Source organism: Lithobates pipiens, unplaced genomic scaffold, assembly GCF_037356315.1.
Source record: "Lithobates pipiens isolate NorthernLeopardFrog02 unplaced genomic scaffold, aLitPip1_a1.2 Scaffold_18, whole genome shotgun sequence".
In the NCBI taxonomy this organism is placed as follows: Eukaryota; Metazoa; Chordata; class Amphibia; order Anura; family Ranidae; genus Lithobates; species Lithobates pipiens.
The window spans coordinates 254,155,591-254,443,948 of NW_027507758.1; the positions used below are offsets into that span (position 1 = coordinate 254,155,591).

General features: G+C 42.2%; 2 protein-coding genes across 2 annotated transcripts; both read left to right on the forward strand.

Annotated features, from left to right (window-relative positions):
• Positions 1-52,840: 52,840 nt before the first annotated feature.
• HBS1L (HBS1 like translational GTPase) lies at positions 52,841-239,242 on the forward strand. Its single transcript, XM_077486814.1, has 18 exons — positions 52,841-53,021; positions 71,046-71,111; positions 86,912-87,049; positions 93,638-93,838; positions 181,009-181,117; positions 186,856-187,103; positions 189,288-189,453; positions 189,702-189,819; positions 190,165-190,311; positions 192,036-192,110; positions 196,632-196,749; positions 199,813-199,881; positions 203,406-203,510; positions 215,413-215,503; positions 221,606-221,714; positions 226,713-226,813; positions 228,042-228,186; positions 238,581-239,242. The coding sequence occupies exons 1-18, from the start codon at positions 52,979-52,981 to the stop codon at positions 238,590-238,592; spliced, it is 2,061 nt and encodes a 686-aa protein (XP_077342940.1). The 5' UTR covers positions 52,841-52,978; the 3' UTR covers positions 238,593-239,242.
• A 2,553-nt stretch (positions 239,243-241,795) lies between these two features.
• On the forward strand, positions 241,796-280,224 carry ALDH8A1 (aldehyde dehydrogenase 8 family member A1). Its single transcript, XM_077486815.1, has 7 exons — positions 241,796-242,006; positions 251,582-251,729; positions 262,309-262,464; positions 262,541-262,690; positions 265,494-265,750; positions 277,571-277,732; positions 279,724-280,224. Exons 1-7 carry the CDS (start codon positions 241,848-241,850, stop codon positions 280,174-280,176), a joined length of 1,485 nt encoding a protein of 494 aa, XP_077342941.1. The 5' UTR covers positions 241,796-241,847; the 3' UTR covers positions 280,177-280,224.
• Positions 280,225-288,358: the final 8,134 nt, after the last annotated feature.

The window sequence follows — 288,358 nt, forward strand, 5'->3', positions numbered from 1 at the left end:
TATTTATTTTTATTTATTGAAGTGTATTTTTTCCCAAACAATTGCATTTGAAAGACTGCTGAGCAAACACAGTGTGCCATAAAATATTGCAGCAATTGCCATTTTATTCCCTAGGGTCTCTGCTAAAATTATATATATATATATATATATATATATATATATATATATATATATATATATATATATATATATATAGTGTTTGGGGGTTCCAAGTAATTTTCTAGCAAAAAATATTGATTTTAACTTAAGAAAGAAGTGTCAGAAAAAGATTTAGACTTTAAGTGGTCAAACTTCCTGCATTTACACGTGGTTGAAAGCTTGGCAGACTGGCCAGATTATTTGTTTACACAAGAAGTTCTATCCCTTTGATCTAAGAAGTAAATTATTTACAATATTTCAAGTTCTAAACTTGGCAGATTGCCCACAATGCTTTCTTTTGACAGCTGAGTGAGCAGATAATCTCTCCACTTGTTTATATGAAAGAATTGCCTACTCTCAGCGGGAGAGATCGTCAGGGGGTGAATCAACATTGCATTTTTTTAACGATTAATCATGCAGCTCTAGTACATCCCTAAGTGAAAATGTCCAAATTGGGTCCAATTAGCCATTTTTCCTCCCTGGTGTCATGTGACTCATTAGTGTTACAAGGTCTCGGGTGTGAATGGGGAGCAGGTGTGTTAAATTTGTTGTTATTGCTCTTACTCTCTCATACTGGTCACTGGAAGTTCAACATGACACCTCATGGCAAAGAACTCGCTAAGGATCTGAAAAAAAAGAACTGCTCTACATAAAGATGGCCTGGGCTATAAGAAGATTGCCAAGACCCTGAAACTCAGCTGCAGCACAGTGGACAAGACCATACAGCAGTTTAACAGTTTAGCAGTTTAACAGGACAGGTTCCACTCAGAACAGGCCTCACCATGGTCAAACCAAAGAAGTTGAGTGCATGTGCAGAGGTTGAAGGAGTCGGGGGGGTCAGCCTGTCCGTGCTCAGACCATACGCCGCACATTTCATCAAATTGGTCTGCATTGCTGTCATCCCAGAAGGAAGCCGCTTCTAAAAATGATTCACAAGAAAGCCTGCAGTTTGCTGAAGACAAGCAGACTAAGTACATGGACTACTGGAACCATTTCCTGTGGTCTGATGAGACCAATATAAACATATTTGGTTCAGATGGTGTCAAGCGTGTGTGGCGGCAACCAGGTGAGGAGTACAAAGACAAGTGTATCTTGTCTACAGTCAAGCATGGTGGTGGGAGTGTCATGGTCTGGGGCTGCATGAGTGCTGCCGGCACTGGGGAGCTACAGTTCATTGAGAGAACCATGAATGGCAACATGTACTGTGACATACTGGTCATCATGGAGGAGTGGAAGAGGACTCCAGTGGCAACCTGTGAAGCTCTGGTGAACTCCATGCCCAAGAGGGTTAAGGAAGTGCTGGAAAATAATGGTGGCCATACAAAATATTGACAATTTGGTCATTTTCACTTAGGGGTGTGCTCAATTTTGCTGCCAGCGGTTTAGACATTAATGGCTGCGTGTTGAGTTATTTTGAGGGGACAGCAAATTTACACTGTTATACAAGCTGTACACTCCCTACTTTATATTGTAGCAAAGTGTCATTTCCTCAGTGTTGTCATATGAAAAGATAGAATAAAATAATTGCAAAAATGTGAAGGGTGTACTCACTTTTGTGAGATACTGTATATGTATATATCTATATCTATATCCATATATATATATATATATATATATATATATATATATATACTCGGGATCCCCTAAGGATGTCATGAGACTTGTGGCGAAACATGTTGAGTGCAGCCTGGGTGATATCATCAAGTGGAGATGAACTAGGAAGTGCTCTTTTTTTTAAAGGTGTATGCATACCGATTGCTAGTAACCCTGCAAAAACTGTTTTACTTGCACTTGATATCTTTGGTGCACAAAAGTTTAAGTGCACTTATACATGTGAGTTGATATATGTGTGAGATTGGTTTTAATAAATGTTTTTAAAGAGATAAAACACTATGGAGTTTTTATGTTTCTCGTTACTCTCAGAAGTGGATGAGAGAGCAGGCACCTTCTGGAGTTGGAAGCTGACAGATCCCTTAAGGGGAAACAAGCGTGTTTTGACCTGTTGCAAAATATAAAAAAAGAAGGTGAAAGCACATATGGTGTTTGAGCACAAGTGGTGATGGAGAGTGAATATAGGAACTTTCTGCGCAGTGTGAAGTGGACTAACAAAGAAGCACGTAGAGACTGCTAACCGCAAAGTACAAAATGTGATAATTAATGACTTGCAGATAAAAAATGTTAAATTGTTTTATGATATATGTTTCTATTTATCATATCATATCATCTTTTTATCATATTGAAATATTTTATTGTGTTATTAATCAAGGGTGTATATGTATAAGCATTATTGGAAAAGAGTGGTGCAGTGCTGTTTTTCACATATATAGATACATATTGGTGTTAGAGTGACACTAAGTGATTGTAGCAACTCTGTAGTTATATATATATATGGCACTTATAGTTCAGCGTATAGCTGTTTTTTAGGGTATAGCTGTTTTTCACATATATAGATACATACTGGTGTTAGAGTGACACTGAGTGGTTGTAGTAACTCTGTAGTTATATATATGGCACTTATAGTTTAGGGTATAGCTGCACAGGAGTAAAAAGGGTTTGTGAATCCCACTTTTTAGTTTAATATATACATATACAGTACAAATGATCAGACAAACAGTAATGTTCAATTACATTTATCGTATAAATGAATGAAAAATTAACAAAGCCAATAAAATGGTGAAAGAGTACGTAACAAACATAAGACAATGTATAATCGGCAGTGCAATACTGTATTATGGGGCTGCCCTGGGGCAGTTCCCACAAAGACAAAATACAGAACAGTGGCAGCTGGTGGAATTTCTTTTGGGGGGGGGGGCGGCACACAGTGTGCAACCCCACCATCCCCCCTCCCCCATCGGACGGTCGGTAGCATTTACCCCCCATTAACGTCGACTTCCCCCTGCTTGTCCGCTGCGGCCTCCTGTTCTCCTGCTCTCCATTACCGGCAGTTTCCCCTGCTCGGCTGCCTCCCATTCTCCTGCTCTCAGCGGCGGCGGGGGGCTTCCCCCTGCTTGGCTGCCTCCTGTTCTCCTGCTCTCCACGGTGGCAGCTTCCATTTCCTCCCTTCTCCTTGGTGGCTAATTGGGAGTCTTCTCATTTTTTAATCAATCAGGAAACAGGTCTTACACCTGCTTCTGATTGGCCGGAGTGAGGATCAGTGTTTCAAGAGCGAATATTCATTCTTTTTCTTTTTGTAACACACCTGGGTGGGCTCCAGGTCGCATGCTCTGTGACCTGAGCCCACCCTATTTTGAAGCCTATTAGAGCCTCTGGTTCTAATCAGCTTCAAAAAATCCCCTGCTGCTGTAATTCATGCTCTGAAAGGGGCCGGACACATAAATAGGGAGTGATATCGGCGGCAATAGATAGATTCCTGCTATGCATGAATCTATCCATTATGCATATAGGGGGACAGCATCAGAGAGGGGGCAGTGCCCCTAATGGACGGGCCGCCACTGATACAGAATAACAGTGTCTGAGAGAATAGAGTATATAAATTATACACTGGTAATAAATGGGACATTACAGTTCATTCTAGCGCATACACAGTTTATCCGTGCGAAGCGGCTCACAACAGGGGTCCGATACATCCCTATTCACCATTTCAGGTCCGATTTCGGTGTGAATATTTGGCACACAATAGATGCACAGGACTCTTGTGCAATTCGCTCCGCAGCCGCCCCAGATGAGCCGGCTCCTTTAACCACTTTCAGACCGGACCATTTTGCTGGTCAATGACCAGAGGTCTTTTTACAATTTGGCACTGCGCTGATTTAACTGGTAATTGCGCGGTCATGCAATGTTGTACCCAAACAAAATTTGCGTTCTTTTTTTCCCACAAATAGAGCTTTCTTTTAAAGGTATTTGACTGACTCTGCGATTTTTATTTTTTGCGATATAAACGTAAAAAGACCGCAAATTTTGAAAAAAAATGATATTTTCTAATTTTTGTTATTAGAAAAATCCAATAAACTCAATTTTAGTCATACATTTAGGCCAAAATGTATTCAGCCACATGTCTTTGGTAAAAAAAAAGTCAATAACTGTATATTTATTGGTTTGCGCAAAAGTTGTCACATCTACAAACTAAGGTACATTTTCTGGAATTTACGCAGCTTTTAGTTTATGACTGCCTATCTCATTTCTTGAGGTGCTAAAATGGCAGGGCAGTACAAACCCCCCCCCCCCCAAATGACCCCATTTTGGAAAGTAGACACCCTAAGGAAATTGATAAGAGGCATGTTGAGCCCATTGAATATTTTATTTTTTTGCCTCAAGCGATTGAATAATGACAAAAAAAAAATTTTTTTTTTTTTTTTACACAAAGTTGTCACTAAATGATATATTGCTCACACATGCCATGGTTATATGTGGAATTGTACCCCAAAATACATTCTGCTGCTTCTCCTGAGTACGGGGATACCACATGTGGTTGACTTTTTGGAAGCCTAGCCGCGCACCGATTTCAGGATTTCTAAGGGCATACATTTGTAATTTCACTCCTCACTACCTATCACAGTTTTGAAGGCCATAAAATGCCAAGATGGCACAAAACACCCACAAATGACCCCATTTTAGAAAGTAGACACCCAAAGCTATTTGCTGAGAGGCATGTTGAGTTCATGGAATATTTTATATTTTGCCACAAGTTGCGGGAAAATTACAAACTTTATTTATTTTTCACAAAGTTGTCACTAAATGATATATTGCTCACACATGCTATGGGCATATTTGAAATGACACCCCAAAATAAATTCTGCTGCTTTTCCTGAGTACAGGGATACCACATGTGTGGGACTTTTTGGTAGCCTAGCCGCGTACGGGGCCCCGAAAACCAAGCACCGCCTTCAGGCTTTCTAAGGGCGTAAATTTTTGATTTCACTCCTCACCACCTATTACAGTTTTGAAGGCCATAAAATGCCAAGATGGCACAAAACCCCCACAAATGACCCAATTTTAGAAAGTAGACACCCCAAGCTATTTACTGAGAGGCATGTTGAGTCCATGGAATATTTTATATTTTGCCACAAGTTGCGGGAAAATTACAAACTTTTATTTATTTATTTATTTTTTTCACAAAGTTGTCACTAAATGATATATTGCTCACACATGCCATGGGCATATGTGAAATGACACCCCAAAATAAATTCTGCTGCTTCTCCTGAGTACGGGGATACCACATGTGTGGGATTTTTTGGGAGCCTAGCTGCGTACGGGGCCCCAAAAGCCAAGAACCGCCTTCAGTCTTTCTAAGGGCGTAAATTTTTGATTTCACTCCTCACCACCTATTACAGTTTTGAAGGCCATAAAATGCCAAGATGGCACAAAACCCCCCCAAATGACCCCATTTTAGAAAGTAGACACCCCAAGCTATTTGCTGAGAGGCATGTTGAGTCCATGGAATATTTTATATTTTGCCACAAGTTGCGGGAATATTACAAACTTTTTTTTTTTTTTCACAAAGTTGTCACTAAATGATATATTGCTCACACATGCTATGGGCATATTTGAAATGACACCCCAAAATAAATTCTGCTGCTTTTCCTGAGTACAGGGATACCACATGTGTGGGACTTTTTGGTAGCCTAGCCGCGTACGGGGCCCCGAAAACCAAGCACCGCCTTCAGGCTTTCTAAGGGCGTAAATTTTTGATTTCACTCCTCACCACCTATTACAGTTTTGAAGACCATAAAATGCCAAGATGGCACAAAACCCCCACAAATGACCCAATTTTAGAAAGTAGACACCCCAAGCTATTTACTGAGAGGCATGTTGAGTCCATGGAATATTTTATATTTTGCCACAAGTTGCGGGAAAATTACAAACTTTTATTTATTTATTTATTTTTTTCACAAAGTTGTCACTAAATGATATATTGCTCACACATGCCATGGGCATATGTGAAATGACACCCCAAAATAAATTCTGCTGCTTCTCCTGAGTACGGGGATACCACATGTGTGGGATTTTTTGGGAGCCTAGCTGCGTACGGGGCCCCGAAAGCCAAGAACCGCCTTCAGTCTTTCTAAGGGCGTAAATTTTTGATTTCACTCCTCACCACCTATTACAGTTTTGAAGGCCATAAAATGCCAAGATGGCACAAAACCCCCCCAAATGACCCCATTTTAGAAAGTAGACACCCCAAGCTATTTGCTGAGAGGCATGTTGAGTCCATGGAATATTTTATATTTTGCCACAAGTTGCGGGAATATTACAAACTTTTTTTTTTTTTCACAAAGTTGTCACTAAATGATATATTGCTCACACATGCCATTGGCATATGTGAAATGACACCCCAAAATAAATTCTGCTGCTTCTCCTGAGTACGGGGATACCACATGTGTGGGACTTTTTGGGAGCCTAGCCACGTACGGGGCCCCGAAAACCAAGCACCGCCTTCAGGATTTCTAAGGGTGTAAATTTTTGATTTCACTCCTCACTACCTATTACAGTTTTGAAGGCCATAAAATGCCACGATGGCACAAAACCCCCACAAATGACCCCATTTTAGAAAGTAGACACCCCAAGTATTTGCTGAGAGGCATGTTGAGTCCATGGAATATTTTATATTTTGCCACAAGTTGCGGGAAAATTATAAACTTTTATTTATTTATTTTTTTCACAAAGTTGTCACTAAATGATATATTGCTCACACATGCCATGGGCATATGTGAAATGACACCCCAAAATAAATTCTGCTGCTTCTCCTGAGTACGGGGAGTCTAGCTGCGTACGGGGCTCCGAAATCCAAGCACGGCCTTCAGGATTTCTAAGGGTGTAAATTTTTGATTTCACTCCTCACTACCTATCGCAGTTTTGAAGGCCATAAAATGCCAAAATAACACAACCCCCCCCCCCAAATGACCCCATTTTGGAAAGTAGACACCCCTAAATTTAGGGGTACACTAGTGAGACTCACAGGTAAAAAAGCACCTAGGCTGTCAGCGACTGTATCAAAACGCTACAAAAAAAACTGTTAGCGATCGCAGGGATCAGGCCTGACTCTGCGAACGCTGCAGTTATGTGTGTTGTGTTTTGTAAGTGACAGTGATCGATCGATACTGCACTTGGGTGGGCTGGGCTGGGCTGGGCTTGGCGGAGGGGCTAAACGCAGGTGCTAGCAGGTATCTGGGCTGATCCCGCTAACAATGCGTTTTGGGAAACCTAAACTGCTGGCGACGCTAATATAGATCTGATCAGATACTATATTACTAAGGGAGGTGTATGCTTTGCGCGTGGGTGTTAGCAGTACTGGCACTAACCTGACGCTGCCTGGGGCGACGCAGACCTTATCTGACCCTCAAACTTATATCACCCGCTGGGTGATCAGGGGGTTAAACCTTTATTAGGTAATAAATGGCGGGTGCCCTGAAACTATAAAAAAAATAACTAATCAACCAGCGTCACCTGTAACAGTTATATGGTGATCACTGGTGAAAGGGTTAACTAGGGGGCAATCAGGGGGCTTTATGCGGTAGTATATGGGGGTCCCTGGCGCTATAAAAAGCTGCGGCGAACCTAAATACCTACCTGCCTAACTAGCGTCACCTGTGACACTAATACAGTGATCAGAAAAACGATCGCTTATTAGGCTTGGTTCATACTGGAGCAATGCGGGAACGCCGCGAATCCGCAGCGGGTTCCCGCATCGCATGCCTCCCGGCGGCAGTTCACACTGCCCTATGCGAACTGCAGGGAGTGTCAGTGAAATGTTAATGACACCCCCAGATCGGTTTGCATATCGCAGTGCGATCTGCAAACTCGGACAGGAATCGGATCGCATGGTGTGAACACCCATGCGATCCGATTCTGCTGCGGACCAAAAAAAGGGTCCCGTGCGAGTTTGCGGCGGGTGCGATGCGAATTCAACCATACTATATGTATGGCTGAACTCGCATCGCACAGAGATTGGATGTGATTTGCACTGCAGTGCGGTGCGAATCACATCCGTTCTCATAAACCGCTGCAATGTGAACCCAGCCTTAGTGACACTGGCGACGGGGGGTGATCACGGGGGTTAAACCTTTATTGGGGGGTTAGGGGGGTACCCTAGAGCTAAAGGGGGCTAACCCTAACTGCCCTAACAGTTATTGCAGTCACAAATGACACCAATGCAATAATAAAAAATAAAAAATAAAAAATAAAATGCAATTGGTGTCACTGTGACTGGGGGTGCAGGGGTGATTGGGGGGTGATCGGGGGGTGAAGGGGGGGTGAAAGTGTGCCTGGCGTGTTCTACTGTATAGTGTAGTGATTGTGCAACTCACCGATCCTCTCTCCTCGGTGCCGGAACGAAAAATACCGACACGGAGGAGAGATTACATCACTTCCTCTGCCTGTGTTTACATTACAGGAGAGGAAGTGATGTCATGCTGCAATTCCATTCGTCAGGAGCGATCGCGAGGGGGTGGCCATGAATGAATGGCCGCCCCCTCATCCCGGATCGCTCCTGCACGGAATCCGATCGGGCCCCCGGGAAGGCAGGGACGTATATGTACGCCCATATGCCTGCCCGTGCCATTCTGTCGACGTACATCGTCGTGCGGCGGTCGGCAAGTGGTTAAGAGCCTTTCCCAGGCTCCTGACATGCGAATTGGATGCGGGGAATTCTGCATCCGATTTGCAATAGTGTGAACCCAGCCTTATTTGTGGCTACCTGCGTGTAACACTTTCCTCAGAACGAGGCTGCCTGTAGCTGGTAATCCAGGTAGTGCACCACAGGGATCTGCAGAAAGTCTTCACAATTTGCACAGTGTACAAGGAGGCGGCTGAATATACAGGGTCACCACATTGGAAATGCAGTATTTTAGGGCCAGCTAGCACAGTGCCCACCACATTGACTGGGGCTTAAGATGAAGCTATTTTACTCTCATCCAGCTGCCCATATGCTGGGAACAACAACCCCCCACATGGTGACAGCTAATGTGCCTAGTCTCTGCTGTCCCATCATGCATCTATGAGCACTTGAGGGTGGGAATGACAACCAGTGTTGGTCATCTTACTTTAAAAAAGTAATTAGTTAAGTTACAAATTACTTCTCCCAAAAAATAATTGCGTTAGTAACTTGGTTACTACATTGGAAAAGTAATTAGTTGCTCAGTAAAGTAACTGTGTCTTTTCTTTTTATATTCTATAGACGGGACTAGCGAAGGAAGTGAATGTCGCCACCTCCATCGGCGAGATTGACACCTCGCGAGGCCTGTCACCTGGTATGGATTTAAAGGGGAACCCCTACGCCGAAAAATTGCAGTGGGGGTCCCCCCAAAGTCCATATCAGACCCTTATCTGAGAACGCAGACCGGCCGGTCAGGAAAGGGGGTGGGGACGAGCGAGCGCCCCCCCCCCCCCGGACCCATACTAGGCCGCGTGCCCTCAACATGTTGATGAGGACACGGGCCTCTTCCCGACAACCCTGGCCGTTGGTTGTCGGGGTCTGCGGGCGGGGGGGCTTATCAGAATCCGGGAGCCCCTTTTAATAAGGGGGCCCCCAGATTACGGCCCACTACCCTATGTGAATGAGTATGGGGTAAGATGTTCCCCTACCCATTCACCTGGGGAAGAAACACAGGTTTTTAAAGTACTTTATTAGACAGTACCGGGGGTCTTCTTCCAACTTCGGGGGTCTTCTCGCTCTTTTACTAGCAGAGGAGCCCAGCTTTCTCCTTCGTCACCGCCGCCGTCCGGGGGTCTTCTTCCGACTTCGGGGGTCTTGTTCCGCTCTTCGCTTCTTCTGCCGGGCCTCCGCTATCTTCTTACAGCTCTTTTACTAGCGTTGGCCCGGTCTTGTCGCTTGTTGCTGACTTTTTTCTCCTTCTTCTTTCTTCTTTTTCTTCTTCTTCTTCTTCCATCACCCGGTGACCCCTCCCCTTATGCCTATATAAGTCGCAGCACAATGCGTCCCTGCCATTACGGCCAGAGAGAGCGTCGTGTCAGAAGAAGAAGAAGACAAACAGCGACAAGACCGGGAAAACGCTAGTAAAAGAGCTGTAAGAAGATAGTAGAGGCCCGGCAGAAGAAGCGAAGAGTGGGACAAGACCCCCGGACGGCAGAGACGAAGGAGAAAGCCGGACTCCTCCGATAGTAAAAGAGCAGAAGATAGCGGAGGAGCCCAGTGAGAAGACCCCCAGAGCTGTCTATTAAAGTACTTTAAAAACCTGTGTTGTGTTTTTTTTATTAACACTTTTTTCCCCAGGTGAATGGGTAGGGGTACGTCGTACCCCATACTCATTCACATAAGGTAGGGGGCCAGAATCTGGTGGCTCCCTTGGGGGCTCCCGGATTCTGATAAGCCCCCCCGCCCGCAGACCCCGACAACCAACGGCCAGGGTTGTCGTGAAGAGGCCCTTGTCCTCATCAACATGGGGATAAGGTGCTTTGGGGTGGGGGTGCCACAGGGCCTCCCCTTCCCCAAAGCACCCCCCATGTTGAGGGCACGCTGGCTGGTACGGTTCAGGAGGGGGGGGGGCGCTCGCTCGTCCCCACCCCCTTTCCTGACCGGCCAGGCTGCGTGATTGGATAAGGGTCTGCTATGGACTTTGGGGGGACCCCCACGCTATTTTTTCAGCGTAGGGGTTACCCTTTAAATCCATACCAGGCGATGGGGCTCGCGAGGTGTCAATCTCGCCGATGGAGGCGGCGACATTCACTTCCTTTGCTAGTCCCGTCTACCTGGAATCACGTTCAAAATTAAGCTGGTCAGCTGACTTTATTTTTCAGTGTCTGCCCCGCCTCCCTACATTCTCTCTCTCTGGATAGGCGGGGTGGGATGGGGCGGTCCAGACAGTATGTAATTGCGGTAACACCGCCCAAGTAATGGGAACGGTGTTACCATGAGGGGAAGAGTAATCAGTTCGATTACTCGTTACCCTCTAAAGTTACTGCATTAAGTAACTCAGTTTATTTTAACTGAGTTACTTACATCACTGATGACAACAGTGGACAAGAACATCTCCTGTGGCAGCTCATTGGCCCATCAATAACCAATTACTTCTGGGTTCAGAAGCATCTGGGTCCAGTGCAAAGCCAAACCCAAACTTGAACTCATCATTAGTAAAGGGGGACTTCACTACAAATGCATTGATCAATTAAAGGCTGCATTATATTCTGGTTTGTCTAATGCCGCTAAACTTTATTGCCTTACAATTGTGACAAAGACAATTGGCTAACATCACTTTGTAGTGTAAAATTAGATCAATTCAGGATCTAACAGAGGGCAGAAAATCAATCTACCAGCAGGTATTCATCCTATAATTCAGGAGATCAACAGGCTGACTAATTATTTATTGGGGAGGGAGGGCTGGCGGGAATGCTGGTTAAGGCTTCTTTTGCATTTTCAACTTTCTTAATTCAGTAATGAATTCAATAATTAAAAATGTATATCCCAGTTGGCAGTCCTTACTGATTTCCATTTTTCTGTTATTTCTGTTACAATCATTTATTTCTGTTACAATAATTAAAAATGTATATCCCAGTGGCCAGTACTTACTGATTTCAATTTTTCTGCTATTTGAGCAAGTCTTCTTTCAGTGAGAATTTTGTGATGTGCTGGTAGTAGTAACCACTAGGGGTAATAGTTAGTAGTCATGTGGGGATAATGGTAATGGTTTACCTATCCTGTTACATCACAGTTTGGTGCAGTCGCAATTTATCCAGGCATATAGCATACGGATTAGGGATGAGGTTAGGCTTTTTCACTACCATAGGTTCAAGACAAATCCTGCACGGTTTAGATTTGCAGCCCAGGTGTAATATGCTTCTAACTTTGCTCAATAAGCTTAGAATGGTCAAAAGAGGGACTTATGCTTAAGCCAGTTGCTTCAATATAAAAGGGAGGCACAGAGCAATCATAAGCTGGCCACGATAGAAATATGGCTGGTTCAGCAGGGACCATCTAATTTTGATCAGTGTGTGGCCATCACCGCTTGACAGAATTTGATCTCTTTATTAACCTCTATCAAAAGGAGAAAACGTTTTGTCAATGAGCGGCTGCAGAAAAGTAGCTGCAACCCCTGATCAGTATATTTTGACAGAAGTGAGTTTCACTGTCAGAATTTGATGTCCCAGTGGAGGGAGGATTCCTTCAATCAGCTGGCCTGTTTAATTGGACGAATGTGTATTTTTTTTTTTAATGCAGCCCCCTAAAACAGTGTACCAGCTATAGGGTCAATGATTAGTAAGCTGTTTTAAGGAAGTTAGGAAACTGTACTTTAATTATGATTTTTTATTGATTATGATTGCTCTTTGGTCAATCAACCCCTTTGCTGCTTTTTGTTGTTCGTATTAATGGTGCTTTTTTGTCTTTTATTCTTGTAGTTGATTTGAGGTCAGTGGGTACTTTTAGCTGCCATCTCACCAACAGCAAACTTTTTTGTTTGCTGAAAGGCTTACCTTAAAATGGGGGTTGGTATTTTGATTTATTTTGGAGTTATAATGTTTTAATTTCGATTTAATTTTGCTGCAAGGCTTTCCTTAAAAAATGTGGGCTTATGTTTCAGGGGTAGCATTTTGGGGTTTTCATTTTCTTTTGGGAGGATTTTTTTTCTTTATTGTTAGTTGATGAGGCCTTTTTTTAAAGGGTAACTCCATTTTTGTGGGCAAAAAAATATTGTAAATAATAAAAAAATATAGTGTATACAATTGCGAATTGCGATACAAACCATATTGTAATTTATTGTTATTAAAAATATATTTCAATTTGAATATGCAAAACTGTAATTTTCTGTGAAATTCAATGCAATATAGCAACCTGGAGGCTAGGGATGAGCTGAACAACACCCCCCCCCCCCCCCCCGGTTCGGTTCGCACCAGAACTTTCGAAAGGACCAAAAATTCGTACAAACTTTAGAACCCCATTGAAGTCTATGGGATTCGAACGTTCGAAATAAAAAGTGCTAATTTTAATGGCTAATATGCAAGATACTGTCCTAAAAAGGGTTTGGGGACCTGGCTCCTGCCCCAGGGGACATGGGTCAATGCCTAAAATGTTTTTAAAAATAGCCGTTTTGGTGGGAGCACTGATTTTAATGACGATTAAAGTGAAAAAAAAAGTAATATAAGAGAAATATTCCTTTAATATCGTGCCTGGGGGGTGTCTATAGTATGCCTGTGAAGTGCCACGTGTTTCCCGTGTTTAGAACAGTCCCTGCACAAAATGACATTTAACAGAAAAAAAGTCATTTCATACTGCTTGCGTTTTTAATGTAATATCTGGTTCCAGCAATATGGATGAAAATCATTGAGAAAAATAGCATGGGTAGCCCCCCCTGCCCATTACCAGCCCCTTTGGGTCTTGTACGGATATTAAGGGGAACCCCCGTACCCATATTAAAAAAAGGAAAGACGTGGGGCCCCCAGGCCCTATATACTCAGAACAGCGGTATACAGGCGGAGCAAACAAGACAGGGACTGTGTAGATTTGTTGTGTTAAGTAGATTCTGTTTGTAATTTTGAACTGGTATGTTTTTAAAGTATAGCTCCAGTCAAAAAATCTATTTTTAAGCTTTTTGGGAAACATAGGGAAGAGTTATCACCCATGTATAATTTGTTTTGCCGTCCGTCTTTTTTCATCTCACTTCCTGTTGTCTCCTTCCGTTTGCAAGTAGGAGACGTTTGTAAGTTGGATGTTTGAAAGTAGGGGCCTGCCCTATATGCTCTGCAGAAATGGCGGAACAAGGTGTTGGTGTTGCCACAACATTGTAAGCCCTCAAAGTGACTCTTGGTGGGCGCTGGAGCACCCTGCTGTGAACGATTATATCAAGAATTGTAATTGCATGCCATTGTTGAACAGTGGCAGAAAAATTTTCCTTTGGTGATTGTCCTCACGGTCACTCTGGGTGGGCACAGGAATGGGCCCTACTGTGAAATATTATATCAATAATTGTAATTACATGCCCCTGTTAAACAGGGGCTGAAAAATTGGGCCTTAGGCACTGGTGCTGGTGCCACGACACTGCAACCTCTCCCAAATACTCTAGTTGTAGTGCAGGAATGAGCCCTGCTGCAAAGCATTGCATCAAAAATTGTAATTAAACGCCCCTGTTAAACAGGGGCAGAAAAATTGGGCTGCTGGCACTGGTGCTGGTGCCACGACACTGCAACCTCTCCCATATACTCTAGTTGTGGTGCAGGAATGAGCCCTGCTGCAAAGCATTGCATAAAAAATTGCAATTAAACGCCCCTGTTAAACAGGGGCTGAAAAATTGGGCTGGTGGCATCACCCAGAACCAAAAATGTTCTTCCGACATATCAGCGGAGGAGACAGAGGGTAGACAATCAACATAACAGGACAGTCACTCAGCATCAGCATAGGCAGTTTTGAAGGGATGTGATATTTTTTAAAAAAATTATTCGGTTACATCAGCTTCAGGTGCTTGGTAGCTGTGGGTGATCCAAGACTGATTCATCTTTATGAAGGTCAGTCGATCAACCGAGTCATGGACAGGCGCACCCTGTGATCAGTAACAAAGCCACCAGCAGCACTGAAGGTGCGTTCCGAAAGAACGCTGGATGCAGGACAGGCCAGTAGCTCAATTGCATACTGTGCAAGCTCTGGCCAGTGATCCATCCTCAAGACCCAGTAAGCCAGAGGATTTTCAGTGGGAAAGGCGGCCAAGTCCAACCTTGCCCCTAGGTATTCCTGCACCATGTAACTGGCAATGGTTGCTGGAACCGATCATACCTTGGGGCTGCGGACTAAAAAATTGACTGAACGCTTCGGTCAGACGGCCACCTTCTTCACCGCTCCTTCTGACTGATGCCTCAGCAACACGTTGTCCAGGACCAGGAGTTTGTAACCTCCCAGTCTCTGGGAACGCATTGCACAGACCTTTCTGCAAGGCCTCTAAGAGATGTCTCATCCTCTGCTCCCTCTGCGATGGCAAGATAAGGTCGGCAACCTTACCTTTGTACCATGGATCGAGGAGAGTGGCCAGCCAGTAATGGTCCCTCTCCTTGAATTGAAGAATACGAGGATCCTTCCACAGGCTTTGCAGGATCAGGGAGGCCATGCAGCGTAGGTTAGCTGAGGCATTCGGTCCAGAGTCCTCTGGGTCTCTAAGGACAACATGATCCGCAGCTACCTTCTCCCAGCCATGTACAAGTCCATGGGTTTCTTGGGACTGTAAATCATCCCTACAAGACTGCTGCTGCTGCTGATGCTGAGTGCCAGCCTCCACCTCCATGCTGACACAATCATCCTCCTCCTCCTCCTCCTCGTCCTCTTCCTGTGTTATGGGTGGGACAGCAGGAACACTGTCTGGATAAAGGGGGCCTTGAGAGGCAAGGAAGTCCTCCTCTTCCTGCCTCTGTTCTGCCTCAAGTGCCCCTTGAACTTTTCAACCTTTTGCCACATTTCAGGCTTCAAACATAAAGATATAACATTTTTATTTTTTTTGAAGAATCACCAACAAGTGGGACACAATTGTGAAGTGGAACGAAATCTATTGGATTTTTGAAACTTTTTTAACTAATAAAAAAATGAAAAGTGGGGCGTGCAAAATTATTCGGCCCCCTTGCGTTAATACTTTGTAGAGCCACCTTTTGCTGCGATTACAGCTGCAAGTCGCTTGGGCTATGGCTCGAGCTCAGTGAGGTTGGATGGAGAGCGTTTGTGAACAGCAGTTTTCAGCTCTTTCCACAGATTCTCGATTGGATTCAGGTCTGGACTTTGACTTGGCCTTTCTAACACCTGGATACGTTTATTTGTGAACCATTCCTTTGTAGATTTTGCTGTATGTTTGGGATCATTGTCTTGTTGGAAGATAAATCTCTGTCCCAGTTTCAGGTATTTTGCAGACTCCAACAGGTTTTCATCCAGAATGGTCCTGTATTTGGCTGCATCCATCTTCCCCTCAATTTTAACCATCTTCCCTGTCCCTGCTGAAGAAAAGCAGGTCCAAACCATGATGCTGCCACCACCATGTTTGACAGTGGGGATGGTGTGTTGAGGGTGATGAGCTGTGTTGCTTTTACGCCAAACATATAGTTTTGAATTGTGGGCAAAAAGTTCGATTTTGGTTTCATCTGACCAGAGCACCTTCTTCCACATGTTTGGTGTGTCTCCCAGGTGGCTTGTGGCAAACTTTAGATGAGACTTCTTATGGATATCTTTCAGAAATGGCTTTCTTCTTGCCACTCTTCCATAAAGGCCAGATTTGTGCAGTGTACGACTGATTGTTGTCCTATGGACAGACTCTCCCACCTCAGCTGTAGTTCTCTGCAGTTCAGCCAGAGTGATCATGGGCCTCTTGGCTGCATCTCTGATCAGTCTTCTCCTTGTCTGATCTGAAAGTTTAGAGGGACGGCCAGGTCTTGGTAGATTTGCAGTGGTCTGATACTCCTTCCATTTCGAAATGATCGCTTGCACAGTGCTCCTTGGGATGTTTAAAGCTTGGGAAATCTTTTTGTATCCAAATCCGGCTTTAAACTTCTCCACAACAGTATTATGGACATGCCTGGTGTGTTCCTTGGTCTTCATGATGCTCTCTGCACTTTCAACAGAACCCTGAGACTATCACAGAGCAGGTGCATTTGTACGGAGACTTGATTACACACGGGTGGATTCTATTTATCACCATCAGTCATTTAGGACAACATTGGTTCATTCAGAAATACTCGCTGAACTTCTGGAGTGAGTTTGCTGCACTGAAAGTAAAGGGGCCGAATAATTTTGCACGCACCACTTTTCAGTTTTTTATTTGCTAAAAAAGTTTAAAATATCCAATAGATTTCGTTCCACTTCACAATTGTGTCCCACTTGTTGGTGATTCTTCACAAAAAATAAAATTTTTATATCTTTATGTTTGAAGCCCGAAATGTGGCAAAAGGTTGAAAAGTTCAAGGGGGCCGAATACTTTCGCAAGGCACTGTAGCTAGCTATATAGGTGGATATAACGGCGTATAGTGCGGTCAGGGCACGCACACAACACGCACAATCTCCTACAACTGACTGCAAGCTCTATTACAGAAGAGCATTATAGCTAGCTATATAGGTGGATATAATGGTGTATAGTGCGGTCAGGGCACGCACACAACACGCACACAACATGCACAATCTCCTACAACTGACTGCAAGCTCTATTACAGAAGAGCAATATAGCTAGCTATATAGGTGGCTATAACAGTGTATAGTGCAGTCAGGGCATGCAGACAACACGCACAATCTCCTACAACTGAGCAATATAGCTAGCTATGTAGGTGGATATAATGGTGTATACTGCGGTCAGGGCACGCAGACAACACGCACAATCTCCTACAACTGACTGCAAGCTCTATTACAGAAGAGCTATATAGCTACCTATATAGGTGTATATAATGGTGTATACTGCGGTCAGGGCACGCAGACAACAGGCACAATCTCCTACAACTGACTGCAAGCTCTATTACAGAAGAGCAATATAGCTAGCTATATAGGTGGATATAATGGTGTATACTGCGGTCAGGGCACGCAGACAACACGCACAATCTCCTACAACTGACTGCAAGCTCTATAACAGAAGAGCAATATAGCTAGCTATATAGGTGGATATAATGGTGTATACTGCGGTCAGGGCACACAGACAACACGCACAATCTCCTACAACTGACTGCAAGCTCTATTACAGAAGAGCTATATAGTTAGCTATATAGGTGGATATAATGGTGTATACTGCGGTCAGGGCACACACACAACACCCACAAACTCCTGCAGATTGCTAACAGCTCAATTACAGAAGAGCAAGAATGCAAAATCGGTGTATACTGTGTTGAAGGTACATAGAGAACACCCACTAACTCCTACAGACGCCAACACACTACACAAGGCCGCCGCGCTGGCGGCCCTATATAGTGTGGGGTATGTACTACACAGCCTGAGCTATGATTGGCCACAGGCATCCTGCCTGTGGCCAATCATGGCTCTCCTCGCTGCTGGCGCTGTGATTGGCCAAGCATGCGGGGTCACAGTGCATGCTTGGCCAATCATGAGGCAGCAATGCACTGCAATGGCGCAGTGCATTCTGGGACGTAAGCGCCACACGGATTTGGCGCGAACGGCCCATAACGTTCGGTATTCGCCGAACGTGCGAACAGCTGAAGTTCGATTCCAACGTACGTTCGACTCGAACACGAAGCTCATCCCCACTGGAGGCATTCTGCACACAGTTTGTGTATGTAATGCCCCTGGAGATGGAAATTCCTGCCTGTATGATTGGCTCACTGATTTTCCCAGAAGTCTGCACCAAGATGCAAATCACATTTTAGGCATCCTCTGCAAGTAAATTTCAGTTTTGGTGCAATTCTTTCTAAAAGGTTAATCACTTATAAAGGTATGCAGCTCTTGACACTCTCCTCATTAGAGCTCTGCAAGCCCACAGCTGATCAAAAATGAAAAATGATTTCCACTCAGAATCAGCCGTGCACCGTACATGATCTAAAAACTAGCTAATTCTTCAGAGCAGAAAAAGGTAGGACTCCGCAGCAAAGTTTGTTACAGATCATTGCAATGTCTCCTGATTACCTAGAGGATATTGTAGTTAAGCTGGCCATAAATGGATTAAAATTCAGCAGTGGCCAGCTGGTTGACTGTATGAGTGGGCTTCCCGATTGACTTCTGTACAACCAGCCTGTGGGATATAGTCACACCACTGATCAGTGTATTCTCACAGTGGGGAAGTCTTCCTGCTGTCAGAATACAATAGCTCAGCGGGGAGGATTCCCTCATCCACATTGAATATGTGAATGGAGGGGATTGAGTCATTTTTTCATTTAACCCACTGGTTGAATGAAAGAAAATGACTCATGTATGAGCTGCCTTAAAGTGGTTGTAAAGGCAGAAGGTTTTTTTAATCTTAATGCATTCTATGCATTAAGATAAAAAGCCTTCTGTGTGCAGCAGCCCCCCTCACACTTACCTGAGGTCCCTCTCTGTCCAGCGATGTCCACGAGTTTCACAGCTGTCTGAGTTTCTCCCCCCTCGGGGGAGAGAACGGGTGGGGCCGGGGCGGTTGGGGCTCCGTGTCTGAATGGACACAGGGAGCTTTGACTTGGCTCGGGTGCCCCTATACCAAGCTGCTTTCTGTGGGGGCACTGAACAGGAGGGGTGGGCCAAGATCACAGAAGAGGGACCCAAAAAGAGTAGGATTCGGGCTACTCTGTGCAAATCCACTGCAACAGAGCTGGTAAGTATATGTTTGTTATTTTTATAGGAAAAAAATGAGACTTTACAATCACTTTAGGCCTGGTACACCCTAATAATTTTTTTTTTTGTTCAACCCAGGAGGCTGAACGAAAAAAAAAACTGACAGCTCCAGTCAGATCGTTAGTACAGCAATCTCCCCTGCTGAGCTGTTGTATTCTGACAGGGGGGCTGCCTCCCCCCCGATCAGCCCCTTCTGCCATTGGCTACGAGGGCTGACCAGGAGACGGTCAGCTGCTAGTTTTCCAGCATGCTCATCTGACAGAAGCTGGTCAAGCAGTCGGCTTCTGTTGACTCGGCTGACATACACACAAGCTGGTTTTTATTGAACCACCCGATGTATCCCAACATTCAGGCCGTGTGTAAAAGGCAATACTCTAAGTTTAACTAGTTCAGATCCACGCTATAGCCGAATGACGGCTACAGTGCAGACCTGCTTTACCAGGAGTACGTTTATTGATGTCCTCCCATGCGCGCATGGCGCACTCTGTGATCAGCGAGTCTATGAGACTCGCTGATCACAGATCGGAGTAAGGGGTCAATCCCACGTGATCATCTGTCTGCCAATGACAGCTGATCATGTGATGTAAACAGCGTGACAGTGTGAGGAGAAAAAAAAAGCCAATCACCAGCGGCTGTGATAGGGACATCGATCCCGATCAAGAAGATTGCCCCAGGCTCGTCTGTGCCCACCTGTGCCACCTGCCAGTGCCCATAGTGCAGCCCATCAGTGCCCACAGTGCCACCTATCAGTGCCCACAGTACCACATATAAGTGCCCACAATCAGTGCCTCATTAACAGTGCTGCCCACTAGTGTCACCTACCAGTGCCCACCAGTGTCACCTACCAATGCCCATCAGTGCCACCTATTAGTGCCCATCAGTGCCACCCATCAGGGCCCATCAGTGCCATCTTATCAGTGCCCATCAGTGCCGCCTTATCTGTTCCCATCAGTACTGCCTTATCCGTCCCTATCAGTGCCGCCTTACCTGTGCTTATCAGTGCCGCTTTAACTGTGCCTATCAGTGCAGTCTATTAGTGCCCACCAGTGCAGCTTATCTGTGCCCACCAGTGCCACCTCATGAGCGCATATCAATGAAGGAGAAAAATTACCTGTTTGAAAATGTTATAACAAACTATGAAACATGATTTTTTTTTTTTTTTACAAAATGTTTCATCTTTTTTTGCTTGTTTAGTAAAAAATAAATACCCCAGCTGTGATTAAATACCACCAAAAGAAAGCTCTATTTGTGTAAAAAAAATTATAAAAAATTAATTTGTGTACAGTGTTTTATGACCGCCCAATTGTCATTGAAAGTGTGTCAGCGCTGAAAGCTGAAAATTGGTCTGGGCAGGAGGGGGGTTTAAGTGCCCAGTAAGCAAGGGGTTAAGGTACTCAAATAGTGCACTCACATGTTACTCACATCTGTTTATGTAGCTGACTTTGGTTTGCAGCATACCGCATGAAGCTGCATGTAAAGATCCTTTCCCTGTGGCATAGTATTTTTACTTTTTTTTTTGTGTTGGTGCATGCCCCCCATGGTATTGCCCAGCTTCACATGCCCCATTATCTACTATAGTGATTTCCAGCTTCTGTAGGGATCTCACAGTTACCAAGTGGTCAGATGAATTTTGGTCACCTATCTCAAAAAATTAAAAAAAATTAAAAAACACGTAAAACCTTTCAGTGTAGTTGGGCATGGACAGGACTGTAGTGTTTTTTTATGGTAAACATTTGTTGAACAGCTTGAATTGGTATCCATGTATTCTCAGATCTCATGCAAGGTTGTTTTTTTCATTTTGTCTGATTTAAAGTAGTTCTAAAGGTCCCCTTCGCACATGGCTTGCTATGGGGGCATCAACAGGAGGAATGAGAGGACAGTGCCAGTGGAGAAACGCCACAGTGGTGGTTAGAGGCTGCTCTGTGCAATATCCTGCACAGAGTAGGCAAGTATAAACCTCTTTTTTATTTGAATTTACAAAGATTTATTCTTTACAATCACTTTAAGAACTAGTTATATGCAATATATAAATAATATACTGCACCAGGCAGTAATTTTGAAACTGAACTGGATGAAGAAAGGGTGCTGGCTCTGCATGCAATGGTCATTTAGTGAAGAAAATCCAGATAGCCACACTTTCACACCCTCACTGGTGCTTAGTCATAGCTAAAGTGACATGTTATGTCACTTTAGCTATGACTAAGCACCAGTGAGGATGTGAAACGCGATAGCTACAGCTGTTCCTGCTCTTCTTGTACTGTATGGACTGTCTTTTATACCAATAAAGGTGATTGCATCGGAGTGCGGCTATCTGGATTTTATTCATAGTTATATGCAATGTACTGCATGTCCAAATGTTTTACTTGTACTTGACTGAAATGCTGCATACTAAACAAATCTATGATTTATCTGCTGATTGGCAACCAGCTGGTTGTCCATATAGAGGCAGCTATCCGTGAAAGCTTTTTATGTTTGCTAATTCAAGCTTTAAATGCATACAAGTTTTACATAAAGCAAAATATGTTTACACATGTAGGCATATATAAACACTTATTGATGTCCAAACCCATTGTTTTATATGTTCTAAATTAGCTACTTTAATTCAGCAATTTTTACAAGCACTTTTATTTAAATATTCTTAAAGTGGTTTTAAAGCCCAAAGCTAACTAACTCTAAGCCCTTGTACACACAGTCAGACATTCCGACAACAAAATCCATCGGATTTTGTCTGACAGATTTTGTCCGAAACTGGTGTTGCATACACACGGTCGGACAAAGTTGTCGGAAAATCCGATCGTTCAGAACGTGATGACGTTATTTCATTATGACGGGACTACTTTCAGGCTAGTAGCCAATAGCTTTGGTCTAGGAATTTGATCTGAGCATGTGTGGCACTTTGTCCGATCGGAATTCTGTACAAACGATCGGACAAAGTCTGATCGGATCATGTTGTTGGAAAATTTTATAGCCCAGCTTTAAAATTTGTCGGTCGGATATTCCGACGGAAACAGTCCAATGGAGCCCACACACGGTTGGATTATCCGACAACACGGTCCGATCGGACATTTTCCGTCGGAATGTCCGACCGTGTGTACAAGGGCTAATGCCATGTACACACGGTCGGAATTTCCAACGGGAAAAGTTGGATGTGAGCTTGTTGTCGGAAAATCCGACCGTGTGTATGCTCCATCAAACATTTGCTCTCGGACTTTCCGCCAACAAATGTTTGCTAGCAGGTTCACAAATTTTCCTCTAACAAAACGTTGTCGGAAAGTCTGATCGTGTGTACACAAGTCCACGCACAAAAGTTCACGCATGCTCCGAATCAAGTACGAGCCGGAAGCACTCAGTCTTCTAAAACTAGCGTTCGTAAGTCAGATATCACATTCGTCACGTGGCAAATTATGAAATCGCTCAATGCAGTGCATTCTCTTCTTCTTTATAATGCTATAATAATGAAGTTGCTTTGCTGCTGATATTCACATTCTGACAAACATATTTTTTATTATTTCTCGTGATCTCCTGAATAATATTTGTTTTTGTTGTTTTTTTTTTTCTCGTGATCTCCAGAATAATCTTTTTTTTTTCCTAGTGATCTCTATAATTTTTTTGTCGTCTTGTGTGTCAAGTTACCACAACGCCATTATTATCTTGTATTTTTTAACCTCAAAGATACAACTATGTTGATGTCCCTTGTTAATTTGACATTGTACAGTATTTTAGAAATGCCTAAATACCTAAATACCTAAATACCTAAATAAATATAAATAATACCTGCCTACTCATAAACAAACTGTCCTTTTTGAAGTAAAACACATAGCCAAGTATTTGTCAAAACAAAAATTTGTAATTTAATAGAGGTCATGACAAAATAAAGAGGAAGGCGACGCTGGGGAAACAGTTGTAATTGGTAAAGCCTTCATACCCCAGGGCAGACATCAATTATTTGACTGTCAAAATTGATAACCTAAAGAGTCCATTTAATAAGGGAGCACAATACGGTTCAGGACTCCGATAGATTGGGAGCAGCAGAAGATGACATATATGTCCCGAGGCTGTGGTCTTACAACAGCCTGCATTTTTTGCCAGACCACACCAAACCCAGGCCATCACTCTCAACACTTCCTTCCTTGCTTCCTTTCATGCTGCTGTGGTTGGTTGGGTGGCTGTGGTGTTGGTGGTGTTTCTGGAGGTGGTGGAGGAGTATGGTCCAACTCACACAGGTGGGTTTGTGTTGTGAGTTGGCCCCTTGCCCCCTTGTTTAGGGCCAGAAGAATTATTTTCTTCACAGATCATACGTTAGCCTTCAACTAGTTGATTTCTGCCGTGGGATACACCGGCTTCACCAATTCCAAAAGTTTATCCGGCACTGCCTTCCTCTTTGGTTTGTTTGAATAGTCCCTGCATTGGACTTGCCAGAGACATAGCAGCTCCCTGTACTTATCTATGAAGTTGGGCAGGAAGTCAGGGTCTGTGAATTCTTTCCACCATTTTATCTGCAAGACACAACACAAGACAAACCCTGATGTCAGGCTAAACTCTCCTAATCTTGTCCCAATATAGGCCTCAATCTATAAGCAGTATAGGCCACTAACCACTGATGCCCCAAGTTACAATTGTACCTTCATTTGCATGATCGGTGCTAGCGATCCTCCGTCCTCCACTCACAGAGCCTGGGTACGATGCCAGCATGTTATGCTTTATATACACTGCAGATGCATGAATCTCCACCCCTGTCCTTCTTTCTAGTGAATTCCCTGTCTCTTCTCTTTCCAGGCAATGGGAGAGCACATGGCGGAGACACAGCATGAGCAAGTCAGTTCCAAGATCCAGGAGGCGATATATGGCCTCAAATATGTCCTTTGAAGAGATGGTGGAGATGATGGACACCTTGAAGAGGGCAGACTATGATGGAAAGCATGGACCATGCAGAAACCCAAATGTGACAAAGGCCAAGATCATGACTAAAGTTGTGAGAAGTCTGCACAGGACTTTTTGGGTTTGACGATCCTAGGAGCAATTGAGGAAACGCTGGTTCCGACCTGAAATTGAGGGAGCAGGATCAGTATAGAAGGATCAGGAAAGTGCTGCAAAAAAGTATTTGTCATGTGTTCCTATTATTATTATTATTACTTTCGTACTGGTCCATGTGCTTTTCTTTACTGTCGTACAGTTTAAAATGCCATGTTTGAGGTTCATGAGCACAGTAATTGTTCGTATTAAACATCATTTGTTCGACCACTAATACGTAATTTTTGGCAGATGCAGGTTAACTACATTTGTTCATGCCTATTTTTATTAAAATAAGTTTATTACATTGTTATCTAGATGTGTTTCAAACAACCTTTTTATGGTGTCCCACACAGGTGCTCCAGTGGATCCTAGGGGTCTCTCCATCTGTGAAACTTACACAAAACAGCTAAGTATTCCAGCTTTTGAAAGGGAAAAAATCATGTCTTCAGCTTGGAACTCTGCCAAAACAGACAATTGGACAACACTTCCAAGCAATGTTTCATATTACTATTTCTCACCTCAAATGTCTGTCTGCTAAGTATACCTTTTGTGTACTCACATAGGGGAGAAAAGAATTGGGACATCTGAGGACATCAGGAACCCCACACCTCCTGAAGAAAGGGAACTCAGCACACAACCTAATGCCGCGTACACACGGCGGACTATCTGCCGGATGTAGTATACCTAGTCCGGCGGAACACCCGCCGGACTTTGCAGCTGAGGTCCACCGGACTTTCTGAACAAGCGGACCTGCCCACACACGACCGGACTTTTCCGGCGGACAAACCGCCGGACTATGGCGGGAGTCCGCCGGACTTTTGAAATGAACGGACTTGCCCACACACAGAGAAGTAGACGGGACTAGCGCAGGAAGTCAATGTCGCCACCTCCATCGGCGAGATTGACACCTCGCTGACTCCGCCACCTGGTATGGACTTAAAGGGGAAGCCCTACGCCGAAAAAACGGCATGGGGTCCCCCCGGGGTCCATATCAGACCCTTATCCGAGCATGCAGCCCGACCGGTCAGGAAAGGAGGTGGGGACGAGGGAGCGCCCCCCCTCCTGAGCTGTACCAGGCCGTGCGCCCTCAACATGGAGGGGTGCTTTGGGGAAGGGGGCCCTGCAGCCCCCTCACCCCAAAGCACCTTGTCCCCATGTTGATGATGTCAAGGGACTCTTCCCGACAACCCTGGCCGTTGGTTGTCGGGGTCTGCGGGTGGGTGGCTTATATGAATCCGGGAGCCCCCTTTAATAAGAGTGCCCCCAGATACCGCCCCCCCACCCTATGTGAATGAGTATTGGGGTACCATGTACCCCTACCCATTCACCTGGTGAAAAAAAGTTTTTCAAATAATTTATTGGACAGCTCCGGTGGTCTTCCGTCTTGGAGGGTCTTCTCTCCAGACTTATCCACTATCTTCTGCTAGCTCTTTTACTAGTGGAGGAGCCGGCTTTCTTCTTCATCATCGCCACCGCCGTCCGGCGGTCTTCTTCCGACTTCGTCCCCCTCTTCGGTTCTTCTTGCCAGGCCTCCGCTATCTTCTTATAGCCCTTTTACTAGCGGTGGCCCGGTCTTCTGTCGCTGCATTCTTCTCTTCTTCCGACTTCGGGGGTCTTGTCCCCCTCTTCGGTTCTTCTTGCTGGGCGTCCGCTTTCTTCTTCCAGCGTTTTTACTAGCGGTGGCCCAGTCTTCTGTCGCCGCTGCCTTCTCGTCTTCTCTTCTTCTTCTTCCTTGAGATGTTGACTTGACGCTCTCTCTGGCCACAATGACAAGGACGCGTTGTGCGGCGACTTATATAGGGACAAGGGGCGGGGTCACGGGTGATGTCACATGGTGACTCCGTCCCCTTATGATGTCAGAGTCCCAGCATCCTCTGGAACTGTGACATCATAAGGGGGTGGGGTCACATGTGACATCACCCGGTGACCCCGCCCCTTGTCCCTATATAAGTCGCCGCACAACACGTCCCTGTCATTGCGGCTGGAGAGAGCGTCCAGTCAACATCTCAAGGAAGAAGAAGAGAAGAAGAGAAGGCGACGGCGACAGAAGACTGGGCCACCGCTAGTAAAAGAGCTATAGGAAGATAGCGGTGGCCCGGCAAGAAGAACCAAAGAGGAGGACAAGACCCCCGAAGAGGGGGACAAGACCCCCGAAGTCGGAAGAAGACCCCCGGACGGCGACGAAGAAGAAAGCCTGGCTCCTCCGCTAGAAAAAGAGCTAATAAAAGAGCAGAAGATAGCGGAGGAGTCCGGCGACAAGACCCCCCGTTGCTGTGCAATAAATTATTTTAAAAACATGTGTTGTGTTTTTTTCTTTACGCTTTTTTCACCAGGTGAATGGGTAGGGGTACATGGTACCCCAATACTCATTCACATAGGGTGGGGGGCCAGGATCTGGGGGCCCCCTTATTAAAGGGGGCTCCTGGATTCCGATAAGACCCCCGACCGCAGACTTCGACAACCAACGGCCAGGGTTGTTGGGAAGAGGCCCTTGTCATCATCAACATGGGGACAAGGAGCTTTGGAGTGGAGGGGCCGCAGGGCCCCCTTCCCCAAAGCACCCCCCCCATGTTGAGGGCACGCGGCCTGGTACGGCTCGGGGGGGCACTCGCTCGTCCCCACCCCCTTTACTGACTGGCCGGGCTGCGTGCTTGCTTGGATACGGGTCTGATATGGACCCTGAGGGGACCCCCATGCTGTTTTTTCAGTGTAGAGCTTCCCCTTTAAGTCCATACCAGGTGACGGAGCCAGCGAGGTGTCAATCTTGGCAATGGAGGCGGCGACATTGACCTCCTTCGCTAGTCCCAGCTACCTGGAGCCATGTTTAAAAGGAACAGACTTTCCTCCGTGTGAGCAAGTCTGTTCATTTCAAAAGTCTGTGGACTAGCACACAGACGGCCGGATTTTGAGTCAAAACTTCTTTCTAAGTCCGTCTGACTTTTGGGGAAAAAAAAGTCCGCCTGAGCCCACACATGCCGGATAGTCCGATCGTATGTACGTGGCATAAGAATGGGGATGCAGAACCAGAGGATGCAGATGCAGAACCTGAGAATGTGTATGCAGAACCTGAGGATGTGGATACAGAGTTTCAGGAAGTGGTCAAAATGGTGTCCACAACAAGTCAGTGTCTGAGACCACACCTTCAGGTAATAGATGGATGCCTGCATATTTATAATACATGGTGTGTTTTTTTATTTTTAGGTGATGTGGATATTGTGGAAGAAGCAAATCACTGCAGTCCTCATCAGTGAGCTCATGGTGTGCAACCGGGATTTACAAAAGCTGAAGCAAAATATCAATGATGTTCAAAATAATACTGAGCAACATCACTGATGTTTTTGGCAAAATCTAAAACCAAAAAAATGCAAATTTTGTCGTTATTTTATGTTTTTTAAAAGTTTTAAAGTGATTGAAAAGCCAAATTTTGAAGATGCACACAGTGGGGGTTATTTACTAAAGGAAACTCCACTTTGTACTGCAAGTGCACTTGACAGTAAAGTCGCTGTAGATCCGAGGGGGACATGCAAGGAAAAAAAAAAACAGCATTTTAGCTTGCACATGATTGGATGATAAAATCAGCAGAGCTTCCACTCATTTCAGATCTACCCCTTAGATTTAGAGCGACTGCACTTCCAAGTGCACTTGCAGTGCAAAGTGGATTTGCCTTTCGTAGATAACCCCCAGTGTGTCAACATGGGATATCAATGTACACGTTTTGTAGGTGCAACCTTTTCCTCCAAAATAAGTAGGTGAGAGGAAGGGGTTGCACCCCCCCCCCCCGAAACACGTCCATTGATCCCCCATGATGGGAGCTAGCACATGTTAACACACTGTGGCTTATTTCAAAAAATCAAAACCACTTTGCACTACAGCTATAAATTATCCTTGCGCCACAATTTTTAAACAAGTACAGAAAAAAGTTATGGTTGCAGCAAAACACAGACAGGGGCTCAAACCCTCCCCTAGATAGATATGCTGTATATATGTTAAATGGTGTTGCGCTCCACAAATTTTTTATTTTTTATAGATATAGATGTATATCTTGATATATAATACACAAATTATTATGAAATAGCTGCATGTGACTAATTAAACTAGCAGTTCCAAAAAGTGAATAAATGCCAGCTAAGTAGTATCCAATCACATAAAATATGACGGTTGGATCCTCTTAGACTAAAGTGCATCCAGTGACAATAAACAGTAAAGTGCATCCAGTGCCCATGAAGATGACAAAACTAAAATGTTTGCAATAAAATCCAAAATTATGATTCAATCCATAAAGTGCATCAAGTGAAAAAGGAAATAAAAAATATAAAAATAAAAATTATGTATAAGCGAATATTAGCAAAGCAATAAATAATCAATATCCAATAGAGTGCAATAAAGTAATTAATATCCAATAGCGGTGGCAATGTCTCTTTCTATAACAAAAACATTAGTCCGTATTTAGACGTGCACTATGTGAATCCACTCTGTGTCATAAACATATAATGACTCCGTGACCACAAAGCAAAACTCCACCGGTGATCTCGTGAATCTTCAAACAATCGGTGTCCACACACTAGCTGCAATGACTACCTTACCTCACTGCTGTAAGGTAGACAGCAGATATTACTTCCAGCAATCAGGTGGTATAGGAAATATAGGTGGTCCCTTCTAGGTGCTTAGTCATAAGCCATCACTCATATAAGATGGTATAAGAGGCACGCTGGTCAGAGTGAAGTGCATTCCACGTGGCTCTGCGGGTCCCACCGCCATACCGGATGGCTGGAAAGGATGGAGAAGCTGGCTGGAATAGATCAGTGTTGCTCAGGAGCAAAGGAACCAAGCAGCTCTGCACAGACCCTGTGGTTTCACTTGATGCACTTTATGGATTGAATCATAATTTTGGATTTTATTGCAAACATTTTAGTTTTGTCATCTTCATGGGCACTGGATGCACTTTACTGTTTATTGTCACTGGATGCACTTTAGTCTAAGAGGATCCAACCGTCATATTTTATGTGATGGGATACTACTTAGCTGGCACTTATTCACTTTTTGGAACTGCTAGTTTAATTAGTCACATGCAGCTATTTCATAATAATTTGTGTATTATATATCAAGATATACATCTATATCTATAAATTTATTTATTTATTTTTGTGGAGAGCAACACCATTTAACATATATACACTTTGCACTACAAGTGCAATGCAAGTGCACTTGAACGTGTACTTGTAGGGCAAAGTGTATTGTCCTTTCTGAAATAAGGCCCAGTGTGTGCTAGCTCACATCAATGGATGTGTTTCGGGGGTTCAACCCCTTCCTCTCACCTACTTTAGTTTCGAGGAAGGCATTGCACCCACAAAACAAGTACATTGATATTCCATGGTGGCATACTAATGTCTCATATGGCCTTCACTTTATCAAAGTTGAACTTTGATAAACTTTGATGTAAGTTCCTGAGTTGGGGATGAGGATGTTATGGTTTTAAACATACCTGTTTAGCCACAAAAAGCCTATATACTGTCAAACATACATGTTATACACCAAAGATGTTGCTTTGTTAAAAAACCCTTTTATAACGCACATGTGAATGTGCTTTGAGTAAAATGTTTAATATTCAACAATGTGTGGCTTCTTCTTTCAATGCTCAATACCATTTTTTTTAGTAAGTTGGTGTAGTTACAGTGACAATGGGGGGTATTTACTAAAGGCAAATCCACTTTGCACTACATGTGCACTTTCAAGTGCACTTGCAGTGCACTTGTAGTGCAAAGTGTATTTGCCTTTAGTAAATAACCCCCACTGTGCTGTAAATTTTCCAAAATCAGGCCATTTTAGGGACTACAAGCAAATAATGCATGGAGTTGAAAAGGGTGATTATTTTTATCATTAATGCATTACATACTTTAACAACAAAAACATTGGGGGACTGCAAGTGCACTTGGAAGTGCAGTCCTGTAAATCTAAGGGGTAGATCTGAAATGAGTGGAAGCTCTGCTGAATTTATCATCCACTCATGTGCAAGCTAAAATGCTGTTTTTTATTTTCCTTGCATGTCCCCCTCGGATCTACAGTGACTTTACTTCCAAGTGCACTTTAAGTGTACTTTCAAGTGCACTTGCAGTGCAAAGTGGAGTTTCCTTTAGTAAATAACCCCCACAGTATAACCAGTTTCAAGCACCGTCATTGTTTGTGCCAGTGAGTCGGCCTCAGTCACAAATGAGGCCAAATAGTTGGCTGCATTCTTAAGTAGGAAATTATGAAGAATGCAGCAGCTCATAATAATATGGTTGAGTTTCTATTCGGTAATATTGATGAAAAACCGGAACCAGCTGGCCATTATGCCAAAGTAATTAAAAACCCTCTGCTCTGGGATCAGGGTTCTCATAGAGAACAGCCTCATCAAATGCTCCCCAGCGCAAAGGCCTCATCCACCACAAAAACAAACGGGAGGTCCACCACATTATCCGCTGGAGGTGGCAACCCCAAGCTGCCATTCTGGAAATGCCTGTAAAATTCCGTCTGTGCGATGACTCCTCCATCTGACATATGACCATTCTTCCCCATGTCCAGATATAAGAACTCATGACTCGCTGTCACCATTGCCAACATCACAATAATACTGTACCCCTTGTAAATAAAGTAGTATGACCCTGAGTTGGGGGGGTGGGACAATCCAGACATCCTTCCCATCTATCGCACCACTGCAGTTGGGAAAGTCCCAATGCTGGTTGAATTGGGAGGCCACGGTCTGCCATCCATGTGGGTTGGAAGGAAACTGTGGAGATAAACAAGAAAAAAAATAGTACTTTTACACATAACATTGCAAGCAGATTAGACACAAACATTATTGGCCAACATAAGTATAGCATTTATTGAAATTAGTATTTAAAGACAAAAGTATAAGGTCCACTTATCAGATTCCTCATCCCCTCTAATGGCCCATTGACAGTAACATTTGAAAGTTTCAGGCAGGCACTTGTACTACATGCTTTGGTGAATTCATCCATAAATGTGACCACAAAAAAGGTAGGTATAGTGTGTCAGCAGATAGAGTATTGGTATCGGTTGACTTAGCGGTGGGGGGTGGCAGTTCCAAATTCGTTTGGGCCTCCCCCCAAAAAAAAAGCCTCTTGCACTCTGCCTGGATTTATTGACAACAACATTTGTACACATTTTAGGGGGTGTTTAGGGTAAGCACTACAATGAAGCTGACAAAATACATTGTTAAGTGACTAGGCTAGGTGCACAGGATAGCATGCTAAGGAGCTTAGTGAAGGCAAATATGCATGAAGGACAAAAAAGGAGCATTAAAAGCTTCCAGCATGCATGAGGACAAAGAGGACATTCACAGCATATTACAATCATGGTAATTATTGAATGATGAAATAAATACAATACGTTAGCAAACATTAAATACATAGAATGTGATGTTAAAGGATAAAATTTACCTTAATATAGTCCTTTTTCAGGACCTGTATGATGGCAGAACAGGTCTCTGGAGCAATGATTCCCAGAGCCTCTGAGCCAGTATTGAACTTGATATCCTGGAGACTTCTCCCCGTCGCCAAGTACCGCAAGGTGGCGACGAGCCTTTATTCAGGAGTGATGGCTTGCCGTATGCAGGTGTCCTGCCTCATAATATAGGGGGACAGCAAAGCCAACAGACGGTAAAAGACGGGATCAGTCATCTGGAGATAGTTCCTGAAATCATCAGGATTATTGTCACATACCTTGGAGGAGACTGAAAAAAGGTCGGCCTCTCTTGTATCTTCCGCCCAGGCCCCACTGTGAGTGGTACAGAGGGAACCGAGGGCCAGAAGGAACATGAGTGCCTGCAGCTGTGGACCCAGAGCTTTGCAGCAGAGAAAGCAAACTTTGACAGGCAGGTGAGCCATCAGGGCTGGATGGATCGCCTGGTACCCAGGATCAGCTGGACTTAAAGGGGAACTCTGTAGGAACAGTGAAACTGGAACGTGCGGTGTGATTAGGTCCTTGATAGGCTTACAGCAGAGGATCGCAGAAGGTAGCTGGTTTAAGGTAGCAGGCACCCGCAGGACGAGCAGCAGCAGGGGTCTTGTAGGAAGCCAAGTTCGGCAACAGGCGGGCAACGTGGTACAGGTCAGCAGGCAGAGGCTTGGTCACAAGAATAGCCAGGGTCAGGAGACGGAAGTCAGAGCCAGAACAGGATCCAGAAGCAGGACCAGAGCAAGCTGGTTTCATCAGGAGGTATCAGGCAGAAGAATAGCGGGTGCAGGGTAACAGGAACAGCTGAAGATCAGTCAGCAACCATCTGGGGTCAGAGCACTCCTATAAATAGGCCTTCGGGCGCCAATTTGTACAGCTGCATGTGTGCATTAGTGCACACAGGTATGTGCGGATGCCCGCACGTGCGCACAAGTACGCAATGGACGGGAGCAACTGGTTCTCTTACAATTATTCTCCTGGAGCTCCCGCAACAAAGGCATATGAGAGAATTGATCATGATTAGGTAACCAATTCTTGGTCCATGAACTCCTCCTCCCCCTGTTCATGGACTGGACTTGGGTCAAAGCAAGAACTTCAACACCAAGTCCAACAATAGCATGAACTCTGCGACGACGTACATAATCGTAACATGGCTAGAAAACGAACGGCTGCTCAGAACGAACTGACAGAACGCACTGAAAATCAGAAAGGACCTGAGAAGAATGAGCTGAAAATCAGAAATGAGCAGACAAGAACGCACCGAAGGACAGAGAACAAAGGGTGGCACACTGGCTATTGAACTTCCTTTTTATCGGCTCGTCGTACGTCTCGTACGTTACCGCGTTCCCACGTTTGGAAATTGTTGGCCAACATTTGTGTGACCGTGTGTATGCAAGACAAGTTTGAGCCAACAACCTTGGAACAAAAATCCACGTTTTTCTTAGCGGAAAGTTCGATCATGTCTACGCGGCATTAGAGTGTATCCACTCTGGATGGTGGAGCAACAGAGTTATATTTGGACAGCAAAGCTGTCAGTCTTGGGAGAAGGTAGTGTTATGCCATGTACACACAAGTTGAATGTCCGACAGAAAAGTCAGACGGGAGCTTTTAATCGTATATTCCGATCGTGTGTATGCCCCATCTGACTTTTTACGTTGAAAATTCTGACGGACCTAAATATTTCCTATCGGGAAAACCGCTCATCTGTATGCTGTTTCGACGGACCAAAAATGACGCATGCTCTGAAGCAAGTACGAGATGGAAGCTATTGGCTACTGGCTATTGAACTTCCTTTTTCTAGTCCCGTTGTACGTGTTGTACGTCACTGCGTTCTTGACGGTCGGACTTTGGTGAGATCGCGTGTACGCACGACAGTTTCAGTGGAATTCTGTCAGAACTCCATCAGAAAAACTTTCAGGTTTATTCCGACTGGAAAGATAGATAATTAAAGGAAGAAAACAAATTGTAAAACAAATAGTATTAAAAGAAAATAAAAAAATAAAAATGTAAAAGCACACTTGTCTCCCACATACACACCCCAATGCGCACACATAGTTCTTGCAGATGCACGTAAACATATCCTAACTTTAAAATGTGCCCCTTAGCACTTTCAGTGCAATTTCAAGTGCAAAATGGATTTGCCTTTTGTAAATAACCCCCCATGTGTCAAGCTGTGAAATGAGAAGCAACGTAGGGATAGGGATTTTTCATATTTCCCACTACTCATTTTTTACATTATTGCCACTATTGGTCCTCAGTGAGGAAGTATGAAGGCTGCGATTGTTGACATCCTCTTCTAAAAATACTAGTTTCCTGGCTGTCAGTCTGTTCTGGTGGTTTCAATACTTGATCAGCAACAATTCTGCAAGTTAGGAACTTTGGCCAGTATTTTGATATCATGCTGTTTTGGTCACACTTGAGTTATGACACTCTTTGGTACAAGCTCTGCTCTATGTGCCATAATAATCATGGTAAAAACAACTGCTAGAATATGCTCCCGGTTTTATTTCATGTAAACTTGAGCTTGGTTATGGGAAACTCAAACACCCAACACTCTAACATGAGTTTTGAGTGTTCAGTGGAGAGTTCTTAGCCCTGTTTAAGTGCCAGGTGGCAGCCTGCAGTTTATACAGCGCTCGCTCTACCTAGCTTTTTTATGTTTGGTTTTGTGGTAGAAGCACTGATTGTCACAGTGGGGATGTGATAACTGACACTTGGGAGAACCGGTGTTGCCTTAGGCCGCGTACACACGGGCGGATTGTCTGCCCAACTAAGTTCGTCAGACAATCCGACAGACAGTCCGTTCAACTTTTGAATGAACGGACTTGACCACACACGATGAACAGACAGTCCGCTGAAAACTTGCGCGATGACGTGTACAGCACGTAGGACGGGACTAGAAAAACGACGTCCAATACACTGCAATGCAACCTTCGGCCGTGTAAATCCTTTCTGAGCATGCACCATACTTAGTCCGTCCAACTTGCCTACACACGAGCGGACTGTCCGCTGAAACCAAGTTTGGACGGACAAAACCATGTTTGGACGGACAAAATTATGGAAATTCCGAAAGACTAAGTCTGTCAGACTGTCCGCTGAAAAAGTCCGCTGAAGCTCACACACGAGCGTATTGTCCGCTGAAACACGGTTCAGCGGACTAAGTTGGGCAGACAATCCGCCCGTGTGTACGCGGCCTTAGAAAGGTTCCTTTAGAGCAGGGGTCCCCAAGCACTGGGCCACTACCAGGAGAGAGAGCTAGGCGGCCGCCATGAGAGTCGGGCGGGTGGCATGAGAGCTGGGTGGATGAGAGAAGAGAGCGGGCAGTCAAGCAGAGATGACATTATCTCTCTGCACCCCCCCCCCCCCCTGCATCACTGCTCTTCCACCCTCACAGCCTGTATTCTGTCAGACTCAATGTTGGGGATGCAGTGGGAAGCAAAGAGATGAGATCTCTCACCGTCTGCCCCGCATAACTGCTCTCCTGTCTTCACTCGGAACCCACCACTGCACAGAGGCCTGCCTCTGTGCTAAATGGACCAGTGCTGTCACCAATGCAGTGACAATTCACATCTGATTAACTGAACTGGCGGGCGACATGGCAAGAGACAATTCACATCTGGTGGCAGGCAGTGCGGCAAGTAAAAATCCACATCTGGTGGCGGGCGACGTGGCAAGAGACAATTCACAACTGGTGGCGGGCGACGTGGCAAGAGACAATTGACAACTGGTGGCGGGCACCGTAGCAAGTGACAATCCACATCTGGTAGCAGATAGAGTGGCAAGTGACAATCCACATCTGGAATCTGGAAGCAGACATCTGGTGGCAAGTGACAATCTACATCTGGTGGCAGGCAGCGTGGCAAGTGACATTCCGCATTTCGTGGCAGGTGTGACAAGGGACATTCTGCATCTGGTGGAAAGTGACAATCTGCAGCTGGTGGCAGGCAGTGTGGCAAATGACATTCTGTATCTGGTGGCAGGCGTGTGGCAAGTGACATTCCAGTGGCAGGCAGCATGGCAAACAACTTTCCACAGTTTTTTTGGGGTGTTTTATTGTCATCTGTAACTTTTACCTATTCTTCTAAAATTGTGTTTTTATGGCTGCCTGTTTATTTGCTCTCACTTTCTATAGCTGGCCATATGTAGTGATTCATGGTGGTTCCTTTTTTACCTCCGCCCAGCCACATGTTTCTTCTGATTCAGAGGTATTTGTTGAAATTCTAACAGTGGGTGTGGCCCTACCTTTTACAGGTACTAAACCACTTTGGGTTTGGCACATCCTTTATGAACTGGGTTTCAGCTATTTATGCCGCCCTCCCCCCCCCCCCCCCCCCCCCGGCCAAAGAAAAGTATTATGGATTTGAGTTGCCTACCTTCCCTATAAAAAGGGGAACCCGACAAGGTTGCCCACTTTCCTCTCTTCTATTTATCTTGGCACTGGAACCCTTGGCGGAGGCTATCTGATCCCATCCGGATATAGCGGGGGTGGAAATAGCGGGTACCTCTCACAAACTGTCCTTGTTTGTGGACGATATCCTGCTCACCATCACTAAGCCTAGACTCACCCTCCCTAACTTACTATCCCTTTTAAACAGAAAAAAAGGTTAGGAAGCTGCGTAGCAATGCCCTGACACGTTTCAGTCGTCACTTTCGACGCCCTCTGGCGAAAGTGATGACTGAAACGCATCAGAGCGTTACTACGCAGCTTCCTAACGAGATGGACGTGCGACTATCTTGCTTGCCCGGGAACATTGCAGGAGCAGTGTAAGGTCAGATCAGATCGCACGACAGACGTTATATTGATATGCCTTAACAACATGATTGCTTTGTGAGTGTTTTATCGTATGCTATATTTTTTATCAATAAATGAGAGTTGGACAGGATTACGCTATGTCGCTTTTCTTTATTTGATTATAAGCCCAATACAGATATTAAAATGCTTGGTTAAGTGAGAAGGAGTATATGTGCATTTGATAAGCGTGCAAACCAGCTGGGTCTGGTAAGTGGAATACCTGTAAGGACCTGCACAAGAGGTGTGGCGAAGGAATCATTTCCACGTTGGAATCGCCTTTTAACTTTATTTGCATGAGAATCTTGTTTCTGGCACAGTCACCTTTGTTCATCAAAGAACTTCTCCATGAATGAATGAACTTTTTACTGAAAATGTTTTATTCTTTTTTTAGCCAAAGAGTCTTTTAGCTCTGTCCTTGCTGATAGTAGTTTTTGATTAATAACCATTTATGCGTATTTCAATTATGTGTTAATTGTTGGTGTTGACAAGCGCTGCTAATGTTCTATAAAATTTGTCTCTTTTCTTCTGTGACATAATTATTTATAGTTTAATCTTTGTGATAGTAGCTGCTGTGTATATTGTAGTTATTTACAAATAATTGTACCGTAAGCGCTGAGGGAGTGATTTTTGGACTAATGCCCCGTACACACGACCAGACTTTTCAACATCAAAAGTCTGACGGAATGATTCCGGCAGACTATTCGAACGTGTGTGGGCTTCAGCGGACTTTTGATTTGCAAAAGTCTGACACACTTTAGAAATGGAACATGTTTCAAATTTTTCCGACAGAACTCTGCCGGACACAGAAATCCGCTCGTGTGTGTGCTAGTCTGACGGACTAAAACCGACGCTAGGGCAGCTATTGGCTACTGGCTATGAACTTCCTTATTCTAGTCCAGTCATACGTCATCACGTTCGAATCCGTCTGACTTTGGTGTGATTGTGTGTGGCCAAGTCCGTTCATTCAGAAAGTCCGTCAGAACTCTGTCAGAACTCCTTCAGAACTCCGTCGAAAGTCTGCCGGACTTAAGTCCTATCGTGTGTACGCGGCATTAGTTTGACTATTGCTCTTTTATCTGTTTATCCCTTTTAAACACCTTTGCTACATTTTCTGGCTTAGCTATCAATACTGCTAAATCTAAAGCCATGTCGATTAACCTTTCGCCCCCTGAGTTGGATGCCTTAAGATCTGCATTCTCCTTTCAATGGCTAAACTCACTACCCTACTTGGGGCTCAAGCTTACCCCAAAATACTCAGACTTATATCAAGCCAACTTCCCCTTACTTTTTGGGAAGCTACAGCTGTGCTCACCTCCTGGTCTGCCCTCCTATTGCAAGCACCTGCATGACCTATCTCCCAAAGGTGCTTTATTATTTTAGGATATTACCAGTCCACGTTCCACCCCACATTATACATATACATCAGCGTAAAATTATGCAGTTTATCTGGGGTTCTACGAGACTCAGGATCAGAAAACAGGTTCTGTATGCCTGCAGGATCAATGGTGGCCTCTCAGGCCTCAATTTACACGCTTATTACACAGTGGTGGCTATCGCCCCGTTATCACATCTCCATGAGAAACGGCAAATGCCATTGTGGGCCACCATTGATCTAGTGGACTCTCACCCGATACCACTGGCCTCCCTCCCTTGGCTCCCCAGAGCCCACCATCCAAGTAACATCGGCCCATGTCTGGCCCACTCACTCTGGATGTGGGACTCGATTAAGTATTCTGCAAATCTGATTTCCCCGCATCTCTCATTACTCCGTCTTCTTCACTGCCCACTATTTCCCCCAGGCTGCGATAACCCGTTGTAATTTGCGTGGTGGATATTCATTACATATTTACCCCCACTAAGATTATCCCATTTGCATCATTACGATCCTCCCATGACATCCCCCTTAGGGAGCACTATAGCTACATGCAAATCCGACACTTCCTTCAACAACTTATTAAATCTCGATCAACCCCATACACATTAACCCCTTTTGACAGTGCTTTCAGATCACGGCCCCAGTCCTCGGGTTTAATCTCTTTAATATATACAGCCATAATAGGCTAAAAAAAAACACCCTTGAGACCATATCATTTCCAGTGGGAGGCAGAATTAGGGAAATGGTTGGACCCAGAGGATTGGCAGGTCATGACTGCTACATTGTCCAAATGCTCCAAGAATTTACTATTTCTGGAAAATGCCTACAAAGTGCTATATAGGTGGTACTACACCCCGGTCAGATTGGCGAGTTTTATTCCTTCCTATCCCCCCCTATGTTTTTGTGGATGTGCCCACGATGGCACAATGGCAAACATTTGGTGGAAGTGTCCCAGGTTATGCAGACTGTGGATCAGAATCTTTGCACTTCTTCATAACCTTTTTAACGCTAACATAAAGAGGAACCCATTTGAGGCCCTTCTAGGGAAACCAATTAGAGGAACTACTATGATCAGAACGCCAATTGGTGTCACACATTCTTACTGCAACTAAATTGACCATAGAAAAAGCCTGGAAAATTTGAGCCCTCAGCTTCGAAGCAGTCAAAAATCGTGTAAACGATATCATGGTTAATGAGAAGCTGACAGCCGTGTTATACACATGATAAATTGACAACCTTGGGTGATCCACCGTTCCTGATTCGATCTAGCACTACTCTCACTCTAATATGCCTCCACTCCCCTCACCCCGGGGATCACCCCCCTTCTTACTCCTCTTTCTTCCTCTGCACCATTCTCTCTACTTTTCCCTCAGCCTTTCCTCCGTTCATGTCCCCTTTCTATACTCTCCTCTTCTGATTTTTTAACCCACAGGCCAGTTCCTGTTGGGACTGGACACATGGTGAGAAAATGCTTTTATTGCATAGGAGAATATGCTACCTAGCCTCACGTAATCTCCTTTAAAATGTTCTGTTTCACATTTCTTTCTCGACCAATATACTACAAATGGCTCTGTAAACGAAATCACACAAAAGTGAAGTTACAGGTGCTATCACATGGTCAGGACCTGGTGGTCACGGATGACCGCTCCTGAACCCTCAGGAATGTGTGCAAATTTCTGTGTCCAGAAATACCATATTCTTTTGATACCGGAAATTTATGCAAATATGTTCACATGATGTGTCCACTACAATTTTTGAATGTTCTTGTTGATCTGTATATTCAATAAAACCCCTTGTACAAGAAATTCTAACAGTGGGTGGCCCTGCCAGCTAAACAAAAGTAATTTTACAAATTTGGTTGAAGAAGCCAGACTTCAAATTTCTGGCTGAACAGTGATGCAGGCAATCAAATTCAGGCACTGTTCGGGTGTTCTAAAAGCTGATGCTAGAGGCTGTCAGAATACAATAGTCTCAGAACAACATACTCAAAAAGCCCCTGGGAACTTTCAAACTTTCACAGAAAGTCATATAAAGGAAAACTTCACACAAGCTCAATAGCCCTAGGAAGGCAGCTCCGACACAACATGGCTGTCATGATCAAGGGGTCAGGCTCGAAGGCCAATTGTTATAACAGCGGGAAGCTCACACAGAAACCAGCAGGATAGGAACACAGGCAGGTCACCCTGGCGGATGACGCAGTCTCACCTGCGTGTTCACTGAATGGTGATCAAGCAAGTGACCTCCTGTGTTCTCTAAGAAGCAGAGTACTCACTAGGTACAGGATCCAGAATAGCAGAAATCACTATAGTAGCGGTGCATACTACAGTCGGGATCTAAGATGGACCAATGTAACTATGAAAAATAGTCCATACCTTACTTTCAAGGGTTAGTTCACCTTTATAAAAATTTACTCTATATAGCCCACAAACACTATTCCTTAATTTTAAACAAACCTGATTTTAAAAATATAAATTTATGCTCCTTGCATACCACACAAATTCTTCTTGGACAGGCCAGCCATTAGGAGGAGTGACTAGAAAAGAGGACAGGATCGAGCTGTGAAAAATATCAGAGATATTTGGGACAGTCTTCACTGCGTACATGAATGGCCTACAGGCATGGGAGGGGCATAACTAGGGCAAGGCACCTCGTTTGTGAGTGTACTACAATTCCATTTTAATACACATATTAATAAACTTTATTTCACTATGATACCCCCTGTGATTTTATTCTTCTTATAAAATGGATCCATTGAAGCAGTCTCCATATCCTTGGGCATTACAATGCCACCCAGAAGCCTGTTAGACCTGTCCAGGTATACACCTAGGGGGTCCATATGTGCGGGTGAGTGCGCACCCTGGTGGGGGCAAGCACAGAGGATTTCAGTGGATATCTGCACATTTTTGGAGCACCTGTGTATGGAATTTCCTTTTGAGGAATTGTTTTGCACATCTTTCACTGGGAGCATACTTGGATTCACACATAATAATTTGTTAAATTCACAGTAGTTCATGCATAAGCACCTTTTTCATGTATTGCACAGCACTTTATGTATATTTATTGCATTGATTTATTTAGGTTTTGCACTTTATGTATCGTTTCATATATGCACTGGAACTTTTAAACAATAGAAGGGAGCGGAGTTTCCACTTTCTGCTAGTGATAACCACTGTCTTCTCCCGGAGGGGAAGGATTCGCCCACAAACCCTCCTCCCCCCATCTTTTACTGGGAGCATACTTGGATTCACACATAATAATTTGTTGAATTCACAGTAGTTCATGCAAAAGCACCTTTTTCATGTATTGCACAGCACTTTATGTATATTTATTGCATTGCTTTATTTAGGTTTTGCACCTTATGTATTGTTTCATATGTGCACTGGCACTTTTAAACAATAGAAGGGAGCGGAGTTTCCACTTTCTGCTAGTGATAATCACTGTCTTCTCCCGGGAGGAGCTCAGCAGGAGGGATTCCCCCGTCAGCACTACCCGTGGTTGCAGGAAAGAAATTTGCACTGTGTATGGCCGGCCTAAGGCTAGCCAAAGATGAGTTGTTTTTTTTCGATCAGCCAGCAGGCATTACTATTGGACAAGTTAGCAGTTATTAGATCAACTTCTGACGATCTGTAACAACCGTAGATGGATTGAAATTTATCCAGTCCCTGCTGAACCAGTTGAATTTCCATCCAATAAGGCCAGCTTAAGTAATGACCCCAGTAAACAGGTTCCTTTTCCTTGGTTATATTTCATTTTTAGCAGAACAGCCCCACGGGTCTATGTTGCGGTACATGTAACTCTTCATGTCTATGGTGCAAGTAGGGCAGATAAGGACACATTTTTTACGATTAGAACATCCTTCTCACTGGTGATTCCCATTACACAATATGCCAAATCCTCTTCTCCAAACTTCATCACCAGAGAAGAAAGCTTTTTGGAGGTGAATTGTGCAATTACACTGCATAAATGATTCTTTGTGAATACTGTACTGTGAATTAGCCAGGGGGAGTTTTTTTTTTACTGAGTCACTGCTACTGATAAAAAGCAAAACAGATGCTAGTTCTTTAATGGGCCAAGACTGTGTATAGCCGGGCCTTTGTGTTTCATTTTACAATAGGTCTTTTCCTATTTAAAGTTTTTTATTTTGCCTAGAGCTGCTGCTATAGGTAGCTAACCTCTGCCTACAGCAAAAAATATGGTTAGACCACAAATTATTTTATTTATTCAAAGTTGTAGGGCCTTTGTTGTCTCTCACACCCCCACAGCATTAATTTATAATATTAAATTAACCGTCCATTGTGTTTGTGTTCTTGCTGGTTCCCATGTATTCATGCAGCTGGTTTTATAAGGGCCAATATTATGAACTGTCTGAGGAAGTATGTTTTCATTAACTTTTCTGCATGTTGCTTTTTTCACATATGTAGTTTGGATGTTAAGGAACTTGAGAAATTAAAAAAGGTGTTTAAAGAAATTCAATAAAATCTAAATCTGGCCAAAATGTTTCTATTTTTTGATAGAGAGCAGAACAATATGAACTTTTGTCAAGTTTTTATTCAAGCAACACTAAATGATATCCTTATTTTCCAAAAATAATCCATATACATCCACTACTTAAGTGCTCTGTATTTTTCAATTCAATTTAAAGTTTTTCTGCCTCTTTGTAATGTCTTCCATGAGCTCCCAAACCTCTACTTTTCCTTCACACTTCCATAGAGTAGTGCACCTTGTCATGTATATGCTCTATGCATACTACAAATCTCATTAAGAGGGCCCTGCTCAGAAGAGCTTACAATCTAATAGGGTGGGGCAGGTGGTACAAAAGGTTGTAACTGTGGGGAATGAGCTGATGGAAGTGGTAGAAGATTAGTTGGAAACGTGATAAGATTTCCTGAAGAGATGAGTTTTCAGGGATCGCCTGAATGTTTTTTACCTTATAAATTCTCTGCATTAACCACCTGGCCTCCAGAGAATTTTACCCCCTTCATGACCAAGGCATTTTTTGCTATTCGGCACTGCGCTACTTTAACTGGTAACTGTTGCGGTCATGTAATACAGTATGCAAAGTAAATTTATATTAATTTTTTCACACAAATAAAGTTTTCTTTTGGTGGTATTTGATCACCACTGGGTTTTTTATTATATAAATGAAAAAATACTAATTATTTTGAAAAACAAAACAAAAAAAATGTTTTACTTTTTTCTATAAAACATATCCAATAAAAAAAAAAAACAATATCAAATTTATTAATACATTGATGCCAAGATGTATTTTGCTACATGTCTTTGGTAAAAAAAATAAAAAATCTTAATAAGTGAATATTGATTGGTTTGTCTGAAAGTTATATATACTGGATTTTTTTTTTTTATATAGTAGTAATGGCGGTGATGGGACTGTAACAGTGCAATCAATCTGACACTAACTGACACTAGGTGGGAGGTATAAAAACTGAATAACTGACACTGAACTCACCAGTGGTACCAATACAGTGGTCAGTGATAATACTATACTGTCACTGTACTAATGACAATAGCTGGGAAGGAGTTAACATCTAGGGGCAATCAAGGGGTTAACTGTGTGCCTAACAATGTGTAATGTGTGCATTATGTGCTGCTTTTACTAAGCGACGTGATTTTTTTTTCTGCTTTGCAGGAAGAAAAAAAAAACACATTGCTGATCCATGTACAGAGCTCTATGTTGTTAATAAACACAGGGCACTGTACTGTGATTTCCTAAGCCAATCAGCAGGTCCTGGCCATAAGTCATTGGCCAGGACCTGCTGACCAACTTGTGCTGTACCAAACCACAGCACAGATCAGGCGGTGGGCACACGTGTGTGCGAGTCCGAGACCCCTACCCAGAAATGCCAGTTCACATATATTTATTTGATCTGGAGGAGAGCGGCCACCCCATCACCATATATGTACATCCTCCACCATCCCTAAATATTGACTTCTCTCACCTGCTTCAGGGCTGTCCTGGAAGCAGCAACGCTCCTCTCACTTTCTGGTCTCACAGGAGATACCAAGGGCAGTGGAGCCATTGGTTCCTGCTGTTGTCAGTCAAACTTCTTTGAGGAGCGAGCGGGGGCGTGGCTTGCCAGTGCTGTGTGTACCTTTAGAAACACAAGCCCAGCTGCATAGGTGCCCTCTTAGCACTGAGTTTGCTGAGGGGGCACCTGGAGGAAGCAGGAGTAGATACCACCAGAGGGGGACCACTAAAGAGGAGGTAATGGACTGCTCTGTGCAATATAATTGCTTAGAGTAGTTAAATATAACATCTTTTTTTTAAATTTTAGCCAAAAAGGCCTTTAGTACAACTTTAATGTTTGTGGCCCCAATAGGGACATTTTTCTTCCTTTCTTAGAACAGGAAATGGATAGGTAGCCACGACATACAAAGTCCTTTCCACATTCTACTTATAAAGATGGTTTTATTGCTGTCTTTGTGTCTTATGGAAAAACCTACCCCCAGAGGAACCCCTAAAATAATTTTCAGGTCTCATGGAACCCTTACGAAAACCAATTGATCTGGACCACTTCAAGGGAAAAATGCCCCTTACATTGATTGGTAGTCAGTGAGAAGCATGCTCCTTACACTGGTGGTCAGTAGGAAGAATGTACCTTACATTGGTGGCTGGTAGGAAGAATGCCCTCCTACAAACAGGTAGAAAAGATTACTGGTGTGGGGGTTTCTTTAAGAATGAATGGCATTAAGTGCAGCATATTCCTCTGCAGGTCAGGAACAGGTTCGATTTTGTGCACGTTCTTTAGCCACAGAGAGGCGAGCCTAGCCTAAGAGGAGAGGGGGGCTATGATGTAAAGGATCTGCATTATCGCACATGCGAACATGCAAATTCGACCTTGGCTGTAAGAAAATTCTACTGACTGGACCTCTGTGATTTTTAATTTAGTACTCCTGCCGTAGACTAAATGAGCAGTTAACCCTTATAATTTCAGAGAATGGGGTGTAGAAGAGACAGGGCTAACCATGACTACCATATGCTGAACAGTGTGTTATTTAAAAGTAAGAGGGGCTTAAAGTGCAGGTCCAGAGTCTTACGACGTTAGTACAGTGATCTCCCTTGCTGTTCTATTGTGTTCTGACAATGAGAAGGGCCCCCTCCCACCCGAACCCTCTGGTCAGCGCTCTCAGCTATTGGTTGAAAGTGTTGATCGGGAGCCAAACAGCAGAATTTTTTCAGTCGTCTCAAAAAAATGTCAAAAGTGTCCGATCTGCCCGCCACAATTTCTCATTACTTCCATTACTAATGAAAAAAAAAAAATGCCATAAATATATCCCCTATTTTGTAGATGCTATAACTTTTGCGAGAACCAATCACTATACGCTTATTGTGATTTTTGTTTACCAAAAATATGTAGAAGAATACATATTGGCCTAAACTGATGAAGAAAGTTTTTTTTTTTTTTTTTGGATATTAATTATAGTAAAAAATATTGTTTTTTTAAAAAATTGTCACTCTTTTTTTGTGTACAGCGCAATAAAAAATAAAAACCACAGAGGTGATCAAATACCACCAAAAGAAAGCTCTATTTGTGGGGAAAAAAGAACATCAATTTTGTTTGTGTACAGCATCACATGACCGTGCAATTGTCACGTAAAGCAAAAGCATCATGAAAGCCACACCAGACAGGCCAGGGATAAAGTTGTGGAGAAGTTTAAAGCAGGGTTAGGTTATAAAAAAAAATCCCCAGCTTTGAACATCTCACAGAGCACTGTTCAATCCATCATCCAAAAATGGAAAGAGTATGGCATAACTGCAAACCTACTAAGACATCGCCGTCCACCTAAACTGACAGGCCAGCCAAGGGGCCCATGGTAACTCTGGAGGAGCTGCAGAGAGCTACAGCTCAGGAGGGAGAATCTGTCCAAAGGACAACTATTAGTCGTGCACTCCACAAATCTGGCCTTTATGGAAGAGTGGCGAGAAGAAAGACATTGTTGAAAGAAAGCCATAAGAAGTCCTGTTTGCAGTTTGCGAGAAGCCATGTGGAGGACACAGAAAACATGTTGAAGAAGGTGCTCTGGTCAGATGAGAGCAAAATTGAACTTTTTGGCCTAAAAGCAAAATGCTATGTGTGGCGGAAAACTAACACTGCACATCTCCCTGGATACACCACCCCCACCGTGAAACATGGTGGTGGCAACATCATGTTGTGGGAATGCTTTTCCTCAGCGGAAACGGGAAAGCTGGCCAGAGACAGAGTTGATGGGAAGATAGATGGAGCCAAATACAGGATGATCTTAGAAGAAAACCTGTTGGAATCTGCAAAAGACTTGAGACTGGGGAGGAGGTTCACATTCCAGCAGGACAATGACCCTAAACATAAAGCAAGAGCTACAGTGGAATGGTTTAGATCAAAGCATATTCATGTTTTAGAATGGCCCAGTCAAAGTCCAGACCTAAATCCAATTGAGAATCTGTGGCAAGACTTGAAAATTGATGTCCATCCATTCTGACAGAACTTGAGCTATTTTGCCAAGAAGAATGGGCAATAATGTCACTCTGTAGATGTGCAAAGCTGGTAGAGACATCCCTAAAAAGAGGCAGCTGTAATTGCAGTGAAAGGTGGTTCTACAAAGCATTGACTCAGAGGGGGGCTGAATACAAATGCACACCACACTTTTCACAAATTTATTTGTAAAAAAAAAAAAGAAAAACATTTATCATTTTCCTTCCACTTCACAATTATGTGCCAATTTGTGTTGGTCTATCACATAAAATCCCAATAAATTAATTTATGTTTTTGGCTGTAAGATGACAAAATGTGAAAAATGTCAAGGGGTATGAATACTTTTTCAAGGCACTGTAAATAAATAAAAGCTGACCATTGTGAGCAACCCTGCCAGTGGTAGGAATGCCTAATAGCAAAAGTATGTAGGCATAGGACACACCCCCTGCCCCTTAAAGAAGAATTATACCAAAAATAAAAAATAAAATTAGTTAAACCCACAAGTGCTTTTTTTTTTTAACCACCACTATTCCTTTATACTGGCTTTTGAAATGTACAAATGCCGAAATGTAAACATTGGATGAAAGGTTTAGCAACTAGAAGGACTTTTTGAAAGATAGAAAGTGTATTTTATATATAACTATATAGATCAGACCTAAATGAGGGACAAATGAAAAGGGGAAAGAGGGACAAAGGGACTTTGTTTCAAATCAGGGACAGTCCCTCCAAATTAGGGACAGTTGGGAGCTATGCTACAGGAGTTGTTCTTTTTAAAAAACAACTGATTTGCTGCCTGGATCACCAAATGGAAATAGAAGAAAGAAAGCCTAAAAAAAAGAAAATGAATGCAGTCATCACATCTAAGAATTGGTAGACCGCAATATAGCCACTTTGTGCCCGTAGGATGCCATATGACGTCCTGGACTTGAAGTGGAGATATTGGGATGATGCTTGCAGCTGCCTTTCTTTTCAGCCGGTAATTCCCTACAATGTAAAAGTCATCCTAGTGGCTGATTAGCTACTGCATTGCATTTACAGGCAGTGGGAGGGTACGCCCCCCCCCCCCCCGATGCCCGCCGACGCCTCTCCAGGCTCTGCCATGTGATCAGGGAGCCCAGGATCCAATCTGGTGGCGGCGGGTTACTACAGAGTTGGCCAGGGACCAGATGGTCCCTGGCCATCTCCATGATCCTGGGAAGCCAGAAGCAACATCATGACTTCACTTGCAACTCTGACAGATGTAAACACTGCAATTTTTTTACCCCTGGAAAGCAGAGATCAATGTTTTTTTTTTTTGTTTTGCACTCATGTTTTCCAGGGTAGAGGACAGATCTGGGGTCTCCATAAAGAGGACCTGTCATGCCTTATTTCTATCACAGGAATAAAATTGATAAAAGGAAAAAAAAAATTAAAGCACCCAGTCCCCTCATGCTTGTGTCCAGAAGTGAACACATATGTAGGTCGTGCCATCAAATGTAAACGGTGTTGGCACCAATGCTTTATCCTGGCCTAGGTCCACAAGGCCCAGGCTAGGACAGCACGGAAAGAGTCCCCGCCGGCTGGCGCCCACACTGTTAGTGTAGCACCAGTCTTATGGGGTGGACTAGGATAAGAGGCAAATTAGTCTAGCGCCCCCTTAAAGCGGCCGCACTGCTTCCGTTATGTGGGAGGCCGGCATTCCGCAACTGTGGGGGGGGGGGGGGGCGCTGCTTCTAATTTTGACTGTCCTATCATCCTGGCCCACAAACCTTCCTCACTGTGCTATATGTTTTCTGCTGCACCATTGGCATGGTTATATCTTCTTAGTCCTCTCCATAATATTATCAGAAATGTGTGCTTAAAGTAGAACTATAGGCGACACTTTTTTTCCATTTTGGAAAGAGAAAGGGAGGGTTATAGCCCCTGTCAGTTTATTTTTTACCATCCCTGTCCTATTGTAGATTTCCCTCCACTTCCTGCCCCATAGCCAAACAGGAAATGAGAGGAAATCTATACAATTTAAGGGAATGCATTGCCCCCCCCCAGGGCCTCAGAACTAGTGCCCCCACTCGAAAATTTCAGGGAGGGTCTTAAACAGCAAGGGGTGTGGCCTTGGCAGGAAGGGGTGGGCCATATTTAAATTAGTGGGTACATGAGTTTAGTCAGGCCTAGGGCAGCACAAAACCTAAATACACTACTGGTTCGCACCACACGTGAGGTATTGTCGCAAATGTTATAACGAAAGCAATAATTCTAGCTCTAGACCTCCTCTGTCATTCTAAACTGGTAACCTGTAAAATAAATTTAAAGAGTAGCCTATGGAGATTTTTAAGTACCGTAGTTTGTCGCCATTCCACAATTTTAAATTACAATTTTGCGATTTTTTTTTTTTTTTCAAATATAACGTTTATTGTATTCAACTCCGGATAAGGGCATACCCCACAATACAAACAGAAAAACAATTAGAGCCATAAATACAGAAAGCATTCCGGTACAAAAAAGAGTAACAACCCGAGTAATGCAATGATTGAAGACATGGTAAAACCAATGGGTAGGTAAGGGGTCCTTGCTTCCACACATAGCAAGTAGGGAAAAAGAAAAAGAAAAAAAAAAAAAAAACACAATGGGGATGAGAGCTCATTGAAAGGGTATAGAAGTGGAGTACAATGTCTGTGCCTCCTCCTTCTAAGCGAGGGGAGGAAGCCCAGAGTTGTCGGAGGAGTATAAGGGGAAAAATCAGGGAAGAACGGGGCCAGAGAAATAGAGATAAAAAAGAAGGGGGAAAAAGAGAAGGGGAAAGGAGGGGGGAAGAGGTCAGGGATAGACAGAGAAGGGACGGTCAAGAGACAGGGAAGCAGACATGGCGGTGGTTCAGGTCGACAGTTCCATAGGGGGGGAGCCGGGGGGGAGTCAGGGCTTCAGCAGCGTTTAGCCTTCAGTGGAGAATATGAACAAACACCATATGTCCCAGGTTTTTTTATATATTTCTTGTTTGTGTTGTGCAGTAAAAATTAGGTCTTCCATTTTCCGTACGTCCTCTATTTTCCGCAGCCATTGAGCCACGGTCGGGGGGGAGCTTCGCTTCCAGTGAAGGGGGATGCACGCCTTAGCGGCATTGAGGAGGTGACATATAAGTGATTTCCTATACGTTTTAAAGGATACCTCTGAGAGGTGAAGTAAAAAGAAAGCGGCATCATCCGGGATGGGGTAGGCCGCAAACTTCTGAGAGATGCGACGGACCTCCTCCCAAAACGGCCGCAACTTGGAGCAGGACCAGAACACATGTAGGAGTGTGCCTCTTTCCTCCTCACAGCGCCAGCACCGATCCGAGGACAAGGGATAGCATTTGCTTAATCTGGACGGTGTCAGGTACCAACGAGTTAAAATCTTAAAGTTGGTCTCCTGAATTTTGGTACAAAGAGAGGATTTAAGGGCTAGAGCAACAATGCGTTTCGTTTGTAGGGGTGAGAATGTACGGTCGAGGTCCCGCTCCCACTTCGCTATACAGGGTAGGTTAGGCCGATCTGCAGGTGAGGACAACAGGGCATAGGTCTGGGAAAGTACGTGAGCCAACGGGTCGGTCGTGGAGCACAAGCTCTCAAATGGTGTCAGGCAAGACGCGAAGTCCCGGGGGCGTGGTAGTGAGTGTAGGAAATGGTGCAATTGTAAGGCTGTCCAGAACGGAAGACGGTAGGTTCCCGATGACACAGTGAATTCTGTCAAAGAGGGCCATCTCCCCTCCACTAGAAACTTGGTGGCGTGGTCCAGGCCAGAGTTGAGAAGAGGTGCATATGCCGTATGGTGTAGACCCGGCTCAAAGCTCGGGTGACCCAAGATGGGAAGCAGGGGAGAGACTGTGGAGATGAGAGAGGTTCTGGAGGCTGCGCCATAGCTCTGCTTCAGTGTGGTACCAATAAGGGGGTGCAGCTTCAGAGGCGATGGGAGCTCTTTATAACACCACAGTGCCCCTTTCAAGGGTATATGAGTTTGTGCCTGCTCAATCTGCACCCAGAGTTTAGAGGTCGCATTACGCCTCCAATCAATAATCCTACCCAAATGAGAGGCCATAAAGTAATTACGTATGTCGGGAAGTGCTATGCCCCCACAATTTTTGGGGAGGGTTAGCTGCGAGTAGCGCAGCCTAGGCTTCTTATGCGCCCAGACAAATTTGGTGAAGAGGGATTGTACCCGTCGAAAGAAAAGAGGCGGTATATGAATAGGTAGGGCCTGAATGAGGTAGATGAATTTGGGGAGGATAGTCATTTTCAGGAGATTACTTCTCCCGAACCACAAGTGAAGCCCTCCCTGCCATTGTTCTAGAAGCAATCGAGATCTAGTCAGTAAGGGCGGAAAGTTAAGGTCAAATGTCTGTGCAAGAGAAGCCGGGATTTTCGTGCCCAAGTACGTCAAAGCCTTGTCGGTCCATTTAAAACTAAAATTGGCCTGCAAGTCAGAGAGGGTTCGGGGCGGAACTGCTATGCCCATAGCTTCGGACTTCGTAAAGTTTATTTTCAGATGGGAGATCGCACCATAGTGCTGAAACTCCCTGAGGAGGTTCGGAAGGGAAATTCTGGGGTTAGTCAGCGAGAATAAAAGATCATCTGCATAAGCTGAGATTTTGTAATGAGCGACACCAGCACGGATTCCTGAGATATCAGGGTTACGCCGAATAGTACATAGAGACGGTTCCAGGGATAGGGCAAAGAGCAAGGGCGACAGAGGGCAGCCCTGTCTCATCCCGTTCCCGATGGGAAAGGAACTCGAGAGGACTCCATTCGCCTTGACTTGCGCAGTGGGAATAGAGTAGATATTGGCGATCCACCGCAACATTTTGTCTCCCAGACCAATGTGGCGGAGGACAGAGAACATATAAGGCCAGTTAACCCTGTCGAATGCTTTTCCGGCATCTGTATTAACCAACACACAGGGGATTTTTTGGGTTTCTGCAATGTGGAGTAGGTTCAACACCTTGATGGTGTTGTCTCTCGCTTCTCTAGAGGGTATAAACCCCACCTGATCTAGGTGAACAAGGGACTGGATATGCTGTGCCAATCTGGTGGCTAGAATTTTGGAGAATAGTTTCAGATCTAGGTTTAAAAGGGATATTGGCCTATAACTACCACATTGGCTAGGGTCTTTGCCTTCTTTAGGGATCAGGGAGATATGTGCCCTCAAAGTGTCCCTCTGGAAGGAGGTGTCTGCACTCAGCGCATTGAAAAGGGTCACCAAACGTGGGCCCAATATTGGAAAAAGGGCTTTATAGTACTGGGCTGTGAAGCCATCCGGCCCTGGTGCTTTGTCTGCCTTCAACGTGGCGACTGCCACTTGCAGTTCCGCCAGAGTAATGGGCTCCTCTAGAAGAACCCGCGTCTCCTGCGGAAGTGAGGGGAGTTGAGAGTTTGTAATATACTCATCTATTTGGGCTTGGCTACGGGTAGAGCCGGGCAGGTTATATAGGTCCATATAGAAGTCCCTAAAGGTGTTGGAGATCTGCGCTGGAGTAGAGACTCTCTGGCCTTGCGGGTTAACTACCTGTGGGATATATGAAGCCGATTTGATAGCTCTAACCGACTTGGCCAACGTCTTACCGCACTTGTCACCGCTTTCATAACATATACGTCTGGAAAATTGTACCGCCGCTTTTGCTCTATAGCGGAGAGTTTCGGTTATTTGGGTGCGAAGGGTCAACAGTTCCGTCTCTAAGGGTTGCGTGGGAGCATGTTTGTGTTGTGTAATTTTGCGATTTTAAAGCGTGACATGTTAGGTATCTATTTACTTGGGGCAACATCATCTTTTAATTGGGCTATATATATATATATATATATATATATATATATATTGCATTAAAATTCATTAAAGTATTTTTTTATTTTTTTTAAATGCATTTGAAAAATCGATGCGCAAAAAAACCATGTGACATAAAAAAATGCAACACCCACCATTTTATTCTCTAGGTTCTCTGCGTAAAATAAAACTATAATGTTTGGGGGTTCTGAGTAATTTTCTAGATAAAAAATAAATAAATAAAAAGACGATTTTTACATGTAGTACAGAAATGACAAAATCAGCCTGGGAAGTGATAATAAATAATAACCCTTTTGGGTTGAATACCAGTTTAATAAACAGATATTTGTATATTGTTTAATATACAGATTTGTTTAACAGAGCAAACTGCAGTAAATACGAGAACTTCATTAATGTTTACACCCCTTTTAACACGCATTTTGTAACATAGCACACAATTGTTATTTTGTTTCACCTAATAAAACTAATAGGAGAAAAAAAAAGTCTGGGTTGGAGGCTTCATCCGAATAGTTACAGTATGTCTTCTCTAATGGTTTCCGCGGACCTATACAGAAACGAGGGGAGTTTTGGTCTTCGAGAACATGGCTTCCGCTTTAACACGCGTATTTCCTTAGGAGACAATAGTGAGCTTATGTGCTAATTGTTAGGTGGTTCTCTAGCGGCGGGTTCTCTTAGTGCGGCACTGTGCTCGGTGGCGGAGTCGTGGCACCGGTGGAATTGTGTACAGAGAGATGACGTGCAGGTGGTGAGGGCGGAGTGATCGGCACGTAGCAGCGGGGAACATGGCGAGACACCGGAACGTGCGGGGGTACAACTATGATGAGGGTGAGGACATGAACGCATGGTCCCTAAAGAGGGCGGGCTCACATAGGGGCCTTCGTCTAAATGGAGGCATATGGCAGTGTCCATAGGGCCAGAACTACCCCCAGCTGTGTCTATAGGGCCAGAACTACCCCCAGCTGTGTCTATAGGGCCAGAACTACCCCCAGCTGTGTCTATAGGGCCAGAACTACCCCAGCTGTGTCTATAGGGCCAGAGCTACCGCTAGCTGTGTCTATAGGACCAGAACTACCCCCAGCTGTGTCTATAGGACCAGAACTACCCCCCAGCTGTGTCTATAGGGCCAGACCTACCCCCAGCTGTGTCTATAGGGCCAGAACTACCCCCAGCTGTGTTTATAGGGCCAGAACTACCCCCATCTGTGTCTATAGGGCCAGAGCTACCCCCAGCTGTGTCTATAGGGCCAGAGCTACCCCCAGCTGTGTCTATAGGGCCAGAGCTACACCACCAGCTGTGTCTATAGGGCCAGAGCTACACCACCAGCTGTGTCTATAGGGCCAGAGCTACACCACCAGCTGTGTCTATAGGGCCAGAGCTACACCACCAGCTGTGTCTATAGGGCCAGAGCTACACCACCAGCTGTGTCTATAGGGCCAGAGCTACACCACCAGCTGTGTCTATAGGGCCAGAGATACACCACCATCTGTGTCTATAGGGCCAGAGCAGGAAAGGTCCCTGACCCCTTCCCCCAACCCTGGGCACACAGTTCCTTACAGGGGTAAGGCACACTGGTCCACCTAGCTAAAAGGCCTGGCTGGCTCCGCTCCTTGTGATCAGCCTAATCACCAATTACTCATATGTGTTACTTTTCTTGCTCATTTATCCAGTGTAAACACACTGATAAGGCCAAAGCTGGCCATACTTTATAAAATTTTCTTATAAAGGTAAATCTAAAAGGAAATTTTAACGACAATGGATATAAAAAGTCTACATGTCCCTGTTAAAATGTCAGGTTTCTGTGATATATAAAAAAAACAAAAAAAAAGACAAGACAAAAATCCTTTTTAGAACTTTTTTTCACCCTTGAGCGCCGGTTCACGCAGGGGAGGCTTCAAAGTCGCCTGACTCTGAAGTAGTACAGGAACCTTTTTCTAAGTTAGAGCGACTTAAGTCACTCCTATTAGAATGGTCCCATTGCAGTGCATGGAGTGCGACTTGATCACCCATGTGTGAACTGGCACTTTAATGTGACCTATAAACTGTACAACTCATTTGAACATCAAACTGAAATCTTTTAGGTGGAGGGAAGTAAAAAAAAATAAATAAAATAAAATGGTTGCGTAAGTGTGCACACCCTTAAACTAGAGCTGCACGATTCTGGCCAAAGTGAGAATCACAATTTTTTTTTGCTTAGAATATAAAGATTCTCGCGGCTTAAAATCATTATACAGATTATACAGAAAACAATTGGGCTAACTTTACTGGTTAGTTTCTTTTTAAATCCATTAAAGTGTAATTTTTTTTTTCCCCAAAATTGCATTTGAATGACTGCTGCGCAAGTATAGTGGGACTTAAACAAAATTGATGTCCCCCCCCCCCCCACAAATAGAGATTTCTTTTGGTGGTATTTGATCAACCCTGCGGTTTTTATTTTTTGCTCTATAAACAAAAATAGAACGACAATTTTGAAAAAAACGCAACATTTTTTACTTTTTGTTATAATATCCCCCAAAAATATATAAAAAAAAAACATTTTTTTTCCCTCAGTTTAGGCGGATACATATTCTTCTACGTATTTTCGGTATTTTGTTTTTTTTACTAGTAATGGCGGCGATCAGCGATTTTATTTTATTTTTTATTTATTTATTTTTTTGGTGACTGCGACATTGCGGTAGACACATCAGACATTTTTGGGACCATTGTAATTTTATACAGTAATCACCGCTATATAAATGCAGTGATTCCTGTGTAAATGACACTGGCAGTGAAGGGGTTAACCAGTGGGTGGCAGTGTAGGGGTTAAGTGTTCCTAAGGCTGTGTTATTAACTGTGGGGGGGTTGGGCTTTCATTTAGTGAACACTGATCTCTGCTCCAATCACATGGAGCAGAGATCAGCGTCGCTAGGCAGAACGGGGAGATGCTGTTTACATGGCATTTCCTCCATTCAGCTGTCCCGTGAGACGATCGCAGGTATGCCTGCGGCGATCGAGTCCGCGGGACCCGCGACCGGACTCACGGGGGTCCCGACCGGCACGCTCGCGATGGCAGGGCGGCATTGAAGATTAGACGTACCTGTACGCCAATATGCCTGCCTGTGCCATTCTGCCGACGTACATCGGCTTGCGCTGGTCGGGAACCTGTTAAGTGGATAAAGGGGTTGTAAAGGAATTATTATTATTATTATTATTATTATTATTTTTTTTAAATAGCAAACATATTCTACTTACCTCCACTGTGCAGCTCGTTTTGCACAGAGTGGCCCCGAACCTGGTCTTCTGGGGTCCCCCGGCGGCTGTCTCGGCTCCCTCCCGCAAGGACTCCACAAATTCACGCGAGCTCCCTTGCATGATGTGGAGTGCTTGCGGGCGCGCTCCCGTGATACAGCCGGCGGCAATAGCCGCGTGCTGTATCACTCGGCCCTGGCGTTCCGCGTCATTGGATGTGATTGACAGCAGCGCAAGCCAATGGCTGCGCTGCTTTCAATCCATCCACTGTAACCAATCAGAGGCCAGGCTGATCGGTGAAGAGGATGTCGGGGATGAGCGCGGGACTTTTGAGGGGTCGGGTAAGTATAACGGGGGGGGGGGGGCGGCAGTATTGTCAGATGTTTTTTCACCTTAATGCATTCTAAGGTGAAAAAACTTTTACCTTTACAACCCCTTTAAATTTCCCTCATTTACACACCAAAATGTATTCCTTTTGATCTAAAGGACAAATTGTTACAATGTTTATACTTAAGTTCCACTGCTAAAGAATGTTGTGATTCTTGGCAGACCTTTCTTTTGAGGGCTGTCGCTTTAGCAGAGCAGAGAGAATTCTCTGCATAGAAAGAATTTGGGAAATGCTTTGTCAAGATCGCGGAAAGAACGGCGAAAAATTGTGATATAACGAATCTTAATGATTAATCGTGCAGCTCTACCTTAAACTAATACTTTGAATCACCTTTTTGATTTTATTACAGCACTCAGTCTTTTTGGGTATGAGTCCATCAACATGGCATATCTTGACTTGGCAATAATTGTTCACTCTTCTTTACAAAAACACTCCAAATCTGTCAGATTGCGAGGGCGTATCCTGTGCACAGCCCTCTGTAGCTGCGAATTGGAAAAATGTCTCGCTGCTTGTGATGAGCACTCCGCAGTGCAGACTTCTTGGTGGGCTCTGCATGTGTGGTTGCAAACACGCCTGAGCTCTTCCTTGGTGCCAATATTGACTGATATTTGGAACTGCTCATAATTCCCTCTACCATGACTAAGGCCCCTGTTCCAGCTGAAAAAAAAAAAAAGCTTTTAGGAAAATTCAGATGTATTTTTGCAAAATTTAGCCGGGCTTGGATGTTTTTCTTCATAAGAAAAGGCTTCTGTCTTGGCACTCTACACCATAGATCAGATACATGAAGAATACAGGAGATTGTTGTCACATGTACCACACAGCCAGTACTTGCCAGATATTCCTGCCGCCCCTTTAATGTTGCTGTAGGCCTCTTGGCAGCCTCCCTGGCAATTTTTTTCTCTCGGCTTTTCATCAGTTTTGGAGGGACGTCCAGTTCTTGGTTATGTCACTGTTGTGCCATATTTTCTCCACTTGACGATGACGGTCTTCATTGTGTTCCATGGTATATCTAATGCCTTGGAAATTCTTTTGTACACTTCTCCTGACTGATATCTTCTAACAACAAGATCCCTCTGATGCTTTGGAAGCTCTCTGCGGACCATGGATTTACTGTAGGATGCGACTAAGAAAATGCCAGGAAAGACCTACTAGTGCAGCTGAATTTGGGGTTAATCAGAGGCACTTGATGGCAGGTGTGTACTGACTCCTATTTAACATGAGTTTTAATGTGATTGCATAATTCTGAACACAGCTACATCCCCAGTTATAAGAGGGTGTGCACACTTATGCAACTACATTATTTTATTTTTACTTCTCCCCCACTAAAAGATTTCAGTTTGTTTTTCAACTGAGTTGTATAGTTTATAGGTCACATTAAAGGTGGAAAAAGTTCTGAAATGATTTCTCTGTCTCCTTTTTTTACATCACAGAAACCTGACATTTTAACAGGGGTGTGTAGACCTTTTGTATCCACTGTAAAATGCAAGGGCCTGCCTGATTGAATACAAATTGAATTGTTTAGGTTTGACCTCACATTATAGGGTTTTGGTAAATCGAAAGCAAAGTTGTACAAGAAAATTGTATAACGTATGGTCAGCCCAACAGATCCTGAGTGGACCTCTTATTACCTGCTGCACATGTCATCCTGCGCTGTCATTTTTGTTTCCTATGCCATCAGGAGCCGGCTGGCTTGCCGATGACACCGCACCAGATCCGCAAACCAAAAAAACATAAAATTAAAAATGTTTTTTCTTCGTTGGTTACCAGTAGGGCTGCAACGATTAATAGATAAAATCAATAATAATCGATAATGCAGCAATGGATTAGAGGTAAGTATAGTTTCCACTTTAGCCAAACTAATTATTATTTTTTTTTTTTTTGCTTCAATCAGTGTTAGTTACCTGCAATTAGGTACAGATGATTGCCCTTGGTCGCAAGCAGTTCACAGCCAGGGGTAATCATCTGTCCCTACTTATATCTCTCCCTCTCACAGAGGTATTGTGTTCTTCCAGCAGGGGGGGCACAGGGAGCTGTCCTTGCAGGGAGAACACAATGATTATTTCTAGCAGCTATAGCTGCTGGCATTAGTCGCATTCTAAAAATCTGACATGCTGGTTGTACCCAAGTCGAGCAATGGCTCGACTTGGATACAGTCAGCCTCCCCATAGATGGTTCAAATCTCGGCAAGTCCCCGTTGAACCAGCCAAAATTTGAACCATTTATGGCTGATTTAAGGCAGCTGTAAGCCTTCTATTGCTTTGTACAGGCTGAGCAGTTACAACTATATACATTCCTCACTCGCTGCATCTGTGGTAAAAATCCCATGTGAGTGAGGCCTTAGGCTACGCTCACACTAGCCTCCTGTGTTTAGTTTATCTAAAGCAATAGTAAACAGCCAGAAAAAGAAAAAGTGCGCTCCCCCCGCAGATTTAGGTCATATTGCACTAGTATGCACCACATACTAGCAGATTATGACAGACTAAGACCCCTTTCACACAGAGGGTGTTTTGCAGGTGCTATAGCGTTAAAAATAGCACCTGCAATCCGCCCTCAAACAGCTACACCATTGTCTCTGGGTTGAAAGCGCTAGGGCTTTCACACCGGAGCGGTGCACTGGCAGGACTTCAGGAAAAGTCCTACCAGCAGCTTCTTTGAAGCGGTGTGTTTACTGCTCCTCCACATTTTTTTTTTTTTTTTTTTTTTTTTTTTTTACCCTTTCTCAGGCGCTAGCGTTGGTTAAAAGCGTCCTGCTAGCGGCTGAAATGCGCCACGAATCTGACAGTAAAACACCGCTAAAAATAGCGGCCTTTTACCGCCGACGCCATGGGTGCAGATGTACTAAACTTCAAACGCAGGAATATTATCTTGGAAGTTTATATGAACTTTGTACTTTCTAGATAAAGCTTCTCTGTATAGATTTAGATGTTTAATTACACTTAAAAGCATATAAAGGTTTACATGTGTTACAATGCATTCAGAGTATACAGTTGTGCTCATAAGTTTACATACCCTGGCAGAATTTATGATTTCTTGGCCATTTTTCAGATAATATGAATAACACAACTTTTTTTTCACTCATGGTTAGTGTTTGGCTGAAGCCATTTATTATCAATCAACTATATTTACTTTTTTTTAAATCATAATCACAACTGGAACTACCCAAATGACCCTGATCAAAAGTTTACATACCCTGGTGATTTTTGCCTGTTAACATGTACACAAGTTGACAAAATTGTTTGGGATGCAACGAAACACCCACAAATCACTTCAGGTGAAATACAGGACTCTCTGAAAAAATTTGGGTTGGCTGTTTTAAGATGCACAATAAGGAAGCATTTGAAGAAAGATGGGCTGCATGGTCGAGTCACCAGAAGAAAGCCATTACTACACAAATGCCACAAAGTATCCCACGCACAAAGCGCCAAACAGTACAGAGACAAGCCTCAAACCTTTTGGCACAAAGTCATTTTGGAGTGATGAGACCAAAATTGTGCTTTTTGGCCACAACCATAAAATACATTTGGAGAGGAGTCAGCAAGGTCTATGCTAAAAGTTACACCATTACTACTGTGAAACGCGGAGGTGAATCGCTGATGTTTTGGGGATGTATGAGTTACTGCAAAGGCACAGGAAATTTGGTCAAAATTGATGGCAGGATGAATGCAGTATGTTATAAAAAAAATACCGGAGGAACATTTGCATTCATTAGTCAGAGCTGCGCATGGGACGTACTTGGAAATTTCAACATGACAATGATCCAAAACACAAGGCCAAGTCAACCTGTCTATGGCTACAGCAGAATAAAGTGAAGGTTCTGGAGTGGCCATCTCAGTCTCTTGACCTCAATATCATTGAGCCACTCTGGGGAGATCTCAAACGTGCAGTTCATGCAAGAAAGCCCAAGAATTTACAGGAACTGGAGGCTTTTTGCCAAGAGGAATGGGCAGCTTTACCATCTGAGAAGATAAAGTGCCTCATCCACAAATACCACAAAGACTTCAAGCTGTCATTGGTGTTAAAGGGGACAATACATGGTATTAAGAACTGGGGTATGTAAACTTTTTTGATCAGGGTCATTTGGGTAGTATCTGTTGCCATTATGATTTAAAGAGTAAACACAATTGATTGATAATAAATGGCTTCAGCCAAACACTAACCATGAGTGAAAGAAAAGTTTTTGTGTTATCATTCATATTGTCTGTCTGAAAAATGGACAAGAAATCGTAAATTCTGCGAGGGTATGTAAACGTATGAGCTCAATTTATATTCTTCTCCTGGACACACAGCGTTCTCTAAATGTAGCTAAACTAACAACATTTAAAAGCAGGTAAACACAGAGTAGTATGAATTATCCACTTATTGACTGCCCCATAACAGATTTACTGCTACACGTGTGTGTGTGTGTGTGTGTGTGTGTGTGTATATATGTCTATATATAATATACAGTGTGTGATTCTGCACAGGGGCGGACGCACGCGCTCTACTTCTGCTTTGATTAGTCACCGGAGATGCCGATCAGTGGGTCACCAGCACCCGCTGAACGGCAAGGAGAGACCCAAGATGGAGCTCTGCCCATGTAAACAGGGCAGAGCTCCATCCTGTTAGCAGGGGTCTGGTGGATTTTCTTTCCCTGCTAAGCAGGGAAAAAAATCCAGCATACCCCTTAGTAAAAGCAGCTCACATAGTACACAAAAACACTGGCTAGGCATACAGTTGACCCTTTTATCGTTCTAGATGTTTAATCCCTTCCTAGCCAGTGTCAGTACAGTGAGCTTGTATATTTTTTGCACTGATCACTGTTAGTCACTGGTTCCCGCAAAGTGTCAGACTGCCCTCCACAATATCACAGTCCTGCTATAAGTCGCTGATCGCCATCATTATTACTGTAAATAAGAATTCCAGTATATATCTTGTATGTATATATCCCATAGCTAGTAGACGCTATAACCTTTGTGCAAACCCATCAATATACACTTATTTGGATTTTGGTTTACCAACAATATTGTAGCAGAATACATATTGGACTAAATTTTATGAAGAAATTATATTATACTATATTATTATAAAATATTTTTGTCAAATTGTTGGTATTTTTCTGTAGCACAAAAATAACCCAGTGGTGATCAGATCAAATACCACCAAAAGAAAGCTCTAGATGTGGGGAAAAAATAACATAAATTTAATTTGTGTAGAGCGATGCATGACTGTGCGATTGTTCGTTAAAGTAACGCAGTGCCGTAAACCAAAAGATTGCCTGCTCCATGAAGGGGGTAAATCTTCCAGAGGTCAAATGTTTAAACCATTAAAAATCATTACATGTTACCTCAGATATCATTAAAAAACTCAGAGCTAATAGGGAATGGAAACTTATGGAAAGTGAACTGGTGGCTACAGATGCTGAGGTGGAATATGTCAGGAATTCATCCTCCTCCTAAATTTAGGGTGTGGAGGGACTTCACCTGACAAATAAATGGTACTGGTTGAAAAAACACAAAAAAATTACTATCAATCCCAATGCATTTTTGAATATGGCGATAAGAACAGTGAACTGCTGGCTTATTTAGCTCACTCTCAACATGCCCCTGTTTCTATTCCTCACATATATGATGCACACCAAATTCAATGTATGTCTCCAGATGATATAGCGAATACATTCCTCCAATTCTACTCCACCCTATACTCCTCTTCTGTGAGTTACGTGATGGCAGAGGTATTTAGAACAAACTGCACTTACTGCTCTGTCCCAGGAGGCAGCAACTGAACTAGATCTCCCTCTATCTGTGCCAGAGATAGAAGCAGCGATACTCTCTCCGGTAGAATGGTATTGTACTTACCAGGAATTCTTTGCAGAAAAATTATTGGAGGTTAATATGGATGCTTTTGATAAGGGTATACTCCCAGATTCTTTCAGAGAGGCTTTGATAGTTCTGATTCCTAAATCGCACAAGGACCACAATTTTTGTGAGTCCTATCGCCCTGTCTCACTAACGTTGATGACAAAATATTGGCCAAACTCCTTGCTAGAAGGCTGAATAAGGTAATGGCTTCCATTATGAACCCAGACCAGACCGGTTTTATACCAAAGCGATCCATGGCTATTAATCTGCTTATTTACAATCCTGAAGTCGGAAGGGCCCGAACTTGACACCCGAATTGTCGTCTCCCTTGATACACATGTAGCGGATGACATTTGGGATCAAATGTCATACGCATGTAAATTTAGTTTTTGGCCTTGGAACAATAAAGGTTCTGAGGGTTAATTGTGTAGGTCTACCTAAACACCAGTCTGGCAGTTCTGCCTGGTCATGTGAACGGTGAGGTGCACATGACAGGCTAGAACCAGGTCTGGTTGGATGTTTAGGAATTGGCCTTCTCTGAGCCCATCAGTGGGAGTGCCGGGGCCTGCTGAGGAGTCTGGGAAGGGGTACTTAAGGGGGTGTGGGTCACGTATTCTGGGTTCTGGAGTTGTTTGTGAGACCTGTGTGGTCTGGTTCCAGGACTGGGGTAGCCCCGTGAGGGGTCCCTGTCATGGGGTGTTCAACAACCCACAACATGTTCCTGTCAGTGGCCCCTGATAGACCTGCTTGGTCTGGGGTAGGGATCCGTCCGTTCCCGAGTCTCGGAACCTGCTGGTCCGAGGCGCAGTAACTGAGGGAGGATTCAAAGTGTCCGGGTGTGCTCTCAGCTTGGAGGCACACCGCAGTTCGTGGAAAGTGACCGGGGGAGGACTCTTCGGAGGAATGCCGGCAAGTGATATCCTGAGAAGTGCCTGGTTACTGAGTTGAGAAAGACATTGACGAATTCACACTTTTCCAGTACCATTGAGGAGACTTGAAACGTCCAGGTACGGAGGAAAAAGGTTCCTATTCACCCTTAGTTGATTGTTCAAGTTTGAGTCAATGTGCTGACTGCCATGATCTCTGGCTAGAGATCTGTTCAGCTTTGAAGTACCCAGCTGCGAGTGGCTACTCTGGGTGGAAATAGAGACTTTGCTAGACCTGCAGTTCAAGGTGCCTGAGTTCTTCACCCGTGCCCTCTGTTCCCTAAGAGACTGTGTTAATTGAGAGTTCTTACCGCAAAATAAAACCTTTTTAAAGAGGACTTCATTTGTGTTAGCTTTCAAGTCATTGGGTATCAACCCTGGGAACCCCTAGAAGTGGAAGAGCAGGCCAAGAGATGGTAACTGGTAAGCCCATAAAGTCAAGGCCGCCCTGCAATGGGTTATGGCCGCTACACACACAAGGCTTTTGACCCTATTGAGTGGCCTTATCTAATGGCAGTCCTTGTGGGATTCGGGCCTAAATTTATAGCTTGGGTAAAATTACTTTATGCTAGACCCTTGGCTCGCTTTAGAGTAAATATTATAACTGACATCTTTGAGATAGGTTGAGGCACACGACAGGGGTGTGCATTGTCTGCTGTTTGCCGTAGCTATGGAGCCACTGGCGGCCATGATTAGAGCAGAGCTGACCAGACAGTTAAAGGTTGTTGGATAAATGCCCTGGAAGAGAAAACCTCCTTGTATGCAGACGATATGCTGCTGTACTTGGCAGATGATGGCACATCCTTGAACCAAGCACTGAGTATAATCTCTAATTTTGGTACTTACTGAGGTTTTAAAGTCAATTGAGGTAAATCCATTGTCCTCCCAATATTTTCCCCTATGATACCCCAGGGTATTCCTCTAAAGGTGGTCAATAAGTTCTGATACTTGGAAATGGAGATCCAATTGTCTTTGAGCACCTATATCTCCTATAATCTTATCCCTCTGGTGACTCGTCTGAAAACAGATTTGCAGACTTGGTCCAAGTTACTTCTTAATCTCCTAGGCTGCATCTTCAAAATGATATGCCTACCCAGATTTCTTTGTATACTTTGGCATGCACCAGTTTATATCCCCAAAAAACTTTACTGAAATGGGATTCTTACCTGGCTCCTATTGGGATCTAAACCACCTAGGATCTCCTTGGAAACGTTGTACCTACCAATTGTGGAAGGAGGCCTAGCCTTACCGAATCTTCAGTGCTATTACTTAGCAGCCCAACTGACACATATACACTGATGGTTCAGATTGCTTCAGTGACTGCTCAGGCTGTCCTGGTCCACTCCTAATGTAGCATTGATTATTGTAATATATAGAAATGGCCCATTTAAATACATCACCCAACGCTCCCATATGGCTTACCCCCCAACTGGCTGAAGTATACAAGATACCTGAAGAACACGATGGGCTAGGTATGGTATCAAGTATGTGCCAAATAGTTTTTTGATGGGATCTTTAAAACTTTTAGGGAATACAATTGGAATACAAGATTTCAAACAAATACTTTTATAGCTATCTGCAATTGTCATGCAAGTTTGGATTGACAGGGGTGTAACCATCCCCCTCTAGACTACAGAAACTTCTGCTTGAAGATGACCATACCAAACTTATATCTAGATATTATTTCCTTCTCTTATTCTCCTCCTCTTGGAGGATGGAGAGAATAGCTAGACAATAGGCTTCTGACATCCCAACCCTGACTGATGAAACATGGTCTGAAGTGGTGGGGGTTCTATTGCCCGCGGTAATATCTGCTAGGGACAAAATAACGCAATTTAACTTCCTGCATAGAATTACTATACTATACTCCAGCTCGCTTGTGCAAGATTGGTAGAGCAGACTTCCCAGAATGCCACCGCTGTCATACTGAGGAAGGGGATTTTTTTTTTCATATGATATGGCAGTGCCCACATGTAGCACGATTTTGGAAGGCAGTCCCTGTGTTTCTGGAGGAAAGGATGGCCATCCCAAATATTTGCTCCCCAGCCAGATGTCTCTTAGGAGACTTTGGGGAGGAGGATCTGTCCAGCAATAAAAAGACCCTGTTAAACAGTGTTTTATTTATTTAGTTTTTTTATGCTAAGAAAGCCCTAGCACGCAAATGGAAAAACCCCCATCCTCCCCTCTGTTCAGTTCTGAGTGGACTTGATTAAAGCGGGAGTCCGCCAGGACTCTGCGTTTTTTTTTTTTTTTGTTTTTTTTTCTTTAAAGCCAGCAGCTACAAATACTGCAGCTGCTGACTTTTAAAATAGTGACACTTACCTGTCCAGCGCGCCCGCGATGTCGGCACCCAAAGCCGATCTCTCGATCGTCTCTCGGGTGCTGCCGCCGCCATCTTGGGTATGGGAATCAGGAAGTGGAGCCTTTTGGCTTCATTTCCCGGTTCCCTACTGCGCATGCGCGAGTCGCGCTGCACAATGAGGATGGACCCGCTGCCTCTGGGATCTGTGTGTTTCCCAGCAGGCAGCGGGGGACTTTCGGAAAGGGGCGTAATGTACTGTACAGGTACTGCACCCTCCTCCCCCCCCTGAAAGGTGCCAATTGTGGCGCCAGAGGGGGGGGAGGATTCCAATCAGCGGAAGGTCCACTTAAGGGTGGACCTCCGCTTTAATCTAGGGGATGCCCTAAAAGATTTAAGAAGCTCACGTCAGACTGGATTACTTCAGTCTCAGGTGATGTTGATGTATAAATACGTCGGCAAGTACATACTGCAAAATAGAGTAGAGTGACATGCCGTTACAGGCTCTACAGAGCGATTTCACATGGGCACAGATGATCCTGGATTGGATATTGGGGGTAGACTATATTTTACACTAAGGTTATGAGTGTTCTGTATATGTTAAAGGGTTTGTAAACCCTTATGAGGTGTTTATTAAAAAACAAAAAACATTTCATACTTGCGTCCACTGTGCAGTTAGTTTTGCACAGTGTGGCCCCGATCATTGTCTTCTGGGGTGGTCCCCGGCAGCTCTCGCAGCTTTTCCTCGCATTGGTAAACCCCCTAGAAAAAGCGCTCTCCCGGGGTGTTACCTTGCGGGCACGCTCCCGAGTCCAGCATTTGCATCTATAGACGCAGATTTCCAGATTCGACCCCGCCCTCCAGCACCCACGTCATTGGATTTGATTGTCTGCAGCGAGAGCCAATGGTGAAGGTGAAAAAACACGAGGGTTTACAACTCCTTTTAAGTTGTTTGCACTGTAGGACTCATTATGACAACGGTATTCTTTTCACTGGCTTGGAGAATACTTACTGATGTATCTTGAGAAACCGTAATTCTAGTTGAACAAACGTTTTATTACTGTTATATAACTTATTACTTTATGAGAATTGGATAATGACATTATTTTATTTTGTGAAACATCAATAAATTTACCCATTAACTTCTTCAGATCCACGCTATAGCCGAATGATGGCTACAGCGCGGACTTACTTACTTACCCATGAGACGTCAATAGATGTCCTCCCATGCCTGAGCGGCCTGCGCGCCCTGTGATCAGCGAGTCTGAGACTCGGCTGATCACAGATCGGAGTAAGGCCGACCCCCTTACCACCTGATCATGTGATGTAAACAGAGTCGGTAATCGGCTATGGTTTCTCCTGATAGCGCGAGGAGGAAAAAAAAAAGCAGACCACCGGCGGCTCTCAGAGGAACATTGGTCCTGATCAAGGAGAGCTGCTGCCAGCCCACCTGTGCCAACTATCGGTGCTTCCTCATCAGTGCCTATCAGTGCATATCAATGAACCTGTTTGCAAAATTTTATAACAAACTAAGAAACATGATTTTTTGTTTTGTTTTTCAAAATTTTCTATTTTTTTTTTTTTTTTTTTTTTTTTTGTTTAGCAAAAAATAAACCCCAGCTGTGGTTAAATACCACCAAAAGAAAGCTCTATTTGTGTGAAAAAAATGATAAAAATTTAATTTGGGTACAGTGTTGTATGACACTGCAATTGTCATTGAAAGTGCGTCAGCGCTGAAAGCTGAAAATTGGTCTGGGCAGGAGGGGGGTTTAAGTGCCCAATAAGCAAGTGGTTCAAGAAAAAATAAAACATTACATGTATTTATATGCATTTAGAAATGATGTGTAAACACACATAGTACCAGTGTGAGTGAGGCCTTGCTGTGAATAAAGACACATTTTATTCTATAATTCCTCCTGTTTAAAATAATACAAATATGATTCTGGTACAGTTAATTACAAAGGCTTTTAAAAGTTAAATATTAACAAAAAAAACCCCAAAACAAACATTTAAACATTAAGGTGATTGTAAATGTAATATTTTTTTTTTTTTATTAAAAATAACAAGCATGTTACACTTACATATTCTGTGCAATGATTTTGCTCAGAGCAGCCTTGATCCTCTTTTTCTGGGGTCCACCCCCCAGCCAAGTGCCGCCAAAGCAAGACACTTGCTATGGGGGCAGTTGTATAGGCTCAATCCTGAGCTGCACTGAGTGCAGATCAGCTCCGCCCCCCCCCCCCCCTCACAGGCTGTGATTGACAGCAGCAGGAGCCAATGGCTTTGTTTGCTGCCTTCATGACCAGAGAGAGAGAGAGATATTCTGCTCTTGGGCACAGTGCTGGAGGGAGATCAGGCTCAGGTTATTATAAGAGGGGGGAGGGGGAGCTGCATTTAAAAAGTGTGTGTTTTTTTTTTTTTTGTTTTTTTTTGTTTTTTTTGAATGCATTAAGGTTAAAGAAAACTTCTAACGTTACAACCACTTTAAAAGGAAAAAAAGTCGGCAGGAAAATTTAGCTAAGGGGAAGGAGTTGATTCGGGCTGATTAAGGTAAACTAAGGGTTAATGAATTAAATAAAAACCCATTTAATTAAAAAATACAGTATCTCGCAAAAGTGAGCACACCCCTTACATTTTTGTATATATTTTATCTTTTCATGTGACAACACTAAAGACATTACACTTTGCTACAATGTAAAGTAGTGTGTGTACAGCTTGTATAACAGTGTAAATGTGCTGTCCCCTCAAAACAACTCAACACGCAGCAGTTCAGGTCTAAACCACTGGCAACAAAAGTACATCCCTAAGTGAAAATGTCCAAATTGGGCCCAATTAGCTATTTTCCCTCCCCGGTGTCATGTGACTCGTTAGTGTTACAAGGTCTGAGGTGTGAATGGAGAACAGGTGCAATAAATTTGGTGTTATCGCTCTCACTTTCATACTGGTCACTGGAAGTTGAACATGCCACCTCATGGCAAAGAGCTCTCTGAGGATCTGAAAAACAGAATTGTTGCTCTACATAAAGTTGGCTTAGGCTATAAGAAGATTGCTAAGACCCTGAAACTGAGCTGCAGCATGGTGGCCAAGGCCATACAGCGATTTAACAGAACAGGTTCCACTCAGAACAGGCCTTGCCATGGTCGACCAAAGAAGTTGAGTGCCTGTGCTCAGCATCATATCCAGAGGTTGTATTTGGGAAATAGACGTATGATTGCTGCCAGCATTGCTGTAGAGGTTGAAGGGGTAGAGGGGGGGGGTGTCAGCCTGTCAGTGCTCAGACCATACGCTGCACACTGCATCAAATTGGTCTGCATGGCTGTCGTCCTAGAAGGAAGCATATTCTAAAGAAGATCCACAAGAAAGTCCACACACAGTTTGAAGACAAGCAGACTAAGGACATGGATTCCTGGATGTCCTGTGGTCTGATGAGACCACAATGAACTTATTTGGTTCAGATGGTGTGAAGTGTGTGAGGCGGCAACCAGGTGAGGAGTACAAAGACAAGTGTGTCTTGCCTACAGTCAAGCATGATGGTGGGGAGTGTCATGGTCTGGGGCTGCATGAGTGCTGCCAGCACTGGGGAGTTGCAGTTCATTGAGGGAACCATGAGTCCCAACATGTACTGTGACATACTGAAGCAGAGCATGATCCCCTCCCTTTGGAGACTGGGCCATAGGGCAGTATTCCAAAATAACAACCCCAAACACACCTTCAAGATGACCACTGCCCTTCTAAAGAAGCTGAGGGTAAGTGTGATAGATTGGCCAAGCATGTCTCCAGACCTAAACCCTATTGAGCATCTGTGGGGCATCCTTAAAGTGGTTGTAAACCCTTACAAACCACTTTGACCTACAGGTAAGCCTAGATTAAGGCTTACCTGTAGGTCCAAGCAATATCTCCTAAACCTATATGGTTTAGGAGATATTTGCCCGAAAACGGGCACCGCTGTCTACGGCGCATGCGATGCATAGTAGTCCATTATGCTTTGCCTTTGCAGGGAATGAAAGAGGAAGTAAACTCATCAGGGTTTACTTCCTCTTTAAACTGAAGGTGGAGGAGCGCAAGGTCTCTAAATGGCTGTGTGTTTGAGTTATTTTGAGGGGACAGCAAATTTACACTGTTATTCAAGTTGTACACTCATTTCTTTACATTGTAGCAAAGTGTAATTTCTTCAGTGTTGTCACATGAAAAGATAGAATAAAATATTTCCAAAAATGTGAGGGGTGTACTCGCTTTTCTGAGATACTATATATATATATATATATATATATATATATATATATATATATATATATATATATAGTAATTTTTTTTTCATTTTGAAGCTATTTTACTGACATTATATGTCATCCGTTTTTGATCTGCAGAGGAATTAAACAATGCATAAAAAAATTTAACAATAATGTTGCTTTGTACCTCTGAAACCTGTGTCTAAGGCTGGGTTCACACTGGTACACTCGTACAACTGTGGATCGGACTTTGCCCTGCGACTTGAAGTCCGACTTCAATGAACGGGATCTGACTTTGGTCCCGACAATACCAGGCCCTTTGCGTCTGATATGAATCTTGAAGGGGAACCCCACTCTATGCCTTTTTTTTTTTTTTTTTTTGAGTTCCCTCTCCCAAGACCATACCAGACCCTTCAGTCTAGTATGGATTTTAAGGGGGAATGTCACAACCCCCCCCCCCCCCCAAAATGTTGCGGGGTCCACCCAAAATCCATCCAGCTGGACCGCCCTGCTGCAATGAATTTGTGGTGGGCAGTCTGAAAGCAGTTAACAGGCAGCTAAGAGGCGATGTGTCACTGCGAATTGCTTGTTTTAAACTTGAAAAGCATAAACCATCTCCCTGCAACCGTGTGCTTTGCCTATGGTTGCACTGCATCCCCATTCACTTAAATCGGTTTCCTTCGGTGGCGGTTCTGAGACACGACCACACATAAAAACCCATTGAGGCATTGACTACACTAGACCTCTGAAAGGTATGGTGTGATATCTGGCACCAGGCCGTCAGTAATAGTTCCTTTTAAGTCTTGTAAGTTGTGATGTGGGGCTTCAATGGAATGGGCTTGGTTTTTCCAGCAGATCGCACAGATGCATACTTGAATTAATCGGACAACCTTCTATTGCTCTGTGGTCCAGTTCTAAAGCTCATATGTCCATTTTAGGTTCTGTTGTCTGTGGACATGGGTCAGAATGGGCTCCCTGACCGGCCTGTGGCTACGCAGCCCCATACACAACAAACTGCGATGCACTGTGTGCTATGACACCTTTCTATAGGAACCAGCATTACCTTTTACAACAGTTTGAGCTACAGTAGCTCTTCTAGTAATTGATAATATTAATATACAAGGGCCAGCCTTTGCTCCCTATGTGCATCAGTGAGCATCGACCGCCCATGGCCTTGCCATCAGTTCACAGGTTTCTTTCTTGGACCACTTTTTGGTAGGTCCTGACCACTGTAGGCCAGGACCATCTCATAAGAGCTGCAGTTTTGGAGTTGCTCTGGCCCCGTCAGTCTATCCATTACAATTTTATCTCTTCTGCGACTCTGACAAGTCCAACAAAACTTGGTGAAACTGCTTATAAAGTGATAGCTAGAGTTTGGTTTCAATGTGTTTAATGCATCTAAATCTACTAGTGGTCTACTAGTGCATCTAACACTCCCCTCAGACTGACAATTCTCTTTCATCCAGAGTGGGGACACTATAATACAGGAGGTGTGTTACTGGACAGATCACTAGGTGAAAAGGCAAAAAAAAAACAAAAAAAAAAACCAATGCGGTCGCCACATCTAATCGGTAATCTGTATTATATTTACATTTCTTGGGTTTAATTCGGCTTTAAGACTAGGTTTGTCTCTGACAACCATCTTTGAGACAAATTTGCAATAAAGTACTTCCAAGACAATTCTGCGACAGATTCGTATACACCTTGCAAACATATACATGCTCTGTCACACATTTCACTATTTGATGCAACGCCACGAGACAGATATCAAATGGAGGTGAAAGGTGCCAGAGAGTGGAAATATAATGTACATTTTTAATTGCAGTATATGCTTTCTGAATTTTAGAACTGATTCTCTTTAATGCATTATAACTTTTTCTGTGGTCATTTAAGTGTGTGATATTAAACCCCCCCCCCTTTTTTTTTTTTTTTTTTTTTTTTCCAGATTTTGAGGATGAAGATATGTTTGGACAGTCTGTAGAGGATGACTATTGTATTTCACCAGCCACAGGTTTGTTTTTCAATTGAAAATTTAGGGCGGTGCTGGGAGGTATGCACTTGTGAAATTTGTAGTTAAAGTGATACTAAGGCTTAAATAAAAACAAACAAAAATAAAGTTATACTTTCCTCCTTTGTGGTTTTGCATGGAGCAGCCCCTACCTCCCTCTTCTTGGGTCCCCCACTAGCACTCTGAGTTCCCCCATAGCATGCACTATGGGAGCACTCATGCGTGCTCTCTCCCAAGCCCACTCTTCCCTGGCTCTGATTGACAGCAGCAGGAGCCAATGGTGTCTCTGAGCCAATGAGGAGGCAGAGACCTGGGACAGCAGCCACTCTCGTGTACATCCCTGGATTCAGTGGTGGCCTGTCCATTAGGGGTGCCCGGGCGCTGCCCCCTCTCTCCACACCACCCCCTATATGCAATGGATAGATTCAGCCAGGGTATTTTTTTATTTTTATTTTTATTTTTTTTTAGCACCTAATTAGAGCCAGAATCTTTAACCACTTAAGGACCAGGCCTCTTTTTCAGATTTGGTGTTTACATGTTTAAAACTTTTTTTTTTTTTTTTTTTGCTAGAGAATTACTTAGAACCCTCAAACATTTTATATTTTTTTTCTAACACCCTAGAGAATAAAATGGCAGTCGTTGAAATACTTTTTTTCACACCGTATTTGCGCAGCGGTCTTACAAGCGCACTTTTTTGGGAAAAAATTCACTTTTTTGAATAAAAAAATAAGACAACAGTAAAATTAGCCCATTTTTTTTTTTATATTGTGAAAGATAATGATACGCCGAGTAAATTGATACCCAACATGTCACGCTTCAAAATTGCGTCCGCTCGTGGAATGGCGTCAAACTTTAAGCCTCAAAAATCTCCATAAGCGACATCTAAAAAATTCTACAGGTTGCATTTTTTGCATTTACAGAGGAGGTCTAGGGCTAGAATTTTCTGCTCTCGCTCTACCGATCGCGGCGATACCTCACGTGTGGTTTGACCACCGTTTTCATATGCGGGCGCTACTCACGTATGCGCTTGCTTCTGTGCGTAAGCTCGTCCTGATGGGGTGTTTTTAAAAACTTTTTTTTTTTTTTTCTTATTTATTTTAATTGATTTTATTTATTTTTACACTGTTTAAAAAAATAAAATTAAAAATGGTTCACTTTTATTCCTATTACAAGGAATGTAAACATCCCTTGTAATAGAAAAAAGCATGACAGGTCCTCTTAAATATGAGATCTGGGGTCAAAAAGTCCTCAGATCTCATATTTGGACTAAAATGCAAAAAAAAATTAAAAAAATTACATTTAAAAAAATATACCTTTTTAAGAGGTATGGGCGGAAGTGATGTTTTGACGTCGCTTCCGCCCTCCTATGGTATAGAGACGAGTGGGGGCCATCTTGGCCTCACTCGTCTCCATACCTAGCTAGAAAAGCACCCGATCGCCTCTGCCGCTACCGACGGCTCCGGTAAGCGGCGGAAGGTGAGGGGGGGTGGCACCTCTCCCGCCGCCGATAGCGGTGATCTCGCGGCGAATCCGCTGCGGAGACCACCGTTATCGTACAGACGACCGGCGCCTGAAGAGATGGATATGCCGTTACCGAGATATCCCTCTTCAAAAATAGGACGTACATCGTCGTGCGCTGGTCGTTAAGTGATTAATAGGCTTCAAAATAGGATGGGCTCGGGACGCAGAGAATAATTCGCTCTAATCCCACCCAGGTGTGTTGCAACAGTGAATTAATATTCGCTGTTGCAACACTGATCCTCCTCCCGGCCAATCGATTGGCCAAAACGTCAGGCAATCCCGTTGGACGCCTAGCGCTGGGAGGAGAATAGAGGAAGCACACTGCGGAAGCTGCTCCAGGAAAGGACACCGGAGCAGCTTTCCCTAAACCCGCCACGCTTAAGGATAAGGACGACTGCGCTAGAAGATGTCATAAGCTCCGCACTCTATAAAGACCTGACCGCTGCTCTCACTGCCCGCATCCAGAGTAAGGACTGAATGGCAGACAGGGGATGGCAGTGTTGGTGCCGTGCCAGGGGGGGTGGGGAGGTGGGGTAGTGGCAGTTGCGCTAGTGTAGCTAGCTGGCACATTGCAGTTACAGCAGCAGCTTTTTTTTTTTTTTTTTTTTTTTTTTTTTTTTTTTTTTTTTGCAATAAAGGTTTTACATGTATAAATAAAAGCTGATCATTGTAATCGCCTCTGTCAGTGACTTCTGGCTAGTAAGTCTGATGTTTGTTCATACACATCCACGAGTCTTGGGTTATGTGAGATAAGCTGAAGATGCTTGGACACACAGTCTATATGGTGGAGATGGTGTATTAAGGAAACCAGCAGGATCGGTTTGAGAACTTGGGAAACACACTATTTATACACGCTTTCTGCGACCCTCTGTAACGGGGGGTCACAGACTTCTGGTAAGAAGTTAATCTTCACATATTGGTGGTGGATTGTACACAGTTCACAAGTGGAGGAATCTGCTGTTTTTCACCTTTATTGAAGGACTTCTATATTTTTGTTAAATGTACACGGGTGCAAGTTTTAATTTTAGTATCACTCGTAATAGGACTTCGCTTTATTTTAATGGTCCCTATTTCTAATTTTGTTTTTCAGATGTCATTATTCATTTTATAGAGTCTATTTAAGTTTAGATTTATTGTCTAACGCATATATGGTTTACCACAGATTGATTACTGTGGCATTTGCACTGCTCTGGCCATTTGATGTGGCCTCTGCGGTGTAGCACATAGGTAAATTTTTTAATTTGTATGTTCTAGTTGTAGCGCAGCTTATTTATCTTTCTTTATACTGTGCTTGTAGCAATGTTTCGTTCAGTGAGTTTGGACTCGCATTGCACATAATTGAATTGTTTCTTCTCTTTCAAATATCACATTATTTGCTGTAGATTTGCAGGTCATCAATATCAGAATAGCACATCTTGACACCCAAAATGTTGTACATGATTTGCTTGCTGTTAATGCATTCCGGTAATTTCCCAGAGCTGCAGGCGTTCAGCTTGCACCTTTCCCAGAGTGACAGGCGGCACATGTGTGCTTTGTAAATGTTCTCTGAGCAGGTGTTTGGAAACATTTTGGCTTTATTAAAACGAACATTGAAGTCTTTATAGAGTGGCTCAGGTAAGACATTTGAAGAAATCCTTCAATTATGAAACATTACCTGGGATTTTTGCTGCCAGGCACTTGTTCTGCTTTTATATACCCTACATTTAATTTATTTACATTTTGGTAATATATACCCTTGAGTATGAAAAGTTTACATTTAACTTATTTGACCTGCTAAATAAAAGCTTTGTGCTGCTTGCATTAACTCCCTTGATAAAAGCTGCCTGTTGACACTTGTCTGGATAAAAAAATCTTTGACGTCTGGCGTGCAGTTTGAGAAGATGTTCTATCACTTGGCTTCCTTTTCATAGCTGTATGTCTACAATTGTCCTCAAATAAGAGGTCACTGTTATCATATGATGAAATATGTAAACCTTTTTTTTTTCAACTCCTATTTTCTAAGGAGATGCTGGATTTTTAGTTTATGGTAGTGTTCCTGGCTAATATTTACTTTATTTTTATTCACTGCCCTTCCAACATTGATGGGAGTGAGAACTATGAGCTTAGGAGGGGGATGATGTTATGAGGTCTGACCTCCCTGATTTAAATAGGTCAGATTGAATGTGCTTCTGGTTGAATAATCTTCAATGCAGCACTTAGTGATATGAGTACAGTGAGGGAAAAGGGTATTTGAACCCCTGCTGATTTTGTACGTTTGCCCCCTGACAAAGAAATGATCAGTCTATAATTTTGATAGGTTTATTTTAACAACGAGAGACAGAATAACAACAACATATAATATCCAGAAAAATGCATTTAAAAAAAGTTATAAATTGATTTGCATTAAGATGAGTGAAATAAGTATTTGACCCCTTCGCAAAACATGACTTTTTGCTTGGTGGCAACCCCTTGCTGGCAATCACAGAGGTCAGATGTTTCTTGTAGTTGGCCACCAGGTTTGCACACATCTCAGGAGGGATTTTGTCCCACTCTTCTTTGCAGATCCTCTCCAAGTCATTAAGGTTTCAAGGCTGAAGTTTGGTAACTTGAACCTTCACATCCCTCTACATATTTTCTGTGGGATTAAGGTCTGGAGACTAGCTAAGCCACTCCAGGACCTTTTTAAAGTCATGCTTCTTGAGCCACTCATTTGTTGCCTTGGCTGTGAGTTTTGGGTCATTGTCATGCTGGAATACCCATCCACAACCCGTTGTCCCGCTGTCCACTTGGCAGAGAAACGCCCCCAAACCATGGTTCCACCTCCATGTTTGATGGTGGGGATAGTGTTGTTGGGGTCCTAGGCAGCATTCCTCCTCCCCCAAACATGGCAAGTTGAGTTGATGCCCAAGAGCTAAATTTTAGTTTCATCTGACCACAACACTTTCACCCAGTTCTCTGAATCATTCAGATGCTATTAGCAAACTTCAGACGGTCCGTACATGTGCTTACTTGAGCAGGGGGACCTTGTGAGCGCTGCAGGCTTTTGGCCGGTGTGTATGCACGATGAGATCATGTCGTATCTAAACCCTACGTGTTTTGTCAAAAGTGACAACATTGGAGGGACTGGCCGGGGGGCGTCAATGGCGCTTATTGGGGCTTTTATAATTTCACTTGTTCTGTATTTTTTGCACATGTTTTATGGTTTTAAAATGTAGTAATTGTCATTGTTTAGAATGTTTTAAACACCAATATCATTAGATGATGTTTTATTGTTATTGGTGGCGTTAGCGCTGCTTCTACTGTTTCTCTAATACATATTGGAGACTGCTTATGAGAATGAAATGTTACTTGCATTCTTCAGTTTCCAAGCATTATAGGAAACAATTGCATATATACTACGATGATAGATCAATGTCCTTCTCATAGACATACTTTTGTTGTTCTTCTTTTTTACTCTTACTTTATTGAATAAAACTAATCATGTTGGATCAAAAGCACATCACAGTAAAAATGAAGCAATGCTGCCCTTACATTATCTTACTTGTATTTTAGAGACCATAAGCAGCTGGTCACAGTAAACATTCATTTTATAACATCAGCATTGTAATAGCAATACAACCAATAGTCGTTTTTGATAGTCCAATATGGAGATACTGTATATTGTCTTTGAAAACAAAATTAAAACGGGCAGAGGAAATAACTAGATGTTTTAAAGTGTGGATGCAGTCTCTGTGCCCTCTTCACCGAGAACTTAGTGTTCAAAGACCACTGATCACTCGGTTCTGGTTCTTCAGTGAGCAGAAAGCCGGTGACTGACAGCTTTGGCCCTACTTCTTTTTTTAATGCAGTCTCTGCATTAAGGTCAAACACCCCAGTACTTGTTCTAGGCCCCCATGTTCCTAAACACTTACATCCTGTCACTGATCCAGTGCTGTCCCGGCTGCAGCACAGCTCTCCTTTCTTTCTAGTCTCACAGGAGACACTGAAGACAGCAGGAGCCATAGGTTGTCAGGCGGCAGAGGGGGTGTGACTTGCACCATGTCTGTTTATGGATGCACACAGCCCAGATCAGGAGTGCAGCTGCTTGGGTGCCCCCATAGCACACAGCACTCAGAGGAAGGCGAAGTGGACAGTGTGAAAGTGGACTTCCAGAAGAGGAGGTCAGGGATCACTATGTGCAATACTGTTGCACAGAGCCAGTAAGTACAACCTCTTTTTTACTTTAATAAAAACAACTATTCTATTTGAAAACAAACAAATGACCATATCTTAAATAAATTTTTCTTTTATGCCCAACTCCAGTTAACTAACAAATTGTCTCTTGCAGTTATGCTGCACCCATACTGCAGAAGTTAATTGCTTGTTTTGTCTAGAGGAAAGGAGAAACCACTTTACTTGATCCTCCACTCCCCTGGCAGATGGCACTCCCCCACACTATACACTATGGTAGGCTATCCCTTGCTGTCCTCATGTCCAATAGGACCCTGGTTTGGTCTTGAGGTCAGGACCCTGGACCACTGGAGTGTGGGGGCATGCCTTGAATATAACTGTTCTGAAAAACAGTTAGTGTTACTAAACCCAGGACCCTGCATTCACCATATCTGGTCTCCTACAGTACACAGAACATGGAAATGCAATAGTTTTAGTAAATATAAACTGCTAAATACCTTTTCTCATGAGCAGTTAGAGCAGTCTTATGCCTTCTATCAGTGTCTAGTTCAAGCTTGTAGGAGGAGTTTTCATTCTCCCCTGATTGTCCTATAAGGCTTTATGACCCCTGACCCTTTGTCTGGACCGTGCTGATCACATGCACTCTCCCAAGAAAAATAAATCTAGCAATACACACCAAACTGAGCATGTACAGCTTGTCCTCTAGCTCCTGTTCTATCAGCAGATTGGGCACTGTGGAAGAAGGGGAGGGACAGAGAAGACAGGATCAAACAGCCTTTTTACACAATGCAGAGGATTAGCTCCTTAGGTTCCATAGTGAGTATAACGAGCATGCTTTACTGCGTATACTGACTGATTTTACTGTTGTGGGTTAAGTAACACTTTATTTCTAGAGGCAGCAAGGCAGCTGGCATTTTCAGAAGGTCTGCAGTGACAACCACCTTTTATCGCTCAGTACAGGTTAACTATTTTATGTACAAAAAGCATTTAAAGGGCACCAGATTAAGGGAAATATGAAAGCTGCCATTACTAACCCGTTTCTAAGACTCCACTCCCTGGTTTTCTCTTTCTTCTATATTTTCAGTCCCTGTCCTACAACAAGCATGCACTTCAGAAAGTCAGAGTCCCTATTGTGTAAGTAACTCCTAAGGGCGTTTTTCTCAACCATTTTTCAGTCACAATCTGGAGGCACCCCATTCTAAAATGTAAACAACAAAACTAATAGTTTTATATAATGCAGGAACACCCATACACATAGGACAGCCAACGTTGGAGGTTTTTTATTCTTTCAAAGCAAATACAGCAAGGGGAGGGGCAAACAAGAATACTGTGCATGTGCCTGATGCCTTATCAACTGATTTAAATAATTTGATGTTGGAACACTGGCAGCTAGAAGGTTGTAATGGTGCACAATGTAAATCTGTGGCTTTGTATAATTAAAAGGCAAGCTTGTTCATTTGTATACATTTTTTGGGGCAATTCTAAGGCATTTTGCCAAGGCACCACTGAAGAAACAGTCAACAAAACAGTCGAACAACTAAGATTTTTAAATCGAGAGTTCAGCAGTATTTGCTATATACTTTCCTCTGGTTTCTACTTTTGCAGCCAAATTAGGATAACTCCTAATCTATATTTATTATACTTCCATTCAGATGGCAGAAAAAATAATTCAAAATTACTGCTGCCCATTTTACTTGCTCTGCTGTAGTGGTAGGATTATAGGTTGTAGGATGTGTCTTGTTAATTGAAGCATTTTTTTGTGATGTCGTGAATTTGTATGGAAAGTGAGATGGATAGGTTTTAGCCCTCATGCACGCTGGACGTTTTTTATAGCTGCTGTTTTTGGCTACAGACTTTTCTTTTTTTTTTCTGTAGCCAGTAAACTCCCCAACATGTTATCATATGTGTCCATGCACACACAGGCTTTTATTAGCGTTTTTTTGGCAGGGACCTTTTCTTGCTGGAAAAACCCCCTGGAACCAGTGGGTTTTAGGTTTTTCAGCTGAAAAACAGCTTTAACTCTGGTAAAAGCTTAAAAATGTGGCTATTCATAATTTTCAATGTTTTTGAGCCATAAGCTTTTGTGGGACTATAGTTTTTGCTAAAAGAAAAAGGTAAAAAAATGTTACTGGCATTTTAATAATGTGTGCACGAGGCCTTGAAGTTTCTCTTTTATATTTCAGAACCATCCTCTATGCTTACTGTATCACAGTTGGGTTTTAGACTACAAGGCAAGTTTCAATCAGATTTTTGGCAGTAAGACTTCCTATACTGACACTTTGATAAGTCAGACTTTCTGTATGTGTCAGGTGAGAAGGAGCTCTCTGGGTACGAGCCTTACTTAAAAAAATAAATAAAATAAAAATAAAATAAAGGGAGTAGGTTACCCAGGGGGGTTCTACAGCAATTGCTGGATGAAAAACTGAAGCCATAAGCAGGTACTGTAGGATATATGCTGGCAAAGGGTTAAATACACAGGTAATGGCCTCCTTTTACTTAGAATCCTGTTTATTCTTTTTTTTATGGTTCACACTACACAGCCAAGGAGATTTTCCTCTTTGTTCATCTTTATTGCTTCTGGCTAGCCATCCCAATCCTTGGTCAGAGGTATTTTTTTCATTGTCCAGCAAGCAGGCTTAGTTTTAGATGTGATTAAGGAAACTGCTATCCAAGGAAATAAGTGTCACATGGCAACATAATTATGTATGTCAATATAATTACTAATCATTTGGCAGGTAAAACACTTCACACGTATGTTAGAGCTGCACGAATAATCGTTAAATAATTGCAATCTCAGTTCAGCCCCCCCCCCTCACAATCTTGATCCGGCATTCCTACAATTCTGTGTAAACAGTGCAGAGCCATGAAGGTGTCAGTAGTGGGTAGGGCAGTGTCTAGGGGTCAGTAGCAGGTAGGGCAGTGTCGAAGGGCTTGTAATATGTAGGTATTGGGTACCGTAGTGCTGGAGGCCAATGGAGAGAGATCAGACAGGAGGTGTCGAGCCTAAGGTAGCACAGGTCGCCTGCAGAGTTTCTTGCAGAAAAGGATCAGGAAAACCGCTGATGTGCTGCAGGGCTGCTGCAGGCAGGTGTGGCTCCTGTGAGTAACTAGGGTTACTGAGACAGAGGGTAGTCGGTTCAAGCCAAGGTTCGGTGCCAGGTCGGTAGCAGAGGAGACGAGGTCAGGTGGGAGCCAAAGTCAGGACAGGTAGCAGGCAGAGGAGAGCCATTAAAACAAGCCAAGGTCAGGAGACAGGTCTGGAACAAGCCGGGTTGGTAATCAAGAATGACAGGAAACAATGGAATGTTGGTGACAGCTGAAGATGAAACAGCACTTCAGCCAAGGGCTAGCTTCCTTATAAAGGCATATGTGACATGCTGGCGGAGTTGCTGTGTCCTAGAGCCCTTCTCCTGCCCTGACAGATGCTGGGTCCTATAGTACTCCTGCTATTTGTGCCCTGACAGTGCCCCCCTCCCCCAACAGCAGCCCCTTGATCTTCGATTCCCAGGAGCTTTTTTCAGGTTGATACCCCTTCCACTTGACCAGATATTGGATTTGCCTGCTTTGCTTTCTGCAATCCAATACTGACTCCACCTCATATTCTGTTTCCTCTCCAACAGTTACTGGTGGCGGAGGTGGTTCCAACTGGGTGAATCCTATAAGACTCCTGCAGAGATAATTTGAACGCCGCTGGGTTTACCTCACGTTTGACTGGAAATGGCCCGATGTATCTTAGCCCCAGCTTCTTCAATGGGCATGGCAATTTCAGATTGGCCATTGACGGCCATACCTCATTCCTGACTTTAAGGAAGTGATTCCCCCTTTCTTTTTTGTCGAAAAACTTTTTGTAGTCGGTTTAAGGCTTCTGTATTCGTGGAGGGTTCGATAGTTTTGCTGCATAAAAGCAAGTCTGTCCTGAACAGCAGGCACTGCCAATTCGGATATAGTTTCGCGCAAGGCAAGAGGGTGGAATCCGTAGTTGGCTCAGAACAGAGACTGGTTTGTGGCTGAGTGTAGCGAATTGTTATAGGCAAACTCAGCCAGTGGGAGCAGCGAAGCGTCCTGGGAAAAGGCTGAGTTTGGTTTGTTTTGTGCTCTCTGTTTGTCCGTTGCTCTGAGGATAGTAGGCCAATGAGGCAAAGTTCTACTTTCAGAGCCTTACAGAGAGTTCTCCAGAACTTGGAGGTAAATTGTACCGCCAGATCCGAAACGATGAAAAAGAAACTACAAGGTAAGCTGTGGAGTTTCACAATTTCCTTGATGAACGTGTGGGTGGTCTCAGTTGCTGAAGGTGTGCCTACCAAGGGTAGGAAACGACTCAAACAAGGTTTTGAGTTCTTCAAAGGCTACTTGGGCTTCCTGATTTCAGAGGAAGCTAGTATGGAGTTGTGTGGGTTGAGTAACTGGGGCTATGATGGTCGAGAAACCTTTAATAAATCTCTGGTAGAAGTTGGCAAAGCCTACGAATCTTTGGACTCCCTTTCTGTCTGAAGGTGTAGGCCAGTCTAGGGGATCCATGGAAATCTCTTCAACGGAGATTAGGAGCCCCAAAAATTGAATGGATTGTTTCTCAAAATCGCACTTCTCTGCTTTGGTGTACAAACCGTGCCAGCGGAGAGTAGAGAGTAGTCAATACTTTCTTGATGTGGTCTTGATGTGGTCTTGATGTGGTCTTGATGTGGTCTTGATGGAGTTCGAGAGAGGGAGAAAAGATCAGGTTATTGTCCAGGCAGACAGGAATAAGTTTAAGTACTCTTGGAAGATATCATTGACCAGGTGTTAAAATGTTGCGGCGGGAGCATTGCATAGCCCAAAGGGCATCACAAGGTATTCAGAGTGGGCAAAGCGAGTTCTGAATGCCGTTTTCCATTCGTCCCCCTCTCATGTGGATCAGATTACATGCCCCTCTCAAGTCCAGTTTTGTAAATATCCGGGACGCTCTGAACCTATGTAACAACTCCGTAACGAGGGGAAGAGGGTACCTATTCTTTATGGTGACTTTGTTGAGCTCCCGTTAGTCGATGCATGGAGGGAGTGGTCTCTTTTTTTAACAAAGAAACAGCACTTCAGCCCGGGGCTGGCTTCCTTATAAATGCGCATGTGACATGCTGGTGGAGATGCTGGGTCCTAGAGTCCACCTGCTATTGGTGGGTTAGGGGGTCACAGTACTGGGAGGTCAGGAGGGTACGGCACTGGGGGGGGGGTCAGGAGGGCATGGTATGGGGGGGGAGCAGAAGACTGCTGTATTGGGGGGAGGTTAGGTGGCCATGGGAGGTCAGGAGGACTGGGGTGCCAGGAGGGCATGGTATTAGGGGGTTCAGAAGAGTGTGGATTTGGGTGCCAAGAGAGAATAGTACTTCTGGGGTCAGGAGGGTTCAGAAGTTGTTACCAGATGCAGAGTAGCTCAGCAAAGCAGCATGTTCTGGCACTAATCCCTGCCAGCCCTCCACTCTTCTCCATCCCACAAGCACCTTGGATGGATTGGAGAGGCGTTGGGGAAGAGCTCATTGTACGCAGGGCTCGGAAAGAGCTTGGGCGTGTTCGTACAAGAGCCGAACCATGCATATGACTGGCTAGGGGGTGGGTGGCGTACGTGGCCACACCCTACGCTTTTCGTCAGAGTGACATCTTTTGGAGCACTCACTCTGACGAAACGCGTAGGCTGTGGCCACGTACGTGCACATTCCCCAGAGCCAGCAGCAGTAGTGGCCGGTGGAGTTCATTTCTCTAACTTGTTTTTATACACGCAAATCATTCTGAATACATTGTGAGTAAATTTCTTTTTAATTGAATAAAAAGTTTTTTAAAAAACGTTATTTGCACCATGGATATGCTTCTCCCCCCCCATGTATATAACCACGGAGCATATATGAACTGAAGAGTGAGCATTCTCCCAGCGCACCAGCAGCAGCGTTCAAGTAGCAACACAGTGGCTTACACTGTGGAAGCTCGTTTAACCCCTCAGGGGGATTGGATCTGGTGAGAGCAATCACATTTCCACAATACTGAGTGGCGCACCAGGGATGAATGTTTTCTCTCCACATTGACTTTGTTGCACTAGTCACTTTACTTTATTACCATCTTTCAAAATATCACAGCATGCGACTTTCCAGCGATTTCTGAATGCGATTTTGGAAAAGTTTTCGTGTTAAAGGACATTTCTTGGGACTAAATTAGTTTGCACAAATTTTACATGATTGTTGAGATTAATTTATTTGCACTTTTGAATTATTTGGACTTTTGCATTTTTTGTAATCTTTTTTGTCTTTCAGGATTTCTTATGAAATTGTTATCCACTGTAACACTAGCACTTTACACATACATTAGAGTATTAATAATAGTTTGATAGCACTGGTACATTTGATGCACATATATTTGTATGCACAGAGCTACACACACACTGGGTTTTAGCGCCACAGCCCACTTTTTAATTTTTATTTCGTCCCAGAAGGAAGCCTCTTCTAAAGATGATGCACAAGAAAGCCCGCAGTTTGCTGAAGACAAGCAGACTAAGGACATGGATTACTGGAACCATGTCCTGTGGTCTGATGATTATTTAGTTAAGATGGTGTCAAGTGTGTGTGGTGGCAACCAGGCGAGAAGTACAAAGACAAGTAGGTCTTGCCTATAGTAAAGCATGGTGGTGGGAGTGTCTTGGTCACTTTTTAATTTTTTATTTTTTACCTCTCTCCCCTTATCTAAGGGTAGGAGGATCTAGGCATAGGCAGCTCTAACCCGGTACTAGTTTCCTTACCCACAATTTATTTATTTATTTATATTTTGGTTATAGATAAAAAATAGTCCATAGCGCGACTTTATCTATTCACTTTTCCTTCTGGGACGACAGCCATACAGACCAATTTGATGCAGTGTACGGCGTATGGTCTGAGCAATGACAGGCTTACCACCCCACCCCTTCAACCGCTATAGCAATGCTGGCAGCACTCATACGTCTATTTCCCAAAGACAACCTCTGGTTAGAACTCTGAGCACGTACACTCAACGTCTGTGGTCGACCATGGCGAGGCCTGTTCTTAGTGCAACCTGTCCTTAGTGGAACCTGTCCTGTTAAAATGCTGTATGGTCTACGTCACAGTGTTGCAGCTCAGTTTCAGAGTCTTGGCAATCTTCTTATATCCTAGGCCATCTTTATGTAGAGCAACAATTCTTTTTTTTTTCAGACCCTCAGAGAGTTCTTTGCCATAAGATGCCATGTTGAACTTCCAGTGACCAGTATGAGAGAGTGAGAGCGATAATACCAAATTTTAACACACCTGCTCCCCATTCACACTTGAGACCTTGTAACACTAACGAATCACATGACACCAGGGAGGGAAAATGGCTAATTGAGCCCAATGTGGACATTTTGCACTTAGGGGTGTACTCACACTTGTTGCAAGCAGTTTGAATATTAATGACTGTGTTGAGTTATTTTGAGGGGACAGCAAATTTACACTGTTATACAAGCTGTACACTCACTACTTTACATTGTAGCAAAGTGTCACTTTTCTGAGATACTGCATGTATATAATCTTTTTATGTAGTTTGCCTGAAGTTCACCTCAGTTACTTTTTTGGCTGTACACTTTTGTCAATGGGCCATTTAAATGGCCACTTGGCAGGTGCTGTTAGTATGAATCTTGTTTTGAAATATGCATCTCGGAAGAATCACTTAACGGTGGCTTTGTGATGGTTGTATAGGATTTTAGATTTGGAAGTGTTTAATCCCTTGGCATTTTATGTGCATGTCTTGAAGCTAGCTGTATTCAGTAACCGTAACATGATACCCGAGTTTATATAGAAAACCATATTGGGGAGAATAGTAAACTGAGTGAAGAAGGGAAGTATAACAAAATATCCACAAACACAGATATGTAAAACCTTTATATACATATGCAGTACATCTCTCCAGTACACGTTACCTCATGTTTTAACCCTTTAAAGACCCTGCAAGTTATCTGGTAATCTGTCAGAAATGCACTGTGCTCCTAATGCCTCGTACACACGGCCGGACTTTCCGGCAGAAAAGGTCCGGCGGACTTTCGACTGAGTTACGACAGACTTCTGACCGAACTGACTTGTCCACACACGAACAGACCAAAGTCCGTTCGTTTTGAACGTGATGACGTATGACTGTACTAGAAAAGGAAGTTCAGTAGCCAATAGCTGCCATTGTGTTGTATTTGGTCCGTCCGACCATCATACAGACTAACAGTTTTTCCGATTAGAAATTGATTCCGTTGGACAGATTTGAAACGTGTTCTATTTCTTTGTCCGTCTGAATTTTTGAAGAAAAAAGTCAGATGAAGCCCACACACGATCGGAATATCTGACGGGAATGATTCCGTTTGACCTTTTTCTGACGGAAAGTTTGGTTGTGTGTAGGCGGTATAAGTCAGTTTTAGTGGAATCTTGTCGGCCCCTTTTTCCCCTTGTGTATGCAAAAAAAAAAGGTTCCCCGCGTGGCACTCACACTTCTATCTATATCTATCTATCCATCCATCCCTCCATTCTTTTATCCCTAAAGTCATCATCCACTCTCCTTTATTTAAAAGAGAATTATTGGACTTTTATTTTTTTTAAATCAAATTTACCTAGATTGAGGCAGCCCCCCCCCCCTTTTCTTCTGGCAAGCGGACTGTCAGTTGAAGAGATTTTGATCATGTAGAGTAGTGGGGGTCTTTTTATCCATGAATTTTCAATAAAAAAAGTGGACAGGTTTGTAGCAAGGGCAAACGACCTTTGGGCATATGCATTGATGGTTCTGTGGGATCACTGCACTGATTTATGATTACCCATTGGTAAAACTTTTGACACGGCTACTATGCTGGATAGAAGTTGATCTGGTAATATTGGTGACTCTGGATTGGCCCTGTAAAAAGCCCCTTACACACTATCAGATTTTCTGCAGATTTTTTTCCTTCAGATTTACCAAAACCATATAATGTGAGGTCATACTTTAGGATTTTCAATTTTTATGCGATCAGGCAGGCCCCTGCACTACATGGTTTTGGTAAATCTGAAGGAAAAAATCAGCAGAAAATCTGATAGTGTGTATGGGGCTTAAGTTATGGTAGGCTGATCTCATTCGCGTGATAGTGGATGATCTGTGGTGTCTACCGCTTCAAGCAGTATCGAGGACCCATTTACCACAATGCTTTACAGCTGCTGTCTTTAAAGGTTCTGAGGGACAGAGGGTTATTCGATGTGGCCATTTACACTATGCTTAAGGCTCGCAAGACTGTTTTGTAAGACTTATTCTCATACTTGGAAGATGCATGGTGTCTTAGGTGTCCCATGTAATTTCTGAGTCTTCTGTCTCCTTGCTTTTTTCCAGCACAGAGAGGGTCATTTATCAGTGTGTTTTTTGGTCTCGTTTCGGTGTCTTTAGGCACAGCGGCCACTTGTCTCCCACCTTTATTTAGGGCTTTATACATGCTGCTCCTCCAGTCAGGTCACTAATGTTACTGCGGGACCTTAATATTGTCTGTGTTGACTAAAACCACCTTTCAAGGATATTGGGGCGATCATGATGCCAACAATCTCTCAAAAAGTGACATTGCTAGCAGCCATTGCTTCAGTGTGGAGAATCTGAGTTGGCAGCGTTATTCTGCAAGCCTCCATTTTTGGTTTCTTTAAGACCCCTTTCACACCACACCGCCCATTGCATCGGCGGTAAAACGCCACTATTTTTAGCGGAGTTTTACCGCCGGAATTGCAGCGCACTTTGGCCGTGTACCATGTATTGGAGTGTTTTTTACCTTAATGAAGGGAATGTGTTAATGTAAAAAACAGCTAGACTTTAGAGCCAGTTAAAACTCTCACAAGTAGGGCCCTCCTGAATTGAATTGAATGGTAACTGTACTGTCTCACTTTATTTTGTAAAACATTGTACAGACTGTTGGGGCTATACAAATACTGTATAATAATTATAGTAATAAAGCAGTCATGTCTCCTGCACTGAATGCAAAGAAATTACTTTTTGGTGAATTTTTTATTTATTTTTTTCCTTGGAGGTTCTCCTTCAGCTAGTCTATGCTTCTGTAATTTGTTCTACCAGTACAGAGCACATGTGTATATCAAATATCCTTTTATTATGCCAATTATTATTTTTTTTTTATTTTTTTCCTGTAGCTGCTCAGTTCATATATTCTAAGCGGGACAGACACTCGAGCTTTACTGAGCCTTTAGAAGAGGAGGAGGAAGAGGAACATGATGACGAACTGGAAAAACAAAAGGCTTTGAATATTGCTTTAAGTTCATTAGACCAAGGTACTGTTATTACCGAATCTTTGTCCTACTATACGTTTATAAGGAGTTCCTATTTTACATACTTGCAAAATATGAATTCAGCAACGACCTCACTACTTGGGTGTAAGCACTTTACTGCAAACCCCAAGTATACGTTCAATAGTCTGTATTCCATTCTAACACTTTCCTGATACTTAAAAGGAATACGGCAGGGCTGTCCCTGATCTCCACTGTTTGTTTTATTGGTAATTTGACTTTGGACTGTTTATCAACTAAAATCCTGAAAACATTTGCTGACAATGCTGTTCCTTTTATGACATACCCCAAAATCCCTCTGTATTTATCTTTTTACGGCAAATTTTGGATTTCATGTAAACAATTCCCAATAAAAAATATTAAAATTTTCCTTTCACCGAAACCCATATAACAGAAAAAAAAACCACAAGAAAAAGCAGTCACTCCCAGAGCTCAGAGGTTCTCTACAGAAAGATCAGACTTAACAGGCACATCTGGAATGCATGGCGAATGCAGCCCTCTTTAGAACGGGGGAATCCAATGTTAAACTACAAAATAACTATTTTATTGGGAAGATATTAAATTGATAACAATGAATACGCTTAAAAGTGCAGCAAGTGAGATCATGTATACCACAACATGCCATGTGGTGCAGGATATACATACTCCAACACCCCACTATACTGGCAAACTGACTTGTTTCGGGGGCTTCCTCAGAGGCTTAGCCTTCACTCCTTTACATCTGTTCAATGTCCTGAATTATAAAGCTTGTCTGAGAGTTCCAAAAAAAGCAGAGCTGAAGTTAATACACCACAGAGCTCAGTGTGACGAGGTCTGAGAACTGATTGGATGGAAGGGACACACCCCCTTTACACAGCACATAGGAAGAGAGCTGAGGCTGTCAATCGGTTGGAGATCCCTCTTCTGTCACCATTTTTCTCTTGGTATCCGGAAAACTTGTCAGAAGTGACTCATGCTAATAACAGAGGAACGAAGCAGGAGACAAAAGTGACACTTAGCGCTCTTGAGACAACTACAAATTAGAGAGGGATATGCTTTGTTCATATTTCATGTCTGAAGTTTACAACCACTTTAACTGTTATGTACAAAGCCTTGTAAAACTATTATATTTCATGGCTTGGTCTGATAGCAGTGATCAAGAAGATGGCTATTTTAACTTCCAATTGTGTTTATTTTATAAAGTATAGAAAATGGTTACCAAGCTTTTTAAACCAATGGAAATAATGCAACAAACAATATTGATTATTGGAAGTGAAGAAGGGGTAAAAGAAGTACAAAGGTTATGTAGGACACACAGCTACATGAATGTGACCACAGAGCTCAGCAGTATCCTCCAGCCAACAGTGTGAGATATTGAAGAAATCACTGAAAGAGCAGTACAGAGGGGAGTTATAGTTGAACCAGAGAGTCATTAGAAAGTGTTCTTGTAATGGACTAAGCATTCAGTATAAAGCGTAGTATCATTTTTTTGCTTGATCAAGATCCATAAGGTGTCAAACATTTTCCACATATACTTTTGAGTCTGTGTTTCCTTTTTTAAAGCGGAGTTTCAACCAAAAATGGAATTTCCGTTTTAAGTACTGGTGACCCCCTGACATGCCACATTTGGCATGTTATTTTTTTTTCGGGGGTGGGCGGGTACCCAGTTTTGACAGGCACCCAGCTCCCAATGCTGGCGGAGAGGAGGGGATGTGGAGGAGTGGGGCTTTGTGCGCATACATCACTGGAACGTGGGACAGGTGAGTGTCTGTTTATTAAAAGTCAGCAGCTACACTTTTTGTAGCTGCTGACTTTTAAATGGGTGGAACTCTGCTTTAAAGAGGAACTTCAGTCTGCTTACATAATTTGTAATAAAAACATCTTTGCCATTCTGAAGCTTCCCTCCAAGCACTTTGCATATTATTTTATATATACTGTGATCCTGTATTTGCCAAATATCCTGCAGAAATCTCCCTCCACAGAGTCTGGCTGCATTGATTTTAACCGTGGGTAGCTGAAGTTGCTGCCGGTTCACTTCCTGGATTTACACAGACACCACAGAGGCACACCTCCAACTCTGCAACTTTCATTGGCCCTCTGACTCATCCCCCCTCCCTCCTTTGAAAACTCTCACAAGAGTGAGAGAGAGGGAGCTGTGCATGATGTCATAAGCCTAGGCTTTTTACCAGACAAGAAACAGGAAGTGGACTGTATAAGGTATTTACTGGCAGAAAAAAAAATGTCTTACTACCCAAAGTTGAAACAAGAAGGGCAGAAGATTTAGTAGATGGAAAAAATGACTGAAGGTCCGCTTTATGGTCATCTCACTCTAATAAAAGATTCAGAATGGGTGGTTTGGGATAGATCCATTTTTTAAGGATTGTTTTTTTTTTCAACTGCCAAGGATATGATGGATAAAACCTTTTTACTACCCTTAGTGATTTTTGAAAACCTTGTACATCCCAAAATTGCCCATTCAGGAGGTAATATGGAGTTAAAGTGGCTCTAAAGGCAGAACGTTTTTACCTTTACTGTGATCCTAAACGCACACTGTTTAACCACTTCCGCCCGAGAAGAATCTACCCCTTACTAACCAGGCTATTTTTTGTGATACGGCACTGCGTTGATTTAACTGACAATTGCGCTGTCGTGCAACGCTGTACTCTAACAAAATTTACGTCCTTTTTTTCCTCCACAAATAGTGCTTTCTTTTGGCGGTATTTGATCACCTCTGCAGTTTTTATTTTTTGCGCTATAAACAAAAGCAACAATTTTGAAAACAAAAACACAATAAATTTTACTTTTTGCTATAATAAATACCCCAAAGTTATAGCGTCTACAAAATAGGGCATAGATTTATGGACTTTTTTATTATTTTTCTTTTTCCTAACTAATAATGGCGGGATCCAGCGGCAAACACTGCTGGCAGGGGACCCCAGAAGAGGAGATTCAGGGCCGCTCTGTGCCATACCATAGCACAGAGCAGGTAAGTATAACATGTTTTTAATTTTTTACTATATAAAGGAAGAAGGACTAATATGTTTGAAAAAAAACATGTTTACTTTTTAGAAAGTAGACACCCCAAGGTGATCAGATTGATTGATTTATTTTGGCTGAAATTATTTGAAATTAAAGCGGAGGTCCACCCTAAAGTGGTCCTTCCGCTCATTGGAATCCTCCCCCCCCCTCTGGCGCCACAATTGGCACCTTTCAGGGGGGAGGGTGGGTGCAGTTACCTGTACAGTACAGGTATCTGCACCCACTTCCGGCGTAGATTCTGCAGAAGGTACGCCCCTTTCCGCAGAATCTACGCCCCTTTCCGAAAGTCCCCCGCTGCCTGCTGGGAAACGCACGGATCCCAGAGACAGCGGGGACCATCCTTATTGCGCAGCGCGACTCGCGCATGCGCAGTAGGGAACCGGGAAATGAAGCCGAAAGGCTCCACTTCCTGATTCCCATACCCAAGATGGTGGCGGCAGCACCCGAGAGACGATCGAGAGATCGGCTTCGGGTGCCGACTTCGCGGGTGCGCTGGGTGGGTAAGTGTCACTATTTTAAAAGTCAGCAGCTGCAGTATTTGTAGCTGCTGGCTTTTAAAAAAAAAAAAAAAAAACGGCGGAACTCCCGGCGGACTCCCGCTTTAAGTATGCCGGTTTTGAGGGGTTAAACATAATACTTGGTCATGGTGCTTTTTGCTACATGTCATGCACAGAGGGATCAGAAGGTGAAAAAGGTTATTGTACTGGTCACATACAATGGGAGAAGGGAGACGCAAGGGTTAATGTACAGGTATGAAGGATAAGGTAGATGAGGGGTTAATATACAGGTCGGATCAGAGACCGGATAGTGCTGACACACGGGAGCTTAGTGATAGTGCTGGACCAATAGAAATAAAAATTGGTTAAAGTGGATCTACTATAAAGCAAATCCATGATTGAAATCTGGCATTGGTTGGACCTTGTTCTGGTCCTAGGCTGCTGCTTCTAATAGTGACAGAAGAAAGCACTCGCCAGATAGTAGATTCTTGAATATGTATGGGGTAGCGCTTGATACAAAAGTTCATCTTACTTTAGGGCCTTTTTAAAACATTTAACGGTTAAGCGCATAAGATACAGCCAATGTGTTTCTGGGGAAAAAAAAAGCTTCTGCACCTTACTCAGGGCTTGAGCAAATGGTGTTAATAAAATCACTTCAGAATTTACAAAGGGACCGGTGTTAAGGCTTGATGAAGACTAGCATCCCTTGATGGAAATATAGGTAGCTGACTGAAGAGGGGGTGAATGACAGTAGGGAGGTGGATCTTAATAGTGTTGGCACTGTACTGGATTAAACTGGTGCTGTCCAGGGGTATTGTTGTTGGCCGAGGTCTTTCTTACCATCTGGACCTCATTCTTGGTGACGCAATAATTTCTCCAATCCACAATTTGTTACCCACCGCACTCACACCTTCCCAACATGTCTCCTACCAGTTTAAAATCCATTACTGTCTCACTGCGTAGAACTGCATGTGAATCGCACAAGAATGCACAGCGTGGTCCTATGCGATTTAAATGCAGTTCCTAGTGTGAATGGGCTCTAGAGTATTTTGTCTAGGCACAGTCACTTAAAGTGGACGTAAACTCCCTTATCGTTTTCAGCCAAGGAAGCTGCCATCTTTGCCTCTGTTTAATCTTCAACTGCTATGGCACTGCACATGTGATTCGTTATGACACCAGCCATTGGATGGTTTGATAGTTTGGCTGAGAGCACAGCCAATGTGCAGTTAGCTATTGCCGGCATGCCTTTTTTTAACTGCTTAAATCCATGGGTTTACTTCCACTTTAACTAGAGTCCAAGAACTGTTTTTGAATGTTTTTGAATTACCAAGAGTAACTTGGTTTGAGAGCGTTTTGCAAGACAAGCTAAATTTTTAAATACATTTTGACTTGATATCTTGATATACAAGTAGCATCATGTCACAACTGAGTATAAAAGAGAAGAGAGACGCTTTTAAGTGTAGTAATATGGTTACATTTAATGAAGATACAAGATTTCATGGCATCCGGGGTAAAGCTGTCCACATAAACCATCCTCCTCACCTCCATCAAAGCTGTCCCTTCCACTCTGCGCTCCAAGAGCGGTTCAAGCCTCGCTTTCAGTTCACTCTACTGCAGGGTAGTCTTTTCGGTGATGATTGCAGACTGACAGCAGTGAGAGCCGGCGATGTGGAGGACGGTCTATGTAGACAATTTTACCCCAGATGCCTACATACTTAGATGTGCGTCTTTTAATAATCAACCATGTGAGTTGTTAAATGTTGTACCTTCATTAAATGTAACCATATTGCTACACATGGAGGCGCCTCTCTTCTCTTTTATACTCTGTAGCTCCTGATGGATGTTGCTTCTAATCCCCTTGTGGAGGCTTTCATTTGTAGATGGACATTTTATTGTTACACAACCTATCACATTGCTATAATCTTTTTATATGGACTATAAACTGAAGGACTTCTAATTAAATATTTGTGGAACAGATCATTTGAGTTTCCATTATTTCTTATGGGGAAATTTGCCTTGATATACAAGTGCTTTAGATTACAAACATGTTTCTGGAACGAATTATGCTCGCAATCCAAGGTTTTACTTTAATAGAAGGAAGACCTGGCACTATTTCCATATAATTGGAAAATATCAGCACTTTATTCAAGCTTATATAAAGTTACTGATGGGTCCACTTTAAATAGCAATGGGGACTTCTGGGGGTGGAGCCACAGTGACTGGCCACATTTTAACAGGGCTCCAAGTAGCCCAACATAGATGCAGGCTCGGTGTGATGTTTATCAAACGCATGGATGGTGGGGTATGAGTAGAGCTAACATTCTCTAACGTATGTACATAGTTGCATATTAGGTGAGGTTGAAAAAAGACACAAGTCCATGAAGTCCATCCTGTGTGTGTGATTATAGGTCAGTATTACATTACATAGCCCTGTATGTTGTGGTTGTTCAGTAGATTTTTTTAAACTATAGATGAGTGCAGCTGCAAGGCAACTAGAAGTGATGTCGCGTGCCATCTCGGAAGTGACGCAGAGTCCCTATCTTGTGGATCAGTCGGGTGAGATGCCTGAATACCGGCATACCGAGGGAGACGCGGGGACGGTTGAGCACAGAGGATCTGTATGCGCCCTGATAGTTTGTTGAAAACTACAAGCTTGCAGCTGCAAAGACTGGCAGTAGCTGTAGTTTTCTCATTCACAGAATTTTGTAAATAAATGATGCAGGACGGGCAGGCGGAGAAATAAAATTAAGTAATTGTGATGAGTTTAGGGAGAAGATCACCTGGCCCACTGTCACTAGAGACCACAGATCGGGGGGAAGGCTGCAGCAGTGGGAATATGTTGCATGTTCTCATAGGCGAACTTATCCTTTAACTTACTTAATGAGGAATACTTGCTACCATTATTTTTAGCAGTTTACAAAAAAAATTGAAAAATTTTAACATAAACCTATAACTATTTCTGTGCTTTTCTGTTAACATGATGGGCAACTACTGAAGTGTGATTTTCTGATTTACAAATCCTTGGGTTTTATATAAATGTAATTTTTCTATCTTTCAGCTCGTTTGTTCTCATGCCTGGAGCACATGAGGGAAGTCCTGGGAGAGACTGTTTCAGAGCAAGTTATGATTGACGCGGCATTGAAATGTCAGTTCGATGTCTCCAAAGCCCTTGAACTTGTGTTCAAACAGGACTGTAACACCAACACAAGCACCAAACCTGTGAGCCAAGACGTGCTCTCCACTGGGAAACCAACAAAAGGTAGTTTTTTAATTTATTTTTTAATTCGGGTTTTGTTTATGTAAAGATTAGAGAGAGATCACAAAATTATGCTTGAACAAATCTCACTCGGAACTGGGATTCATCTTTAAAAACCAGGGAGTCCGTGCTACGCAACCTGCATATGATTATATAGGTAGCTAAAAGATACATAGTTAATACAGTCCTTAGGCCCCTTTCACACTTGTGCGACTTGTCTTGGGACTGCAAAGTCGTATGACAAGTCGTACCCCATGATTTCCAATGAGTACCATTCATATCTGTGCGACTTCAAAGTAGTCCCTGCACTACTTTGGTCTGATGTGAGTTGAGATCCATAGACCTCAGGTTTACACAGGCATTCCCTGAAATCGCGTGACTTTCAAGTCGCATCAAGTGTGAATGGGGCCTCAACTTTTTAACTATGACTAAGACTTTTCAGGTGCCACAATGATATGCAATTCAGACATGTACTAGTTAAAATATCTCTTTATTTGTACAAATTTGATTTAAAAAGACATGACACCATTGTAAAAGCACAGGCTGGATTATCACCGTTTTAAAGGAAAATCATCACGAAAAAGGCTAATACCTACCTAAACGGTTGGTTCACCTTTACATAAATACTGTTAAGGTTAACTAATAACAGACACCATCCCCTAGTTTCCGCTCTGCTTACCTCCGGGGTTGCTGAGCTGTTGGCAATCCCACAGCCTCTCCGGCCATATGAGGATTTAAAATCCCTGCTGTTCTCTCAGGAGGACCAGGTGGATTCTGATTGGTTAGCGCCACCAATGTCAGACACAAACGAAAAAAAAACATAGAAGGCAACAGTTACCAGGTCTAAAATACCTCACATACATGGGGGACAGGGGTTGTGTCATGATGAGGGGGGCACAGAGGTTTATAATGATGAGAGTGGCCTAAGGGCGAATAACTATGGCACAAAGGGGTGTGGTGTTCAGGGGTGTGAAGATGACAATTTGGGGGAATGGGGGGGGGGGGGTGAGTGGTGCTAATGATGATCATGCAGAGGGAGGCACAGAAAATGTGATGGAGAGGGGCACAAGGGGATATGATGAGGGGGCACAGGCTGGTCACATTGGAACCTGGTGGCAATACTCACCTGGTCGCCAGAGTCTCATTATGTCCTATGCTGCTTTCAAGCTTCAGAGAAGGTTGCAGAATCATGTGGTCTAGATACAGACAGGGCAGTTTGGAAGTGAGCACACGGGTGCCCCCAAGGAAAATGGCTTTCTCTAGGGGCACTCGCAGAAGAAAAGGGGCCTGGAGAACCGGCGAGAGACCCCAGAAAATGGGGATCAGGGCTGCTCTGTGCTAAACCATTGCACAAAGCAGGTAAGTATAACAGGTTTGTTATTTTAGCCAAAAAAAAACCCAGAAGTTTTAATATTGCTTTAACTCTCGGTTGCATCTGTCTTTTAAATGTGGCAGTTATCGGAACGGAACTTAGACAGCCTCCATTGGTATCTTACAGCCTAACAATTTGCTGAAAGTGATACTCGTGCAGTAACATATAATACAGGTGAATAGTACCAAAAAACAACCCTGAGAGGTAATGATGTAAAGGGAATAGACATTTGCCCATTCCTGATGGGTTCTCTTTAAGTTGAAGTCTGCAAAAACATTTTTTAAGTTTTGGAGCTGATAGTTTCTACTTGTGTCCCTGGAACAGGACACTTACTCTTCTTGTTAGTGGTGCTACTTGGGACAAAAAGTGAAAGGAAACACAGACGGCAATAAAAACTTGTTAGTGGCGTGGGGAAGGGTCCTGTCAGTTTTCCTGCTGTCTGTGACACCCATAAGCATATTTATTTTTCCTCCCGTCATTAGTTACTAATGTTTTTTTGGAAAGGTAGTAAGTTAATCTTCCCAAAATTGACATGGGCAACAGTTAAACCAGTCTAAGGTTCTAGCTTTAGCAAAGTGCAGAGGTGACCTCTGTCTCCTTAACCTCCTTTCCACCAGGGCACCTACCCTATGATAAAATCTACATTTTTGTTTGCTAGAAAATGACTTTAAACCCACCTAATAAAAGAGGAGATCCTGTAGAATAAAATGGTGCCAGTTGATATTTGAGCAACTATCAAACATGTGTTTTTATGACACACTACACTAAATAGAATGTCAGTGCTAACAAAAACTATATAATACCCAAATAGTTGTTAAATTTAAAAACAGGGATTGTGTTGAATAAATAGATACCAAACATACCAAGCCTTAAAATTACACGTGCCTGTAAAATCGTGAAAGATTATGGTACCTAAAATTGTCCATGGGCAACGCTATAAAAGCCTTTACAGGTAATCAGTTTGGCGTTTGCTATGAATTATGGCCCTAGAGTTATTGCTTTCACCCCGATGTTCCCCCCCATATATGTGGCACAATTTATGTTTATATTTGCACCATGTACACTTTTTTTTTTTTTCCCCATTTACGTGTGTGCAGGGGCTACAGGGTTGCTTTTAAAATTTTATTTTATTGTTTTTATTTTTTAACACTTTTTTTTTCTTTCTTATTAAAGAACATGTAAAGTCAGAAGGTTTTTTATCTTAATGCAGTTTATGCATTAATATAAAAAGCCTTCTGTGTGCAACAGCCCCCCTAACACTTACCTGAGGTCACTCTCTGTCCAGCGATGTCCACGAGTGTCTCAGCCGTCCAAGATTCTCCTTCCTGATTGGCTGAGACACAGCAGCGGCGTCATTGGCTCCCGCTGCTGTCAGCTAGCCAATCAGGGGAGAGGGGGCGAGGCCAGGTCAGGGCTCCATGTCTGAATGGACACAGGGAGATCTAACTTGGCTCGGGTGCCCCCATAGCAAGCTGCTTGCTGTGGGGGCACTGAACAGGATGGAGGGGCCAGGATCTCAGAAAAGAGACCCGAGAAGAGGAGGAACTGGGCTTCTCTGTGCAAATCCACTGCAACAGAGGACTAAAGTATAACAATGTTCTTTTTTTATAGCAAAAAAAAAGAGAATTAACAATCACTTTAAGCCTCCTGTGTGGAGGCATGAACAGGTGATGGATCCCCTTTATCATTTGTACCTAATCAAGCACATGTTTTAACTCCTTGAATACTAGCACATTTTTGAAAGTAACTTTGTAGACAAGGAGTTAAAAAGAACCTGTCACCTACACTGTGCTTTTACATAGGCTTATCGGCCCAGTTTTGATAATAAAAATAAGTAAAAAAAGAAATCAAATGTTTAAAATTTTTATATCTTAATCAAATTAATTAGAAAATAATACCCTCAATTTGTAAATGCCCATCCACCCCCAAGTACACAAACATACGATCAAAAACATTGGATGTGCACCTCTATGAAAAATATGATTATGCCACATAATACTATTGCCATACTCGTGCTAAATAAATTGAGAGCAATAATCCTTTTTTGTTTGTTACCTATTTATTTGACACACTTTATTGGTTAGATTACAAATTAGGTATTCAGGCTTGTTTACACTTGCGATTGGGAGACAATAAAACCCGCTGTTGAGCTGTGATCAAGGGAGTAAAGCTGGTGTGTATTTTTTGTTTTTTAATGGGCTAAAATTAATTTAAGGGTATATTTTTATGAAAATATAGTTTTCATATAGTAGCACAATTATCGTGTGGCATAACAGTGCAACAGTAACAATTTTTTATATTTTAGAAACTATACATGTTTTAGAATCAAAAAATCACATAATAAAGTGAATAAGTGACAAAACATAAATAGAGCAAATAAATAAAAAAATATTTTCTGCTACAAATGGTGCTCTAATAACAATGTGCAGTCCAAAGAAATTTGGTCTCAAAACTACGATGCTTAATCAGACACACTCAATGTCTAATAAAATAATGATGATATCATTAGTTCAAAAACTCCTTCTCCAGTGAAAGTTCTATAGCAGAGTGTCCATAAAACGCAAAGCCTCCACCGCACCCTAGGTGTTCGTGCCCCCCTCTTTTAGAACACTCACCAACAGTATTGCCCAGCACTCCCGTGTCGGGCAAAAATCGCTTATAGTGAATACAGATGATAACTGTTTCTCCAGCCAACTCTTGTGACAGACTCCGCGGCAGAGGTTAGTGGGTTAATATCTCAGAGTTACCTCAAGGAGACAAAAGAGACTTCCCATAGTGCAAAATTGCAAAGCTATTTTTAATCTTACTAAAACAATCGATTAAAATCACACTCACATGGATCAAATTAAAAGCAGGCACTTCAAATAGACTTTCCACTAATCAGTCAGGAGATCCTTCACTCTTAGGCATTGGTGAGCACACTGGAAGCAAGCTAAGTTGATATCAAAAAGCACCGTCTCTATATAAGGTAGCTGTGCGGTACCTGACAGCAGACAACCCAATTTGAAAGCAGCGCCAAATAGTGATATCCAGTCCTTCAACTTGTGTGTTCTCCTTCCTCCGCCTTCTCTCTAACCTTTTACTGTGTGTGCTGGTCGCCGTATAGCCACACCCCCGACATGTTTCGTCCAATAGACTTCCTCATGGGTTTGGCTATCCAGCTGTCTCAACCCCCCTTTTATTTAAAATAACAAGCGACCAGTCCCTCCCAGCAAAGGTAACCCCTCCCCCTATGGTATCCAATTGGTTGTTAGGCTCGTCCGGTGGGTGGTTGATGGTCAATTTCTCCCCAGCTCCTCCCCATCTCTGTGTACAGGGTCACTCATCAGCCCCCCACATATTGCTCTCAGCCAGATCAGGAAAGTAAATAATCGGCTGATCACCGCTCACGTCCAAAGAAGCTAATCACCGCCCCCATCCAGAGAGGCTCACCCCCCAAACCTTCCGATCGTTCCCCTCTTCATTTATTTAGTTCCCGCAGTAATAGATGGTTTATTTCGTCCCCGCACATGCGCGAACTTCCGGGGAAGCCCGTTCACTTCGCCAGCTGATTGGCTGTGCCTGGGCGCCACCGTCATCACGCTTGCGCTAGCGTAATCCCCCCGGACCGCCCACTCTACCCGCGACATCTTACTACACCCGGAATAACTAGTAGGTTGCGCAGGCGCCGACCAATATACAGCCTCATAGCGAGGAGAGCACAATCTCCTCCCCATCAGCAACCCCCTCCAATCCGAATCATCAATGGACGAATCGGGGGGAGATCAGCAGCCACACACAAAGCCACCAAGTAGCAGAGTCGCTCCACTCGTCCCGAACACAGCAACGTCTCCACACACCCCATTCAGCCATGTATAGCATCCTAACGATGCTCCCAACCTCAACTCCACAAACAGGGATAAGCACCTATGGTGAGGCTGATCCCTCATCTAAAAATATATACGTGAACCAGAATGTGTGTGCACAGAGTCTTTAAGTGTTTATATGGACAAGTGACAACTGTAAGATGCCATAAATGAAGTCATCGGGCAGCGGAGGAGATCACACAAAGGATTCCAAATACTGTATATTAACCCCCACTACTTTAGAGGGGATGTTCAATATCTCCCTAATTATTGCACAACCTGCTAGCATTTCCTTATGCGACAAATGCCCAGGAGTTCACATAGCATTTTAAAACTTTTCCTAATCTGCAGACACACTCATTACAAAAGTACAGGTCAAAATGATGACTATGATATAAACTATTATTCTTAAACCCATCTACTTATTTCAACATAAGATACATGGACCAACAACAATCAATATAAATGACACAAAAATGTGATAATTGGTGTCACGGTATACCTCCAAATACATACATGCAATACTAAAAAAAAAAAAAAAAAATCATTTATAGATCAAACATATGAAAAAATTTAAATAAATATATAAAAAAATAATAAAATAATAATAAATATAAAAAATTATTATTTTTAAAATAAAGAATCCAAATGTTCCCCAAGATGCGTCCAAAAATTATCTTCCTAGTAAAGATTCTAATTGCTTATAGGCAGGTGGTATTCACACTAGTACCCTCTATAAGAAAAAGGAAAACGAAGCGGACAATCTTCATGACAAATAATGTCAGGAGTTATTGATGAAACTATTGACATCCAGCTCAATATTCATACCCGCTGGTGTCAAGCTCCTCATCAAAAATATCCACCTCGTTTCCCTTTGTGACAGGTCTCTGATCCGGTTTGAACCCCTCCAAGAATGGTGAACCTGGTCAATACCACAGAACTGTAAAAGGGATGGATCCTGCTGATGGCACTCTTTAAAGTGCATAGACACACTATGGTACTTGTACCCCTTCCGTATATTAGCAATGTGCTCCGAAATACGGACCTTCAATTGCCTTTGCTGATGGGGAGGAGATTGTGCTCTCCTCGCTATGAGGCTGTATATTGGTCGGCGCCTGCGCAACCTACTAGTTATTCCGGGTGTAGTAAGATGTCGTGGGTGGAGTGGGCGGTCCGGGGGGATTACGCTAGCGCAAGCGTGATGACGGTGGCGCCCAGGCACAGCCAATCAGCTGGCGAAGTGAACGGGCTTCCCCGGAAGTTCGCGCATGCGCGGGGACGAAATAAACCATCTATTACTGCGGGAACTAAATAAATGAAGAGGGGAACGATCGGAAGGTTTGGGGGGTGAGCCTCTCTGGATGGGGGCGGTGATTAGCTTCTTTGGACGTGAGCGGTGATCAGCCGATTATTTATTTACTTTCCTGATCTGGCTGAGAGCAATATGTGGGGGGCTGATGAGTGACCCTGTACACAGAGATGGGGAGGAGCTGGGGAGAAATTGACCATTAACCACCCACCGGACGAGCCTAACAACCAATTGGATACCATAGGGGGAGGGGTTACCTTTGCTGGGAGGGACTGGTCGCTTGTTATTTTAAATAAAAGGAGGGTTGAGACAGCTGGATAGCCAAACCCATGAGGAAGTCTATTGGACGAAACATGTCGGGGGCGTGGCTATACGGCGACCAACACACACAGTAAAAGGTTAGAGAGAAGGCGGAGGAAGGAGAACACACAAGTTGAAGGACTGGATATCACTATTTGGCGCTGCTTTCAAATTGGGTTGTCTGCTGTCAGGTACCGCACAGCTACCTTATATAGAGACGGTGCTTTTTGATATCAACTTAGCTTGCTTCCAGTGTGCTCACCAATGCCTAAGAGTGAAGGATCTCCTGACTGATTAGTGGAAAGTCTATTTGAAGTGCCTGCTTTTAATTTGATCCATGTGAGTGTGATTTTAATCGATTGGTTTAGTAAGATTAAAAATAGCTTTGCAATTTTGCACTATGGGAAGTCTCTTTTGTCTCCTTGAGGTAACTCTGAGATATTAACCCACTAACCTCTGCCGCGGAGTCTGTCACAAGAGTTGGCTGGAGAAACAGTTATCATCTGTATTCACTATAAGCGATTTTTGCCCGACACGAGAGTGCTGGGCAATACTGTTGGTGAGTGTTCTAAACGAGGGGGGCACGAACACCTAGGGTGCGGTGGAGGCTTTGCGTTTTTATGGACACTCTGCTATAGAACTTTCACTGGAGAAGGAGTTTTTGAACTAATGATATCATCATTATTTTATTAGACATTGAGTGTGTCTGATTAAGCATCGTAGTTTTGAGACCAAATTTCTTTGGAATGCACATTGTTATTAGAGCACCATTTTTGTAGCAGAAAATATTTTTTTATTTATTTGCTCTATTTATGTTTTGTCACTTATTCACTTTATTATGTGATTTTTTGATTCTTATCACTTATATGCGATTTTTGATTGCTATTTAATCACAATTTACTTTAATGTTTATTGTATTTATGCACATGTGTTTATAATTTTCACGTAGTCTAGTTGTGGACATTGTAGTACACTGATATTTAGCAGTGTTTTGTTTGTAGCGCCACAAGGTGATTTTTGTAGTGTTTTGGGCAATTTTTCTTTTTTTTTCACCTTCTGAGATATATATTTAATTATTTAAGTGGCAGCTAGGGAGAGAGGGGGGTTTTTGAGCGCTGTGATGATATACTAGAGGGGAGGCCATTTATAGTGTATCTGGAGTTTTTTATACATGTTTTAGGCAACCTTCAGACCTAAAATGCTAATTATTTGTGCAAAAAAAACGTATGGGAGAGCAAAAAGTCTGAAGGGTCCCTCTGACCCTAAGCCAAACAAACTTAACCTTCAAACTACCCTATCATGTGAGCTGTCCAGATATTGGGCTATACGTAAATCATGGGCCCAAGACTAGCCTTAACGCAGATATTAGATTTAAAAATGTTGTACCAAAATTGAGGGGCCTTAAATTGAATGTGCTGGTGTCATGGGTTCACATATACAATGCCTTGAAAAAGTCTTCATACCCCTTGAAATTTTCTACATTTTGTTATCATCATGTTACAACTAAAAATGTTAATGGATTTTATGTGATAGACAAACACAAAGTGGCATATAATTGTGAAGTGGAAGAAAAATTATAAATGATAAATGTTTTTAAAATTATTTTTACAAATAAATATCTGAAAAGTGAGGTGTGCATTTGTATTCAGCCCCCCTGATTCAATACTCTGTAGAACCACCTTTTTCTGCAATTACAGCTGCAAATCTTTTTGGGTATGTCTCTACCAGCTTTGCACAAGTAAAGTCACATTTTTGCCTATTCTTTTTTGCAAAATAGTTCAAGCTCTGTCAGATTGGGTGGAGAGCAATAATCAAGTCTTGCCACAAATTCTCAGTTGGATTTAGGTCTGGACTTTGTGCCATTCTAACACATGAATATGCTTTGCTCTAAACCATTCCATTGTAGCTCTGGCTGCATGTTTTGGGTCGTTGTCGTGCTGGAATGTGAACCTCCTCCCCAGTCTGGAGTCTTTTGCAGACTAGGTTTTCATCTAAAATTGCCTTGTGTTTAACTCAATCCATCTTCCCATCAACTCTAACCTGTTTCCCTGTCCCGGCTGACGAAAAGCATCCCCTGTTTCATGGTGGGGATGGTGTGTTCACTGGTAATATGCAGTGTTAGTTTTCCACCACACATAGCATTTTGGTCTCATCTGACCAGAGCACCTTCTTCCACATGTTTGCTGTGTCCCCCACATGGCTTCTCGCAAACTGCAAACGGGACTTCTTATGGCTTTCTTTCAAGAATGGCTTTCTTCTTGCCACACTTCCATAAAGGCCAGATTTGTGGAGTGCATGACTAATAGTTGTCCTGGGAACATATTCTCCCACCTGAGCTGTGGATCTCTGCAGCTTCTCCAGAATTACCATGGGCCACTTGGCTGCTTCTCTGATTAATGCTATACTTGCCCAGCCTGTCCGTTTAGATGGACGGCCATATCTTGGTAGGTTTGCAGTTGTGCCATACTCGTTCCATTATCGGATGATGGATTGAACAGTGCTCCGTGAGATGTTCAAAGCTTGGGATATTTTTTTAAACCTAACCCTACTTTAAATTTCTCCACAACTTTATCGCTGACCTGTCTGGTGTGTTCCTTGGCCTTCATGATGCTGTTTGTTCATTAACGTTCTCTAACAAACCTCTGAGGGCTTCACAGAACAGCTGTGTTTATACTGAGATTAAATAGCACGCAGGTGGACTCTATTTACTAATTAGGTGACTTCTGAAGGCAATTGATTACACTAGTTGGGGTTATCAGAGTAAACGGGGCTGAATACAAACTCACGCAACACTTTTCAGATATTTATTTGTAAAAAATCTTAAAAACCATTGATCATTTTCCTTATTTTTTCTTATGCAGAGTGTAATGTAATGTGTTAATGAAGTAGCATACTGCTAGTAATGATTAATTGTCATTTACATTGCATAAACATAAAAACAGTGCTCCCTAGGCTGTTGGGTTCCTGACCCAGTATTTGTGCAGATTCCTCTGTGCCGTCTATGCCTGGAAGCTTGCCGTTTAGGCCAGTTAGAGTAAATATAAGGTTCGCTTTGGAAGGGTTAGCATGTATTTAAAGACCTTTTTAAACTGGGGGAGGGGTTAGATTCTTTCTTTTTATTATTTTTATTTTGCATCTCTACTAGATTTGTCCTGGGGACTATGGGTACTCAGACTGAAAGTGAGGAAAATCCCAAATTTTAGAGTGGTCACCAAAGGGAGAAGTAAGGAGTAATCATCCAGTAGGGCAAATTTTCGGGTAACAATGGTCTTAAGCAGGCCACACACTAGTAGAATTTAGTTTGTCTGAATCAACGTTTGTTTTTGACCACAGTGATGAGAAAATTTATGGATTTTTAACTGTGAATGTGATTTCGTTGGAGAAATTCTATCTTTAACAAAATCAAATGTTAACAGAAGACTACATTTTGAAATACTTTCAAATAACGTCATTAAATGTACTAATCCGATTTTTTTTAATGCGAATGTTTGTAAAGAAGTCTACTAGTCAATTAATGAAGGTAGAATGCTTCACCATTGTATTATTGACCAGACCATGGCAACAAAAAACATCAATTCATCAAAAACCTATATACAGCTTATACATAAACCTCTTAAAGACCATATTATGTTCATAAACATGGGTGAATAAATTACACCTCAACACCGTGCAGTTGATTATTTTTTGTGTGTCTTCTTTCTATATCAATATGTGCTCCACCCCCTGAAGTATAAATTGCAAGCTTACCTGACAAAAGTGACCAAAAAATGGCCCAGTCAGTATGTATCCCAATAGTTCCTCAAGAGATGTGGTAAAGGAATTCTCAACACCCTCCAGAAGAGAGGCATAGAATTCGGTCTTCATTATAAATAGTGACAAATTCCATGCAAAGAAAAGGTCTTATAGTGTAATCATTTTGTACTAACAAGTAAAATATTTAGCAATGCACTCACTTAATATGCTTCCAAACCAGCAAAGTAAACAGCATATGTATCGCAGAAGGTGACTGGAATTGCCGCCAACTGGAAGTGACATTGTAAACGGATCTGGAGCCGACAACAGCGGTCCTGCCTCAATGCCCTTCACACTGTATCATTCTCAGGAAGCAGGCGGGACCGCTGTCATCTGTTCTGGATCCATTTAGGTTGTCACTTCAGGTTGGTGGCAATTTCGGTCTGTGTAACACATGGCGACTCTGTGATTAGGAGTGGCGGTGTGCTCCCCTTCTGTAAGGCTGTTTACATTAGTGCCTTTTGGCACCATATTCTGTAAGTGCATTGCTGTATATTTTACTTGTTGGATGATTTAATAATAATTACTACACTAGAAGACTTTAGCTTTTCATGACATCTGTCACTATTTATAACTGTGAGGGGTTTCTGATGTCTGAGTACTGCTGGAAGGTGTTGATCGTTTACCACATCTCTGGAGGAAATATTGTGATACATGCTGATTGGGCCATGTTTGGTCACTTTTTTTTAAGTTTGAATTTATACTTGATGAGGTGGAGCACATATCGGTACAGAAAGAAGGCACAGTGTTCGAATGTAATTTTTTATTCACCCATGTTTATGGACATTATATGTTTTTTTTTTTTTTTGTTTAATAAGATGTTTTTGTATAGCTAGATATAGATTTTTGATGAGCTGATGTTTTTTTTGTTGACATTGTCTGTCTGGACCAGTGGTCATCAACTCCTATGCTTAGTGCCCACTAACAGGCCAGGTTTGCAAGATAATTGAAATACATCACAGGTGATATCATTTGCTGATCAGTGATTGCAGTATTCTGGCCTAGTATTCTAGCCTGGTCTGTTAGTGGGCCCTGAGGACAGGGTTGATGACCACTGGTCTGGACAATAATATAATATTCATCGCTCTACCTTTTTCATAAATTCACGGTTTCGAGTGTTGTCAGACACTTACGGGGGCAGCTGCATCACCTTTATAATTTCACTTATATTTTATTTTGCATATGACCAGCTTAATATGGGTATTACCCCACTTTGGTGAGACTTTTTCTGATTTTGTGTCTTATTTTTTATTTATTTTTTCCTGATCTCCAGGGCAGGAAAGGAAGGAAAATATCCCCAGTGGGGGGAAAAAAACATCAAAGATTAACTTGATAAAAGTTTAACCCTTGTGCACTCTATTCAATATTTAAAAATAATATATAGTTTTATGTATGGATGCTAAAAAAAAACTATGTATTAATGATGGGTTACCTTTTATCATTTGAAAGGTTGTGTTACTATAACTTTTGAAAGCTAGTTTTAAAGGAATTGTGCCGCAAGATTTGTTTTGATATTTGGCAAATAAATGCCTTTTGTGTTCTCTTTTTCCCCTTCTCTTCTTTGTGCTGTTCAACTTGTGTCCTGGACCCTTTTGTTTTAATCTTTTTATCATGGAAAATGTTGGCCATTGCAAGGTAAGAAGCCATATATTTTTCTAAATACAATCTATCTAATGACCAAGTTTTTTCTTGTCCTGCTCTGCACAGTTCACAGTATACTGATAATTCAGAGTCCAACAATTTTGCCACCGTGGAAAAACCATTAGACACTATTCTTGACCAGACTGACCATGGGAAGGAAAGTCTAATTTCTGACTTTGCTTCTTGTCTGTCTTTATCTGACCTGATAAATGAAAGTTCGCATTCAAACCTTAGTAGTTCAAAACCTACTTTTTCTGAGAAGAGTCTATCTGAATTACTTTCACATCCAAAAATGTCAGAGGGTTCAGGTCTCTCGGCAACCACAGCTCTTGAAATAGCCAAAAACTCTAAACATACAGCCGAGATTTCAAATTTAAAGGAATTGCAAATAGACCAGTTAAAAAGTGGATCTGTTGCTAAACACCCTGCACCAGAAAATCATGTTTTAAATGAACAGATTAATTTATTTGGCAGTTTAAGTTCATTTTTACATTCTGAGGATAGTATGTCTTCTGATGGAGAAAATTTGTCTGTTCCCAAATTTGGAAGTCCATCCCTGGCAGATCTGATCCTGGAGCATAAGGATAGAAATGTCCTTCAAGACCTTTTTATTGAAACTCCACAGAGGAATCCAGATGTAGAACTGCAGGCTGACTCTATTGTAGCATTTTCTCAGTTGTCAGATCTATGTGATACATTAAGTGATGTCCCATCATTGACTACATCCTTATCATCACTGGCTGTTACTCAGCCGACTGCTAAGTATCCACAGATTTCCCTGTCTGATCTAATTGCTGAGGTTGACGAGCCTGTTTTTGATGACTTAAATAAGTTTCCTATGCCTTTGACTGAAACTGATTCAAATATTGATCTCCGCTCTCTCATTAGCAAACCTGTTGAAGCTTATCCTCCTAGTCTTAACATGCAGTCAGCGACTTCAGTACCTCCAGATTCAAAACATTCAAGTTACAGAAATTCTTACCCTCAAAAATTTTCTAAGAATCTTAAAAAACGTACCCATTGCATAAAGACTTTAAAAGCCAGACCTTCTGCTTTTGCTCTAAGTTTATGTTATAGATACATTCCAAAACCATGCAGGAACTCTGCCTTAATGCTTCATCAGGACCATGAGCATAATTCATCAGCTGTAATTGGTAACCTGGACCACCCAGCACTGATCCCTTTTGATTTTCAAACACCTTCCCCTGATGACATTGTAAGAGAGAGCCAAAAAAAGGCCTTTGCAAGATAAAGAAAATTTTCTTTTTTTTTTTTCACTGTTGCTATTAATTTTACAGTGATTTTATGTACAGTTTTCCTAAAAGGAGGGATATGTCTTCTTATATTTTAGAAAGTATTTTTATTTTTGTACTTCATCATTTTCAGCAGGGATTTTTAAGTGCTACTTTTAGATACTCGTAATGTATTGTTTTGCCGGATCAATAGATGGTGCTTGTTAGTATTTTGGATGTGCTGACTGAACTCTGCTAGACAAGCATAATGTTTCCCGAGACTTTCTTCAAGAAAACAGCTCAACTCTTTTTAAACCAGCAGTTTTACTGATGACTAATTTTGTGAACATATGCTTATAAACTAATTTCAGCATTGAAAGTTACTTTTTACTGAATGGTCGTATTTGAAATAAAATGATTTTAATACAAAACCACATTATTAATAGGTAATAGCATTTTAAGTGTTTTCTTCCCATAGGCACCTTTTTTAATTGCAGTTGCTAGACATGTTAAAATATTTTTTATTTTTTGTGCACCTAGAATTGTTTTGATTTAGAGTATAATTATATAATTACTTACTCCTTTTAAAAGATTTGGCTATTAGTAATGTCTGTTTAAAGCTAAACTCCAGGCATATATCAAAATACATTGTTAAATATACATATTTGTGTGCTATGTGCAAAATTTGTTTTATTTCTAGCTATCCAGGTCTGAGATTTACACAGTCCTGCCATATAGCACAGCCAGCTTGGTGAGCGGACTTTTATCTTATGCAGTTAAGAAACACAACAAGGTCACCTCTTTTCCCCCCAGTCTGTTATTGTACAGTCACCATATATAAAATTGCGCTAATCAAAAGTATATTGTGAAATATATTGAATAATATTGTTAAAATAGAATAAACCGCGCTAGTCAACCCTGGGTGTTGGATAGATAAACAAAGGGGGCAGTAGGCTCGAGAAAAAAATATCTATATATAATTATAGGTTGCAGCCCCCCAAAAAAGAAGAAAATCCCCAATTGGGGTTTCTTCCAACAGTAAGAACAATTTAACAACTGGGGTAATTGGCGCTACCTCTTTAGCACAAACAGAAGATAGTTCTCAATACTGGGAAAGATGTATATCTAAAAGAAACAATCAGAAAAAAGCCAGCAGTGAAACTGGCCTATTTCACACTTAAAAGTCTTCAGTTATAACCAAATGAAATAGAAATAATTACTCCTTTCGGAAGGCGATAATTCCCTTTAGAACCCACTCATTTCAGTCCAAACCAACAGAAAGAAAAGAACACAGAAACAGCTTCTGCCAAAATCATATACAGTCGCACAGATTACCTAATGCGACTCAGACATAGCCATGGTGAGTGTAATTATTAATGACCTTAGTTTGAAAACTCAATATAATCCCAAAGAAACCTTACATATATCTTATAGGATAAAAAACTAAAATAAAAAATTATTATTGCTTAGTGCGACTATACCTTAAAATCGCATCAGTGCTAACCGTGTAATTATACCATCATACTATAAGATAATCTTGTGAAAATACACCTCAGTTAATATATGTGAAAATGAATCTGAAAATACAACAACTATTAATGGAATCTGTATATATAAAAGTGCATCAAAAAAGTGCAGGTGAGAAAACAAATTATTGATAACACAGCTCGTGCCCAAAATCACAAACCCTAAACACTGTATATATACTACAGAGTCACCTGTGAAAAAAACAATATATATATATATACTTGTTGTTATAATAATAAAAGTGAAAAAAATATAGTGTCCAATTTTCCAAAAAATCTTCAGTGGTGCACATCCAATATAAAATGTTCATAAAGTGACTTTAGTGCTTCTTGTGCAATCTCCAAAGTGACTTCTGTGCTCCCCCACAGGTTCCCCACTCACCAGAAGAATACACCCCTGCAGGGGTAATTCGCCTTTGAAACAAATCTGACGATATCCAGCTCCTTAGACCATGTATTTTGTGATCATCCGTATCCAGAAGGGAATTCCAATTATATCCTCATAGGAAAGAAATAATAGTCTCCATAGTGTAATCCGTATCAAATCATTTATTTCCACAAAAATAAAAAATATATATAATAAAAAGTGTGGAAACACAGTCCACCACAAGATCTACTACATAGATTGTTAATCCAATTCTCCAATAGCAGTCCAGAAAAAACAAGATAGAAAATAAAATAAAAATAAAATAAAAACTCTGGAAAACACGCTGGTGACTCTCTGTCCCAGGTAACACAAAAGGCAGTCTCAAATATCACACTCGCTCCAAGGTGATGTCCCGGGATTGATCCTGTTTAGTAAAAAACTAATATTTGTATGTCCCCTAGGGATAGAGCCCTTGTGGCGCGAATTCCGAGTTAACCACGGGTACCGTTCGGAGGATCCGCAGCGTGCGCTCCAACTGCGTTCCAACCTCCGTAGGCGACCCGGAAATGACGTAGTAAGCGTAACTCCGTCGAACGCGTTTCGTCATTGACGTCTTCAGCGTCTCTGCACTGTCCCCCATTTTCACTTTTTTTTTCCACTGTCACATAAACTAGTGCATTCTATCCCTCCTTTTTATACACTGTTATTGGACAGTGAAGGAGCAGCGTGACTTCTGTACAAAGGAATACATGAGGCATAATACTTGCCTAATTTGGGTATTTGTATTTAAACTACCTACTCTGACTTTTAAAAAAAAATATGTAACCATATTACATATTTTTTTTTTTTGCATATCTGCCTAGAGTTCAGCTTTAATTTACAGCTTTGTGAGTGTAATTTCTGAGCATGAAGATATGTAGAATGTTTGTTTGATTTTGAACTACACAAAACAGGGTGCATAACATGTACCTCGGGGCAGCATATTAGGCTTAGTGTTAGTGGTTGCAAAGGCTGAAGGTTTTTTTGACCTTCATGCATTCTATGCATGACTGTAAAAAATCTACTGTGTGCTGCTTCCTCCATTGGCCTCCCTCTCCACTGAGCCCCCTCTCGAACCAGCTATGTGCACCAGAGCCTCTTCTCAACCAGTGAGACAATTGGGGGGGGGGGGGTGTGAGCAGCTCCCAAGCATGCATCACCCCATAGCAAGCAGCTTTTTATTGGGGGCACTGGTTGTGGGGAGAAGTCAGGGGTGGTGGCGGGGGGACCCCAGAAGAGGAGGATCAGGGCTGTTCTGTGCAAAACCATTGCACAGAGCGGGTAAGTATGACATGATTTTTTTATTTATTTTTTTTTAAGCCGAATCTTTAATACCACTTTAAGTTACTTTACAATCGGATATGTCATTGTTTCGGAAATTTGCTTTGAAACAACAATCCTTGGGACCCCAGAACAATGTTGACTTGGGCTACTGATTCATTTTAGATGTCCAAAAAAAGGCATGTTGACATATGGGGACCAAAGGGCTGTCTATATTCTTATTGTTAAACATCATGAAAAATGTAGGATAGTAATCTGAGAATTAATTTATACTACTTTTCAGGTCTGTTTTATATTGTTTATTCCATTGCTGGGTTCTTATCTTGGCTTAAAGTGGTAGTAAACTGTGTTTTAACCACTTCAATACAGGGCACTTAAACACCTTCCTGCCCAGACCAATTTTGAGCTTTCAGCGCTGTCGCACTTTGAATGACAATTGCGCAGTCATGCTACACTGTACCCAAATGAAATTTTTATCATTTTTTCCCCACAAATAGAGCTTTCTTTTGGTGGTATTTGATCACCTCTACGGTTTTTATTTTTTGCGCTACAAATAAAAAAATACCGAAAATTTTGAAAAAAAAAAATGTTTTTTTTTGTTTCAGTTTCAAACCTTTGTAAATAAGTACGTTTTCTCCTTCACTGATGGGCACTGATGGGGCTACACTGATGGGCACTGATAAGGTGGCACTGATGGGCACCAATGTGGCACCAATGAAGTGGCACTGATAGGTGGCACTGATAGGTGGCACGGATGGGCGACACGGATGGGCGACACGGATGGGCGACACGGACGGACACTGATAGGTGGCACAAATTGGCACTGATAGCTGGCACGGATGGGCGGCATGGATGGGCATGGATAGGCGGCACAGGTGGGCATAGATAGGCGGCACAGGTGGGCATAGATAGGTTGGCACAGGTGGGCATAGATAGGCGGCACAGGTGGGCACTCAGGCGGCACAGGTGGGCACTCAGGCGGCACAGGTGGGCACTCATAGGCGGCACAGGTGGGCACTCATAGGCGGCACAGGTGGGCACTCATAGGCGGCATCGGTGTTATAGTAATGGATGCCAATCAGTGCCAAACAATAATGCATGCCAATCAGTGATGCCCATTGTGGCCACTGATTGGCATCCATTATGGGCACTGATTGGCACCCATTGTGCTGACTGGCACCCTGGTGGTCTAGGGAGGATTATGTATTTTTATTACCTTGGCACCCTGGTGGTCTAGTGGTGTCCCTGGTGGTCCAGTGTGGGCATCCTCGGGGGGGCTGTGCTGATAATCGATCAGCACAGACCCCCCCTGTCAGAGGAGCAGCCGATCGGCTCTCCTCTACTCGCGTCTGACAGACGCGAGTGAGGGAAAGCCGATCACTGGCTCTTCCCATTTACACTGTGATCAGCCGTGATTGGACACGGCTGATCACATGGTAAAGAGTCTCCGTCGGAGACTCTTTACCGAGATCGTAGTTGCCGGGTGTCAGACTGACACCCCGCAACAACGATCGCCGCGATGCGCGCCCCCGGGGGCGCGCAGCGGCTCATTATCCTAATCACGTCATATGACGTCAGGTTAGGATAATGAAACCACTTTGCCGCCGTCAATTTGTAATAGGGCGGGCGGCAAGTGGTTAATATTTTACCTACAGATAAGCTTATAATAAAACTTGCCTGTAGGCAAAATGAATATCTCCTAGACGTGCACCGTTAAGGAGATATTCTAGCGAGCAGCAGCCAGTAACATCACCGGCGCATCCGCTCTGAAAGAACGTGCCGTTCTTCCTGAGCTGCGTGCTACGGCAGCGACATCATCGTGGCTCCGCCAGTGAGAAGGCTGGAGTCTGCCAACCTGGAAGGAAGACCAGGTGAAGATGGAAGCCTCTGCAGAGGCGAGTCTTTCATAATGTGCTAGTATCAATTTCCCTTTTGGGATTAATAAAGTATGCTTTATTCTGTAGTATGTGATGCATACTAACACATTATAATATTGCCTTGCAGGGTGAAACTTTTTTTTTTTTCTTTCTTTCTTTACTACCATTTTAACAGTCAGTTTGCAGTGGTTGATTAAACCAGCAATCATGCATTTAAAATGCTGTAAGATATATTGGTGTGATATGATATTAGGGGTAATGTGGGACTAAAATTGCGCAAATTTAATTTAGCTATTATCCATGGTTCTTTGAATAATCTAGACGAGGCTGCTAAAGGGGGGGTAAAAAAACAAAAACCTGGCGCATAAAGTTACCCAATGGTGGAAACGGATGCCTTGCTGCATTGGAAAGGCTACATTTGGTTAAATGCTTCTAGTGTTTAACAACTATGGTCCCCTAGTGATTTTACCTGACTTTGGACAGGTAATTTGATAATGCCTTGTCTAAGTGATTACTTTTCTTAACTCAGAACTAATGCTTCTTTACTTAAAAATATTTTTTTGCTGGTTTATTAAACAAAAAAAATTTAATAAATAAATAAAAAATGCAAACCTACAGGAGAAGACTGCTTATACTTTTCCAGATGGGTGTTCAAGTATTTGCTCTGTTGCAGAGTAGAGTGTTCAACATCCAACACACTTTAGATGTGTCAGGTGCTTGGTCTGACTGTACTGTGGTTTTTACTGCTGGCTGCTATACCACAATGGGGCACAGTAGGCAAGGTGGAAGCACTAGGCTTCTGAAGTGTGTTGGATGTTAAAAACTCTGCCGGTGGCTTTGGTGAATTTTTGTGGAACAGCTAGTTGGACAGGTGAGTAGATCCTCTTTTTTTTGTTGTTTTTTAATTAGAGCTTGTGTTTTTGTTAATTGCCAAAAATGTATTTTTGAAAGGATATTAAATTCAAAACCAAAAATGTATTATATTGCAGCTTTCCCATCATTTAGATGCGATGGCTGCATCTGTTTTCTTTTCTAGGCTTTTTTTCCCCATTTTGACCTGGTGGTCTGGCCAGTAACACACCTCCTGTTTTAGAGTTCCTACACTGGATAAGGAAGCGCATGGGAGGGGAGTGTTAGTACTAGCAGATTCAGATACTCCAGCTCATACTTTATAAGCAGGTACAGCAAACCGTTTTTTGTTTTTCATTTTGGAATAAAGGTGTTTCATAAATGAATAAAACTGATCATTGTAAGCACCCTTGTCAGTGGTACAGCTTGTTCTGTTTAAAAACAAAAGTTTTACTGGCTGGATCACCAGGTGAAAATTAAAGGAAAGCACCTAAAAAAAGAAAAATTGGTAAAGTGCAATATAAGGAAGAAGAGTGGGACTTCCCCCCTTCTGGGTGAAGTTCCACTTTACGTGTGTAGTTAGACCCCTTTCACACCAGGGCGTTTTGCAGGCGCTATAGCATTAGAAATAGCACCTGCAATCCGCCCTAAAAAAGCTGCACCATTGTTTGTAGTGTGAAAGCCCGAGGACTTTCACGATACAGCGGTGAGCTGGCAGGACGTCAGGGAAAAGTCCTGCCAGCAGCTTCTTTGGAGCGGTGAAGGAGCGGTGTGTTTACCGCTCCTCCACCGCTGCTCCCCATTGAAATCAATGGGGCAGCGCTGTAATACCGCCGGCAAAACACCGATATTGCCGACGGTTTTAACCCTTTCTCGGCCGCTAGCGGGGGTAAAAGCGCCCCGCTAGCGGGCGAAATGTGCCGCAAATCCGGTGGTAAAACTAAAAATAGTGGCGTTTTACCACCCACGCTCTGGGCGGTGTGGTGTGAAAGGGGTCTTAAAGCGATATGAAGCCCAACCGCAAACTTGCAAGTTACCAATTCTAAAATGTGATGCATGCTTTCGTTTTCTTATTTAGGCTTTCACTCTTCTATTTTTATCTGGTGATCTGGCCAGTAAGTCAGTTGTTTTTCAAAAGAAAAAGCTTTCCTGCAGAAGTATCAAGTTACAGAGATGAGGCAAACCATTTAACACTGACGGGGTGCTTACAATGACCGGATTTTGTGTCTTTTCTTTATTTCAGAACAAAAAACTGTTTGCTGTAGTTGCTTATAATGTGTTAGCAGGAGTTTGGCTTTCATTTGTTATTGTATTTAAATCTGCTAGTACATCTAACACTCCCCTCCCACCAGCCTGACCATGCTGTTGGCCAAAGGTGCCCCTGTGCACCCAGAAGGATGGTGCCGTCTTTGTTCAGGCATCATCCTGCTCTATGGCTGGCACAATCATGTAATAGCAGTCATATTGCTGACACTATATACACAACTCTCACATATCCGCCAGGCAAGTGGGTACTGGAGGAGGGTAGACTGAGAATCGCTTTCTAGTTCCCTCTAGAAAACGAGTGACATTCTGCCATATTGCAATTTAAGCCTCGGAAAAGCCACATGACTGCCGCTTAATTACTGCTTTTTAATAGTAAATGTACTGTTGCTGAATATTATGACTTATCAGGAATTTAATGATGCAACTTTGTCAAGTTAATTTTAGGCTCCTTTTTTAAAGTCTTGTTTTAAACATGGATGTATATAATGGTATTCACTGAATGTGAACTGTCTTAAAGGTAGCTATGCTTTTGAATCATTGGAAGGGTCAGTCCATGAGCCACGGCCTTTATCTTCAACAGTATTTCTACGCTTTGCGTTTGAATAAAGTTTTTAAAATTAATAACAACAAAACTGTTCTTACAATCTTTGAGCAAATATATTTTAGTGAATGAATGTATTTTTAAAATAAATGTGATCCCTGTTTGCTAACGAAATATACACTTAATAAAAGGTGCCGAGAAATTTCCAGTTTTTCACATAAAATGAAAGTTAGTTGATGTTTCTTTTTTTTTCCCTACCTGTTGCTGCTTTTAGTGCAGATTGTGGTAACTGTAGTATTCATAAAGTACACATAGAATAATGAAGGTTTTGGTGGTGTCTGTGTGGCACAGGCGTACCATGTAGTGCTGCTGCTGGCAGCCTCCACAACTCTGAGAGGCCTAAAGCTGCTGTGGGTGGACAGTACAATGATATATATATACACCCACCGATGAGTGCTTAGAACGCATTACAGGCATTTGGCCATGTGTGCATACTGCCCTAAGCAGTAGTACCACTCGACCGCAGCAACTTGCAGGCTTCTGGCAGTGAGGGTTGACAATGCACCTGTGCCTGTCACGCACACAAAGTATTTGTACATATGGTAAAACTGTTAAACTGCTCATTCCATTACCTGCTTCCCACCTGGCCAGTGTGTATATACACATCCGGGTGGGTGCTCTGTTGTTCTGGGAGGACATACCCGTACACACAATGGTGTGATCTGTGGCACAGTGGATCAAAGTTCTGGGTACCAGGTACCATGTGAGCTATCACATGTTCGCTAGTAAATAATAAATGGCATCCATTCATGATAGCATCTTTTACTATCATGATCACAGTGATCACCTGGTACAGGGCCAAATCACAGCAGACCAGTGCCATGTAATAGCTGTGAACAATCACAATGGTAAACAAAGAATCATGAATGGAAGCTATTCATGACAGTTAAAATGATTGGTTTTACAGTAATCATCACTGTAATAAGCAACCACATCCCCATTTACCTCCCCCTCTCTATGGTGACACTGCACGAATGTAGATGACTGTAGTGACAGTATGTATAAAAACAAAAAACAACCTTTTTTTTTTATTATTACATACTGTCATCAGTCAGTGTCCCTAATCGCCACCCACTCATATTGTCCCTGATCGCCGCCCCACCAGTCACATTGTCCCTGATCGCCGCCCCACCAGTCACATTGTCCCTGATCGCCGCCCCACCTGTCACATTGTCCCTGATCGCCGCCCCACCAGTCAGTGTCCCTGCTCCACCAGTCACAATGTCCCTATAAGCGACTGCAAGGTTTTGCTGCCCCCAACCTCTTGTGTTAATGAGCTCTAATAGTGCAGCAAGTCACAGCTCTCAGACCACCACTACACCTGCCACAGCTTTGCCAGACCAGTGTAGCAAGCAACAGTTTTCCTGAACAGTGTCCCCACACCAGTATACCACACCAGCAACCATGTTCCTTATCACTGCCACACTAGTCTGTGTCCCCACACCAGTGAAAACTAGCAATCGTGTCTGATTGTCGCCACACCAGACCCAGTGTCACCAGACCATCATAAGTCAGTGTACCTGATGGCTGCCACAGCAGTGCAGTGTTACCTCTGCTTGCCACCTGTACTAACCCTGGCCTGTTTGTTGACCACGTTTTTGCCTGTTGCCTGGACTGGTCCTTTGCCTGTTTGCTGACCATATCTCTGCCTGTGGCCGAACTGACCGATGTGCAGGTCTAAATGTATTCTTGAGGGACACCAGTCACAGCCATCCCCTGCAGACAACCGCACTCCTTGAACCACAGAAATTATTTGGTTCTTTTTTTCTTTAGCCTCCTGTACTTCCTAGCCAGTGAACATGGCATTCCTGGGTGCAGCCAAGTTACCAGTAGGCTAGGCTTGCTTGGCTTATAGGAACCGGGGTGATGCTACACTAAGCTATATTCCCTGATCACTTGTATAGATCAATCATCACAGGACACTGGTTTTGATAGAATTGGTTGATTTGTATGATGCATACTGTCCACAGTCCAAACATTAATAAGTCTCATACATGTGGTATCTCCACACTCAGGAGGAGTAGCAGAATGTGTTTTGGGTTGTAATTAAGTATGTCCACGCTGTATGTGTGTGAAAAATCTTATTAAATCGGCAAATTTGTGTGTAAAAAAATAATAAAAAAAATAACATATTCCACATTTTGCAAATTTTGTGCTATCCCCAATCTCGGGAGGAGTAGCAGAATGTGTTTTGGGGTGTAATTCTATTTATTTTTAATTCTTTAATGGTATGCAACAGATACTATAAAAAGGCAGCTTTGCAGAACATACTATCCAGAAGAAGTAGTATATGTTCAGCCCGTGTACAGGTACATCTACAGTGAGGGGAAAAAAGTATTTGATCCTCTGCTAATTTTTGTACGTTTGCCCACTGACAAATAATCAGTCTATAATTTTAATGGCAGATTTTAATGGCAGATTTGTTTTAACGGTGAGAGACAGAATAAAAACAAAAATATCCAGAAAAACGATGATGATTAATGAGTGAAATACGTTTTTGATCCCCTATCGATCAGCAAGATTTCTGGCTCCCAGGTGTCTTCTGTACAGGTAACAGGCTGAGATTAGGAGCACTCTCTTAAAGGGAGTATGCCTAATCTCAGCTTGTTACCTGTATAAAAGACAACTGTCCACAGAAGTAATCAATTTCAATTAGATTCCAATTTCCCCACCATGACCGAGACCAAAGAGCTGTCCAAGGATGTCAGGGACAATATTGTAGACCTACACAAAACTGGAATGGGCTACCAGACTATTGCCAAGCAGCTTGGTGAGAGGATGACAACAGTTGGTGCGATTATTCGCAGATGGAAGAAACACAAAATAACGGTCAGTCTCCTTCGGTCTGGGGCTCCATGCAAGCTCTCACTTCGTGGAGTTTCAATGATCATAAGAACGGGGAGGAATCAGCCTAGAACTACTTGGAAGAATCTTGTCAATGATCTCAAGGCAGATGGAACCATAGTCGCCAAGAAAACAATTGGTAACACACTACCACGTGAAGGACTGAAATCCTGCAGCGCTCGCAAGATCCTCCTGCTCAAGAAAGCACATGTACAGGCCCATCTAAAGTTTGCTAATGAACATCTGAATGATTCAGAGGAGAACTGGGTGAAAGTGTTGTGGTCAGGTGGGACCAAAATCAAGCTTTTTGGCATCAACTAAACTCGCCGTGTTTGGAGGGGGAGGAGGAATGCTGCCTATGACCCCAAGAACACCATCCGCACTGTCAAACATGGAGGTGGAAGCATTATGCTTTGGGGGTGTTTTTCTGCTAAGGGGACAGGACAACTTCACTGCATCAAAGGGACGATGAACAGGGCCGTGTCCTGTCAAATCTTGGGTGAGAACCCTCAGCCAGGGCATTGAAAATGGGTCATGGATGGTTATTCCAGCATTACAATGACCCAAAACACATGGCCAAGGCAACAAATGAGTGGCTAAAGAAGCACATTAAGGTCCTGGAGTTGCCTAGCCAGTCTTCAGACCTTAATCCCATAGAAAATATGTGGAGGGAGCTGAAGGTTCAAGTTACCAAACCTTGTCCTCGAAAATCTTAATGACTTGGAGATGATCTGCAAAGAGGAGTGGGACAAAATCCCTCCTTAGATGTGTGCAAACCTGGTGGCCAACTACAAGAAACGTCTGACCTCTGTGATTTGCCAACTAAGGTTTTTCCACCAAATACTAAGTCATGTTTTGCGAAGGGGTCAAATACTTATTTAACTCATTAAAATGCAAATCAATTTAAACATTTTTGATATGCGTTTTGGGGATTTTTTGGTTCTGTCTCACTGTTAAAATAACCTTACCATTAAAATTATAGACTGATAATTTCTTTGTCAGTGGGCAAATGTTCAAAATCAGCAGGGGATCAAATACTTTTCCCTCACTGTAGTTTAGAGCAATTTTGCTTAAAACAGCAAATTGGTAAGACCATATTTGGATAAGTAGTAGGGGTGCAACGGATCGGCACCGATTTGCGATCCGAACGGGTCACCCCGCTCGGATCGGCACACGCCGCGCTCTGCGGTCTCGGCCTTGGGAAAGGCCGCGGCTTCGGCCTAGCTCCGGAGTGGCGGCCATCTTGGTACACCCATCGGCGTTTACAATGGGATCGCTCCGTCAAATGACGGAACGTTCACCTGTAAACAAACCGGCGTCATGATGACACCGATTCCACTCTCCCAGCAATACTCTGCCAATACTTGCCCTGCCAATACTCTGCCAATACTCTGCCAATACTTGCCCTGCCAATACTCTGCCAATACTCTGCCAATACTTGCCCTGCCAATACTCTGCCAATACTTGCCCTGCCAATACTCTGCCAATACTTGCCCTGCCAATACTTGCCCTGCCAATACTTGCCCTGCCAATACTTGCCCTGCCAATACTTGCCCTGCCAATACTTGCCCTGCCAATACTTGTCCTGCCAATACTTGTCCTGCCAATACTTGTCCTGCCAATACCCAGCCATACCCTTCCATGCTCAGCCAATATTACATTGGGGGAGATGACGTGGATATTACAGTGGGGGAGATGTATATTGCAGTGGGGACTATATGGTGGTGGCATTTTCACAGGTTTTTGCAAATTCAATTATTTGCTGATCCGAAAAATTATCAGATCCATGACTCTGATCCGATGAACGATCCGATCTGTGAGTTTTTTTGATCCGTTGCACCCCTAATAGGTAGCAACATCAAAAATGTAACATAGATGCAGAAGGTTGGAGACCCTCCTGAGTGGACCGTGGTAGATTGCAACCCAGGTGGGGAGGGTCCCTCAGACATGCACATAATAACAGTATATGGGAAGAAGAGTAGTGTGGGACTTTTTTGGGTGTAATTTTAAGTATGGCTATACTGTGTCCATACATTGGACTGTCTACATTATAAAAAGGGGTCATTTGGGTGGTATTTGTACCGTACTGGTATTTTAGGGCATCAGAAAATAAGGCAGTCAATAAATCAGGATTGATCAATTTTGAAATATACATAACATTGTTTGTGGACTCTAACTTTCACACAGAATTTTTACCAAAGAAATGTAGCAGAATACATTTTGTCCTAATTTTATGAAAAAAGATTTGCAACATTTTCCAATATAAACTACTAAATTGTAATGTTTGGCTCAGTGAAGTAAAGTAGAAGTCAAGATTTGCATGATAGTGCACCAAGGCTATTTTTCTCCTGGGGTCAACTAGAACAGGGGTAGGCAACCTTCGAGAGATGATCTACCTGAACAACACTGATGAAGTCAAGGATCACTGGACACAGCGTGCTGTTAGGGACACTTCACACTAGAACGCAGTTCCAGAAAGGCATGTTCCTTGTGTGTTTCCTGCACCATGTTCAAAAAGCAGTGCCTGTAGGCTTTTATAGGCAGATTTTTTTTTTTTTATTTTCTTAGTAAAATATTTTTACTCAGCACAAAAATAAATTCTGTATTACAGGAGAGTGCATTACGCTCAGAATGCGGAGTTAAGGAGTGCATTACGCTCAGAATGCAGGGTTAAGGAGTGAGCTGCGCTCAGAATGCAGAGTTAACGGAGTACATTACGCTCACGGTTCAGGAGTGCTTTGCGCTCAGAATGCAGGGATCCGCAGTGCGTTGCGCTCAGAATGCAGGGATCCGCAGTGCGTTGCGCTCAGAATGCAGGGATCAGAATAGCTTTGCGCTCAGAATGCATGCATCCGGCGTGTGTTGCACTCAGAATGCAGGGATCCGGAGTGCTTTGCGCTCAAAATGGAGAGTCCAGGAGTGCGTTGCACTCAGAACGCAGGGTTCAGCAGTGCGCTACGATCAGAATGCAGAGTTCAGGTGGGGGGGGGGGGGGAGTGGGGGTGATGTGAAGGGTGGCAGAGGACACTGCTATGGGGATGTCCCTGCCCATAACGGTGTCCTCTGCTCCTTCACATCACCCCCCCCCCCCCTTTCCTTATAGCAGTGAGGCAGCACATTTCTGGGCAGAGGGCAGGAGCTGGCAAAGTGACTTTCATATTAGCAACCTGGTAATTAGTTGCTTAGGACCGCTCTGTGTTGTTTTGGCCAGCTCCTCGTGCCCTCAGTCCTGAGCTGTGCTGCCTCCCGCTCTCCGCTGTTCACTGATTACAGTGGCGGAGGAGGGAGAGAGACTGAGACATAGAAGGCACAGCAGAGGAGGCTGGATGGAGAGGGAAGGGCTGCCACCTAGAAAGCGGAGGTTGGTGGCGCAGGAACCTGCTCGTGGTCAACAGGTAGCCTGCGATGAATGGGTTGCCGCCACCTGCTCTAGAACAACTTTGGCTTCTAAACGTACATCTGAAGGTAGCTTCAGGTACTATGAATACGTTTTCTTGAAGTGAAGGCGGTTCTCTTCTCCCTACAGTTAACAAATGACAGAGTGCAAGAGAGCTCCAGATTGTTACCTGTCAGTTGATACTGCCCTTTGACAATATTTATTTATGGCAATTGCTTTTTTTTTTTTTTTCAAGGTCCCATTCTTCTTCCCCCTACATGTGCACTTTTACGTACATTATATAATTTTGCTTTGTAGGTATTCTCTAGAGGATGTGGCTTCTCTCTGTTGTGTTAGCAGTGAGCAGTTCACTTTTTATATACCATTACACCTACTCTGGAAAGTGTATGACACTCCAGCTTTCATGTGAACATGCATAAACATACTAAGTAGCCTATACGTAGCTACAGGTTAAAGTTTTGACAAAACCTCAACAGATAAATATCTGTATGCTTTGTAGCAGTTTTAGTATTATTTTCCAGTCCTGTTTATGTTGTCTTTGTGAAGTTCCGATGGATCTTTTTTTGTTGCTTTCTATTGGTTATGCACACATAGTTGAATGCATAACTTTACATTTGGACCAGATAGGTAGCTGTTTTACCACTTAAAGCGGGAGACCGCGTTTTTTTTTTTTTTTAAAAGCCAGCAGCTACAAATACTGCAGCTGCTGACTTTTAAAATAATGACACTTACCCGCCCAGCGCGCCCGTGATGTCGACACCCGAAGCCGATCGTCTCTCGGGTGCTGCCGCCGCCATCTTGGGTATGGGAATCAAGAAGGGGTGCCTTGCGGCTTCATTTCCCGGTTCCCTACTGCGCATGAGCGAGTCGCGCTGCACAATAAGGATGGTCCCCGCTGTCTCTGGGATCCGTGTGTTTCCCAGGAGGCAGCGGGGGACCTTCGGAAAGGGGCGTAGATTCTGCGGAAAGGGGCGTAGCTTCTGCAGAATCTACGCCGGAAGTGGGTGCAGATACCTGTACTGTACAGGTACCTGCACCCCCCTCCCACCTGAAAGGTGCCAATTGTGGTGCCGGAGGGGGAGAGGGTTCCAATGAGCGGAAGCTCCACTTTAGGGTGAACCTCCGCTTTAAGGACTGGAAGGATTTACTCTATTTTTTCAGAAGCTTTTGGGCTAAAAATAGCATCTGAAAAGCGGCTGTAAAAATACCTTCCCTGGACCCCCAGTGTAAAAAGCCTGAGTGCTCTCCCACTGGAGTGGCGCGCTTGCAGGACGTTCGAAAAAGTCCTGCAAGCAGCATCTTTCGGGTGGTGGAGGAGCAGTGTATACACCACTCCTGCCCATTGAAATGAATGGACACCACTGCCGAATCGCATCGACAGTGGCGCTCATGGGTGCATTTAAACTTTTGACTACTAGTGGGGGTTAAAAGCGCCCTGCTAGTGACCGTATAGTGCCGCTAAAACTAGCAGCATTTTACAGCCAACGCTCTCCTGCCCAAGTGTGAAAATAGCCTAACTGACAATTGCGCGATCGTTTGACACTGTACCTGAACAAAATTGGTGTCCTTTTTTTCTCCCCACAAAATAGTATTTGATCACCTCCTGCGATTTTTATTTTTATTTTTTTTGTGCTATAAACAAAGAAAAAAGAGCCAATATATATCATAAAGTAAAAAAATATTATTAATATATCTCAAAGTAATACAAATAAATAAAAAAAAAAAAATATATATATATATATATATATATATAGCAGAAAGTAAAAAAATACATAATATATTACTTTGAGATATATTAATATTTTTTTACTTTGAGATATATACATCTCAATCATCAGTTTAGGCTGATATATATTCTTTTACATATTTTTGAGGAAAAAAAAATTGCATTAGGTGTATATTGAGTGGCTTGCGCAAAAGTTATCGAGTCAACAAACTATGGGATAGATTTAGGGACTTTTTATTTTTTTTGTTTGGTTTTACTGGTAATGGCGGCAATCGGCGATTTTTAGCAGGACTGCGACATTGCGGCGGACAAATCTGACCCCAAATTACACGTTTTGGGGACCAGTGACATTATTGCATTGATCGGTGCTATAAAAATGCACTGATCAATGTATAAATGACACTGGCAGGGAAGGGGTTAACATTGGGGGGGTGATCAAGGGGTTTACTGTGTTCCCTTGGCGTGCTCTAACTGTAGAGGGGATGAGCTGCTAGGGACATGACAGAGATCACTGTTTCTGATCACTAGGAACAGAAGATCTCTGACATGTCCCCGTCAGAACGGGGATCCACCTTGTTTAGATCCCTGTTCTGCCTCTGTACACCACGATCGCGGGGACCCATGAGCACATTCCTGCTATATCCCTTAAACGAGCCGACGTACAATGATGGCAATTCACAGTATCCTGCCACCTTGGAGCAGTACAACTGCGGCAGGTGGTCAGGAAGCAGTTAAACTAAAGCTGCAAACATGAAATGTTTTGTGCTGGGAATTCTGGCTGATCTTGGATATATTTTTCTGTGCACATAAATGGGTAATTGCCACTCGTGTTAAATTGTGACAATCATGCAGGCAGCAATAAAACACAGTTGCTCCCACAACCACATAAATGTGCTGATGTGGATGTTATGTGTTTGAATTCTTGTATTGGGCAAGGACAATGAGATGAGTATGACACTGGTGTTAGTGCCAGCAAATGATTGACACGAGAGGCTGATTGATAAAGAAAGTAATGGTGGTAATATCATTTCTGGACTTCCACTGCTGTGTTGTAAGCCGAATAGCAATGTGACTTTACAGCTTAGAAGTTCTGTTTCTACTGTGGTTCTGTATACCTGTAGCTGGTATATTCCGTTTAGATTTGTTTTCCTGTGGTGCTTTGGACTACAATAAATTTTTTATTTTAGAAGGATTTACTGAATTATAATATCATATATTAATAACTTCATCCATTACTCTGTCCAGCTATTTATATTCTAAGGAGAGCAGAATAATGCTGATGATTAACCAGTAACTGGGTGGTGTTTTTCTTGAAGCATTTCCCAGAACAAATCTGCTTTCTCAAACGTATAGGGGGTATCTTCTCTATCAAGAAGTATAATATCATATTAATATTCCATATTATACACATATTTAAATTTCCATTGTATTTAAAAAATCACTCACACCTGACTGCATACATTAGAAAATTTAAAGCAGGCCTATGGTCACAGCATGCACGTTCACTTTTTTTTTTTTTTAACAGTATTGAATAGCAATATAAAAATTATAAAAAGATTGTTATTTTAACAATCAAATATATTCTTATTTCAAAAATCTCCTTTTGTGTTGTAAATGCAGCCTGACTGCTGGGCTTCTCCTTCCACAACTTCCTGGATTCCCTGCATTATAGCTTCTCCACTGCCGTTTACAGTGCCTTGAAACAGTATTCATACCGCTTGTAATTTTACGCATTTTGTCATGTTACAACCAAAAACGTAAATGGTTTTATGTGATAGACCAACACAAAGTGGCACATAATTGTGAAGTAGAAGGAAAATGATCAATGGTTTTCCAAATGTTATACAAATGTGAAAAGTGTAGCGTGCATTTGTTTTCAGCCCCCCTGAGTCAATACTTTGTAGAACCACCTTTTGGTGCAATTACAGCTGCAAGTCTTTTTGGGTATGTCTCTACCAGCTTTGCATATCTAGAGTGAAATATTTTTGCCCATTTTTCTTTGCAAAAAAACTCAAGCTCTGTCAGATTGGATGGAGAGCGTCTGTGAACAGCAATTTTGCCACAGACTCTCAATTGGATTTATGTCTGGACTTTGACTGGGCCATTCTAACACGTGAATATGCTTTGATCTAAACCATTCCATTGTAGATCTGGCTCTATGTTTAGGGTCGTTGTCCTGGTGGAAGATGAACCTCCACCCCAGTCAAGTCTTTTGCAGACCCTAACAGGTTTTCTTCTAAGATTGCCCTGTATTTGGCTCCATCCATCTTCCCATCAACTCTGACCAGCTTCCCTGTCCCTGCTAAAGAAAAGCATCCCTGCAACATGATGCTGCCACCACTAGGGCTGAAACAACTAATCAATTGACAACTAATCGACAACGATTACTATTTTCATAATTGATTAATCGGCCAGTAACATAATGGGGTTAAAAAAAAATCTAAAATGAGCCCTTTATAGTACAAAAAGAGCAAATAATCGCTACTGTAAATATTACTTTCACAGTGCTAAAATGAACACAGTAGTGATTTTTTTGCTTTTTTTGTGATATAAAGGGCTAATTTTAGTTTTTTAACCCAGTTATGTTAATAAACGACTTGGACCTGGTTCACATCTATGTGTTTTTTGGTGCTTTTTTTTCCGAGAAATACACTACAGTTTATTTACATCTATGCTTTTTTTTCAGCAGCCTCTTTTTGTAACGCAAAACTGTGCTTTTTTGGTTCAATATACTTCAATGGAGGAGCTGCAGAAAAACATGTAATGTGTTTTTGCAGCAGTTTGTGTTTTTTAATCTGCCCAACAACAAATTGGCCAAAAAAAATGCAAAACCACAAATCGCAGCAAAATCACGTGCGCAAATTGCATAGATGTGTACCAGACCTTATGCTGGCCTCACGGATCAATTTTCAGATGAGATCATTCAGACAAAACATCTTTGTACGTTTACTGAATGAAAGAATGTTTTGAAATTTTCACTTGTTTTTAACATTGTTTTTTAAATGAATGTAATTTCTGAATAAAAACCACATAAACTGTCTGAAAATTCCTTTGACCAAGAAGTTTTCTATTTCCAAATTTACCCGTCGCTGTGGTTGAAAATACATGTCTATTTTGACCCCAATAACGATTAGAAAATCGAACGAACGTTCTTAAAATTTAAAGCGGAGGTCCACCCTAAAGTGGACCTCCGCTCATCGGAACCTTCCCCCCCTCCGGCGCCACAATTGGCACCTTTCAGGGGGGAGGGGGGTGCAGATACCTGTACAGTACAGGTATTCTGCACCCACTTCCGGGATAGCTCTCTGCGGAAAGGGGCGTAGATTACGCCCCTTTCAGCAAGTGCCCGCCCCTTTCCGCAAGTACACCGCTGCCTGCTGGGAAACATACAGATCCCAGAGGCAGCGGGGACCGTCCTTATTGCGCAGCGCGATTCGCGCATGCGCAGTAGGGAACCGGGAAATGAAGCCGTAAGGCTCCATTTCCTGATTCCCATACCCAAGATGGCGGCGGCGGCAGCACCTTACAGACGATCTAGAGATCGGCTTCGGGTGCCGACATCGCGGGCGTGCTGGACAGGTAAGTGTCACTATTTTAAAAGTCAGCAGCTGCAGTATTTGTAGCTGCTGGCTTTAAAAAAATTAATAAATAAATGCGGAGTCCCGGTGCACTCCCGCTTTAATTTTTATTTGTTTTGAAGGAAGACATTGTTTTTTTAAATAACGAAAAATTCATCTGAGTCTGATATTTACCAGATTCACTCTTTAGTAGTGCATATACAGAATATATCCTTTAATGGTATATACAGTATATCTCTTCTGTCTGTTCTCAGAGTGGATTGGAGATTTTGCTCCCTAACCATATAGTTAGTTATTTATATTTACCACTGCTTAAAGATATTTAAGAATAAATTGCCTTTTTTTGAAACTTTGCATATTAACTAAATTATACACCAGTTTTTTTTTTTTTTTTTTAAGGTTATTAACTGATTAATCGATTATTGAAACAATAATCGGCCAACTAATCAATTATGGAAATAATCGTTCGTTGCAGCCCTAGCCACCGCCGGTTTCACAGTGGGGATGGTGTATTCACGGTGATGTTGCAGTGTTAGTTTTCCACCGCACATAGCATTTTTCTTTTAGGCCAAAAGGTCAATTTTGGTCTCATCTAACGAGAGCACGTTCTTCCACATGTTTGCTATGTCCTCCATATGGCTTCTATAAGCTGCAAACAGGACTTCTTATGACTTTTTTTTCCAACAATGTCTTTCTATTTGCCACTCTTCCATAAAGGCCAGATTTGTGGAGTGCACGACTAACAGTTGTCCTGTGGACAGATTCTCTCTGCAGCTCCTCCAGAGTTACCATGGGCCTCTTAGCTGCTTCTCTTGCCTGGCCTGTCAGTTTAGGTGGACAGCTATGTCTTGGTAGGTTTGCAGTTGTGCCATACTCTTTCCATTTTCAGATGATAGATTGAACAATGCCCCGTGAGATAGTCAAAGTTTGGGATATTTCTTTTAATAATCTAACCCTACTATATTTAGCACCGCTTTACCATTGTTTTAGCGGTGCTATTCGGCCGCTAGCGGCTCAAAAGGGGTTAAAACTGCCCGCATAGTGCCACTGCAGCTGCGCTATGCCGGCGGGTAGCAGTGCTGCCCCATTGTTTTCGATTGGAAGGGGTGCTTTAGAAGCTGTGAATACACTGCTCCTACAGCACTCCAAAGATGTGGCCTGCATGACTTTTTGTACCATCCTGCAAGCGCATCGCTCCAGTGTTTAAGCCCTTGTGCTTACACACAGGAGAGACGATATACAGGTGCTATTTTTAGCGATGTAGCGCCTGTAAAGCGCCTCAGTGTGAAAGTAGCCTAAGGTTCTCTAACAAACCTCTAAGGGCTTCACAGAAGAGTTTTTTTTATACTAAGATTAAATTACGCACTGATGGATTCTATGTACTAATTAGGTGACTTCTGAAGGCAATTAATTCCACTAGATTTTAGTTAGAGGTATCAAAGTAAAGGGGACTGAATACAAATGCACACCACACTTTCCAGTATTTGTAAAAAAAAAAAAAAAAAAAAAAATGTAAAAACCATTTATCGGTTTCCTTCCACTTCACAATTATGTGCCACTTTGTGTTGGTCTATCACATAAAATCCCAATAAAATACATTTACATTTTTGGTTGTAACATGACAAAATTTCAAGAATTGTGAATGCTTTTTCAAGGCACTGTACTTTTCATTTCTAAGGACTACATTCCCCATGATACATTGCTAATGGGAAGCTGTTCCTAAACTGACTCCACCTTTTGAAACTCCTCCCCTCAGCATATTTCACAAGTTAGGCTCTATACACTATTAGATTTTCTGCAAATTTTTGTCTTCAGATTTAGCAAAACCATGTAGTGCAAGGGCCTGCCTGATTGCATAGAAATTGAAACGCCTAAGGTTTGACCTCATATTGTATGGTTTTTGTAAATCTAAAGACAAAAATCTGCAGAACATCTAATAGTGTGTATGGGGTCTTAGGCTCTGTGAAATGTGACACAGCAGTGCCTATTCACAGGGCATAGTGAATAAGTAAATGTGTGGGGATCTTCACAGAGTAAGTTTACAAACTTCTTCAGGATCATTCAGATAAATAGGAATAGGCTATATATAATTGACATTCAATACGGGAATTAACAAATAATTTTAGGTATCGATCATAGATGCACTTTAATAAACTATCTCTGAGGTAAGCTCTCAATTTAGTGGTTTGGACCTCACACAGCCATTGGTTAAATGCAATATGGACAACTTACTTTTAAAGGTTGTATCCACCCAAAACTTATTATGATTTTGGATTGGATCCTCTGGTTCCATTTAGTAAAGCTGCTTCTCTACCCTGGGCAGGGCTGTGCCAGACATTTCTAGGCCTTATCCGCAGCAGCTGTGTGACTTGACCATACTGGTTTCCTGTGGAATATCTTAGCAGGCAGATGACAACAGAAGTGCTATCAAAATTCACATAACAATTATACCAGCACTTCATTTTAGCTGTAAAATAATATAACTTCAATAATACCTAAAGTCTTTTTTCTTTTTGCTTTGAAAGGGCTGCAAAATGGATAAAACACCTGTCACTTTTTGTGATATCCATGTTAACGTCCTCTCCTGTAGACACAGCGGACAGTCAGAGGATACATGTCCAACACAAGGGGAAACCTCTTCTTAAAGCAGACCATAGACAAGTGTAAAAATGAACAAAATTAGTGTTGATCGTTTGTTTTTTTGCATCATTAATGTGCCAGTTGCAACATGTGATTTTCATGCCGCAATCAAGTGCCTGATCCAACATGTTGCTTTTTTTTTTTTTTTGAAGATCGAAACAATTAGCACAGTCGTAGGAACCAATTTCGTTTTTCAATCAACACAACTTTTGTTTTTTTGACTTGTCTATGGCCTGCATAAGATGGTCATAGATGGATTTTCCCATCAGTTTTAGTTCTGATGACAATGGGTACCGGGGAGCAGACTGAATTTCATCAGGAGAGACACAAACTGAACTTAAAAGATGACAGGGGTTCTAATCCTTTTCTATTGCCTGGAAAACTAAAAAATATATTTTGGCTCAGGGTGAAGTAGCTATAACTAGCTCTAGCTAAGACTACAGGAATTTTTTTTATTAACATAGGTAAAAATAGAACCCTTTAACAGTTCTTTTAGTGTTGAGATAGCATCTGTATTTGTTTTCAGGTATCCCAGGCACCAGAAGAGTTGGCAAAACACTGATCGATTGTGCTTTGTCATATTTTTACTGTTTGTATAGAAATGTCACATCTATAGACTTTATCCTCATTTTTTTTAAATAGCCTAATCAACTTTAGTATTAGTTTGTTTCAGCAAGTTCAGCCACATCATTAATACTCCCTGGCTGTTTCCATGGAGGAAATATAAACATTGATACTCAGTCTACAGTGACAACATACCTGCCTGATATGCTTTGCTATCAATGTTTTTATGAGTTACTGGCAAATGCCTACCTTTTATAAAAAAGTTTTTTTCTGTGATTTAAATAAATATTTTAATATACTACAACTCAATAGGAAGCAAGTTTCCCCCATTGCTTCCTTTTTCAATCTGGTGTTTGTTTACAGTACTTGATTCTTATAATGTGTATTGTTCTACATCTGTACACCTTAATTTGTGGTCTTCCAAAAGTAGTCTGGAGAAATAAATAAAAAGTCAGTGCAATGGTTTCCAAAGATAAAATTGTTGTTTTTATACACACATAAAAATATTTAGTGCTAATAGAAAGCCATAAAATTATATTATACAGAATTTATATAGCGCCAACAGTTTGAGCAGTGCTTTATAACATGAGTGCAAAAAATGGGAAATGGTGAATATTGTATAATAACTACAATAACTACACATCTATTGTAACCCATTTAAGGCCCTAACACTTACAGTATCTCACAAAAGTGAGTACACCTCTCACATTTTTGGAAATATTTTCTTATATCATAAAATATATTATATTTTCATCTGACAAGACTGAAGAAATTACACTTTGCTACAAAGTAGTGAGTGTGCAGTATACCAGTGTAAATCTTCTGTCCCCTCAAAATAACTCAACACACAGCCATTAATGTCTAAACCGCTGGCAATAATAGTGAGTACACCCCTAAGAGAAATTGTCCATATTGGGACCAAAGTGTCAATATTTTGTGTGGCCAACATTATTTTCCAGCATTGCCTTAACCCTCATGGGCATGGAGTTCACCAGAGCTTCACAGGTTGCCACTGGAGTCCTCTTCCACTCCTCCATGATGACATCACAGAGCTGGGGAATGTTAGAGACCTCGCCCTCCTCTACCATCCGTTTGAAAATTCCTCAGAGATGCTCAATTAGGTTTAGGTCTGGAGACATGCTACCTACTTTACCCTCAGCTTCTTTTGCAAGGCAGTGATTGTCTTGGAGGTGTGTTTGGGGTCGTTATCATGTTGGAATACTGCCCTGCAGCCCAGTCTCTGAAGGGAGCGGATCATGCTCTGCTTCAGTATGTCACAGTACATGGTCATGGTCATGAAGGTCATGGTTCCCTCAATGAACTGTAGCTCCCCAGGGTCAGCAGCACTTGTGCAGCCCCAGACCATGACACTCCCACCACCATGCTTGACTGTAGGCAAGACACACTTGTCTTTGTAAGCCTCACCTGGTTGCCACCACACATGCTTGATACCATCTGAACCAAATAACTTTTATCTTGGTATCATCAGACCACAGGACATGGTTCCAGCAATCCTTGTCCTTAGTCTACTTGTCTTCAGAAAACTGTGGGCTTTCTTGTGCATCATCTTTAGAAAAGGCTTCGTTCTGGGACGACAGCAATGCAGATCAATTTTAATCAGTGTGCGGTGTATGGTCTGAGCACTGACAGGCTAACACCCCCCACCCCTTCAACCTATGCAGCAATGCTGGCAGCATACGTCGATTTCCCCAAAACAACCTCTGGATAGGACGCTGAGCATGTGCACTCAACTTCTTTTGGTCGACCACAGCGAGGCCTGTTCTGAGTGGAATCTGTCCTGTTAAACCACTGTATGGCCTTGGCCACCATGCTGCAGGTCAGTTTCAGGGTCTTGGCAATTTTCTTATAGCCTAGGCCAGCCCTCAAATTTTCCGCTCGCCTACTCGCATTTTGTGAGTAGAAAATGAGGGCTGGTGGGGAGCTGGGCTGCCTGGGATTGGGGGAGTGAGCACCGCCGGAGGGTGAAGTTGATCGGGAGCCGTTCTCCTGGTGGAAGAGTGCATGGCATGTGCATGTTAGAGGAAAGCTGTGGGATCGCAGAGCGGTAATACATGCTGTAACAACTGACATTGAAACTGTCTCCGCTCTGCTCACTCTCACACAGCCCCGCCTCCTCCTAACCCCGTGCCTGTAATAAAGAATGCGGATCCAGTGCTGGGCTGCATTCTGTCTATTACAGGCGCAGGATTAGGAGGAGGCAGGGCTTTGTGAGAGTGAGCAGAGTGGAGACAGTTTCAATGTCAGCTGTTACGACGTGTATTACCGCTCTGCGATCCTGTCTCTCTAATTCGTCATGATCCAGCCGCCCTATCACTTCCTCTTCCCTGGCAAGGCTGCTATTTGGGGCACTGTGAGGCTGCTATTTGGGGCACAGTGATGCTGCAATTTTTTTTTTTCAGATCCTCAGAGTTCTTTGCCATGAGGTGTCATGTTGAACTTCCAGAGACCAGTGTGAGAGTGATCACACCAAATTTAACATACCTGCTCCTCATTCACACCTGAGACCTTGTAACACTAACAAGTCACATGACATCGGGGAGGGAAAATGGCTAAATGGGCCCAATTTGAATATTTTCACTTGGGGGTGTAATCACTTTTGTTGCCAGTGGTTTAGACATTAATAGCTGTGTGAGTTATTTTGAAGGGGCAGCAAGTTTACGCTGTTATACAACCGGTATATTTACTACTTTACATTGTAGCAAAGTGTATTTTCTTCAGTGTTGTCACACGAAAAGGTATAATAAAATATTTACAAAAATGTGAGGGGTGTACTCACTTTTTGTATATGTGGCATCAAGAATGTGGCTACATCCACTCTTGTTTCTGTGCTGGAAGCAGTCTCCCAGCACTGAGACTGAACTGTTACTGACATCTCCAGAACTTGTGGAGAACGGACTCTGTTCTCCACAAGTTCCCCCCCCCCCCCCCCCCACACCAGTGTTGTTTCTCCTCTTTGAAAGTCTCTTGAAAAAATAAATATTAAGTAGATCAGGGCTTGATGTAGTTTAGCGAGTCAGCATCTGTGTCAGTATAAAGCTGGCCATATATTATGCAGTATTCTTTCCTTCAACCACAGATTGCTGCTCTGCTGCTGGCAATAGCAGGTGGCAGGAAGCGTACAAAAAACTCATGCTGGTTATACTGAAGTCGATCAATGGATCGACTTTAGTACACCCACCCTGTCCATAGATAACTTGACGTTTGGCCTATTCCTGGTGTACCTGCCAAATCAATAAAGCGGCTTCAGTACACTCAGCTTGTCCATAGATCATTCAAAGTTTGGCCCATTCCTGGTGAACCGGACAGATTTCGATTTTGTCTATGGCTGGCTTAAGTGTCAGTGTCTGGGTCAGAGTTTTTGAGGTAGGAAAAAAGATATTATATTTAGTCTCAGTGTGTTTAGGGTAGGACAAAAAAAAAAAAATGTTATTGTTTTGTTTTTTTACCCTACTATGCATACGAAGAACAAATAACAGATATGTAGTATCTCTGCAGTCATCAGAAGTAGGAAAATGTATTTTGCATGTTTTTTTGGTGGCGGGTAATGGTAGCGGTATAAAAATAAATTTCTTACTATTTTTGGACACTTTTTCTTTGATAATAAAACAAAATCAGGAAATATCAATTGCCATTCTTCACTATCTTTGAATACCACAGATAGAAGCAGTGCATGTGGATTGATCTTTGGAGCCATGCCTGGATCCCATGCTGTAGGGCTGCTTGTAGTGTCGCCTCAGACACAATCCTGCATTTGTGCTTAGCTTGGCAGTACAACACGTGAAGTCAGCTGCAGGGAGATATACAGGTCTAAGGTCATTGTTAATTTCTAAAGGAATCCAGACCCTGAAGACCCCTTTAAGGGTATGCCCCCCATGACAAGTAAAAAAACAGGGTTATGTTCACTTTTCACTGTAGTCGATTTTCACTGTAAACTTCAAAATTTGGGATAAAAATCAACAACTTTTAAGTTACTCCTTTAACCACAGGGGAATATCCTCAGGTGAGCATTCGCTTTGCTAAAATCTTGCACAATTCTTAACCTCAGAATGACAATTCTTCCCTTGCACCACAGCAGGAGCTGATTTTAACACTAATTGTATCCAATTCTAGTTCTATTTCAGGCACGCAACAATGTCTATGTCAAAATTCCTCAGGCAACTAATGACCCTAATACAGCCATCTCTGTCCAGGTCTACAAAAAACAATGCCCCTTCTCCATCTCCACTTGAGTCAGATCCCAAAGTGTCTGCCTAAATGAGGCAAAGCAAGGATTATGTCAACAGCACACCAGAGAACTCCATAAAAGGGTCCGACAGTTTATTGATCGATCACATCACAGCAACGTATAGCGACACTTCAAATCCTGATGATGGGGTCCTGCATTGCTTCCGAATGTCACTATTCTTTGCTGTAATCCTTTGCTAAAATGTTGGACACTTTTCTGGTGTTCTCTGGTGTGCTAGTGACCTATTCCTTGCTCTGAGTTCTGGTTTCCTGACTGTTGCCGCTACAGCACCCACAAACTCTTCAGCCACTCCCAGGAACCTGTGCATTGGGTATATTGTTCTATGCCTAAATGAGGCTGACACAGAAGGGAATAAGAAGTAGAAAGAGGCAATGTTAGACTGTGGAGGATTTTTCTCCTTACACCTGAATTGGGACCCCCATGGAACATGCTTTCTAATCATAATAAGCTCTAAGTCATTGAAAATGATCACCTTCTAAAACAACCCATTCAGTTAAAAATAGAAATGAATGGCAAAACATTTTGTATAGATATAAAAAAAAATGCTAAATACCGTTTTCCCCCTTTTTTTTATTTTTTATAAGTGATCACATTATCTCTGTTCTCAGCTACATAAGAGGAGGGGTGAAGAGGATAAGCAGCACATTGAGCTTCCCAGTGAATGGCTGTGCAGTTGGGGGCAAGTCAGGACAAGTCTGATCATTGGCGGAGAGTACACTGAGCTCCCAGCACAGATAGAGAGCTGACCACAATCTCCTGCTTAGTGTGGTAAGTTTTTAATAGGAAAGCAAGGGAACTAGCAGGAACACCAGGCATTTCTCATTAAGGAATTAAGTCAGAGAGAACTGTATACTTTCTCATACAAGTACATGATACAGCAGGAATATGAAGTGTTGGGGTAACAAGTGCTTTAACGCTGCTGTGCTGCAAAGTCTATGTATTGTAGAATTTGATGACAATTGGATTACTCCAGAAGAAATTTACACCAAAATTTGACAAACTCTGTAGTGGAAAAGGGAGTTCACTAAAAAGTGGTCTTTTCTTATAATTGATCCTGCTGTCTGTCTAAACAAACATCTCACTGTACCAATTGAGAAAATTTCTCCATTTAAAGAGTTTGCAGATAGAAAGTTTGAGACGCTCCTCAAAGCTCTCTTTTAGGCCCAGCCCTGCAACTAGCTCTTGCTGCAATTTCAGTATGTCTGGCCTTTTGTATATATACCCTAAAATGTGTTGACACACATTTCCTGAATGGCTCTAATCTCAATTCACATGGCCAGAATCAGCCTTGACAGCAGAAGCTGTCTGCAAAAAGCACTTCTCACAGATGTAATTTCAAGGCAGATGTCTTGTTGACCAATTCATCAAAGATGTCAAAGAAGGGAAGGTTTTACTAATGCAACAGAAGACTCCAAAACCTCCCTTCACAGGTGTCTCTATTTCCTCAAAATGCAGGGCAGCTACCCAGGCTTAACATCAAAACCTAAGTTCAGCCCTTCCATTTTGCGCAACACTTGGGCCAAAAAGCCCACCAAATCTTCCCCAAAATCTTCTTCCCAATGAAGGTACACCCTCACTCCTAAGAATGGGGGGATATCTGTTTAAAGTTTGTCTCTCTCTGGGCAAAGATGTTCCAAACCTGCGGGTTCATCCAGCAGTTTCAAAAGGGTACAAAATAGAGTTTAAAACCTTACTCCCTCACCACTTCTTTCAAATCAACCAAAAACTGCATGAAGACAGATTTGCAAAATGCCCTGAACCATTTCTCGTCCCATGGAGTAGTTGTGCCAGTTTTCCCAGAAGACGGGGGTACGTTTTCTATTCAAACTTTTTCTGGGCTTAAAATTCCTGAACATATACCTCCAAAATTTTGCATGGAATCCGCAAAGTCAGTTAATGCCTTTTCTGAGACAAGGGGAATACCTAGCATATGTAGATAGTCGAGATGCCTATCTGCATATTCCAACTTTCCACCTTATCAGCACTTCTGCGCTTTTCTGTTTTTCGACCTATTCTCTTCCAAATATTTCTTGCCCTTCTCAAAACTCAGGGCATCCAGGTCACAGGTTATCTAGAGCAGCCTTTTTCAGCCTGGGTGCCTTTAGGTTTCTTCAGGGATTACGTGGCAAAATGCATAAAAATTGTCCAAAAATGCATACAAGCCTATCAATGTATCAAGCCTGTTTAGCCACTTCCCGACCAGCGCACGACGATGTACGTCGACAGAATGGCACGGGCAGGCATATTGGCGTACATGTACGTCCAATCTTCAATGCCGCCCTGCCATCGGGAGCGCGCCGCCGGTGGCGCGCTCCCGCGCTGGTCGGGACCCCCGTGAGTCCGGTTGCGGGACCCGCGGACTCGATCGCCACGGGCATACCCGCGATCGTCTCACGGGACGGCTGAATGGAGGAAATGCCGTGTAAACAGCATTTCTCCATTCTGCCTAGCAACTAGTGACTCTGATCTCTGCTCCATGTGATTGGAGCAGAGATCAGTGTTCACTAAATGAGAGCCCAACCCCCCCACAGTTAGTAACACACCCCTAGGAACACTTAACCCCTACACTGCCACCCACTGTTAACCCTTTCACTGCCAGTGTCATTTACACAGGAATCACTGCATTTATATAGCAGTGATTACTGTATAAATGACAATGGTCCCAAAAATGTGTCAATGTCCGATGTGCCCCCCACAATGTCGCAGTCACAATAAAAATCGCTGATCGCCGCCATTACTAGTAAAAAAAAAATAATAAAAAATTATTAATAAAAATGCTATAAAACTATCCCTATTTTGTAAACGCTATAACTTTTGCGCAAACCAATCAACAAACGCTTATTGCGATTTTTTTTTTTTTTTTTTTTTTATTTTTTTTTTTACCAAAAATATGTAGAAGAATACGTATCGGCCTAAACTGAGGGAAAAAAATGTTTTTTTTATATATTTTTGGGGGATATTTATTATAACAAAAAGTAAAAAATAATGCGTTTTTTTTCAAAATTGTCGCTCTATTTTTGTTTATAGCGCAAAATATAAAAACCGCAGGGGTGATCAAATACCACCAAAAGAAAGCTCTATTTGTGGGAAAAAAAGGACGTCAATTTTGTTTTTGGAGCCACGTCGCACGACCGCGCAATTGTCAGTTAAAGCGACGCAGTGCAGAATCGCAAAAAGTGGTCTGGTCTAAAAGTGGTTAGATACACAAAGCCATAGATTTTCATTGTGCGTCATTACAACCTTCAAGCCACCAGCTTCCAGTGACATTATCGGTTGATAGGGAGGACATCAGACACTTGCACAGCATTCTTGTTTGTCCTTCCCCTGCCCCTCTCCATCAGCACTGGGGTCGCATTACCTGCGTGAGGGGTAGAGCAGGGAGAAGAGTGTGTAACTGTGTATTTTCTTTAGAGAGTATAAATTGCCTTCAACGTTCATGTCCTACATGTAAAAGTACTTAGTTTTGTTTTTTACGTTTTTAGAGTTTTTGGAATGGGTAGAGCCTTGATTGTGCATAATTTTAAAGGGGGTTTTGACTAAAAAAAAAAGGTTGAGAAATGCTAATCTAGATCAGCCTTTTTCAACCAGGGTGCCTTCAGGTCTCTTCGGGGGTTCCTTGGCAAAATGCCTAAAAATTGCCCAAAAAAATTGTATAAAAGCCAGAGGTTTGCTCAAGCTTGCCTTTTCGTGCACCATTACAACCGTTCGGCTGCCAGAGTCCCAACAACCAAATGTAATTGGTTGATGAGAATGTCAGGGCCCCTTCGCAAAATCATTTTGTCCCTCTCCTGCCCTTAGTGAAGAGAAACTGAGGCAGAAGAATACTAGTCAGTACAAGTGTGCAAAGGTATATTTGCTTTGGAAGAATAAAACCTCTCCAATGTTGGAATCATATGTGTGGATGCTGCTGCAATATGTAAAACTATTGGAATATTTTTTTACATTTTAGAATGGGGTGCCTTAAGACTGTGGATAATTTTAAGGGGTGCCTTTTTAAAAAAAATCAAGTAGGTTTTTATTGAATATTAAAATGTTACATGCCATACAAAATTAAAGAATGTAAAAGTACAGAAGGCTGAAACTTCGGTCAAACATGGTCCAATAGTCCGCTAGGGACAATTATACAGTAGATCAATTCAGTAATAATGGCATTGCATCACATATGACATATCTTATTTTTGAAAAAACAGAAAAAGGAACAACAATCCTTCAGAACACATAACACACATGGATCATAGGATCAGAGACATCCCCCAACTTCCAGATACTAAACGCTATTTAACTGGGCGTAGCCCCGTTCGCTGCCCCACCCATGTTCGATCAATGAGTAAAAAAAATTTCCCAGAGCATGGGGCCGGTTACATGTGATCTATCCCTGAAAAAATCTGTATTTTACCAGTTGATGAGGTGCTAGCCCCGGAACATCCAGCCAACTCTGCCACATTGTGTAGAATTTGTGTGGTGCATTCCTGTGCTGGTAAGTCAACGTTTCCCTAATTAGCATATTGTTCACTTGGTCAATCCACTGTTGCCGAGTGGGGACCCTGTGCGTAATCCACAGCCGCGCTATTAGTTTTCTAGCTACATAGAGTAAACGGATTATCGCTGTGTGAGCGGCTGGCATCAGCAGCTCTTCGTCCAGGGCGCCCAACAGGCAAACCGTGGGGTTTCTTGGAATGGCGACCGAAAACACTTAAAAGGGTGCCTTGATTGAACAAAGCTTGAGAAACACTTTCATGCATCCTATGCATTATAAGGTAAAAAAACTTCTGTCACTGATAAGTGCCCCAGCCCCCCCTCCCTCCCTTACTCACCTGAGCCCGTTTGTTCCCACGCCAGAGATGTGCTCTGCCTCTCTGGCCAGAGTTTTCAGCTCTTGATTGGATAAATTTATAGCAGCAGTCATTGACTCCCGCTGCTGTCAATCAAATCCAATGATGCTGGGAGGCGGGGTTGAGTCCAGAATTCTGTGTGTATGACCGCAAATGCTGGACTCTGTAGCATGCCCGCAGGGCAATTCCCAGGGAGAACGCTTCTCCAATTGTGGGGAGGAGCCACGAGTGCTGTTGGGGGACCCCAGATGACGATGATCGGGGCAACTCTGTACAAAATGAACTGCACAGTGGAGGCAAGTATGTTTTATTTAAAAAAATAATTAAAAAAAGGGTTTACAATCCTTGAGCTGAGAGATGGTGATTAGAAGGGAGGGAGAGGGTATTAGGGCATGATTCCTTAGGCTGTTGAGGCTAAAGAAATATCACCACATCTTTAAAATCTTTAATAAATCCCCAACATTGTCACACCCTGCTCACAAGGAAACCAATACTTAAAGTGGAAGTAAACCCTCCTATCGTTTTCAGTCAAGGAAGCTGCCATCTTGCCCTCTAATAATTCTTAAACTGCCATAATGCTGCACATGTGATCAGTTATGACACCAGCCATAGGATGGTTTGAAAGTTTGGTTGAGAGCACAACCAATGTGAACGTTAGCATTTCCGGCATGCCGGGAATGTAAGTGTTTTTTGAAACTGGGTTTACTCCCACTTTAATGAGCAATGACTGATGGGGCCTAGTCTCTGGCAGCAGATGCACACTAGAGATGAGAATTGTCATCCAGCACAGCAAGGGGGAGAAGTTGGCTTTATTCACAAAACAAGACATTAGAAAAAAATAAAAAAAATCAGCGGCAGATAGATCACACAGTATTTACTATTCTGAATGTAAGGAGCGGTGGCAAGTTTGTGTGATAGATTGGCAGCTGCTAGTAAACATACATGGCACCCAAAGATCATGCAGGCCTGCCTGTGTTGATTGTTTATTCACAATAGTGATCGATCAATTGGTGTTAAGAGGCTCTGTGATCTTTTTGCTGCTGCAGTGTATGTACAGCATGCTAGTAGATCTTTCACACAACTCACGTGTATTAGACCAGTTGCTCACCTGAAAATGAACAAACAATTTGAACAGGGTAATAGAGGACAGGGGGCTTGCACTCCCTGAAGGTACCAGTCCCCTCATCTAAGAGAGGGTGCCTAGTGGCATGTTGTAGCTCCCCTATATACCCATAAATTGGACTTCAGCCTGAGGTAGAGTTGCAACCAGAATGGGACCAAGTGCTGCATGCACTCCATCCCCTGAGGAGTCAAGGAAGATTTTTAAGTTGTGAAAATACTTCTTCATGAAAGTAAAACTGTTCTAAGGGAAATATAAAGACTGCACTGTCACTTAGAAAATGCTAGCTGCCAGACAATTTCTATTGATGTAATGGCTGCAGTATTTCTGAGTCACTGACATGGAACAGGTATGCAAATAGAGTTCGGACTGACTTTGATTTCACTGGCTGTATACATGTTCCATGTAATTTCCACAAAAAACATGGGGCAACTGTTACTTTCAGAAGGCCGGCAGTGGCAGCCCTTTTTATTTCTATGGGTTTAGAGAAACAACTTGGACAGGTATACAAATAAAGCGTTCAAATTGACTCTGATTTCACTGGCTGCAAGGATGTTCCAAATCATTAACACAGAAAAGTACTTAAAGGTAGAGCCCAGCCTGCCAGGTTACTAGCGCTTTCAGAGGGAGGCTAACCTTGGCAGCCCCTGTTCTTCTCTGGGTTCAGGTTTTCTTTAATGTGTGCAAGACTTCTTTAGAACTGTTGACAGGAAACTGAAAGTGATCTTTTCTCTTTTTTCAGGATGGTTTAGGTGCCTACACACATTTCACTGCTATCACTAGATATTTTAAATGTAAAAATTTAAGTGTAAAAGTTTTTGATGTTTTTAATTATATATACAGCTAAGCGGTTATACAGGTGTGGACTCATCATAGGCTTTTAATTGGGTTGATTTTTTTTTTATATCATATTCTTTAACAGCGTGTTAATAATTTTTGAAAATGGAGAACAGTTCAGTGAGAAATATTCATTTGAAAACCATTCTGAGTTTTCAGAGCAATTTTTTTTCCAAAAATGAATGTGTGTCCTGAAAAACTGGTCCCATACAAGGGAATGGATTTGGTTTGTGGATGGATAGGGCCTACGTGTCATGGTGCCACAAACATGGAGAGGATGACAAATTAAGTCATGGTTGCCTGTATTAAACTAGGGAAAAATTGTGACTCGGAAAAAAGGTTTCTAACCATTAGATTTTTTTTCGCATGAACCCATCACACAAATTAAACCTATATTGCAGCTTAGCAGTCCTTAGAAATATTGCTTGCTTTTTTTCCTATTTTCAGCTTTGTTTTCTTTATTTTACCCAGGTGAGCCAACTAGTAACCCACTTCCTATCCTAGGTTGACAGTGCTCGCTTACTGCACTGTATTTATGAAGGAAAAGCATTGCCACCATAAGACAGAGTGTTAGGTCTTCAGAAAACCACCCACTTTCCTTATCTCTATAACATAGGGAGAATAGTTCTGTAGCTCACAGAAGAGAACTGGGCAGGGTTAATAATGATGGTTTAAGTAAAGTGGTTCTAAAAGTAGAAGGTTCTTTACCTTAAAGGGGTTGTTTTTTCACCTTAACATCCTATGCTGCTGTCAATCAAATCCAATGACAGGTGACAGGGGACAGGGCCAAGTCATACATTCAGCGGGTATGGACTCTGGAGCGTGCCCGCAAGATAACTCCCTGGGAGAGTGCTTCTTCTAGGGGGTTATATAATGGGGGGAGGAGCTGCTGAGGGACCCCAGAAGACAGTGTTTGGGGCCACTCTGTGCAAAACGAGCTGCACAGTGGAGGTGAGTATATGTTTTTATCTTTACAATCACTTTAACCTCCCTGTCAGTATTATTATGTCAGATTTTTGATGCTGAAAGTGGTACAATTGTTTAGTATGGGTATGCCAAGGGGTTGTCACCTTCAACATCCACTTTCATACCAGGTGCTCCAGTAAATGGGAATCTTGGGGGCGCTGCGTGATCCTTACCATAGTCAATAGAGCGCAAAGTCCACACATCACTGAGCTTAGTCGGAGGATCGTCGCTGAAATCACTTTGTGTCTGACGAATTTCCCCAAGAATCGCTATCATTCAATTCTGCAAGTGACTAAGCCTATTTTTGACATTTGGTGTTTACAAGTTAAAATCCGTATTTTTTGATAGAAAATTACTTGGAACCCCCAAATATAGAGAATAAAACGGCGATTGTTGCAATATTTTATGTCGCACGGTATTTGCGCAGCGGTGTTTTAAATGCAACTTTTTGGGAAAAGGGACACTTTCATGAATTTAATAAAAACAAAACAGAAAAATTAGCCCAATGTGGAACTTGTGCAATGACGACAAACTACGGTACCTAAAAATCTCAATAGGCGACGCTTTAATTTTTTTTCCGGTTACCAGGTTACAGTTACAGAGGAGGTCTAGTGCTAGAATTATTGCTCTCGCTCTGACCATCGCAACGATACCTAAAATGTGTGATTTGAACACAGTTTACATATACGGGCGCTACTTCCGTATGTGTTTTCTTTGCTGCGCGGGGACGCGGAGCGCTTTAAAAAATGTTTTTCTTATTTTACTTATTTTAAAATTAATAAATTATTTTATTTTTTTTTAAATACATTTTGATCACTTTTATTGCTGTCACAAGGAATGTAAACGTCCCTTGTGACAGTAATAGGTGGTGACAGGTACTCTTTATGGAGGTATCTGGGTCTAAAAGACCCCCGATCCCTCCTTTACACTTCAAAGTATTCAGATCGCAGTTTTCGACGATTCTAAATACTGTATATATTTTTAAATCCGGCGCCATTGGCAGCCGAGTAAATTGTAAGTCTCTTCCGTGTTTACAATTAGGAGACTGGAATGAAGCCGTTTACGACTTCATTCCAATCCCTCCCTAGCCGCCAGAAGCGGAGGATTGTGCATCGGTGCTCCTGATTGAACGGGAGCCCCGGTAAGAGCGGCGGGAGGAGGGGAGTCCCCTCCCGCTCCTCTGGCATAACAGCCAAGCGGCTTTTAGCCACATCGGTTGTTATGGCTGGAAAGCCAATCGCCCGCTCTAAAAATCAGTACCGGGTTGATGCCTGCAGCTGCGGGCATCATCCCGGTATAACCCCCGGAAGCCGAGTACGCACATCTGCGTACACTCTGCGGCAAGGGGTTAAAAACCAAATGCACTCTTGACCACCCTTCTATTCTTATAGGTTTGTTTAATATGCTGTACATGACATGCATGCATTTAATCTTCAATGAGGCAAAGTTAAATTGTAATTCTTTGGATTTAACATGTGGGGATACTGTGGATATACTACTCTACAGTAATCACAGAACAATCTCAGAATATGCCTTCCTTTCTGATGCTTCAATTGCGTAGAGTAGTAGGAGAAAGCCAAGTTAGATATATAGATGTGTATATATTGAGAAGCTGTATTGTCATGCTAGGACTTGAGAACACCTCCCAATTGTCTAATTTCCAAAACTCCGGGGAGGTGTTTTGTAGTGCACAGAAGTGGGCTAGACTAGACATTACAGAAAGCATAGGGCAACACTACATTTCTAGTAGGATCCTCAGGTTTTTTTCTTTTTTGCATTTATCAAACAAATAAAATAAAACACTTTCAATGGTATATTTAAGAGACCAAAAGGGAACAAACATGATATGTTAGGGTTTTCATAGAAGAAAATCTGGATTGTACTAGATCATGTAGTGTTGAAACAATACGTTGAATTTTGTTGTTTGGGTGCTTTCTCAGAATGAAGACCTTTAGCACCACCTTCTGGTCAATTAGATTACTTTTTTGTTTTCAGATTATTTATGTGGATGGCCTGAGTTTTATGGTTGAATGTATATTAATTTCAGTTTAAAATAAAATATATATTTTCTTAACAAAGACAGAAAAACAGCAATTTTCATAGTAGAAATAAAGTGACCAGATGGCATTGGGAAATAATATTGCGGTAGTTCAAAGAGTATTGAATATGAAACCAGCTAGTCACAAACTGTGGATGTCCTGCATTTTTAAAGAATGTTGTTCCTTCCAGTTTACACTAAGAAATGTAATACTAGAATTTAACATGCACATATAATGAAATAGATTTTTTCCTTTCTGACTAATGTAAAGCACTGGTTCTGCAGTGTTGTCTTACAGCCTGCTTTGTGGAGAAAAGACTGTCCTTTTTTCAATAATATACAAAGTATTGTGAGTTTGTATTCCCTCTTATTGCCACTGAACTTATTGAGGGTGTTTGCTTGTTTTGTACCCCTGGTATATACAGTTGTATGAAAAAGTACACTCCATGGAAATGATTGACTTTTTACACATATTTCAACAAGCATACTGTGGCTACAGATCAGGATGATATACTTGGAACATATACAGTGGGGAAAATTATTTGATCCCCTGCAGATTTTGGAAGTTTGCCCACTTATAAAGAAATTAAGGGTCTATTGGTTTTATCATAGGTTTTTTAACTGATGGAGACGGAATAGCAAACAAAAATCCAGAAAAAAAACTATATAAATGTTATAAATCGAGTTGCAGTTCAGTGAGTAAGTGAGCAAGGAGGGAGCATAGCAGAGAGCTGTGACTGACAATCACCAGCTCTCTGCTTGGGGGAGCTGTGAGAACTGAGCAATCACTAGGTTCTTGGTGTTAGAGGCACCGGGGGACAGATGCAGCATTGGACCGATTCTGCATCCACCTAGGTAAGTATGAATCTGGAAAAAAAAAAATCTCTTAAGGTTTCTTGGCTGTCTCTTGGCAACTAGAAGTTTCAGCTCCCTCCACTCCATGACCTTAATGTGCTTTTTCACCCACTCTTTTGTTGTCTTGGCAGTATGTTTTGGGCCATTGTCGTGCTGCAAGGACCCATCTCCAGTGTTCTGGCTGAGGGAAGAAGGTTCCCAATGCATATAATTTCCACCTCCGTGCTTGACTGTAGGGATGGTGTTTTCAGAGGCATAGTCAACGCTTTTCTTCCTCCAAACACGGTGAGTCAAGTTAATGCCAAAGAGCTCAATTTTGGTTTCATCTGACCACAGCACTTTCTCCCAATCCTTCTCTGAATCATTTAGATGTTCATTGGCAAACTTCAGATGGGCCTGTACATCTGCCTTCCTGAGGAGGGGGACATTGTGGGTGCTGCAGGATTTCAATCCATGGCGGAGTATTGTGTTACCAATGGTTTGTTTGGACTGTGGTCCCAACTACCTTGAGATTATTCACAAGCTCCTCCCATGTAGTTCTGGGCTGATCCCCCACTTTTCTCATGATCAGTTTTAACCCATGATGTCGAAATCATGCATGGAGCTTCAGACCGAGGGCAATTAATGGTTATTTTGTATTTCTTCCATTTGCAAAATAATCACTCCAACAGTTGTCCCCTCACCAAGCTTCTTTCTGATGGTCTTGTAGCCCATTCCATCCTTGTTCAGGTCTACAAATCTTGTCCCTGATGTCCTTTGCCAGCCCTTTGGTCTTGCTCATGATGGTGATGTTTGAATGGAAGAAAGAGATTCTGTGGACTGGTATCTTTTATACACATAACCAGTTGTCATTAGGAGAACCTTCTTAAAGTGACAGGAGTAATCTGTGTAACACATGAGCACATACTAGCCCATCTATGGGAGCCAGCATTATTGTTGGTTGGTAGGGGATTAAATAGTACTGTACTCATTTAACTCGCTGAACTCCACCTCAATTTATAACATTTGTATAGTGTATTTTTTCTGGATTTGTGGTTGATATTGTCTCTCAGTTAAAGCGGAACTTCAGTCATTTTTTCATCTTACCATCTATTAAATCTTCTGCCCTTGTTTTGGCTTTGGCTAGTAAATTTTTTTTTTTTTCTGCCAGTAAATTCCTTATACAGCCCACTTCCTGTTTTCACAGTATATATAAAATATGCAAACTGGTTGGAGGGAAGCTTCAGCATGGCAAAGATGTTTTTATTACAAATTATGTGAGCAGACTGCAGTTCCTCTTTAAAATACACCTATGACAAAAATTATAGCCCCTTCATTTCTTTGTAAGTGGGCAAACTTCCAAAATCTGCAGGGGATCAAATAATTTTTCCCCACTGTAGCACACACAAATTGACATTAAACACCATTTCATATCAATGAAATCAGAATATGTTCCAAATTAGGTCCCTTTTTTTAAACTGCATGTCTATGGTCTGATATTGTCTTTGCTAGTGATGCACAGGGTATCCTCATGCCAATATCAAAAGAGCTGTCCGTCTGAACCCCACAGAAAATGGTGGTGGATGTCTATGGGTCTGACGAGGGATATAAAAGATTGCCATTTTTTTTTTTTTTTTATCAAATTTACTTTATAAGGAAATAAAACTACAATTGTCTTTAATGTATAACCACTGCTAATGTGTAAATTCAGCCTAAGAAATGACTGTTTAATGTTGAGTCTCTAAAAACCGAAAAAGTTTGTCAGGGGCTCTTCAGATAACTGTTTCAGCAGTTGCTGTCAATGTGCATACATGTGCGATAAGAAAAATCTTACATTTATTTAGCATTGCCATTGCGCATAAAGGCAAATTCCAGGCTTTCTACAACAATATGTTGTGGAATGATAAATTTAAAAGTAGTCACAGTAACAGTTGGCATGTTTAGAACAAACCAAAGACAGCATTTACGAGTTAAAACCTCATACTAGCTGTGTGGCTCGGTGGATGGAAGGTTTTGGTTTGGTATTGCTTTGCTGCTTCAGTGGCTGAGCAGCTTGCAGTAATCAAGTTAACTATGAATTTGGCTGCAGGGACTCTTTGCTTCTGAGTAGCTTAAATCTTTGTTGGATGAGCTTACAGTCCTTTGCTATTATAACAAGGTTAAAGTGGTTCTAAAGGCTCAAGGTTTTTTACCTTCATGTATTCGATGCATGAAGGTAAAAAAAAAACTTCTCTTTGCTCCCTCTCGATCCACTAATGTGCACAAGAGCACTCGGCTCTTCAGGTACTCTTTACAGCCAGTGACCCAATGAGGAGAGAGAAGGGGTGGAGCTGAGCTGTGCTCTGTGTGTGAATGTACACATAGGGGACCCAAGAAGAGGAGGATCCAGGCTGCTCTGTGCAAAACCATCTCGCAGAGCAGGCAAGTATGACATGTTTGTTATTTAATAATTAAAAAAAAAAAATCAAACCTTTAATATCACTTTAAAGGTGATTGCTGTTTCCAGCCTGGGGTCATATAGGGCCCCTAAAGCTGAGTTGACTTTCCATTTGCACTCACTTTTCCAGCTGTTTATTTACAAAGATTGATAAGCACCCCGATCGGTTTGTACATCCTATAAGCACTTTCTGACCGTATCTATTTTGGTGCAGAGTTTATCAGAAGTAGTATGTTTCAACTTTAGATTCAGCTGTGTCTGGATCCAAGTGAATGATATACCTCATTTTATCCTCTTCACCCCTCAGGGTAAAACAAATATTAATGCCTAAACACAATTTTGCAACTTTGACATGTGTTAGTAAAACCATACATATCATCAACTACTTTGTACAACCAGTTGGTTTTTACCTTGTTTTTTTAGGACAAATAGGGCTTTCATTTGATGGTAAATTGTAATTGATTTCTCTTGAGTTTTTATTTTATAATTATCAAAGAAAAACTGGCCAAAAATAGTAAAAAGAAAACATTTTTTAAATTTGCCTATTATAGTAGGTTATTTACCATAACCTACTGGCAAAGAACAACTCAAAATAAATTCTCCTGTACTTGACGTTCGCAGCGATACCACATATGTCTATGCTTGTTGTTCCCGTAGTACAGCCCAGAAACAATGGTGCACATTTTGCTTTTTTTTATAATACTGATTAAAAAAAATAAAAAATCCTGCCTGAAATATACTGACCCTGACCTAGATGAAACTTTGATCTAGGGTTTTCTTTTTATTCATTTTTTTTTTTTTTTACACACTTTTTTCTCTCTGCAAGGAGATGCAATGTAAATTTCTTCTCCATTGACCGAGAGAAACAAAAGGGCAAAAGGGCCAACCAAAGGCTACCAAAGCAATCTGGTGACCCGGAATCAGGCGTTCCAGGTCCCAATCGATTGGATCGAAAGTCTTCCGACTGCTTACTGGTTGGCCCATCAAACCCTTCATGCTAACATAACACACAGTATCTCACAACACTGAAGAAATTACACTTTGCTACAATGTAGATTAGTGAGTGTACAGCTTTTATAACAGTGTTAATTTGCTGTCCCCTCAAAATAACTCGACACTATTAACCACTTCAGCCCCGGAAGAATTTATCCCCTTCCTGACCACAGAACTTTTTGTGATTCGGCACTGTGTCGCTTTAACTGACAATTGCGCGGTCGTGCGACGTGGCTCCCAAACAAAAATTTACGTCCTTTTTTCTCACAAATGCAACACTGTACCCAAACCTAGAACTTTCTTTTGGTGGTATTTGATCACCCCTGCAGTTTTTATTTTTTGCGCTATAAACAAGAAAAGAGACAATTTGGAAAAAACAAACAAAAAACTTTTATTTATATTTTCGGTAAAACAAAAAATTGCAATAAGCGTTTGGGTTGCGCAAAAGTTACAGCGTTTACAAAATAGGGGATAGTTTTATGGCATTTTTATTCATTTATTTTCTAGTAATGGCGGCGACATTATGGCAGACACATTGGACATTTTTGGGACCATTGTCATTTAAATGACACTGGCAGTGAAGGGGTTAACCACTAGGGGCAGTGTATGGGTTAAGTGTGCCCTGGGGAGTGTTTCTAACTGGGGTGCCATGACTACGTGTGACACGTCACTGATCTCTGCTCCCGATCACAGGGAGCAGAGATCAGTGACACTGTCACTACGCAGAACAGGGAGATGCTTGTTTACATTGGCATCTCCCGTTGTTCCTTCCTGTAAGGCGATCACGGGTATCCACTGGCCGCCTCTTAAAGGGCCACATACAGGTAAGTTAGTTTGCTTGTACGAGCCCTTCTGCTGACGTATATCAGTGTGAGGCGGTCGGCAATCGGTTAATGTCTAAACTGCTGACAACAAAAGTGAGGCCCAATTATCCGTTTCCCTTCCTGGTGTCATGTGACTCATTTGTGTTACAAGATCTCAGGTGTGAATGGGGGAGCAGGTGTATTCAATTTGGTGTTATTGCTCTTACTCATACTGGTCACTAGAAGTTCAACATGGCACCTCATGGCAAAGAACTCTCTAAGGATCTGAAAAAAATAATTGTTGCTCTACATAAAGATGGCCTAGGCTATAAGAAGATTGCCAAGACCCTGAAACTGAGCTGAAGCACAGTGGCCAAAACCATACAGCGGTTTAACAGGACACGTTCCACTCAGAACACGCCTCACCATGTCTGACCAAAGAAGTTGAGTGCACGTGCTCAACGTCATATATCCAGAGGTTGTCTTTAGGAAATAGATGTATATGTGCTGCAGAGGTTGAAGGGGTGGGGGTCAGCTTGTCAGTTCTCAGACCATATGCCGCACACTGCATCAAATTCATCTGCATTGCTGTCACCCCAGAAGGAAGCCTTTTCTAATGATGCACAAGAAAGCCGTAAACAGTTTGCAAACAGTTTGCTGAAGACAAGCAGACTAAGGACATGGATTACTGGAACCCTGTCCTGTGGTCTGATGAAACCAAGATAAACTTATTTGGTTCAGATGGTGTCAAGCGTGTGTGGCAGCAACCAGGTGAGGAGTACAAAGACAAGCATGGTGGTGGAAGTGTCATGGTCTGTGACATGGACTGCATCAGTGGTGCTAGCACTGGAGAGCTACAGTTCATTGAGGGAACCATGAATACCAAAAACGATGACAACAAGCAGACTAAGGATGTGTATTACTGGAACCATGTCCTGTGGTCTGATGAGACCAAGATAAACTTATTTGGTTCAGATGGTGTCAAGTGTGTGTTGTGGCAACCAGGTGAGGAGTACAAAGACAACTGTGTCTTGCCTACAGTCAAGCATGGTGTTAGGAGTGTCATGATCTGGGGCTGCATGAGTGCTGCCGACACTGGGAAGCTACAGTTCATTAAGGGAACCATGAATGCCAACATGTACTGTGACATACTGAAGCAGAGCATGATCCCCTCCCTTTGGCGACTGGGCTGCAGGGCAGTATTCCAGCATAACAACCCCAAACACACCTCCAAGATGACCATTGCCTTGCCAAAGAAGCTAAGGGTAAAGGTGATGGACTGGCCAAGCATGTCTCCAGACCTAAACTCTATTGAGCATCATTGGGGCATCCTCAAAAGGAAGGTGGAGTAGCGCAAGGTCTCTAGCATCCACCAGCTCTGTGATGTCATCATGGAGGAGTGGAAGAGGACTCCAGTGGCAACCTGTAAAGCTCTGGTGAGCTCCATGCCCAAGAGGGTTAAGGCAGTGCTGGAAAATAATGGTGGACACAAAAAATATTGGGCCCAATTGAGGCATTTTCACTTAGGGGTGTACATACTTTTGTTTCTAGCGGTTAAGACATGTCTGTGTGTTGAGTTATTTTGAGGGGGCAGCAAGTTTGCACTGTTATACAAGATGTACACGCACTACTTTACATTGTAGCAAAGTGTAATTTCTTCAGTGTTGTCGCATGAAAAGATATAAAAAATATTTACAAAAATGAGGGATGTGCTCACTCTTGTGAGATACTGTATATGCGGCCTACTTATACTGGGCTTTTTGGCGTAGAGACATGTGTGTGTCTGTCTTTGCGCTGGGAGTGTGTCGCACAGCATGCTCCCAGCACAAAGACATATGCATATATGCGGCCCCACACCAAAAAGTCCAGTCCAATGAGGTTGCATATATGTGTTGTGTCAGTGTGAAGGGGTTGATGGGCCAACCAGTAAGCTGTTGGAAGCCTCTCCAAAACTGTTTTCTTTGGTGGGTCCCACTCTGAACTCCATTCCGTCTGTGATTTTGCTTTGTCAAACCAAGTCTGACTGGGTGAAATTCCTTAAAAGGGATCTCACCATTGCAACGTACATTTCAGCTATGACAACTTACTTTGAATCTCCCATCTTATTTCTTTTGTTCATACATAGGCGTAGGGTACTTTAGCCAAGGTGCTGGACTGTGGCATTCTCTTTAACCACTTGCTTACTGGGCACTTAAACCCCCCTCAGTCCCAGACCAATTTTCAGCTTTCAGCGCTGATGCACTTTGAGTGACAATTACGCGGTCATACAACACTGTACCCAAATGAAATTTTTATCATTTTTTTCCCACAAATAGAGCTTTCTTTTGGTGGTATTTAGTTACAGCTCGGAGTTTTATTTTTTGCTAAACAAACAAAAAAAGATGCAAAAAAAAAAAATCATGTTTTAATAGTTTGTTATAAAATTTTGCAAACGGGTCATTTTTCTCCTTCATTGAAGTGCGCTGATTAGGCGGCACTGATGGGCTGCATTGGTGGGCACTGATGGGCTGCATTGGTGGGCACTGATGGGCTGCATTGGTGGGCACTGATGGGCTGCATTGGTGGGCACTGATGGGCTGCATTGGTGGGCACTGATGGGCTGCATTGGTGGGCACTGATGGGCTGCATTGGTGGGCACTGATAGGCTGCACTGGTGGGCACTGATAGGCATAGTTAAGGCGGCACTAATAGGCACAGATAAGGCGGCACTGATGGGCAAAGATGGGCACAGATAAGATGGCACGGATGGGTGGCACGGATAAGTGGCACGGATGGGTGGCACGGATGGGCACTGATAGGTACCACAGATAGATGGGACTGATGGGCACTGATAGGTGGCTCTGATAGGTGGCTCTGATGGGCGGCACTGCTGGGCACTGATGGGCGGCACTGGGGTGCAGCACCTTTGAGGCAGATTTTGGGTGGCACTGTGGGTGGCACTGTGGGCACTGCTGGGTGGCACTGTGGGCACTGCTGGGTGGCACTGTGGGCACTATGGGCACTGCTGGGTGGCACTGACAGGGGGGCACTTACTTTATTTCAGGATGGCACTGCGGGTGGCAGGTGGGCACTGGCAGGGGGCAGGTGTCCGTTTAAATTGCTGGCCGTGATCGGGACTGATGTCCCGAACACGGCCGCCGGCGATCGGCTTTTTTTTTTCTCCTCGCGCTGTCAGCGCGAGGAGGAATACTAGCCGATTACCGGCTCCGTTTTATCACATGATCAGCTGTCATTGGCTGACAGCTGATCACGTGATAAGGGGTCGGGATCGACCCCTTACACGGATTGGTGATCAGGCGAGTCTCACGGACTCGCCGATCACAGAGCGCGCCGCGCGCGCCCCTCAGGGGGCGCGCAGGCCGCTCGTAACCGGGACTACGTCAATAGACGTAGTCCCGGAAATGTGGGTCCGCACTGTTGCCGTCATTTTGCAATAGCGCGGATCCCAAGTGGTTAAGAAGCATTTGATCTGCATGGCCCTTGATGGACAGCGCCTCTATAGACCAGCACTAGATGTTCTCATTAAGGAAATGACTGATGGCAGAACGCTCTTCTTCCCCAGGTGAAGAAGCCTAAGGAGTAAATTGTGATATCTGAGTGTTAAAAAGCATCCCTTTCATTTCTCCACCCCCTCAACTTCAGTATTGAGGCCTTTCAAGCTTGACTACCTGCAAAGTCTGGCACTCCAAGTTTATAAAATCCTTAGACACACCTTTGCATGGAGATACACCCCCACTTTCCAGAGTTTGGGGATGTCTGTTGTCCTTTGTGGAGGCATGAACAGCTTGCATTCCCAATACCGGGGTGCAAAAAGTGGCTTTCTAGGCTACATACCTTAGTTTGGTTCCTGTCCCTTCCTCTTTTTCAAAGTCTTTTCACAGGCTGTCAAATCTATTTCACACCTTCTGAACTAAGTGTCAAAGCCGTGCTGCAGGATTGTTTTTAGGGTTTTTTCTCTAACCTGTTCAAAAACCCAAATAATGCATTTGTCCCATGTTGGACCTCAAAGCTTTGAATATTTGGCCTCAAAAAGAACCTGGATAGAATCAATCCGATCTGTCATTCCTTCCCTTTTTCACCAGGGATTCTTCCTGGCTTTTGTAGACATAAAAAACACTTTCTAAGTGCCTAAATAGAGAGAAGTGGGTGATTAATTTATCTCTCTATAGTGGGGAGTCCATGCATGAAATGCAGCAAGAGGTGTGTAGATGGGCTGACTCTGGATGGCTGCGCCATCTAAGTGCAGCGTGATAAAAACATTTTAATATAGGACAGACAATTTTAAACTTGCAAGATTGTAGAGATTACAGCGCATGTCAAATGGTATAGGAAGTTCACTCCTGGGGGAAGGTGGTTGGCTTGCAGGTGGAGAGGCAGCCGATGTTCCCGGCTGCGCTGGTGGCTCCAGCGCTTCCTGGTTCTCAGATTCGGCTCAGGGGTGGCTGGACAAGTCACTTTTCTGGATGGTGAAGAGAGTAGGGAGGAGCGCGCATTTGGAGCAGTACAGTACTTTCAGTGGTTTTCTGTAGGGCCTTTACACTACCAGTTTGCGGTCCTGCTATTCAGCCTATCTTCTGCACTTGGGCGTTCACCATGCCTTAAAGTGGTTGTAAACCCTTACAAACCACTTTGACCTACAGGTAAGCCTAAATTAAGGCTTACCTGTAGGTCCAAGAAATAGCTCCTAAACCTATACGGTTTAGGAGATATTTGCCCGAAGACAGGCACCGCTGTCTACGGCGCATGCGCCGTAGACAGCTGCACGCAGGCGCACTGAGCGCGGCATCGTCAAGACGAAGATGCCGTGCGTGTCGGCTCCCGTGCGCATGCGTGGGAGTGACTTAATCGCAGCTTCGCCGAATGACATCGGCGGAGCTGCGAGACCCCACCGAGAAGATGGATGCGCCGGACTACAGGGGACAGCGGTGACTTCGCTGACTCCTGTGTCAGATAAGTGACACATAATGGACTACTATGCGATGCATAGTAATCCATTATGCTTTGCCTTTGCAGGGAATGAAAGAGGAAGTAAACCCATCAGGGTTTACTTCCTCTTTAAAGTGTACCCTTTTCTCTCAGAGAAAATACTGCTTTCTGGTCTACCACTCTGGTGGCTCTATTCTGGTGGAGGTAAGACTAGAAAAATTGAGGTTGCTAGTATAGTGTTTAAATGTCTGCATATCTTTACCTGTGATTTTAGCTGGGCCTTTGGTACAGTTGTCCTTTAATCCATTTCCCCCAACCCTCTACCTACCTGGACAAATACTTGCCTTCCTCTTGGAATCAGTGATCTTTGCTGTGCAGCCTTACCCGGAGAGTCATAACCTTTTAACTTCTTGATGCACATGTACTAAATGGCCCTATTCATTCTTGTGTATGCACTTGCACTGTACACAAGTCTTGTCCTGCGGGATCCTCTGTAGGTTATAGATGATTCAAAGTCTATGGAGGAGTGTGAACATGAAGCATTTGGATGTCTAAACTGATTTTTGCTTGTTTTTAATAAAACCACTTTCCTTTAATGTTTGTTTTATAAAATTTGGGAACATTTAAACATGTTCTAATTAACCATTTTTGTAACCTCAACTGAGATTCTTTAGTTTTAGGACATTTTGTGTAATTCATTTACCTTTTTGTTAATGCCTACTCTGCCTGCATTTTAGTAACTTTTCTCTGTAAAGTAGACCGGTTTCACCTTGCTCGTAGCTTCTTTTTTTTTTTCTTTTTGCTTGTAAATTTTTTCTTTTGCTTTTATCTTTGAAAACCCCAAATGTTCTTTGAATATTGAAGCCAAAATGTTCTGTGTATGATGAACAGACAGAATGAAACCCTGTTTGCTTGTAAAAGTTCAAAGGGCAGCTAGGAAAACCCTGTCTACGTTTAAAATTAATCCTTATTTCTCAGCAACAAAATGTTTAATTTCTCAAATCTTTTGCAATATCTACTAATTAAAAGTGCTATTTCATCAACCTTGTATGTACAGTTGTTTGCCTTACTGTGCTAGTGGAATGGTTGCAATGGCTAGAAGTTTTAACTGAGCAAACCTTAGATATTGGAAAAAAATCCATCTATTTGCTTGGAACAGTCTCAGCATTGGGGCACTTAGTTGAAATTTAAGAACATGACATTAATGATGGATTAATGATGGATCAAGGCAATAAAGCAAGAACTGGCTTCAGTGGGCCCTGGAAGTTCTGACACTACAGACCTTTCCCAACAAGATGGGTTAACCTCAGTGGTTTTTGTGGTTAACTGTATGTTGGTAGTATATGGCTTTTGCATTGTAAAACTGTCCCTTAAAGTCTCTATAAGGTCACAGTAAGTATTAAATCTGTGCAAGTTGCCAGAAGGATTTGCAAATTTGACATAAAAACTGTGTTCATGCTAACTACTAAGAAAAATTAGTGCAAAGGTTATTGTATTGCACTCGCCAACAATCTTTGACAGAGAAAAATCTCCAAATATACAGTGTCTTGAAAAAGTATTCACACCCCTTGAAATTTTGACACATTTGTCATGTTACAACCAAAAACTTGTATTTTATTGTTTATTTTTTTTGTGATAGGTGCCACTTTGAGTTGGTCTAACTGTGAAGTGGAAGATGATATATTGTTTTTTTACAAATAAATATCTGAAAAGTGTGGCGTGCATTTGTATTCAGCCGCCTTTACGCTGATACCCCTAACTAAAATCTAGTGGGACCAATTGCCTTCAGAAGTCACCTAATTTTTAATTAGAGTCCACCTGTGTGTAATTTGTTCTCAGTATAAATACAGGTGTTCTGTGAATCCCTCAGAGGTTTGTTAGAGAAACTCAGTGATAAAACAGCATCAGGAAGGCCAAGGCACACACAAGACAGGTCAGGGATAAAGTTGTGGAGACGTTTAAAGCAGGGTTGGGTTATAAGAAAATATCCTAAGCTTTGACCATCTCATAGACGACTGTTCAATATATCATCCAAAAATGGAAAGAGTGGGACACAACTTCAAACCTACCAAGACATGGCGATCCACCTAAACTGACATGCTATGCAAGGAGAGCATTAATCAGAGAAGCAGCTAAGTGGCCCATGGTAACTCTGGAGGAGCTGCAGAGATCCACAGCTCAGGCGGGAGAATCAGTCCTCAGGACAGCTATTAGTTGTGCACTCCACAAATCTGGCCTTTATGGAAGAGTGGCAAGAAGAAAGCCATTGTTGAAAGCCATAAGAAGTCCAGTTTGCGAGAAGTAATCTGGGGGACACAGTAAACATGTGAAAGACATGGCCCAAAAGCAAAATGCTATGTGTGGCGGAAAACTAACACTGCACATCACCCTGAAAACACCATCCCCAATGTGAAACATGGTGGTAGCAGCATCATATTGCTTTACTTCAGCAGGGATAGGAAAATTACAAGAAAGAAAGAAATGGAAGGCGCGCACACCTAGTGCATTACCAAAGATAATTTAATACTTTTTTTTTTTATATATATATATAAAGAGCCACGCCCTCTTTTCAATTCCACCATTCCCTATAAAAGCACTTGCCCATGGTGTACAAGACTAGCCTAGCTCTGAGGAAGGGGGTGCGCCCCTGAAACACTTTAGCTGTACCCCGTGTTCTGTGCACTGTGTTTATACTGGAAGGATTATTCCTCTAGTGGGACTTTAAAAGGTAAACTACTCCAGAAGGTGATAGTAGATGAACACAGTCTACATAAGGACAAGTGGATATACAGGATGCACAAAATCTGATCAAAGAAAAAACATGCAGTACATTAGGTACAATCTAGGCTCCGTTGTATGTGATTATACAAACAAGACAAAAATCCAACGTTTCGAGTTTACGATTGATAATACTCTTCTTCAGGGGTATAAGATTGTGACCAGGATGAGGAATGCCTATAAATTTAAAAAGACAGTTGTAAACCTAAAGTGTAATGACAGGATAAAAAAAATCATGCATACTCGTGTCATTTAAAAAGTTCTATTTACACTGACCATAAAGTATTCCTTGCATGGTGTTTAAGGAGTGAGGGTATGTCTGAGCTGCATAAGCAGCAGCCCCTGACATGAAGAGCAGCAACCATACCTGTATACCCTGGTCTTGAGCAGTGTCCAGCAGAGAGACGGTAGTGTCTCTTGAGGATGACAGCATAAAGGTGTCAGGCTTGAGCTAGGTTTGAGTATTGTGAGGGAGTGGGGCGAGAAGCTAATTCCTGTGTGTCTTAGGGGTTAGGCTGTGGGGTGTATGACTACCCCCTGAGCTGTCGGTGCACGCAGCTGCCTCCACCCCATGCATCTGATTGCATGTGGCTGATGGATGCGGCCAGCATAAGGGACACCAGGTGTGATGACCTCAGACGTCCCAGTGACCAAGGCCGCCGCGTTGGCAGCCCGCGATGCAGTAAGGATGGGAGGTGCAAACTAACAGTGAGACCTGCGCTTGCACCTCCCATGTGAGGGTGGCTGCCTGTGTGAGAATGCACAGGATGCGCCCCCCCCCTGCGTCGAGTGGGGAAGATCCATGGGTCCATGTCAGGTGGACCCCACTGGACACAGTGGGAACCACAAATCACACAGGACATAACAGGATTACTCTGTGCACAGATTATTGTGCGTGATGGGACAAGGTGGTATTGCAAACAGATAATGGTAACTTCAAGGTATGTACAATTAGTTAAATAACATTTGAGAATCCTTAAACATCAAAAGGCTAATAAATAATAGCATACACAGATAACAAAAATATTTCAAAATATTTTCTTTTTTTACGTATATTAACCACTTACAGACCGGACCATTTTGCTGGTCCAAGACCAGACCACTTTTTGCGATTCGGCACTGCATCGCTTTAACTGACAATTGCGCGGTCATGCGACATGACTCCCAAACAAAATTGACGTCCTTTTTTTTCCCACAAATAGAGCTTTCTTTTGGGGGTATTTGATTACCCCTGCAGTTTTTATTTTTTGCGCTATAAACAAAAATAGAGCGACAATTTTGAAAAATACGCATTATTTACTTTTTGTCATAATAAATATCCCCCAAAAATATATAAACGTTTTTTTCCCTCAGTTTAGGCCGATACGTATTCGTCTACATATTTTTGGTAAAAAAAAATCGCAATAAGCGATTGATTGGTTTGCGCAAAAGTTATAGCGTTTACAAAATAGGGATAGTTTTATGGCATTTTTATTAATATTTTTTTTTTTCTTTACTAGTAATGGTGGCGATGAGCGATTTTTATTGTGACTGCGACATTGCGGCGGACACATCAGACATTTTTGGGACCATTGTCATTTATACAGTAATCACTGCTATATAAATGCAGTGATTCCTGTGTAAATGATACTGGCAGTGAAGGGGTTAACCAGTGGGTGGCAGTGTAGGGGTTAAGTGTTCCTAGGGGTGTGTTACTAACTGTGTGGGGGCTGGGCTTTCATTTAGTGAACACTGATCTCTGCTCTAATCACATGGAGCAGAGATCAGCGTCACTAGTTGCTAGGCAGAATGGGGAAATGCTGTTTACACAGCATTTCCTCCATTCAGCTGCCCCGTGAGACGATCGCGGGTATGCCCGAGGCGATAGAGTCCGTGGGACTCGCGACCGGACTCACGGGGGCCCCGACCGGCACGCGAGGGTGGCGCGCTCGCGATGGCAGGGCGGCATTGAAGATTGGACGTACCTGTACGCCAATATGCCTGCCCGTGCCATTCTGCCGACGTGCATCGGCGTGCGCCGGTCGGGAACTGGTTAAGGTGGTTAATTGGGCTCCCATTCTGAACCCTGAAGCAAAACCTTCAAGGAAGGATTGGAAGGATGTAGAGCTGTTCAGTCCGGGTGGTTGGGTAGCTTTTATGCGAAAAATACATTTCTGCTCAAATTGTAGGAGGATCTTATTATCTCCCCCTCATATTCCCGGATGCACGTGATCCAGGATGAGGAAGGAGAATTTGGGGAAAATGCCCTTATGTACTGAAGTCCCATGTCTAACTAGTGGAAGGTCGGGATTGCATGTTCTCATTGATGTTATATGTCTATATGCTCTACACCAGAATTTCTGGATGGTTTTTCCCACGTAAAAGCATATACATTCACACATTAGGAGGTGAACTACACCTGGTGTTTGGCAGTTTGCATAGTGTCTGGATTTGAACATCTCGCCATTGGGTAGGGTGATACTTTTGGAGATGTTCATAAACTGGCAGTATTTGCAGCTGCCACACTTGAAAGTTCCTTTGTTTTTACAGGGGTCCCTTTTGCCATCTCATCTGAACTCACTACACACCAGTTGGTCTCTTAGGGAGCCAGCCCATCTAAAGGTAAATGCTGGGGTATCTGACACAAATGGACCGATTACAGGTTCCATGGTTAGAATGTGTCAGCACTTTTTAACCACTCGTCTGATGGTTTGGCGTTGGTTTGCAAATCTGGTGATGATGAAAATGGGGTTTTGCATCTTCTTTTTTGGAAGATGGATTGTAAAGAAGGTCATCACGGGTTCTAGTACGTGCCCGTTTGAACGCTTTTTTGAGACCTTTATTGGAATACCCCCGTGCCTGTAGTCGTCTTCTAAGTATATTGGCCTCTTTTTTGAAAAAAACCCTCATCGTCCATACAGTTCCTCTGTCACTGTGATGTCACGTCGGGGGTCATGATGCCGGACGTCTGACGTCATCGTGCCCGGCGTCCCTTACGCCGACTGCATCCATCAGCCACATGCAATCAGATGCGTGTGGGCGGAGGCAGCACGCGCCGACAGCTCGGGGGGGGGGGTGCGGTCATACACCCCACAGCCTGACCCCTAAAACACACAATTAAACCTAGATCAAGCCTGACATCATTATGCCTTCATCCTTAAGAGACACTACCGCCTCTCTGCTGGACACTGCTCAAGACCAGAATATACAGGATGATTGGTCCTCCTCATGTCAGTGGCTGCCTATGCAGCCCAGACATACCCTCACTCCCAAAGCAATACTTTATGGTAAGTGTAAATAGAACTTTTTAAATGGCATGAGTATGCATGATTTTTTTATCCTGTCATTACACTTTGTTTACAACTGTCTTTTTAATTTATAGACCTATTCCTCATCATGGTCACAATCTTATACCCCTGAAGAAGAGTATTATCAATCTTAAACTCAAACGTTGGGTTTTTGTCTCATTTGTATAATCACATACCATGGAGCTTAGATTGTACCTTATGTAATTCATGTTTTTTCTTTGATCAGATTTTGTGCATCCTTTATATCCACTTGTCTTTTTTTTTTTTTTTTGCATCTCCATTTGTCCTTATGTAGATTGTGTTCATCTACTATCACCTTCAAATTTAAATAAAACATCTTATATTCATACCCTACACCTCTATTTACAAGAGTAGCTTACCTTTTTAAAGTCCCACTAGAGAAATAATCCTTCCAGTATACACATTATTTTGGGATATGGGTAAACTTTACTCTGTACAGCCAAACCAGCACCATCACCCAATATTTATGCACTGTTTATGGCCTTCTGTCAGTTGCATTTTGTGAGTACCCACTTTTATATAAAAAATTCTTATTAAACTATCTTTGGGAATGCACTAGGTGTGCGCGCCTTCCATTTCTGTTTTTCTTGTAGTACCTTTTGGATTACCCCATCTGAGGAAGGCAGTATCCACCCAGTTTTGGATACCATATATACCTTTCACACCACCATTTTATCTGACATCTGTTACTCCACACCTTGGAAGATCTATTAGTGCTGGAAGTGACTGTTTTTAGGGATAGGAAAGCTGGTCAGAGTTGATAGGAAGATGGATGGAGCCAAATACAGGGCAATTTTACAAGAAAACTTGTTGGAGTCTGCAAAAGACTTGAGACTGGGGCAGAGGTTCGCCTTCCAGCAGGACAACGACCCTAAACATACAGCCAAAGCTACAATGAAATGGTTTAGATCAAAGCATATTCATGTGTTAGAATGGCCCAGTCAAAGTCCACACCTAAATCCAATTGAGAATCTGTGGCAAGACTTTGCTGTTCACAGGCGCTCTTCATCCAATCTTCATCCAATCTGACAGAACTTAAGCTATTTTGCAAAGAAGAATGGGCACTAATGTCACTCTCCAAATGTGCAAAGCTGGTAGAGACATACCCAAAAAGACTTGCAGCTGTAATAGCAGCGAAAGGTGGTTCTTCAAAGTATTGACTCAGGGGGGCTAAATACAAATGCATGCCAAACTTTTAATATATTTTTTTGTAAAATAATTTGAAAACCATTTATCATTTTCTTTACACTTCACAATTATGTGTCACTTTGTGTTGGTCTATCACATAAAATCCCAATAAAATGCATTTACATTTTTGGTTGCAACATGACAAAATGTGGAAAATTTCAAGTGGTATAAATACTTTTTCGAAGCACTGTAGTGCCTCAATGTTGTGTCATTGGGAGGAATAGTGTCCCATAATTTAATGTTAGTAGGAGGAATGGTGTCCCATCATTGGTGTCAGGAGGAGGAATGGTGCCGTGTTGTCAGTGTCAGCAACTATGCCCACTATTGCTGACAGGGGAATAATGCTGATCTAGAGTGTCTTCATGTCTGAGGAGTTGCTGGCATGTTTAGACTGTACTGAGATGACGTTACATTGGTACAGCTTGAACTGCTGAAAGTTTGCATATGCCATACGTTGCTGTGGAAGCAGAAAATTGCTGTAGTAAGAGCCACTATCACAGTGATTGCTGCTAGCTTCCAGGTCCAGTGCAGAGCAGCTGCTTAGTGAACACAGGAAATTTCTCGCTCAGCACAGGTGCCATTCAGCCCAGTATTGGGGGTATCGCCACCCACCTCTCCACCTTGTCCAATCAGCATTCATTGAGAAAATTGAAGGTGTTCTGTGCACCCGTATCAAGAGTGACTCCCTGTGTTTACTTAGTAGCAGCACAGCAGCTCAGCACAGGGACCCGCAAGCTAGTGGAAATCACTGTAGTAGCAGTGTCTACTGTAGTGATTTCCAGGTTCCATAAGGATCCATAAGGATCCACTAGGTTTCGGCAATCTGTAAAAAAACAAAAAACAAAAAGTGGTCGCCAAACAATATGTTGTTTACCGGGCTCTCAGGTTTGGCACATCGCTGATCCGTTGGACAGATTATTGGATGGGGCTGGGGAGAACTCGGCTGTCATGGTACATGTTGGCACCAATGACAAAGTGAGAGCATGGTGGAGAGCCCTAAAAAATTATTTCAGGGTCTTGGGGAATAGATTGATGAGGAGAACCTCCAATATGGTTTTCTCTGAAACTGTGCCTCGAGCCACACCAGAGAGACAGCAGGAGATTAGGGAACTGAGCAAGTGGCTGAGGATCTGGTGTAGGAAAGAGGGGTTCGGGTTCCTGGAGAACTGGGCTGAATTTGCAGTCGGTTACTGCCTCCTTAGTAAGGGCAGGCTGCACCTTAATGGGAATGGTACAGCTCTATTGGGAAGAAAGATGGCCACAAAGTTGGGGGGGGCTTTTAAACTAGGTATTGGGGGGAAGGTTTTAGAGGTAGCAATAACTGGCAGCGAGCATAGGACAGAGGGGAATAGTGAAGAAACTAGTGATAGTATATCCATGACCTCTAATCCGGGATAAATTTGTTACCAAATCAAAAACAAAGCCTGAGAAATCATTTGGAAAAAAATATGCAAAAATACAGAACTCAGGGGAATGTTCACAAATGCTAGGTGCCTAGCCAATAAAATGGAGGAACTGGAGCTGCTACTACACGAGGAGAATGTGGACTTCATGGGAATATCAGAAACTTGGTTTGACAGCTCACATGTCTGGCTGGCAAACATCCAGGGGTGTTCCTTGTATCTGCAGGACAGGAAGAGTAGGAGAGGGGGACGGGTTTGTCTATATATCAGGAATATTTTACGGGTAGACGAGCGGAATGATATCAGTAATGGGGCAAGCAGGGAGGTGGCGTCCATGTGGGTGGAAGTAAGAGGGAAATTACTAGTAGGGGTATGTTACAGGCCTCCTAACCTGAGGGAAGAGGTGAAATTGGATCTCTTTTCACAATCGGAAATGGCAGCAAGACAGGGAAATGTCATCATAATGGGGGACTTCAATTATCCTGACATTGACTCGGCAGAAGAGGCAGCCCACTCATTAAAGGCCTGCTATTTCTTAAATGTTCTACAGGACATCTTCATGTCACAGTTGGGGGAATCCCCGACTATTAGTAACACATTTCTAGATCTTTTAATTACACATGATACAGATGTAGAAATATGGGACAACTTGGGAACTAGCAATCCTTGAAACACTGAACACAGAGTAAAAATGGAAATGCTTTAGGAATATATTAACTGTATCACGAGTGCATTCTAAGGGATAATAAATCTAGAGGAACAGTTTAAACCTGGGTGGCTGAACCAAAAATGTCATGTGAAGGACAAAAAAAATGGCCTTTAAAAAGTACAGCACAGAGGGGTCAGTGTCAGCATTCAAACAATACAAGGAATGTGAGGTGTAAGAATGCAATCAGGGCAGCTAAAAAGAATACGAGAGACACATACAGTGCCTTGCGAAAGTATTCGGCACCCTTGAACTTTTCAACCTTTTGCCACATTTCAGGCTTCAAACATAAAGATATAAAATTTGTATTTTTTGTGAAGAATCACCAACAAGTGGGACAAAATTGTGAAGTGGAATGAAATCTATTGGATTTTTGAAACTTTTTTAACTAATAAAAAAATGGAAAGTGGGGCGTGCAAAATTATTCGGCCCCCTTAATACTTTGTAGAGCCACCTTTTGCTGCGATTACAGCTGCAAGTCGCTTGGGGTATGTCTCTATCAGTTTTGCACATCGAGAGACTGCCACCACCATGTTTGACAGTGGGGATGGTGTGTTGAGGGTGATGAGCTGTGTTGCTTTTACGCCAAACATATCGTTTTGCATTGTGGGCAAAAAGTTCAATTTTGGTTTCATCTGACCAGAGCACCTTCTTCCACATGTTTGGGTGTGTCTCCCAGGTGGCTTGTGGCAAACTTTAGACAAGACTTTTTATGGATATCTTTGAGAAATGGCTTTCTTCTTGCCACTCTTCCATAAAGGCCAGATTTGTGCAGTGTACGACTGATTGTTGTCCTATGGACAGACTCTCCCACCTCAGCTGTAGTTCTCTGCAGTTCATCCAGAGTGATCATGGGCCTCTTGGCTGCATCTCTGATCAGTCTTCTCCTTGTCTGAGCTGAAAGTTTAGAGGGACGGCCAGCTCTTGGTAGATTTGCAGTGGTCTGATACTCCCATTTCAAAATGATCGCGTGCACAGTGCTCCTTGGGATGTTTAAAGCTTGGGAAATATTTTTGTATCCAAATCCAGCTTTAAACTTCTCCACAACAGTATTACGGACCTGCCTGGTGTGTTCCTTGGTCTTCATGATGCTCTCTGCGCTTTCAACAGAACCCTGAGACTATCACAGAGCAGGTGCATTTATACAGAGACTTGATTACACACAGGTGGATTCTATTTATCACCATCAGTCATTTAGGACAACATTGGATCATTCAGAGATCCTCGCTGAACTTCTGGAGTGAGTTTGCTGCACTGAAAGTAAAGGGGCCGAATAATTTTGCACGCACCATTTTTCAGTTTTTTATTTGCTAAAAAAGTTTAAAATATCCAATAGATTTCGTTCCACTTCACAATTGTGTCCCACTTGTTGGTGATTCTTCACAAAAAATTAAAATTTTATATCTTTGAAGCCTGAAATGTGGCAAAAGGTTGAAAAGTTCAAGGGGGCCGAATACTTTCGCAAGGCACTGTAGCAGAGGAGAGTAAAAATAATCCCAAGAAGTTTTTAAAATATATGAACTGTAAAAAGACGAGGATGCTCCCATAAAGGACATGGAAGGGAAGATGGTTACAGATGACACGGAGGAGGCAGCTGTGCTAAACGCTTTCTTCTCCTCCGTCTTCACACAGGAAAAGGAGGGGTATACCGATCAAGACAGTGTTGTTAGCAACACGCCACAGGATCTACCCTTGTGGCTAACAGAGGCCGGAATCCTTAACAAAAGGATTAACAAATCCTTAACAAAAAGCCCACGTGGTGCCAATATAAAAAAAAGGCAAAGATCTATTCCTGGGAACTGTAGGCTTGTCAGTCTAACGTCAGTAGTTGTAAACTATTTGAGGGGATAAGGGACCAGATCCAAGTATTTGCTGATTGAAAACCGTATAATTAGCAGTAATCGACACGGGTTTACGAAATGTCGCTCTTGCCAAACCAACCTATTTATGTTCTTTGAGGAAGTGAGCTGCCATCTGGACAAAGTTAGGCCGGTGGATGTGGTATACAAGCTGAGGACTGTAGGCATGGACCATAGGGTATGTACCTGGATAGAAAACTGGCTACAGGGGTATATCCAAAGGATTGTGATAAATTAACGTTTACTCAGAATGGTCTAGAGTGGTTAGTTGGTTACCCCAGGCCTTGGTCCGGGGACCAATTCTGTTTAATTTATTTCTAAATGATAGAGGATGGCATAAATAGCTCAATCTCAGTGTTTGCTGATGACACAAAAATATACAGGGCAATAACACAGCCGGATGTAGTTGGCTACTACATGGCAAATGAAGTTTAACCACTTCAGCCCCGGAAGGATTTACCCACTTCCTTTTGGCAATACGGCACTGCTTCGCTTTAACTGACAATTGCGCGGTCATGCGATGTTGTACACAGATACAATTTCTGTCCTTTTTTCCCACAAATAGCTTTCTTTTGTTGGTATTGGTATTATCACCTCTGCTGTTTTTATTTTTTGCGCTATAAAGGACCGACAATTTTGAAAAAAAAAAAAAAAATTTTTAAATATTTTTTTGCCTTAATAAATATCCCCCCAAAAAATAAATATTTAAATTTCTTCATCAGTTTACGCCAATATGTATTCTTCTACATATTTTTGGTAAAAAAAAAAACGCAATAAGCGTATATTGATTAGTTTGCGCAAAAGTTAGTGTCTGCAAAATAGGGGATATTTTTTTACTTGTAATGTCGGCGATCTATGATATTTGTTTTTTTTTTTTTTTTTTTTTGCTGGACTGCGACATTGTGGCAGACCGATCTTGACACATTTGACACTTTTTTGGGACCATTGATGTTTTACAGCAATCAGTGCTATTAAAATGCACTGATTACTGTGTACGCCTCCCACACCTCTTAAAGTGGCCGACATACACCTACAGCAGCCGTGCCATCCTGCCACCTTACAATGACTGCACCTGGTCGGCAACAGGTTAACATTGAAAAATGTAAGGTAATGCATTTGGTGGGTAAAAATATAAATGCAAGTTACTCTTTAGATGGAGAATCCCTAGGGGCTTACAGAATGGAGAAGGATCTAGGGGTCCTAGTAGAAGACAGACTGAGCAATAGCATGCAGTGTCAAGTTGTGGCTACCAAAGACAGCAGAATATTAGCATGCATTAAAAAGGGAATTTACTCCAGAGATAAAATTAATATTCTGCCACTTTATAAAACTCTAGTTTGGCCCCATCTGGAGTATTACGTCCAGTTCTGGTCACCAATCTTTAGAAAGGATGTGCTGGAGAGAGAGTCCAGAGAAAGGCAACTAATCTAATATGGGGACTGGAGGACCTCAACTATGAGGAATGACTTGAAATGCTAAATTTATTCTCCCTGGAGAAGAAACGCTTGAGAGGAGATATGATTGCGATATACAAATATCTGAAAAGTGTCCTAGCATAAGTATGAAACGTTTCTGTCCCAGAGTGTGTAAGAGGACACGGGACAACGCGATGAGATTGGAAGAGAAGTGGTTTAACCTTGAGCTGCATAGGGGGCTTTTCACTGTCAGGGCGGTAAGGATGTGGAACTCTCTTCCATAATCAGTTTTGTCGGCAAGAAGTATGGATAGTTTTAAAAGACTCTTGAATATGCATCATGAAAACAATTTAATGGATATTGGAAATTATTTTTCTACACACACACCCACACAGGTTGAACTGGATGGACTATTGTCTTTATTCAACCTTACCTATTATGTTTGGCACATCCATGCATTTAAGTTGGACCAATGTAATTCTACAACACCTTCAGATTAGGTGCTTAAGGCTAGAAAATTTACAAAAAAGTCTCTTAAAAAAATGTGTTTCAGAAGACTGGTTTTGTGACTAAAATTTGCATAGTTTTTGCCATCTTTTGTGCTGAAAGCTGTTGTTGTATCTTGGCTGCATTGCTTATGTTTTTCTTGTGTCCATTGAGATTCTGTGGTTTTGTTGCTTCTTACCTGAAACGAATGTCTAACATCTGTAACCACAAAACCTAACCTAAGCAGCGATTGATAATGTGGTTTATAAATTCTTGTCTAGTCAAGAGACTTAAGACTAATGAAACGGTTATTTATTTCTTTTTCTCATGGAATTATACGTTGCTACCTTTTTATGTTTTGCTGCAGGTCTAGGAAACAAAACTTGACCTTATTTACAGGGCATGAGAAAAAATAAGCAGAGGCCACTGTAAGATTGATAAGCTACTTTGTAATGACAAAGCTGTTTTGTAAAATTCTTGGTGTTACTCATCATTAGAGCTTTTTCTAATATAGAGAATTTTTATTTGAGGTGTTCAGGCATAGGTTGTACTAGCATTTAATCTGACGCTCAGCTGATTAAAAAAAAAAAAAACAGTTCTAGCTGCCATCTGGAGGTGTCCCCTGGCAGTACAAACTGTTTCCTCAGTCTTCTGGGTTAAATCCAGTAGACTGAAAATAATACTGTAAATTCAGGGTGTCATGGAAGTAACCAAAGAATCATAAATTAATAATGTATTAATACAGAGAGCGGCTCTGACCTCATCACAAAAGTGTCGCTCCCCGCATTATGGAAAATTACAGTGTATATAAAAAGTGTACACACCCCTGTTAAAATGTCAGGTTTCTGTGATGTAAAAAAAGACACAAAGTTAAATAATCTCAGAACTTTTTCCACCTTTAACTGCTTCCCGACCAACCGCTGCAGTTATACTGCAGCAGGTTGGCTCCCCTGCGCGAGCCGTCGTATCTATACCAAACGAAGTGTAGCGCTAAACCAGCCATTCTCAACCAGGGTTCCTCCAGAGGTTGCTAGGGGTTCCTTGAGCTGTGGCTGATCAACCACCTATTTGATGATACCTACAGAGTTCAAGGTTCAGCACCACTTGGCAAAGCCAGCAGCATGACACAAATATCTTTTTAGCTGTCTTTAAGGGTGGCATTCTAAACACTTTAAGGGGTACATTCTTTCTACTAACCACTAATATAAGGAGCATTGTTCCTATTGATCCCTGATGATTTGGTTTTAGTAAGGGTTCCTCGAGACTTGAAAATTATTTTTGGGGTTCCTCTAGGGTTAAAAGGTTGAGAAAGCCTGCGCTAAACAATTGTGGTTGTGTGAAAACACAAAATCACTTCATATGTGCTAAGGTTAAACCAGAAATGAATCAAAATAACCTGTATACATAAACAAATATACATAACATAAAAAATCCACTAAAGTGATTTGAATAAATGGAAATGAGGATAAATGGTGATAAGCCAATATAGTCCAAATAACACAATATCCACATATATAGTGCCCAGTCTGTAGAAAGTTTTCTCTTCAATCACTGAAGTGGAAAGCGTCTAATCGAATAAAGCGTATGGTCTAGATGAACAAGGAATACACTGGTAAACATAAAAGAAAAATTCAGATGGAAGGGTGGGTACTCTTACCAATCCAGGTGGACGCACATACCGTACGGCAGTGCGTCTATACGGCTTGAAATGTGGTGATGGCATGATACCGGACTGAATGGTAGTACTGCAACTCCAATCCACTCGAGGTGTAGGTAATGGTTCCAAGATGGTTCCAAAACGGTTCAAAAATGGTCAGCAAGCAGCAACAGGATTAATCCAAACAAACTGATGGTAATCAAAGATGATCATCGATGCTCAAACATAGAGAAAAAAAGGGAGGCTCCGCATGGCGCAGATCAGCCAATAATGGTTTATTAGGGATAAAAATATCATACAATCATGTGGTATATAAGAAGTGATCACAAAAAATATCATAAAAGCAATATGGGAAGCAGGAGGTGCTGGCCCACCCCTTTACACTACACGTTGTAGCTATACCTTGGCTCACGTGGTCAGGATAGCCAGCGTATGTATTCCGCCGCACAGCAGGGTGCCAATGCTTGTGGCCTACGGTCACGATAACCCATGGCCACGAGCGATCGTGACCAGGAGACACAGAACAGGGACGAGTGTGTGTAAACACACACTTCCCTGTTCTGTTATGACAGGAGTTATAGATCGTGTTCCTATTAGCTAGGAACCACGATCCGTCACTTCCACTAGTCAGTCCCCTCCCCCTTGAGTTAGAATCACCTCTCAGGGAACACAGTTAACCCCTTCACTGCCAGTGACATTTTTACAGTAATCAATGCATTTTTATAGCATTAATCGCTGTATTAATGCCAGTGGTCCCAAAAAATGTCAAAATTGTCCGATGTGTCCGCTATAATGTCCCAGTCACGATCAAAATTGCAGATTGCTTCCATTACTAGTAACAAAAAAAAAAAAAAAAAAAACGAATACTATAAAACTATCCCCTATTTTGTAGATACTATAACTTTTGCGCAAACCACTCAATATACGCCTATTGCGTTTTGTTTTGTTTTTTACCAAAAATATGTAGAATACTACATATTGGCCTGAACTGAGAAAATATAGCTTTAAAAAAATAAAAATAAATGGGGATATTTATTGTAGCAAAAAGTACAAAATTAGTTTTTTCAAAATGGTCGCACTTTTTTTGTTTTATAGCGCAAAAATAAAAACCGCACTGCTGATCAAATACCGCAAAATGAAGTCTCTATTTGTGGGGAAAAAAAAACATCAATTTTGTTTGAGTACAACTTCGCACGGCCACGCAATTGTAAGTTAAAGTGCTGAATTGCAAAAGTGCTCTGGTCAGGAAGGGGGTAAATTCTTCCGGGGCTGAAGTGGTTAATGTGACCTATAAACTGTACAATTCAGTTGAACAACAAACTGACATCTTTTAGGTGGAGGAAAGTGAAAATAAAAAATTAAAATAATATGGTTGCATAAATCTGCACACCCTTAAACTAATATGTTGTTGAAGCACCTTTTTGATTTTATTACCGTGTTTTTGGGTATGAGCCTTATCAGCATAGCTCATCTTGACTTGACAATATTTGGCCACTCTTCTTTGCAAAAACACTCCAAATCTGTCAGATTGCGAGGGCATCTCCTGTGCACAGCCCTCTTCAGATCACCCCACAGATTTTCAGTCGGATTCAGGTCTGGGCTCTGGCTGGGCCATTCCCAAACTTTTAATCTTCTTCTGGTGAATCCAATACTTTGCTGATTTGGATGTATGCTTTGGGTCATTTTCATGCTAAAAGATGACGTTCCTCTTCATGTTCAGCTTTCTAGCAGAAAGCCTGAAGGTTTTGTGCCAATATTGGCTGGTATTTGGAACTGTTCATAACTCTCTCTACCTTGACTAAGGCCCCTGTTCCAGCTGAAGAAAACAGCCCAAAGCATGATGCTGCCACCACCATGCTTCATGGTGGGTATGGTGTTCTTTTGGTGATGTGCAATGTTTTTGGAATTATGCCCAAAAAGTTCAACCTCATCTTTTCATCTATTTTGGAGGGACATCCAGTTCTTGGTAATGTCACTGTTGTGCCATATTTTCTACACTTGATGATGACTGTCTTCACTGTGTTCCATGATACATCTATTGCTTTGGAAATTTTTGTATCCTTTTCCTGACTTATACCTTTTAAACAATAAGATCCCTCTGATGCTTTGGAAGTTCTCTGCGGACCATGGCTTTTGTTTTAAGATGCCACTAGAACAGCTAAACTTTGTGGTTAATCAGAGGCACTTTAAATGATGGCAGGTGTGTACTGACTCCTATGTAACATGAGTTTGAATGTGATTGCTTAAAGGGTTTCGTGGGGGGAAAAAAATACCAAATAAAGAAAAAATGATATCGCATATAATTGACACGACCTATTGTAATTGAATGTTATTAAAAACTACCTTTCCACTTCAATCTGAAGTGCTGTCATTTTCTGAAAATTGTAATATGGCTACCTGGAGTTCGGTACACAGGATATGTACTGACCACCCCCCAGAAACTTTCTTGTGTGATTGGCTCACCAATTTTCCCAGAAGTCTGCACTAAGATACAAGTCAGATTTCAGGCATCCCCTGCAACAAAAATGTCATTTTTGGAGAGATACTTTCAATAGGAACACGTCTAAAAGGATGCAGGCCCAACAGATTTCCTCATTAGTGTTCTTCAGCTGACAGATAATTATGAAACCACTCTCATTAGACCCATATAGCACAGAGGCACAGACAAACACAGGGATTTCTTTAGACTAACAAAAGGTAGAAATCTGCAATAAAGTTATAATCCTTGCAATGTACATCGATCACCAGGGGGGAATGTTTTTTTTTTTTTTTTTTCCTCAACAAAAGTCGAGTTACACTTTAATTTTGAACACAGCTACATCCCCAGTTATAAGAGGATATGCACACTTATGCGACCACATTATTTTATTTTTACTCCCCCTAAAAGATTTGTTTTTCAATTAAGTTGTACAGTTTATAGGTTACATTAAAGGTGGAAAAAGTTCTGAAATTATATGTATAAACCAGTGGGCAGCATGTCACTTGACCAACCTGACGTGGTGACTGAAAAAAGGTGAGTATTTTAAAAAAGAAAAAAAAATGCAATTGGAAAGTTGAGGTGGGGGGCGTGGGGACTGAGCACAGAGTATAGTTTTAAATTGTATTTCTATGACTACAGTTCTGTGCATAGATTTTTACCCACGTGGACAACCAGTGGTCTGCCCTGAACATCTTCACAAACTGTATAATTCTGGATCTACAATGTTCTTGATGTCTGGGAGCTTTCAACCAGAAAAGAAGTGAAGGGGAGCCAGTTAGTGTGACTAGATGTATGGCGGGAAGGAATCCTGTGGGAGCGCAGAATAAGGGAAGGATTTTTCTATTATATCTACTAAAAAAGGTGTTAAAACCCTTGCTATACTGGGAAGTGGAGGCATATAATAATTTACAGCTGACTGGAGTTCAGCTTTAAAGGTCGGTGTTCAATTGTTGTGCAAGTCAATATTTAGCTGCAATTACAGGTGCAGTTATAGCTTTAAGACTTTTTAGGATAGGTTTCTATCAGATTTACTGATATGAATCATGCAGTTTCCTTCAATTTGTGTTGGGAAAGTTTTTTCAGCTCTGAAAGGCTGGCCTGGGATCGCTAGTAGACCATGCTTTTCAAGTCTTGCAACACATTCCTGAAGTGAGGTCTGAGTTTTCAGCTTTATTCCAAGACATTTATGACCTAAAATAAATAAAATTTCAGGATGCACTTGGTCGAAAACCGAAATGGACATTTTTTTTTATCATGCATTGAAGTCAGTGGGACACAGCGTGCCTTTATTGACACCTTTTTAACCTGCAAAACAAATTTGCATTTATTATTTTTTGTGAAAAAGTAAACTCATCCTTAACCACTTCAGCCCCGGAAGGTTTTACCCCCTTCCTGACCAGAGCACTTTTTACAATTTGGCACTCCATCGCTTTAACTGCTAATTGCGCGGTCATGCAATGCTGTACCCAAACTGTTCCCCAGAAATAGAGCTTTCTTTTGATGGTATTTGATTGCATCTGTGATTTTTATTTTTTGCGATATAAAGGAAAAAGAATGATTTAAAAAAATATATACATATTTTCTACTTTTTGTTTATAAAAAAAAAAATCCAATAAACTCAATTTTAGTCATACATTTAGGCCAAAATGTATTCAGCCTCATGTCTTTGGTTAAAAAAAGTAAATAAGAGTATATTTATTGGTTTGCGCAAAAGTTAGAGCATCTACAAACTATGGTACATTTTCTGGAATTTACACAGGTTTTAGTTTGTCTGCCTATCTCATTTCCTGAGGTGCTAAAATGGCAGGGCAATACAACCCCCCCCCCCCCCCCCATGACCCCATTTTGGAAAGTAGATACCCCAAGGAAATTACTGAGAGGCATGTTGAGCCCATTGAATATTTTTTTTTTTTTTTTGTCCCAAGTGATTGAATAATGGCAAAAAAAATAAAATTACAAAAAGTTGTCACTAAATGATATATTCCTCACACATGCCATGGTTATATGTGGAATTGCACCCCAAAATACATTTAGCTGCTTCTGAGTACGGGGATACCACGTGCGGGACTTTTTGGGAGCCTAGCTGCGTATGGGGCCCCCGAAAACCAAGCACCGCCTTCAGGCTTTCTAAAGGCGTACATTTTTATTTCACTCCTCACTACCTATCAGTTTTGAAGGCCTAAAATGCCTAGATGGCACCCCCCCCCCCCCCCCCCCCCATTGACCACATTTTGGAAAGTAGACACCCCAAGCTATTTGCTGAGAGGCATGGTGAGTATTTTGCAGCTCATTTATTTTTGAAAATTAAGAAAGGAAAGAAAAGAAAAATATATTTTTTTTTTTCAATTTTCAAAACTTTGTGACAAAAAGTGAGATCTGCAAAATACACATCATACCTCTCAGCAAATAGCTTGGGATGTCTACTTTCCAAAATGGGGTCATTTGGGGGGGGGGGGGGGTTGTGCTATCTGGGCATTCCATGGCCTCCGAAACTGTGATAGGCAGTGCGGAGTGAAATAAAAAATGTAAACCCTTGGAAAGCCTGAAGGCAGTGCTTGGATTTCGGGGTCCTGTACACGGCTAGGCTCCAAAAAAGTCTCACACGTGGTATCCCCATACTCGGGAGAAGCAACAGAATGTACTTTGGGGTGTAATTTCACATATGCCCATGGCATGTTTGCGCAATATATAATTTAGTGACAACTTTGTGCAAAAAAATAAAGAATTTGTCTCTTCCCCACAACTTGTGTCACAATATAACATTTTCCATGGCCTCGACATGCCTCTCAGCAAATAGCAAGGGGTGTCTACTTTCCAAAATGGGGTCATTTGGGGGGGGTTTGAACTGTCCTGGCATTTTATGCACAACATTTAGAAGCTTATGTCACACATCACCCACTCTTCTAACCACTTGAAGACAAAGCCCTTTCTGACACTTTTTGTTTACATGAAAAAAAACATTTTTGCAAGAAAATTCGTTTGAACCCCCAAACATTATATTTTTTTTAAAAGCAAAGGCCCTACAGATTAAAATGGTGGGTGTTTAATTATTTTTTTTTTCCACACAGTATTTGTGCAGCGATTTTTTAAACGCATTTTTTTTGGGAAAGGCCGAGTACATACCAAACACGACATGCTTTAAAATTGCGCACAAACGTGCAGTGGCGACAAACTACATACATTTTTAAAAGCCTTTACAGTTTACTAATTTAGATTTACAGAGGAGGTCTATTGCTAAAATGACTGCCTTCAATCTGGCCTTCGCGAGATACCTCACATGCATGGTGCAATTGCTGTTTACATTTGATGCCAGACCGACGCTTGGGTTTGCCTTTGCGAGAGAGCGGGGGCGGGGGGATGCCATTGCTTTTTTTATCTTATTTTTAAATTGTTCCTTTCTTTATTTTTTTTTATAATTTTTATTATCTCAGGGAAAGTAAATATCCCCTATGATATCAATAGGTAGTGACAGGTACTTTTTTTTTTTTTTTTTTTTTAATGGGGTCTATTAGACCCTAGCTCTCTCCTCTGTCCTCAAAGCATCTGACCACACCAAGATCAGTGTGATAAAATGCTTTCCCAATTTCCCAATGGCGCTGTTTACATCTAGCGAAATCTAAGTCATGAAATGCTCATAGCTTCCGGTTTCTTAGGCCATAGAGATGATTGGAGCCATTCTGGTCTCTGATCAGCTCTATGGTCAGCTGGCCAAATCACTGGCTGCATTCTCAGGTTCCCTGTTGGGTCAGGAGAGCCAGAGAAAAACATGGAAGATGGTGGGGGGTGGGGGAGACATTCCCACTGCTTGTAAAGACTAATTAGCCGCTAGTATTCCTTTTACATTAAAGCTGACCACGGGCTGAAAAGAATGATACCAAGATGATACCTAAACCTGCAGCCATCATTCTGGTATAACCACTCAAAGTCCAGCAACATTCCGGTTCGAGGTTCGGGTCTCTCAAAATGTGATGGCATCTTGGGAGACCCTGTGAAAGTGTGCCTAGTCTGTGCAGTTCTGTACCCTATGCTAATACTCAACTAGTGTATGGTAGCGTTCAAACCATTCACCAATACAAAGACTAGGATTGTCAGGACAGGAGGGAAAATAGTAGTGGGTGTCACGCCTATATCCGCACTTGCTGCAGACACAACATCTTCTTTGGGAGGCTCGTTGGGTAGGGGTACTCGGCAGGATATAAGGAACATGCCTCTCATGCAGCCGGCTTACTGCATTTGGTTGGGGATGGTGAGGTGGAGCACCGTCTGGAAACAGAAGGGCTCTGACGATCTCTTCCTGGAATTTAATGAAGGATACAGTCCGTCCTGAAGCTCTGTATAGCACATGAGCGTTCAGCAAAGCCAATTGAAATAAACGGACACTTTCTTGTACCAGCGTCTGCCCTTACGGGCAACTAGGTACGGCGCCAGCAACTGGTCGTTGAGGTCCATCCCTACCATGTTAAGGTTATATTTGTGGACACAAGGGTTTCTCCACAACACCAGTCGCCATAGTAAATTGGACCGTCGTGTCTGCATGAAGGGAGGTAAGAACAAAAACATTCTTATTATCCCTCCACTTCATAGTGAGCAAGTTATTACACTTCAAGCAGGCTCTCTCCCCCAGCCTAAGACATGAATCTACAAGCCGCTGGTGAAAGCCCAGGCGATTAGATCGCACGGTGCCACATGCTCCAATCTGTTGATCAAACAAGTGACTAAAAAGTGGCACGCTCGTGTAATAATTGTCCATGTACAAGTGGTACCCCTTTCAGAATTAGGGTGACACCAAGTCCCACACAATTTTGCCAGCGTTTCCTATGTAGTCAGGGTATTTTGTCGGCTCTATGTGACTATCTTTGCCCTCGTAAACCATAAAACTACATGTATAGCCTGTGGTCCTGTCACAGAGCTTTTACATCTTGACCCCATATCTGGCATGCTGGGAAGGTTCTGTTTGAATGACAAGTGGCCAGAAAACTTAATCGGGGACTCATCAATGCAGACAACTTGATGAGGAGTAAACAAGTCTGCAAAATGTTGGTTGAAGTGGTTTATGAGGGGTGGAATTTTGTAGAGCCGATCGTATCCAGGGTCTCCACGAGGACGACAGTTCATTGTTGTTGAAATGCATGAACCGCAAAATCTGCTCGTATCACGCCCTGGTCATGGAGGCAGAGAACACGGGCATATGGTAAATTGGGTCAGTGTACCAATATGACTGCAACTTACTTTTTAGTTATGCCCATGAGGAGGGATAGGCCCAGAAAGAGCTTAAATTCAGAAACCGTAATTGGTTTCCAATCTCTGTCAGTGGAGGACTGGGGAATAGTGGCGATGTGTTGACCAGCATACAAATTGCTTTGGTCCACAATAGATCAGCAAATACAAAATTTAAGTGACATAAAATCAACCTGTTTCCACCTGAATGCCGACTTGGCCAGTGAATGGCGGAAGTACAGGTGCTGCAGAAGTGATGGGTTCCCAATTAGTTTTGGCAAATGCAGCAGGAAGGGTAAAACGGGCCTGTGTTTGTCTTCTTCTTGGTGGCAGTGGGACACTACTTGTGCTTGCCACCTCACCAGCTTGAACTGTACTTATGGGACTCGCCACATCACCACGTGATACTGCAGTGCTGGTTTGACTACAACCAGGGTGTACTAAGCTGCTGGTGCTTGCCAGTTCACCAGAAGGATGAGCGGCACTAGTACTTCTCTGCTCCATACGAGGGAGCTGTGGTTCTTGCACCTCAACAACAGAAGATAATCGGGGTCTGGTACGCCTGACCTTGGCAGGGACCACAACTGTCGTCAGAGCTATCTGTCATGGAGCTGCTGTCTACAGGATCGTATTCTGAGCCTGAATGTGACAGATCAGTGACGACTTCTTCACTATCCGTCATGCTCAGAAATGCATAGGCCTCTTCACTAGTGTACCTTCGATTTGCCATTTTGGGCTCTAAATTTAGTGGTACACTAGTGAGTATCACAGGTAAAAAAGCTCCTGACTGTTAGCGACTGTATCAAAAATCTGTTTGAGATCACAGGGATCAGGCCTGACTCTGCAAACACTGCAGTTATGTGTGTTTAGTGTTTTGTAAGTGACAGTGATCGATACTGCACTTGGGTGGGCTGGGCGGAGGTGCAAAACGCAGGTGCTAGCCGGTATCTGGGCTAATCCTGCTAACACTGTGTTTTTGGAAACACTAAACTGCTGGGGATGCTAGTATAGATCTGATCAGATCAGATATTGATCCGTTCAGATACTATACCACCAAGGGAGGTGTATGCTGCGTGTGTGGTTGTTAGCGGTACTGGCACTAACCTGACGCTGCTTGGGGCAATGCAGAACCTATCAGACCTAAAAACCTAACTTATATCACCTGTCGGATGATCAGGGGGTTAAACCTTTATTAGGTAATAAACGGCGGGTGCCCTGACACTATAAGAAACAAATTAACCAGCGTCACCCGTAACAGTTATATGGTGATCACTGGTGAAAGGGTTAACTAGGGGGCAATCAGAGGGTTAAAACCTTTACTAGGTAGTATATGGGGGTACCTGACGCTATAAAAAGCTGACGGCGAACCTAAATACTTACCTACCTAACTAGCTTCACCTGTGACACTAATATGGCGATCAGAAAAAAGATTGCTTAGTGACACTGGCGACGGGGGGTGATCAAGGGGTTAAACCTTGGTTAGGGGGGTACTCTAGACCTAAAGGGGCCTACCACTAACTACCCTACCAGTTATAACAGTCATAAATGACACCAATGCAGTAATCGGTAAAAAAAAAAAAAAAGTGGTGTCACACTGACAGGGGGTGCAGGGGGGTGGGTGATGGGGGGGGGGGGGGGGGTGAAAAGTGTGCCTGTGTGTTCTACTGTTAATGTAGCGTTGGTACAGACCTACTTGATGTCTTCTCTCCTCTGCGCCAGAATGAAAAGACCGACACGAGGAGGGATGAAATCCCTTCCTCTGCTTCTGTTTACAGTTCAGAAGCAGAGGAAGCATTCCATTCGCTGGGAGCGATCACGAGGGGGTGGCCATGAATCAGTGGCCTCCCCCTCAGCACAGATTGCTCCTGAAAAGAGGCCTACCGCCTTGGGCACTGGGGGTAGCGCGATGCGCCCCCTGCCCGCGGGAGGCAAGTAACGTACCCATACGTTACTTTGCCTGCACGTGTCACTCTGCCGCAGTATATCTGCTTGAGGAGGTCGGCAAGTGGTTAAGAGTCGTGCCATTATGCCATACCATAAAATTATACCATATTATATTATTCCATATCACAATTAAAAACAGAGTACAAAATACATATAACCACACATTTAAAAAAGTATAATATGTGAACATTGGTATACACTCAACATGAAGATGTGCTTTTTTCATAGCAAAAAGATAAACAGGCACTGATATTCATCTCAATGCATTTTGTGAAACAATGTTCACTTCTTCAGGAGTTAATATGATCCAAACTGATAAAGACATCTGTGGAGAGACCATGTCATTAAAGCATGTAATGATAAAATGTGTGCCCACATGGGGAACTATACATGAATAAATTATATAGAGCTCAATCCTCATTACATATTTACGTAATTATACTCAGTAAATCCATAATGGGACAGGAACGAGCTATCGCCAAATAGCAGATACCATGGAGAGGCATCTCTGGTTCTGTCTTGCCCAGGAGCTGTGGATGAAGCAAGCTGGCAAGTAGACGGCATAGAGTGACCAGGTTGAGGTCAATATAGTGATGGACTAAAATCTATATCTGAAATGCTATAATTATGGTAAACTATCTCACCACCGTGGTCAGGTCAGTTCCTATTGCTTTTCCTTTTTCTTATTACTTTTTTCCTAGTGGAGCATGCTAAATACATTTTTTGCAAAGCACTTTTATATTGTACCCCTCATATTAGTTTCCATTTACCTATTTTTCTTTCTTACCACTTTTTTCATGGGGACTGACCTGACCACGGTGGTTGGAGTGAGCAAAACTTCTCTGATAGGATCTCTTTTTTTTTTTTTTTTCTACAAAAATCATCTTCTACTGTTGTTAAATAGGCTATTCGTTTTTATAGAAACCTACTGTGCCCCAAGGTAAATCCAGCCCTGCTTGTATTATGCTATTGCTCCTAGCATTCACTTGTTGACTGCAAGTGGTAAATGTAAAATATTCATATTTACTTGACTAAAGAGCTTTTGTATTAGTGCTAAACATAAATTCAAAATATTCTATAATGCTTTTAAAAGCACGTAGCCTTGGTCGCCTTCATTTTACTCAGCAGGTTTGCTTTTCCAATACTATATTATACACCTTTATATAAGTGCATGTAGTCGTTGTCTATTCAGAGGAGCAGAGTACCCGTGTACACTTTTACTTCACACGCTCTTTTGCTGCAGAATGTAACTGTGGCCAGACAGAAGAAAAAAGATGAAGGATGTGTGGCAAGAGCCTCGCCCTGTTTGTGGTTCAAAAGAAATTATTAACGCTTAAGTCTCTAACCTAAAAACCAGCTGTGGTTAAAATCTCAACTAGCATATATACGACTGAAAATGTATCAGCAATTAAGAGTCTGCCCCTACAGTACAGTTCTAGTCTATACTAAAATCATAGAGTTTTTATTGAATGCTTTGAACATACAGTACAGTATAAAACTATACAAAATTCAAGGCTTCTTATTGAACATTGTTCCAGAATTGTTATAAAATCACTCTCCTCCAAAAGCAAAACATTCATAGATTATTAAATTGTATTTTGAGATGGGACATTTCGATGGTTTCAATTATCAGTGAATGGAATTGCAATATTCCCTAAGGGAGTCAAAAAACAGGGAAGAAAGGTAAGCCTTAATGATTACTGCTTCCTGTGTAAGGTAGTCCGAACGTGAAAGTAAGGAACCAGAGTAGAAGAATAGAGAAAGGAAGGGAGTTAGAGTGTTCTAAAACATTTTTAGTTGGGAGGGGAGTTGATCCCTACTGCCATATCTTTTAGGTTAGTAAAAATTTCATCAAAGGCCCAATGATGAGTCAGGTGGAATGGGATGTAATGATCGATCCAGAGGGGGGGATTTACTAAAAATGGTGCACTTCGAATCTGGTGCAGATGTGCATGGTAGCCAATCAGCTTCTAACTGCAGCTTGCTCAGTTAAGCTTTGGCAGTAAAACCTGGAAGCTGATTGGTTTCCATGCAGAGGTGCACCAGATTTGCATGCTCCAGTTTTAATAACCCCCAGAGTCTCCAGATGCATTTAAACTCAGAGACAGTTTGAGGACCACTGACATTTTCTAACTAAGGGGATTTATTTACTGCTTCACACGGCCAGTTGTGGGGGTTGATGACTGCATGCTTTAGCAAGATTTTGTTTGGCGGCAATAAAAAGGAATGGCAGTAGGTGAACATGATTTTTTGTGTAGAATTCAGGTTTTAAGTTGGGCAGAGCCTCTCTTGGATTTTTGGCTTTAGGTGGAATTACTCCAAGCAAATCCAGCTACATGTGGGGCGGGTAAGTAAATTACTAAATTTAAGAAAAAGACTTGCCTAACAAATCTCACTTACTGGTAGTTTGCAAAGATGGGGTCATCTGAGTCTTGATTCACAGGACTGAATTCTAGTGGAGAGCAAACATCTTGAAATATCGAGAGTGGGTTTTCTGTTAAAGTGACCATCAATATAGTTTGTGTTTTGGGTGTATAACTAACATGGAAGGACATGTTTTTCAGTTATTTGCCTTATTGGTTTTATTTATTTTTCCTCTAAAGATACTTTTTAATTTTTTTTTTTTTTTTTAAGGCAGGTCATGTGACTTAACTTCTATAGAGGCACAGAATGAAATTGTCCCTAAAATTGCCAAGATGACTGTCTCTGGAAAGAAACAGAAAATGGGATTTAATATTCCAAGGTATGTTGTTGCTCTGTACTTATGATTTACAAATTACAGTATTGTAAAATAGTATTGATACAACTTTAGTGCTACTACATGAAAAAATAATGATGCATATGTTTTGATAAAGTGCTTAAGGTGTCCATAAATGATAGTATGATGTGAGCATATGTGTTACTAAGTGTGGTGGGTGGCAAAAGATGCCAATACTCAAAACTGAGAGGATCTGCCACCATTTTTTATTTATTTGTAGACTCTTGATAGGAGGGTACACCGTGGATGCCAACCTTTCAGACCTCAGACCACTAAGCTCACAATTTTGAATCCCACGGAGTACTAACATGAATTTTACATGCCCTACACACACAATGCTGTTACTCTCTGCCAACCAGACCCCCCCCCCCCCCCCCGTTACTCTGCATCAAACTGCTGCCTTACACAGACTCATCAGCCATGTGCTCGAGCCCCCTGCTCCCTCCCACAGTCTGTGATCAGCACTGACATTGGAAGTCCCCTCCTTCACCTCCCACTCTCTGCACTACTCCCAGAGCCTCCCTCTGAGTTCAAAGGCACCTAAACTACAAAGGAGGCAATGGGTATCAATGTGCACTGACATCATTAACTGTCAGCGCAAATTATGAACAACACTAGAAACATTAAGCAGTATACATCCACCACAATGTTTATTTATTGAAAGGTTAAGTCTGGCAGCAGTATTCATGAGAGTCTGAAGGTGGACCAACAAGGAGGGAGTTGCAACAAGTGAGATGAGAGATAAGGGAGTGAATCAGAAGCGTTGTGGTGTCAGTTGTTAAGAAGAGGCTAATTTTGAAATTGTTGCAGAGATGAAGGCGGCAAAATTTGGGAAGGGATTGGATATGGGTCAAAAAAGAATTTGAGGATGTTGTGCAGCATCCATGCAGGTAGGTCAAATGATAAGTTAGTGATGTGTGAGGAAGTCTTCGTCATAGAGGTGGTATTGGACATCATGGGAGGTTATCAACTGGCCCAGGGAGGACATGTAGATGGAACATAGAAGTTGCCCAAGGATAGAGCCTTGGGGAACACTTATGCAGAGAATAAGAGGAGAGAAACGGACAGTACTGATTTTGAAATCAAGCATTTTTCCTTCAAAAATGTATTTATAAAAACTTATTTTCCATACGGGTTATACAGTGCATCCGGAAAGTATTCACAGCGATTCCCTTTTTCCACATTGTTATGTTATAGCCTTATTCCAAAATGGATTAAATTCATTATTCTCCTCAAAATTCTACAAAACCGTAGACAACGCAAAAAAACGTTGTTTGAAATCTTTGCAAATTTATCAAAGATAAAAAAACAACGAAAATCACATGTACATAAGTATTCACAGCTTTTGTTTTGTTGAAGGACATTTGGCACCAATTACAGCCTCAAGTCTTTTTGAGTATGATACTACAATTTTGGCACACCTATTTTTGTGCAGTTTTTCCTATTCTTCGTTGCAAGACCTCTCAAACGCCATCAGGTTGGATGGGGAGTGTCGGTGCACAAGCATTTTCAGATCTCTCCACTCAAGGACATTCGTAGAGTTGTCCTGTAGCCACTCCTTTGTTATCTTGGCTGTGTACTTAAGATCGTTGTCTGTGTTTAAAGATGAACCTTTCCCCCAGTCTGAGGCCCAGAGTGCTTTGGAGTAGTTTTTTTTTTTATAAAGGATGTTCTCTGTACATTGCTGCATTCATCTTTCCCTCGATCCTGACTAGTCTCTCAGTTCCTGTCACTGAAAAACATCCTAACAGCATGATGCTGCCACCACGATGCTTCAATGTAGGGATGGTATTGGCCAGATGATGAGCAATGCTTGGTTTTCTCCAGACATGATACTTGCCATTGAGGCCATTGATTTCAATATTTGTTTCATCAGACCACAGAATTTTATATCTCATAGACTGAGAGTCCTGCAGAGATGGTTGCCCTGTAAGAGTGACTATCAGGTTCTTGGTCACCTCACTGACTAATGCTCTTCTCCCCCGATTGCTCTGTTTGGCCCTCTCTTGGAAGAGTTCTGGTGGGTCCAAACTAATTCCATTTATGGATGATGGAGGCCACTGTGCTCATTGGGACCTTGAATGCTGCAGAAAATTTTCTGTACCCTTCCCCAGATCTGTGCCTCAATATAATCCTGTCTCGGAGGTCTCCAGACAATTTCTTGGACTTCATGGCTTGGTTTGTACTCCGATATGTACTGTTAACTGTGGGATCTTGTATAGACAGGTGTATGCCTTTCCAAACCATGTCCAATCAACTGAATTGCCCACATGTGGACTCCAAGTTGTAGAAACAGCTCAAGGATGATCAGCGAAAACAGGATGCACCTGAGCCCAATTTTGAGTGTCATGGCAAAGGCTGTGACTATTTATTTGCATGTGATCTTTTTTATTTTTAATAATTTTGAAAAGATTTAAAAAAAAAACTTTTTTCACGTTGTCATTATGGGGTATTGTTTGTAGAATTTTGAGGAAAGTATTGAATTTAATCAATTTTGGAATAAGACTGTAACATAACAAAATGTGAAAAAGGTGAAGCGCTGTGAATACTTTATGGATGCACTGTATTATACAGAAATTTTGTAGAAATCCATTTTATAGCTTTGAAACATGTAAGGGTAAATTATTCACACATAGCATATGATCTACAATGTTTACTAATACTTGGGCTGAGTTAGCAACCGGTTTCCGACTGACTCACTTCTATATACAGGGGGCAGAATAGCCCGCTTGTGCAAAACCCTGTACAGGTATGGGGTCCCTTTAAGAGCCACCAGAGGGCGTGCGCCTGCTGCATCATGGGGGACAGAATGCGTGTGACCGGCGATCGTGTGCACGAGCGCCAGCACAAGGATTTGTAAACCCACAAATCCCTGTGCTGTCAGAGGAGAGGAGACATGTCGTTTGTTCCTAGTATGTAGGAACAGCAATATGTCTCCTCTCTTACTCAGTCCTATCCCCATACAGTTAGAACACACATTTAACCCCTTGATCGCCCCCTAGTGTTAACCCCTTCCCTACCAGTGTAATTTACACAGTAATTAAGTGCATTTTTATAGCACTGATCGCTGTATGTCAATGGTCACAAAAATGTGTCAAAAGCGTCCGATCTGTCCGCCGCAATACCGCTAAAAATCGCAGATTACTGCCATTACTGTAAAAAAAAAAAATAATTATAATAAAAATGCTTAAATCTTTCCCATAGTATAACTTTTGCGCAAAGCAATCAATAGATGCTTATTGTTAGAATATGTAGAATAATATATATTGGCCTAAACTGATGAAGAATTTTTTTAAATATTTTGGTGATATTTATTATTGCAAAAAGTAAAAAATATATTTTTTTTTCATAATTGTCACAAAAAATAAACTGCAGAGGTGATCAAATAGCACCAAAAGAAAGCTCTATTTGTCAGGAAAAAGGATGCAAAATTTCATTTGGGTACAGCATTGCATAACCGCGCAATTACCAGTTAAAGCGCCCCAGCGCCAAATTGTATTAAATGCTCTGGTCAGGAAGGGGGTAAAACATTCTGGGGCTGAAGTGGTTAAAGGAGTTGGGAATCCTCATTCAAAAAAGTGTGATTATTCACTACAATTATCCAGCCATGTGAAAAGCGAATACCCATTTAGTGTAAATACCCAGTACAGAGGTTTGCCATAAATAGATAATTGAAGTGAATAGTCACATAATTATTTTGAGTGAACACTTCTTTAATGAATCCGATACAAAAATCGGAAGTAAAATTTTGTCTGACGAACAATCTGCTTATTTTTGGATTGTTAGTATGGTGCTTTCGACAGCTGATTTTGATTCCTTTTTATTGCACGACAAAAGCTGGATGTACAGACTATGCAATTTTTGTCGGATGTAAACACAATGTCCGATTTTCGTTTAATCTGGTTTTTCGTCCCAAAAAAACGTAAAAGCAAGACTACGCATGCTCAGAAACCAAAGAATACATACAAAACAATTCAACACATGACATCACTTCCGAAGTTGAACTTTGTCATACGAGAATTTTCGTATGGTGAGTAACCTCTTCACTTTCGACATGAGACTAGCACGCAACAAAAAAACAGACAAACGGATGTCCGAAAATCTGATCGTGTGTATAAGGCTTTAGAGCTGCCTTCCTATGTGAAAGTGGAAAAGCCTTATCAAGGTTGTAAGGTGTGTTATGTATTACATTGTGCTTTATGCAGCAAAAGTACCTAACTCCTTAATTTAAAGAGAACTGTGAAAGTCCTTAAACACAATTTGTGGTAAACTAATGACAGTGAAACAGTTTTTACTAAATTGTATTGATTAGTCATTTGTCATAGATTTCTCTTTCCCTCCATTTATTTTTATTTAAACAACATCATATAGTTATTATCAGGAACAGGATATGAGAATTACTGCTGATGAACAATAAACTTATGTACTAGATTTGAACAGGTGGAGAGAATTGAGTCAAATGTGTTTTTAAATACAGCCTAGAGAATGAGCCTTCAGATAGACACTGTAGGTAGCAAGTGCAAAGATGACTAATATCTGTGTCCAATTCTTCAAACATTTGGGGTTTTGTTTCTTTACGTAAGGCTCAGTGGCCGTTAAAGCCTCAGCAATTTCTCAGAGCTGTTTGCAGACTCTTCATCTCTTTTACCCTTGTCTTTTACTTTGGTAAAGCCCAGTTTAAAGAGGTGTGTGAAACTTTTTTTTGTTGAACTCTGTAGCTTTGTGTAGACTTCTATTTTCTTGTTATTTCCCAGATCTTCCTTTTTTTTTTTTTTTTCTTTGTTTGCTAAAATCTTTCACATTATCAGAACTTTATTTCAAACATCTTTGGTTCTGAAGAGTGAAACCTTTTTAAATATTTCTGTAAATTTTATCCGCTGCTCTATGTACTAGACTTCATGTAAAGTATTGAGGGCTCATTGGGGCTGCTTTACTAAAGGCAAGTTGGTTGTTCATTTTGCAGGGGATTTTCCCTTAGCTTAGTGAAAGAGATGAGGTTCTGCTGCCTTTCACCAGCCAACCATTTGCAAGCAAAAATCCTTTTTTCTTTCTTGTGTGTGATTGGGTATTCTGTGCAATGGGAATTTTTATCACCTTTTCTAAGCTAAGGGAAAATTCCCTTGCAAAGTAAACCGCTCAATGCGGGGAAAGGTGCACAGTATGACGTTACAACCTAAATATGGGTGTAGCATGTTACTAAAGGTGAACTTATTCCTTAAAATGTGGACAGGCTCCATGTTATAATCCAAATATGCGTGTAACATGTTACTAGAGTCTCATGCATACGGTCTTAATGCCCAGTTTGTATAAGGTATTTCAACTAACACGAGTTTTGATAATTGGACATTTCATTGCAATAAATGCAGTTTTACTGTAAGGCTTCAATCACACTGACACTCTGCGTTTAGCTTTTCTAACTGTTGGAGAAGTTATCTGAGAAATATAAACATTTTTTTTGCCTCCCAGATCACTTTTTCCTGCTTTTTAGATGCTCCTGCGTTAAAGCAGGTTTAGCTGTGTTTAGAAATATTTATAATGTCTAAACACTAGAACAGTTAAACTGAGTGTGAATGGCACCATTGAAAAGTAATTACATACATTAAATGCATTTGGAAAAGTCCTCTAAATACACATAAACACAGGTTTGACAGTGTCAGTGTGAATGAGGTTAAAAAAACAACAAAAGATTTTATGATCAAATTTGTTCTCTCTACATATTATAGCGCGGCATCTGAGGTAAATGGGCAGAGTGTTCCTTTGTCTGCAAAAGGCCAGCCTATGGATGACATTATGGAGGAATCTGAAAGCACCGTTCCATTACCCGCACAAATAAACACATCACAGGGCTCTGATGAACTTAATGCTATATCTATAATAAAAAGTTCTGGAAAATCCAAGCAGAAAATTAATGTTAAAGAAGAGCTAGAAAAGAGACAAGGAGGAAAACAGCTGCTAAACCTTGTTGTAATAGGTAATGTGTAAGCATTTTTCTTTCTTCTACACCTGTAGAAGTTCTGAGTTAGTGTTATTCTTAAGACGTTGTTTTGTTTTCTTTCAAAAGTCCATATTCATTGCTGCATTGTTAAAATGTGTTTAAATCAGCATTTCCCAACCCCAGAAGAACCCTTGAAATCTTCAGGTCTCAGGGAACCCCTGGCAAAACCAATTCATTGGGGGTCAGTGGGACAATTGCCTCCTAAATTGGTAGTCAGTAGGAAGAATGCCCTTAAAGTAATGTTCAGAATTCAACTTTTGCAACCAAAAAACTCATTGGTATCCTATAGCTGGCTCTGCCAAGGGGCTTTGGCTCTGGACCTAGACAGGCACTATCAAATAAGAGGTCCGTTAGCAATAGCTCAAGTAAACCCCTACAAACATCTGGGGGAACCCTAGGGTTCCATGAAACTCTGGATGGGAATGGCTGGTTTAAATATTTTTCTTTACTATAAACCTGTCACAAACCTAGACATATGATGATAAAATGCACAATAAAAGGTTACCTTCAGTTAAACCTTAAAGTGTAACTAACCCCCCCTTTGTTTTCAGCCGAGAAAGCTGCCATCTTTGTCTCTGTTTAATCTACAACTGCCATGATGCTGCACATGTGATCAGTTTAGACACCAGCCATTGGATGGCTTGACAGTTTGGTTAAGAGCACAACCAATGGTAGTGTTACATTTCCAGCACATGCCGGAAATCAAACTGTGTAATGGATGGGTTTACTTCTGTTTTAAGTGTCAAAATTATTTTTCAGTCTGAAGATAATGTATATTGATTTTACAGTATACGCAATTTAAAAATGAAAACATTCTCCTCCTATGGAGTGGCGGGTTTAAACGTTTACGTAAGTGGAGCGGGCACAGACCTGTTATCTGCCTGCTCAGCATGGATCGGCAGACAGATCACCTGCTGAGCAATCAGATTGCAGCCAGAGTCCACCCCGTGTGAAAGGGGCCTTAGTTCTAAAAATTTCCCCACTGCACCGAAAGTGGACGGGGCAGGGGGTGGACATCGGAAAAGGAGGATTTCTACTAAAGGAGCAGTACAAGTGGCACATCACACTGAAGGTAAGTAATTTCCCTTGTGCTTGCTTTATTTATGTTTCATGTTTCATTTTTTTATTTACATAAGCTTGGTCTTTAACCGTGTATTTTGTTGTTTACCGTATTTATCGGGGTATAATACGCACCGGCGTATAACACGCACCCCAAGTTTAGGAGGGAAGTTTAAGGAAAAAAAAACTTACATTTAAATGCCGTCAATGCAGCCTCATCAGTGTGCATCTGCAGCCTTGTCCATCATTGCAGAATGATCAGTGTCATTTGCAGCTTGCCCAGCATCATTTGCAGCTTGCCCAGCGCTGTTTGCAGCCTTGCAGAGTGTCATTTGCAGCTTGCCAGTGTCATTTCCAGCTTGCCCAGCGCCGTTTGCAGCCTTGCCCATGTTTAAATATCCCGCCGCCGAGACAGACCGAGCGAGCGCCGCCGGAAAAGACCGAGCCGTCTGCTCGGCTCCGCTCGTAGTCCCGCCTCCCTGCTGTTTCTGGAGCGAGCGCTGCCGAAAAAGACCGAGCCGACTGTAATGTGTATTCGGCTTGGCTTGGCTCGCAGTCCCGCTCAGTATAACACGCACCCACGACTTTCCCCCATATTAAGGGGGAAAAAGTGCGTGTTATACGCCGATAAATACGGTACTTAAAGACTTTTTTTAAAGTAGTGGCGCTGCCTTTGTTGAAAATACTGATTGCCTGGTATTCTCTGGCTTTGGAGTTACTGACCCAGGTCAAGAAAGTCAGAGCAGTCCGAACTACATATTTGCTTTCTTGGTTCCAGATCCATAAGTATTTGTATTGGATGCAAGCAGCTCAACAGGAAAACTAGGCAACTAGCACTTTAAACAGAAGAGGTTAGCAGTGGTGGCTTCAGTGTTTTTATTATGACTGGTTTCCATTAGCCAGTTATAGACACGAGGCACATGCTACATATGCTTAAAAACTCTATTGAAAAAAATCCATCTAAATGGCTAAAAAAATAAAAGATTCCTAATGGGAAAATGAACAGGACTTAAGAATAAACATTCATTGGTGTGTGAATTTTAGCTTCTACTGTACAAGAGAAAATAAATTTTTTTAATCCTTTTTGCCTTTTGTAATCAGGCCATGTTGATGCTGGGAAAAGCACGCTTATGGGTCATCTATTATATCTCTTGGGACATGTGAACAAACGAACCATGCACAAATATGAGCAAGAGTCCAAGAAAGCAGGAAAAGCTTCTTTTGCGTATGCTTGGGTGCTTGATGAGACGGGCGAAGAGAGGCAAAGGTATATTTTTCTGAGATTAGTGGCTTGTCATAAATAGCTGGTTATTTAAAAACGTCTAAAACTTATAGGCAACTCTCACCAGTTTGTGGGAATACATTTGCATATTTCTGGTTTTGTTTATTGGGGTATGAAGCTAATCCCTGATTATAAATACTGTATCTCCTAAACAGCATTCATTGTCGTTTGAATTTTATATTTTTTTCTGCTGTTCAATGTACATAATCCAGCTGTTTATTTCCTTATTGTAGAGGAGTGACTATGGATGTAGGCATGACCAAATTTGAAACAAAGTCCAAAGTTATTACTTTAATGGATGCTCCGGGGCACAAGGATTTTATTCCAAATATGATTACAGGTGCTGCTCAAGTGAGTTCTGTCTGTTTTTATTATCAGAGATGTAGTCTACATTTATTTGCTTAGAAGTGTAACATTTTTTTTTTAAACCTGGTAGAAGTTTTAACTGTTCAATACTATTTTTAAAACTAAAAGCAAAAACTTGTTAGACTTCTACTTTGAAAAGCCATGTTTCTGTTTTCTATCATTGTCATTTTTTGTCATTTTGATTAATGGGCAATTTAAAAATAAGTTCTCTTTATTTTTTGTCAGTTTGCATGTAGTCACTCTCTTGTATTGCTAGGTTAGTACTATTCCATATAAACCTGCTTTTTCCATAATGTTTCTTTTGTGTATAGACTATTTCCTGTCTTTTAGGCTGATGTAGCCGCTTTGGTTGTAGATGCCAGCCGTGGGGAATTTGAAGCAGGCTTCGAAGCTGGTGGACAGACACGTGAGCATGCACTGCTGGTCCGCTCTCTTGGTGTAACTCAGCTTGCAGTAGCAGTCAATAAAATGGATCAGGTACATTGTCTTATATTTATTAATCAAGTTTTCTGGATTATTCCCTGTCTATGAAAAACCGTGTGCATATATATGCCTTACTCGGGCTATGACTTGTTTGCATCAGTAGCCAAAGTTTTAATGCCTGGTAAATAGAGGTTATCCTGAAGTTCTTTGAACATACTTAAAGCAGGGTGCGCACAGATTGAAATTTAGACAGTTCAGGAACAGGGCAATTTTCAGTTTGTGTGCGTAGCCCTCCTGGGTTAACAGAAGCTGATCTTTAGAACCTGGAAAACCCTGTTCGATCAGCAGTTTGCAGACGATTAACTTCAGCACTGATCAGTCGATTCTGACAGCAGAGTCTCCCCACTGTCAAAATAAAATGTCCCAGCAGGGGATTTTTGCATCCACATCGCTTGTATGGATGCAGGAATCTGTCTTCTTTTGTTTAGCCCGCTGGCATTGACAGTGTGTACCCAGTTTTAGTATTTCCATTTTTGTGTGTACAGAATCTCTTCACTGGATTTGACAATATGGAGCATTATTTATTCCAAAACATCAGAATACATGCAAATATCTGAACTCAGTAAGGCCCCCTTCCACATGGGGCAGACTGCCTGTCCATTTACACCCAACTGCCATTCGATCCATGGGTCTCCAAAGTTTCTTAACACAGGGCCAGTTTACTGTCTTTCGGACTTTAGGAGGCCCGGACTGTGACGAGTGAGGCTAGATATTGTCCAGACATCAGTGGGAGTAAACATTGCCCCAACTTTGATATTAGGGGAAGAATAGTGCCTCATTATTTTGTGTCAGTGGTAGGAATTATGCCTCATTGTTGGTGAAAGTGGGTGTAATAGTATCATCGTATCAAGGGTCGGTTAAAGACAAGCAAAGGGACACAACCTGACCCTTGGCCACAGTTTGGAGTCCACTGGCCTAGGGGAACCCTACTTGTTTGTTTTTAGCAGATAGGATCGGATGTCAGTAGGTATAAATGCACACATGTCCATTTACACCTGCTGCTCCATAAAGGTTACTGGAGGTTCCAATTGGGTCATCCTGAAAAACTGACAGGTAGAACCAACTGGTCCAGTAGTGTTAAAGGGGTCTAATAGGTTAATATGGCTGTAGGGCACCTGCTTAACAAATTGCCATTTTTTGTTTTTTTTGCAGTGTTATTCTGACTTGGGTGACCTTGATCCTTATTTCAGAAGCAATATGGCTGCATTGTAAATCAGTCAGAGGAAGGCAGTTTATACAGGATTGGTTATCCTAATGTTTTTGGTGCTGGAGGGAAAGGTGTCAATTCAGGCTTACCAGATAGGGGGAGCACAGGGAAGATCTCAACACTGTGCTGATTTTCATACATGGTCTAGTTTCTGCTGGTTGTGGGGACAATACAGGAAGCCACAAAAGTACAGGCAGTGGCAGTTGTGTGTGAATCACAAGAGTGGCTAAGTCGCACACATTTTGTCACTTGCACCACCTCATGTGTATACATTTCAGCAGCTTGGCTGAAGTTATACTTTACTCCTTTGGAGACATTTGTCAAATTGAAAATTCAGATGCTCCATTTGTGTTATGTACAGCTGTCATAATTCTTTGCTCATTTATGGGAATTTGTGTACAGAGTTTGTTTTTGTTTTTTTGTAAACAGAATTTGCATTTTTACCATGCTTTCACTAGTCCCCTCAGCTTTTTGTTCCACCCTGTTAAAAGCTTTCTTATATTACCTGTAGGTTAACTGGCAACAAGATCGATTTCGGGAAGTTACTAGTAAGCTTGGGCACTTTCTGAAACAAGCTGGATTTAAGGTAGCATGAACATTTATTTATGTTTGTCAACTATCGTATACTTTTGATCCACAGAGCACAGACTGCATGAGTGTGGGATCCTGACTTGGTTATGTTTGTTTTTTTTTCCTATACGATTTACCCACAGGTCATTTATTTCAAAGATCTATATGGGGGAGTTTAGTGGGTAATAGAGTAAAATTGTCCTGACATACCATTAGTGATATGATTGTGTTCATACAGGCAACACACAACCCCTCTCCCCACATATTTATACACAAAGCTGTGCAGGGAAGCTGCTATCCACATCTGGAAATTTCTTGGTAATACCATGTGACATTTCATAGTGCATAGCCAGAAAGCATCAGGCCAGAGACAAGGGTGGTATATTTTCACAGCTCTGCATGTAAGATAACAGGGTTTCTCTTGCTTGGGTCTCCACTTTGGTGGACAGACCACTACAAAAAGGCAGTCTTTCACATGCCTGCCTATAGCATTGACAGACTCTATCATGACAGCCAGTATAACCTCTAACAAAACAATCTCTCAATGTGTATCTAAACTCCCTTTTGTATGCCATTTCACTTGCTCAATGCCTTAGTGCTTGCCCTGTCCCTGAAGACTCACTTTGTGAATAAGTCAGTCAAGCCAAGCATTGGAAGCTACCACAGTTACATAGAATGCTGGACAAAGTCCCCATTTCCCACCATTTTTGCCACAAAAAGAGTTAATGCTGTGGGTCTGAGTGGAGACATCGTCTGTTGGGTGGAGTATTGCAAATGAGCGGCCTATCCTGCCATTAAGGAATTCTCTGCTTGCAAAGAATCACATAGAACATCGATCTTCAATCCTTTCCTGATGCTTGCTACCAGTAGTCCCCTCCAGCCATCCTCGCCTACTACCATCTGTTTGCACTTTAGGAGGCAGCTGTCCTTAAGGACATAACTGATAAGTCATTGAAATCCCTCTTTAGAATTCTCTTCTCGCTGGTCACTACTCTCCCTTAGCATATTTCCACTTTTGCATCCTAATTGTGATAATACTTCATTTAAATTTGTTTGGAAGTCCCAGCCCGTCTATTAGGACAGATCAACCTGAACTTACTTTGAAATGCTTGCAGTCAGTATCATACCTTCTTGAAACATTGAAAGGGCAGGAAATATTTAAGCAAAAAATTACTTTTTTTTTCCTATGCTGTGTGACTGGGAGCACATAACAAACATACAGTGGGGTTTCTCAAATTTGACTACAAAAGTGGAAATACGCTTTAAAATAGATGTTACCACTATTGTGGTTAATCCCTTGAGTATAGGACACATGGAGCAAATGACTGTAGCTTTATACTTCAGTTGTGATGGTCTGCTGTAGGCTTTCAAGTTTATCTGTCACATGGTTTTTATGAAAGTACACGTGTAGGACAATTAATTGGACTGCGGAACCCACATCCAAGAAGTGTCTGACCTGCAAGGTGCAACATTCAATTTCTTTGGATCTAATCTTAAAATCATTATCAAAGACACTACTGGTGTGTCTTTGCATCATGCAGTGGTGCCTGTGCACTATATATTCTGCAGGAAAAAAAAGCCTAAGAAACATACTGCAAAGTCTTCTCCCTTTTTATCTGTTAGGAATTTCTCTGCCCCCCTATCCTCCATGTTGCAACCCTCCAAGCTGGTGGACACTTTGTGCTGTTTTGTTCCTTGCCCCACCACCGTTTCTCACATCTGACCTTCCTGTGTCACTACTCAAATTAGCTGATCATTTCTCTAGTTCTTAGTGGCAGAACAGTTTCAAGGATTTTACTCCAACCTGTTCACCATTCAAAAACCCAAAGGAGCATTAACCCCATTTTGGATCTCAAAGCTCTGAATGTCTTTGCTTGCTCCATGGAATCCGGTTTATGCCTCTACTCCCCACCCTCCGAAATGTGTTCCTTGTCTGCTTCACAGGATCAGGTTGAAGGGCATTTCAGTGGTCCTATTTGCTCCAGACTGGCCCTGGTGGATGAAGTATGAAGTAGTATGCCGACCTAGTAAGACCTCTTGCTGACACTTAATGTGCTCAGCCGAATCATGGAGATCTTCAGTTCCATCGTCCTCCTTCAGGATCACTGACTTCAACAGTAGTCGAAGCCCAGGTTGTAAAGGTTTGAGAGTCTGAGTGTGTGATTCTTAGAATTCTAAAAACTAGGCAGTCTACTTTACACAAGATCAATCACCAGGCATTAAAGGCATACATCAATTGGTGTGTTTCTGGATTTCTACCCCAAAGGTTTCTCTGTGGAATGAATCCTCTCCTTCCTGCAACTAGATCTAGCCATTTAAGCCATCACTTCTGTGAGGCTAGTATCTAAACTGGCACCCTTATCCTGCAAAGAACCCTTTCTGGTTTTGTATAGGGACAGATTGGTGTCGAATCTCAAAACTTCCTTCTGGCTTAAGGTAGTTTCCCCCTTTCACCTCAACGAGGATATTGTTCTCTCATCCCTCCCTTTTTCTCCATTGCCTGGATGGGGTTCAAGCTGCGTGAGTCCATCTCGCTGCTATTGCTTTCTTTAAGAAGATGGATTCCCTTTTTTTTATTCTGGATAGGCACGGTAAGGATGCTTTGCCTCCTCATCCTACCCATTCCTAAGTGACTCATGTAGTTGATCATGCAAACTTATGGTCTTAAGCATCAGTTTCCACCCTTTCCTGTACAGGTGCTCACTACTAGATATGTGAGTGCTTCTTGGACATTTCATCAAGCAGCTGTTTCCCAGATTTGCAAGGCTGCCACCTGGTCTTCTCTTCAGATTCGCTAAGGTCTACCAGATGGATGTTCTGGCCTCATCTGATGCTTGCTTTGGGAATAATGTCTTTCATGCAGCTCTACAGTAGTCCCCATTTCTTGATTGTTTGCTGATATAACAAAACTCAATAGCATGTTTAACGCATTTAAACCACTTGCCGCCAAATAACATACATGTATTGACCTCAAGTGGTCATACCAGAATGATGCCTACAGCTGCAGGCATTATCCCGGTATTTTTTTAAGAGGTGATCGGCTTTTATGTAAAAGCCATCTTCGTGGCTAAATAACCGCTGGATATCTTTTACACGTGGCAGAAACCCCTATACCCCCGTCACCTCTGTGGACTCTACTGTCTCACCAGTGAGCCTGGAATGAAGTCAGTAGTTCCACTGGCTTAACATAGAGCTTGTCAATGAACAGAAGGTCCCCAATGGGCTCTATGATCTAGGAAACCAGAAGCGATAAGGATTATTGTCACTTCAATTTCCCCTGATGTAAACTGTACCATTTAAATTAGTGGTGCTAGATGCTTTTAAGGGCAGAGGAGACGTGGGGTCTAATAGACCCCATATCTCTCCGGAAAGAGTACCTGTTACTGCCACTTTTACAAGGGATGTTTGCATTCCCTGCAACAGCAATAAAAATAGCAATAAAAGTAATTTAAAAAAATGTTAAAAATATAGATATAAAAATATTAAAATGTAAAAAAAAATGTAAGGCGCACCCCCCGTGCTTGCGGGCAAAGGTGATTGCACACGTTGATCCTGCATGCATACATACATGACGATTCGATTGCACCACATGCAGGTATTCTTCTTGACATACATATATTTTTTTTACCGACACTTTTTTCTCTGCTGCGTTCTACATTTCTGTTCAAAGAATGGACATAACATTTGTTGTATTCTGTACAGATCTGTATTCTGTGTTGAATTAATATGCTTGCTCTGTACAAGATCTGTGCAGTGTGTACTTCCTCTAGCACACTTCATAATTATAAATTCAAGAATACTAACCCTCCCTTGCTCTAGAATTATTTATCATAAGGCAAACCAGGTTTTACTTAGGAAGCTTTACAATGTACAGTTGCCTGGGCACATCTTGTATAAAAGCAGTTATCCAGGCAAAACATCGATTGAGCACCCACAGTCATATATGTTAGCCAGCTTTACCATTGCCACAGTTTTTTGTCTTGCCTGTGTGTTTTTTTTTTTTCCCAGATTGGCTGTCAGGTGGACATTGCCCCAATCCCCAATAGACCAGCCAAAAGCTGCTGAATTGGGAAACACTCATTTGATGTGTGTGGGTTGTTTTAGTCAAATAAAAACTAATAGATTACTAGATATAAATAAGGATTTATCAGAGCTGTTATTGAAAGGTCTTGTTTTTGGCCAGGTAAATTAAGCGGAAGTGAAAAGTCAGAAGAAAAATGGAGCCTATAAATAAATAAAACGGAGATATAGAAAAATATATAGACATATTGTTAAAATGGTCATCAGCTTTCATCTTAATTAATGTTTAGTGTTATATGCATAAACTGTGGTTGATATTCTGTAACTGACTTTGTAATTAATTCAGTACTTAAAATAGGAAATGTCCTTTTGCAAATGTTTGCAGTATATAGTCAGTCATATATTATGTTTTACACTAACTGGATTTGCATTGATGTAAAACATTAATACCAACAAATTTTTATCTCTGTGAAATAATAAGTGCAGTAGGAATAATAATCCTTTTCTGCCTATTTAGGACAGTGATGTATTTTATGTTCCTACCAGTGGGCTCAGTGGAGAAAATCTGGCCAAATGTAGTCAAATACCTGAACTGACAAGCTGGTATAAAGGACCATGCCTTATTGACCAAATTGGTAAGTACCTCCAAGGGGCATTTAAGCAAATTAGAGACTAATGTAGAAGAAAATCAGGCTGCCTTGCAGCAGATTCTATGCAGTAGTTTTATGTGCATTTGTGACCCCTGAGCCTGTAATTCTGACCAGCCAGCTGAACCAGATTTTCACAGATCAGGGGTCAGGTTTTATACTGTTGAAGTGCTAATTGAGAGTAGCTAAGGGAGGAATTAATGACTCGAACTGCCTAAATAATATACTATAGGTCTGTCTCAAGTTTGTTTAAAATTGTCTCGTTGCTCCCATTTAGCATTGCCTGGCCGTGCAGCAAAATGTATAAATGTCTTCCTTTTTACCTCCATGACTGCTATGTGAGAGTGGCAGAAATTTTTATGCATTTTTTTTTTTTTCCACCATGAAAAATCTATATAGAAGCTTCTTTAAAGAGAATATCTTGCCAGTGCTGTCTGTGTTCCATAGTAGATTTTCTCCTCAATTCTTATGTTATGTATACAGTGCCTTGCGAAAGTATTCGGCACCCTTGAACTTTTCAACCTTTTGCCACATTTCAGGCATCAAACATAAAGATATAAAATTTAAATTTTTTGTGAAGAATCACCAACAAGTGGGACACAATTGTGAAGTGGAACGAAATCTATTGGATAATTTAAACTTTTTTAGCAAATAAAAAACTGAAAAGTGGTGCGTGCAAAATTATTCGGCCCCTTTACTTTCAGTGCAGCAAACTCACTCCAGAAGTTCAGCGAGGATCTCTGAATGATCCAATGTTGTCCTAAATGACTGATGGTGATAAATAGAATCCACCTGTGTGTAATCAAGTCTCTGTATAAATGGACCTGCTCTGTGATAGTCTCAGGGTTCTGTTGAAAGCGCAGAGAGCATCATGAAGACCAAGGAACACAGCAGGCAGGTCCGTAATACTGTTGTGAAGTTTAAAGCCGGATTTGGATACAAAAAGATTTCCCAAGCTTTAAACATCCCAAGGAGCACTGTGCAAGTGATCATTTTGAAATGGAAGGAGTATCAGACCACTGCAAATCTACCAAGACCTGGCCGTCCCTCTAAACTTTCAGCTCAGACAAGGAGAAGACTGATCAGAGATGCAGCCAAGAGGCCCATGATCACTCTGGATGAACTGCAGAGAACTACAGCTGAGGTGGGAGAGTCTGTCCATAGGACAACAATCAGTCGTACACTGCACAAATCTGGCCTTTATGGAAGAGTGGCAAGAAGAAAGCCATTTCTCAAAGATATCCATAAAAAGTCTCGTCTAAAGTTTGCCACAAGCCACCTGGGAGACACACCAAACATGTGGAAGAAGGTGCTCTGGTCAGATGAAACCAAAACCGAACTTTTTGCCCACAATGGAAAACGATATGTTTGGCGTAAAAGCAACACAGCTCATCACCCTCAACACACCATCCCCACTGTCAAACATGGTGGTGGCAGCATCATGGTTTGGGCCTGCTTTTCTTCAGCAGGGACAGGGAAGATGGTTAAAATTGAGGGGAAGATGGATGCAGCCAAATACAGGACCATTCTGGATGAAAACCTGTTGGAGTCTGCAAAAGACCTGAAACTGGGACGGAGATTTATCTTCCAACAAGACAATGATCCCAAACATACAGCAAAATCTACAAAGGAATGGTTCACAAATAAACGTATCCAGGTGTTAGAATGGCCAAGTCAAAGTCCAGACCTGAATCCAATCGAGAATCTGTGGAAAGAGCTGAAAACTGCTGTTCACAAACGCTCTCCATCCAACCTCACTGAGCTTGAGCTGTTTTGCAAGGAAGAATGGGCAAGAATTTCAGTCTCTCGATGTGCAAAACTGATAGACATACCCCAAGCGACTTGCAGCTGTAATCGCAGCAAAAGGTGGCTCTACAAAGTATTAACGCAAGGGGGCCGAATAATTTTGCACGCCCCACTTTTCATTTTTTTATTAGTTAAAAAAGTTTCAAAAACCCAATAGATTTCGTTCCACTTCACAATTGTGTCCCACTTGTTGGTGATTCTTCACAAAAAATAAAAATGTTATATCTTTATGTTTGAAGCCTGAAATGTGGCAAAAGGTTGAAAAGTTCAAGGGGGCCAAATATTTTCGCAAGGCACTGTACATACATTATCATTTTTTTTTTTTTTTTTTTAAACCCAGCGGGCTACCCGAAAAAAAAAACTGAGGCGCTCGAGAGGAGCCACTGTACTAACTATGCAATCTTAGTACATCGATCTCCCCTCTGAGCTATTGGTTTCTGACAGGAGGACTGCCCTCCCCAGAACACACCAGTCAGCACTGCCAGTGCTGATCGGATGCTGGTTTTCCAGCATACTCTTTTGACAGAAGCCAGCAAGGATGGTGCACACACGGGCCGAATGATAGCCGGTTTCTGTTGAACTGGCCGATATTTGGACGGTGCCTACATGGGTTTATTGTGACACCCAGGTGCTTCATTCTTAGGAGGATATTAGCTATTCAGTTATTCGGAGAATCCTCTGTGGACTCATGTCCATGTTACTGGCTCTTTTGGCCTCATGGGCATGCACACTATGGGCTGTAGAGCGTGAATGATCCATTTCCTTAAGCATATGGAGCTACATGTAGGCAGTCTATATAACTCTATGGGGAAGCAGTGAGTGGATGGACACCACTGCACGTGCAAATAAAGGTCATAGAATAGTAAAAGCCTGCAGAAGATGTTACTATTTCTCATCTTGTATAATTTTTTAATTTTTTTATATTTAAGCAAGGGTTATTTGAGGAGTGCCAATTTACAAATCCCAGAAACCCTCAGTAGCCATCATGTATTGCTCTTAGACTTACTAAATTGAAGAAGTCCAATTGAAGTATTTTAAGTATATTGTAGGCATGGAGTGCTCTTGTAGTTAAGCTTTAATGATCCTCCTTATTTTCAGAGAATACTTATAGGCTACTTTTTCTCTAGATAGTAAATAGTATTGGTGTAAATAAAAAAAATAAAAGTACAGTACACTGGCATTAGGTTTGTTATATTGATCACTGTGTATTATGTGAAAACTAATTGGTTTTATTCTCCTATGCAGATTCCTTTAAAGCCCCACAGCGGTCCACAGATAAACCATTTAGACTGTGTGCTTCAGATGTTTTCAAAGGTATTTTTATTTTATTTATACACGCACCACTTGTATGGCCAGGCCTCCTGCTGTAAAGAGAAACAGCACTTACAAGTAATACTTTTTAAGTACAGTAACTTTAGTCCATCAGGTAGCGTCAATGCTCTGGCTTGAAAAAAGTCTTCAGATTGAAATTATCACCTGTTTTTGTATTTGTGACAATTAAATTGCCAGGGTGTTGTCCTACATGATTTGCAGTCATGAAGTAGGTTTACCTTGGTCCATCAGTTATAGATCCAGTGGCTACTGAATATGGTACTAGGTGCAACTTACCACTGGATCTATTTTGCAGAATTTTGTTACATCTAAAACCCATATGAAGAACCTTTACTTACTGTCATAAACCAGTTGTTGAAGGAGATGGCCAGCAGACAGACAATGCTCACAAGTCAAAAGGAGATTTATATTGGATTGCCAAAAATGGGAATTGTTTGTATTGTTGTTAAAGTGCTGATGTTATAAAATGAAAGTGTATGATGTGATTTTAGATCACAATCACATGGCTAAAATAACGTTTAATTTTCTATTAAAGCTTAGTAAATTGAGCCTAAGGAATTTAGTTTTGAATTGGTGGCGTGAGGCCTGTGAAGCTGTGGCAAAAGTTATTTAGTGATGCTGAAGATTCAGGTAGGAAAAAGTGACTTATAACTAGCAGCTATGGTCCACATTCTGTTATGTCAAGGATACCTGGATCAAGTAATGTGGCCATTTGCTAAATGTTTGGAAATCTGGAGATCCACAAGAGCGCACTGTAGGTTGGGTACCCCCTTCTTTAACCTGCTCTGTAGAGTAGAGGATAGATGATGGCAATATGCCAGAACTCTGTGTGACTCCATAGTACAGGACAGAGAGAGCATAGACTTCTCAAAAGGGACAGGGGTCATACCCTACCTTGAGGTCTGCAGTTTTCCAATTGTTTTGCAAAAATTCAATACAGCTTGCTTTCTGAATAAAGTGGGTTGTGGACAGCATTTACTACAGTGACATTAAGGATTTAGCATGAGTTAGTGCTTAAAGTGATTATAAAATAACAAACATCTCTATACTTACCTGCTCTGTGCAATAGAATTGCAAAGAGTGGCCCCAAACCACCTCTTCTCAGGTCCCCTGCCAGCACTTCTGGCTGCTCCTCCTGTCAAGTGCCGCTTTGGGAAGCCATGATCACTCCTGAGTCCCGCTGCTGCGTTCATTGACACAGCTGGACTCAGGGGGTCCCCCCCCACCAACACCACTCTCTCTTCACTGGCCTTGATTGACGGCAATGGGAGGCAGTGCCCCAGCAAAGCCAATGAGACATGGAAGTGAGGGGAGAGAAGAGATGCAGACATGCACAGCACTGGATCAAATGAGGGCTCAGGTAAGTAAAAGATGGGGGGGGGGGGCTGTCAAAACTGATGCCTAAACATTTTTTACCTGAATGCAAGGGATGCATTAAGGTAAAAAATATTTAGGCTCTAGAACCACTTTAAGTATACATTTTATATAAGCATGAAAACTGTCGTTGGTCGAAATTTTTGGCCTCTATGCCTATTCTGGGTTGATAACTCAACAAATCATCAGCATGACAGCCAGTCAGCTAGCATCTTTAAAGGAAGACGTTTTTTCTGCATAACAGGCTTGGACACTGGGCAGCAGAAAAGATGCCTGGAATGCTGGCAGAAAAATGCAGCACAAAAAACGCTCCTATGGAACATATTGTACATGTGTTTAGGCAAATTTGCATTTATAAGCATTTTTCCCCAAAACTGTAGAAAAAAATGTACACTTAAAAATGCTTGACAAAGGCCCATTTAGGCCCGTCAAGAATCATTTCTGCCCGAAAGCACCTTTCAAAAACGAACTTGTGATTATTTATTTATTTTCAGCCTGTAAACGCTCCTCTACAAATGTCTGTACACACATAAATGTTCATGGATGCATAAGCTAACATAGAGTTGCTTCTACGGCTTGGTTCACACCTATGTATTTTTTCAGTGCGTTTTGCAGAAATGCAGTAGTCCATTTAACATGGTTTCCTATAGGACACATTCACATTCATGAGTTTATCAGCCACTGCGTTTTTGGAAAGGGCCGGGACATTTTTAAACGCAACACACTGCGTTTTTGGTTCAATAGACTTCAATGGATATGCTGCGGAAATGCATGTAGTGCGTTTTTTGATGCATTTTGCATATGCAATCTGCCTAACAAAACATCTCCCCTTTTAAAAAAAAAAAAACATAAAACATGCAGAACACATTAAAAAAAAGTATGGAAACCCTTAACCTCTTCCGGACTGCCCACCGCATATATACTGCAGCAGAGCGGCCCAGCTGCGCAAAATCACAAATCTGTTCGTGTGTAGAGGCACGCGTGCTGCCGAAGTGCCGCTCCTGCTGTGTTTGCGCGCAGTGGGAGCCAATCTGCAGATCCGGTGGCCACAATGGCTGCCGCAAATTGCCAATCATTCTGTGGAGAGACGAAGCAGGGGTGTGCCTATATAAACCAGACAAACCGCTGATCTGTCAGGGAGCAAAAGAGAGATCTTGTGTTTTAGCTAAGCTGAAACACGATCTCTTTTCCTCCAGTGTATCCATCCCCCACACAGAAAGCACCTTCCAGGCACACGCTTAACCCCTTGATCACCACTGGTGTTAACCCCTTCCCTGCCAGTGTAATTTATACAGTGGCAGTGCATTTTTTTAGCACAGTATTGGTGTCGCTGGCCCCCCAAAAAGTGTCACTTTGTGTCCAATTTTTCTGAATCAGTGTCAGTCCTGCTAAAAATTGCTGATCGTTGCTAGTACTAGTAAAAACAATAAAAAAAAAAAAGGTCCCTAAATATATGCCATAGATTTTGGACACTATAACTTTTGCGCAAAATATGTAGCGGAATACATATTGGCCTAAATTGGTGAAGAAATTTTTTTTTGTTTTTTTATTTGGAATGTTTTATAGCAGAAAGTAAAAAAATATTGTTTTTAATTCAAAATTGGCGCTCTTTTTTTTGTTTATAGTGCAAAAAATAAAAACCACAGAGGTGATCAAATACCACCAAAATAAAGCTCTATTCGTTGGAAAAAAAGGACATCAATTTTATTTGGGTACAGCATGGCACGACTGTGCAATTTTCACTTAAACCAATGCAGTGCCGTATCGCAAAAAATAGCCTGGTCAGGAAGTGGGTAAAACCTTCTGGAGCTGAAGTGGTTAAACACAAAAATGCAGCCCCAAAAGTACTGCAGAAATGGATTCAAAAGCAAACTGCATAGGTCTGAACCAGGCTTACAGGCTGAAGAAAAAAAACACCAAACACCTGTATAAGCAAGATTTTTTTATTATGCCCAAGTGTGCATGAGGCCTTAACTGTTTCTGTTAAACCGGCCAATATTCAGTCTGTGCGTACCAGCCTTTAGATAATTGTGTTTCTCCCCGACTTGATCAAATTATCTTCAGTGATGCTCAGAACATTCAACTTATGTATTTAGGCAGCCTTATTTATAACCAAGTCTTTGTGTACTTAGATCAAGGCTCTGGATTTTGTGTGACTGGCAAAATAGAAGCTGGCTACATACAAACGGGTGACCGCATACTAGCCATGCCACCTAATGAAACCTGCACAGTAAAAGGTAAGCAAATAGACTTGCTATCGAAGAACAATCTTTCTTATTTTTATTGCTGCGTGTGTTTTGGCCCAGCAATCACTTCTGAAAGTTCTGTTTGCACCTGAAACTGTAATGTTCTGTCATACTGATACTGACTGTTGAATATTGAATTCTGATTCTTCAAACGAATTTCCTCACAGGTGACGACTGTGTGTGTCTGATGAGATGAACATCAACTTGTGTGAAACATTTCACTTGTAACTCGTCGAGAGTTTGGGAGGCTTCTCACACTCACTTTGGGTTGTTTTCTCACGCCACCAAAGATCCCCACATTGTTCTATTACTCATGTTTGTTTATTTAGTGGTGCATCAGCAATACCCTTTTGCATCACTGTGTCGTCTCACAGGGTTCAGGCAAGCAGCGGGAGAGTTTCGCTTTGGATACAAATCCTAAAAATAAGACCGCTACGTATGTGAAAGTCTGGTATTTCTAGTGCCATAATGAAATCCAAATTTTCACATAATGTCGATTTCTTTTCGACATAGAAATTACTCATATGTAAAGAAAAAAAATTTTTTTTTTTTTTTTTTTTACAGATTTTTAATTCCCGGACAACCCCCATTCTTTTTTTTGTGCTTGGTCAGTTTAACAAACATAATTTTAAGCTAATAATATAGTTAATAAAATGCAACAGTATTTTATTGAAAACAACCCAGAAAATGTCAATTTGTGTATGTAAATCCTTGGTATTTGTGTAAATGGAAGACTACAATGAACAGATCGATTGGTAGTTGAAAAGTGCTTATCTATAGGAGGAGTTTACAACCTGTATATTGCAATCCTAAATCGAGCAGCAGAACCTGTGTTTGGAATCTTCGGGGCATGCAGATATTTCATTCATACCCAGTTACCAACAAAGTGTAAGCCTTTGTACACACTGTCGGAGATTCCGACGGAACGTGTCCTATCGGACCGTTTTGTCGGATAATCCGACTGTGTGGTCTCCATCGGACTGTTTCCGTCGTATCCGACGGACCAAGTTTTCCAACTTGTCCGTAAAATTTTCCGTCAAAATGCTCCGATCGGACATACTCCAATCATGTGTAGCCTACTCCGACGGACAAGGTGCCAAGCATGCTCAGATCAAATTCCCAGACCAAAGCTATTGGCTACTAGCCTGAACGTAGTCCTGTCGTAACGAAATAACGTCATCACGTTATGTACAACCGGATTTTCCGACAACTTTGTCCGACTGTGTGTATGCAACAGTTTCGGACAAAATCCATCGGCCAAAATCCAATTCCGTTTGTATATGGGATATTGAGAACCAGATTTGAATATCTCAGCTCTGAGAGTGTGGGCCTTTAGGCCTTGTGCACATGGGCTTCAGCTTATACAAGAACAGTGTGTACAGCAAGCAATTACAAAGCTTTCAGTCAGCTTCAAGCAACTTTTTTTTAGAGACTTAAAAAAAAAAAGCTTAATTTTAAAAGAGAAAATCCCAAAAGAAAAATACTCTCTGTGCTCATGAGATCAGACACATCAGAAAAGATTTCTTATGGAGGGAGGCGTGGCGACCGGGCTCCAAGATGGACGTGTAATCTGAGAGCTCCGTCCGTCCACCGGAAATAATCCACCGCCATCCGAGCCCACCGTCGTCATCCACAGCCCCCGAAAAGATTTCTTATAGATAACGATGATGATAATAATAGTGTTATGTGTGCAAAATGATAAGCTATGTGAAAAAACTTGGTAATGGTAGAAGAGACTCCAGGACTGATGCAGCTGAAAGGTCAGGGATCCAGCTGGATGGAATTAGCTTTGTTGAAATAGCCAGCAGCCTTATCAAAGAGAAGGGCAGGAGAGCAGGATATCCTGCGGTGATGGATGAGCGAAGGGATGGGTGGAAAGGTGAGCCAGAGCCTAAATTACAGTGCAGCAGTGTTCATCGGATCTGGGAAGATCCTCATGGATATGCAGAAAACATACGCATATGTTAATAAAGGCATGTATCCATTTATTGCACAACATAGGTAAACACTTAAATTCAAGTAAACTAACTTCTGCTTGCGCTTGGAAACAGAGGAGAGCTGAGTACAGTGAAGCGGCACGTATCTGTCATGCACAAGTTTCTGGGCCCCTGTACAAGCCCTTTTACTTCTCCATGCCTGCTTTCTTGATCCTAGGAACCCGTAGACATTGCTGTCTCCACATCCTTTTAGCAGGTCCGGAATCTTGTGCATGACAGATGCTTGCAAGTTCACTGCACTCAGCTCTCCTCTGTTTCAAGCTCAAGCAGAACTGTGTTTACTTGAATGGAAGAGTTTACTTATGTTATGCAATAAATGGATGCATGCTTTTATTAACATATGGGCTGTAGCCATTTTCATATTTTCTTCAGTTTAAAGTCAAAGCCACAGATCCCATTTGTCATCTGGGTTAAAGTGCATTTTTTTCATAAATCGGGTGGTAATATCATAAGTTACATATATTTGCTTTTTTTTTTTTTTTTTTATAAAATAGTACTACTTTTTAAAAATGTCCCCTGGCCACACTGCCACACTTTACAGCTTAAAGTGGTTGTAAACCCTTACAAACCACTTTGACCTACAGGTAAGCCTAGATTAAGGCTTACCTGTAGGTCCAAGAAATATCTCCTAAACCTACACGGTTTAGAAGATATTTACTAAAAGACAGTGACAGCTGTCTACGGCGCATGCACACTATCGCCGTTAGCATCAGGGTTTACTTCCTCTTTAACATTTTGGTTATCTGTTTACTCAACATAACCTCATCTTTTTTTATTTTGCGAAAAATTGAGTATTGTGTTTGTGTGCACTAAAATAAATGTTTTCTTTTTAATTCTTTATTTTCATTTGCAACCAAAGAGGAAAAAACAAAAATTCCAGTTACAAGTATAGATGACCAACAATGACACATTTCAGGGGATGCCTTTGAATCACTAGTACTCCCAACTATGCAAAATAGAACACAAAGAGGAGAATAAAATAAAGAACAATCTTAGTTATCACTAAAATAATTAACTCCATTTTCTGTAAGACAAAACAGACAACATTGGAAAAGGTTTGGCCTATTAGAAAATGATACAGCAGCCTGGCATTATAGATTACGATGTACTCCACTAAGAGAAAAGATGGCTCCTTTAATGTATTATTTACTATGCATTTGAAGACCAGCTGTGCTAATATCGTGCAACATAAAAAGTTGCAGCTCCCATCATTTTATTCTCCAGGGTCCCTGCTTTCAGAAAATGTTTTGGGATTTTAACAGATCTTCATCTTCTAAAATGTGTATTTTAACATGTACCCAAAAAATGCATAAACAACTTTTAGTTTAATAAGTAAAAAGACTAAGTTAGAAGGAAAAGTACTGACCCTCCTATCAGACAATAAATCTCTTAGGTCAATGAGGTCTTCTGAGTGGAAAATCTTACAGCTTTCTTAAAGTAGAAAGAAAATACATTTCCAGTGCAAATGGTTCTATTGGAGCAATGTCACATTCAAAAAGGAATGCCACTTATTTATTCCATAGAAATATAACACTGCGCTCCTTAATGGCCCCCTATGTATGCTATTTAGGGTGGAACTTCACTTTAAAAGGAAACTTCTACTTTAACACACTTATTTGGGGGGGCTTGGGGAATGGGTAACTAGTTTGGGCAGTTACCTACTCCCACTTCTGCTCTGGCTGCCTAGTTGTTTAGAGCGGAAGATCTCCCTTCCTGCCCACCACCTTCTGGGACATGTCAGTACACCATGTGCATGCCGATCTTATTAGGGAAATTATTTACCACTTGCCGATCCACAAGGATCAGGACTTCTTACCTAAGAAATTTCAATTGCATTTTGAAATTGTGAGTGATGATTTGTACAGAGTGACCAAATAAGTAAAAAAAAGTTACAGGGGAACCTGCTTTGTTGCTAGTGACAGCCTGCTTCATATGCCATTTTTGATTTTGCCTTAAGTACAACTTTAGTAATGAAGCTTGTTTGTACATGGCTTATGCATCCAAATAGGGATGAGCTCAGGCGTGTTCTCACTTAACACGTGCAGAGCCCGCCAGGAAGTCGGCGTAGCGCTGCGCTAATCACAGGCAGTGAGACATTGCCCCGATGTGCGGTTGCAGAGATCGGGCAATGTCTCACTGCCTGTGATTAGCGCAGCGTTGCACCGATTTCCTGGCGGGCTCTGCACGTGTTCCATGTGAACACGCCTGAGCCCATCTCTACATCCAAACTTGAAATCTTTGAGCTTCCCTTTAATAGTTCTATAATATTTACATCCAGCCCTTAAGACATTTTAGCAGCAAGCCTGCATTCAAGTGCAATGTGTGCAGAATTGTGCAATTTTGTGCACACTCACAAAGGACATGGGAAGTGTGTGCATTTCATTTATTGGTAAGCTACTTTGCCAAGTGTGTAGGGCAGTCCATTGAAATGAATGGGCTGCCTTATGAACGAAGCGCACACATACTATTTTCAGTAGCCCCATCACGCTAATAAAATCAATCCCTGACAACACTGATGATCCTTTTTCATATAAATTGCAGAGCAGCATGTTACAGCACTTAATTGTGAGAGAAGATTTACACGGGAAGTATTCCCACTGAGAAGAGACACAGGCAGACCATGCTGCTTAATAAGGGATACATTTTATTAGAAAAATATATTTAATAAATATCTTACTTAATTGTGACTGTTCACACCACAAAATGTTCTCCAGATCCATTCCGGATGCATTTCTGCATGCACATTTTTGTTTTTGATATGTATCCGGATGCATTCCAGGTGCTTTTTTGTTTTTTTCACTGTGCTGGAGTCTGTTGCATGTTTTATGCTTTTTACCAGTACAGTTATGTGCAGAAAAAAGGAGCATGTTGCACTTTTGTTTTTACTGGAACACACTGCACTGGTGTGAACTATACCAGTGGAACCCATATAACCTACTTCCCATGTGTTTTTGATGCAGAAAAAAAAGCACTGCACTGCATGTGGTGTAAATAGGCCCTTATTAAAATGTGGGATTAATAGCTGTTACATGCTGCACCGTAGGGTACATCTTATACCATAGGGAACCATTTGTTCAATCCGTTCTGTCCTGCATTAGAGAACTGTATTGGTGTGTTTATAATACGCTAGCATTCTGTCCTTTCACATTCACACAGCACCCTCTGCTGAGAGCAGATAAAATAGCAGACAGTTCCTGTAAACTCCACAATGCATTGTGAGCTGACAATGTAAATCTAGGTCTACACACAGGTTCCAAGAGCTTGCAGCACAACCCACAAACTAAAGATCTTGCAACTATACTGGGCTGAGATTTTGAAAGTCCTAACTAAGCTTTATCTAGCTGAGTGTGTTTTTTTTTTTAATTACATTTTGCGTTCTCGGCAGCCATTCTCCACTTTGACACACTTTGCCGCATGCCAAATGAGCGAGCATGGTAAACATGACTCATCATTGAAAGGGAATATTACAATGAAGCATTTTGAAATAACTTTTCAGTAATTCTGTGCTAGTGTCAACTTGTGTGGGAAACTTTCTGTAAAGCTTTTAGCTTTCCTGCTGAAATAAGGCCAAAACAGGTTGAATTCTGGTTAGTTTGGATTAGTGTAATTAAAATAAAGAGGAACTTCAAGCACCACCCCCTCCAACAGATAATTTTTCTATTTTCCCCTTCTTGCCTTATCGTTTAGGTAGAGCTTACATAGCATATTCACCCTCCCAGCAAATCCAGCATTGTCCTGCTGTGATCTGCTTATCGCACACTGGATTGTGCGAAACAATTTTCACTTCTCCCCTGATGATGTGCACTGCACATGCTCAGTATTTGATGGTTGGCCCTGAAGCCTACCGTGGTACTGCGTGGTTTCCTAGGAGGCTGTGGATGGCTGGAACTGTGTCATTCTCACCCAGGCAAGAATTAACAGAAGTCCCAGTTGGCTACACAAAAAGGTAGCTGCAAAAAAAAAAATTGCATTTGTGTGAAAGGTGTTTATTGTAGGTTAGATTGAAAAACCCGGTTGAAGGTCCACTTTACTCTGGTCAGACAGTTTTGTTGTCAGACATGCAGGGACAATCCCAGCGCCAGTAGGCATCTGCAAAATGTTTGCTAAAGGAGAAAAGTAATTTGATCATTTTAATGGTCTCAGCAAAATACACTGCCTGTAGATGGTGAAATTATGTCTGCATGTCTGCATGTCTGATTGTATTGTAAGTAACTATTGTAGTATATTGTATGTGTAAATTAAATATTGAACACGTCGCTACTTTTCCACGTAAAAATATTTCTAAAGGTGCTATTGACATGACATTTTCACTACATGTTGGTAAACGCCCATGCAATCCATCCATGCAAAGAAACCGAAACAAATATGTCCAGAAATTATGTGTAATAAAATGGAATGACGCAGGGGAAAAGTATTGCGCACATGAAGAAAGGGAGATGCAAAGGGGCATGGAAAGTAAAGACACCAGCTGAAAGCTATCAGTGATTATAAAGCAAATTAAAGCAAATTGTCAGTGCAAATTAATATCAGCTGGTTCAGTCTCTGATGGCCTATAAAAGGTGTCTCATTACCAAGGTGTCACACAAGAAACATCTCATGGGTAAAAGCAAAGAGCACTCTCAAGACCTTTGCAACCTTATTGTTGCAAAACATACTGAGAACATTTTTGAATGTTCTATTGAGCACTGTTGGGGCCATACAAGAAAAACAATAAGGCAGCATCCATCTAGTTTTAGGATACCATATATACCTTTCACACCACCATTTTATCTGATGTGTTACTTTACACCTTGGAAGACATACTAGCGCTGGAAGTGACTGTTTTTTGTATCTCTACTGTTGGGGCCATAATCCGGAAGGGGAAAGAAAATTTCACCATAACACGACTAGGTGCTCCTCACAAGATTTCTGACAAAGGATTGAAAAGAATTATCAAAAGATTGTCCAAGAGCCAAGGACCACTTGTGAAAAGCTTCAGAAAGACCTGGAATTAGCAGGTACACTTGTTTAAAAGAAAACAATAAGTAATGCACTCAACCACCATGGCCTGTATGCATGCTCACCACGCAAGACTCCATTGCTGAAGAAAAAGCACGTTGAAACTCATTTAAAGTTTGCTGCACAGCAAGCGTCATATCACCAGACATTCTTGATGAAAAAAAATCTGCTGCCATCTACCAGGATGATGAAGTTGAAACTAGGGTGTACATTTCAGCAAGACAATGATCACAAAGTCAAGGAAACTCTCAATTGGTTTCAAAGAAAGAAAATACAGTGCATCCGGAAAGTATTCACATCGCTTCACTTTTTCCACATTTTGTTGTTACAGCTGTATTCCAAAATGGATTAAATTCATTTTTCCTCTAAATTCTACAAACAATACCTCATAATGTCAATGTGAAAGAAGTTTGTTTGAAATCTTTGCAAATTTATTAAAAATAGAAAAAGGAAAAAATTGCATGTGCATAATTATTTACAACTTTTGCCATGGCACTCAAAATTGAGCTCAGGTGCATCATCTTTCCACTGATCATCCTTGAGATGTTTCTACAAATTGATTGAAGTCCACCTGTGGTAAATTCAGTTGATTGGACATGATTTGGAAAGACACACACCTGTCTATAAAAGGTTCCACAATAGTCTGTAGACCTCAGAGATAGGATTATATTGAGGCACGGATCTGAAGAAGGGTACAGAAAAATGCCTGCAGCCTTGAAGTTCCCAATGACCCTGCAGCATCCCTAAATGGAAGAAGTTTGAAACCACCAGAACTCTTCCAAGAGTGAGCCACCCGGCCAAACTGAGCGGTCAGGGGTGAAGGGCCTTAGTCAGGGAGGTGACCAAGAACCTGATGGTCACTCTAACAGAGCTTCAGCATTTCTCTGTGGAGAGACAACGTTCTGGATAGGGTTGCATAGGTACCACTTTTTGTAAGACCAGTACCAATACTTTTTTTAAGTACTTGCTATACCGATTACAGATACTTTTTTTTTTTTTTAATGTCACGTGAAAGTTTTCAAAGCATAATTTTGTAAATAAGTAATTTTTCTACTTCATTGATGCCCTGATGAAGCTGCACTGATGAGAAGGTGCTAATCTTCAGCACTGATAGGTGGCACTGATGAGGCCGCACTGAAGAACACTGATGGGGTGGCACTGATGAGGAGGCACTAATATGCAGCACTGAGAGGTAGCACTGATGAGCACTAATAGTTGGTAAGGATGGCCACTGATAGGCAGCACTGATTTGGCTGTGTGTAGCAACCAACAAATCTTACTGCGGGCGAGTGCTGGGTGTACCAAGATGGCCATTGCTGTGTTCGACACCTCCAACAAGCCGCTGACTCCCTCTGTCTTCTCCGCCCGTTGACTTCCGGGAATCGGCACGTGACGCCTCTAACACGCCTCTTATTCCCTCATGCGATGTCTCTTCATGCAGCGGTGCTGGAGCCTGGAGGTATCGGATTAAGCATCTGAGTATTTGCATGAGTACAAGTACTTGTGCAAATGCTCGGAATCGGCACTGATACTACGGTAGTATCGTTGCAACCTTCCAGAAGGACAACCATCTCTGCAGCACTCCTCTAATCAGGCCTGTTTGGTAGAGTGGCCAGACGGAAGCCACTCTTCAATAAAAGGCACCTGAAAACCCGCCTGAAGTTTGCCAAAAGGCACCTGAAGGACTCTGAGACCATGAGAAACAGAATTCTCTGGCCTGGCCAATACCATCCCTACAGTGATCGTGCTGTGGGGATGCTTTTCAGTGGCAGGAACTGGGAGACTAGTCAGAATAAAGGAAAAGATACATGCAGCAATGTACAGAGACATCCTTTGATGAACACCTGCTTCAGAGCACTCTGGACCTCCGACTGGGGCAAAGGTTCAACTTCCAACAGGACAACCACCCTAAGCACACAGCCAAGATAACAATGGAGTGGCTACGGTACAACACTGTGAATGTGCTTGAGTGGCCCAGACTTGAACATCTCTGAGAGATCTGAAAATGGCTCTGCACCAACGCTCCCCATCCAACCTGATGGAGCTTGAGAGGTCCTGCACAGAAGAATGGGAGAAACTGACTAAAAATATGTGTCTTACAAGGTCTCGAGTGTTAATGGGAAACAGGAGTGTTAAATTTGGTGTTATCACTCTCACTCTCTTACTGGTCACTGGAAGTTCAACATGACACCTCATGGCAAAGAACTCTGAGGATCTGAAAAAAGAATTGTTCCCTACATAAAGATGGCCTAAGCTATAAGAAGATTGCCCAGACCCTGAAACTTAGTTGCATACAGCGGTTTAACAGGACAGGTTCCACTTAGAACAGGCCTCGCCATGGTCGACCAAAGAAGTTGAGTCCACATGCTCAGCGTCATATCCAGAGGTTGTCTTTGGGAAATAGATGTATGAGTGCTGCCAGCATTGCTTCAGAGGTTGAAGGGGTGGGGGGTCAGCCTGTCATCTCTCAGACCATACACCGCACACTGCATCAAATTGGTCTGTATGCGAGGCGTGGAAGATGACTCCTGTGACAACCTGTGAAGCTCTGGTGAACTCCATGTCCAAGAGCGTTAAGGCAGGGCTGGAAAATAATGGTGGCCACACAAAATATTGACACTTTGGGCCCAGTTTGGACATTTTCACTTAGGGGTGTACTCACTATTGTTGCCAGCGGTTTAGACATTAATGGCTGTGTGTTGAGTTATTTTGAAGGGACAGCAAATTTACACTGTTATACAATCTGTACACTCACTACTTTACATTGTAGCAAAGTGTCATTTCTTCAGTGTTGTCACATGAAAAGATATAAAATAGAATAAAATATTTACAAAAATGTGAGGCGTGTGCTCACTTTTGTGAGATACTGTGTGTGTATGTGTATATATGGTACAAATTTCATGTCAATGACACCTTTAAAAGTCTATTTACCTAAAAAAAAAAAAAAAAAAAAATATATGGTGACATGTTCAATACTTATTTTACCCGCAGAAGCAGTTGAATTGAGATCCCGCAAATGACTACTAAGGGCACCAAAAAGATGACAGTGTAGTATTAGTTGACCTTGAATTCATTTTATGGACATTTTCCAAACAGAGTAGACATTTCTTATTGCATATTTCTGGCAGAATAGAATAAACGGGACCTGTAACTACTGATGCAAATGTAGATAAAGGTGCATGCTTCATATCATCTTCTAGCTTCACTAGCTGTACCATCACTTACAGTGAATCTGGAAAGTATTCACAGCAATTCACTTTTTCCACATTCTGTTATGTTACAGCCTTATTCCAAAGTGGATTAAATGCATTATTTTCTTCAAACTATACCCCATAATGTCAACGTGAAAGGAGTTTGATTTAAATCTTTGCAAATGTATTAAAAAAACAAAAAAATCGCATGTACATAAGTATTCACAGCCTTTGCCATGACACTCAGAATTGAGCTTAGGTGAATTCTGGTGTCATTATGGGGTATTGTTTTTAGAATTTTTGACAAAAATAATGAATTTAATCTATTTTGGAATAAGGTTGTAACATAACAATGTGGAAAAAGTGAAGCGCTGTGAATACATTTGAAATGCACTGTAAAAGAAGATTACGGGACAGGTATCCTAAGCATTTACTGGCTGCATGCTAATGAAAGCTTAAAATGCATGTCCGATAAGAATAATATCTTCTCTAAAAATTTAAAAAATGGCAGTTGCAGCTCCTATTTTGGCAATGGCACGTTTTAGGTCTTAAAAGGAAATTTCAGGATAAGAAAATAAACATTCATATCCACCCAGGTGGATGCATCTTTGAAACGATGCTTCATCTGTCCTCCGCTGCCTCTGCACAGAGAACTTGAGTGATCGAAGACCACAGATTGCTCAGTCTTTGGTCTTCAGTGAGCAGAGAGCCGATGACTGTCAGTCACTGATCTCTGCTCTGCGCCTCCAGCCCTGGGTTGTGGAGGGAGTGGGAGCTGCTGGTTCAGGCTCTCAGCAGCACGCTTGGAGGCTAAACAAGCTGCCAGTCAGGCATCTGGGTGGATCCAGATATTAAAGCCGGGATCTCTCCAGAGCCTGAACCAGCTGAGTGACATTAGCCATCAGCGGACTTTAGGCTTTAATATGGGTTGATCGGCAGGCGAAGTTGGGTCTAATGAACTTTGGCCCTATTTCTCCTTTAATAGGTTATTGTTAAAGGTCATGTCCAATGCAGTGTAAGCCTACTGTACCCAAACCTATTATAAAGACAAAGTAGCATGCCTTTTAGTGAAAGGGACCTATAGCTGAGCCCCTGACCTTTGTCAATGCATAAGCTACACTCAGAAATAACAAGGAGCTATGAGCTTAATTGAACAAAATGAATCCAACCAGTGCAATCATATATGGTCGCTTGATTTCATGCTTTGTGACATGCATGTCTTAATACCCATAGCAGTTGCTTGTCCATGTAGGAACAGGCGTTGATAGCGCATTTATTATTGTTTGCTTTTCCGCTTTCCTAGAAATTCTCTATAATGCATTTATCTTTGGGTTCATTTGCCAAATAAAGATGTTCATTATTAGTGTTTGAAATGAAACCGTTGCCACCTTGCAGCAGGCAATGACTCATTGATGTGCATTTATGACTGCATGTTGGCATGACAGGTCAAATATTTTGTGAATATGAAGCTTTTTCATTTTACCAATGTTTTTATTTTTTTCTTTAATCCCTGTCTTTTAAATGTTTAAATGCTACATTTGCTTTAACGATTTGGGTTCCAGGAAATGCGTTACTAACTTCATGTTTTTTTTTATTTGACATATAACTGAAATAAGATGACTCATGGAAATATAATAGCACCTTTAACTTGGAGGAAAGGTTATGTTTAGCATCCATTAGTGAGGTTCTGATCTTACTCATTTCCAGGAATCACATTACATGATGAAGCAGTCGATTGGGCCGCGGCGGGAGATCAAGTTAGTCTCACTTTGACCGGCGTGGATATCATCAAAATCAAGTAAGCTAATGTCTGAGTCATCCTCAGTTTCAGGAGATGGTGAAACGGGTGTAGTCTCTGCCAGCCATGTGGTTTTATTTTTGGACCGATTTGACTGTTACTCGAAATTTGTCAATTAATGAAACTTTGACTGAAACTGAACCTCCAGCGAACAGGAACACAGGGTGTTCTGCCTTTTTTAGCACAATACAATAGGTGCTCAGTCATCAGAAATTGCTGTGAGCATTTTGCAACCTTGTCAGTACTGTGCAACATTTTCACTACTACATCTTGTGTCTTGCTTGAGTGGGTTATACATTTGCATAGGTGTTCTAAGACTTAAAAAAAAAAAGCTATAAGATCTAACTATCCATTTGTTCTTCCCTCCAAGAGGAAATTGGCATGTAGATTGTAGCTCTAAGCTGGCCAAACATCAACTGTTTCATCTGATAGTGGGGATTTCAGCATTGGTAAGATAATTATATAGCATTTGTAACAGGAATCATAGCAGATACACTTTGATGAAAAAATAGATGTTGGATTAATTGGTTGCTTTAAAAAGATTAAACTGATGCTTTGTTCCACACTATGAATGGTGTCACATGACAGGAACAACCTGTAACCACATTCTCAGCCTGTGGGCACTTATAATTCATCATAGGGAATGTGCATAACAGGCAAACAATGAACCTTCTAATGGTTCACTCTTTAATTTAGGCTGGCAAGCATGGCATCATTTATTTCTGATTTTAACATAGACCAAGGAGCCTAAAAGACTACCACAAAGGTGTCATAACCATGCATTTTATCAAAAAACTTGGTTTTGGCTATATGGTTACATGGGTGTAACATGTTACTTTGGAGAAGTCCCCCAATGCCTTCCCCCTCTCCTCTCCCCCAACATTGGGCAGGGGATCCTCTCCCTATACCCACTGTCACACTTAAAAAACAGCACGGCTGTGTGAGGCTCCATGTAGACAACCGCATAATTCATTTTCGGCGCTCTGTGAATGAATGAACTACATGTCCCTTCTACCGCGGCAGATGGCCTGTAGTTCTCAGTGGACTGCGAGAGCGCTGATGACCACCCTCGTAGTTCATCAACTCGTCCTGCACTTTGGTAGCTGTCTGCCCAGATGGAAGTACTGATAGACAGCTGTACTTGAGTCTGCAGGAGCCTGCCTTTGCAACCTGGCAATGCTTTGCAGGCTGCAGTGTAAGAAAATTATAAATGAACATTTTTTAAATCTGCATTTATTTATTTTTCTCAAAAGGTGTGAACTTAGACTTTAAAGAACTAAAATGTATAGCTTATCCACAGCTATATTCTGGCACTCCTATGTTTGTAATAAATGATATAACCAGAAGACTTTTTGTGCACAGCAGTCTGCAACAACTAGTTTTTATATTGGGAAGTAGTAATGTATCACAGGACAAAAGTTGAGGAAAAGCCAACATTTATGGTCCGTTCACATATATATATATATATATATATATATATATATATATATATATATATATATAATCACACATTTTCAAAGATTCAGTGGGACACAAAATGCCCTGTCCTACTCATTTATAATGGAGCAAACATGTCTTTTACATGCAGATCTCTCTCTTGTTATTTGATTGTTCACTAGAAAATAAAAGTAAAAACAGATTTCAAGGGTTTTTTCACATTTGGGTTGCCGGGGCAGTGACTCCACCCATTATAGCTGATAAATAAATTAAAGTATATGTGAAGCATTTTCAGCAGAAGCTGACCATCATATCATTTTAATTAGAAAGCTCTAAAAGATCGCATTTCACCAAAAACATCCTAATTTCCTCCAAATTTCTCCTAAAATGTCTTTTAATGATAGTAGAGTATATGACACAGGTTTCTTTAATTCATTACGACTCTTAAATTGGACTCTCGGCAAAAAATGGCTGCAGTGATATTCAACACTACTCCAGATGGCTAGAGTTAATGGTAGTAGTGATGCCTTTTTTAAATTTGGAGCTTTCCTAATGTGGTGCTTTTGCACCCTCGCGCCCCCTTCCTTCTAGTGGTGTATGCCTGCGTGAAGGAGACTGACATTGTTATTGCACATTCACGATTTACCTCCTCTCGTCGGACTCAAGACATCAGCCAGACAACATTTCTTGCTTTCCTACTCTAAGGATTCATTGATAGCAGTTTATTCTTCTGCTTTACAGCAGCTTGCACAGTGGCATCCCCCTCCTTTTTCACTACTGCAGAGGTCCTGAGTATACATGCATGGCTAATTGCAAGTTTAGGGATAAGGTGTCACATGGGCTTACTAGCTCAGCCTCAGCCTTTAGCCCCTTTTGAGGGTGGTAGTACATAGGTTGAGGACCCTAGTACCTCTCCTTTGATGGTTGGCCCCATTCTGACTCCTGACCATTTCTATTCATTCAGTTAGCCCATCAGCCACATCAAACTCATCCTTCCCTTAGAAGAATTTTCTGCAACAATTTAATTTTGTATCTATTGATCTTGGCACCAGGTGTTTTCTATATGTTTACGTACTTATGGACCATACAGGTCCAAAATTCATATTGAGCAGAATTAAGTTCAGCCCTCCACAACAGTCCCAGTTTCTTATGTGGCCCCTAACATTTCTGACCTGTCTGCAGTCTCTTTAGAAATCTATTTCAGCCTCTGGGAAGGCAATGAGTAGGGCAGGGCCATAGGTGATTCATTTATTTTTTTCAACTAGCTGGTTGAATGAAAAAAGAAAAAAGAAATGAGCCGATTCCCCCATCTACACATTCAATGTGGATGGGGAAATCTTTCCCGCTGAACAATTGTATACTGTTGGCGGGGATGACTCCATACAATGATCAGTGTTGCTGGCTACAGCCAGCAGAACCAGTCAAGATATACTGGACAGGCTTGTACAGAGGCCAATCGAGAGAACGACTTGTCTACAACCAGCTAGACCAAACATGGATCAAAATTTGGCCTGCCGCCTGCTGAACCAACCAAACTTCCATTCATGTATTGCCGGATTAGTAAAGGTCTTGTGAAACAGGAAGTTGGGAGGTAGACACATGTCCCATTGAGGCTTTGAATAAGGCAGGCCATAAACCATCTAAACTGATTGTACTTTTTTTTTGTACATTCTCCTTTAGATATACCAAAATTATCTAAAATATAGACAACCCTAAACAATCAATTAAATCTGTATCCAGTCTGTTAGGCCCTTACACTACATGATTGATGGTAGATCTAAAGGAGATTGTTTAATGTATGGTCAGCTTTTGTACAACATGCCTACAAAACTGCTACCATGCAAAGATTTTCCTTTTGATCGTGTTGTTTTATCGCTGAACTTTAACCACTTCTTAATATATAGCTACAGTCATTATCTGCTTGTTAAAGTGATTGTGCAGCTGTTTTGCCGATCCGATCCCTTTTTTTTAAGAAAGACCATCGCTAGATCTAAAAATGGTACTTGGAGGATGATCCAGATACCATTCTTTAGATCTGGTGATGGACTTTCTTAAAAAAAAAAAAAAAAAAAAAGGGATTGGAGCAGCTAAACAGCTGCAGAATCACTTTTACACCCCCAGCTCCTGAGCACCGCTGTTTTTGGGCTCTCCCATCCCAACGGGGAGTGCAAGGCCACTGTCTACAGTCGTGCCGGTTGACCATGGAGACGTCTCTCTGGTGTATGAAACTGCAATATTTCAGTTTTTATTTACTGGCTAGAAAAGCAGATCTCTCCATAAAGATGACCTGTCACAGCCCATACTATCCCAAGGGATACTTTTTTTTATTTTTTTTTAAAGCACCCCCCCATGCTCACATTCATATGTGAACACATATGTAAATAGTGATCACACAACACATGTGCGGTATCACCATGAACGTCGGAGTAATATCAAGAATTCTAGCACCAGATAAGACCTCCTGTGTAACTTTAAGCTGGTAGCCAGCCTAGAAAGGCTTTTAAAGTGTTACCTATGGATAATTTAATGTACCGTAGTTTATAGCCATTCCATGGGCAAGCGCAATTTTAACCTATGACATGTCAGTATTTGCTCAATGCTACACCATCTTTTTATATTTCACCAATAAATGCAATATTATATAGTGTTTGTGTGCGCTAAAACTCAGTGTATTTTTCCCCAACAATTTGCATTTTAAAAATGGCTGTGCAAATATCGTGTAATGTGAAAAAAAAATTGCAAAAAACATTTTATTCTCCGCAATTGTAAGTCATTTTTTTGTGAAACAAATGCTGATGCATACAGTGCCTTGCAAAAGTAAATGTTTTACCCATTTTGTTACATTACAGCCTTTAGTTCAATGTTTTTTTAATCTGAATTATATGTGATAGATCAGAACACGATACGTTGGTGAAGTAAAATTAGGAAAAGCGTATTCATAAATTTTTTTTTAGAATTAAACTGATAATTGGCATGTGCGTATATATTCACCCCCTTTGTTATGAAGCCCATAAAAAGCTCTGGTGCAACCAATTATCATCAGAAGTCACATAATTCGTGAAATGATGTCCACTTGTGTGCAATCTAATTGTCACCGGATCTGTCCTTACATATACAAAGATTTTTGAAAGGCCCAAGAGGCTGCAACACCTAAGCAAGAGGCACCACTAACCAAATACTACCATGAAGACCAAGTAAGGGACAATGTTCTTGAGAAGTACAAGTCAGGGTTAGGTTATTTAAAATTTCCAAATCTTTGATGATCCCTAGGAGCTTCATCAAATCTATCATAACCAAATGAAAAGAACATGGCACAACCGCAAACCTGCACAGAGATGGTCGCACACCAACACTCTTGGACCGGGCAAGGAGGGCATTAGTCAGAGGCAGCACAAAGGCTTAAGGTAACCCTGGAGGAGCTGAAGAGTTCCACAAGAGAGATTGGAGTATCTGTACATAGGACGACAATAAGCCGCATGCTGCATAGAGTTAGGCTTTATGGCAGAGTGGCTAGAAGAAAGCCATTACTTTCAGCAAAAAACAAGTTGAGTTTGTGAAAAGGCATGTGGGAGACTCCCAAAATGTATGGAGGAAGGTGTTCTGGTCTGATGAGACTAAAATTGAACTTTTTGGCCATCAAAGAAAACGCTATGTCTACGCTATATTACCCAACCCAACACATCACATCACCCAAAGATCACCATCCCCACAGTGAAACATGGTGGTGGCAGCATCATTTTCAGCAGTCTGGACTGGGAAACTGGTCAGAGTTGAGGGACAGATGGATGGTGCTAAATACAGAAGTATTCTTGAGCTAAACCCGTGCCACTGTGTGTGTGATTTGAGGCTAGAATGGAGGGTCACCTTCCAGGAGGACAATGAACCCAAACACACTGCTAAAGAAACATTGAGTGGTTTAAAGGGAATTGTGTAAATGTGTTGGAATGGCCTAGTCAAAGCCCAGACCTAAAGCCAATAGAAAATCTGTGGTCAGACTTAAAGATTGCTGTTCACAAGCACAAACCATCCAACTTGAAGAGGCTGAAACAGTTTTGCAAGGAGGAGTGAGCAAAAATCCCAGTGGTAAGATGTGGCAAGCTCAGAGAGACTTATCCAAAGCAACTTGGAGCTGTGATAGCTGCAAAAGGTGGCTCTACAAAGTATTGACTTAAGGGGGGGGTGAATAGTTATGAACATTGACTTTTTCTGTTATTTTGTCTTATTTGTTTGCTTCACAGTAAAAAATAAAAAAATAAAATCTTCAGTTTGTGGGCATGTTCTGTAAATTAAATGATGCAAATCCTCAAACAATCCATGTTAATTCTAGGTTGTGAGGCAACAAAACATGAAAAATACCAAGGGGGTGAATACTTTTCCAAGGCACTGTACATGCAAGCAATGTCCGAATTGGACAGAAGTGGTTAATGTCCCATACCAGATGTAGATCTTTGTTCCTGCTTTGACATTACTTATAACTGAAATACTATAACAATACAATCCACCTAAAAGCTTCCAAAAATAGGTGAACAGAATCTCATAATGTTTTGTGTATGTGTCTAGAAAAGATACACCTTTCCATCTTCCTTTTTTCTGCAATGTATGACATCAGATATTAGTGAGTTATCTAGTTATCTGTCAATACTAAATAATTCTCTTTGTCTATAGTGTAGGATGCGTTTTTTGCAGTCAAAATCAACCTATTAAAGCCTGTACCCGTTTCCGAGCCAGAGTTCTCATCTTTAACTTTGATGTCCCTATAACCCAAGGTTTCCCTGTAAGTATGCTTTTCTCTTGCTCAATTTGCTGTTAGAACAAATGAAAGTACTAAAGTGCACATCATACTTAGTTTCCATATGAAAAAAAGATGTTGATAGGAAAATTGCTGCATTTGCTGTTCGTAGCACAAATCTGCCAACTAGTAACTTTTTTCAGATGCAGCACTGGTGACCTGAGGTTGATTACTCAAGTGTGCAGAGTTTGTATGTGTGTATGTGTCCACCAACACACCTTTAGGAGAAACACCAGACTTCTGGCCACTCTGCCATAAAGCCCAAAATTGGCTATAGCTGAATGTTTAAGTTTGAATGTAACAAACTGTGAAAATTGCAAACTTGCAATAAAAATTCACCTGATTAAAAAAAAATAGCTATGTACAGTATACGGTATATAATAAATAGCTATGACTATAAAACCCAGTAACCAGAATAATTAGTTATGAGTCATGTCTGTTGTCTGAGTAACTTGAAGGAAGGGGGGCATGTGAATTCCAGTATTGCAGAAATCAGAGGGTGCGTGTGGTTTTTTGTTTTGCAAATGGTGCTTCAGCATATGCTTGCTCTATGCTCAGACAGCACCATCCAGTGGCAAAAGTGGACACTGGAATAGCTAGGAAAGCAAGGGATGCTGTGTTTCATCTATTTTTGTAGAACGAAACTGCCTGCCCTAGTGTTTGAATTTTGAACTTTTATACATGTCAGGAAATGTTAGCGCCATGTGTAACCCAAAAACAGTGCTTTCACAAGCAGAGGGTTGTTTTTAGTGCTTCAATTGACTTCAACACAAATTTGCTCCACAGTGTATGTTAAGCGTAACTCATAAAAAAAAAACTCCTTTGGAGGCTGATGTGCCTGTTTCTATGTGCTTTCTAAAGTATTGCATACATATTGTCAGCGCTTTGTAAATTAGCAAAATACACTCAGTAGCCATTTTGTGTACCTATCCTGTACAGAGTAGGATCTACTTTTGCATTTTTAATGGCCTGACTCTATCACAATATGAAATCAACATGGTACTTACAATGGCCCTTCCAAGGTAGCATTTCCATTGCATAAAATATGCAAATGAAAGAATGCATTTGATTTGTATGGTTATCTTAAAGTGGAACTTCTCCCTAAAGGGGAAGTTCTGCTTTATGACCTCCTCCCCCTAGCACATTTGGCACATTACATGTTATTTTGAGAGCAGGTGCCTAATTATGATTGGTACCCGCTTCCACTTCCACTTGGATCGCCTAAGAAATCCATGCATAAATTTGGCTCCCCTCACTTTTCCTGCAGCCTTCTGGGACACATCACAGGTCCCAGAAGGCTGAAGGACCATTCATAAAGCACAGTGCAGCTCGCACATGTGCATGTGAAGCCACAAGGAGACTCAGCTGGCTTCCCACAGTACACCTGCTGGCACCGGAAACCTGAAGGCCAGCGAAGAATCGGCCCGGGTGAGGACAGCCCTGGGTCCCTGGACAGGCAAGTGTCCTTTTTATTAAAAGTCGGCAGCTACAGGATTTGTAGTTACCGATTTTTACATTTTTCTTTCTAGGGTGAAGATCCTCTATAAGATCTTATAAGAGTGCCTGAGGACTGGAAATGGGATAGTGAGATCAGCCCTAAAATCAGAAAAGATTTTGTGAATACAGAAGATTGGAGATTTACACATTTTAATACATATCGCCACTTCTGCACCGCAATTGACCACTTTTTTTTTTTTTTTGACTTGTCTCTGTGTGTTTTACACCATAAATTTTAAATTTGCAGGTGTGAAGTACACAAAAACTGGAATGCCAGCCTTAACAATTTTATGTCAGAATATAGCGAGGAGAAATTTGATTTTTTTTATTGCTGTCTGTCTTTCCAGGTGGGGTAGTTCAATAATAATCTGTGAGAGGATCTGGCCAAAGACAAAAAAGTTTAGACTAGACTCTAGAGCAGGGGTGCCCAACCAGTGGCCTGGGGGCCACATGTGGCCCACGGAGCCCTCTAATGTGGCCCTCGACCCCCTGCTCTAAGATGGCAGGTTGGCAAGCCCAGATCACGGGTTTCTGACCCTCCATCCCAGAGCAGAAGTTTTGTGAATGAAGCCGCTGGTAGTGCAAGCAAGTGGCTGTGGAGCAGAGCCACATATGCTTTCAATGCTAACAATGCTTTCTGTATAGTGCCCGCTCCTGTCACATGTAGAGTGGTACCAAATGCACTCCGCCTAGGACAACAGCCAGCGATACCAGAATGGAAGACAGTTATTAAAGATAAGTTTACTACTAAATTCACAGTATATATGGATATATCTGTTTTGCAGTGGTTACTGGGCTGCTTTCAAACTGATCCACAGGTGCAGTGCAGCTGCAATTTACCTGCATTGAGCCATAGACTTCTGTTATTACCTGTGGGATTGTTGCGCCTTCAGAAAGTGCGCCAAACCTGCAGGATATAATAGAAGTTTACGGCAAAGTGCAGCTAACCTGCAGAAAATCCACAGGTTCACTGCGCTGCACCCGTGGTTTGGGCAAATCGCAGCGCATTAGTGTGAAAGTAGCCTTAGGCCCCTTTCACATGATTGGTCTGACCCAATCAGACTTACTATTCACCTCTATGGAGCAGCAGATGTAAATGGACTTGTGTCGGTTTACACTCACCTACCTAAAAAAAAATGGGATCGGCCCCTTCCATCTGGGCGAATCGGATTGAATTAGAGGGCCCATAGAGTAGAGTGGGCTATGTCCGTGGACACGGACCTCTCATCCTCCCACTCCACTCATTGTGGCCCACGACCAGTTACCAATTCGCTTAAGTGGCCCTTGCTCTTCAAAAGGTTGGGCACCCCTGCTCTAGAGCATTACTGTAGAGCAAGCTTCCAACACACAGGGAAAGTATGATGTAATTACCAGGTTTTATTCATCCAGGTGTTATTAAACCTCTATCATTGGGTCTACAAATACACTGATCAGCCATAATATTATGGCCACTGACAGGTATAGTAAATAACATTGATTTTCTCATTACAAAGTCATCTGAAAGTTGGTGGGATTTATTAGGCAGCAAGTAAACATGTTGTCCCTGAAGTTGATGCGTTGAAAGCAGAAACCATGATCTAGCGTGAGGAATTGAGTGATTCTGACAAGAGCCAAATTGTAATGGATAGACAACTGGGCTAGAGCAACTACAGAACTGTGGCTCTTCTGGGATGGTCCTGGTCTGCAGTGGTCCTCACCTACTAAAAGTGGTCCAAAGAAGGAAAACCGGCGACAGTGTCTTGCGCGGCCAAGGCTGTCCAGCGGCCAAGGCTGGACTGTGTAGCCAGATCCATTGGAAGAGCTACTGTAGCTCAAATTGCTGAAAAAGTTTAATGCAGCTTCCAATATAAGGGTGACAGAAAACACAGTGCATCTCAGTTTGTTGTATATAGGGCTGCATAGTCGCAAACCAATCAAGGTGCCCATGCTGACCCATTTCTACAGCCAAAAGAGCCTACAATGGGCACGTGACCATGAGTACTGGACCATGGAGCAATGGAAAAAGGTGGCCTAGTCTGATGACATGTTGATATGGGCATCACCTACCTGGGGAAGACATGGCACCAGGATGCACTATGGGAAAAAAGCAAGTCAGCTTGGCTTAAGGGATCTGTTACTGATGGCTTTGTGCCAGATACCACAACATACCTTCAGAGGTCTGGTTTGTTATATATAAAAAACACAGAAGGAAAAAGTGCACATACAAAGGCTATCGATTTCAATACAAAATTGTATTTATTGGACGTACATGTAAAAAGCAAGTGCTCACACAGTACAAGCAGACACTGCATAACAGGCTGGACCAAACGGGAAGGAGGACAAGTACATTGAGAGATGCAAGTTTTTTTTGTAATCCCGGGCAAACATAGTATGCTGATTATTTTTGATTGCAACTCTGTTGTCATATATGTCAGTCTGTTTTCATTTCCAACAATCCACATGTACACACTACTGGGAAGTCCATGCACATGCAGATGGTTTGTTATAAATCTCTCATTAGCACCATCTCCCCGTCAAGGTCAATCAGCTGCTGAGTTTTTTTTTTATCTGACATCAGTGCCTAGCAGGCTGGAGCCACAAGGGAGTTAAAGGTGGTGGATATGAGAAATATATCAAGGGGATCACCAATCAGCTGGATATGACATGGAATCTTGATAAATCTGATTTGCAACTCTATATTCATACATGCCAATCTGCTGTCCTTCATGTCCAACAAATCCATGTGTGCATACTACTGGGAACTCCATACACTTGCAGATGGTTGGTTATAGATCTCTCATTAGCACCATCTCTCTGTGAAGGTCAATCAGCTGCTGAGTTTTATCTGACATCAGTGTTCAGCAGGCTGGACCAAAAGGCAATTATTAAAAGAATTATATTTATGGGATTACCAATCAGCCTGGTAAGACAGATCTTTATACTATGAGAGGACACTAACCCATGTAGGTACACTTTAGAGATGATAACATCACTATTGTTCATTGTGATATACGCTCATCATCCCAATCACCAAGGCTATAGCCCTTCCAATACCACCATTGGTATGTGCCACTGCAGCCCCTTGTAGTCTGTTTGTCAGTGGTTCACATTGACATTGGTTAGAGTGGGTTGGACCAGGCGATTAAGCAGGCAGACTTACTTTCATTACAGACATTTAGCCATTCAATCTACAGATTACTTCACACAGATAACTGATACAACCAGACCTTTCACTATCAGAAGGGGAGCACATTCACTGGAGTGGGAGATTGAGGGGTGGCAGCGATTATGGGGGCCAGTATTTGGGGAGATCAGAGTGGGATCGGGGGCAAGGGTGAAGGGGTATGTGTGGGGAAGGGGTTTCCCATCTTTGCTTTTTATACAATTTTGTATTGAAATCGATTGCCTTTGTATGTGTTTTTTCCTTTATTCCTAATATAGAACAGATGTTTTTTTTTTCTCCTTCCTTTTATTGTGTTATTCTTTGTTTATATTTCTTAATTCTAGGTAATCATCCACTACCAAACTGTAAGTGAGCCTGCCACTATCAGGAAGCTGGTCAGTGTCCTACACAAGAGCACAGGGGAGGTTGTAAAGAAAAAGCCAAAGTGAGAACGGTTTTGTTTTCATATTTTTAGTAGTGATCTATGACGCAATTAACATTGCATATAAATATTGTAATTCACTGTCTGAAATGACCAGGGCACCACATCAATACATTTTAGCTTTCTATCGAAGTATAAAATAAGGACATAAGCAGGCTTTATTCAGGTCATATTAAAGGATGTTAAGATAACTTCCAATATTTTTCTAATGCATCTTAAGCATAGATAGATAAGAGTGTGTTTTTTATTTTTTAAACAAGTGACTGTAATATTCAGCTGATTGCCAAAAGATTTAAGAACAGTCACATGGACGAAAATGAATGTCCTCATTTTCAAGTTTCATGTACTGAACCTTATTGTCTACAGTGGATTGTTATTATAATTGCCAGTAGATAAGCAGCAAGATAGTAAGAGACACTGTTCAGCATTTATGTCTTCTCCACAAGGCAAAAATGCCAACTGAGACCATAACAGAATTAGGAACTTTCATATTATACAGGTTATTTTATAAACGGGTCCAGAGGTGTAGTAAATGCATTGGACCCTTGTGCTGATTCATAGGTGTAGAGCTGTTATGCTCTTCTTAAACTCTCTATTGTCTATAGACATTGGTGTACTTTGCCTCTACGTTTCCTGTTGGCCATAAGTGCTCAGAAACTAGGAGGAAACCCGCCAAGGCATATATAGCTGTTGTAACAAATGGATATGTCTCTTCTGTCACTCCTGTTTTGCCACTTATGACATGGAGTAGTTAACCTGGCTAATGATGTGGCATGATTGTAACACAGGTGAAGTGTTGCATATTGGGGAAAGTGAACCTACCCTGTCTGCATGCAGTCATATCTTCTAATCATTGTTAGTGATGAATTGATGCTGCTTGTTTGAAGCAATGCCTTTTCATCACTTTTATGTAGCTGGGAGCAGAAACCGTCCCCTGCTGAGAGGAAATGACTTCTTCTTTTATGCCACTTGTTAGAAGGCGAATACATTAAAGCATAGGGGCTCAGACAACACATATAGTTATGTTGCAGGACAGGCTTGGAAATCGTGCAGCTGGCTAGTCAGTGCTACCTTTCTGCATCCCAGAAAATTGTACACTGCATGAAAATGTTTTTTTTTTTTTTTTTTTTTTTTTTATTTGTTTAAAAGAATCAATGGGCAATATAGTACATTTTACAATTTAGGTTACTCTTCTGACAGTACTAAATTATGCTTTTTTTCCCCCCCCCAGATGTCTAACAAAAGGAATGAATGCTGTAATAGAGCTACAAACACAGAGACCTGTTGCTTTAGAATTATACAAAGACTTTAAAGAACTTGGGAGGTTCATGTTACGTTACAGTGGGTCATCCATAGCTGCTGGAGTTGTCACTGAGGTAACCCCTTTGGGTTTTTTTTTTTTTTTTAAGTTGCTGGCTTTTATTCTTTACCGTCAATCTAAATCCAAACATTTAAATCTCGTATAAAATGTAATATGTTAATGCAATTTCAATAGGTTTAAAGGGGTTGCAAAGTCTCAGAGCCCCCCTCCTTTGTTACCTGAACCCATCCATTCCAGCGAAATGCAGGAGCCCGTGGCCTCAGCCACTGTCTGTCCTCATTGGATAGATTGATAGCAGCAGGAGCCATTCGCTCACGCTGCTGTCAATCAAATCCAGTGACATGATAATGGGAGCAGGGCCAAGTCCTGCTGTGTTGGTGTCAATTGATGCAGCGGGACTCAGGAGCGAGCCTGCACGGGTGCCCCCATGAAAAGCAGCTCTCCGTGGGGGCACCCGGTGAAGGGGAGGAGCCTGGAGCGCCATCACCCCAGAAGAGGAGGATCCTTGTTCAGGCACTACTTGTTTAGGGTGACAACTTCTGTGTTATCACCTTGTCAATTCATCCCTAGTGAAGACTACAAGTGGCCATGTGAACACACATTGTGCAGGCATGGTTCGTTGTTGTCACTGTTGGTGACAGAATGGAGTAAGTGCATGTCAAAAGCAAGTGGCTAAAAGGCACTAAAGGAGAATAGCAGCACTGAGAAACAAAAATGATCAATGAACATTTTATGAGAAAACATGACTGTTTGATACATTGATTTACTGAAACTGGAGAGTGAAAAATCTGGTGCAGCTCTGCATAGAAACCAATTGGCTTGTTTGTTTATTACATTTATTGCTTAATTGAACAAGCTGATGTTAGAAACTGATTGGCTACCATACCAGATTTTGTACTCTCTAGTTTTAGTAACTCAACACCATAGTGTTTGAGCAAATAAAATTTAATTCTGTTAAAGTTAAGTCTTTGATTTGTTATCTAAAGATCTCTTGATCAGAGACATGGATGCACTGGCTGCTTGTGCCTTATTTCTACTGTATCGTTTATAAATGGCACTCCAGAAATAATCCTCCACCTTTCCATTTTTTTTTTATAATTTTTTTTGTACATTACAGCAGTAGGGGGTGCTTAACAATGATAATATGTTGTGTATTACTGCTGTACCATTTTTTTATTATAGTTTATATAAAATTTAAAAAATGTGTCCCAACAACTTTATATACAGATCCAAAAGCATTCTAGTCCACGAAAGCCATAGTATATATCTACTTCCATAATTTATTCTTGAATTCTTAGTGGTTATAAAGCCTTAGTGCGAATTGGATGCGGATTTCCCCACATCCAATTTGCATAGTAGGAGATTGTGACTCTCTCTATGGAGCCGATTCACATATCTCAACAGCGGCTCGGGTGCAAATTGTACCGGAGCCCTGTGCGTCTTTTGGTCTGTTTCAGGTCCGAATTCAGCCAAACATTCAGGCTAAAATTGGACCTGAAACAGTGAACAAGGATGCGCTGGACTCCTGCTGTGAGCTGCTGCATGCTGATATGTGAACCCAGCCTTAGGGTTTTTGCCTTAATGCATTCTATATATTGGGGTAAAGAAACCTTCTGTACTGCAGGATCCCTACTTACCCAAGCCTGATTCCGATCCAGCGATGTGCACATGTGCAGCAGCTCTTGCCACTCTCTTCCTCCTCACTGAGCAGATCGATAGTTAATCATATGCTGTAACAAGGGAGCAGGGGGGTTGACCCAACTGGTCTGAGTCAAATAGACAGACAGGGCGACTCGGAAGCAAACACACACAAGCGGCTTGCTGGGGGCACTCCCCAAAGAAAAGGAGCCAGGAGCACTGGCGAGGGAGCCCCAGAAGAAGAGGATCTGGGCTGTCTGCAAAACCATTGCACAGAAGCAGGTAAGTATTGCATGCTTATTATTTTATTAAAGAAAAAAAAAGGTTTAATGTCACTTTAAAGCCAAAGTCCAGCTTTTCTAAATAGTTTATTTGCACTAAGCTGGCCCAAACAAACTTTTTCCATTACTAAGTTAGTCGGAAGCTGTGAGTGCAGTATAATACTGTAGTAACATTAGCTACGTACAGTGAGAGGGAAAAAGTATTTGATCCCCTGCTGACAAAGAAATAATCTAGAATAATGGTCTGAAATTGGTGGGTTATTTTTTATTTTTTTTTTTACTTTTTTTTTTTTATTGAAAAGGTAAAAGACCGTGACAATAATCAATGTCCTCAGAGTACATTTACAGTGCTGAAATAGTTTGCGTAATTACAGTTATACAGTATTCCCCTATAAACCAATCCTGATATACATGTTTAAAGTGGTTGTATACCCCTGTAGGTGATTTTTTTACCTACAGGTACGCCTATAATAAGGCTTACCTGTAGGTAAAATGAATATCACCTAAACCTTTAGGAGATATTCACCCTGCTCTGAAGGTTCGGCGGATGCTGCCGGAAAATCAGAGCTCCTTCCCGGAAAGAGGGCTCCTGTGAACATGTGTGGAAGTGACGTCATCGCCACTCGGCCAATCACATCTCCGAAGCCGCACACCCAGAAGAAACACAGAGGAAAAATGTCAGCTCCCTCAGCGGTGACTGAGGAGGCAGTACAGGTGCTTTGTTCTAAGGTGAGTATTTCCTAATGAGCTAGTATGCGGTGCATACTAGCTCATTATGCCTTTGCCTTACAAGTTGTTTTTTTTTTCTTTTTTTCCAGGGCATACAACCACTTTAATAACAGAGAAACACAAAATTATTGATTACTACTCCTTAATACCCCCAGTGATATTTTCATGCCTTGGTTGCAGTGAGATCAGAAGAACACCATGTATCCCAAACCTTATTATACTTAGCTGGGCAACCTCTGTGTTCAAAAATAAATTTTTCATAAGGCAATACCTGATTTACTAACAGATGCCATGTACGTATAGATTGAGGGGTGGGCTGAATCCACTTAAGCGCCACTGCTTTACAAGCTATAAATAGTGTTTCCATTAACATGGTCCTAGTACAGTGATGGCGAACCTTGGCACCCCAGATGTTTTGGAACTACATTTCCCATGATGCTCATGCACTCTGCAGTGTAGTGGAGCATCATGGGAAATGTAGTTCCAAAACATCTGGGGTGCCAAGGTTCGCCATCACTGTCCTAACATGTCTCGGCCACAGCTGTTCGTCCAGAACCCCTAGCAAACATACCAGTGGGGAACATGGAACAGGAATTGACAAAACCTGTAGTCAATATCTCCATCACCTGCTGCCAGTACCTTGCTATGACTGGGCAAAGCCACATAACATTTGCAAAGTCCGCACCTATTGCAGGTAGAGGTAGGTATAAGGCAGGGCTCGACAAAACCCGGGCACCAGGTCGCATTTGCGACTAGAAATAGCGGCCTGGCGCATCACAGCTGGGGGTATCCTGTCACCGCGGACCCCCCCCCCCCCCCCCGGCGTGATCGCGTCGGGCCGCGCCGCCGGCGGCCGGTAATTGAGCCCCTGGCTTTGAGGCCTTCTACGATCCTATGGTTCCTTCTGGAATCTGGCGCCCTCTTGTGGTGGCCGTTGGAATTACAACCATCAATGCTAATAGGCTGGCAGGCAGGGGAAGCTCCCTCTCCTTCCCTTTACTCAGAACCCCCTAAACATTATATATATATATATATTTTATTCTAACACCCTAGAGAATAAAATGGTGGTCATTGCAATACTGTCTGTCACACTGTATTTGCACAGCGGACTTACAAGCGCACTTTTTTGGGGGAAAATGTATTTAATAACAAAAAAAAATAAGACAACAGTAAAGTTAGCACAATTTTTTTTTTATATTGTGAAAGATAATGTTACATTGAGTAAATCGATACCCAACATGACATACTTCAAAATTGCGCCCGCTCATGGAATGGCGACAAACTTTTACCCTTAAAAATCTCCATAGGCGACGTTTAAAAAATTCTACAGGTTGCACGTTTTAAGTTACTGAGGAGGTCTGGGGCTAGAATTATTGCTCTCACTCTACCGATCGCAGCAATACCTCACATGTGTGGTTTGAACACCGCTTTCATATATGCGTTCGCTTCTGCACGCAAGTTTGGCTGGACAGGGCGCGTTTAAAATATTTTTTTTTCTTATTTTAACTTTTATTTTTTTCAATGTTCTTTATAAAAAAAATTAAAAAAAATAAAAAAAGTGTGTCACTTTTATTCCTATTACAGGGAATGTAAAAATCCCTTGTAATAGAAAAAAGCATGACAGGTCCTCTTATATATGAGATCTGGGGTCAGAGAGACCTTACATCTCATATTTACACTAAAATGCAATTTAAAAAAAAATTGTCATTTGAAAAAAATAAAATGTCCCTCTAAGAGCTATGGGCAATGACTTGGAGACAGATGAGGGGCTGGGGGCTATCTTCCCCTCACTCGTCTCAATGTCAGGCCAGGGACAGGTCCAGATCGCCGTCACGGACCTGGCTCCTAACTTTTTTAGCTGGCTCCTAGATTCCAAGCAAATTTGTCAACCCCTGGTATAAGGTATGCATTGAGTGCAATCAAACTGGGGTCCGATATGACTGATGTAACATATAAAGGTGTATCAATTTATTATTAACAGTCAGAGATATAGATAAATGGTATGAGCATGCTTCCTCCCAGTCCTCGTCGGATAAATCAGGGATAAGTTGTTGCCATTTAGTGCAGAACACCAGCGGGGCCCCGCCAGTCATGGCAGATAACAAATGGAGATATAGAGTTGATATAAGTCCCTTAGGGCCCTGCAACCTCATCACCCCTATCAGTGGGTAATCAGAAAAGTCAATGTTATGAGTGCCATATTAAGTTTGGAGCATATGTCTAAGCTGGAGATACCCGTAAAAGGCTCCCAACGTTCCCCAAAAACATAGTCTTTAGATTGCTATAAACAAAGGAACATTGGGTTATGCCAGAGCGGGAGAGCCACACTAGTGCCCTTAAAATCTGTGATTCTCTTGGCCTCCCTCCACACCATATGGACCAATGTTAAGATTGCTATATGTTTCTCCAGTGCCAACAGCAGGTGCTTGATTTTAAGTACATAGGCAAGATATGACTCAACCACTGCCTGCGTAGCCAGTATCAACCAGTCAGTCAAGTGGCGTAGCTGCCCTGCAAAATAGTAATAGAGATTTGGCAATGCCATTGCAGCATCAACCTTGGGATGCTGTAGGATAGAAAATTTGAGTTTCTGCCGATTATTAGCCAAAATAAAGGACATAAGTAATGTGTCCAGAGTTTTGAAAAGTGTTTTAGGCACTGAGATAGGTTTATGAGATGTCACATACAAACACTTTGGCAAAAAAATCATCTTTACTAGATTCTGCCAGCCATTGTGTCATTGTCATGCTGGAATAACCATCCACGACCCATTTTCAATACCTTGGCTGAGGGAAGGAGGTTCTCATCCAAGAATTGACAGTACATGGCCCCGTCCATCATCCATTTGATTCAGTGAAGTTGTCCTGTCCCCTTAGCAGAAAAATACCCCCAAAGAATGTTTCCACCCCCCATGTTTGATGGTGGGGATGGTGTTCTTGGGGTCATAGGCAGCATTCCTTCTCCTCCAAACACGGCGAGTTGAGTTGATGCCAAAGAGCTCAATTTTAGTCTCATCTGACCACAACACTTTCATCCAGTTCTCCTCTGAATCATTCAGATGTTCATTAGCAAACTTCAGATAGGCCTATACATGTGCTTTCTTGAGAAGGGGGACCTTATGGGTGCTGCAGGATTTCAGTCCTTCACAGAGTAGTGTGTTGCCAATTGTTTTCTTGGTGACTATGGTCCCAGCTGCCTTGAGATCATTGACCAGATTCTCCCATGCAGTTCTGGGCTGATTCTCATGATCATTGAAACTCCACGTGGTGAGACCTTGCATGAAGCCCCAGACCGAGGGAGAGTGACAGTTATTTTGTGTTTCTTCCATTTGCGAATTATTGCAACAAACTGTTGTCATCCTCTCACCAAGCTGCTTGCCGAATGCCTTGTAGCCTGTTCCAGCTTTGTTTCCCTGACATCCTTGGACAGCTCTTTGGTTTTGGCCATGGTGAAGAGATTCTGATTGCTTCTGTGGACAGGTGTCTTTATTACAGGTAACGAGCTTAGATTAGGAGCACTTCCGGAACGCCGCACGCCGATATATGTCCTAACTTTGAAGAGGGATATATTTGTTATGACAGCAGCTAACTGCCATAACCCTGATATCTTCCTCTTTGGCGGGCGGCCCGGTTTCCGATAATAGTGGTCTCCGCTGTGGAGCCATCGGCGGAGGTGATTGGATCCTCCTTCCTGCTAGGCATGAAGATGAGTGAGGGGAAGATACCCCCCACCCATCTTCATACCATTGCATTTTAGTGTAAATACAAGATCTGAGTTTTTTTTGACGCCAGATCTCATATTTAATATTTTTTCTATTACAAGGGATGTGCTTGGGGGTTCCAAGTAATTTTTTTAGCAAAAAATAAAATAAAACATTTTTAACTTGTAAACAACAAATCTCAGAAAAAGGCTCGGTCTTTAACCACTTCCCGACCAGCGCACGATGATGTACGTCGACAGAATGGCACGGGCAGGCATATTGGCGTACATGTACGTCCAATATTCGTTGCCGCCGTGCCATCGGGAGCGCGCCGCCGGCGGCGCGCTCCCGCGCTGGTCGGGACCCCCGTGAGTCCGGTCGCGGGACCCGCGGACTCGATCGCCGCGGGCATCCCCGCGATCGTCTCACGGAGCGGCCGAATGGAGGAAATGCTGTATAAACAACATTTTCCCATTCTGCCTAGCAACTAGTGACGCTGATCTCTGCTCCATGTGATTGGAGCAGAGATCAGTGTACACTAAATGAAAGCCCAACCCCCCCACAGTTAGTAACACACCCCTAGGAACACTTAACCCCTACACTGCCACCCACAGGTTAACCCTTTCACTGCCAGTGTCATTTACACAGGAATCACTGCATTTATATAGCAGTGATTACTGTATAAATGACAATGGTCCCAAAAATGTGTCAAAAATGTCCGATGGGTCCCCGACAATGTCGCAGTCACAATAAAAATCGCAGATCGCCGCCATTACTAGTAAAAAAAAAAATAATAAAAAATTATTAATAAAAATGCTATAAAACTATCCCTATTTTGTAAACGCTATAACTTTTGCGCAAACCAATCAATAATCGCTTATTGCGATTTTTTTTACCAAAAATATGTAGAAGAATATGTATCGGCCTAAATTGAGGGAAAAAAATGTTTTTTTATATATTTTTGGGGGATATTTATTATAACAAAAAGTAAAAAATAATGCGTTTTTTTCACAATTGTCGCTCTATTTTTGTTTATAGCGCAAAAAATAAAAACCGCAGGGGTGATCAAATACCACCAAAAGAAAGCTCTATTTGTGGGAAAAAAGGACGTCAATTTTGTTTGGGAGCCACGTCGCACGACCGCGCAATTGTCAGTTAAAGCGACGCAGTGCCGAATCGCAAAAAGTGGTCTGGTCTTTGACCAGCAAATTGGTCCGGTCTGAAAGTGGTTAAGAGGTTAAGGGGGTGCTCCTAATCTCAGCTCAGTACCTGTATAGAAGACACCTGGGAGCCAGAAATCTTGTTGATTGATAAAGGATCAAATCCTTTTTTCACTCATTAAAATGCAAATTAATTTAACTTTTTTGAGAAATGCATTTTTCTGGATATTTCCACTGTTAAAACAAACCCAGCATTAAAATTATAGGCGTATCATTTCTTTGTCAGTGGGCAAACGTACAAAATCAGCAGGGGATCAAATACTTTTTTCCCTCACGGTATACAGTATGCAGTGCTGTACTCTGCAGTAGTATGGCATACTTTGTGTGCTGCCAGAACAAATTGATTTGACTTGAAGGCACAAGTTACATCATAACAACACAGTTTGTTTTTTATCTTTTTTTTTTTTGTTTGTTTTTTTATTACATTTTTTAATTTTATATTATTTCAAGTATCAGGTATTTAATGCATATATTTTATCTTTATATTACCAGGACAGGAAGGGGAATTTCCCAACATGTAACACTTGCCATAGCCAGAATATTGTAATTTGGTTGTTGATGAAACAAGGAAAAAAATACTTGATCTGTCATAGCAAACAGACAATAACCACCTAACGACTGCCTGCCATATTGTACTGCGGACAGGTGGCCATTGTAGGCAAAGCGATGTACTTGTACATAGCTGCCTATCTCAGGGTTTAGGATGCACGTCTCCTGGCCGGGTCCTGTCAGCAAGTTGCGGGCCAATGATTCACAGCCGGGACATGCAGATTGGCTACGTACATTCACAACCGAGAGCTCTGTGTTGAAATTCAACACAGAGCTTTGTACACAGGGAGGGATCTGTCATTCTCAGCCTGCAAAGCAGGGATAACAAATTGAGAGATCATTGGTAAAAAGCAGCACACTCCACACATTACACACGTGTTAGGCACATATTTAACTTCTTGATCTCCATAGATGTTTACTCCTTCCCAGCCTGTGTCATTAGTACAGTAATGGTGTATATTTTTAGCACTGATCTCTGTTATAATGGCACTGGTGATGTCAGTGGCAGTTAGTTCCCCCCAGCACCAGTTAGTGTCAGGTTGTGCCCCGCAATATCCCAGTCCTGTTATAAGTCGTATATATAACATCATTTTTAGGTGCTATAACGTTCACGCAAACCAACCAATATGTACTTATTGGGATTTTTTTTTTGTAGCAGAATACATTTTGGCCAAACTTTGTCCAAAAGAGATTTGATGACTTTCAATTTTTTTTTATTGGATGTGTTTTATAGCCAAAATCCCCCCCAAAAAATATAGAAATATATATCGATCGCAAATATATATTGAAATAAAATAAAAAAACCCAGTGGTGATCAAATACTACCAAAAAAGCTCTATTTGTGTACAGTGTTGCATGATCGCACAATTACCAGTTAACCACTTGCCTACCACTGTATTGTAAAATGATGGCGGCTGGAACCCTTCCTCCCTATGACGTCTTTGTCTTCCCAGCATTGTGGAGTGCTGGCCGCATCACTGGGGACCCGGTGCGCGTGTCTGTCCACCAGGCACCCGCGATTGCTCATCGCAGAGCAGGGACGTAGATCTGTGTGCGTAAACACACAGATCCACGTCCTGACGGGGGAGAGGAGAACTGATCGTATGTTACTTGTATATAGGATCACCGATCAGTCTCCAACCCTCATCAGTCCCCCCCCCCAGTTAGAATCGCTCCCTAGGACACACATTTAGCCCTTTCATCGCCCCTTGTGTTAACCCCTTCCCTGCCAGTGACATAGTGACAGTAATCCAATGCATTTTAGAGCACTGATTGCTTTATAAATGTCAGTGGTCACAAAATAGTGTCAAAAGTGTTTGATCTGTCCGCCGCAATGTCACAGTCACGATAGAAATCGCAGATCACCGCCACTGGTAGTAAAAAAAAAAGTTAATAATAAAAATGACATAACTCTATCCCCTATTTTGTAGACCCTATAACTTTTGCGCAAACCAATCAATTTACACTTATTGCGATTTTTATTTTTATTTTTTTTAACAAAAATATGTAGAACACATCAGCCTAAACTAAGGAAAAAAATAGTTAAAAAAAAAATAAAAAATTGGGATATGTATTATAGCAAAAAGGTAATAAATATGGTGTGTTTTTTTTTCAAAATTGTCTGCTTTTTTTGTTTATAGCGCAAAAAATAAAAACCGCAAAGGTGATCAAATACCACCAAAAGAAAGTTCTATTTGTGGGGGGAAAAAAATTATCAAAATTAAATTTAGGTACAACATCGCATGTCTCTTCAATTTTCATTCACAATGTGACAGCGCTGAAAGCTGAAAATTGGCCTGGGCAGGAAGGGGTGAAAATGCCTTGTATTATAGTGGTTAAAGTAGCACAGCGGCGAATAGAAAAAAAAATGGCCTGGTCGTGAGGGGGGTAAAACCTTCTGAAACAGAGGTGATTAAAAATGGCCTAAAGACACGTCTGCATGAGGGAATCCTCTTCAGCAAAGCTATAACTTCTGTTCTACAATTCTACAACAGGAATCGCCTGCTAAACTGATGATAGGCCGTGATCTAAGAACCCCACTCACCAAATAAAAATGATATACATTTTGTTTGGGTGCAGCATTGCATGACCGTGCCATAGGCAGTTAAAGTAGTGCAGTGCTAAGCAGAAAAAAATGGCCTGGTCATAAAGAGGGTAAAATCTTCTGTAGCTGAACTGGTTAATGATATAAAGAAAACTTGGTTGCCAGGTGCTCCGTCTTGTTTTATTGAAATCCGTTCATGTGCTGCATAGAGAAAAATGATAACATCTACTGTATATGTGACATTTAAAGTCACCCTGTGGTTGATTGTTTCACTTTTATTTTTCTCAGATAAAAGATTGACACTACAGTCTCACGAAGGGGACTTCACCAACTAATCACGCTCAGAGTGGAGAGTCCTCTACCTAAACTGCCCGGCTAAAGACATGAAGTGCAATTAAAGGACAAACCATATACAAATCTAGAGGGAACCTCACCCCAGGAGCTCACCTGTGGACTACTTCCCACCACCTCTATCTAACAGAACAAAGAACCAGGACCTCCATCTGTGATTCATTCACATGGTTAAACCTGTGATAAAGTGCTCCTTATTGTGTCTCTACCGTCCTCAATCTCATGAACGCTGCAGCTTTTCTCATGCAAGATTAATTTATATTAATAACAATATTTGACTTGGCATGATATTCTCTTCTGATCCTAGCAGACATGTTTACAGTTTTTCTGAAATGTCTGTCATTTTTTTCTTTCTTTCTGATAACTTAGGCTAATATATTTAGTTCTAAATATAAATTGCTTATATGAAGCAGAACAAAACAGAAGGACTTTTTATTTTACGTTTTAGAGCATGGCCGAACATTAAGAAGATCTGAACCTCCCACGAGATGATTGTTTTGCTGTGTGTATTTAGATTTGCTGTGAGGGATGTGCCAATTTTATTCAATGATAAAAATGGATCTAAAATAGAGAAATTAAAAAGCTTTGGTTTGAGCATACATGCATTGTTTCCTTGTCCTTTGTGTTTCAGCCATTTTATTATGCATCCAAATATTACATGTTTGGCTAGCGTTAAAATCAACTCTGATTATGCAATTATTTGAATAAAATCATCAAACATATTCAAAATGCATAAGTACTCGTAATAAAGGGTTGAAAGGGTTAAGGGGTTAAGTTCCTATGTTTTCACCTTTCCGATATGTGAGTATCGTACAATAATTTCAGTCAACTCGAGATTATTATAATAAAAGGAATTTACTTAGCTTGGTTTACCCTTTTACTGCCAGTCAGTGCCTGCAAGTGGCCAAATCCGTACGGACCTCATATCTCCCTCTCCTATAAGCTTATGGTCACTTCAATGACCATAAGTTTATATCAGAATTGCAGACTCTGCTGAACAATTCTACAACTCTGGTCAGCAGATTACAACCCGCTGATTAGAGTTCTTAACCCCTAATGTTACCGCCCTGCTTCAAACCACCTCTGCTTCCCTGTCCCCTGCCACTCCACCTTTGCCTCCCTGTCCCCTGCCACTCCACCTCCCAACGCTAATTTTTACTTAGAACTACTCCCCCCACTCTTATCCCCTTCACCCCTCCACCCGATCCAACTACCCCCCCCCCCCCCAGCAAACCCGCTCCCCACAGCCACCATCATTAGCCGGCACACCTCCTCTGCTGCTCCCACCAGCTTCAGGTGCTGCTCGGGGGAGATCCAGATCCCCCCAATACCTCTGATCACCCCCCCATACTGCTCCCACACCCCAATCCATAGCCAGGGGGAGGGGGGGGGGGGTGAGTGGTGCGGTTGGGGGTGGAGTTGTCACTTGGGGGGGCTTGGTATACATGTGTATACCAAACCCTGACCTCCCCCTGTACAATGGATATAGGCAGCAATCTCCACTGACAGCTGATCATTGTAACTGCCAGTGTTACAATGTATCAGACTATCATTTTATGAATGAATGGAATCTCTATACAGATTCCATCCATTCATGTAAAATGCTACAGACAAAGAGCATCTTTAGTCCCTTTTCTCTGTCTCAAAAAAAAAAAAAAAGATATGGGGGTCCATTTCCTCTGATATCTCTCCAAAAAACTAAAGTAAAATAAAAAACACAAACCTAGTAATAGGCCCCCCCAGCTCCGCCCGCACTCACCCCCCCCCCCACAGTGACAGTCGACAAAATATATGGTTTTGGGGGTCTTTTGCAAATTCTTGAAGCTGTAAGGGAAAAATGAAAACCTTCAGATTGTTATGCCCCATACACATGATCAGAAATTCCGTCAGAAAAAACTTGGATGGTTTTTCCGAAGAAATTCCCCTCAAGCTTGCCTTGCATACACACGGTCACACAAAAATTCTCTGAACTTTCAACTGTCAAGAACGCGGTGACGTACAACACTACAACGACCTGAGAAAATGCTTCTGAGCATGTGTCGAATTGTTTCCAAGCATGCGTAATTTTTTGTGCTTCCGAATTGCATACAGAAAAACGCATTTTCAGATAGGAACTTTTTCCAATCGAAAAATAGAGAACCTGCTCTCAATATTTTGCTGGCTGGAAAAGTCCGATGGCGCATACACATGGTTGGAATTTCTGACCAAAAGCTCACATCTGACTTTTGCTGGCAGAATTTCTGATCGTATGGGGCATTAGAGAAATGTGGATATTTGCATTTTTGCCGTACGTTGGATTTTCAACATTTTGCAATAAAGGCACAATGTAAAAATTACAAATATTTGTTAATTATTAATTCAGTACAAGTTAAGCTTTTATATTTAGCAGGAATTTTGTAAAATTTGCTGTGTATTTATTTCAGTTAGAGTGTTCAATACTTTTTCCCTGTGTCATTCCATTTTTTTTACATATAACTTCATTTCTGAATTTATTTTTTGGAGTTATGTATGTATGGATTACATGGGTTGTTACCGACCATGTGGTGAAAAATTCATCTCAATAGCACCTTTAGAAATATAGTTACTTAAACAAATGGCAATGTGTGCAATACTTATTTTACCAGATATATATATATATCATTATATACATTTAAGGTAGATGATTTAGTGCCCATATTGTCCCCCAGATCTGTCCAGGATGTGTTTTGGCATGCGCATTTTTGATGCATTTCTGGATTCATTCCAGATGCTTCTTTTTGCTGTTTTTTTTTTTTTCACTGTACTGGGGTCCATAGCATTTTTGATGCATTTTTTTTTATTCTTTTTACTGAATTCCAGTATGGTTTGGCCAGGAAAAAAAAACAGCATGTTTGGTTTTTTTTTTTTTTTTTCCTGGAACATGCACTGGTGTGAATGATGCCATTGAAACCCTTATAACCTACTTTCCATGCATTTTTGTTGCAGAAAAAAAAGCATTGCACTGTATGTGGTGTTTATGGGCCCTTAGTGTTTTCAAAGAGTTATTGAGGATTTTTTTTTTAGCATGACTCTTATTGTTGACATTTACAAGTCTTTTTTTTTTTTTTTTTCATGTGCAGACAAATACTTGGTCAAAGTTATATATTTGCTCAATGGGGAGGAGTAAATAGATGTGCGGTCCAAACTCCAATATAGCCTGCTTGTTTTTAAAACTTGGCTACCACAATGCTGCTCTTTCCTGCTAAAATGGAAAAACAAAGCACTATTTTAGAGCTGCAGAATTACATTGGAGGAAAATTTGTCCCTAGCAGATCCTACATCGATTCTTTTGATCCTTCTACAGGAAATATCTTCTGTAGAGTACCTGATAGTGACAATGAAGAGGTGAGATCTGGGATCTTTTTGTGTGTGTTTTGTCTAAAAGTGACTTTACCCTTCATATAGGAACAATTTGATATTTTACCAAAGTTCTTTTCTTTTTGCTGTTAGGTTAGTTTTACAGAACATTTTTTTTTTATATTCCTCTATGCTGGCCTCTTGCCTGATTCTGGACTGTGCCCTTTATCAAGTAGCAGGAGTATTTTCTGACCAGTTCAGTTTGAATAAAGTTTGGCTGCTAGTGCCTATTGAACTTATTAATAAAAATAATTTATTCCTATTAAGAATCTTACAAATGTTTTAGTATGATTTTATAATTTACACATAAGAATGCTGAAATAACTCCCATGTCCCTAATGTACAGCAATTGTTAAATGTATACCTCTAAAAATAGTGGCAACAGCAACTGTTCATTATATCCACTTCAAGAAAAATATAAATACAGATGTACTTTTTCATTATTTGCTTTTGTATTTGTCATAAACTGCATTGTAAATATAGTTGCATACTATTAACAGGGAAGTCAAAAATATCTTGTGTATAAAAAAAAAAAAAATTAAATTGTAGAGGTTGACCCAAGTAACTAGATTTCTCATCTATTTTGGTTATGCATGGAAAGCATGCCTTGACGTGTAACCAAGTGTAACTAACATCTCCACTTTGTTTCCACCATTTTCATACACATATACCCATTATCCTGAGTATTGTGGACACTTACTGAATCAGTGCTTTAAATTACTTTAAAAGGGGGATACAGGGATCATGGGACACACTGGGGTTTATTTACTAAAACTGGAGAGTTCAAAATCTGGAGCAGCTCTGCATAGAAACCAATCATCTTCCAGGTTTTTTTTTTTAATTCAAAGCTTAATTGAACAAGCTGACATTGCAAGCAAATTCACTACCATGCACAGCTGCACCAGATTTTGTCCTCTCCAGTTTTAGTAAATCAATTCCACTAAGTCTTAAACCTTTGGCTTATACTGCCACCTACAGGAAGATTGGACACTGACAACAAAAAAACTGTAGGCTAGCCTAGGGTATAACCTCTCCTTCCACCAGCATGCCACCTGTGTTCAAAGAATCATATGAAAATGCAATATGTTCCTGCTTCCCGCATACATAGCTTTGGTTGCATATACTTACATGACCCTCTGGTCATCGACCCTTACCTGCTACTAGCTGTCCAGGTATTTCTGGGTACATGAGGCCATGCCTCTTATCCTGAGTATGTTTGCTGCCTATCCACGCTGCTGCAACATGTCTAATTCTGCTTCCTGCTGTACCGGGTAGCTCACTTTCTGCTAACAGACAGGTCTGCTCACAGCTTTCCTCTTTGCTCAAATCCTTGACTGACAAACTTACCCCTAGGGAGTAATATTCCACTGCTAGCACTCCCTGTCCTTTACTTCCATGGACCAAGTAGTCCCTTGTGTGTTTCCACAAAGTCTTGTCCTCTAGTGTTAGTAACCACTTTGTGGGGTTCTGCAGATCTGCTGGGTCAGATTCTGTTGAATACCATTCAAATACTGTTGTCTTCACAACTAAGAACGATTTGTAGTCCTTCCTGCGTCAGGCAAATTAGCCTGGTTTCTCCTGTGCTGGAAAATACTGTGAGCATTGGCTTCACGCACAACAATATTTATTAGGGGAGATTCATTGGACACTAGTTCCTCCTAGTAGCCTCTCATTACAGGGGAGAGATTCACACTTCTACGTACTCCAGAGTAGGCTAAGCCCCTTAGAGGATTATGGTCCTCCCCAGATGATTAGGCAGAGCACATTAGCCTTCTGTGGTAGATACCCTCAAAGACATGGAGAACCCTTTACTGAAGTCAGTGGACTAGTCCAACTAGGGTTAGGTCCATTTTCCTTCTAAGATTCAGAGTCCATTGAGGATGGGCCTCAGGTTTTTTGACTTTCAACCAGGCATAGGCTCTTGGCAGTACAGATAAATCTCCTGTTCTTTGCTCTATGAATGCGAGGACTTTGTTGGGATCTATGGTTGGATACTAGGGAAAGACAGCATTGCTCTTCATCAGGGTTGCTCCAGAGGTATTTTTTGTGTTTCAAAATAGTTAAAAAAAAATCTATATTTTTTTTATTGACAGTTTTTTATGCCATTACCATGCACCACCAGCAAAAAAACCTGCAAAGTAAATTACTCCTGACGATTACAGCGATCTGTGTGATTTGTTTTCTTTGTATCCATAGTAGGATCAAAAAACATAGTGTCAGTGTCACAATATGTACTAAAACTGACTAAATATAAAACCTTTTTTTCTTACCTAAAACACACTGGGGCTGATTTACTAAGACTAGAGAGTGCAAAATATGGTGCAGCTCTACATAGAAGCCAATCAGCTTCCAGGTTTTTTTTTGTTTTTTTTTACCAAAGCTTAATCGAACAAACTGAAGTTAAAAGCCGATTGGCTACAATGCACAGCTGCATCAGATTTTGCACTCTACAGTTTTAGTAAATCAACCCCACTGCCAGTAACTGCCATTAAATAATAGTTACACTGACACTAAGGCCTCATTCACACTGGACATTTTTGGATGTTTTTACAGCTGCTGTTTTTGGCTTCAGACGTTTTTTTTCTACAGTCAGTAAACCAACATGTTATCCTATGTGTCCATGCAGACATAGGCTATCAGCAGTTTTTGACTGTAAAAAAAACTCCAAAACTAGTGGGTTCTGAGAGGGTTTTCAGCTTTAAAAACGCTTTTACTAAAAAAAAAAAAAAAAAAAAAACACCCCAATAAACGCTCAAAAACATGGCTCCAGCATTTTCTAATGTTTTTGATACATTGGAAAAAATCTAAAAATAAACGCTAATGCAAATATAGCGCTATTGCAAAAACGTTGAAAAAGTCACTGCAAAGCTACTGCCGTTTTTAGAACGTTATTATAACAGCCAGCGTGCATGAGACTTAACTGAAATATTGCTACCAACACTGACACCTACACTCACTAAACTAGATAAAGCACTGAATTAGGCCCCTTTCAGATGGGGCAGACTTTGTCAAGCGGATCTGCCTGCTCAGTGGGGAACTCTCTGGACTGCCTGTCCGTTTCCATCCAACTGTCATCTGATCCAATGCGCCGGATGGATGGGGATCCATGTCCGTTTTTCAGGTGGACCTAATCGGTACGCTAGCATGCAAGGGGTTTTAATCAATTTTATTTTATTTTTTTATGTACAGGCTTCTCCTTTGAGAGTAGGATTAGATGCAATCGAGGTTATTTACTAAAGGCAAATCCACTTTGCACTACAAGTGCAAAATGCACTTGAAATTGCACTGAATGTGCACTTGGAAGTGCAGTCGTTGTAGATCTGAGGGGGACATGCAAGGAAAATTAAAAAAAAACAGCATTTTAGCTTGCATGTGATTGGATAATAAAATCAGCAGAGCTTCCCCTCATTTCAGATCTACCCCTCAGATTTACAGCGACTGCACTTCCAAGTGCACTTTCAAGTGCACTTTGCATATGTAGTGCAAAGTGGATTTGCCTTTCGTAAATAACCCCAAATGTATCATTTCCTCCTCTCTAGCAGAAAAGTCTTGTTTCTCCTCCTCACAGAGGAAAGATAACACAGGGAAGGGTTACAAAGTGAGTGATCACTGTGATAGCCAATCAGAGGCCATCACAGCAATCATGTGATTGGGATCTGGGTCCCATTCGTTAGTAGAGACTGTCACTGATAACCTGGTCTCAGTGCTGGGAGGACGAGATCACCCGCACTCCCACTACAAACACAATAACACAGAAATTTGAGGTTTAAGTCTAGGTTCATATCTATCCATACTAGTTTCTTCAATCCATACCAGGCCCTTCAGATCTAACCGTTGGCTGCCCGCTCCTCTGACATCACCCAGGTGGCTACAACCCTTACCTACCTATTAGGCTTCCTGGCCCACTCCTTAGCAACCAGCTATATACAGTGTTTTTATAGGGAAAAACGCATCAAAAATTCAACACGCATTTTTGGTGCGACTCCATTGAATTCTATTACACGCAAAACGCAATCTGCTGCGGGAAAAAAAGACCCCCAACCCTTTTCAAAAAATGCAGCACTGCAAAACGCACAGATGTGAACTACATGCATAGGAAATCATGTTAAATGGACTGTAGTGCGTTTCTGTAAGGCACAAAATGCACCAAAAAGTGCATAGGTATAAACGTAGGGTAAAGCCCACCTCCTGGACAACATACAGTATCTCACAAAAGTGAGTACATCCCTCACATTTTTGTAAATATTTTATTAAATCTTTTCATGTGACAACACTGAAAAAATTACACTTTGCTACAATGTAAAGTAGTGATTGTACAGCAGGGGTAGGCAACCTTTTGAGCACAGAGTGCTGAAAAATGTTTTCAAAGAAATTGAGCATGCCGATTTTTCACACAAATAATTTTTATGAAGCAAATGCTGTAAACTACTTTAGTAGTGAGAAATTAACATCCTGTACTCTCATGCCTCCGATCAGCCCCAATTCCTACACCTTCACAACCCAGATGAGCCCCAATTCCTGCACCTTCACGCCTCAGGGCACCACCCCCCGCAAATCTGTTTCACCACTGTAAGCCCCTGCTCATCTGCCCCACCACTGTACCACCCTGCTCTTCCATCCCACCACTGTTACCCCCTGCTCATCTGCCCCACCCTTTCATCTGCCTCATCCTTTCTCATTTGCCCCACACTGTACCACCATGCACATCTGCTCCACCACTGAACCATCTCATCTGTCCTAACACTGATCTTATCTGCTCATTTTCCCCACCACTGTAACCCCCTTTCTCATCTGCCCCACAACTGTACCTCCTGCACATCTGTCCCACCTCTGTTGCCCCTGCTCTTCTGCCCCACCACTGTAGCCCCTACTCATGTGTTCCACCAATGCACCTCCTTTCTCCTCTGCCCCAACACTGAACCCCCAAGCTCATCTTTCCCACTACTGTAACCCCCTGCTCATCTGCCCCATCACTGTACCCTCCTGCTTTTCTGTCCCACCACCGGACCCCCTTCTCATCCTTCCCACCACTGTACCTCCTGCACATCTGCTCCACCACTGTACCCCCTTGCTCCTCTGTCCCACCACTGTAACCCCCCCCGCTCATCTGCCCCCATCAATGTATCCTTTTTTCATCTGCCCCACTACTGTACCTCCCTACACATCTGCTCCACCGCCATATCCCTATGCTCTTCTGTGTCGCTACTGAATCACCTTCTCATCTGTCCTAACACTGAACTCATCTGCCGCACCACTGTAACCTGCCCTCTCATCTGCCCCACCAATGTACCTCCTGCACATCTGTCTCACCTCTGTACCCTCCTGCTCTTCTGCCCCACCTCTGTTCCCCCTGCTGTCCTGCCCAACCACTCTAACCCCCCTGCTCATCTGCCCCACCAATACACCTCCTTTCACATATGCCCCACCAATACACCTCCTTTCACATCTGCCCCGCTGCTCTACCCCCTGCTTTTCTACCCCAACACTGAACCCCCCTGCTCACCTGGCCCACTACTGAACCCCCTTCTCATCTTCCCACCACTGTACCTCCCTGCACATCTGCCCCACCGCTGTACCCTCCTGCTCTTCTGTTCCACCTCTGAACCCCTCCTGCTCATTTTCTCCACCGCTGTACCCTCTTGCTCATGTGCTCCATCACTGTACCCTCTTCTCATCTATGATATGCAGAGTGGTGAAAGGAAGCAGAGATGAGACACATCAACCTGTCCTGGCACACTCATCCTGCTGATCCACCTCTCGCATCCAGTCCACGTGCTTGTATGTGATGTCACATACAAGCATCTAGAATGGATGCGCAATGATGAGCTCAGGTCAGGGGCATTTTCTGAAAGTGGTGGGCCTGTGTGCAGGATCATAATTTGGGCCCACAGCAGCTGAGAAAAAGTGATTGGGTGTGATTTTCATTGCGCTGAATACTGGCTGTGGCTTAAAGGGACACAGAGTGCAGGGGGGTTCTGCAGTAAGTGATGCAAAGGTATATTGGGAATATTTTCCACAAAGTTCCCAGATACTCAACAGTAATTCCACAAACTGTCACCTGATTGTGGTTTTCTTAATCACATTGAAATTCCCTCTTTCTGAGAATGGTAGTGGCAACCAAGCGTGTCATCTCCCTCCAGATGGTGGGTGGGGCTAGCAGGACTGTGATTGGCTTTAGCAGTGGCCAATGACACTCCTCCTCCTGGAAACAGGGACTGTCCCCCTAGCAGAACTGCACCCAATCTCTTCCCCATCACGTGTTATGACAATCGCTGCTACAGCAAAGTTAGAGAACCAATGTATCCCCATCTTTTGCAATGTGTGGGAGCACAGTGCCTCCCCCTCAGTGCAGGTGCGGCATGGAGAATTCTGAAATTGGAATGCATTAGTGTCTCACTGACACGTCGAGTGCCTGCAAAAGAGGCTTTACATGCCGCGGGTTGCCTACCCTTGGTGTACAGCTTGTATAACAGTGTAAATTTGCTGTCCCTTCAAAATAACTCCACATACAGCCATTCATTTCTAAACTGCTGGCAACAGAAGTGAGTACACCCCTAAGTGAAAACGTCCAAATTGGGTCCAATTAGCCATTTCCCTCCCCAATTTCATGTGACTCATTAGTGTTAAAAGGTCTCAGGTGTGTTAAATTTGGTGTTATCGCTCTCACTCTCTCATACTGGTCACTGGAAGTTCAACATGGCACTTCATGGCAAAGAATTCTCTGAGGATCTAAAAAAAAGAAATTGTTGCTCTACATATAGCTGCCCTAGGTTATAAGAAGATTGCCAAGACCCTGACACTGAGCTGTAGCACCAAGACCAAGATTGCCAAGACCATACAGTGGTTTACCAGGACAGGTTCCATTCAGAACAGCCATGGTCGACCAATGAAGTTGCTCAGCGTCATATCCAGAGGTTGTCTTTGGGAAATAGACGTATGAGTGCTGCCAGCATTGCTGCAGAGGTCGAAGGGGTGGGGAGGTCAGCTTGTCAGTGCTCAGACCATACACTGCATCAAATTGGTCTGCATGGCTGTGGTCCCAGAAGGAAGCTTCTTCTAAAGAAAGCCTGCAAAAAGTATGCTGAAAACAAGCAGACTAAGGACAGGGATTACACGAACCATGTTCTGTGGTCTGATGAGACCAAGATAAATATATTTGATTTAGATCGTGTCAAGCGCGTGGCGGCAACCAGGTGAGTACAAAGATAAGTGTGTCTTGCCTACAGTCAAGCATGTCGTGGTCGTGTGTCATGGTCTAGGGCTGCATGAGTGATGCCGGCACTCGGGAGCTACAGTTCACTGAGGGAACCATGAATGCCAACATGTACTGTGACATACTGAAGCAGACCAGGATCCTCTCCCTTCAGAGACTGGGCCATAGGACAGTATTCTAACCTTCATGACGACCACTGCCTTGCTAAAGAAGCTGAGGGTAAAGGTGATGGACTGGCCAAGCATGTCTCCAGACCTAAACACTATTGAGCATCTGTGGGGCATCCTCAAATGGAAGGTGGAGGAGTGCAAGGTCTTTAACAACCACCAGCTCTGTGATGTCATCATGGAGGAGTGGAATAGGACTCCAGTGGCAGCCTGTGAAGCTCTGGTGAATTCCATGCCCAAGAAGGTTAAGGCAGTGCTGGAAAATAATGGAGGCCACACAAAATATTGACACGTTTGGACCAATTTGGACATTTTCACTTAGGGGTGTACTCACTTTTGTTGCCAGTGGTTTAGACCTTAATGGCTGTGTTGAGTTATTTTGAGAGGGCAGCAAATGTACACTGTTATACAAGCTGTACACTCACTACTTTACATTGTCATTTCTTCTGTCGTCACATGAAAAAATATTTACAAAAATGTGAGGGGTGTACTCACTTTTGTGAGATACTGCATATATGTGGGATTAAAATTTAAATATACGCAAATAAGAAAAAACACATATATGATGCTCAAGTTGTAAAGCGTTTTGTAAACTGTTGGCGCTTTATAAATCCTGCATAATAAATAATAATATATGATGCAGTCTATGACTAGACTTCGCAGTCCCCCTGTAACATACAGTTGATCCAACCAGTACATCTGTTTTTTTTTTTGTTTTTTTTGTTTTTTTACTTTCTATAACAGTCCAAGGTGTCCAGCAAAAGTGACAGTTATGTGGTTAGGAGAAACCATATTTAGCTGGTGGGGTTGTTTACAATGGCCAGCTTTTGTTCCTGTAGCCTACAAAAGAAAAGAAAAAACTAACTATGGAAAAATAGTAAAATAGATTTTTCTCTGTTTTGGACAAAAAGCGTTATTTTTTGCCCATCTCTCTAAAGTGAACAGAATTCCCATTTTAGTGAGGTTTGATTTCCTCTCACCTCCAGTTCCAGTGCCGCCTCTAAAGTTTTAGATTTGCTATCGCATTTTAGCCAGTGTCAGTGGTCCTCAAGACAGACAAAGAATTAGTCTCCCGAGTGAAGAATAAAAAACCTGACCGGGGTTCTAACCCTTCCACACTCCATCCAAAAATAAAAAAAGACAAAAAATAAAAGTTTTGTCTTTAAAATACACTTTTAACGTCCATTTAAAAAGACCTATCCATCTAAGACTACCCTGTCAACAAAGTGTCAAGGCTTATTTGTTATTTCACTGCAGAATGAACAGAATTGTCACTCTATTACAGGAAGTGAAAAAAAACAGATTTACTGGCAGGATCAACAAGTAATAAAATAAATAAAATGCTGTATTTATGCTACAGACTACAGAAAATACTTTTTTTTTTCCCCATAGTTATGTAGTGCCACCACCTTTAGGTGGGTGCTAATTGGTAGATGTTAGGAGAAATTGCCAGTGCCTTACACTGTTTGTTTAGGCCTGGTGGGATAATTTGGTTTTTGAGGAGTGGTAGAATAGAGGGGGGTGTGACAACCTGTACTCTGCCCTGGAAAACCCTCCCTTGCTTTCCTCAAGAATGTTCTGGAAAGGAGGCGGGTCAGGGACTGGAGTGCAGGCAGTGTATATGGCCCTGGCCCAATCATTTATTTGTATGTATGGGCAGAGGGGGGACATACATATATACTAAGGTCACATGCTTCCTAGGGAGAGATGGGAAGAGACTAGGTCCATAGAAGCTTCACAATGTGACCTTCAGGAGCAGGCTCAAAGGCCTGGGGTTTCAGAGGCCCCAGCGCCGGATAGCAGGAATCTAACCGGAAAGGCCTGAGGGTTCAGTGACCTCAGAGCTGGATGGTTCAAGCCTACAATCTGCACCAGAAACCCTGGGAACAGAAACCAGGCATCCCGGCTAGGATGGATCATTGCACAGGAACCGGGAAGTAGCTGCAAAGTGTACGGAGTAGACCGGGGGCGCCTGGACTTTCCTGAACTGGCCTGGGGAGGAGGCCAGTTCATGATAACACCATGGACTGCAGCAAGAAAACAAACGTTCAACTGTTCGAATGTGTCTGTTGTTACTACACCAGCAGCTCCCAAGGGAGTAGTGCGCTACAGTTAGACTTATTATAGAAATATTTAAATAAGCACACATTTCATGTTTAGACGCTAACGTTTTCTCTTTCAAGGTCAGTGCTGCAGTCCATGCTGCCAAAGCTGCATTCCCCATTTGGTCGACTTTGAGCCCTCAGGACAGATCTGCAATTATGAATAAGCTAGCTGACCTGATCGAGAGACATATAGACGAGTTTGCGCAAGCAGAATCAAAAGACCAAGGTACACCTGAATACTTTGTTAATAAAAAAAAACAAAATAGCAATTGCCCCTCTATACTGCTCTGTCAATGGGAATCAATACACACATACAGAAACGAATGGTACTGAGAGACATACACGCTGCTCATATTCAATCTTAAAGGAAATTAAGGCAAAATATGGACAAGCACTGTTACCTAAACATCATTTCTCTTATATTCACCGACCGACACAGCTCCTCTCTGTAACAAAATGGGTTGTCAGCCCTATCACTGGAGATACTAGGCAAGTTGTAATACAACACTTCAGAACTTTTAGTTCCGCCCATGGGCGGTCCCTAGGCCACAACCCCACAGCCTGCTCAGGCAGAACTCAGTTTTTTTCTTGCCTAGTGAGGAAATAAGACCTAGGAACCCTGCGGGCCCATAGGTCCGAGTTTTTTTTGATGCAGAAGCTTGGCTTTTTGCGCAAGATGAATGATTTTGTGATCTTCCATCAACAGCCGGCTGGGTGACAGGCTGGTTCACGTATCCTTGTAGTTTCCCCAGTCCGGCCATCTAGCGTGTGCAGGTCGCAGCTAAGGCTCAGCAGGCCATGACATACCTCAGCTCCAGAGGTGGTCAGTGGGCTTTATGCTCCGGGGTGTACATATGACCGGGCTACTGGTGTCTGCGTCACAGTATGCCGAAGCCAGTAGTCTTCCGTGTACTGATCAGGAGTTGACTACCGTGGAATGTCTCCCAGCTTCAGGACTGGTAAGTACCGCTCTCTCTCCTTCCCCCCCTCATGGGGGGGGGGGCTGTACATGTGCTGAGTGGTGTGTGTGTGTCTGGGCTCTCACCTGGGGGTTTTAGCTGTGATGGGTGCCTGGGTCCTGAAGCTTAGTCCCGCTGGATGCCTGTGTAGTCATGCCCCTGTGTTGGTGCAACTCTGTGCCTGCCACATGTTCTCTCTAGTCCCTCATAGTGCTGTTCAGCTGCCATTTTAAGTATGGGCAAGGGTGAGACTGGCTTCTGGCTTCAGTCGACCATTTTCCTGGTGATTCCCTATTGAGAACACCGGCGGCCATTTTCTTGTAGCCGGACCACGTTTTTGTGCTCTAGCAGCTGCCCCTGTACCCTCTGCTTCCTGTTTGGTCATCACAGGGCACTAGGAAGGTTATCCTGTGTTTGATCGTTCACCGATCGTGCGACCGGCCACCGACACAGTTTTCTACTATCTCTGCATCTGGGAGCGCTGGGGATCACCAGGTATTGCGGTAATACAGCGCGGAACGGCCCAGAGTGGTGAGTCCAGCGGGTTAGAGCCCCTCAGCCAGTGGCAGCAGGGGGGTGGGATTGTCACTGTCCTAAGTCCCCTTCAGGTGGCAGACAGGGTAGGGTCAGCATGGCTTCAGAAACTGGTGTTTCTTCCCCCGTAATCCAGACAATTGCAACCGGGTCACCTGCGGACTGTGCGGTCCCTATAGACACCCTTACGGCGGTCCTCAATTAGTTTGTTGCCAAGATGGAGGTGGTACGTGGGAAGAAAGGTGCTAAAAAGCGGCCCCTGCCCCCCCATCCTCTGGGGAGAGCTCTGATGCAGACTCTGGTCCTGCTGAGGCTGGTGACCCCTTCTCTGTCTTGTCAGATGACGCTGAACAGGACCGTTCGGACAGGGAGGATGATGGATGTACCGGCCCCTTTTGGGTCCCGCAAGCCAGCATGTTCACCTAAGGTGTTCCCGTATCTGACTTATTTTGATAAGTTCATTTACAAGGAATGGGGTCACCCGCAATGAACCTTTTCGGTCATACATGGCGGTGCATTACCCCTTTGAGGAAAGCCTTCTCAAAAAATGGTCGGCTCCACCGGTCGTGGACCCCCCAGTATCCAGGTTAAACAAAGTAGTCACGATCCCGGTTGAGGGGACTCCTGCATTCTAGGATCCCACGGACAGGAAGGCCGAGGCGGTGGCTCGTTCCTTGTTTACGTTTGTGGGGTCAGCCATGCGACCTGTACTGGCATCCGCACTGGTGTCGCAGACACTGGCTGAGTGGGCAAAAGTTTTTCACCACGAATTGGGAGAGCACCAGGCCTCCCCTGTCTGCGTGGAACTACCCGACCAACTAGTGCAAGGTCTTAAGTACGTTTGTGACGCGGCCCTGGATACTCTCCCTCTGTTATCCAGGGCTTCAGTGTCAGCTGTGGTACTGAAGCACCTGATTTGGCTCAAATGCTGGTCTGCTGACCAGGCATCCAAGAAAGCCCTGAAGGATCTTCCCTTCCTTGGCGACCGGCTCTTTGGAGCCTCGTTAGATGACATTATTAAAAATGCCACTGGTGGTAAGAGTACTCTACTCCCACAGGCCAGGAAGGCTAAGGAGCCACGTGCAGGCAAGGGCCCTCTTTTTCCGCTCACAAGCGGCTTTTTCGTCTGGCCGGTGCTTCGACAAAATGTCCCCAGCCTGACAGGACACCCACGGACTGTCAAAAACGTCCCTGGAACCGCAAGCCTGTGAGCAAAAGTGCTACTGCATGAAGGTTTGCCCCCACCCATGTCTCGGGTGGGGGGGTCGCCTTCGGTAGTTTGCAGCCCGGTGGTCCTCCCGGTTATCCGACCAATGGGTCTGTGACCTGATTTCCACAGGCTACAAGATAGAGTTTCTCTCTTGGCCGGCAAACAGATTCTTCCCCTTCAGCATACCCGTATTCCCGGTTCGCCGGGAGGCCCTGTTGGGGGCGGTGAGGGACTTGCTGAATCAGGGGGTGATTGTACCAGTTCCGGAATCGAAACGCTTCCAGGGATTCTACTCAAATCTGTTTGTGGTTCCCAAGAAGGAAGGGGTACGTCCGATCTTGGACTTAAAAGCCCTCAATCACTTTGTAAAAGTGCAGAGGTTCAGAATGGAATCAGTTCGCTCAGTAGTCGCTGCATTCCATCAAGGGGACTCCCTGGCATCCTTAGACATCCAGGATGTGTACCTGCACATACCCATATGCCTTCGGCATCAAAAATGTCTGCGTTTGGCAGTCGGGGAAGCCCACTACCAATTTGTGGCTCTTCCCTCACTTTTTTTTGCTGAACTCAGTCTTGCCACGGTGTATGACCTGTAACATGCAACGTTCTTCCAAAACCTCACCTTATGCCGCGTACACACGACCGGACTTTTTGACATCAAAGGTCCGACGGAACGATTCTGGCAGACCATTCGATCGTGTGTGGGCTGCAGCGGACTTTTGATTTGCAAAAATCCATCAGACTTTAGAAATGGAACATGTTTAAAATTTTTCCACCGGAACTCCGCCGGACCCAGTTCCTACCGAGAAATCCGCTCGTGTGTATGCTAGTCTGGCGGACAAAAACCGACACGAGGGCAGCTATTGGCTACTGGCTATGAACTTCCTTATTCTAGTCCGGTCGTACGTCATCACATTCGAATCCGTCAGACTTTGGTGTGATTGTGTGTGGCCAAGTCCGTTCATTCGGAAAGTCCGTCAGAACTCTGTCAGAACTCCGCCGAAAGTCAGTCGGACCTAGTCCCTCAAAGTCCGGTCGTGTGTACGCGGCATTAGTTTGGCTGTTCCTAACCCAGTTTTAAGTCTCTTACACAACTGTTTCTTTTTGCAGTTAGTGACTGTGTTTCAACCTACATGAAATTTATAATCATTAGCACTTGCTTGGTATAATTGGTTAATTATACTCAAAATCCCTGACTGCAAGTGTAAGAATTGAAGCTGGCTTGAAGGCAAATGCTAGTCACACCAAATATTGATTTGATTTAGATTTTCCTTCTGTTTGCTCAAATTTTCAAAGCATTTCTTCCCATCTACCATTATATATATAATTATACAGTCGTGTTCAAAAGTTTGCATACCCTGTCAGAAATTGTGCAATTTTGGCAGTAATATTGAAAATACGACTGATCAGATCACGCCTGAAAACAAAGTCTTTTATTTAAGGATGGCAATCACGTGAAGCCATTATTTATTATTACATAGTTTTGTTTATATAGATGGCAGTCAAAAATATGTTGCCTTAGTTTAAAATGCAAATCCAGTGTATAACCAACTACTGAAAAGTCCTTATTAATACACATATCCCTTAATTACTTCATAGACTGTGCAAAGTATATAGTAATCACTCAAAATACATAAATATTAAAAAGTGTACTTGAGTGCCATATATATATATATATATATATATATATATATATATATATATATATATATATTATATACACACACACAGAGTTTGAATATCCTGGCAGAAATTTTTAAATTTTATGACTGATCATGCCAAAAAACTCTTCTTTTTTTAGGGATAGCAGTCAGATGAAGCCATTTATTATCAGATCATTTTTTGGATCCTTTTTACATCATAATGATAACAGAAATCACCCAAATGGTCCTGATAAAAAGTTTATATACCCTGAAATGTTTGGTCTTGGTACAGACACAGAAGGTGGCACACACAAGTTAAAATGGCAATTAAAGATTAATTTCCCACATTTGTGGCTTTTTAAATCGCAATTAGTGTCTGTGTATAAATAGTCAATGAGTTTGTTAGCTCTCACATGGATGCACTAAGCAGGCTAGACACTGAGCCATGAGGAGGTAGAAAAGAACAGTCAGAAGACCTGCGTAACAAGGTAATGAAACTTTACAAAGATGGAAAAGGATAAAAAAAATATCCAAAGCCTTGAATATGCCAGTCAGTACTGTTTAATCACTTATTAAGAAGTGAAAAATTTGAGGCTCTTTTGATACCAAGCCAAGTTCAAGTAGACCAAGAAAGATTGCAGCCATAACTGCCAGAAGAATTGCTCAGGATACAAAAAAAAACCCACAGGTTAAGGTAGGAGAAACACAGGCTGCTCTCCAAAAAGATGATTTTTTGTAGGGAACACAATTCAACGATACTTGAACAAAAAAGAGTTGCATAGTTGAGCTGACAGAAGTAAGCCTTTACTGTGCCAATGCCACAAAAAAGCCAATGAGGCATGTCAAGGTGTTGTTGGGCATATTGTAACCAGACTTTTTTGTGGTACTTCTACAATAATGGCTTCTTTCTGATAACTTGACCATGCAGCTCTTTTTTGTTCAAGTGTCATCGTATTGTGCTCCTTAAAAATCACCACAACATCTGTTTTCTTAGCCTGTATTTTTCCTGCGGTTACCTGTGGGTTTTTCTTTGAATCTGTCAGGGCTGGGCTCAGCCCTTCCTTCTCAAAGCTGGCTGCTTAGCTGTCAGCTAATTGCCAGCTACTTTCTCTCCACAGTGACCTGACCTGTTGATGATATCCTGCTCGTCAGTCCTGCCTACTTAAGCCGTCCAGCCCAGATTATCTCTGCCTTCGCCTTGGTCACATCTCTAGAGACGCTCTCCTGTGTTCCTGTTAAAGACTTGCTTGGCTGCCATTCCTTCTGGCTCCAGATCCTGCTTGCTGTTCTACTACGCTCATCTCTGTCTCCCTGACGTTTTGGCTTGTCTGACTATCCGTTCTGGTTCCTGAACCCTGGCTATATTTTGACTACCTTACCTTTTTAATATTAAACAAGTGTAATTTAACTGTACTTCTCTCTGTCTGATTCATGGTTTCTTATAGTATCCTGAGCAATTCTTACACCAGTTGTGGCTGCAATCTACCTGCCCCTAATTTTCCACTTCTTAATAAGTGATTGAACAGTACTGACTGGCAAATGCAAGGCTTTTGATATCTTTTTATATCCTTTTCCATCTTTGTAAGATTTCATGACCTTCTTACACAGGTCTTTTGACTGTTCTTTTTCTACCTCCTCATGGCTCAGTGTCTATCCTGCTTAGTGCATCCATGTGAGAGCTAACAAATTAATTGACTATTTATACACGGACACAAATTGTGATTTAAAAAGCCACAAATGTGGGAAATTAATCTTTAATTGCCATATTAATCTGTGTGTGCCACCTTCTGTAGCTGTACCAAGGGTCATTTTGGGTGATTTTTGTTATCATTATGAGTTAAAAAGAATCCAAAAAATGATGTGATAATAAATGGCTTCACATGATTGCTATCCTTAAATAAAAGACTGTTTTTGGCATGATCAGTCATATTTTCAACATTAATGCCAAAATGTCACAATTTCTGCAAGGGTATGCAGACTTTTGAGCACAACTGTGTGTATGTATGTATGTATGTATGTATATATATATATATATATACATATATATATATATATATATATATATATATGGCACTCAAGCACACTTTTTAATATTTATGTGTTTTGAGTGATTACTATATATTTTGCACAGCCTATGAAGCAATTAAGGGATATGTGTATTAATAGGGACTTTTCAGTAGTTCGTTTAAAATGCAAATCCAGTGTATAACCAAGGTGACATATTTTTGACAGCCATCTTTGTAAACAAAGGTTTTGCATCACCAGTTCAAGAAACCTCAAAGTAATCATTAAACAAATGTGTTCACTCACTTGTGCCATGTACAAACTGTCAAGCTTGCAAACTGATGTAAAGATGTTATAGAAGTGGTCACATAAGATGAGTCAGAAAAGAAGTGATTATGGCTGCAAATTCCAAACTGGGAAACTTCACTTGCATTCTAAAGGAAACTATTTTGCATACATAAGCTATAGATGGACTGACAAGTACTAAAGATGAGCACGGGTATTTCCTTAGGTAACAGCCTTTATGTCTCTGAAAGCTTTGTACTGTACATCTCCATTTCCTTTCAGAGATGCCTGCTCTCAGTGGTACTTTTCATGTTTGTGTTTACAGATGTCTTTCTGAGTAAGACGTTTTCTCAGAAATCATGTAAATTAACATATTTTGCCATGAACTAGTTTAGGGTGTAGACATATATGGGGTGAGATTGTTTTTGTTGCCAATGAAAACCCTACTAAGGAAAGAAAGATGCACAAAAAAGTGAATGGCTACTTACCTATGTCTGTTTTTCGGTTTCACTGGTGAATAAAAATAATATCATATAGGATTAGCAGGAAATATAGACTGATGCCTCTCCTGTGTCTTATGACAATTTCTACCCATTACAAATACTATAGCATGAGATTCACCCATCTCTCAATCTATAAATTACTGTCATTTTAAACAAGCTCAGCAACATTTATTTTAGCTACCACTGCAACTCAAAATCAAACAAAAATAAATGCCTGACATCATAGAGAATTTTCATGAAAACATTTGTTGAACGGATGTCAAAAGCATTCATGCAAGCTGAACGAAATGTCTGTGATTTTTCTAGGAGAATAACGCCTGCATCATCAGCTCCATCTAGTGGCCAAACTGAGGTATAGTTTTCTGAAATACCTCATTGAGAAAACTATACCACATTTGTGTCACTAGATGGAGTTGATACAGGAATTAAAGTGTTACTAAACCCACAACAGAAAAATCAGTCTGTATATGCAGCATAGCATGCCTGTTGTACTCTCTGTGGGGTTAATCCTCTGCATTGTGTAAAAAGGCTGTTTTATCCTGTGTGCAAAGATTCTCCCTCTCCTGCACGGTCTATCTGGGGAAGGCCAGCTAATACAGGCAGGGTAGCCAACCTGCACATCCTCAGTTGTGTCTTTTATGCTAGAGAGATAATTTACTTGTTCTCAGAGATAGCCAGGTCACATGATATTGACATCACACATGTGGGTGTGTATACAGGCTGCAGTGGAAATTTCCACCTTCCTGAACTCTCAGCACTGGCGAAACCGTGCAGTTTATCATATAACCGTGGTATACAGAACATATACTAAATATATACCAAAAAGGTATGTAGTGGCAGTATTTTAATGTGAAAAGAAGATTTTTAAGCCGTGGGCACTGTAGGGGGGAGAGATTAACTATTTTCATATTACTGGGCTGAGTAACACTTTAATCTCTTAGAAATAACAGTGATATTTCATTCAGTTTGCACAAATGCTTCTGACATTCGTGCAACAATTTTTTTTTAAATTAAATCTTTTACAGAATTGCTGGTGCTTTTACTCTTAGCCCTTGTACACACGGTCGGACATTCTGACGGAAAATGTCCAATCGGACCGTGTTGTCGGATAATCCGACTGTGTGGGCTCCATCGGACTGCTTCCGTCGGAATATCCGACAGACCAAGTTTTAGAGCTGGGCTATAAAACTTTCCGACAACATGATCCAATCGGACTTTGTCCGATTGTGTGTAGAGAATTCGGATCGGACTAAGTGCCACGCATGCTCAGATCAAATTCCTAGACCATAGCTATTGGCTACTAGCCTGAACATAGTCCCGTCGTAACAAAATAACGTCGTCACGTTACGTACGATCGAATTTTCCAACAACTTTGTCCGACCGTGTGTGTGCAACACAAGTTTCGGACAAAATCCGACGGACAAATTCCGATGGATTTTGTTGTCGGAATGTCCGACCGTGTGTACAAGGGCTTAGACTTTTTCTTTTGTATTCCTTATAGCAAGCATGATGTAGTTTTAGCCCATTGGAAGGGCTTTATTAAAGCTGAACTCTAGTCCTACCTTAAGTTTTGCACAGCTGTACCGGCTTCTCTCCTGTACTAAAATGGCTTCATTTGAGTTCACTGAAAACTGTGTTTTAGGAGCTACAGCAAGTCAGACTAGCTGTCCTCATTTCTTGGCTGAAGGACATCCAGGATCATGCAGCTATTTCCTCCCCAGCTCTTTCATTCATTAGATTTCAGTACAATCATGGCTTAGTGTTGGATGTGGGCATTACCTAGGGTGGTCTGCATGAAAATACAGTGGGGAAAATAATTATTTTATCCCCTGCAGATTTTGTAAGTTTGCCCACCCACAAAGAAATGAAGGGTCTATCCTTTTTATCATAGGTGTGTTTTAAATTAGACAGAATATCAACCAAAACTTAAAAAAAAAACAAGAAAACACATGAAACAAATGTCATACAAATTGAGTTGCAGTTCAGTGAGTAAAATAAGTATATGGTCCCCAAGCAAAAGAAGACTTAGTACTTGGTGTTGAAACCCTTATTGGCAAGCACAGAGGTTTCTTGTAGTTGGTTACCAGGTTTGCACATATCTTAGGAGGGATTTTGGTTCACTCTTCTTTACAAGATCTTCTCTAACTCCTTAAGGTTTCCTGGCTGTTGATGAAGTTTCAGCTCCCTCTATAAATTTTCTATATGATTAAGGTCTGGAGACTGGCTAGGTCACTCCATGACCTTAATGTGCTTCTTTTTGAACCACACTTTGTTGCCTTGGTGGTAGATTTGGGGTCATTGTCATGCTGGAAGACCCATCCAAGACCCATCTTCAGTGTTCTGCCTGAGGAAAGAAGGTTCTCTTCCAAGATTTTAATCAAAATATGAGTCAGGTTAATGCCAAAAAGCTAATTTTTGGTCTTATCTGACCACAGCACTTTCTCCCAATCCTACTCCGAATCATTTAGATGTTCATTGGCAAACTTCAGACAGGCCTGTGTATGTGCCTTCTTGAGGAGGGGGATCTTGTGGGAACTTGAGGATTTAATTACATGGAGGGTTATTGTGTAACCATTGGTTTGTTTGGTGACTGTGGTCCCAACTGCCTTGAGATTATTCACAAGCTCCTCCTCGTTTAGTTCTGGGCTGATCCCCCATTTTTCTCATGATCATCCTTACCCAATGAGGTGAAATCTTGCATGGAGCTCCAGACCGAGGGCGATTGATGTTTTTTTTTATTTCATCCATTCGTGAGCAATCGCTCCAGCAGTTGTCTCCTTCTCACCAAGCTTCTTGCTGATAGGCTCGTAGCCCATTCCAGCCTTGTGCAGGTCTACAGTCTTGTCCCTGATGTCCTTTGCCAGCTCTTTGGTCTTGCCCATGATAGTGAGGTTTAAATGAAAGAAAGAGATTCTGTGGACTGGTGTCTTTTATACACATAACGAGCTGTCGTTAGGAGCATCTTCTTAAATTGGCAGGACTAATTTGTGTGCCACTTGAGCACATACTGTAGCCAGTCTGTGGGAGCCAGAATTATTGTTGGTTGGTAGGGGATCAAATACTTATTTTACTCGGTGAACTGCAACTCAATTTCTAACATTTGAAGGAGGAGTGGGGCAGGGTGTTGTAATGTTTTTTTTAGGAACCTATGTATGGCAACCTGCCAGCCCCACCAGCCATGATCTGCCCTTATTCCATAAAGTAGCACAGAGACCCAATGATGATGTCATTGGGTTTAAAATAAGTTATGTAATAAAAAGGGTAGAGTGTTATTTCAAAACTCCATTAGCATGTTGAAGAGGGACAAAAGAGGAGCCAGTGAAGGCAAAATATAAGGAGAATAAAATTCAGGATTTAAGCTGGCACAACCAGAAATGATGTCACAAAAGATCCTAAAATGATTCTGAAGAGATTCAAAGTTGTGCTGCATTGGTCATTGCACATCGCATGGTCTTTTTTTCACTTCTACTGGAAAGTTAGCAAGTTCTTGCTGGTGCCAAGCACGATGATAAAAGGGTCTATCATGAAATTGCATTCATCCATGTGATATAAGTTTAATAAGTTTCTTCTAAATGCTCTGGTTTTGTTGCACAATGTGAAAAATGCTAGCATATTAAAGTAAATTATGATAAATTAATAGAAATCGTACAATTTTCTTGCCTTTCAGGGAAAACACTGACATTTGCTCGGACTGTAGATATATCACGTTCAGTGTACAACTTTCGTTTCTTTGCCTCCTCCATCCTGCACCATACCACCGAGTGTACACAAATGGAGCACTTGAACTGCATGAATTATACAGTGCGCGCTCCTATTGGAGTTGGTAATATTGATAGACTTGGGGTTGGCAGGGGTCTTGTTACATTAAATCAGTTTTCTAATGAAATTTTTCTTGTCAGCTGGACTAATCAGCCCCTGGAATCTGCCCCTCTATCTACTCACCTGGAAAATTGCTCCTGCTATAGCATGTGGGAATACAGTTGTGGCAAAGCCAAGTGAAATGACCTCACTTACTGCGTGGATGATGTGCAAGTTAATGGAGGAAGCAGGTAGTGTATGAGATTTTTTTATTTTTTTTATAACATTATAGTGTTATTATAATACTATGTTGTTACTGGCTACCGTCATATATCTTAAAGTAGTTGTAAACCCTTACATATCTTCAGAGAAGTGACTAGCCTCGGGTGTTACACAAAGATGAAATAAATCCTACATAAGTTTTATCTATCTGCAGTCTTCTCTTCTCTACATCCGTTAAAAGTGCTGACTTTATAAGCAGGTCTGAGAGTTCAGAAAAAAGGTGGTGGAGAGTTAAAATTACACACTGCAAAGCTCAGTAAAGAGAGCCTTGGGAGTGGATTGGAGAGAAGGGACCCACCCCTCTTCACACAGCACACAGGAACAGAGCTGAGGCTGTCAATCAGCTGGAGATCCCTCTCCTGTCACCATTTTTCTCTTGACGACAAGAAAACTTGTCAAAAAGGATTCATGCTAATAGCAGAAGAACAAAGCAGAAATTACACTTAAGCCCCATACACACTAGCGTTTTTTTTTCTGCTGAGTTTTTCCTTCAGATTTACCAAAACCATATAATATGAGGTCAAACCTTAGGAGTTTCAATTTGTATGCAATCAGGCAGGCTCTTGCACTACATGGTTTTGGTAAACCTGAAGGAAAAACTCAGCAGAAAAACTGATAGTGTGTATGGGGCTTTAGGGCTATTAATTGAGGCAAGCGCACACTATAGAGGGATATGCTTTGTTCATATTTCATGTCTGAGGTTTAAAAGGGTTAAACACTTTAACTGCAAACTGCGGGCTGATCTAAAATAATCAAACAGGTTACTCTATTCACACTACGCAGTGCAGAAAGAGAAATCTACTGCTACAGTGAATGTTTTCCCAGAGCCACACCTGATACCTTTAGAAGTATTCAAACAGTGGCTATATTTGAGTGGATGCAAGGTCAACAATTTTCTGCCTGACTCCTTCAAGGATGTTGGGTGAGAGGTGGCCAATGGGGCTACCCATGTAATGAATGTTATCTGGGTTCATAGAAACTGGCCGAAATTTCTATAGTTTGTACCCAGGTTTATAATTCTGTTAGTTGTCTAGAAGAGTTCTTCCAATGCTACCATAGAAAAGGTCTTCGGGGACTATTTGCAGCCGATTGAAGTGATACTGTTAAGTGGATGTTCAAATAATTGACCTAAAGATACAGTAATATCATTCCTGAGATGCATGTGTAAATAGCAATAGAAGAGCTGGCAAAAAATATCTTTCAAGTTCTCATCAGTGCTCTCTTTATTCAGAGATTCGGATGTATCCAGATCTCCGAATAACAATAGTAATGAATTTCAACAAATCCGAAAGAAATTAAAACAAAAACAACTAATTCATTTGCATTGATTTGTTTCATTCGAATGACATGATGCGATGGATTGGGCTTTTTGTTAATATTTGATGCATTCGAAATAACGTAACAACATAATGAATAATCCAAATTGATTCAGATCCATTCAATTTTATTCTAGTGATTGTAGCATGAATATTCTAATAAGATTATTTTTGTATTGTGGTTGAACTTAAGAGACCATTTATTAATTTGTATGTGCGTGACCCAACAAACAAAGTCAGTTGGGAATACGGAAATTAATTCAACTTAATAACATAACAAATTTATTTGGATTCATTTGTTTTACTGAGATCACCGTGGCGCAGTAGTTTTTAACCCTTGGATAATCAGCCGATTCTTTTTGCATTATTATAAAAAAAGTGCACTACATATGAAATGGAAACATATTGCAATAAAGTATACAGTAAGGTATACAAGTGAAATTAGATGATTCCTAATTATTGTGTTTGGGTTGGATAGAGGTGGCGCCATCAGAATCTCCGAATCATAACATTGAATTAATCCAAAATTAATTTTGTTCCATTTGTTACTTTTGGATGCTTGTTACTCCAGTCCATATCGTCCATTCAGCTCATTCCATTTCTCTTCGTGGGTTGGACTAGCAGGGATGACTCAGAGTGCATAATTAATCTCCTGAAATAACAAATGAACACGTTAAAATGAATATAGCCGATCTTCTGAAATAACTTCCGAAAATACAAATGGATTCAGAACAATGAAAATACGAAAAACAAATCTAAATATACAAAATGAATTTGTGAAAATTAATCATTGTAACATAACTGATGATTTACTTAACTCATTAAATCAGAAACAAAGCACATTTTTCCGGTGTGCACATCTCCTAGTGCTTCCTATATAAAGGGAAGTCAAGGCAATGATTTCTGCTGTAAAACAGGATTATTATCTAATCTGAACTCGATCTTCTATTTCAGTTGTGATTTTATGATGAATTGGCTAGACTTTCAGCAACATGACCAGCGCTGAAGGGAAGTAGCAGCAGCATTTGCTTCAGGAAAATTTTAGACCTACTAGGTTGACAGCAAGCATGTCATCATGATGACTGAACTTATTTGAAAACTAAAGCGAATCAGAAAAATAATAGCCTTTCAATTTTCAGGAGGATTTTTTAAATCTGTAGAGAATCATTTGAGTAACAAATCATGGCTACCTGGCTTCCTAAATTGTGTTATCCTCCACAGGTCATAAAGTCTTTTATAAACATAATCAAAAGAATCAAAAACTGTTGAATTGCAGGTTTTCCTAATTTGTGCTTAACATTTGAGAATTTGTTTACATTATCTGAAATTGCTAAATCTCCACCTGATAGTAAGAACTCATAAGTGAGAGAGATAAACATTTTCCTGCGTGCTGCATAGAAAAGTGATGATGCAAAATTATGTAAGTATAATGTCAATTATTTCTGTTCCTTGAAAGGTGTCCCACCAGGTGTCATCAATATAGTGTTTGGTACTGGCCCAAAAGCTGGAGAGACTCTTGTATGCCATCCTGATGTGCCTCTAATCTCCTTTACTGGAAGTACTGTGACTGCTCAACGCATCATTGAGAAGAGCGCTCCATACTGTAAAAAGCTGTCACTGGAGCTTGGAGGAAAGAACCCAGCCATCGTATTCGAAGATGCAAACCTAGAAGATTGTATCAATACTACTGTTCGCTCAAGTTTTTTCAATCAGGTAAGATGTGCGTATTTCCTACTTTCCCCTAACTTCACGATTAAGCCCCCCATCTGCGACAAAACCTGCTGCCCCCTTTTAAATAATCTTATTGGCCAATAAGGGTCCTTTCATTGGATAATAGGAAAGAGAGTAGGCCCTAGACTTGCAAAAGTTAAAGTGCTTAGAAACACAAGAAAAGAGGAGTGAACAGCCTTATTCTGCCCACTATGGGTAATAGCAGGTACTCTCCTAAACAAGATTTCTCCTTTAAAAGTTAGCAATGACCAGCAGGTTTGACCAGGTCGAAACATGGGTGTGACAACCTTGTTGACTTGAAGCATATATGTGTTTTGAGGTGGTTGATAGTGGAACTCTAATCTGTTGTTCTTTTGGACTGAGAAAAGGGGGAGAGGAAATACAGGAACAATCAAAAAGTTGAACTTGTATATCAGAGGACCTGTGTTCATATCTGTACATTTGCTTAAAACCACAAAGGTGGTCAGTAACTGGTCGCTACGCTTGTGGAGAATGTATTTATCTACACACACACCTTTGTGGTAGGTCACTCTCAAGGCTGTTGGAGGTCTTGGATATTTTTAAATTAATGGACAGTTGGTTTATGGTCTTGGGGATTGAGAAAGCTGGAGAAGTGGGGTTATTTTTACAGACAAAGGGAAAGGGATGGTTGGCACTCAGGATGACATCCAAAATAGTATTTCTTTATGCATGTACAAAGCTGTAAAACAGCCTACGCGTTTTGGATGTTAGTCCTTAGTCATGGCTTGTTTTTAGAGACAGCCATTGATCACCAATGCCAGGAGGGATGTGTTTGCAGGCAGCCACTGACCACCAATTCCGGGAAGGGGGCCAGGAGGATTTTTACAGCCAGGCAATGACCACCAATATTTCTGAACAATGTATTTACTGTCTCAACAGTGGCTGGTTACTAAGTAGTCACTGGCCAATTAAGTTATTTTTAAGGCCCCATGCACATGGGCGCTGGACTAAATAGTCTTTCAGTAGTTAGCCTCAGGTGGTGGTTAATTAAGCTGAGTTGACCAATGGTAGACACCACTGATGGACCCTGGGATTGCCCCATTCCTGCCTAAGAAGAAGAGTGCCAACAGTAGGTGCTCTCACTATGCTTCAGATTACTTAAAGTGACCCCCTCCCCAGTGATATATATATATGGTATATTTATATATTTGTTTTGCTAAAGGATTAGTGTATAAGGGTAACTCCATTTTCTAGCAAAAATTTTGCAAATATAAAAATAAGTAGCATATACAATTACTTCACAAGCTATGTTGTAATTGTAGATATTATTATTAAAAACATTTCCATTTCAATCTGCAGCACTGTATTTTCTGTAAAATTGAATGCAATATGGCAATATGGAGGCATTCTGTGGACTGTTGGTAGAAATTAAAGCAAATTTTAGGCATCCTCTGCAATAAAAAATTAATTTTTGGTGAGCTATTCTGTAACGATTACATTCTTCTAAAGACACTGCAACTTTTCTCATTAGAATCCTGAACAAAAGCGGAGTTACTCTCTAACCACTTAAGCCCGGACCATTTTGCAGGCCAAAGACCAGAGCACTTTTTGCGATTCAGCACTGCAATGTTTTTAACTGACAATTGCGCGGTCGTGCGACGTGGCTCCCAAACAAAATTTAGGTCCTTTTTTCCCACAAATAGAGCTTTCTTTTGGTGGTATTTGATCACCCCTGTGTTTTTTTTTTTTTGCGCTATAAACAAAAAAGAGCGATAATTTAAAAAAAAACTTTTTATTTTTTTTACATTTTGCTATAATAAATATCCCCCAAAAAATATATAAAAAAATATTTTTCCCCAGTTTAGGCCGATACGTATTCTTCTACATATTTTTGGTAAAAAAATGGCAATAAGCGATTATTGATTGGTTTGCGCAACAGTTATAGTGTTTACAAAATGGGGATAGTTTTGTGGCATTTTTATTAATATTTTTTTTTTTACTAGTAATGGCGGCAATCAGCGATTTTTATCATGACTGACATTATGGCGGACACATCGGACATTTTTGACTCATTTTTGGGACCATTGTCATTCATACAGCAATCAGTGCTATACAAATGCACTGATTCCTGTGTAAATTACACTGACAGTGAAGGGGTTAACTACTAGGTGGCAGTGTAGGGGTTAAGTGAGCCCTGGGGAGTGTTTCTAACTGTGGGAGAGGCATGGCTGTGTATGACATGTCACTGATCTCTGTTCTGATCACATGGAGCAGAGATCTCACGGAGGTCCCGACCGGCGCACGCGGATGGCTCGGCGGCAAATTTAAAGGGAATGTACCTGTACGCAATTTGCCTGTCCGTGCCATTCTGCCGACGTACATCGGCGTGCACTGGTCGGCAAGTGGTTAAAGTAAAACGGCAAAATTTTGTTTTAATTTTGGATTAGAGAGTAAGAGAGGATTATAACCACTGTCAGGTTTTTTTTTTTTATCATCTATGTCCCAATAGGAAGATTTCCTTGCATGTCCTGTCCCATAGATAAAACAAATGTGAGAGGAAATCCCTAGTTATCACCAGAACTTAAGACCCCGATTTTGTTTCTATTACTGTTCTGATTTTTTTTTTCCCACTTACAGTCAGAACAGTAAACTTGATAAATAGAGACGGTGCAACTACCTAATGGGGATGGAGATAGGAATAAAAACAGGTATAATAACCTCTCTCCACCATAAGCGTGTGCAGCCTATTGCATAAGGGTGGGCACCTCAAAGCTCAAACACACATGCGCGTGTACATATATATATATATATATATATATATATATATATATATACACACACACACACACACACACACACACACACACACACACACACACACACACACACACACACACACACACACACACACACACACACAAACTAAATTACCAAAGGTATTGGGATGCCTGCCTTTACACGCACATGAACTTTAATGGCATCTTAGTCTGTGGTTTAGGAGTGTGTCTATGGGAATGTCCAGAAGCACATTTGTGAGGTCAGACACTTATGTTGAATGAGAAGGCCTGGCTCGCAGTCTCCACTCTAATTCATCCCAAAGGTGTTCTATCGGGTTGAGGTCAAGTTCCTCCACCCCAAACTCGCTCACACATGTCTTTGTGGACCTTGCTTTGGGCACTATTCCAAATCATTTAGTTGAGGGGGGATTATGGTGTGGAGGTTTGGGCTTGGCCCCTTAGTTTCAGTGAAGGGAACTCTTAAGGGGTCAGCATACCAAGACATTTTGGACAATTTCATGCTCCCAACTTTATGGGAACAGTTTGGGGATAGCCCCTGTTCCTACATGACTGTGCACCAGTACACAAAGAAAGGTTCATAAAGACATGGACTTAGCAAGGGTGGTGGAAAATTAACTAAGTGCAAAAATTCACATTATAATAGTAACTAAAAGATATATAATTAAAGCCATTTTTTTAAAAAAAAATTTTTAAATAACAAACATGTCATACTTACTCCACTGTGCAGTACGTTTTGCACAGAATGGTCCCGATCCTCGAATTCTGGGGTCCCTCAGCGGCTTTCACGGATCCTCCCCACATCGTATAACCCCCTAGGAGAAGCACTCACCCGGGGGGTTACCTTGTGGGCTCGCTCCTGAGTCCAGCACCATAGACCCTATAGACTATAATTTTAATGGTAGGTTTATTTTAACTGTGAGAGACAGAATAACAACAAAAATATCCACTCATTAACATGCAAATCAATTTATAACTTTTCTCTGGATTTTTTTGTTGTTATTCTGTCTCGCTGTTAAAATAAACCTACCATTAAAATAAGACTGTTCATTTCTTTGACAGTGGGCAAACATTGAAAATCAGCAGGGGATCACATTTTTTTCCCTCACTGTACATACATACACATAAATACATACATCATGTACATACACACACATACAGTACTGTACCTTTACCAGCACTGCCGTGTACTGCACAGTACTAAACTGTAGGGGGAGATGGAGAGATCAAGACTTAAGAATATGTTTTGCCCTTCCCTGCGCTGCACTTTACTGTCTTTACCAATTTACAGTTTGGCAGAGGAGTAGGAGCACGGTCTGATCTTTGAATGCCCTGCTTATCCAGGATGTTGTGGCACACCTGACGACCTCTGAGGGCACCCCGAGGGGTGAAATTACAGCAACAGGAACTCGGTTACTGATAAGACCTTGGACAAGGCAAATGAATCGGGCTACAGGACCCCTGGAGCTGCATTTGGGTCAAGGACCCCAGAAACCGAACTTTGGAAGCTAAATTGGGGTACTGGTCCTTGGAAGCCAAAATCAGAAGCAGAGACAGGGTACAAGATATGGAAGACAAGCAGGCTTGTTTAAGGCTCACAGGCCAGATTTACATCTCAGGAGCCTATATACAGAGAATTATGTAGCGTCCCCCCCCCCCCCCAACTCCCAAAAAAAAAAGAAAACAGCACTACTGTATTCAACACTCTCCCCCCTAAGCATGAATTCCTTCTGCAAGTTAAAATTCTACCTAAAAAAAAAAATTATCATCCTCATAATCCAAACCCCCTCCCAGCATGCACATATCTTTGCCCCCCAATCCCACCTTCCAGCTCAAATACCCCCCCCCCCAACTCCTCCTAGCACACATCCTCTTGCCTTCCAAAATCTCCCCAAATCCCCCCTTCTAGCACAAATCCTCTCCCACAAATCCCTACTCCTAGCTTAAATCCTTTCCCCCAAATACCCCCCCAGCTTAAATCATCCCCCCAAATCCTCACTCCTAGCATAAACCCTCCCCCCAAATCTACACTCCTAGTGTAAATCCTCCCACCAAACCCCTCTCCTAGTATAAGTTCTCCTCCCAAATCACCCCTATTCCTACAAATCCTCTCCCCCTAATACCCCCTCCTAGTACAAATCCCCAATCCTACTACAAATCCTCTCCCCCAAATGACCCTTCCAAGCACAAATCCCCATCCCCCATCAGTTTTCCGCTCCCAGCACAAATCTTCCCCAATTCCCTTCCCAGCACAAATGCCCCTCCCCTTTGATCTTACAAGAGTAGTGAGGAGTAGTGAGCTCTCTGTACTCCCCTCCATGAACATTCTACCCACACCCACTCAAGTCCAGATGGGAGAAGTGTCAGCGAGGAGAGAGCTGGGATAATAGTTAATCTCCATACAGCAGAAAACACGGGATACTCTTAAATTAGTCGGTACATTGCTTTCTGGCTGATTACCCGTCCACTACCTCCATGGCCGTCTTTAATATTGATTGGACCCTGGGCAAAACTTTTCTTGGGCCCCCCCCCTCCCCCAATGCAGTTTTGCTCTCCACCTGCTCTGAGACATACAATAAATAGCAGCTAGACTCAAAATCAGTTTACTGAATCAGATCAGGCAGCTATTGCAATTGGTTGCCAGAGGTTACAGTGTATCATTACCGCTGACTGGTTGCTAGGGGTTACAGCAGACATTACGGCTCACTCATTCATTGCTAAAGATTACATCACATGATTTCTGCTTGTTTATTGGCTACCTAGAGATTACTGTGGATATGACCTCAGGGGGGCAAGATATACATATCAATGCCGCTGGCCGTCGCTATTTACATATGAATGCCGGTAATTTACATGTAAACACAGGGTCTGCAGGTGAATCATCTGTACATAACAAAAGGGCAGAGCTGGGCAGCATTAGTAGCAGCACTTCACACTGAGATATTGGGACACAGGACTGAAACCTCAAGGGACGAGGCAATTTAAACCAGGATAGTTGGCAAGTATGAGGCAGCTGCTTTGGGCCCCACAACAATGACAGGGCCCAGGCCAGCTGCCCCTTTTGCCCTGCCTTAAAGACAGCCCTGACTACCTCCTCCAAGGACTACTCAACTCAACTACTCAAATGTGGGTATTCAAGCTGTGTACTGTGCGATCTAAGAGGCTCCTGTGTAATCTGCTGACAGGAGCAGGGAGAGTACAGAAAGCCCACACCTCCTTCCAGCTTTCTTCTTGCTGACAATTCTCCTGTCCGGACTTGCAGCGGGCATAGTTACATTGCTCATGGGGGGGGGGGGGGGCACAACTGAAATATGAAGGGGGGGCAAAGCCCACCCCAGCACCCCCCTAGACGGGCACCTCTCTAGAAAGGGCCGCCTGTAGGCACATACCAACAGTCCCTAATGGGAAATCGGGCCCTGCTGGCAGGCAAACAGTGTGGTCAGAGGCTAAAACTGGAGTGGACAGTGACTGAATTGTAAGGCTTGGGGAAAAATATTTGGTTCTAATTTGGTTTGGCCGCTGGTCTCCTACTGGAAATGGCTAGGAGCCGATCAGGTGGTCTTTTTTTTTTGGGCAAAAAAAAAAAAGTGAAACAGTATTAGTAGTAGTGGGAAGCTGGGAGTGCCTGTTATCAGTGACAGGATAGGATGTTTGAGGGGTTACTATAGGTATTGGGATTGTGGAAGGAAACTTCAGGGGGCTTATTACAGGGCCTGTACTATTGGTGTGAACAGGAACACATTAGTCATTATGATATTGTAACTGAGGTTCATTAATACTTGCATGTTTAATTTCTGTTTGAGATGTACATAGTGGACTTCTAATGTGTATGGACATATTTATTGTTTATGTTGGCATCTAACTGGAAGAGTAAAATATGTCTAAATGTGACCCACAATAATGATCAGATTCCAATCACAAGTATTCCACTACTTACCGTACCAAAGAAAAAAGTGAGTAACAAATGTTAGATGTTACCACAAGGTGGAGTTGTTGTACATATTTTAAACTTGTGTTATAAACTAAACTAAATATACTTGTGGATTACAGAAACATGCAACTTTTACTTTGGCTCCATATTTCTTTGCTCAGATATTCATGAATCAGTCTGCATTGCAAAGCAATAGCAATATCCTAGCATTGGGGTCATGTTCTTATTATGTTTAATCTTTTTATTAGAGTTTATAGTAATACTGACATATAATAACACACATAGGTTGGACTTGATGGACTTGTATCTTTTTTCAACCTCACCTACTATGTAACTATGTAACAAATTCACCAGAAGACAAAAGAACATAAGGCACAGAGACATATCTATAGTCAGTACAATATTGGTGAAAGAACATTGTAAATGCTGATATATGAAGTGTAACAAAAGAGAGGCTACAACAGAGTCTAATGGGACCTGGAAGGGGGTCTCTTTCTAACAGAGTGTACAGTGATCACCGTCATTCACTCTGGCCCTCACAGGACCCCCTCCTTGTGCCATGACTCTCAGCCCTGCCCCAACCTCTCACAAAGTAGAAATAAAATTGGCACTGTGTAATACTCCACTTACCGTAACTATGGGTACTGTAGCTGTAACTGGTTCCTGCGTCCTCTGTGCCTGGCTGGCTCCCACGTCCTTTGTGAGTGGCTCCTGTGGGTGGCTGACTGGCACCCTGCTGTCGATGGCTCCATGGTATGGGTGGGTCACCGTAGGTGGCTGGCTGTCTGCCACCCTGGCCCTGCTTTGGGTGGGTCTCTGTGGGTGGCTGGCTAGCTGGCACCCTGGCCCTACTGTGGGTCGGTCACCATGGGGTGGTTGGCCGGCATCCTGGCCCTGATGTGGGTGGGTCACCAGTGTGGGTGGCTGGTTAGCTGGCACACTGGTCCTGCTGTGGCTAGCTGGGGTTTTGTCTCCTCTTCCACCATTCCGGGCACTGTTTGCCAAGGCAAGGGAGGGACTTGGAGGGAGGTGGCAGCCTTTGCCTATCGGGATGGTAGAATGCATCCCACCTCCTGCACTGGCTCCTCAGACAGACATCACATGAGCCGGTCCAGGAGGCGGGACACCAGATGACAGCATTCGCCGGGTAAACGGGAGATCCCCACTCTTTGTGATCCAGCGGTGCTCACTCCTCCCCTTACCTTCTAAGACAGCACTGGGGCCCAGGAGGGCCCGAAAAGATGGTCAGCGGGAGCCCGCGGCCAAAAGTTTTTTTTCCCTGGACTGGCCCTGAGAGTTCCAGCAGGTGGCAATGGTGGGCCCCTTCAGCAACTGGGCCCTCGGACCACGGCCAAAGTGACCAACTGGTCAGTCCGCTCCTGCATACTGATGTGCTACGGTTTACCTACACCGTGGGTATAGTGCAGTGTACCTGCAGCTTTCCTGAAGGTTTGCTGCGCTTAGCCGTAGACTTGTATTATATCTTGCAGGTTTGGTGCACTTTCTGAAATGCAAGAGTTTTGGTGCGCTTTCAGAAAGTGCACCACACCTGCAGGATAGAAGTCTATGGCAAAGAGCAGCTAACCCAGGAAAGTCTCAAATGCACTGCGCTGCACCCACAGTGCAGGTAAGCCGCAGCACATCAGTGTGAAAGCAGCCTTATAGGAGGCTAAGAAATCCCATAGTTAAGATGAGTTTTTACCACCCCCGCCCGTGTAGCACCTGTCAGACATGACCCATTCAAGTGAATGAGGCCACTCTGCAAATGCCCTGCAACCTTGTGCAGTACAGGAAACACGGGATTAAAACAGGCAGCATTGTGTTGCTTTCTCACCACCTGCTTCAATCCCTTGGACCCCGCAGATGCATGCAGTTGTGGAGTGCTTGCAGAGTGGCCCCATTTACTTGACTGCATCACGATGGTAGTGCCCACCAAAAGCAAAAGGGAGCAGTAAACTCAACCGCAGGGTTTTACCACCTCCAACTGTACATGTGAACAAGCCCTAAGGGAGCTGCTGCGGAATGCAACTAAGGGCTCATTCACAAGTGCAGCAGGCACTGCTGCTCCTCTGAAAAGTGATCAGAGTGTGTTTGATAGGTGGTAGAGAGGCGATATGTTGCCTTCTCACCACCTGATTTAAACTGATTTAAACCCAGGACCCAACAGGATGCCTCTCCTTCAGGTATACATTTAACAATAGTATGGCGATGACCAGCAAGTCTTTTTGGGGATGTCTCTACCAGCTTTACACATCTAGAGAGTGATATTTTTGCACATTCTTCTGTGCAAAATAGCTCAAGCTCTGTCAGATTGGATGGAGAGCGTCTGTGAACAGCAATTTTCAAGTCTTGCCACAGATTCTCAATTGGATTTAGGTCTGGACTTTGACTGGGCCATTCTACCAAATAAATATGCTTTGATCTAAACCATTCCATTGTAGCTCTGGTTGTGTGAATAGGGTCGTTGTCCTGCTGGAAGGTGAACCTCCTCCTCAGTCTCAAGTCTTTTCCAGACTCTAAGGCCGCGTACACACGCGGGGACTGTTCGCCCAACTTTGTCCGTCAAACAGTTTCAGCAAACAGTCCGCTCAAAATTAGCATGGACGGACATGGCCACACACGACGAACGAACAGTTTGCTGAAACCGTGCGCGATGACGTGAACGGCACGTACGACGGGACGAAAAATACGACGTCCTATACACTGCATTATAACTTTCGGCGTGTAAATCCTTTCTGAGCATGCGCGGAACTTAGTTTGACGAACAAGCCTACACACGAGAGGACTGTTCGCTGAAACAAAGTTTCAGCGGACAGTTTTTCGGAATTTCCGAAAAACCTTGTTCAGCGGACTGTTCGCTGAAACTGTCCGCTGAAAGCCCACACACGGGCGGACTGTCCGCCGAAACACTGTTCAGCGGACAAAGTTGGCCGAACAGTCCCCGCGTGTGTACGCGGCCTAACAGGTTTTCTTCTAAGCTTGCCCTGTATTTGGCTCCATCCATCTTCCCATCAACTCTGACCAGCTTCCCTGTCCCTGCCTGGTGTGTTCAAGGTGATGTGCAGTGTTAGTCCCCCCCCCCCCCCACAAATAGTGTTTTGCTTTTAGGCCAAAAAGTTCAATTTTGGTCTTATCTGACCAGAGCCTCTTCTTCCACATGTTTGCTGTGTCCTCCACATGGCTTCTCGCAAACTGCAACTGGGACTTCGTATGGCTTTCTTTCAACAATGGCTTTCTTCTTGCCACTCTTCCATAAAGGCCAGATTTGTGGAGTGCATGACTAATGTTGTGGACAGATTCTCCCACCTGAGCTGTGGATCTCTGCAGCTCCTCCAGAGTTACCATGGGCCTCTTGGCTGTTTCACTGATGAATGCTCTCCTTGCCTGTCCTGTTAGTTTAGGTGGACGGCCATGTCTTAGTAGCTTTGCAGTTGTGCCATACTCTTTGCCTTTTCAAATGATGGATTGAACACTGCTCTGTCAAATGTTCAAAGCTTGGGATATATTTTTTATAACCTAACCCAGCTTTAAACTTCTCCACAACTTTATCCCTGACCTGTTTGATGTGTTCCTTGGTCTTAATGATGCTGTTTGTTCTCTAAGGTTCTCTGACAAACCTCTGAGGCCTTCACAGAACAGCTGTATTTATACTGAGATTAAATCACACACAAGTGGACTCTATTTACTAATTAGGTGACTTCTGAAGGCAATTGGTTCCACTAGATTTTAGTTAGAGGTATCAGAGTAAAAGGGGATGAAAACAAATGCACGCCACACTTTTCAGATATTTATTTGTACAACATTTTGAAAACCATTTATCATTTTCCTTCCACTTCACAATTATGTGCCACTTTGTGTTTATGACAAACAAAATATTTGGGGGGCACACCCTAAAATATGCATTAAAGATGGTGCTGCCTTAAGACCATACAACAGAACAAAAATATTACAGCGCACACATACAAAACTAACATTTACCTCCAGCAAGGCTTTTTAAAAACACCTAGACATTTTCAAAAAACATTATCAAAAAATATGGGGATTTGGTCACACCATATTGCTATACGGTGCTTAAGCCCACTTACTGCGACAACGTACCCCATGATTAGTGGGTCCTACACTATCCATAGACTAGGAGATCCTACTTCTCTGAACCATGGGGGCTATACCCCTCTATATGGGAGAACATGAGGTCTCCACCATGACACAGGTGGTCACTAATGAGAGGTACTTACTGAGGGAGTGGGGTGCTCCACCCAAAAGTATTTGGTCAGAATCCATACAATAGACAAACAAGATATTTGGGGGGTACACCTTAAAAAATGCATCAAAGATGGTGCTGCCATAAGACCATAAAACAGAACAAAAATATTCCAGAGCACACATGCAAAACTAACATTTACCTACAGCAAGGCTTTTTAAAACACCAAACATTTAAAAAAAACATAAAAAAACATGGGTATTTGGTCACACCATATTGCCCACTTACTGCGACAAAGTACCCCATGATTAGTGGGTCCTACACTATCCATAGATCAGGAGATCCTGCTTCTCTGAACCATGGGAGCTATACCCCTCTATATGGGAGAACATGAGGTCTCCACCATGATACAGGTGGTCACGAATGAGAGGTACTTACTGAGGGAGTGAGGTGCTCCTCACCCAAAAGTATTTGGTCAAAATCCATACAATAGACAAACAAGATATTTGGGGGGCACACCCTAAAAAATGCTTTTTGTGTATGAGCACATAAAATCCCAATTAAATACATTTACGTCTTTGGTTGTAACATAACAAAATGTGGACAATTTCAAGGGGAATGAATACTTTTTCAAGGCACTGTAGGAGGCAAATTTGTGGGATTGTTGGAAGCAATTTACACACCAACCAGGTGAGAGTGTAGTCCGTTTTATCTGTTTCCCAGGAGATCAAACCTTCTAAGTGGCAAACGGAGTCCATTTCACAGGCCTAGTCTGCAAAGGATGGAGCATGAGGTTTTCGCCATGCCCTGGCTATCACACTACATGCAGAGGTTAGGGATTGCATTCATATTATGAAGGAAAATACATTTTTGAACTGGCGGAGAAAACAACAACTTTTTTTGTCATTTTACAGGGGGAGATTTGTCTCTGCACAAGCAGAATTTATGTTCAGCGTTCAATCTATGAAGAGTTTCTCAAGAGGTTTGTAGAAGCTACCAGAAAATGGAAGGTTGGAATCCCATCTGATCCATCAGCCAGCATGGGAGCTTTGATCAGTCAGAACCATCTGGCAAAAGTAAGCTATTAATGATAATACAGTCCTAAAGAGGAAAAGTGGAAGGAGCATGTCATGTGATAAAAGACTTACCCTAGCCATACCCTGTTTCCCTGAAAATAAGACCTAGCGTGATTGTCGGTGATGGCTGCAATATAAGCCCTACCCCCAAATAAGCCCTACCCTGTTTCCCCAAAAATAAGCCCTACCCTGAAAATAAGACCTAACTAGGGCTTATTTTGGGGGTAGGGCTTATATTGCAGCCATCGCTGACAATCACGCTAGGTCTTATTTTCGGGGAAACAGGGTAATAACCCATACCACTGATATGGAGCTCTGCAGCACCCAAAGAAACAGTATATATAACTCGCACAATTCACAAATCCAGACAGTCATGATTTGTGAATCATATGATTCTCTGCAGATTAGATATACCGGCATGAATATTAGGCAAATAAAAAAAATGATGAAGTGCCTGTTTGAGAATTGATTTGTTCATCAGCAGAAATGATCATTCTTCATATTTTTTTCTACTACAAACTATTGCAAGAATTCCAGAAAACTTTTTTAATGAACTTAAAGATAAAAAGTAAATTTGTATCAAACTTTTTTTTTTTTTTGTTGCAACAATAAAAGAACCATCTGCAAATAGTGTAGACCAGGGGTAGGCAACCCCTGGCAATGGTGCCACAAGCAGCATTCAAAGCCTCTTTTGCCGGCACTCGACTCCCTCCCCATCAGCAGAGCAGCACAGGGAAGTGTCAGTGAGACACTAATACATTCCAGTTTTCTGAATTCCCCACTCTGTACCTGCACTGATGGGGAGGTACTGTGCCCCCACACATTGTAAAAGATGGAAAACATTGTTTGGTTCTCTAACTTTGCTGTAGTTGTGATCGTCAGCTTTTGTGATGGGAAACAGTTCTGCTAGGGTTAAGGAGCGTGTCTATGGGAATGTTTGACCATTCTTCCAGAAGCGCATTTGTGAGGTCAGGCACTGATATTGGATAAGAAGGCCTGGCTTGCAGTTTCCGCTCTAATTCATCCCAAAGGTGTTCTATCAGATTGAGGTCAGAGCTCTGTGCAGGCCAGCCATGTTCCTTCGCCTCAAACTCGCTTATCCATGTCTTTATGGACCTTGCTTTGTGTACTGGTGTGCAGACATGTTGGAATAGGAAGGGGCCATCCCCAAACAGTTCCCACAAAGTTGGGAGCATGACATTGTCCAAATTGTCTTGGTATGCTGACACTTCTTTTACTGAAACTAAGCCAAGCCCAACCTTGAAAAACAACCCCACACCATAAACCCCCCTTCACCAAATGATTTGGACCAGTGTACAAATCAAGGCCCATAAAGACATGGATGAACGATTTCAGGGGGGAGGAGGAACTTGACTGGCCTGCACAGAGTACTGACCTCAACCTGATAGAACACCTTTGGGATGAATTAGAGCAGAGACTGTGAGCCAGGCCTTCTCATCCAACATCAGCACCTGACCTCACAAATGTGCTTCTGGAAGAATAGCCAAACATTCCCATAGACACACTCCTTAACCTTGTGGGCAGCCTTCCCAGAAGAGATGAAGCTGTTATAGCTGCAAAGGGTGGGCCAACTCAATTTTGAACCCTACAGACTAAGACTGGGATGCCATTAAAGTTCATGTGCATGTAAAGGCAGGCAACCCGATACTTTTGACAATATAGCGTATATAAATTCCAGGACATAGTATAGTGGTATATAAATACATACAAGTACATAGAATAGCGGTATACACATACAGACACAGTTACCTGGTTTTACCAGTAGGTGGCTCCTTGCACATAGATTCTCTAAGTGAGTTTTGTTTTTTGTTTTATGTAACACTACTGTAAGATCTTTTTTGAAACTGTAGAGCTTTCAATTTTAAGCAGTTTTATTTTTCAAATGTCTGCTGTGGGTACCGTTCTGTCTTTAGATAGGTTGCTACACAATAACAAGCTGTGCTGAACTTCTGACATACTTTGTCTCCTAGGTAAAGGGCTATGTGAAGAAGGCTTTAGAGGAGGGAGCTACTGTTGCTTGTGGAGAAGGTGTGGATGCATTAAACATCCCACCAGAAAACCATGGTGGTTACTTCATGTTGCCTACAGTGATAACTGGAGTGAAAGAAACCTCTTGTTGTATGCAAGAAGAGATATTTGGACCGGTCACATGTGTTGTTACTTTTGACACAGAAGAAGAGGTAATTGAAAAAGCCAATGGAGTCAAATATGGCCTGGCTGCCACTATATGGACAAGAGACGTAGGACGTGTCCACCGTGTTGCTAAGAGATTGCAGTCAGGTCTTGTATGGACCAATTGTTGGCTGGTGAGAGATCTTAACCTACCTTTTGGAGGCATGAAAGCATCAGGACTAGGAAGAGAAGGAGCAAAAGATTCATATGAATTCTTTACTGAGGTCAAGACTGTCACCATAAAACATTAATATTTTTTCTATACATTTACAATTAATAAAATCTATGCTAACATTTAACATGGTTGTCATATTTTATTGTTTCACAATCTTCATAAAGCTTATTCGAAGTTCATCAGGATGTGGAAGGATTCTGGTGCCACCAGGCCAACCACCCATGTGGCAAGCCCAAGGAAGTAGCCAAAACTGTCCTCTGTTTTTCTGTGAGAAGAATATAGTCTTGGTTGCTCTAAAGCAGGGTGCCCAACCAGTGGCCTGTGGAGCCCTCTGATGTGGCCCGTGACCTCCTGCTCTGGGATGGCGGTTCGGCAAGTCCAGATTGTGGGTTACCGACCCACCATCCCAAAGCAAGTGTGTTGTGAATGAAGCTGGCGGTAGAGGAAGCAAGTCGTTGTGGAGCAGAGCTGCATAAGCTGACCTGAATGGAAGACTGTTATTAAAGGTAAGTTTATTACTAAAATCAGTGTGTATATGGGCCTATCTGGGCTGCTTTAAAACTGATCCGCAGGTGCAGCGCAGAACACCTGCTGGTTACCTGCACTGAGCCATAGACTTCTGCTATTACCTGAGAGTTTAGTGCACTTCAGAAAGTGCACCACCCCTGCAGGATATTATAGAAGTCTATGGCAAAGTACAGCTAAGCCACAGGTGCACTGTGCTGCTTTTGACATGATCAGTTCCAACACGATCAGAACCTCTGTTCACCTCTAGTGAACCACAGATGTACACGGACTTGTGGGCATTTACACCCACTTACATCCAATCCAATTAAAAAAAAAAGACAGAAGGAGAGTTGGTCTGTCCCCTTCCATCTGAGCAGATCTGAGGGCTCATAGAGTTGAGCGGGCTGTGTCTGTGTCAGCTCTGCATATACGGAGTGCACTTGGACCTGTCATCCGCCCACTCATTGTGGCCCGTGACTAGTTACCAAGTTGTTTAAGTGGCCCTTGCTCTTCAAAAGGTTGGGCACCCCTGCTCTAAAGAAAAAAAAGATTATTTATTACATTCTTCTAAACTAAAAGTAAAGAGTGGTAGCTGATGGGCAACACAGGCAGTCTAAAACAATTCTTACCTTCAAGCCATTGTCATCAGGACCAAATAAAGTGAGAAATACATGTTATATTAACTGGAGGTGAGGTAAAATATTCAAATGAGGACTCCTGTTCAGAAAACTAAGAGGGTATTTGACCTCACTTTGGAGAAATTTCCCCTCATTTTCTGCTATGTCTCCATGACAGGAAGTAAAGGGAAATCTCCATAAATGTGACCCAAGTAAAAAAAAAATCCATGATAGCACTTTTACCCTTCCCTATTCTATCTAAAATAAAAATAAAAAACATTTGGGAATCATATAAACTATAATAAGGTGTAGCACTAACCTCCGAAGGAGATGCTGGTTATTTTTGGGCTTACCGTTACCCTCCGTTCTCCTTGTTGCACGTCTAGGGGATGTCCCGTGGTAGATGGCCCAGTAACTTGAGACTGACAATAGATCCACTTGAATGGATTTTATTTGCAAAACTCAGACAATTGAACAGTCTTTCAACTTGGGATCAGAGGGTTGGAAAAGGAAGTTCAGGTACTCTTAGTGTCAAAGTCCAAAAACATTAAGGAACTTGCTTACTTTGACTGCATCCAGAGAATAGCCATTCGCAGCTGGATGATCACTCAGGTTGGATAGTCCCTCTCTCACAAGGCCTAGCAGCCAACTTGGTGCTTACTCAGGAACAAAGTCTTTGCCACAGATGTTGTTGCAGAACATGTAGGGAAACTAAACTTGAAACACTTGTAGGATACCTGGATCTTTCAGCCTGCTTGGCGATATCCACAAGACCGGATTTTCTTGGTTATTGCAGCCCTTCCAGGCTCTTGTTAAGAAAACCAATCCATACGTGGTGTTCTTCTAAGAGTCCTCCCCTGGAATGCTCGAAGTACACTGGGTCTCTCCCAAACCGGAGATGGCACCCAACCACCTCAGAATCCTCCTTTAGTTTCCTTTCCTTGGGCTAGCCAGCTCCAAGACATTAAAGTCAGGTGGATCTGCACCCCAGGCCATAGCCTTCCTGGGGGCTGGTCAGGAGGACTAGGACCATGTAATTGGCACATCATACTGGACCGGAACCCCAAACCACGTGACATCCGCATCTTATATACCCTCTCCCAGAAGCACAGCGAGAGAGCCCCTCCCAATGGACTGGCTCTGAGAGAGAGTAACTTAAGCACCTGACCAGACCACAGTTCCTGCCAGAAAAGACAGTGCCCCTTGTGGCCAGGCTGAACATCTCACAGTCCAGTCAGACTGATGCTGAGGCCCAATTTAGATAATTACACCCAAACCAAACTGCAGTTTAGGCAACTTTAATTTTAGAAAAACCGCAAAGCGCATGCTTTTCAGGAGCCGCCGCTACAAAGGTTAAGTAAAGACTTGTGTCCTTCATGTTCACCTGCTGCAGCTTTGGTCCAGAAGGAAGGAAAAACAAAAACTCCCTGGGTAACAGTTACCAATTTGCATTGCAGGAAGATCCTGGGCAGTGAGATCAATTCACTGGATCCAGAGAAGATACTGAATAGCATCAATAGAACACAGTGGTGTGCAAAGCTGTTACTTTGTGTAATAACATGAATAGCTCACTTTTTTCCTGACACATGGTTACTATATGGCTTATGACTGTCAGGCTGCCCATGAGCTAAAAATAAAATACGATCAAATAAGTTCACTTCCATCATGATAAATTGAGTTTGTGTTTTGTTTGAAGACTTTGACTTTGTGACCCAGTCATTCAAACAAAGTAATTTGTTGCATTATGCTATATGAAAAGCCCTTTGTTCTTCTTATTTTCTTGTCCTTTCATAAGCATCTTTTTACAGTGATGCTACTTATCACACATGCCAGGAAATTTAACTGGGATATGTTTCCATGTCCTTTCCTCTCCCTCCCTTATGGATTCCTAAAATAGTAGCAGAGTAGTGGAGAGAGGAAGTGGTGGTTGACCTGTTGGCTCGTGGCTCTTATTTCTATACCGCTTGTCAGGAGGCTGCCATGTGATTTGCTGCTTTATGTCAGGGTTATGACATTTACTGTGCGTGATCAAAAGATATCTCAAAAAGATACCAGTCCTCACCCTTGTGTCTTTCATAACATTATCAGAAAGCTCTTCATTCATTTCTCTAACCTCTCACCTATGTCTTTCCTTGCCCAGAAATGTATTCTTGGCAGGACCCCAAATGATTTACTGAAGAAAAATTCTAAAGGAACTGCTTGTGAACAATGATTAATCAGACCTTAACCTTTATAATAGTTTATGCGTGGAATGTAATTCACTTTTTCAGGTTAGGCTGTATAACTTTGTCAACCTATTAAACATTTATTTTCCTAATATTGTAGGGACATGATGTACTGCATTGCTTTGCCAAGAAAACCAGCCTTTCAGATTAGCTCTGACACCTAGGAATTCCAAGGGTGGAACTAGAAATCACAGGGCTGCATACCAGGGCTTTCTGATGACCCCTCTGTACAGTATCCAACGATGTACACTGGTGGCCACTACCTTACATAGCAGCACCCGTAATAACGGCATCATTGATTGCTGCTAGTCAATGACCTATACCACATTTCTGGTAGGGAAACTATACTGAACTAATAATCTGAAAGATCCTTTGCCAGCAAAGGTTGAGTGGCTTAACAAATGCTCCTGAAATTCCACTCTGATTGAGCTCCCTGTCTCCCAGCTGCCACAATATCTGTGTGGGATGCTATGGCAGTAGTTAGTCTTTTTACAGTGTTCTTAACGGACAAATAGTAAAATGTGTTTACAAAAATAGTCATTTCGATTTTGTTGAGCCATGTCACACAAGAGATCCTGTCATTTATCATATTTAGATCTTGTAGAGCCATGTCACACGAGATCCTGTCACTGTTGAAAACTCGCCAGTGCCAAGATCTTTTAGAGCAGTGGTTCTCAACCCCGTGGGTCAGGACCCCCTCGGGGGTCGAATGATGATTTGCCAGGGGTCACTGAATCGTGGGCTGTTCCTGAAGCCCGCACCGCTCTCACAGTTTTTTTGTGGCTGCCCAGCAGTGCCGTCCCTGGAGCCTGTGGCCGCCTAGCTGGGCCGTTCCTGGAGCCAGCGGCTGCCCACTCAGCCACCCATTCAGTTTAGGGCATGGCTGGGGGACAGATTCTAAAGGCCAGCTGACTGGTGAGGAATGTGAACTGGGAGGGGCTAGAGGAGACCCTATCTCCTGATTTCGGCATAGGTGTCACTGTTACGAGACACCACAAAGTCAGAGATTATAGTTGCCATTAAAAGGGAAAATTAAACAGAAGGCCTCACTAGAATCTGATGTAAAGTAGTTGATTATTGTCAACAAAACTCAGCAACCAATAAATTCACAACTGAAATATATGTGTGTGAACTGCATCTTAGATGCCCCTGACAGACAGTAGCCAGGCCACTTCCTTTCAACATAGCAGTAAAAGTAGCACAGTTTGAACTGTGCTTGTATAGGGAAGGAATAGCAGCACTGATGAAGTCAGCCTCCAATGTCTGATTGACTTTAGTACACTTTTTGGTGTGAGCCCTTTTGCCTATAAAAAAAATATTGTCACATTATTTCTGAATAGTGCCTAACTTGTCATGCACATGCAATATAATAAAGAATAAAGGCTGATTCTGAAACTTGGTTACTGAGCATGACAATACCACACCTGCCATATAAACAATTAGTGAGGACTATGGAACACAATGTGAGGCCGCGTACACACGGGCGGACTGTTCGCCCAACTTTGTCCGCTGAACAGTGTTTGGGCGGACAGTCCGCTCGTGTGTGGGCTTTCAGCGGACAGTCTGACGAACAAGGTTTTTCGGAAATTCCGTAAAACTGTCCGCTGAAACCTTGTTTGAGCGAACAGTCCGCCCGTGTGTAGGCTTGTTCGACAAACTAAGTTCCACGCATGCTCAGAAAGGCTTAACACGCCGAAAATTATAATGCAGTGTATAGGACGTCGTATTTTTCGTCCCATCGTACGTGCCGTTCACGTCATCGCGCACGGTTTCAGCAAACTGTTCGTTCGTCGTGTGTGGCCATGTCCGTCCATGCTAATTTTGAGCGGACTGTTTGCCGAAACTGTTTGACGGACAAAGTTGGGCGAACAGTCCCCGCGTGTGTACGCGGCCTAAATTTATATGTTTTATCACCACGTTTCTATTGCCTGTTTCTTTCCTGTTATGCATAACAAAAGCAAAGCATTTTACCTGCTAAACTTTTACCTATTTGGCTTCTGGTCTGATTACAATAAAGACAAGCACATTTGATTTTATATATATGTAGCACTGACCCCCGAAGGAGCTGCTGGTTTTATTGGGCTTACTGTTATCTTCTTGACCGCTTCTCCGTCTAGGGTTTCCTGTGGTAAATGGCCCAAAGAAATGTGGAAGCTGACACTGAATCTTCTTTTGGGTTATTTATTTGAACCACAGAGTCTCTCAATGAAGGGTAGAGGGTTAGGATTAAGTTCAGGTACTTTAGACTGCAAAAAATGGAAAGTCTCTTATATGAAAAATCCAGAGAATAGCAACTGTTTCACAGCCGGATTTTGCAACCCCTGGATAGACCTCCTCTCACTAGACCTAGCAGCTGGTAGGGTGTTAAGCAAAGTCTCTGCCACAGACTTGAGTGTAGAATATTTGAGAAAGTCTCTGCCACAGACTTGAACATTACTGAGGGACATAGACAAATTTAAAGAGCTATCATACGGTACCAGTATCTCTCAGCCGATCCGGCGATAATGTAGGAGTGTAGATCCATGTAGTGTCCTTCAACTAAGCCTCCTAGCTCCTTCAGAGAAGCCAGCCTTGCGCACGGCCTTCTCCTGAAGAGTCCTCCACTGGGGTTTCTCCAGTTGCTGAGCCTCTCTCTTAGATGAGATGGCACCGGACCACCTATGGATCAGTAGGCCCCGAAATCCATTTAGGCCTGTCCCAGCAGTTGCGTTGCCTCGGGCTAGCCAGCCCCGAGATTTGAAATGCATGGTTCCGCACCCCAGGCCAGGAGGGGCACGGAGCTGGTCAGGAGGACCAGAACCAAACGGATAGAAAATATTCTCTGGACCAGAACAGAACTGAACTCTGGAAGCACGTGTTGTCTGTACCTTAAATACCAACTCCCAGAATGCACAGCAGGAGAACACTCCCACTGGGCTGGTTCCAAAATAACAGTGGCATTCAATACACCCAGCTAGACTGCATTCTGAACTCTTGCCGGCGGTGACAGCGACACCTGCGGTCAAGGAGAACCCAGTGCAACCCAGCTAGACTGGTACTGAAACCAGAAATTTAGAAAATTAGCCCCAAAACCCAACTTTGGTTATAGGAAAATTTAACTTTGAAAAACCATAGCGCCTGCTCGTCAGGAGCCAGTGCTACATATATTATATAACAGAACAGAAAAAATGGCTCTGCTTAAACCTGATAACAATAGAAATAATTCAACCAACAGCAATCAAACCATTATAATATACAAAGGAAATTATTTTGGTTGGTTTAATAGGGTAACATTTAAAGGTCCACAAAGGGATATATGATGTGAAGTGAGAAGGTGTCTAGTAGCTATTTTAAATCAATGTTAACGTTTATGAAATAGACAAATCATTTGCTATTTATAGCATTTAGGTAATTATAAAGGTTGTTTAAACCGAATCTCCAAGCAGGCACAACCAGCTGGCTCTTTTACAGCAGGCTTAAGCCTCGTACATACGATCAAATTTTCCACAGACAAAACTTCAGACTTTTGTCCGAAAGACGTTGGCCAGGAACTTGTCTTGCATACAAATGGCAAGGAATTGTCGGCCACCAAACACGACCATAGTGACGTACTACGTGGTTTTTCAGCTCTTTAGCGCCACCCTTTGGGCGCCTTCTGCTAATTTCGTGTTATTAGAAGTTTGGTGAGTGTTGATTTGTGCTTTTCATTTCGCACTTTTCAGTTAGTTTCTGAACGGTTGTTCGTCAACCAGCCATGTTGCGGAATCGGAGGCAATAACCTGTTATTTATTATTGGCCTTGGAGTTATTGCTTTGACCCGTCAAGTCCAGAAACAGGAGGGGGAGGATTTTTTGGACCAAAAATTGGTTGCTCTACTAATCGTGACCAATTCTGTCATTTGCCTTTGCTGCAGGAGCTCCAGGTGAATAATCTGGATGATTTTTGGAATTATCTCCGGATGATGGACCCCTGCTTTCACCAACTCTTGGCATTGTTGACCCTCTATATTAAGAAGCAGGACACATGCATGAGGCTTTTATTTTATTTTTTGGTGAAATAATGATTTGATTTGGTATATTTTCTAGATTTCTATTCTATTCTATTTCTAGAAGTTCTATTGTCAGATAGCATGTCTAAATGTATTTGTTTTCTTTTTTTAATGCACAATAAAAAAATGTGTAGAATAATACTGGGCTATGTGTTTTACTTCAAATGACAGATTGGGAGTAGGCAGTTACATTTTAAAAAATACAAAATTAACAAGGGACACCAACATAGTTGTATCTTTGATCCTAAAAACTACAGGATAATGGTGTTGTGGTAAATTGCACCAAAAAAACAAAAAAAAAGCATAATAATATTATTCTTGATATCACTAGAAAATAAAATACTTTTAAAATATGCTTGTCAGAACTCCCTCAGTATCACCAGCAAACCAGCTTCATTATTATCTCAATAAAGAAGAAGAGAATGTGCACTGCATTTCGAGATTTCGTAATTTGCCACATCACAAATGTTAATTCTCCATTCGTTTACAAGACCAACTGCTTCTGGCTCATCCTTGCTTCCGAGCATGCGTGTTTGTACTTTGGACATTTGTATGATGGACTTGTGTACACACGCTCAGAAAATCTGACAAGAGACATTTGTCCGTTGAAAATTTTAAAGCCTGCTATCCAACATTTGTCCGTGGAAAATCCGACAATCGTCTGATGGAGCGTACAAACTGTCGGATTTTCCGCCAACAGCCTGTCATCACGCATTTCCCGTCGGAAACAGCGATCTTGTGTACGAGGCTTAAGTGTAGATGTAGTCCTTACCAATGTACAAACACATAAATCGGCTAAATGTCCTTTAACATGACACTTCTGTGTGAGTGTTCAGAATCAGGACTTTGGAAAATCACAACAAGGTGATAGACTTTGATAGA

Coding starts and splice junctions, on each gene's coding strand:
- HBS1L (XM_077486814.1), top strand. CDS start 52,979: ATGGCGAGACACCGGAACGTGCGGGGGTACAACTATGATGAGG. Junction 93,839..181,008: donor CACTGGGAAACCAACAAAAG/GTAGTTTTTTAA, acceptor TTTTTTTTTAAG/GCAGGTCATGTGACTTAACT. Junction 199,882..203,405: donor TGCTTCAGATGTTTTCAAAG/GTATTTTTATTT, acceptor TTGTGTACTTAG/ATCAAGGCTCTGGATTTTGT.
- ALDH8A1 (XM_077486815.1), top strand. CDS start 241,848: ATGCTGCTCTTTCCTGCTAAAATGGAAAAACAAAGCACTATTTTAGAG. Junction 251,730..262,308: donor AGCAGAATCAAAAGACCAAG/GTACACCTGAAT, acceptor CTTGCCTTTCAG/GGAAAACACTGACATTTGCT. Junction 265,751..277,570: donor GCTCAAGTTTTTTCAATCAG/GTAAGATGTGCG, acceptor GTCATTTTACAG/GGGGAGATTTGTCTCTGCAC.